The sequence below is a fragment of the Coregonus lavaretus genome (genome assembly GCF_964263955.1).
Source record: "Coregonus lavaretus genome assembly, chromosome: 18".
Taxonomy (NCBI): Eukaryota; Metazoa; Chordata; class Actinopteri; order Salmoniformes; family Salmonidae; genus Coregonus; species Coregonus lavaretus.
In genome coordinates this window covers 50,063,408-50,351,765 of record NC_140005.1, presented here as the reverse complement: position 1 = coordinate 50,351,765, position 288,358 = coordinate 50,063,408, and the positions used below count along the sequence as shown (strand labels likewise).

Sequence of the window (288,358 nt, the reverse complement as noted above, 5' to 3'; positions counted from 1 at the left end):
ACATTAGGAACAACTTCCTACTATTGAGTTGCAACCCCTTTTGCCCTCAGAACAGCCTCAATTCGTCAGGGCATGGACTCTACAAGTTGTCGAAAGCGTTCCACTGGGATGCTGGCCCATGTTGACTCTAATGCTTGCCACAGTTGTGTCGAGATGGCTGGATTTCCTTTGGATGGTAGACTATTCTTTATACACACGGGAAACTGTTCAGCCTGAAAAACCCAGCAGCGTTGCAGTTCTTGACACAAACAGTTGCGCCTGGCACCTACTACCATACTCCGTTCAAAGGCACTTCAATATTTTGTCTTGCCCATTCACCCTCTGAATGGCACACATACACAATCCATGTCTCAATTGTCTCAAGGCTTAAAAATCCTTCTTTAACCTGTCTCATCCCCTTCATCTACACTGATTAAAGTGGATTTACCAAGTGACATCAATAAGAGATCATAGCTTTCACCTGGATTCACCTGGTCAGTCTATATGTCATGGAAAGAGCAGGTGTCCTTAATGTTTTGTACACTCAGTGTATTTTAGTATTTTCTTCATTAGTCCACTGTTGGTTGATATGGTCCCCGGAAATTGTGCCTGTCAGCAGTAAAGTTTTCAATACATAACACTTTCAGTACAAAGCAAAAAGTGTGATCATGATGCCAAACGCATCATATGATATAATATACTTTTTTGAAAGATTATGTTCTGAAAAATATATTTCGCAATATATGATAAAAATATGAAATATGTTATGTGATATATTTTCCAAAAAAAAAAGCTTGGAATGACTTATATGCTTTCTAAATATAGCATAATAAAATTATAAAACAACTAACTATAAAATGTCACCTTCCTTATAACTGTAAAATACATATTTGTACTGTATGTTTAGTGCTAGAGAAAGTTTGCATATTTTCTGAAGGTCTCTCTTGATCACAACGTCTGCCCCCATCGCTGTGAACGTCTCACAGAGCTCTAGCTTGGCTCCCTGAACTCGGTAGGAACTCGCTTTTCATCTCATATTAATCTTGTCCGTCTATGACAAACAGAAGGTGTTTTTTGTTTAAAATCTATGAATTATAATTATTTTATATTAATGACTATAACTTGATCTTTGAATGTGCTATCGTGATGAAACCACACTCTACTGTTGCGCTATTATGTAACGATTGCAGGCATGTGCTTTGTCCCTGGCTGTAATGTAGGGTTCAGCCAGTAGTTGATGGACAGTCGGAAGATTGAATGAAATGGTAGGAGGGACATCCCCAACTTCAAGTGGTTTCAGTTTTCACATTCTATGTCACACAGGCTCAGACAAATTACAGTACTACTGTGTCCGTGTGAACCAGGGCTATCGCTCAATGCAAGCCATTTCAATCTACAGTACCCACAGATCGATTTATAAGCGAAAAAATGTCGGTCGGAGCCGGTACCAGACCCACGCAGGTCCCCAAAAAAGGGGACTTACATCTAAGGGGTTTTATAAGAAGAGTTAGCGCTCTATTCAATCCATATCGCGGAAGTTCAGCGACACGGATTGAAATTTTAAGGCAATGTTCCCGCGTTAGCGTAGACTGCATTCACCGTAAACGCTGCATATGTCATCTCAATCGGAAATTACCTGTACATTTCGCTGTCTGTAACGCTTCAAAGATTCAGATTGAATAGAGCCTTATGTTTCTTATTGAAACCTTATGAACTTTAAACTTAGTAAATCGGCACATTGTGTCTTCCAATCTATATGGATATGAATACTAACCCTAAAACGTATGCTCTTTTATAAATATCTTTATTTTCTTGACAATACCAGACATATACAGTTATACACATTGGCAAAATACAATGATTTGGCAAAAACCTTATAATGATCGATTCAACATCTCTTCCAGTAAACTGGCAGAACATTTGCAATGTTCAATTAGGATTCAGCAAAACATGAAGAATGCACTTCATGCAGAGATAATGTCCATGGACACCAACTTTGCGCCAACTCGAATAAAAAAACACATCCTAAGCCACTCTCCTAATATACTTACTCACAGACTTGAAAAGGGAAAAGAGAATTGACACGTTTGTGCAAAGAACAAAGAGAGTTCAGACAAGAGAACAAACCTGTTGCAACAGATCACATAACAAGAAACCTCTGTTTCATACATGAAGTGAAACTGTACAATGTGAAACCATACCTGGAAGTTTCATAGTCATATTCTAGGATAGTCTGGGACAGTTCATGAACTCACAATAGCTCCATTTGAGACAGTCACCAGAACAATGAGTCACACATTTATGCAAAAAACAAGATGGTTGAAATTAGGTCATGTCAACAGAATTAGCGTCAAATCCAAAAACTGTCTGCATTCTCTTTTGTATAATTGCCTCACTTGAAGAAAAATGTCCTTCCCACAACAGTATTACTGTTGTCTTCAACGCTGGCTCTCCGGTTCAAGTGTCTCTTTTCTATCCCCCTCATTCATAAGATGCTTTGAAGCACAAATCATTATTCAAAGCTGACAACACTTGAAAGTTAAAAAGAGACTGAAACATTACAAATATATACACACTATTCGAAAGTGTTTAGAATGCCATTTGATGGTCTTGATTGAATGCATTTTATACCATAATTTGAGAATATGATTAGTTGATACTGCTGTGACATAGCCAGAAGATCAAAGCAAGGCAATGCCAGTGGCTGAGCTGAAGAAGGCTATGTGCTGCTGTTTTTTAGACTAGCAAGGTAGTTATTAGTACCTACCTCAGCAAATTAATCTACTAGCTAGTTGTTGTTGTCAAAGCAGAGTTGGCCTACTCACCGGGCACTACTCACTCTGTGCATTAATAGCTAGTGAGAATTAGTGTTAGCAATTTGTTTTCCAAATGTAGCTAGTACATTAGTAGCTAGCTAACTTAGTGTGAGTATAAATACTGTCCAACCAAGGTTAGCCTAGATGTTACTGTCAGCTGCCCACAATATTAGCTACGGTAGCTAGACTGATTGACTTAGCTATGGTCTGTTCAGCTCACCCTTGACTGGTGGGAGGCTATCATGCACCGCTGGCGCTGGTCTGCTTCAGTATTTGGAACTAGGCTATGTCACAGCAGTATCAACCAATCACAGCCTGGAACAGTGGGAGATAAAAATCTATTAAATCAAGACTGTTGAACTGCTTTCTAAAATCTTTCTACATTATTTAATTAATGGTAGAGTTGTGGGGTGTTTTTTAAATGAAAGTTACAGAATTCCGCTCGTCTACATACAGGCATGATCTGTGTCAGTGGACTAGTTTGTTTTGAGGATGGGACACGTCATTACGAACGTCGGCCGTGTGCAGTAGATCTTCTGCGTGTCAATGAAAGATGGCGTTTCAACATGAAGAATCATTTGGAAAGAAAATGATGGCCGATATTCTGTGGTCAGAGGCTATAGGACGGCTGCCCGCTGCACACGGACAACGTTCTTTATGTTGTGTCTTTGTCCCTTACACCACCTTATTAAAATAAACTTTCAATTTCAGGTTATACACAGAGACTATTAATGTTTTTTTTCCATTGTCTATAAAACAAATATTTGTAAATATTTGTATTGTGTGGTCCTCTGTAGCTCAGCTGGTAGAGCACGGCGCTTGTAACGCCAAGGTAGTGGGTTCGATCCCCGGGACCACCCATACACAAAAATGTATGCACGCATGACTGTAAGTCGCTTTGGATAAAAGCGTCTGCTAAATGGCATATTATTATTATATTATTATTATTCATCCTATTTACACTAATGGTCCCACTCACAGTAAATACAACAACATGAAAACAACCTGAAAGTTGAGTATTTTCACCAGGTACCAGCTAATCTTGCATAAAATATATTTTGAAGGTTTTGCTTTAAGATTCAATGGCAACCCTTTAGGTTACTTTCTTTGAAGGTTGCATATATAACCGAATTGAAATGGTTTAACAAAGGGCTCGATTCAATCCATATAGCGGAAGATCTCCGTTATAGCACGATTAAAATGTAAAGGACATTTTCCCGCGTTCGCGTAGACTGCATTCACGGCACAATCGGAAATTCCCTTTACATTTAAATCGCTCTATACCGCGGATCTTCCGCAATACGGATTGAATCGAGCTTGAAACCAACACCTGCATTGAGACCTTTTCGGTGACGCAGCTAGCTAAAGGTGTTTCAAGAGGGCGAGCACATGTGTTTGCGAGGCAGAGGTCCAAGGTTATGGTCTCGGTGTGAACTTGAGCAGGTGGAAGTAGCACAGTTAAGCAAGCACAGTGATGTTCGTTACTGATACATAAAGCATTCACAACAACATAATAATACAAATTCATAACACATCCATGAAGGTGTACGTAACATTTATAAAGACCTTCATAGTGCATTCATTCATAAAGCATCTACAATAGGAACTCAGAGATACGAAAATGTCAGGAATGGAGGTAGTTTGGAACACTGAAATGTCCTTAACTATTAAATTCCCCTTATCAAACCTTTATTATTATTACCTAAATTAACATTGATTGCATTTTTTACATGTGTTTTCAAACCATATAGCCAGATACTGTAAATATCTGATGTATTTTTAGAACATGTAAGCAACAGTTATGTTTGATAAAAATAAAAATAAAATATTTTTTTTAATGTAGCCTACAGAAGTTATATTGCCCATTCGGTTGACCAGTCAGTCTGTAACTCTGAGGTTCATATATTTGAGGGTCTACTGTATGTCATTAGTGACAGTGTTGGATAATAAGTCTACATACAATCAATGTTCTGGCCAAACAGAAACATTTTCTTCCTTTATGTTTTGATCTATCACTATAATTTACATTACGAAATGAATACATGGCAAGTAAACCTGTGTTTAACATTGGGAAAGCAAGAGCTTAATTGCTCTTAATAATTGCCAGTGACCATGTTCTTGTGTGGCTTTTGGTAAAAACATCAGTGGTAGGACATTATTGCAGACCATTTCAAGCATATGCTTTGTGCTGACTATAGATTTTGGAAATTAAATTCAAAGTAAACTAAAAGTATCAATGATAACACAACATGCATGATTAGTTTGTAGTGATATACAACAAAATGTTGGAGAGGATTTGGAAATAGTAAAAAATAAATAGTATTTCAGTGAACCAATAAAGTAACATAAGGGAATAAATGTTTTTTTGTTCTGCCAAAAATGTATTTGTTCATAGGACTCTTATTTTCACATTTAAACTATTCAATAATGTCACTAATGACAAATAATTGTCCTGTATGCTTATTGAATGCACTCTGAAGGTCTTTATGGTGTTACTGATTTCATGGATGTGTTATGAATAGTTTATATATGCTGATAAGAATGCTTCATGTATTCAACGTTCAAAGAAAGTGTTACTACACTGTATTTGAACTGTAGCTACAACATACCAGCGTCATAACATTGTCATAAACATGACATACTGACAGGTATTATTAACATAACAGTTTGTCACTTGCTCACTAAGGCTAAAATGGTTAGCTGTAGTGTAGGTAACCTGGCATTGTGTCATAAATATGAGAAGTGTAAAAAATAACATAAAAGGACAGTCCTGGTGTGTATTTTGGTGAACTATGACATCATTATGTAAGGTATCTATAGCTACAGTAAAGTGATAATTACTCTGCTTTATATCATAGCACCTAGCCATACCCTAATTCCAACTGGCATGTTCACTCCTCATCTCTCCACTGCAATATCCAACATTGAATGTTCCAGTGGGTGTTACACATTGCAGGTGGATAAGGTCAGAGAGATTTTACCAGAAATGTGAAGTGCTTAGACTTGATGAACGTGCTAAATGTAATAGCCCAATATCATAGATTATATAAAAAATGTAATGAAGGGTTAGTGGCTGGTACGATAAAGTTATAATGACGATATTATACTAATGAAATAATGAACATTTTACTTCAACTTAAGGTACAGTGTTACCCTTTAGGAAAGACTTTCACGACACTTCTCATGGTTATGACACAGTTATGTAGTCTTGACAGGTGTCAACAGCTAGAAATTGCAAGTCACATTAACTGTTGTCATAACACTTGTTATAACTATTTCAGAATTGTGTTATGTTATGTTAATGGCAATATTATGACTCTTATTATGTACAGTTCGAATAAAGTGCTACCGATTCATCCATCATGCCAATAGCTCCTGAGAGCTGTTTAGATGCATTGTTCAGTGGAGAAAATGTGGACAAAATTAGCATTTTATACAACATGGAATGAAAAGTGAGCTTGGCTGATAAGCAGTACAAATGTTAACATGAATGTAAATCAAATCCCTACAAATACAGAATGTACATTCTACATCAAGACATTATGTAGTGTTTAAGTTAACAGAAAATATGGTCAAAATAACTAATCTAACCAAGTAGATTGAATTTTCAATGGAGAAAATCAGTAATTATCCAAAACTAAGTACAGTGCCTTGCAAAAGTATTCATCCCCCTTGGCGTTTTTCCTATTTTGTTGCATTACAACCTGTAATTTAAATGGATTTCTACTTAGATTTCATGGAATGGACATCAGAATTGGTGAAGTGAAAAAAAAAAAAAAACTTGTTTCAAATAATAATAAAAAAATTAATAACGGAAAGGTGGTGCGTGCATATGTATTCACCCCCTTCGCTATGAAGCTCCTAAATAAGATCTGGTGCAACCAATTACCTTCAGAAGTCACATAATTAGTTAAATAAAGTCTACCTGTGTGCAATCTAAGTGTCACATGATCTGTCACATGATCTCAGTGTATGTGGTCCTCTGTAGCTCAGCTGGTAGAGCACGGCGCTTGTAACGCCAGGTTAGTGGGTTCAATCCCCTGGACCACCCATACGTACAAATGTATGCACGCATGACTGTAAGTCGCTTTGGATAAAAGCGTCTGCTAAATGGCATATTATTATTATTATTATATATATACCCCTGTTCTGAAAGGCCCCAGAGTCTGCAACACCACTAAGCAAGGAGCACCACCAAGCAAGAGGCACCATGAAGACCAAGGAGCTCTCCAAACAGGTGAGGGACAAAGTTGTGGAGAAGTACAGATCAGGGTTGGGTTATAAAAAAATATCTGAAACTTTGAACATCCCACGGAGCACCATTAAATCCATTAGAATATGGCACCACAACAAACCTGCCAAGAGAGGGCCGCCCACCAAAACTCATGGACCAGGCAAGGAGGGTATTAATCAGAGAGGCAACAAAGAGACCAAAGATAACCCTGAAGGAGCTGCAAAGCTCTACAGCGGAGATTGGAGTATCTGTCCATAGGACCACTTTAAGCCGTACACTCCACAGAGATGGGCTTTACGGAAGAGTGGCCAGAAAAAAGCCATTGCTTAAAGAAAAAAATAAGCAAACACGTTTGGTGTTCGCCAAAAGGCATGTGGGAGACACCCCAAACATATGGAAGAAGGTACTCTGGTCAGATGAGACTAAAATTGAGCTTTTTGGCCATCAAGGAAAACGCTATGTCTGGCGCAAACCCAACACCTCTCATCACCCTGAGAACACCATCCCCACAGTGAAGCATGGTGGTGGTAGCATCATGCTGTGGGGATGCTTTTCATCGGCAGGGACTGGGAAACTGGTCAGAAATGAAGGAATGATGGATGCCGCTAAATACAGGGAAATTCTTGAGGGAAACCTGTTTCACTCATCCAGAGATTTGAGACTGGGACGGAGGTTCACGTTCCAGCAGGACAATGACCCTAAGCATACTGCTAAAGCAACACTCGAGTGGTTTAAGGGGAAACATTTAAATGTCTTGGAATGGCCTAGTCAAAGCCCAGACCTCAATCCAATTGAGAATCTGTGGTATGACTTAAAGATTGCTGTACACCAGCGGAACCAATCCAAATTGAAGGAGCTGTAGCAGTTTTGCCTTGAAGAATGGGCATAAATCCCAGTGGCTAGATGTGCCAAGCTTATAGAGACATACCCCAAGAGACATGCAGCTGTAATTTCTGCAAATGGTGGCTCTACAAAGTATTGACTTTGGGGGGGGGGTGAATAGTTATGCATGCTCAAGTTGTCCTTTTTTTGGTCTTATTTCTTGTTTGTTTCACACACAAAAAATATTTTGCATCTTCAAAGTGGTAGGCATGTTGTGTAAATCAAATGATACAAACCCCCAAAAATCCATTTTAATTCCAGGTTGTAAGGCAACAAAATAGGAAAAATGCCAAGGGGGGTGTATACTTTCGCAAGCCACTGTATTATCTTTCAAAATGAAACCACAGATGTGTGGGCAGATACTAGCTTCAATAGTTATCATATTTATCATGCACTGAACCCATATGGTGACATTTGCTTAAAGGTAAAAAAATATACAAGTGAATATTTAAAACGATATAGCTAGATGGGACTAGACAAGCCCACACAGATAAGCATATGGAAATGATTCATTATTCATGTTAAAATGTGTGCCCTGAACATTGTACCACTACAGGATGTAAATATTTGAGCGCAAAAACCTTCAAAATGAAAGTGGATAATGTTCACATTGTAAGTGAAATATTCATGGGGCATTTTATAGAACTGCAATGTATTTAATGTGATAATGCCCACTAAGAAACCACTATTAGCATAATAAGTTCACTATTCTCCCCTGACACAATTTGTCAAAATTATTTTTTGTTATCGTTCTTTCTATCCTTCTTTCTTTCTTTCTACACTGTATTACTGTACATACATGATCAAAGATGAGTGTCCGTTTGTTTTGCAGAGCAAATGCAACCTTGCAAAAATAATTTAGGCTGATTTCTCAAAAAACACACGTACAATATACAGTAGATAACAAAACTGAACTGCTTTCACATTTGAAGTTCAGTAAACACTGCATAGATGACTGTTTCACGAATAAAGATGGTATTTTATCATACAATGTCTCAATTCAATAAATAGTACATTTTAATTGAAATAACTATTTCTTAAACTTCAATGATTTCTTGTATCTTTTTTAAATTATTATTTTATTTAACTTGTATTTAATCATGGGAGCCTATTGAGACCAGTGTCTCATTTTCAATGGTGCCCTGAGGACAACAAATTCAACATGAACATTTCACTAAAAAATAAATAAAAACTACCAGTTACAACTACAAAACTACAATTTCAACACCACAATATTGTGTATACTGCCATATGAAAGATGTGGCATGTCAGCTTGATTCCCACCTTATGGCAAAACAGTTACAGTACATCATAAAAAACAAATAGCAGCAAATGTGGTCACGTTCAGAGATGAAATATAAAAATGTGATTTTATAAAACAAATATTAAATGCATTGCAAATGACTACAACATATAGTGAGGGAATAAAGTATTTGATCCCCTGCTGATTTTATACGTTTGCCCACTGACAAAGAAATGATAAGTCTACGATTTTAATGGTAGGTTTATTTAAATAGTGAGAGACAGAATAACAACAACAAAATCCAGAAAAATGCATGTCAAAAATGTTATGAATTGATTTGCATTTTAATGAGGGAAATAAGTATTTGACCCCTCTGCAAAACATGACTTAGTACTTGGGGGCAAAACCATTGTTGGCAATCACAGAGGTCAGACGTTTTTTGTAGTTGGCCACAAGGTTTGCACACATCTCAGGAGGGATTTTGCCCCACTCCTCTTTGCAGATCTTCTCCAAGTCATTAAGGTTTCAAGGCTGACGTTTGGCAACTCAAACCTTCAACTCCCTCCACAGATTTTCTATGGGATTAAGGTCTGGAGACTGGCTAGGCCACTCCAGGACCTTAATGTGCTTCTTCTTGAGCCACTCCTTTGTTGCCTTGGCTGTGTGTTTTGGGTCATTGTCATGCTGGAATACCCATCCACAACCCATTTTCAATGCCCTGTCTGAGGGAAGGAGGTTCTCACTCAAGATTTGATGGTACATGGCCCCGTCCATTGTCCCTTTGATGCGGTGAAGTTGTCCTGTCCCCTTAGCAGAAAAACACCCCCAAATCATAATGTTTCCACCTCCATGTTTGACGGTGGGGATGGTGTTCTTGGGGTCATAGGCAGCATTCCTCCTCCTCCAAACACGGCGAGTTGAGTTGATGCCAAAAAGCTCCATTTTGGTCTCATCTGACCATAACACTTTCACCCAGTTCTCCTCTGAATCATTTAGATGTTCATTGGCAAACTTCAGACGGGCATGTATATGTGCTTTCTTGAGCAGGGGGACCTTGCGGGCGCTGCAGGATTTCAGTCCTTCACGGCGTAGTGTGTTACCAATTGTTTTCTTGGTGACTATGGTCCCAGCTGCCTTGAGATCATTGACAAGATCCTCCCGTGTAGTTCTGGGCTGATTCCTCACCGTTCTCATGATCATTGCAACTCCACGAGGTGAGATCTTGCATGGAGCCCCATGCCGAGGGAGATTGACAGTTATTTTGAGTTTCTTCCATTTGCGAATAATCGCACCAACTGTTGTCACCTTCTCACCAAGCTGCTTGGCGATGGTCTTGTAGCCCATTCCAGCCTTGTGTAGGTCTACAATCTTGTCCCTGACATCCTTGGAGAGCTCTTTGGTCTTGGCCATGGTGGAGTGGAGAGTTTGGAATCTGATTGTTTGATTGCTTCTGTGGACAGGTGTCTTTTATACAGGTAACAAACTGAGATTAGGAGCACTCCCTTTAAGAGTGTGCTCCTAATCTCAGCTTGTTGCCTGTATAAAAGACACCTGGGAGCCAGAAATCTTTCTGATTGAGAGGGGGTCAAATACTTATTTCCCTCAATAAAATGCAAATCAATTTATAACATTTTTGACATGCGTTTTTCTGGATTTTGTTGTTGTTATTCTGTCTCTCACTGTTCAAATAAACATACCATTAAAATTATAGACTGATCATTTCATTGTCAGTGGGCAAACGTACAAAATCAGCAGGGGATCAAATACTTTTTTCCTCACTGTAAATACAAATACATGATTGAATGAAAATGCAATAGGCAAAGTAAGGCTGAGCAAATCTGGCTGGTAACAAAATAAAAAAAGGGAATGGCTAATTTGGGCCCTTGTAACCACTGAGAAAAACATGTTGAAGCATTGTCCATGACAGAAAATATTTTTCAAGCAATGCCTCCAACAGCAAAACAACAATTTCATGGGCCTTCAAGGCATTCCACCCCAATACCATTTATCGAGGTTATTGAATGCCTTGTACTCCTTGTGCCTTCTGAGATAATCACAAGCGAGGCATGTGTGTTCAGCCCAGAAGTATGCCTTTTTCACCTTAAAGTGCCGTCGCCAATCAAAGTACCTGAGGTACATTTCCTCATTTTTGTCCAAGAGCAGGAGATAGTCAGCCAGCTCTTTGGGAGAGGTGAAGTCATCCACATGGATAAAAGCATCCCCCTGGACAAAGTTCTCATAGTTCTGTCTTGGCGGGCCTAAAACCACAGGCACCGTCCCGACAGAGAGTGGGTTATACAGTTTCTCTGTGATGTAGTCTTTGTGAATTGAGTTCTCAAAAGCCAAGTAGAATTTACAACTGGCGATGGTAGGAAAGTAGTCTTGATCCGCAATGTACTCCCCAAAGGCTTGTCCGTAAGCGCGAACCTCAATGTGTTTGTAGAGCTCGTTGTAGTACTTCACTCGCACATGATCCGGGTTCCAGTTGCTGACAATCCAGCAGATCAACTTGCTTTTGCTCGGTGGCACGAAATCCTCATCCCCTTTGGCCGTCACGATCGACCCGTAAGGCACTTCGATATCAGCATCCTGGCGATAGTTCAGAGTTAAATTGAACAGGTGTTCGATACCGGGCAGCTGAGAGGAGTGAGACGGTGACTCTAGATTCATCCATATCCACTTTTGGAAGGAGGGACGCTGAAGGGGGGGCAAGTTGGAGAGATCAGTACAGATATCCCTGTGATGTATGACGACCCCATCTGACTTATTATATAGGTTCCGATCTGCTGTGATGAAACAGCCTTCAATGTTGAACAGAGAGCTGCAGACACCCAGGTCATAGGTCTGTCCAAAGGGCCAGAGCCAGACGAGTACAGTGGTCAGGTTTTTGTCACTCTTGGTGGAGAAGAGGTTTTTAACTCGGAGAGTGGATGCTGTTGACTCTACAGGACCTGATAGCCAGCTAGTGGACGGTTTAAAGTACATCAAAAACAGAGTCACAAAACAGCCCAGTAGAAAGGTGCCAAGTAGAAGGGGTCGTAGAATTCTGTGGAAAGGTGCAGATGGCATACTCTGTCCTATAAAGATACATAAAAAAAAAAACACAAAAAAACATTAAACTCAATAAATCAGTGAATTCCTTATTTAATCAGAGTTACTCTTTCCAATGAATAAAAGAGGAAGACAGTGCGATATCGGCTCCAATTTTGCCAAGAGGCATAATTGTTTGTAAACGGGATGTCTGTCCTTGCCTCGAACAGTATGAGAGGGCCAACAACGTTAGATAATGGCTTTTACATTCTCTTGTCACGTCCAATGAATTGTTTGGCAAACATTTTTGACGTGGCTCGTGCAGTGTGAGAAGTGTGATGAGGCGATTTGTGAACGGGCACACTAGATTAGCTCGCATCAGTTTGCCGAGTAGGCAGAGTTTGCAACTAGGGACCGATAGAATGGCTCCAAACGTGAATCTTCGCTGGGCAAGGTAAATCAAGTGCGCCTTTCGACAACCTGCAATAACCAATGGACAAACTATGGTGCAAAAGGTACAGGGCACATGAAAGTCTACTTGCTGTGAACCAAGTATGGTGATGATTTATAATACCTTCTCAGATGATTGTGAGGAGCAGCTGTCTTGCATGTCTCAAGTCCAAACTTCTCTGTGGAGAGACCACGTCCACAAATACTACTAACTGTCCTCTTTCTTAACTTGCACTTTCTTAACTTGCACCATGCCGTGCAGTTTGGTTTGAATAAAGACAGCAAGACGTTTAAGCTTTTTAAAGTATAGTGCTTCCCACTGGGCAAAAATGGGTTGCATTAACGTTGTTTCCACGTCATTTCATCAAGAATATTTCAATCTGATGACGTTGAATCAACGTGGAAAACTGATTGGATTTACAAAAAGTAATCAACGTAAGGGAATTTCGTCTTTTTTTTCACCTAACTTTTAACCTAAATCCAATGACATGGTGAAATGTTTGGTTGATTTCACATTGAATTCACATTAGTTGACATCTCAACCAAATGTAAATCAAAACTAGACATTGAACTGACGTCTGTACCCAGTGGGTTGGGCTAGTTTGCGATTGGTAAAAAGACATCTCTCCCTGGCATAAATTGCAGTCTTATCATTCTAATTTGTACTGAGAAGTACATATAATTATTCAGTCTAAAAGCTAATGTAACATTGAATCTGCATTATATCATTTTACTATGAGTTCAAAAGTATCAAATAAAAAAAGAACTATTCCACACCTGGTAGATTTGACTTTGTGCTGAAATCCAGGCAAGGAAAAAAGTCATGGAATTCTGAAGTGGCAGGTTCTACATTGGCTCAGCAATGAGATTGCTCTTCTCTGTGAAGTAGTGTTTGAATGAGGTGTCACTGCACACAGTTGGAATAAGGTCCTTAGTCATCTAGTGAATTTGGTCTGATGTTGAGTTCCCAGGTCATCTCATTGATGTCTCCTTAAGAAAAAGAGAACAAGTGAGGTTACAATAGTTTGTTAAAAGGGGGAATCTGCAGTTTTGGGGATGGAGCTGGAGAAATGTAACCACTGTCAAATTCATAGACAGAGCTATGGATGCGAGGACTGACCATGAGATCATAATTATAGTTTTAATCATGTTGAGGCTATACAGTGTTTGTTTACAATTACATTGTTTACAAACATTGGGGTAAAACAAGCTGATATTTTGGGTTCTGATGAGGTATGACAGTTGAACTAAGCTCACTAGGCATGTATAAGTTATATATTCTTCAAGAATCAATGGGTATATATCATTAATTTATAAGTACAGCAATGGATTTGGCAACTAGGTATCCTAGCTTTAAAGGGACAATCTGTGACTGCTACAAATACAAGCTTGTTTTTGTAGCAATAGCAGATTGCCCCTTTAAAGCTAGAATATTTAGTTGCTACATCCATTTTTGGACATATAAATTAATTATATATACTCATTGATTCTTGAAGAATATATAACTTATACACGCCTCATGAGAATAGTTAAACTGTCATACCCCATCAGAACCTAAAATATAAGCTTGTTTACACCAATGTTTGTAAACAATGTAACTGTAAAAAAAAACACTGTATCGCCTCAAAACATGGTTAAAACTAAAACAATTATATCATGGATGGTCACGAATTTGAGAGTGGTTACATTTCTCCAGGCCCAGCCCTCAGCTTTTTATCAAAACAGAGGCGGGGTATCTGCTTTGTTGTTGTTTCAATTAAGGATTCTAGCTTTAAAAGACAATATCAACAAATCAGGGTAGACTTGCACCACTGGAATAACTTGGTGATATTACTTTACATGTTTGACTGGCCTGATACTGAACTTGATTAATCTCAGTGTTAACCCATTGAGTTAAAGCCTAGGCCCAAGGTATAAGTTCTGGGAGCTAACACAATTCTTCAGGTCTTAGGCAAGAATACTCATCACACATGCATACTGATAGTTCAATTAAGCACCTACTCCTCCACTACACATTAATCAAATCACTGTCAGAAAAATACAGTATTCATATATCCATGTGACATGTCAAACACATCAATAACATGCATATGAGAATGCTGCCATCTTAAGGCTGAGCGTGAACACATAATGCTCCAAGCTCTTGTAAGCTGAACACACACCTGTGACCTGCATGTTGCATAAGCAAAGCAATAAGCAAATCAAATAATGCCTGTGTAGAATTAGACTACTCTTTTCATGTATTCCATATTTTCTTGAAACAGTTATAAATAAATTATTCTGGTTAAACCAGTAATTTTCAAATTTCCAGAGTCTTTAACAATTTTCTACCGAATTGCCTTATGGCAGCACTTTATTTTTCTATACAGACAGGCATTTGTGACTGAGCAGTGGTTAAGAGAGCTATGTTCATCAGCCATTAATGGACTAGGGCAGACAAATGCACCTCCTTTTAAAAGCTTACAGTATCAATGCATTTCCATGTACACCAAATCCTCTTACATGTCAGGAATACACTTTCTGTAAGTATTAGAGTGATAAGCTATGTGCTTAAAGGCTGCAAATGTATTAAATTGTTTTTAAGGGGAAGCTATAGTATGCAAAATAGGACTGAATATCAATGATAATGATAAAGATTGAATGGAAGTGGACAAATAGACTGTGAGGGTGAGACATTTAGAATAATAGTTATTCATTCACAGGTGGCAAAGTTAGGTCTCCATGGTGATCAAAACTAAAGTCAAATAAATAAATGATATAGAGAAATGGATAAGGCTCATTGCGCTTATTTTCATTTGGTAAATGTATAAGTTTATGCAGAAATACAATATTTTTTTCAAAATAGTATGACAACAGTGAAATATTTTTTACAATTAAAAAGATGTCTAACCTTACACTGTGCTCATTTAGATTAAAAAATAAATTGTAGCGTGACCAGGATTGTCAAATGCATTGTGATGTATTTGGGACACTGATAGAGCACTGCATGTGTAGTAATCGAACTATGCTACGGGGGGATGCAATGGTCTTGTGTAGGCTATTGGCTTTATCCGAGGGCGGAATAAAACAGGTCCATTTGCAGGCTGGCTATTAGAATAATTTTCCTAACCATTTCTCGTTTGGTTTGGCTACACTGGCGAAAGGTTGATACCAGCAGTATCCAAAGTGAGAATGAATTTTCAGCAGGTGCAACTGAAGGTCATTTAAAAACCTGATGTAGCCTAAACACACTTACAATGAGTGTCATTCCTCATTATGCAGCATTGTAGTTGGTGTGTTTAAAAGAAAACCTATTGGTAAAATGTAGCCTTATATTATTGTAGCCCTATTCTCTCTGGTTAACAAACGCCCTTTTACGCACCAACACAGCTTCATATCATGTTGGCCATATATAAGCATCTGAGAACACTGACAGGCGTGTAAACATAGGCTACTCATTATCGTCATTCATAAGGGGCAAATCATCAAGAAAAATGCCTATAACGTCAATGACCTTAATACAAATGTGTAATTTTCTTAATGCATCCTTTTAAGCAAAAATGTTGACTTGAATGATGAGATATACGCATTTCGTTTAGAATCTTTTTGATGTTTTATTTATAATTAGCTAGCACAGCTTGGCTTGCGAAACCAGGTACCACTGCTTTGACATGGTGCAGAGAAAAATCAATTGTACTCACCATCTCGACAAGCATGTATTAAAATATGCATATCTTCCCATTGCTTTGCCGGGTCGTTCCTTCATACATACCGTCCTACATGCCGAAAACGTTAAGGATGCAAATAAATATTAGCGCTGATGGCAATATTTGCAGGAATTGGCCAGGATTCATAGGAGCCGAAACCCATATCGTTTCTGCGATCTTGCAATGGAGGGAGGCTATATACAATTCCACTCCAATGCGACCTAAATGCCAAGGTTACCAGAATTCGAAAATGACTGTTATTCTAAATTCACTAAATTTGAACAAATGCATCGTTTCGTTAAATATAAGGACGCCATGTAAGGCATGTGATACGATGTGGAATAATTCCTCACTGGCTGCCCATGCGCTACCTTCCTTGCCCCTATTTACCGACAATGCAGATATAGGCTGAAAGTGTATTCGTGAAACCGAATGTAGGTAGCCTAGCAGAGATTCTATCAGTTGGGCATGCGTTCCAAAAATTATTGATTAAATGTAATGTGATTCATACGTTCCCAATCTTTGCATTAGGAATGCATGTGCAATATTGACCCTGCTCATACACAATTATTTGTTCGCAGGTACGTGGTTTTCCAAGTAAATCTTCAAAATTACAATTAGCCTACAACATAGGCATAGCCTATTTATAAACCCATATTCATAAAATTGACAAGATTCATGCTTTATTAAAGTTTATTTGGTAGCCTATTTGAATAATCCCCAATCTAAATTGTTTTGGCGATACAGTAGCCTACAGTGCGAATCACCAGAGATGATGTTGAGGCACCAGAGATGATGTTGAAACGTATCCCAGGTTGATCATTTTAATATGACAATGTTTTCCCCTTTTGTTAAATGTCCTATATTTAAAGAAAGAAGGAAGGAGAACCCAGAAATAACACATCACATAAGAGTAGCATAGATGTTCTCAATGTTTATTTTAATTAAGGATGTATATATTCATAGATATACATAGACTCGTGCATTATGGTTTACAATTAACATAAACTTAAGCTGCTTAGTCATTGGTATGTACAGTGCCTTCATAAAGTATTCACACCCCTTGATTTTTTCCACATTTTGTTGTGTTACAGCCTGAATTTAAAATGGATTATATAGATATGTTGTCACTGGCCTACACAATACCCATAGTGTAATTATGTTTTTTGAATTTGAATTTTAAATTTATTTAAAAAGAAAAGCTGAAATGTCAAGTGAATAAGTATTCAACCCCTTTGTTATGGCAAGCCTAAATAAGTTCAGGAGTAAAAATGTGATTAACAAGTCACATAATAAGTTGCATGGACTCACTCTGTGTGCAATAATAGTGTTTAACATACTTGTACCCCACACATATCATTATCTTAAGGTCCCTCAGTCGAGCAGTGAATTTCAAACACAGATTCAACCACAAACACCAGTGAGGTTTTCCAATGCCTCACAAAGAAGGACGCCTATTGGTAGATGGGTACGAATAAAAAAGCAGACAGTATATACAGTAGTGCAATGAAGTAGGAACTGTCACATTGTGGTGGGTCGCACAGAATTCAGACCCTCCATTGAAAGTGCTTTTTAGTCCAGGAAGGGGTTTAATCTGGGTAGCCCCTACCTGTAACTGCCCAAATATCATTTAAGTAAACAGTTACCACACAATTCTATACACAATACAAGGCTTCCCTTTCATATTGTTACCACACAGGATCAAAAGTGAATATAGGTTTCTGTCACATGCACTATTGTTGTCAAATTCTATAATCTATATTGTGTATGTCAATTTCTGATCAGATTTAATGTTAGGCACTTTTTTGGATCATTCTGGCCATCTCTTCCTTTCATTGCTAAATATTGCTGCCCATTTGCGAGTTATCTCTAAATAGACAACAGGCTTGTGTGGTAAGTAGTCTAGGTACATAGTCTGGCTTGTTTTTGGAATTGCCATCTCAATCTGGGTTCCCTCATGCCATTCATTAAATGACGTTATAGATATAATATCAGCACTTGCTTCTAGGGCTGCACTCAGGGCCATTTCATAGTACTTCCCGTTAATGCGGTTGCGTGTATTCTGGAAATTCCAAGGCCTAATACTGGTGTCAATATAACCTGGCCCCACACTCGGAATGAACAACAGGTTGTTGTCGTCACAGAATGTTTTAATGGACTCCCAATTGCGGTGAGTGGAGCCATAGGAAAACCCATTAGTGGCAAAGTAAGTGTAGACTCCGTCGAAACCTGCCGTGACGATATCCCTCTTGTGTTTATCTTCAACAAGGAGGGCTATGAAGATGCCATCATAGGGAGTATCTCTAATGCTACTGCTTTCGGTGTGTTTCAGGAGTTTTGCCCACTGTTCTGAGTTGAGTAGATAGGAATCGTAGACGTAGAATAGAGGAAGAAATTTGCCAGTGTTTGTTCTATGCCTGTAGAATGCAGGGTGCTCACCATATCTTTAGATAGAATGACAAGATTACAAATTAAGTACCATTTTACAAATAGAGTCTACTTACAAAGATGGGCTGTTCAATCACATACAAATCCATAAAGCTGAGGTAGTATTTTAAACATTGCCAATATAAGGTATTACTGAACAAATGAATGAGTTAAGCTGGGGTAAAACCTATGTTGAATAGTAATAGAAGTGGAACTCCATTGATACTGACAAGGCTAAAAGCCAATCAGAAATATAAAATAAGGAATGGTGTAATACTTACTTCTCTATGATGTACTTGACATTGTTAAACATACTTGTTTCATCTCTTCCTTTGTATGGTTCAATGTGAAAAGCAACCTGTGTAGTAAACAAAAATCAACAGTAATATGGAAAAAATAAGCATTGGATTTGAGAACTGAAAATTGTTGGTCAAAGAATAAAAGTATTCACACCCTTGATAAAGATAAGCAAAAATGACTGTATAAAATAAATAATTCAAATACTGAGCTATATTGTATGCTAAATTTTTTTTTGAAATTATTTTGAATTCATACTAAAACAATTGCTCAGAGAAAATAGATTTAGTTTAACAAGTAATCATTTATTTTCTCAAAAATGTAGGTCTAAATGATTGACACCCCTGTTTTCAATACCTCACCTAGCAAGGATAACGGCACTGAGCCTTTTTCTAAAATGTTTTAGGAGTTAAAAAACACATGGGGGGGGGATCTTAGACAATTCCTCCCCACAGAATCCTTCCAGATCCATGATATCATTTGTCTGTGCTTATGGAGTGCCCTCTTCAATTCAAACCATAGGTTTTCAAAGGGGTTCATGTCCGGAGACTGAGATGGCCATTGCAAAATGTTGATTTTGTGGCCAATTAACAATTTCTTTGTGGATTTTGATGTGTGCGTGGGATATTGTCTTGCTGGAAGATCCACTTGTGGCCAAGTATCAGCCCCCTGGCAGAGGCAACCAGGTTTTTGGCTAAAATATCCTGGTACTGGGTAAAGTTCATGATTCCTCTAACAAGGGCCCCAGGACCAGTGGAAGCAAAATAACCCCATTTATATGTATTTTTTATTTTGACAGGGAAGACATATTGAGACCTAGGTCTCTTTTCCAGATGCGCCCTGTATAATACAATATTAAATACACATGAAAACACAAAATATATATATTAAAATAAAAAAACACAGTCATCCTAAGCACAAATAAAACATCACAAATCACTCAGAAAAACAGTTACATTCCTCCACAGATAAATCCCCAATCAATACTTTAAATTGCCCGAACAGCACCAGAACATCAAATGTATTTAGAATTTTGTTCCAGCAATACGGTGCATTAAAACTAAAAGTACATTTAACTAGCTCTGTGGAGACACTAGGAACCTCAAGAGTTAACCAATCCTGTGAACAGGTTAGTCAACTCAGGTGATCCAACACCAAGCAAAATAGCCCCATAACGTCAAAGATCCACCACCATATTTTAAAGTAGGTATGGGGGTTATTTTCTGCTCATGCATTCTCATTGACACCAAAGAGCTGTATTTTCATGTCATCCAACAAATTTAAATACCTGGAGTTTGCTAAACTGCATTGGTATTTGCCACTTGGATTGGAACCGGTGCTTTGGTCAGATGACATGAAAATAGAGCTCTTCGGGCACGCACACCAGTGGTGGGTTTGGCATCGAAATGAGAATGCATGAGCAGAAAATAAGCCCATAGCTACTGTAAAATATGGTGGTGGATCTTTGATGTTATGGGGCTATTTTGCTTCCACTGGTCCGGTGGCACTTGTTAAGGTCAACGGCATCATGATCTTCAACCAGTACCAGGATATTTTAGCCCAAAACCTGATTGCCTCTGCCATGTGGCTGAAACTGTCCACAGGTGGATCCTCCAGCATGACAATAACCCCAAGCACACATAAAACAATTCACAAAGAAATTGTTAATTGGCCACAAAATCAGAATTTTGCAATAGCCATCACAGTCTCTGAACTTGAACCCCTGTGGTTTGAATTGAAGAGGACAGGATCTGGAAGGATTCTGTATGGAGGAATGGTCTAAGAGCCCTCTCAATGTGTTCTCCAACTCATAAAACATTTTCTAAATAGGCTCAGTGCCATTATCCTCGCAAGGTGAGGTATTGAAAACAGGGGTGTCAATAATTTTTACCCCTATCTTGTTGAGATTTTTTTATTTTATTTCCTCTAATCTCTTTCTCTAAGCAATTGTATTAGTACAAAATAGAATATCCCCATTTCTTTCAGCATACAATATACAGTCGGGAGAACAAGTATTTGATACACTGCAGATTTTGCAGGTTTTCCTACTTACAAAGCATGTAGAGGTCTGTAATTTTTATCATAGGTACACTTCAACTGTGAGAGACGGAATCTAAAACAAAAATCCAGAAAATCACATTGTATGATTTGTAAGTAATTAATTTGCATTTTATTGCATGACATAAGTATTTGATACATCAGAAAAGCAGAACTTAATATTTGGTACAGAAACCTTTGTTTGCAATTACAGAGATCATACGTTTCCTGTAGGTCTTGACCAGGTTTGCACACACTGCAGCAGGGATTTTGGCCCACTCCACCATACAGACCTTCTCCAGATCCTTCAGGTTTCGGGGCAGTCGCTGGGCAATACGGACTTTCAGCTCCCTCCAAAGATTTTCTATTGGGTTCAGGTCTGGAGACTGGCTAGGCCCCTCCAGGACCTTGAAATGCTTCTTAAGGAGCCACTCCTTAGTTGCCCTGGCTGTGTGTTTCGGGTCGTTGTCATGCTGGAAGACCCAGCCACGACCCATCTTCAATGCTCTTACTGAGGGAAGGAGGTTGTTGGCCAAGATCTCGCGATACATGGCCCCATCCATCCTCCCCTCAATACGGTGCAGTCGTCCTGTCCCCTTTGCAGAAAAGCATCCCCAAAGAATGATGTTTCCACCTCCATGCTTCACAGTTGGGATGGTGTTCTTGGGGTTGTACTCATCCTTCTTCTTCCTCCAAACACGGCGAGTGGAGTTTAGACCAAAAAGCTCTATTTTTGTCTCATCAGACCACATGACCTTCTCCCATTCCTCCTCTGGATCATCCAGATGGTCATTGGCAAACTTCAGACGGGCCTGGACATGCTCTGGCTTGAGCAGGGGGACCTTGCGTGCGCTGCAGGATTTTAATCCATGATGGCGTAGTGTGTTACTAATGGTTTTCTTTGAGACTGTGGTCCCAGCTCTCTTCAGGTCATTGACCAGGTCCTGCCGTGTAGTTCTGGGCTGATCCTTCACCTTCCTCATGATCATTGATGCCCCACAAGGTGAGATCTTGCATGGAGCCCCAGACCGAGGGTGATTGACCGTCATCTTGAACTTCTTCCATTTTCTAATAATTGCGCCAACAGTTGTTGCCTTCTCACCAAGCTGCTTGCCTATTGTCCTGTAGCCCATCCCTGCCTTGTGCAGGTCTACAATTTTATCCCTGATGTCCTTACACAGCTCTCTGGTCTTGGCCATTGTGGAGAGGTTGGAGTCTGTTTGATTGAGTGTGTGGACAGGTGTCTTTTATACAGGTAACGAGTTCAAACAGGTGCAGTTAATACAGGTAATGAGTGGAGAACAGGAGGGCTTCTTAAAGAAAAACTAACAGGTCTGTGAGAGCCGGAATTCTTACTGGTTGGTAGGTGATCAAATACTTATGTCATGCAATAAAATGCAAATTAATTACTTAAACATCATACAATGTGATTTTCTGGATTTTTGTTTTAGATTCTGTCTCTCACAGTTGAAGTGTACCTATGATAAAAAATTACAGACCTCTACATGCTTTGTAAGTAGGAAAACCTGCAAAATCGGCAGTGTATCAAATACTTGTTGTCCCCACTGTAGCTCAGTATTTGAAGTATTTATTTTGTACAGTCATTTCTGCGCATCTTTTAAAGGGTGCCAAGAATTTCGAACCCCACTGTATATGAGCCATGCTTGCTCTTTTGCATGATCATCATACACACCTTTACATGATATGTATGCGCCAACTCCAGTATCAAAGGCACAATGTCATCTGTTGGCTCACCGTTTTCATCCTTCATGCCAGGTGGATACCAGGAAACAGCAAGAACACCTAGAAATGCAGACTGAGTTATTCAACTGATGATGAATGACATGGCAAACATGGGTCTTACCTTAGCAGAAAAATACAAAATTAATTGTATTACCAACATCAGAGCCGTACCAATAGCTGCTGCTCGCAGTTGCTTCATGTGAGCTTCAATAACAGAGGGGTCCCTGGAACTATAAGCTCCCAAAGCAGGATAGAAGTTGGCCCCAATGTCATCTGGTGGGCTGTGTCTCCCTCTTGGGTATCCTGCTGCCACCTTTGAATCCCAGTGTGGCAGAAGAGGGTGGTCCCAGTGAATGTACTTTCCATCAAACTGTGTGTTGCCATACCACGTGTAGTAAAAGGCATGAATGTTGTAGTTTGGAGCAGGGAATTGCCTGAGGGCAGCCTCTATGTTCTTGACCCTCTCGGAGTGTGTGTCATTCGTTTTGGTCAGTGCTGCTTCAGTGACGACACTGTCAATGTTACTAAGCATTTGAATGTCATTTTTTCCAGGTCCCTTGAAATTAGGCAACAATTCAAGATCAAAGCGTCTTCCAAATGGAGAATATTCTGGTGTAAAGGACTTTAAAACAACTGTTACTATGAATACGAGCAACACCAAACCAATAAATGTGGAGCAAGATTTTCGTCTAAACCTTGCCATTCTTCAGTTAATGCTTGTTGTGATCCACTGTCCATTCTTGTGAGAACTGTTAACGTTAGAGGTTTTTGGGCTTATTGTTGTCAATGAAAATTGGCTGCTGGATGTTGGTTCATTCTACGAATTGAAATACAGAAGAAAAAAAACAGGTTGACTACTTATCCATTCATGATAGGGCAGGAATAGCCTACCGATAACTGAAATGCAAGTGACAGAATAGGGACAGTGCTCCCCCAAAAAGAGTGAGGATCATTTCTAAAATTAAGAAGTTTATATTCGACCAGCAGAAAATGAATGGCGACGGACAGCGGTACACTAACCCAATGTTAACTTTTATGCCTTTCCCTAACTCTCACTGAAACTATACCTAACTATAACTTTCATTAATTTAGACCCCTATGCCTACACTTAAACAATTTTTCTGCCGGTTAAATATCCACTTCCTAGTGTCAAAATTAGTAGGCCTATCATGCATTAATGCTACAATCTGCGATTAAATAAAAACAACAAAACAGGTCCCCGCCACTTGTTTTGGTATACAGCTGAGGAATATTGCTAGGGAAATTCAACCCCACCAAAATGCACCGACAGTGCTCTAGATTCAAGGACTGACTGTCCATGAGATCCAAAAGTTAACTACATTTTGACGATATTTACATTTGAGGCATTTAGCAGTCACTCTTATCCAGAGCGATTTACAGGAGCAATTAGGTTTAAGTGCCTTGCTCAAGGGCACATTGACATATTTTTCAGACTTTCTTATCCAGAGCGATTTACAGGAGAAAATTGGATTAAGTGCCTTGCTCAAGGGCCATTCTTGCTCATCGACAGATTTTTCAGACACTAGCAGATGCTCTTATCCAGAGCGATTTACAGGAGCAATTAGGATTAAGTACCTTGCTCAAGGGCACATCGAGATATTTTTCATCTAGTCGGTTTGGGGAATCGAACCAGCGACCTTTCAGTTACTGGCCAAACGCTCTTAACCGCTAGGCTACCTGCCGCCCCGTTTGTTTACATTCTTGTTGCTTGTAAACAAGCAAGAAATAAAATCGTATATTTTGGGTTATGTAGAAGACAGAAAGTTGTACTAAGATCGTGAGACATACTTATATCCTTCAAGAAGCAATGGGTAGCCTAAATATCAAGAACTAAATAAACATTGCAGCTTCCCAATTCCAGACACTATACGTGCAATATATTCTTACAGTTTGATAGTTTCTTATTGTTTTCAATTGTATGTCTAGTGATATGCCGGGAAAACAATATTGCAATGTGAAAGTATTTTGTTATGATTATCGCCTAATAGTTACATTGTTACAACAACCAACATTTCAGTGCGCTATGCGGAAGTCCTATTTTGAAATGAGACTACGGAATGTTATTACAAGAGGCAGATTACTCAGTATAAACACATTTGCCATAAAGTCGAAATTAATCTATATTCTTGCAAAATACGACAATTCAACAATCAAGGTTAACATTACCTTGCTGCATTTGCTTGCTGTTGTCCTCTCCGGACATTGCTGCTGTGAACTTTAGACTGGACAGGACAGCAGAAATCCGAATTAGCTACATAGCCTATTATCTATTTTGTCCGAAGCATACTGAAATGTTGGTTTCACTGAATTAGACAGTAGGTCACAGGCTACATACCTACCTACCTACCATATGCCGATACGCAGGACAATCTACTTGTGAAAGATTGTTTTCAAATTGACGCTATTCATTGCTCCTGTTCAAGATCGTTCATAGCATACCTTTAACATTGTGTGTGTTTGTGACATGTAATGAACGGGTTTAACTCACGTGCTGCGTAGGTAGGCAGCGTATAGATCTACAAGTAATCTTACTTAATGCCAAAGCACTCTATGATCCATCTATGTTATTGAAGATTTGTGAATCTGCGCTGCGCCCAAGCTAAGAAAAAGTGAACAAGAAGATGAAAAACAGCAGTCAGGGGTGCAGTCCCAAAGCATGTCGCCCTCAGTCTTTCAGGAAGACGTATTACATTAAACCAGCCAGCAAAATATTGGTTATAAATAATGATTTTCTTGTGCATAGTTTATTTATGTAAATTGTTTGTTTGCGTCCACGAGCAAACGTTGTTCTCTGTGATGCCACTGATCAACCCTCTACATTACTCAAAAAGGAACTGATCAACCCTCTACATTACGCAAAAAGGACACCATCTTTGTTGCGTCATAAAGGAAAGACAACATTTTCAAACCTCTCATATGTAGACTACCCACCTTTGCCAGCTAAAGCCAGTGGTGAGTAAAATCATTGATACATTCTAATGTATTTCACCCATTTATTTGGACTAGGGACAGATGCAATTAATTATTGAAATACTGAATTATCAAGAGTCAGATGCATTACTCCACCTAGCCCCAACTGTGAATCCGATTCCATGCTGAATACAGTTTTCAATGTGGTGCAATTATCACAAGTAGCCTACATTGTCAATTTTCATAACTCAGCATCCAAGTCTAAACAGATCATAGAAAATGGCTTTTTTTTCAGAACTCTTAATATATGTTAAATTGACCTAGTAGGCCTACAACAAACAAATTCACCAACTCGTTCACTGAACCAAGAACCAAATCACTCTTTAAATTAGAACACATTTTCATTCTATAAATCTGCTTTTAATAATGCAATACTCACATAATTTTTTATGATTTTCTTGCCTTTTGCTAATATACATTTATGACTGAATCCAACTGCTCAAAACGGATAACTTCTTAACCAAAATAGTGCCTCCCAGTGAGTAAAATGATGTTGAAAATACTTATTTTCGGTTCTGAATGAAAGTTGGACAGATGTATTTTCCAGACTTTGAAAATATGTATTTTGCTGACATTGAAGTCACGCTTTCAGTTCTATTCGCCTTATTCAGGAACGTCACAGTGATTTAGTTGCAATTGTGTTTCTATTTCCTGCAACATTCGCGCGACGCTAGCGCATGCAAAAGTGGTACTTTTAGTTGAGCGCTTGATAGTTTCACACTGACAGAACCGCACAAAATCCTAAAATCGATCAACATGACAAGCATGATATGTTCTGTACGAGGCTGTCACAATAATTGGATGAAGAGGAGGAAGATGTTACAACAGCAGTGTTTTGAACACCAACCTCTACGTCGATCTGAATGTACCTGTGGAGCCCCATACGACCTGCATCCACCTCCTAAAGACGCAGAGTCTTTGCGGCTCTGGCTCAAAGCGTTGAACCTAAAGAAACCACCAAAACGTCCCTTTGTGTGCTCATACCACTTCTTTGACAAGAAGCCTACAGTGGAGCATCATTAACCAGAAAAATGGTTTGGCTACGATGCTCCACTCCTGAAGAAGCGTTGGGTGTTGGTCAGGCAGTCATCAGTGACAGGTAAGCCAAACGCTTGAGCAGTTTGCCTGCTCTCATTTTGTGTCTCCCTCTTGCTCTTGTATCTAAGCACAGTCTCATAATAGCACAATTTATTTCCTCTACAACTCAATAAAAAATTCCCATTTTATATATACTTAATTATTATGATTATTAAATATTATTAGTATGGTGTTTAATTGTACGGTTTTGTTAGTAATTGTCCATTGACTTGTTTAACAAGCCATACTGATTTCTTAACAGATGACACAACAGGCTCAAGTGTTCACCAATTTGAAAATGGGGATTGGCCAACACAGATAGAAGGAATGGATATGCCTTCAGAGAAGGATGTCCAAACCCAATGGGAAGACCCATCTCTAAGTGATCACAACTACAGCTCAGGTGATCATGTAAAGCCCACTACCTGTGAGGCAGGGACACAGTGCCCAGCAGCACCTCTCTACAAAACCCTGCTGATGAACGACGTACTCTGTCGACTGCATACAGGCTTGTCTCTTGCTGCCTTTTCTACCCTGGCGGAACATCTTCTACCCCTCTACAAAGACAGCTTTCAGTTAGACCTGACAGACCATCTCCTGATGACACTGATGAAGCTCAACTTGCTGCAGCAATACCTAGCAGAAAGGTTTAATGTTTCCCAGAGTATTGTCAGTCGAGTGATTAGTTATTGGATTGACATGATGGAAGAGAATCTGAGGGAGTACATTCCATGGCTGCCAAGGGAGACCATCTGTGCTTCAATGCCACAATGTTTTAAGGACCACTACCCAGGAACAACCTGAATTATTGACTGCTCAGAAACTGCTTTACAGAAGTGCAATAATCTGGATTCAAGGGGGGAGTCATTCAGCCATTACTACGCACAGAACACTATCAAGTACCTGGTGGACATTGCACCTTGTGGTCTAGTGATGTTCATCTCCTCAGCATATGGAGGTAGATGTAGCAACAAATATATAACATCGGATTCTGGGTTCCTGAAGTACCTCTGTCCAGGTGATGAGGTCATGGCTGATCGGGGCTTCACAATTCGTGATCTGCTACACGAGAGGAATTCCTGGGATACAGATGCTCCTGGAGAAACTTAACAGGGTTGGTGGATTCCCTGACAGGGACCTTCTTGGCTGAGCTTGCAGTAACTCAAAGCTTCCTTGAGTCACGCCACAAGTGTGAGGCACTCTGCTCCTTTGTGATCTGTTCCAAAGCAGTCGACTTGGTTGGGTCAAGTTTCATAAATTAATTGTAGAAGGACAGGCACTTCTGGCAGTTGTAATTGACATGCGCTCCATGTGGGAAAGAGTAGATAATCTATATTAAGTTATTATATGGAGTTAGAAAACATTGAAGAGACACACATCAATTCAAATACATTAAAATGATACAGCCACAAATAAAATTCCTTTCAGTCCAATTTTACCTGGGATGCTACTGGCTGTGATATTATTGTCGAGCATTAACACACTTATAGAGCAGACGTCCCACAGGCAGATTCAGGTGTCTCAGGCTCCTATTCAATTCCTCCTGTGAGTGGAATGCAGGACTTGGAGGCACTGGTGGACATTCTGGACGCTTTTCTGCATATTGGTCACCGTCCTTATGTTGTGTGAAGTCAATGCTGTTTAACCGCTTTGGCTCAAGGTTCCTCCGAGTCCCTGCATTCCATTGTCGCTGCTCATCTGTGCAGGCTATGCCAATTAGCCCACTGGATACTGCATTCTGCACCTGTGATAGAATGTTTGTTACAAAAAAAGACATTCAGAGAAAATCCCATTATTAACAATTGTGTGACTGAGGACTATGTGATCAACTTAATCAAAACACATGCAAGTTTCATCATAAACTTACCTTGCTATTGTTCCCAATGAGATGAGACCACTTATACATACCATACTTTAGGCATTACCCCCAACCACAAGGATATTTTATAAAACTTATTCACCCAGAAAAACAATAACACTAAAGAAATGCATGTGATGCTGACATGTTTAAATACATTTTATACCCTACTCACCTGGACTCCATAAACCTACCTTGCTTCACCAACATGAGATTTGACAGGATACTTACAGATACCCCACATTAATACAGCAGTTCTGTTGATTCACAAATACATGTTAACCAATAAATCATGACATTTTCAATTCGGCTTTCATCCAACAAAACGTTTGGTCTAACTGCTATGTTTAAGCCTGACTATTTTATCATTCTGTGTCTAGATAAGTCAGTATTGCGCACTTTCATCTATAAAAGGAATGAAGAAAATAGGCTATACACATCAATTACAAGACCAAGTAATGCAGAGATTGATCATAGATATCATCTGAGAACTCTATCATAATGTTAGCCTGTGGATTATAGTAACTGTCACCACAACACTTGTAGGTTGCTTGTATGATGTAATCGCTTATGTTAAGAAATGTTAAACATAGAAATGCAAGTGACTTTGCTTATTAGCCTACCTTTCACAAAATGGAGGCTGCATGGCTGCATGACTTTCCAAGGCCAGCGATGCAAGCGCATTCAGCCGTTTCTACTGATCCGTTGTTGGATACAAGTACCCAAGCAGAGTGGTAAGAGCTGCTTGATTGGCTGGGCTGAACATCGGCCTTCAAAAATACCAATCCTTTTCCCTCCTCCTGGTGAAGAATAACTCAGCCCACCTTACCACTGTGGAGGTACTGATAGGCCTCTGTACTCTTGTAATTTTTCATAGTGGAACCATCCCTTCCCAAGGAGAGCACAAAGTAATTATAAATGTCCCCATACGTAATTTCAGGCCATTTTATCATGTCATCCATCCAATTATTAATCATGGATGGATACCATCCGACCTCCGAAGAGCCATTTGTGTGTGTGTTCCCAAATGTGAGCCATGTTTTGTTTTTGTTTATTTGTTAATGATGTGCATTTTTGTATTATTAGCTAGCCACCACTGAGGTAATTCGCTAGCGTTGACGGAAGTTCTGAAACAGAAACACAAATGCGTTCGAATGGAACTGGGTCAAGTGTGCGGGGCTACATAAGGTTGAATACTGAACAAAAATATAAACGCAACAATTTCAATGATTTTAATGCGTTACAGTTCATATAAGGAGATCAGTCTAAATAAATAAATAAATCTATGGATTTCACATGACTGGGAATACATTATGCATCTGTTGGTCACAAATACCTTTAAAAAAAAAGTACGGGCATGGATCAGAAAACCAGTCATTATCTGGTGTGACCACCATTTGCCTCATGCAGCGCAACACATCTCCTTCGCATAGAGCTGATCAGGCTGTTGATTGTGGCCTGTGGAATGTTGTCCCACTCCTCTTCAATGGCTGGTTGAAGTTGCTGGATATTGGCGGGAACTGGAACACGCTACCGTACACGTCGGTCCAGAGCATCCCAAAAATGCTCATTGGGTGACATGTCTGGTGAGTATGCAGGCATGGAATAAAGTGCCTTCAGAAAGTATTCATGGAAGAACTGGAACATTTTCTGCTTCCAGGAATTATGTACAGGTCCTTGCGACATGGGGCTGTGCATTATCATGCTGAAACGTGATTGCGGTGGATGAATGGCACGACATTGGACCTCAGGATCTCGTCATGGTATCTCTGTGCATTCAAATTACCATTGATAAAATGCAATTGTGTTCATTGTCTGTAGCTTATGCCTGCCCATACCATAACCCCACCACCAGCATGGGCGCTGTGTTCACAACGTTGACATCAGCAAACAGCTCGCCATACATGTTGTCTCACTTGTGAGGCCGGTTGGACGTACTTCCGAATTCTCTAAAATGACGTTGGAGGCGGCTTATGGTAGAGAAATTAACATTCAATTCTCTGGCAACAGCTTTGGTGGACAGTCAGCATGCCAATTACACGCTCCCTCAAAACTTGAGACATCTGTGGCATTGTGTTGTGTGACAAAACTAAACGTTTTAGAGTGGCCTTTTATTGTCCACAGCACAAGGTGCACCTGTGTAATGATCATGCTGTTTAATCAACTTCTTGATATGCCACACCTGTCAGGTGGATAAATTATATTGGCAAAAGAGAAATGCTCACCAACAGGGATGAAAATAGATTTGTGCACAACATTTGAGAGAAATAAGCATTTTGTGCTTATGGAAAAATTCTGGGATCTTTTGTTTCAGCTCATATATATATATATACACACACTACCAGTCAAAAGTTTGGACACACCTACTCAGTTAAGGATTTTTCTTTATTTTTACTATTTTTTACATTGTACAATAATAGTGAAGACCTCACAACTTTGAAATAACACATGGAATCAGGTAGTAACCAAAAAAGTGTTGAACAAATGTAAATATATTTTATATTTGAGATTCTTCAAAGTAGCCACCCTTTGCCTTGATGACAGCTTTGCAAACTCTTGGCATTCTCTCAACCAGCTTCACCTGGAATGCTTTTCCAACAGTCTTGAAGGAGTTCCCACATATGCTGAGCACTCTGCCATCTGACTCAAACCATCTCAATTTGGTTGAGGTCGGGGGATTGTGGAGGCCAGGTCATCTGATGCCGCACTCCATCACTCTCCTTCTTGGTAAAATAGCCCTTACACAGCCTGGAGGTGTGTTGGGTCATTGTCCTGTTGAAAACCAAATGATAGTCCTACTAAACCAAAACCAGATGGGATAGCGTACATGTGGGAACTTCTTAAAGACTGTTGGAAAAGCAGTTGGGTGGGGGGGCAATGCAAATAGTCTGGGTAGCCATGATTAGCTGTTCAGGAGACTTATGGCTTGGGGGTAGAAGCTGTTAAGAAGCCTTTTCGACCTAGACTTGGCGCTCAGGTACTGTTTGCCGTGCGGTAGCAGAGAGAACAGTCTATGACTAGGGTGGCTGGAGTCTTTGACCATTTTTAGGGCCTTCCTCTGACACCGTCTGGTATAGAGGTCCTGGATAGCAGGAAGCTTGGCCCCAGTGATGTACTGGGCCGTACGCACTGCCCTCTGTAGTGCCTTGCGGTCGGAGGCCGAGCAGTTGCCATACCAGGCGGTGATGCAACCAGTCAGGATGCTCTCGATGGTGCAGCTGTAGAACTTTTTGAGGATCTGAGGACACTTTCAGTGAGGAAATCTTTTCAGTCTCCTGGGGGGCAATACGCTTTGTCGTGCCCTCTTCACGACTGTCTTGGTGTGTTTGGACCATGATAGTTTGTTGATGATGTGGACACCAAGGAACTTGAAGCTCTCAACTGGTTCCACTACAGCTCCGTCGATGAGAATGGGGGCGTGCTCAGTCCTCTTTATTTTCCTGTAGTCCACAATCATCTCCTTTGTCTTGATCACGTTGAGGGAGAGGTTGTTATCCTGGCACCACACGGCCAGATCTCTGACCTCCTCCCAATAGGCTGTCTCATTGTTGTCGGTGATCAGGCCTACCACTGTTGTGTCGTCGGCAAATTTAATGATGGTGTTAGAGTTGTGCCTGGCCATGCAGTCATGGGTGAACAGGGAGTACAGGAGGGGACTGAGCATGCACCCCTGAGGGGCCCCCGTGTTGAGATGTGTTGTTACCTACCCTTACCACCTAGGGGCGGCCCATCAGGAAGTCCAGGATCCAGTTGCAGAGGGAGGTGTTTAATCCCAGGGTCCTTAGCTTACTGATGGGCTTTGAGGGCACTATGGTGTTGAACGCTGAGCTGTAGTCAATGAATAGCACTCTCACGTAGGTATTCCTCTTGTCCAGGTGTGAAAGGGCAGTGTGGAGTGCAATAGAGATTGCATCATCTGTGGATATATTGGGGCGTTATGCAAATTGGAGTGGGTCTAGGGTTTCTGGGATAATGCTGTTGATGTGAGCCATGACCAGCCTTTCAAAGCACTTCATGGCTACAGACGTCAGTGCTACGGGTCGGTAGTCATTTAGGCAGGTTATCTTAGTGTTCTTGGGCACAGGGACTATGGTGGTCTGCTTGAAACATGTTGGTATTACAGACTCAGTCAGGAACATGTTGAAAATGTCAGTGAAGACACTCGCCAGTTGGTCAGCGCATGCTCGGAGTACACGCCCTGGTAATCTGTCTGGCCCTGCAGCCTTGTGAATGTTGACCTACTTAAAAGTCTTACTCACATCGGCTACGGAGAGCGTGATCACATAGTCATCCAGAACAGCTGATGCTCTCATGCATGCTTCAGTGTTGCTTGCCTCGAAGCTAGCATAGAAGTGATTTAGCTCGTCTGGTAAGCTTGTGTCACTGGGCAGCTCGCGGCTGTGCTTCCCTTTGTAGTCTGGAATAGTTTGCAAGCCCTGCCACATCCGACGAGCGTCAGAGCCGGTGTAGTACGATTCAATCTTAGTCCTGTTGACTCTTTGCCTGTTTGATGGTTCGTCGGAGGGCATAGCTGGATTTTTTATAAGCGTCCGGGTTTGAGTCCCACTCCCTGAAAGCTGCAGGTCTACCCTTTAGCTCAGTGCGGATGTTGCCTGTAATCCATTGCTTCTGGTTGTGGTATGTACGTACAGTCACTGTGGGGATTCAGGGCCGACAGACAAGGTCCTTACTTTTCCACTTTCCTCTTCCATTTTTGTGGTAATGCTGCAATTATTTGGTTGTAATTTTGGGTAGAGCAGACATTTCCATATGTTTTTGTTTTGCTGCATGTGCGACATAAGTCCTACCTATGATATCATTTACGAAGAATATACCTTTTTTAAACATTATTTTAAAAAATAATGTTTAAAAAAAAATCAATTAGTATATTTGAGTTTAACCACAATATCTGTTGCATTATTTGTTCTATCGTTTCTGGAGGATTAAATTGAAATTGCAATCAACTTTCTAAGGCTTGTTTTAGAAATAGTGATATTTGGGGGATTATTTCCTTTTCAAATAACTGAAAGTGAGAGGTTGTAATCTGAATAAAGGGGAAAAGGCCATTGTTGAACATAGGGTGAGACAATCTTACTAATTTGCTTGAGAACCATTTCAGATTTAAGTATATCTTTTAGCTTTTAGTGATAGGTCTAATGCTTTAATATTTTATCATTTTTGTCCTCTAAATTCATATTCATTATATAAATAGGCCCGTTTAATTTTGTCTGGCTTGCCGTTCCAAATAAAATTGAATCTTTTTTTCTCAAGAGCATAAGCAAATAGGTAAACTGGGATAATACTAAAGAGTTAATCGGGGTGATTTTCTTCCACAAATTGACAGGTATTTACCTTTCCATGGTAGCAAGATCTTATCTATTTTTGCTAACTTTCTATAAAAATGTATTGGAGTGAGATCATTTATATATTCACTGTTGACCATGCCCTGCTGTTGTATAGACTAAAAAAGGTTGGTTTAAGTGGTCATGCATAGGATTGGTTCCAAAACTACCTTTCCGACAGAACACACTGTGTAGCACAGGAGGGTATGAAATCTGAGTTTCGAAGGCTTACAAAAGGAGTTCCCAAGGGCTCAATTTTAGGTCCAATCCTTTTTACACTGTATATAAAGTATATAGGGAAGACTGTTGACTGAAAATCTCCATCTGTATGCTGATGACACAATTATTTATTATAGCGCATCTAAAATTGAGAAGGCTTTTCAGGACTTACAGTTGGCTTTTAATGTTATTCAAAGGCAGCTTTTTGAATTTAAACTTGTGCTTAATGCATGGAAAACAAAATGAATGAATGGTTTTCTCTTCCCTGAAAGTAAACAGATGGAGTCACTTGCAGATTTTAAATATAAAATATAAAAGGCCAGCAAATTGATAGGGTCAGCTCCTATAAGTATCTTGGGATTTGGTTAGGTGAAAAGCTTGAATTTTAAACAGCACATTCATAACTTGACCAAAAAACTGAAGTTGAAATTGGGTTTCTATTTTAGGAACAAATCTTGCTTTTCAACGTTAGTCAGAAAGGATCTTGTTCAAAGCACTTTTTATCAGTGCTGGATTAGGGTGATACTGTCTATATGCGGGCCTCAGCAAGTACCTTAAAAACTCTGGACACAGTGTATCATAGTGCTTTAAGATTTATTACAAATGCTAGATCACTCACTGTAATTTGTATGCTATGGTGCAATGGACCGCTCTCTCCACCAGGAGGCAAAAGCACTGGTACACTTTTGTGTACAAAGCATTGCTAGGACAATTCCCTTTGTATCACTGTTCCTTACTGACCTGATCAGTCACTCAATAAAGTCTTCGTTCACAGTCCTTGTCTGTTCCTAAGGCTAGAACTGAGATGGGGAAACAACATTTTTCCCATAATGCCCCTTCATCCTGGAACATGCTTCAAAATATATTAAAGTTAGGGGAGTTAGTGTCCTTGCCTGTTTTTAAGACTCTGATTGACAACACTGGTTGTGATAGCTGCAGTTGTTTCTAATCTTCTATTGTATCTGTAACTTTTGTCTTTTTGTGTGTATTCTGTATTTTTCTGTATTATTTTATGTACACGCTGCTATTTCCCTGTTTTGCCTTCTTGCCAGGTCGCCCTCGCAAAATAGGTTTTTAACCTCAATGGGTCTTACCTGGTTAAATAAAACTAATTAAAAGGAGAGGAGAAACCACTAATTCTCTAATATAGCCACTGATTACCAAAACAACAACAATCACAATTGCCCCTTAATCCTAGTTGATGTGTCAACAATCAGCTGCAGGTTATGAGAAGTCAGCAGTTCACACACCAAGTCTACTGGGAAGAATGGCAGCATTTAAAGTAGATGGCCCTAGCTAGCAAAAGACAGTACTAGACAACAACAGATTAAGACAAAAATTATACTGGAGATAGCAGGAGTCCTCTACTATAGATTGAAGCAGGTAAATCTGCTTTTAGTATTTTTTTATTTTTTTTCACCTTACTTGTGGAATAATCTCAAACTCTCTAAAAATGAATGAATTGGTGCCTCTTGGGCAATTCAGACTGCTGATTGAGAACCTTTTTACGTTAATTAGTATATATTAGCGGGCAATATAGTTGTATTGATGTTTATTTTGGGGGGAATTACAGCTCTCATCTGTAAAAGAGACCTTGGCCTCAGCATGACTCCCTGTTAAATAAAAATAAATGACATAAACAGTGTACGACTTACAACTTAGGTTGTTAGCCCTATAACTAAAACTAAGTTCTTTATAAGCTTGACTAAAACTACCACCCAGTGACCTACACTGTATCCATGTTAAGATACTAAAAAGTGATTGTATCTAATATTTATTTTTTATTCCATGTGCTGTGTTAACAGGGCCAATGGAGGTCAGGGCACGGAGAAAGTCACTGCCTGCCACCCTGAAGAGCGGAATGGCCAAAAGACGTTGCTCTTCACCTGAGATCGAAAATGGTCCCCAAGTGTCTGAAAGTTTTGAAAACCTTGTGTTTGGTAGAGTGGAGAATGGGCAGGTGGGTCAGAAAATAAAGTACGGGTGTATGGGATAAAAAAGAGACAACCCACTGAACACAAATGTCAGTTCAATCAGTTTTCCATGTTGATTCACCGTCATCACATTGATTAATTTTTTGTTAAAATTATGTGGAAACAACATTGATTCAACCGGTTTTTGCCCAGTTGTCTGGCAATCACAGATATTTTTGGCACTTCTCAGAATACTGATCTTATGTTTAAATAATGAATGTATAATAATGTAGCCTATTCCTCTCCACAGTGCTACCCTGAGTGGCTGAAGACCTGTAACCTGCTGCGCTGGCTGTTGGACAGTGGTCTGGGCCGATGGCTGAGGAGCAGCACCCTTGTCAGCTGGCTCCAGACCAGTGACCTGGGGCTGTGGTTAGGCTCACACTGCCCAGCCCTCACCAACCTCCTGCTCCTCAAGGTGACACTGTGGCTCATCCTGGTGTGGATTCTCGCTGACCTCCATCTGGGGTTGCCATGTTTCCTCCTTGCCCTCACCTACTGGCTGTACGAGGGGCCGCTACGGAGAGCTGTTAATAGGGCCAGGAGCCAACTCCAGGGCAGGGCACAGGCTGTCCCTGAGAATGCCACTGGCACAGTGCGATGGAGGAGGGAGGCACCACGTTCGGCTGGACAGGGGAACACAGGCAGAGGACTTCCAATCATTGGGCTTCAGAACAGTGTGTGCCAATAGCCTGGCAGAAATTAAAAGTGCCACTGCTTGAACATGTGTACCAAGGAATATGCTTCTCAATATCCACACTCAGCTGTGAATTTCTAAATTTTTACTGACTGGGATTTGTTTTGCAAGAGAGCAAGCAGCTACAACAACTAAAACTAGAAAATGTAAATTTTTTAAAGAAAATGTCTGTGCTTGCTTTAGCTTTTAGTTACATTTCACATTTGAGTCATTTAGCAGACGCTCTTATCCAGAGCGACTTACACCTTACCAGATCTATAGTTATATGTGTAGTTAGTATAATTGGTCAGATCTACAATATAGTTGGTCTGGATCTAGAGTCATGATTAAGTCTAGTTAGTCTAGATCTATAGTCTAGTAGACTCTATTTAGAGGTCAACTTGCATTCAAATAGTCATTTGAGGCAGTTCCTAATGCCTTTGGTGACCTGGATTTTTTTTTGACAGGGTGGCAAATTTGTTGAATGAGATGCTCTATCAGTCCTTACCGACCTCCTTTTGCCAAGGATGCACAGGAGTGTCCTTTGTGGAAATGTTTTTGATGATAGTCTGCAAAGACCCCTCCCCGTTTTTCAACTGGTCGTTCAGTACTGCACCGTTTCCATTCAATTGAATGTTCCTGAACGTAAAAACATACTGAACACAGCCCTGGACTCTGAGTAGCTATGAGACATCTTGGGCTGTGGTAACTGATGATATCTGGCGAGCGAAGGACCATGAAAAATACTAAAGACTGATCCAGTAGGACCATGTGGAACGGGCAATATTAAAGATCTATAGGTGCCAGTGGCTAAGGTTCAACCACCACAGGTCGCCAGATATCATCAGTTACCACAGCCCAAGATGTCTCATAGTTACTCAGAGTCCAGGGCTGCGTTCAGTATGTTTTTACATTCAGGAATGTTCAATTGAACGGAAATGGTGCAGTACTGAACGACCAGTTGAAAAACGGGGAGGGTGTGGGTTGGGGAACGCTGTCAGCATGGCCACTGCTCTTCAAAATACATCACTCATTGCTTCAAACCACACCTCACTACACCCACCAAATGGGTGCAAACGTACCTCAAAATCTGTTCAAGAACCTACAAGAACGTTTTGGAGAAATGTGTCGTTCAGTTAAAACCATTCTGCAAAGTAGCAAATGTTCAAGCAAACTGAACGTGCCTCAGGTATTGGTCACCACCCACATTTATTTGTATTTGTATTGAACCTTTATTTAACTAGGCAAGTCAGTTAAGAACAAATTCTTATTTACAATGACGGCCTACATCATCCCACACACCCAGAAATAAAGGTTTAGATTGGTTCTTAAAGAGGTACAACCATTTGTCACTTGGGTGGTACCCTGTAAGGTCATCCTTTGTACCTTTTAGTTATAGGTACATAATTGTTCCACAGTTCATACCTCCGATAATACCTTTCTTACAGTACATGTAGTCCACTGGTACAAAAACGTGCTTTTAGAAAAGGTAAAATTTGCCTTTATAGGGAACCACCACAGTAACAAAGCCATGTTCCTGTTAAGTGAAAAAAAGTAGCTCTACCATAGGCCACTTAAACTGGTACAACACTTCCACACATGGGTGGCCAAAAATAACTAACTGAAAGCCACACCCCCACCTACATGCCTCAAATATTTTTTCCCAGTGTGCCTTGCCTTTTCGAGTGAATTGTAAAGTTACCACCCATGATTGTATTTGTTAGTGACAGAGACATGGTTGTTGAAGTTGTTCATTTTCAGAACCTGTGGCCTTCACCAAGTGAGTTCCTAGGCGTATGTTATCATTAAACTCTTTATGACAATGCATTACATATCTCATAAGGCCTTATTTTGAGGCCTAGTTTCACCCTAATACAGTGGCCTGAAACTCATGGTTTACAAGCCACATCAGGCCTGCATGTCACATTATGCTGGCTTTCAAAGTGATGTGTAATTCCTATTAGAATCCAGCTGGAGTTAGACATTTTTATTCACCCCCAACCTGCATTCATAATGACTGCTAGGATTAGAAACATTGTGATGAGACTACGTAAACCATTTAACTGGAACAAACCTTTCAGTAACGGGTTTAAAAAATCTAACTGATTGGATTAGTTTAGAAAAATGTATGTTATTTTTCTTTGTGTACCATAAGATTAATAAATAAATAAATATCTGTGCAAAAGCACAGATATAAAAAAAAAAAAACGTTTTTATCAACCTACAGTAGAGCATGCTGGGAAACATGATAATGATTGTTAAAATTGGCCTTTTTAGGGTACCACCCTAGTGACAAAGCCATTAGTTCCTTTTAGGTGGCAAAAATTAATCATTGTACCTTATGGTAGGTATTGAGATCAGTATGTGTACCTCTGAAGGTACAGTGTGTATTTTAATATTTGTGTTTCCCCAGAGAACAATACTGTACCCTTATTTCTTTTTTCTACCCCTTTTCTCCCCAATTTCGTGATATCCAGTTGGTAGTTAGTCTTGTCCCATTGCTGCAACTCCTGTACGGACTCGGAGAGGCGAAGGTCGAGAGACATGCGTCCTTCGAAATGCGACCCTGCCAAGCCACACTGCTCACTTAACCCAGAAGCCACCCGCACCAATGTGTCAGAGGAAACACTGTAAAAGTGGCGACCGAAGACACGCGCCCGGTCCACTACAAGGAGTTGCTAGAGTGCAATGGGACAAGGACATCCCAGCCAACCAAACCCTCCCCTAACCCGGACGACGCTAGGCCAATTTCCGCGCCGCCTCATGGGTCTCTTGGTCGAGGCCAGCTGCGACACAGCCTGGGATCGAACCCGGGTCTATAGTGACGCCTCTAGCACTGTGATGCAGTGCCTTAGACCTCTGCGCCACTCGGGAGGCACTGTACCCTTATTTCTAAGAGTGCAGTCTCCTTTCCCTGAATGAAGACGAGCACACAAGCCTCAAGACATGGCATGCCACTTCCCCTCCACTGGTCACGGTGACCAGTAGGCAGAAAATATGTTGGATGCTATCATGGTAAAGCAGTAAAGCTTTCCTCTCTGACATGATGTTTCTTGAGGCCACGAATGAGCTCAAACAGATGGAGCTTAAGTTGGAGCAACTCATGGTTACACTAGCCAAACCACGCCCACAGCCAGCTGAACCTCCAGTGCCACAGGTTTGTACCTGCACACCACAGAAGGCCAGTGAGAAGGCGCAGGAAAGGGACAGATCAGTATCTACGACAAGGAGAAGATCACCACCATTGGTCACCAAAAGTGATGCCCATCCTGACCAAGTGGAGGCTGACCAGTCCTCACCTCCCCTTCTTCATGTACCTTCTCCTTCACTGCCAGCTGCTGTGGCTCACCATAAAGGGGTTGCTGCAGATTTACACCCTGTAGCCCCACACCAATCTCGCCAGCCTGAAGCTGACACTATCAGCTTCAACATCAGAGTCGCCATCAGCCCGGTCTCGGATCCGACCCCTGTTCATAGTGCTGCTACAACCTTCTCCAGGGCCAGAGAAGCTACCAGAGCTAACCCTGGTGGAGTATCCCACCACTGTGCTCCAACCTACTTCAACCGTGGTGTCCCAACTGGTTTCCACCTGCGCTCCACAGCCTTCTTCAAGGCCAGAGGAGCTACCAGAATGCACCCTGAGGGAGCAACCCACTACTGTTCTCCAGCCGACACCCACTGTGGAGTCCATCATAGTAACCACAGAGCCTTCTCCAGGGCCAGAGGAGCTCCCTGAGCTCACCCTTGGGAAGCAACCAACCACTGTGCCCCAGCCGACTTCCGAGATGGAGTTCCTCACAGCGGTCCCTCAGCCTTTTCCAGGGATGGAGGAGCTACCAGAGCTCACCCTGAGAGAGCACACTACTCAAGCTGACGTATCAGAATGTCAGTCGGCCCCTGCCTGTTGGGATTGACCTCTTCCTTCCTTCCAAATCCAGCCTGCTGCCATCCAGTGGTGTCTGCCTGCCCCCACATGGACTCAGTCTGCTCAGGCTGGCCTGGCCCCATCAGCCCCTGTCTGGTGGAACCTGCCTGTCACCATCTAAGGGTCTCTGTTTGCCACTCCTGCTAGTACCCTGCTAGCTTTATTCTAAAATGGATTAAATTAATTGTTTCCCTTATCAATCTACACACAATACCCCATAATGACAAAGTGAAAACAGGTTTTTAGACATTTTTATTTGTATTAAATTTGCTACAATTTCTAAAAACCTCTTTTCACTTTGTCATTGTATTTAATCAATTTTAGAATAACACTGTAACATAACAAAATGTGGAAAGAGTGAAGGGGTCTGAATAATTAGCGAATGCATTCAGACCAATACTTTCCGAATGCACTGTATATACTGTGTGCAGAAGGGACAATCACTAGCTAAAAAGAAGACTGTGAGCATTTTAATTAATCGGGAATGCAGGGATTGATGGAGGGATATGACTAACCTATGCTATATAGGCCTATATGTTTAGTTTTTTCTCTCTCTCACTCTCTCCTACATCCTTTGGGTGTTTAATTTTTTAATTTTTTATTGTTGAATATTTTCTGTCTGATAGCTAATTAACTTTGAGTTAAAATAAAGGGATGCATTGGCTATTACACATGACTTGTTTTTGTTTATTTGGTGAAGATTGTTGATTATGGACAGTGTTTTTAGTTTTAGTTTTTCAAGTCGGAAGGGTCTAAATGATCCTCCCATGTTCGCTGTAGACAGCATAGGCTGTAGGCCTACTGACCTGGCGTTTGTGGGTGCGCTCGGTTCCGTGCCCACTCGGGCGTCCGTATGGGCCTGGACTTTCCTGTCCTTGAAAAATCCCTTTGGCTTCGCCCGGCCAACGGCTTGAAATGGGTGGGGTTGAGTGCACCCACTGACAACAATAGTTTAGTCTTTTTTAGTTTTGGAAGTGCTGTAGTTGGTGGAAATTCCCATCCATTATTATGTAGAAAGTATGTTGAATAATAATCTACATTTATCAATCTGACTCCATTATTATGTGAATAAATGCAACAGGACCTGTGCGTCTCTGGAGGATCTAGCAAGATAGCGAACCATTGCATCACTGACTCAGTATCACTATAATGAACATGTCTGACTTGCACCGTTATGCAATTATTAAGAGGCTAGATCCAAATAGCTAATCCTGGTGACCAATGATCTAGCATGAATTTATTGATGTAAACAGCTCAGGGATGTCAAGTTGGTACCCAAGCATGTGCTATGTGTATAGTGTAATTAAACAACTATCCGGCAATAGACCTACTAAATTATAGGCATATAGTCAATCAAATAATTACTCTGTAAAACGAGGAATGCATTTACACAATTCAACTAATATAATTTATTAGTCACTAAATAATTGACACTCAAACAATTATAGTGTACATGAAATACATGATACATTACAAAGTAACACAGAGTAAATTACTATCACCAATAGGTTGACTTAACGTAGTTACACGTGTCTTCAGTTCAGAATAATCTCTAAGAGAAAAACTATGTGTGGTAGCAAGCTCTCAAAGTATGAGCGGATTCACTGCCCTTTTAACCAAATTCAAGCAGAAATTCACACCCAACATTAATTAACATTTCTTAGCACTTTGCTAGTGAAAACAAAAGGCAGAAACAGCAGATTCTAATCTAATCAGCTCAATTTGAATGTTATGACCAGACAACAGGAATGTGCCTTATAACCAGTCAACCCAACATACAATTTCAATCCAGTCACGTAAAAAATACACTGAACAAAAATATACAGTTGAAGTCGGAAGTTTACATACACCTTAAAATAAGTTTTTCACAATTCCTGACATTTCATCCTAGTAGAAATTCCCTGTCTTATGTCAGTTAGGATCACCACTTTATTTTAAGAAAGTGAAATGTCAGAATAATAGTAGAGTGATTTATTTCAGCTTTTATTTATTTCATCACATTCCCAGCGGGTCAGAAGTTTACATACACTCAATTAGTATTTGGTAGCCTTGCCTTTAAATTGTTTAACTTGGGACAAACGTTTCGGGTAGCCTTCCACAAGCTTCCCACAATAAGTTGGGTGAATTTTGGCCCATTCCTCCTGACAGAGCTGGTGTAACTGAGTCAGGTTTGTAGGCCTCCTTGCTCACACACGCTTTTTCAGTTCTGCCCACAAATTTGCTATAGGATTGAGGTCAGGGCTTTGTGATGGCCACTCCAATACCTTGACCTTGTTGTCCTTAAGCCATTTTTCCAGAACTTTGGAAGTATGCTTGGGGTCATTGTCCATTTGGAAGACTCATTTGCGACCAAGCTTTAACTTCCTGACTGATGTCTTGAGATGTTGCTTCAATATATCCACATCATTTTCCTTCCTCATGATGCCATCTATTTTGTGAAGTGCACCAGTCTGGGATTTAGATACCTTTGTACCTGTTTCCTCCAGCATCTTCACAAGGTCCTTTGCTGTTGTTCTGGGATTAATTTGCACTTTTCGCACCAAAGTACATTTATCTCTAGAAGACAGAACGCGTCTCCTTCCTGAGCGGTATGACGGCTGTGTGGTCCCATGGTGTTTATACTTGCGTACTATTGTTTGTACAGATGAACGTGGTACCTTCAGGCATTTGGAAATTGCTCCCAAGGATGAACCAGGCTTGTGGAGGGCTACAATTTTTTTTCTGAGGTCTTGGCTGATTTCTTTTCATTTTCCTATGATGTCAAGCAAAGAGGCACTGAGTTTGAAGGTAGGCCTTAAAATATATCCACAGGTACATCTCCAATTGACTCACTATCAGAAGCTTCTAAAGCCATGACATTATTTTCTGGAATTTTCAAAGCTGTTTAAAGGCACAGTCAACTTATTGTATGTAAACTTCTGACCCACCGGAATTGTAATACAGTGAATTATAAGTGAAATAATCTGTTTGTAAAGAATTGTTGGAATAATTACTTGTAGATGTCCTAACCGACTTGCCAAAACTATAGTTTGTTAACAAGAAATGTGTGGAGTGGTTGAAAAATGAATTTTAATGACTTAGTGTATGTAAACTTCCGACTTCAACTGTAAATGCAACAATTTCAAAGATTTTACTGAGTACAGTTCATATAAAAAAATCAGTCAATTGAAATAAATTCATTAGGCCCTAATCTATGGATTTCACATGACTGGGAATACAGATATGCATCTGTTGGTCACGGATACCTTTAAAAAAGGTAGGGGCGTTGATCAAAATTACAGTAAGTATCTGGTTTGACCACCATTTGCCTCAAGCAGCGCGACACATTTTCTTCACATAGAGTTGATCAGGCTGTTGATTGTGGCCTTCAATGGCTGTGCGAAGTTGCTGGATATTTTGCGGGAACTGGAACACACTGTCATACACATCGATCAAGAGCATCCCAAACATGCTCAATGGGTGACATGTCTGGTAAGTATGCAGGCAATGCAAGAACTGGGACATTTTCAGCTTCCTGGAATTGTGTACAGATCCTTGCGACATGGGGCCGTGCATTATCATGCTGAAACATGAGGTGGTGGCGGCAGATGAATGGCACGACAATGGGCCTCATGATCTCGTCACGGTATCGCTGTGCATTCAAATTGCCATTGAAAAAAGGTCCCAGTTCTTGCATTGCCTGCATACTTGCATTGCCTGCAAGGTCCAAAAGACTTCTCTAGGTCCAAAAGACTTCCCTAGGTCCAAAAGACTTCTCAACAGCTTCTACCCCCAAGCCATAAGACTCCTGAACAGCTAATCATGGCTACCCGGACTATTTGCACTGCCCCCCCACCCCATCCTTTTTACGCTGCTGCTACTCTGTTAAGTATTTATGCATAGTCACTTTAACTCTACCCACATGTACATATTACCTCAACTAGCCGGTGCCCCCGCACATTGACTATGCAACGGTACCCCCCTGTATATATAGCCTCCCTACTGTCACTTTATTCTATTGTATATATAGCCTCCCTACTGTCACTTTATTTTTTACTTCTGCTCTTTTTTTTCTCAACACTTTTTTGTTGTTGTTTTATTCTTACTTTTTTGTTTAAAATAAATGCACTGTTGGTTAAGGGCTGTAAGTAAGCATTTCACTGTAATGTCTGCACCTGTTGTATTCGGCGCATGTGACCAATAAAATTTGATTTGATTTGATTTGATTTGATTTGAAAATGCAATTGTGTTAGTTGTCCATAGCTTATGCCTGCCCATACCATAACCCCACCGCCACCATGTGGCACTCTGTTCACAACATTGACATCAGAAAACTGCTCGCCCACCCGACGCCATACATGTTGTCTGCCATCTGCCCGCTACAGTTGAAACTACAGAAATTATTCAGTTGTGCAAACCCACAGTTTCATCAGCTGTCCGGTTGGCTGGTCTCAGACGATCCCGCAGGTGAAGAAGCCGGATGTGGAGGTCTTGGGCTGGCGTGGTTACACGTGGTCTGCGGTTGTGAGGCCGGTTGGAGGTACTGCCAAATTCTATAAAACAAATCTTATAGTAGAGAAATGAACATTCAAATATCTGGCAACAGCGCTGGTGGACATTCCTGCAGTCAGCTTGCCAATTGCACAAAAGCGCATTTCAGAGTGGCCTTTTATTTTTCCCCTGCACAAGATGCACCTATGTAATGATCATGCTGTTTAATCAAATTATTGATATGCCACACCTGTCAAATGGATGGATTATCTTGGCAAAGGAGAAATGCTCACTAACAGGAATGTAAACAAATTTGTGCACAAAATTGTAGAGAAATACGCTTTTTCATTTCAGCTCATAAAACATGGGACCAACACTTTATATGTTGCTTTTATATTTTTGTTCAGTGTACATCAACCAGAAAACATACAATGCAATAAGACATATCAAAATGTGCAGCTCTTTATAAGGTCTTGAAACAAAACAAACACGACAATTGAACATACATTTTGTCAATTCAAGTTTTCATCAGTGGTCACACCTCTCCTGGTGTCAGTGACCCCAGGACTTCCGTGAGAACATCTCTTCATCGAAAATGTACAAAGATAAGGTGTGTTTGATCCCTGTGATAGCCCACAGATGTCCTGTCATCCAAACAATGTCATAAATCGTGATTGAGTCATCACGCTGTGCTCCCATGCCAGCTAGTCGCAAGTATCACCTTCTTCTTCCACTATAATGCTATAGAAACTTTATAATCTATCAATGCACCAAATTAGACGTGGTTTTTTTCTTTTCTTTTCTTCTGGTTTATTGGAAATTTCTAAAAGAGATTTATTGAGAAATGGAGGTTGGAGAGGGGGATGCAATAGCGGCCTCACAGTGGAAGCTCAGCGAGCCAAGCTAGGAAGGACACAGGGAGGGTTGTATAAACCTACTGCTCCTTGGGATTAGGGATGGAATGTGTGAGGAAGGGGTTTTTGATTTTTGTTTGGTGTGTTTTTGTAAAGGGGGAAATTTGTATTTATTTATTTAAGTTTTATTTAACCAGGGAGACACATTGAGACCTAGGTCTCATTCAAAAGCGTGCCCTGGAAACAACAGTCACATGTTACACACACAATTATATACAAAATACACAAAATATACACAATATACATACAATATACACATTAGTCATTATAATCAAATAAAACAAACACATTCATCACTATAGAAATCCTTAACCAATTTCCTAAATTGACACAGGGACACCAAATCACTCCAGTTGGCACTAACAGGGATGTAAACAAATTTGTGCACAACATTTGTGAGAAATTAGCTTTTTGTCCGAATGGAAAATGTATAGGATCTTTTAATTCAGCTCATGGAACATGGGACCAACACTTTGTTGCGTTTATATTTTTGTTCAGTATACATCAACCAGAAAAGATACAATGCAATGTATGTGCCAACTGGAGACTATTCCACACGAGGTGCCTGATATGAAAAAGAAGATCTCCCGAAATCTGTGGTTACCAAAGGAGTCATCATCGTTAACCAACCCTGTGACCTGAAATTCTAGATTTCAACAAAGATGTTAAGTATGTTGGAAGCTTGTGGAGTAGGGCTTTGTAAACAAAAAGAGAGCAATGAAGTGATCAATGTGCACTTCAGTAGAGGGTATCACCATTGTCGAGAACAGGTAGAAAAGTTGATTATACAATTTGCTTCCTGCTAGTTAGAGAAAAACCAGCTTTTCTATCTATATAAGAAACCCACTTTACAGTTAAGCTTCTTAACAAGCTCATTTGTATGTTTCTTAAACAAAAGATCATTGTCCATCCAAATACCAAGGTATTTGTATGCAGGGACAATTACAGAACCATTCAGGGAGTGAAGATGTAACCCAACTGGGATACTTTTATGAGACTTTGAAAACAGCATGTATTTAGTTTTGCCTGTATTAAGTACAAGCTTTAAATTCGTAAGGGCTTCGAACAGCTGCAAAATCAGACTGTAACCTTGACACAGCTAAATCAACAGTCGGCGCAATTGCATACATAACAAATGAAGATCACCATTTTTTACAGATTGACCAATAGCATTTATGTAAATTCAAAAAATAACAGGTCCTAATATTGATCCCTGTGGAACACCTTTATGTACCTCAAGAAAGTCAGACTTAACTCCATCCAACACAATGGCCTGAGTGAAAATATTATTAATTACATGGCAATATGGTTTGTTGTAATTTGGGGGTTTTACATCCTATTTCTTACTGGGTTACATCACAGTGAATATATGGAGTGATCCACTAATTTGATCTTCTTAGTGATGTCTAATAATGTTCTTAAGATTATCTCTTTGAATATTAATGGCTAACATAATCCTTGGAAAATGAGGAAATGCTTATGGGATTAAATTCAACCTCTGTGGACCATGACCCCAACATTGAAGATCCATTGTTTTTCCATAGTATAAATGACATTATTGGTAATGACAGAAGGAAATGTAATCCTTGGGGGCGATTTTAATCAAGTACATGATGGATGTTTAGAGAGGGGTTATTTCCTAAGGACCAACTGGCTATTCACATATTGATAAAATACTTGGGCTTGGTGGATATATGGCGTCTGCTGAACCCACATGAAAAGGAGTTAAAAAAATTCTCACCACCATGGAGATTTCCTTAGAACAAGCTGGGTTTATGGACACCCACATTTCAGAGGTGTAGGTTAGAAAGGCTATTACCCAGCTAAGTGATGGAAAATTGCCAGGTTAAATGGCCTACCAGTAGTGTTACAAGCAGGACCGGCGTTATGGGCGAGCCCTAGGGGGCCTGGCCCGGCCTAACGTATCTCCTTGCCGATTCAAGGAGAGGGGCGCTGATATAAAGACGCATCAATCTCAGATAAAGCATCCGAGCGAGCAAAACAGCGCCACTCTGTCTCCATATGTGTAGACCATGTATCTGATGCTGTCTGGACAAAAGGAGTATGGCATGTCATACTTTTCCTGGCCAGACAGCATCTGATACATGGGTTACATATTTCTTTATTTTATTTTGAATTTAACATTTATTTAACTAGGCAAGTCAGTTAAGAACAAATTATTACTTACAATGACAGCCTACCAAAAGGCAAAAGGCCTCCTGTGGGGAGGGGGGCCTGGGATTAAAAATACAAATATAGGACAAAACACACATCACGACAAGAGAGATACCACACCACAACACTACATAAAGAGAGACCTAAGACGCAGGGGCGGTGTGTTCAATAGGGCGATATGGGCGACGCACTGCCAAACGGGAAAAGGAAGGGATTTTTTTTCTAATCAATTATATCACGGCAACAGTAGTTATCAGTGTTGTAATCTAGACGTCTGATCTGCCACAGTGCCACACTGCCACTAAATGTCCAATCAGGCTAAAGTCGTGCTTCAAATGGCCCCCCCCCCCTTTTGGGGCGATTTCAGTCAGGTTGAAAATCGCCCAGAAGTCTGTCATAGACTCCCATGTAAAATCTATTTTTTTCAAATTTCAGAGCTTTCAATACAATCTCTATGGGCTTCTGAGGGCTTGCACTTACGCGCTTTCGTCATACGTAACGTAACCATGAACGTAACTAAGAAAAGAGCGGGTAGCCTCATCAATCAATTCACGTACTACTATCAAGATGGCTATAGCGTTCAGTGCAACTCGATTGTCTCTTTGAAATAAGTTACTTTTTGTCGGCGAACAAATCAAGATAAATTGGCAACGAAACAATTAGGACCTCCCAGACCAAATTTAATAATTCAACAGGTTTCTACTAAAGGCGGAAAGTCCTACACCCGAGGATTTTTCTGTTTGAGATTGTCTGCTTTGGGGAGTGAACATTGCCACTCAACTGGATGAGGGATACAGGCTAGCTGTCCGCCGCCACAACGATGAGGTTAGTGTTGATAATCACAAGTTTACTGGAGAACTGAGACCAAGTAGAGACTTTGGACAGGGTGGATATGGTATAATAAAGGCAGTTTATTCAGAGGTAAAGATATCTGGAATCGCGTGCACGGACCCGTTCGTCAAACTCTTAGGGAGCTATACATTAAGCCCCATTACTTACCATATCAGATAAGAGAAATTGCTGCAGCTACATATATTTTACATCCTGGCCCTACATAGTTCACTATTTGCATCACTTACCAAAATATTACATGTGGTCATATATGCTTGGAAAGTGGAGATGCCATAGAACGTCAAAAAAGTAAACATTGCTGGAGACACATTGCCGTTTTGGAGAAGACATCGCGTTTGCTAGCGAAGAGATTTGTTGTGGCAAATGAACTTGGGCTGGGAATTGCCAGGAACCTCACGATAAGATATATGCATTGCGAGTCTCATGATTCTATACGTATTGCGATTCGATACTGTGATTTTATTGCGCACCATATGTCTGTTGCAGAGGGATCAGAAAGCCATGAGAACGAGTTTTGACCAGTCATGGAAATAAAAGTGCTGAAAACAAATTGGCTCCCAATGTGAAAAGATTGAGAACAAGCTATGAAGGAACAATAATGGTGTTTTGGTGCAGGTACAGCCAACTAGCGCTAAAATATTGCGATATTGTCAATACAGTATATCGTAAAGTATCACTATGTAACTCGATTTCTTTCACCCCAATCCCTAAAATTAACGGTAAATAACTGAATTGTTTGCCCCACATTTAGCTAAGATGATTAGCTAGCCAGCTAAAATGTTTTATTTAGTTAGCAGTCGCATCTACAATAGTTTACTGTCAATAACATGTCTCCAAAAATGACGTGGTGTCTCCAATTGTGTTGACATTTTACAATTGCGATGCGCATCCATGAGTATCCACTTTCTGTAGCTCAGCTGGTAGAGCACGGCGCTTGTAACGCCAAGGTAGTGGGTTCGATCCCCGGGACCACCCATACACAAAAATGTATGCACGCATGACTGTAAGTCGCTTTGGATAAAAGCGTCTGCTAAATGGCTTATTATTATTATTATTATTATCTGAAGAGAGCCCCGAAACATTGTGTGCAGACATTTTATGCAATAAATGAAGTAGGTTGAATCTAGTAGTTCTGATCTTCTGATTGGTCCTGATGAGTTGGGCGAGGTCCCCGCCAGGCTAGTGTCACTGTTGCATTGGCTCTGAGTCGGGTTCTCTGTCTTCAAATGTTCAGCCTAAGAGAGGGGATTTTTGTGTGTGTGTGTGTGTGTGTGTGTGTTTAACAGTGATGATGTGTGTGTGTGTGTGTGTGTGTGTGTGTGTTTAACAGTGATGATGTGTGTGTGTGTGTTTGTGTGTGTGTGTGTGTGTGTCCTCAGAGCAAGAACTCGTGAGTTGGAAGAACTGAGAGGCCTATGGCGTGGGTGTTGTCCTTGGCCACCTGCTGACAAGGCTGACAAGATAGGACCCTTTTGTCCATTGTTATTGGATAGGAACAGAACTTATAACCAGCTCCTGACCTAAATAGATCTTAGCACAACATTTTACTCAACATATCATATTCCATATTCACTATAACAAATATATTTACTACGACATTAGCAAGAACCGCCACATCCTCAGCCGGCTAATCCAGTGTGTGAAGTTTTGCGGAGTGTTTGAGTTAGCTTTGCGAGGCAAAGATGAAACTGAGGGCTCCACCAACCCTGGTAAGCCAACACTTTTGAGATCAGTCAATAAATGCTTCTGGTATTGACTTATATGCTGCCCCTGTCTTCATGTTGTTGCTGGACATATCTTTTTTAAAATGTGTGTAGGTCACCTAAATCATCAGAAAAATTGCCCCCCCTGAGAATTTTTTCAGGAGCCGCCACTGCTAAGACGACAACATAGCATGGCAGCAACACATGACAACACAGCATGGTAGCAACACCACATGACAACAACATGGTAGCAACACAACATGACAGCAGCACAACATGGTAGCAGCACAAAACATGGTACAAACATAATTGGGCACAGACAACAGCACAAAGGCAAGAAGGTAGAGACAACAATACATCAAGCGAAGCAGCCACAACTGTCATTAAGAGTGTCCTTGACTGAGTCTTTAAACGAAGAGATGGAGATAAAACTGTTCAATTTGAGTGTTTGTAATAATAATAATAATAATATGCAGACCTAAGCTTTTTGCCTGCACTCCCGCCTTTGGGACAATGACTTGCATTGTTAGGGTGGAGACGTGAGCATCTCGTCATTATATACAGGTCTCTGGTTTCAGCCACTTGCGAATTAGAAAGGAAAGTTGGCGGGTTCACAGTGCACTGTTCTGTTTTGTCTAAATAAAATCATTCAAAATACTTTACCAGAGGGCATGACTTGGCCACAGAGGAATATTATCTTCTTGAAACAAAATAGCTGTGTGAAAAAAAAAATACTGAGAAGATATGCAGTAGAAATTGTAGGAAAAATTGTAAGCTTCCACAAACTTGAAACTCACGAGCTGCCTATGGTCTTTATTGTAACACCCATGAACAAAATTCTTGCACGTAAAAAAATTGTCGCCGGCCCTTATTTACAAGTCTTACGTAGATACAGTGCCTTGCAAAAGTATTCATCCACCTTGGAGTTTTTCGTATTTTGTTGCATTACAACCTGTAATTTAAATTGATTTTTATTTGGATTTCATGTAATGGACATACACAAAATAGTCCAAATTGGTGAAGTGAAATGAAAAAAATCACTTGTTTCAAAGAATTCTAAAAAATAAATACTTTCGCAAGCCACTGTACCTGGCCACTGTGTTCAAATGCTAACTTTTTAGCATTTGTGGCACAAATACAACACAAGTCAATGTTACCGATGTTAGAATTTTTCTCAGTTCATGTCCAAATAATCTACAAGTCACTATACTACATTGAGCAAGATCAGGGATGGAAAACTTGGATGGGGGTAAGGGCCACAAAAAAATGAAAGTCATCAAAACGTACCCAACCCCCCCCCCCCTCCCCCACCCCACCCCCACCCTCCAGCGAGCAAAAAGTGCTTACTACAAGTTTAGATAGCTGACCGCCAGACTAATTTACCAATCTAAACAAATGTAGCTGACATGGGCTAATTGAGTGACTGCTGATGCACAACCAAATTTCTAAATTTGTATTCTATTATTCTAACTCTCAACAGTAAGGAGATAGCATGGTGCTGGAAGAGATGGCTGCCGTTTTACGCGCTCCTAACCAATTGTACTATTATGTGGGGGTTTTTCTCATTATTTGTAACTTATTTTGTACATAATGTTTCTGCCACCATCTCTAATGACCGAAAAGAGCTTCTGAATATCAGGACAGCGATTACTCACCTCGTACTGGACAAAGATGTTTTCTTTAACAAGTCTGGCTTGAAGGATTTAATGCAGACACCCGACAAGGCCCAAATCCCTGTCATTCGCAGGAGAAAGAGACGGAGATATCGGGGACGTAGGTTGGGGTGCCTTGTAAGGATCCGGCGGCGAGTGGGTAATCTGCCTCTACCATCAGTCCTATTAACCAACGTGCAATCATTGGATAACAAAATAGACGAGCTACGATCACGAATATCCTACCAATGGGACATTAAAAACTGTAATATCTTATGTTCCACCGAGTCGTGGCTGAACGACGACATGGAAAACATACAGATGGTGGGATATACGCTACATCGGCAGGATAGAATGGCTGACCCCGGTAAGACAAGGGGTGGCGGTCTGTGTATATTTGTAATCAACAGCTGGTGCATGAAATCTAATATTAAGGAAGTCTCAAGGTTTTGCTCGCCTGAGGTAGGGTATCTCATGATAAGATGTAGACCACACTATTTACCTAGAGAGTTTTCTTCTATATTTTTCGTAGCTGTCTATTTACCACCACAAACCAATGCTGGCACTAAAACTGCACTCTGAGCTGTATAAGGCCATAAGCAAACAGAAAAACGCTCATTAAGAGGCGGCACTCCTAGTGGCCAGGGACTTTAATGCAGAGAAACTTAAATCCGTTGTACCTAATTTCTACCAGCATGATAGATGTGCAAGTAGAGGAAAAAAAACTCTAGACCACCTTTACTCCACACACAGACACGCGTACAAAGCTCTCCCTCGCCCTCCATTTGGCAAATCTGACCATAATTCTATCCTCCTGATTCCTGCTAACAAGCAAAAACTGAAGCAGGAAGCACCAGTGACTCGGTCAATAAAGAAGTGGTCAGATGACGCAGATGCTAAGCTACAGGACTGTTTTGCTAGCACAGACTGGAATATGTTCCGGGATTCTTCCGATGGCATTGAGAAGTACACCACATCAGTCACTGGCTTAATCAATAAGTGCATCGATGACGTCGTCCCCACAGTGACCGTACGTACATACCTCAACCAGAAGCAAGGGATTACAGGCAACATCCACACTGAGCTAAAGGGTAGAGCTGCCGCTTTCAAGGAGAGGGACTCTAACCCGGACGCTTATAAGAAATCCCGCTATGCCCTCCGACGAACCATCAAACAGGCAAAGAGTCAATACAGGACTAAGATTGAATCGTACTACACTGGCTCCGATGCTCGTCGGATGTGGCAGGACCTGCAAACTATTACAGACTACAAAGGGAAGCACAGCCGCGAGCTGCCCAGAGACACAAACCTACCAGACGAGCTAAATTACTTCTATGCCCGCTTCGAGGCAAGCGTGGTTTGTTGTCGAAATACTGACACGGCACATTGTTAGGCTTCTGACATGACAACATGGTCTCAAATCACTCTTTTTCTTTTTGTTCAATTTCATTTTTACATTTACATCATTTAGCAGACGCTCTTATCCAGAGCGACTTACAAATTGGATTATGAATGTTACTTATTGACTGTATTTGTTGGTGATTTTTTGTCAAATTTTAAATAATTTAATAATGTGTAATACTCATTTCTGGTTGCTTTGCTCAACAGCTTTAATTAAAACATCCAGTTACTCATCTTTCTGTGTCGTGTTTTTTTGGGGTTAATGTTCAATGTAATTAATTTGAGACTACACTCAAGCTGTGTTATTTAGATCAAATCAAATCAAATTTTATTTGTTACATGTGCCGAATACAACAGGTGTAGACCTTACAGTGAAATGCTTACTTACAAGCCCTTAACCAACAATGCAGTTTTAAGAAAGAATACACTCTCTGTCTCAAGCTGTTGTTTGATGCTGCCGAGTGGCGCAGTGGTCTAAGGCACTGCATCGCAGTGCTAGCTGTGCCACTAGAGATCCTGGTTCGAATCCAGGCTCTGTCATAGCCGGCCGCGACCGGGAGACCCATGGGGCGGCGCACAATTGGCCCAGCGTCGTCCAGGGTAGGGGAGGGAATGGCCGGCAGGGATGTTGGTAGAGCATGGCGTTTGCAACGCCAGGGTTGTGGGTTCGATTCCCACGGGGGGCCAGTATGAAAAAAATAAAAAAAATAAAAGATAATGTAAGTCGCTCTGGATAAGAGCGTCTGCTAAATGACTAAAAATGTAAATGTAAAAAATGTTGACCCTATTTCCATACAGTATTACCTTTGTCTATAGTCATAGTTAGGCATCGTGGGCTGTTGTGAGTAGTTACTGTAGGTTGGCATTGTCTTCGGTGTAGCACGAAGCTAGCTAGCTAGCCGTTTTTCGAACAGAGTCAACACAGTAGCCATTGTGTGCTGTACTGTGGCAGCTAAATACAATATATTTGTGCTAAGCTAGCCAACGTTTAATTATTGCTGCGTTATGAAAGGAACTAGACACGGACACGAATTATCTGCTTAGTGTGTTAACACACTATTGGTGGTTTGTTGTGACCAAGTGTTGGTGCTAAACTGTGTGTTATTGGATGCTAGCATGCTAGTTAGCTATGGTGTCATAGTTAGCTAGCTGAATAAAGTGGGTTGAGTCTACTCCTTTAAACATTGAACCGCTGTGGTTCACAACAATTCTGATTTCTAAAGGTGGAAGTTGGGAGAGTTTTTGTTCGGGTGGTTCAGTGAAACAATTATAGTTTCTGAGGTGGAAGTTTTGGTGAGGGAGGCCCTGCTCTCTCTTCTTCCAGATGTTTAGTTCATTTCATTCCGATCTCCTCTGCATTATTGTAGCCATTTGCTACAGCCTGTCAACTATGCCTCTGCCTATCCCTGTTCTCTCCTCTCTGCACAGGCTACACAAACGCCTCACACCGCGTGGCTGCTGCCTCTCTAACCTGGTGGTCCCTGCACGCACCCCACACCTGGAGTTCCAGGTCTCAGGCAGCCTCTGGAACTGCCGTTCTGCTGCCAACAAAGCTGACTTCATCCCAGCCTATGCTAACCTCCAGTCCCTCGACTTCCTGGCGCTGACGGAAACATGGATTACCACTGAAAACACTGCTACTCCTACTGCTCTCTCCTCGTCTGACCATGTGTTCTCGCATACCCCGAGAGCATCTGGTCAGAGGGGTGGTGGCACAGGAATCCTCATCTCTCCCAAGTGGACATTCTCAATTTTTCCCCTAACCCACCTGTCTATCTCCTCATTTGAATTCCATGCTGTCACAGTCACTAGCCCATTTAAGCTTAATATCCTTGTCATCTATCGCCCTCCAGGTTCCCTTGGAGAGTTCATCAATGAGCTTGACGCCTTGATAAGTTCCTTTCCTGAGGATGGCTCACCCCTCACAGTTTTGGGGGATTTCAACCTCCCTATGTCCACATTTGACTAATTTCTCTCTGCCTCCTTCTTTCCACTCCTCTCCTCTTTTGACCTCACCCTCTCACCGTCCCCCCCTACTCACAAGGCAGGCAATACGCTTGACCTTATCTTTACTAGATGCTGCTCTTCTACTAATCTCACTGCAACTCCCCTCCATGTCTCCGACCACTACTTTGTTTCCTTTTCTCTCTTGCTCTCCTCCAACACTACTCACTCTGCCCCTACACGGATGGTAATGCGCCGCCGCAACCTTCGCTCTCTCTCTCCCACTACTCTCTCCTCTTCCATCCTATCATCTCTTCCCTCTGCTCAATCCTTCTCCCTCCAATCTCCTGATTCTGCCTCCTCAACCCTCCTCTCCTCCCTTTCTGCATCCTTTGACTCTCTGTGTCCCCTATCCTCCCGGCCGGCTCGGTCCTCCCCTCCAGCTCCGTGGCTTGATGACTCATTGCGAGCTCACAGAACAGAGCTCCGGGAAGCGGAGCGGAAATGGAAGAAAACTAAACTCCCTGCCGACCTGGCATCTTTTCACTCCCTCCTCTCTACATTTTCTTCATCTGTTTCTGCTGCTAAGGCCACTTTCTACCACTCTAAATTCCAAGCATCTGCCTCTAACCCTAGGAAGCTCTTTGCCACATTTTCCTCCCTCCTGAATCCTCCCCCCCTCCCCCCCCCCCTCCTCTCTCTCTGTGGATGACTTCGTCAACCACTTTGAAAAGAAGGTTGACGACATCCGATCCTCGTTTGTTAAGTCTAATGACACTGCTGGTCCTACTCACACTGCCCTACCCTATGCTTTGACTTCTTTCTCCCCTCTCTCTCCAGATAAAATCCTGCGACTTGTGACTGCAGGCCGCCCAACAACCTGCCCGCTTGACCCCATCCCCTCCTCTCTTCTCCAGACCATCTCCGGTGACCTTCTCCCCTACCTCACCTCGCTGATCAACTCATCCTTGACCGCTGGCCATGTCCCTTCCGTCTTCAAGAGAGCGAGAGTTGCTCCCCTTCTCAAAAAACCAACACTCGATCCCACTGATGTCAACAACTACAGACCAGTATCCCTTCTTTCTTTTCTTTCCAAAACTATTGAGCGTGCCGTCTTTAGCCAACTCTCTTGCTATCTCTCTCAGAATGACCTTCTTGATCCAAACCAGTCAGGTTTCAGGACTGGTCATTCAACTGAGACTGCTCTTCTCTGTGTCACGGAGGCTCTCCGCACTGCTAAAGCTAACTCTCTCTCCTCTGCTCTTGTCCTTCTAGACCTGTCTGCTGCCTTTGATACTGTGAACCATCAGATCCTCCTCTCCACCCTCTCCGAGCTGGGCATCTCCGGCGCGGCTCACTCCTGGATTGCGTCCTACCTGACCGGTCGCTCCTACCAAGTGGCGTGGCGAGAAGCTGTCTCCGCACCACGTGCTCTCACCACTGGTGTCCCCCAGGGCTCAGTTCTAGGCCCTCTCCTTTTCTCCCTATACACCAAGTCACTTGGCTCTGTCATATCCTCACATGGCCTCTCCTATCATTGCTACGCTGACGATACACAACTAATCTTCTCCTTTCCCCCTTCTGATAACCAGGTGGCGAATCGCATCTCTGCATGTCTGGCAGACATATCAGTATGGATGACGGATCACCACCTCAAGCTGAACCCTGGCAAGATGGAGCTGCTCTTCCTCCCGGGGAAGGACTGCCCGTTCCATGATCTCGCCATCACGGTTGACAACTCCGTTGTGTCCTCCTCCCAGAGTGCGAAGAGCCTTGGCGTGACCCTGGACAACACCCTGTCGTTCTCCGCTAACATCAAGGCGGTGACCCGCTCCTGCAGGTTCATGCTCTACAACATTCGGAGAGTACGACCCTGCCTTACACAGGAAGCGGCACAGGTCCTAATCCAGGCACTTGTCATCTCCCGTCTGGATTACTGCAACTCGCTGTTGGCTGGCCTCCCTGCCTGTGCCATTAAACCCCTACAACTCATCCAGAACGCCGCAGCCCGTCTGGTGTTCAACCTTCCCAAGTTCTCTCACGTCACCCCCCTCCTCCGCACACTCCACTGGCTTCCAGTTGAAGCTCGCATCCGTTACAAGACCATGGTGCTTGCCTATGGAGCAGTGAGGGGAACGGCACCTCTGTACCTTCGGGCTCTGATCAGTCCCTACACCCAAACGAGGGCATTGCGTTCATCCACCTCTGGCCTGCTGGCTCCCCTTCCTCTGCGGAAGCATAGTTCCCGCTCAGCCCAGTCAAAACTGTTCGCTGCTCTGGCACCCCAATGGTGGAACAAGCTCCCTCACGACGCCAGGACAGCGGAGTCACTCACCACCTTCCGGAGACATTTGAAACCCCACCTCTTTAAGGAATACCTGGGATAGGATAAAGTAATCCTTCTACCCCCCCCCCCCCCCAAAAAATTGTAAAGTGGTTATCCCACTGGCTATAGGGTGAATGCACCAATTTGTGAGTCGCTCTGGATAAGAGCGTCTGCTAAATGACGTAAATGTGCCCTTGAGCAAGGCACTTAACCCTAATTGCTCCTGTAAGTCGCTCTGGATAAGAGCGTCTGCTAAATGACTAAAATGTAATGTAAATGTCTATCAACCGCTCCTTGACATTTAAACTACTTAACAGTTGATATAAACACATTTACTGATATATTACCTCTCTTCCACAGGAGGCTGTTGAGGGAGAACGGCTCATAATTATGGACGGAACGGAGCAAATGGAATGGCATCAAACACCTGGAATCCACGTGTTTGATGCATTTGTTACCGTTCCACCAATTCCACTCCAGTCATTAGAACGAGCCCGTTCTCCCCAATTAAAGTGTCACCAGCGTCCTGTGCTCTCTTCCTCCTCACCTCCTGGCTCTTTGTTCAGCTAAATATTTTACATACTGATAAAGACTGCAACCTACTCTTGTGTATTTCAGTCTATGTTGAACTTTACTCCCTGAGTCCTAATCTACCTATAACATTACTTATATTGTATATGTTTGTTATCACCGCAACAACACCAGAGTATCATTTTCTTTCTGTCAACTTTCCCCTATTTAAGCTATTTTACCCTAATATCCAGTTGTAATGTCAACAAAATATTAGATTGTGTTTGACCAGAGTGCATGATTGAGGCCATGCCAAGGCAAGGCCAACAACAACTTGCTTCCTCATAATTCCATGACATCATATTCCTGCATGCAGCTCACATTTGATGATGAGGATCCTTACACAGTTGTGATTGGTTGAGCTAGTATAGAGTGATGTAGTGCTGAGGTCTTTAAAGTTAGCATTCTTTAGAGAGTTAAAGAACTGCACAGTGCTGGAGAACTGATGCAAACAACTTACTTTCTATAAACTAATCATATAAACGAATCATAACCTAATTTTCCACTTCCAGCAACTCAAGATTGTGGGGGCTGTTTGGTTAGACTTCAGTGTGGCTTTTGACATTATCGATCAGTCTGCTGCTGGAAAAATGTATGTGTTATGGCTTTACTCCACCTGCTATACTGTGGATACAGAGTTACCTGTCTAACAGAACACAGAGGGTGTTCTTTAATGGAAGCCTCTCCAACATAATCCAGGTAGAATCAGGAATTCCCCAGGGCAGTTGTCTAGGCCCATTACTTTATTAAATATTTACTAATGACATGCCACTGGGTTTGAGTAAAGCCAGAGTGTCAATGTATGCGGATGACTCAACACTATACATGTCAGCTACTACAGTGACTGAAATGACTGCAAAGAGTTGCAGTTAGTTTCAGAGTTGGTGGCAAGGAATAAGTTAGTCCTAAATATTTATGAAACTAAAAGCATTGTATTTGGGACAAATCAAACACTAAACCCTAAACCTCATCTAAATCTTGTAATAAATAATGTGGAAATTGAGCAAGTTGAGGTGAATAAACTGCTTGGAGTAACCATGGATTGTAAACTGTCATGGTCAAAAAATATTGATACAACAGTAGCTAAGATGTGGAGAAGTATGTCCATAATAAAGCGCTGCTCTACCTTCTTAACAGCACTATCAACAAGCAGGTCCTACAGGCCCTAGTTTTGTCAGAACTGGACTATTGTTCAGTTGTGTGGTTAGGTGCCACAAAAAAGGACTTAGGAAAAATGCAATTGGCTCAGAACAGGGCAGCACGGCTGGCCCTTGGATGTCCACAGAGAGTTAACATTATTAATAATAGGCATGTCGATCTCTCCTGGCTCAAAGTGGAGGAGAGATTGAATTCATCATTACTTGTGTTTATGAGAGGTGTTGACATGTTGGGTGCACCGAGCTGTCTGTTTGAGCTACTGGCGCACAGCTCGTTCATCCATATATACCCCACAAGACATGCCACCAGAGGTCTCTTCACAGTCCACAAGTCCAGAACAGATTGTGGGAGGCGCACAGTACTACATAGAGCCATGACTACATGGAACTCTATTCCACATCAAGTAACTGATGCAAGTATTAAAATTAGATTTAAAAAACAGATTAAAAAACACCTTATGGAACAGCGGGGACTGTGAAGCAACACAAACATAGGCGCAGACACATACAGTGAGGGAAAAAGTATTTGATCCCCTGCTGATTTTTTACGTTTGCCCACTGACAAAGACATGATCAGTCTATAATTTTAATATTAGGTTTATTTGAACAGTGAGAGACAGAATAACAACAAAAACATCCAGAAAAACGCATGTCAAAAATGTTATAAATTGATTTGCATTTTAATGAGGGAACTAAGTATTTGACCCCTCTACAAAACATGACTTAGTACTTGGTGGCAAAAGCCTTGTTGGCAATCACAGAGGTCAGACGTTTCTTGTAGTTGGCCACCAGGTTTGCACACATCTCAGGAGGGATTTTGTCCCACTCTTCTTTGCAAATCTTCTCCAAGTCATTAAGGTTTCGAGGCTGACGTTTGGCAACTCGAAGCTTCATCTCCCTCCACAGATTTTCTATGGGATTAAGGTCTGGAGACTGGCTAGGCCACTCCAGGACCTTAATGTGCTTCTTCTTGAGCCACTCCTTTGTTGCCTTGACTGTGTGTTTTGGGTCATTGTCCAATGCCATGGCTGAGGGAAGGAGGTTCTCACCCAAGATTTGACGGTACATGGCGAAGTCTATCGTCCCTTTGATGCGGTGAAGTTGTCCTGTCCCCTTAGCAGAAAAACACTCCCAAAGCATAATGTTTCCACCTCCATGTTTGACAGTGGGGATGGTGTTCTTGGGGTCATAGGCAGCATTCCTCCTTCTCCAAACACAGCGAGTTGAGTTGATGCCAAAGAGCTCGATTTTGGTCTCATCTGACCACAACACTTTCACCCAGTTCTCCTCTGAATCATTCAGATGTTCATTGGCAAACTTCAGACGGCCCTGTATATGTGCTTTGTTGAGCAGGGGGACCTTGCGGGCGCTGCAGGATTTCAGTCCTTCAACGGCGTAGTGTGTTACCAATTGTTTTCTTGGTGACTATGGTCCCAGCTGCCTTGAGATCATTGACAAGATCCTCACGTGTAGTTCTGGGCTGATTCCTCACCATTTTCATGATCATTGCAACTCCATGAGGTGAGATCTTGCATGGAGCCCCAGGCCGAGGGAGATTGACAGTTATTTTGTGTTTCTTCCATTTGCGAATAATCGCACCAACTGTTGTCACCTTCTTACCAAGCTGCTTGGCGATGGTCTTGTAGCCCATTCCAGCCTTGTGTAGGTCTACAATCTTGTCCCTGACATCCTTGGAGAGCTCTTTGGTCTTGGCCATGGTGGAGAGTTTGGAATCAGATTGATTGATTGCTTCTGTGGACAGGTGTCTTTTATACAGGTAACAAGCTGAGATTAGGAGCACTCCCTTTAAGAGTGTGCTCCTAATCTCAGCTCGTTACCTGTATAGAAGACACCTAGGAGCCAGAAATCTTTCTGATTGAGAGGGGGTCAAATACTTATTTCCCTCATTAAAATGCAAATCAATTTATAACATTTTTGACACACGTTTTTCTGGATATTTTTGTTGTTATTCTGTCTCTCACTGTTCAAATAAACCTACCATTAAAATTATAGACTGATCATTTCTTTGTCAGTGGGCAAATGTACAAAATCAGCAGGGAATCAAATACTTTTTTCCCCTCACTGTACATACACACACACATGATAACATACGCACTATACAGACACGTACACATGGATTGTTGTACTGTGGAGTAGGGGCCTGAGGGAACACAGTGTGTTGTGAAATCTGTGAATGTATTGTAATGTTTCTAAAATTGTATGAACTGTCTTAATTTTGCTGGACCCCAGGAAGAGTAGCTGCTGCCTTGGCAGCAGCTAATGGTGATCCAGAATAAATACAAATAAAAAAAAAAGTGAGAAAAATGGTGAGGGAGGAGTTATTGGGGAATCCCCTGAAGCAGAGTTGTAATTGGGCAAGTTGGTGTAAGGGGATTTGATCCTTTACGTTTTTCAGAAGCTGGTTGTGAAACTGACACACAGACAAAAATACGATTCTCCAACAAAACAGACACAAGCTAAATATGAATATAAAATTGGCTGGAAATTAAGGCATTAAACATATTCTGGCGCCGACGAAGATGGCGGCCTCGCGACTAGCTCTTAGGTAACTTTGCAATATTTTGTTTTTTTACGTGTTGTTTTTTACATTATTAGTTCAGAAAGTGTTTTGCATCATTACATACAGCCGGGAAAAACTATTGGATATCAGAGCGGCGGAAAACTCAACAGCATTACGACCAGGAATATGACTTTCCCAAAGCAGATCCTTTGTTTGCTCTCCCCAGGGCAACTGAACTGATACCAGCGGCTGACCCAAAACATCGCCGGCGGAGGAGAGGCACTCGGAGTGGCCTGCTGGTCCGACTTAGGAGGCGCGCACACCACCCACCGCTTCCAAGTATTCTACTCGCTAATGTTCAATCTTTAGTTAACAAAGTTGACAAACTGTGGTCCTCTGTAGCTCAGCTGGTAGAGCACGGCGCTTGTAACGCCAAGGTAGTGGGTTCGATCCCCGGGACCACCCATACACAAAAAAAATGTATGCACGCATGACTGTAAGTCGCTTTGGATAAAAGCGTCTGCTAAATGGCATATTATTATTATTATTATTATTAACTACTGGCAAGGATTTATTTCCAGAGAGACATCAAGGACTGTAACATACTCTGTTTCACTGAAACATGGCTCTCTTGGGATATTCTGTCGAAATCGGTTCAGCCAGATGGGTTCTCAGTTCATCGCGCAGACAGGAATAAATATCTCTCCGGGAAGCAGAAGGGCGTAGGTGTGTGTTTCATGATTAACGACTCATGGTGTAATTGTAGTAACATAGAGGAACTCGAGTCCTTCTGTTCACCCAACCTAGAATTTCTCACAATCAAATGCTGACCCTATTATCTCCCAAGAGAATTATCTTTGGTTATAGTCACGGCCGTGTATATCCCCCCTCAAGCCGATACCACGACGGCCCTCAAAAACTTCACTGGACCTTATGCAAACTGGAAACCACATATCCTGAGACTGCATTTATTGTTGCCGGCGATTTTAACAAAGCAAATTTGAGGACTAGGCTGCTGAAGTACTATCAACATATCAACTGTTGTACTCGCGCTGCTAAAATCCTCGATCATTGCTATTCAAACTTCCGAGATGGTTATAAGGCCCTCCCCCGCCCTCCTTTCGGCAAATCTGACCACGACTCCATTTTGCATCTCCCTTCCTATAGGCAGAAACTCAAACAGGAAGTACCCGTGCTAAGGACTATTCAGCACTGGTCTGACCAATCGGAATACACGCTTCAAGATTGTTTTGATCATGCGGACTGGGTTATGTTCTGGGTAGCTTCCGAAAATAACATATACACATATACACTGAAACGGTGACAGAGTTTATCAGGAAGTATATAGGTGATGTTGTGCCCACTGTGACTATTAAAACCTACCCTGACCAGAAACCATGGATAGACGGCAGCATTCGCGCAAATCTGAAAGTGCGAACCACCGCATTCAACCATGGCAAGGTGACTGGGAATATGGCAGAATACAAACAGTGTAGCTACTTACTCCGCAAGGCAATTAAACTGGCAAAACATCAGTATAGAGACAAAATGGAGTCGCAATTCAACGGCTCAGACACAAGACATATGTGAAAGGGTCTACAGACAATCATGGACTTCAAAAAGAAAACCAGCCACGTCGCCGACACCGACGTCTCGCTTCCAGACAAGCTAAACACCTTCTTCGCCCGCTTTGAGGCGAAGAAGTGCCACTGACGAGGCCCACTACCAAGGACTGTGGCCTCTCCTTCTCCATGGCCGACGTGATTAAGACATTTAAGCATGTTAACCCCTGCAAGGCTGCCGGCCCAGACGGCATCCCTAGCCGTGTCCTCAGAGCATGCGCAGACCATCTCTCCCTTTCCCAGTCTGCTGTTCCCACATGCTTCAAGATGGCCACCATTGTTCCTGTACACAAGAAAGCAAAGGTAACTGAACTAAATAACTATCGCCCTGTAGCACTCACCTCTGTCGTCATGAAGTGCTTTGAGAGTCAACCTTACCTGTCACCCTAGACCCACTTCAATTTGCTTACCGCCCCAATAGATCCACAGACGATGCAATTGCCATCACACTGCACACTGCCCTATCCCATCTGGACAAGAGGAATACCTATGTAAGAATGCCGTTCATTGACTATAGCTCAGCATTCAATACCATAGTACCCTCCAAGCTCATCATTAAGCTCGAGGCCTGGGTCTGAACCCCGCCCTGTGCAACTGGGTCCTGGACTTCCTGACGGGCCGCCCCCAGGTGGTGAAGGTAGGAAACAACATCTCCACTTCGCTGATCCTCAACACTGGGGCACCACAAGGGTGTGTGCTCAGCCCCCTCCTGTACTCCCTGTTCACCCATGACTATGTGGCCAAGCATGCCTCCAACTCAATCATCAAGTTTGCAGACGACACAACAGTAGTAGGCTTGATTACCAACAATGACGAGACTACAGGGAGGAGGTGAGGGCTCTGGGAGTGTGGTGCCAAGAAAATAACCTCTCACTCAACATCAACAAAACAAAGGAGATGATCGTGGACTTCAGGAAACAGCAGAGGGTGCACCCCCCAATCCACATCGACGGGACCGCAGTGGAGAAGGTGGAAAGCTTCAAGTTCCTTGGCGTACACATCACCGACAAACTGAAATGGTCCACCCACGCAGACAGTGTGGTGAAGAAGGCACAACAGAGCCTCTTCATTCTCAGGAGGCTGAAGAAATTTGGCTTATCACCTAAAACCCTCACAAACCTTTACACATGCACAATTGAGAGCATCCTGTCGGGCTGTATCACTGCCTGATATGGCAACAGCACCGCCCACAACCGCAGGGCTCTCCAGAGGGTGGTGCGGTCTGCTGAATGCATTACCGGGGTCAAACTACCCGCCCTCCAAGACACATACAGCACCCGATGTCACAGGAAGGCCAAAAAGATCATCAAGGATATCAACCATCCGAGCCACTGCCTGTTCACCCCGCTATCATCCAGAAGGCGAGATATATGTTGTGAAATTGTTAGATATTACTGCGCTGTCGGAGCTTGAAGCACAAGCATTTCGCTACACCCGCTATAACATCTGCTAAACACGTGTATGTGACAAATACAATTTGATTTGATTTGTTGAATAACCTATTCTTTGCATGACATTTTGTGATTTATAAATGAAACATGCTTATTTGTGACCAACACAACTTTATTCATGGGTGTAGATACATTATACTGTATGAACCAACTTTTCTCATATTTTAAGAAATTATCATACGCAGAACATTTCATGAATTAAATCCCTGTCCCGCTTGCTTATGTGGTTTCTGCTTTTCCAAGTTAGTTTAGCTTAGCTAGCTGACCAGGAAACTTGGCAGTACATGAAACACATGTAGTACCTTGGCACTTTTTGTTTATGGTTACAGCCACACACTCTGCCACAGCTACAGTTATATACACACACACACACACAGGTCACACACACACAGTAGTAGGTGCAGCGGGAGCACAGCATACCAGGGCATCTTGCCACTCCACATTAAAGAATCTCAGGCCCCCTCTGATACACAGTTGTGGTTGTTTAACCTGGTATATGGTTAAGAGTGTTGTGGCAGTAACCGAAAGGGCGCTGGTTCTAATCCCTGAGCCGACTAGGTGAAAAATCTGTCGATGTGCCCTTGAGCAAGGCACTTAATCCTAATTGCTCCTGTAAGTCGCTCTGGATAAGAGCGTCTGCTAAATGACAATAAATGTAAATGTTTGTCCTTCTTTAGTAGTTCTCATGCATTTAGTTCAGACTGTAGGTATACTGGAGGTCACATGTTTCAGGCTGGTGTCAGAGTGGCAGCATTGTGATCCAGAACCTTATATTTAACTACAGTCTTGTATGATCGACTTGCTATGCAAAAATGCAAATAATCACAGTGGTTTCCTGTTTCCTTTTTTCAACGAGGTGTAAAGGTAGAGAACAGGATGATCAGGTTGACGGGGAGAGAGTTTGGTGTGACTGCTGATAACCTCAGGAGGAGGAGGGGAGGGGGTAGGGTTTTTCCAAATAGGAATAAAACAGTGACAACAAACATACAGACAGACCAATAGACAACCACAACACAGAACAATAAAAAAAAAAAGTATAAAGCAGCCAGAAGTACAGGTTTATATTGTGCCTAATCAAATCATAACTCAAATTAGGAAAAAGGTCATGATCTGACTCCTCTCCTGATTTTGGAGGTTAAAAAGGAGGTGGCTGAGGACCAGGTGGATATTGTAATGGCCTTGACTATGTGGATTCAAGCGGTGGACCTCTCCAGAGTTAAGATATCAAAACAGTAGTGCATTCAAAGTTTAGGAGGGGCCTTGAGTGATGTCATACTCAGTGGCGATTTTAGCATGTAAATCTTGGTGGGGCAAACTTGGGATGCATGCCAGCAAAGCCACTACACAACAAAACACAACACTAAACAATACATGAATTGCACTATAACGGTGACAAACGGTGCCCACAGACTGTTCGGGTCTAAAGCTGTCCCAACAGCAGAGTCCCAACAGCAGTCCTAACACCTTACCACTGCCACCCCTGGCTATCAGCGGAGCCTTGTCTGGCAGCGAAACAGTTCATTCAGCCTCATTTACTGCCTTTAAAAAAAACATAGCTGATATGGCTGACTTGCTTAAACAAAATGTGGTTTCTACTGACAATTGAGCTGTACAAACTATGGCATAAGGGGACGACAAGCGGATAAGAGACAATCCATAATTTTGATTAAGACATTAATGAGCGAGCTAGGACGAACTTAGTCAATATAACTATTTATTCAGCACTTTTGAAATGTACAGCGACAGAATTCAGAACATGGGCCGTTCTTACAGTATTCTCCCTGTACACCAAGTCAGAACCGTAGGATAAATAAAGGGGGCATATAAGCAGACAATGAAAGCTCTAACAATATTAGATGATTACATTTCTCTAAAAAAGGTTATAGGCTACATGTGCACCACCAAGTCAGAATAGTAGGCGAAATTAAGAGGGGAAAATATAATACATTATTAGGGTGAGGCACATGGGCTACTAACAGCTTACTACACAACATACACTTCGTATTACTTTCTTAGCCACAGTATACATATCTCCCTGGCATATTACATCATTTATGCAGCAGCATACAATACATTTTTGGACTCACCTTGTTGTGCACGGTCCTTCGTGGGCAAATTTAGTCATTAAACTTTGTCATCAAAGTCTGGCATTTTGACTTTATGGTGCTTTCAAGACAACTGAGAACTTGGAAAAAAAACAAGGTCGAATCAGTGATCTTCAGGTTGTAGCTCTAGAAAGAGGCCAAGTTCCTGACTTACAATTCCGAGTTGGATGACCGTTCAAAACGTATTTTCCCATTCGTAGCTAATTTTTTCCCCGAGTTCCCAATTGTCTTGAACTCACTGAAATCAGATTTCCCAGTTAACAGTTATTTTGAGCGCGGCAGAAATCATGCTGGATTGAATGTTTATAATTTTAAGCTTGGAAAAGAGACCCTTGGGACCACACACCCACTCCACTGAATAGCAGGCTAGTGATTGCTTTGCAATGCTTGCAGTTGACGTAGCCACTGATTCCTTCCAATCCACTCATTGTTGAATTTGCGATTTCCAACTTATGTAATGTTTATGTCCAATGACCGATGAGCACCGATACGTTTTATCTATAATGTCTCTTCATTATTTATCTTCATATGACAAGGATTAAAAAGGATTTGCCAGTAGATTGTCAACTTGATTTCTGATGATGACTGCCAGCTAAGATTTTGAAAGTATGATGTTGACATGATCAGTCCAATCAAAGCTACTGTAGATATAACGTGATTTGACTTCATTTTATCTGTAGCCAATGACTTTGATCCTTCTTGGATGGGCACTTCTAATGTAAGTCTATGGCAGCACCCAAGGGGCTTGAATTTTCTAGCTCTACCCAATCACGGAGCAACTGGCTGCCCCACCACCACAGAAAGCACTGAGCTAGGATGAAACACCTGCATTTTGGAGCTGCCTTACTCAAGAAAGCAAAAAAGAGACCATGTTTGTATTGAAGCTTAATTTTTTTTACATTGTTTGCAAACTGATATGTGACACGTATTCATGCCAAAATAACATGCAAAACAGGCATAATGTTTTACAATTATTTTTTGCTAAAAATGTGGGGCTCAAAACAGGTGGGGCTCTGCCCAACCTGCCCTGAATGATGGGTCGCCACTGGTCATACTTACAGGTTACTTAAGCAATAACGCCAGAGGAGGTGTGGTATATTGCTAATATACCACAGCTAAGGGCTGTTCTTAGGCACGACGCAATTGCACGGCGCAACGGTCTGATATACCACAGCTTTTAGCCAATCAGCATTCAGGGCTCAAACCACCCAGTTTATACATGATATTTAATCTAAAGGGTAGTGCAGTAATAGACACGGGTTGCATGGATGTTGGTTATACTTCTCCTGCACCGATTGTTTAACTAGCTGTGTTAATAGCTGGAGGTGGAGTTATAACAGTAACGAGAGGAAAACTGTTTATTTTGTGATTTGACGTGTTTGTGGTATCAGAGCTCACGGGGTGTGGGTGGGGTGACTGAGTCAGTGAGTTACTAAAACACTTCACTGCACATGGGAGCAATAAGGCATGGAAATAGAACCAGTTGAACTTGGAGAACTGCTTCTCCAGATGAGCTGCAGTTGCAGATGGGGCTGTGTCTCTCGACACATTGTGTCCTTCATTCCTTCACGGCTCTAGTTCTACACAATACATTCAACAGAATCCCCCCTCCAGAACCATCTATCAAATTGAAATCAAAACACGATGAATAGACTGATTTTCACAAGATTTATTTGCTTGACATACTTCCGGATGTAATAGTAAAAACCTATTATCCCAAAGGAGATCATATACCATCCATACATGTTTTTACAAGCTGGAAGAACTGGTTTAGTTGCAAAGCTGCTTATTCATCCCCTGGAGGTTTACTTAATCATTTTACTACAACTTGTCTGACACTCCTAACCCTGCTTATCTTTATTACTTATTGTTTATCTATAGCAGGGCAGGGCACTTTTGTTCCAGTTCAACTTATTTTATAAGAAATGGGGAATTATTTAAGAAAACTGCAAGGATGCCAAAATATTTGCCTGGAACTGTGCACTGAGTATACAAAACATTAAGAACACCTGCTCTTTCCATGACCAGGTGAATCCAGGTGAAATCTATGATCCCTTATTGATGGCACTTGTTAAATCCACTTCAATCAGTGTAGATGAAGGGGAGGAAACAGGAAGTCCCCATATTTGGGGACTCTATTTGATTATTTGTTATTCAATTCAGTCTGTTATGAGAACGGTAGCCCCTATCTGCAAAAACAGGATGTCTGCGGAAAGCTGAGTATATTGGCTATTGATCGGTGCCTTCAAATCTTTGGTGTAATTTACTACCATATATGGGCATACGAATATATAAGCGTAGGCCGAGCCGATGACCTCTTTCAAGATGGCTGCTACCTACGTTCCGGTTAGCGTTGTGAAGCATAAACGAAGTAAACACGGAATACGTTGATACACACCGAAAGCCAGGACTCCACAGATCATGAGGATATCTTATTTGTCTGCCTGTGACCTACCGTTATTGATCACAAGCCCCGAGAGTCAAAATGTTGATTTTACACAACGTTTTCACCAAACAGCGAACATCTTACAAGGTAAGCTTCGATTTGGTCTGTGTTTGAGCTATAGCTACTTGAGGGGTATGTAATCTGATGATGTATGACTTAATGGCAACATTATGTCCACCGATATCTTTGTGCATCAAAAATATGATGTTTCCTGCTTACACGCTGTAGGCATCCCTAGCTGTAGCTTTCCAGGGATATGAAGTTGACCTGGGTGGGACAAAGCAAGGCCTAGAACATTTTATGCGTAATGAGAACTATTGCTTCCTGGCTCAGAGACTTGGAAACGTCCCGTGACCACACCTGACACCACTTACTAAAACATCTGCCCATTTCTAGTTGTTAGGTCTATCAATCCCTTTTTTTCTGATATTGTTCACATATTGTGGAAGCCATCTGATGTGTTTCCAGCTCTAGTCATCAATAATTCACTTATAGCTTGTCAATGAAAGATTACTAACCAAAAAACTGCTATTTTGTGTGTGCTTGATCTTGTGTATTCTGAACTATGTAACTCCTATCTTCTGATCATTTCCTCAATCTCCCAGATGTCTTCTTTCCAAATATACCAAGTTTTTGCATGTCAGAATCATGTAATTACACATGAATAGCAGTTACTTTTGGGTATGTCTATTTAGGCGGAAATCTACATTTTGCCATTATATTTAAGAGGTTAAAGAAGGATTTTAAAGCATTGAGACAATTGAGACATGAATTGTGTATGTGTGCCATTCAGAGGGTGAATGGGCAAGACAAAATATTTAAGTGCCTTTGAATGGTAGTAGGTGCCAGGCGCACCGGTTTCTGTCAAGAACTGCAACACAGTTTCACGCTCAAAAGTTTCCTGTGTGTATCAAGAATAGTCCACCACCCAATAGACATCCAGCCAACTTGACATAACTGTGGAAAGCATTGGAGTCAACATGGGCCAGCGTCCCTGTGGAACGCTTTCGACAACTTGTAGAGTCCTTGCCCCAACGAATTGAGGCTGTTCTGAAGGGTTGACTTAAACCAGAGGGGAGGACACAGACCGATTCTGTCAAACAGACAAGAATGTGACTTGTTGCGAGCACAGCATAATCCATTTGTCTTCGCTGCAAGACATGGAGCGCTTAAAAAGGTACAGGTTTATTTTTGGCAAGGGCACGCGAAGAGTCCATGCCCCCGACGAATTAAGGCTGTTCTGAGGTCAAGAGGGGGAGAGCATCAAATTATTTAGATTGGAGATTAAATATGTCGAATGCAGTTCTAGAACCCAGTACTCATCATCTCCACCACACTTTCCATCTTCCTCCTGTTTTTCTTCTTCCTGCAGGAGAGGAGGAGCCAGGTCACACCCCAGCCAATCAGGAGGCCCACCACCGCCAGCACTGCAGCCACCCATACCGGCACATTATCTGAGCAGATTGCATTGAGAGGAGTGGCTGTGCTGGGTGCTGATGTGGTAGGCACACTGGGGAAACTGTTCACTCTAGTGAAGATGTAAGGATGATCCTGAAAGATAGTAGCAGATAGCACATATTACATACTGGTATATGCATTTGGTTTTGTGGGACAGTGACTGCAGTAAAAGACTTGACATACTGCTACATGACAAATCATTGATGGATAAAAGGGCTCAATAAAGTCTACATTTTCTCAAGCTATGTGGCTTCAGCTAACCTGAAGTTCAAAGTCAGAATACATCAGAATAATCCAGACAAATTGATGTGTAAAAAATGCAGCAACTCATTGCTTTTCAATGAGAGGATTCGATTAAAATGGCCCGGGTGAAAAGTGATTGCATTCGTTTTGGAACCGGGCTGCTTCCCGGGTTTGAGCCGGATGCCCCCTTCTGGTCGACAGCTAAAGTCGGCTCAAAACAAAAGTGACCTAGGTAAAGCACGTGTAGTAATGACAGGATTGTATGTTTTCACATGCAAAAGTGATGGCTTTTTATAAAAACACTTTATATGCCTTCCCAATGAAAACTACTTGGAAAATTCAAACATATATTTTATGAAAAAGAGGTGTATGTTTCTGAGCAATGCATTATGCTGCCTAGTTGAAAATATGACCGAGCGGCACAGATTATTGTTAGATCTGAGCAGGGCGTGCTTCCCTCACCGGCTTCACCCAGTCACGTGACGGGCCATAGCCCAGTGCAACCCGGGTCAGCTTAATTGAATTTACCCTCAGTGAGAGAAGTACGTTGGGGGAGGGCCTAGTTTTGTGTTGCACTGCCCAACAGAATAGACGTATCCGTCAACCAATTTAAAACGTAGAACAGCATTTCTATCTTATAATTCTTCCCCACCACATACTGACATACTTTTCATGTGCTTTGGCTTGAAGGCACCCTTACAGTAGCAGGCATGTTAAATTATTTTTTATATATAGCCAGTACAGGATAGTATTAGGATATATACTGAACAAAAATATAAACGCAACATGCAATAATTTCAACGATTTTACTGAGTTACGGTTCATATAAGGAAATCAGTCAATTGAATAAATTCATTGGGCCCTAATCTATGTATTCGACATGACTGGGCAGGGGTCCAGCCAAGGGTGGGCCTGGGAGGGTATAGGCCCACCCACTTGGCCCACTTGCGAGCCAGGCCCAGCCAATCAGAATGAGTTTTTCCCCCACAAAAGAGCTTTATTACAGACAGAAATCCTCCTCAGTTTCATCAGTTGTCCAGGTGGCTGGTTTCAGACGATCCCACAGGTGAAGAAGCCGGATGTGGAGGTCCTGGGCTGGCGTAGTTACATGCGGTCTGTGGTTGTGAGGCCGGATGGACATACTGCCAAATTCTCTAAAATGATGTTGGAAACGGCTTATGCTAGAGAAATTGTGGATATTCCTGCAGTCAGCATGCCAATTGCACGCTTCCTCAAAACATGAGACATCTGTGGCATTGTGTTGTGTAACAAAACATGCACATTTTAAAGTGGCCTTTTATTTTCCCCTGTGAAATGATCATGCTGTTTAATCAGCTTCTTGATATGCCACTTCCTGTCAGGTGGATGGATTATCTTGGCAAAGGAGAAATGCTCACTAACAGGGATGTAAACAAATTTGTGCTCAAATTGTTTGAGAAATAATATTTTTTGCCGTATGGAACATTTCTGGGATCTTTTATTTCAGCTCATGAAACGTGGGACCAATACTTTACATGTTGCGTTTATATTTTATATAAAAATAACTGAGTGTTACAATGTGTGACTGTTGTACAGTGGTAACATCCTACCTCTATGGGGCACTGAATCTTGCTGCGGTCATATGTGAAGTTATTGTGGGTCTGCTTTTGGCCCACTGGCTCCAACTGCAAATGAAACAACAATGAAACATGACTAAGGCTTCCACCTACCATTGTACTGTTGTCACAAAAATGTACCAACCCAATAAAGTACCAAAGGTGCCCTTTCTACCCAAGCACATGCAGTGATTACTCAATCATCAGTTCCCTAACCAGACTCACCATGTTATTCCATAGTGCAATGGCCATTTCAGCATGTCCCTGCTCACTAAAGTGAAAACAGTCCACGGAGAAGTAAGTAATGTCCGGCTTACCTTCCTGAGAGAGAGAACATATATCGAACTCAAGCCATTACTTGAGTAATCTTTACAGTTTTGCACAGTCAAATACACTACATTACCAAAAGTATGTGGACACCTGCTCGTCAAACATCTCATTCCAAAATCATGGGCATTAATATGGAGTTGGTCCCCCATTTGCTGCTATAACAGCCTCCACTCTTCTGGGAATCTTGTTTTCTTCACTCATCTTTCCACTAGATGTTGGAACATTGCTGCGGGGACTTGCTTCCATTCAGCCACAAGAGCATTAGTGAGGTCGGGCACTGATGTTGGGCGATTAGGCCTGGCTTGCAGTCGGTGTTCCAATTTATCCCAAAGATGTTCGATGGGTTTGAGGTCTGTGCAGGCCAGTCAAGTTCTTCCACACCGATCTCGACAAACCATTTCTGTATGGACCTCGCTTTGTGCACGAGGGCATTGTCATGCTGAAACACGAAAGGGCCTTCCCCAAACTGTTGCCACAAAGTTAGAAGCACAGAATCGTCTAGAATGTAATTGTACGCTGTAGCGTTAATATTTCCCTTCACTAGAACTAAGGGGCCTAGCCCGAGCCATGAAAAACAGCACCAGACCATTATTCCTCCTCCACCAAACTTTACAGTTGGCACTATGCATTGGGCAATAGCGTTTTCCTGGCATCTGCCAAACCCAGATTCGTCCATCGGAATGCCAGATGGTGAAACGTGATTTGTCATTCCAGAGAACGCGTTTCCACTGCTCCAGAGTCCAATTGCGGTGAACTTTACACCACTCCAGCCGACTCTTGGCATTGCGCATGGTGATCTCAGGCTTGTGTGCGGCTACTCGGCCATGGAAACCCATTTCATGAAGCTCCCAACGAACAGTTCTTGTGCTGACGTTGCTTCCAGAGGCAGTTTGGAACTCGGTAGTGAGTGTTGCAACTGAGGACAAACAATTTGTACGTGCTATGCGCTTCAGCACTCGGCAATCCCATTCTGTGTGCTTGTGTGGCCTACCACGTCACGACTGAGTCGTTGTTGCTCCTAGACATTTACACTTCACAATAACAGCACTTACAGTTGACCGGGGCAGCTCTAGAAGGGCAGAAATATGACGAACTGACTTGTTGGAAAGGTGGCATCCTATGACGGTGCCACGTTGAAAGTGACTGAGCTCTTCAGTACGGGCCATTCTACTGCCAATGTTTGTCTATGGAGATTGCATGGCTGTGTGCTTGATTTTAAACACCTGTCAGAAACGGGTGTGGCTGAAATAGCCGAATCCTCTAATTTGAAGGGGTGTCCACATACTTTTGTATATATAGTGTAGCATATCAATATGTAAGTACCTACACACGTTGATTATGAGCAATGCAGCCGAAAGATGCTGATGACCTACAGCCGTTTGAATGTCTGTGAAACTTTCAGTACTGGCCACAATTACTGTAGATAAACCCTGAACATACACTTACTGAGTTCAAAGGGACGATGGAGTTTCGGAAGTAGGGTTGGAGGACCACAGTAAAGTCCTCACGGTTGTCATAGCGACCCCCATAGACCAGACTCTCTGTCTCATCCTGAGGGGCGTAAAAACAGTTTCAACAAACAATAAACTGGATACAATTATACAAGCTCATTGCCTTTTAATCTTACATGAATGTATTTGTATAACAAAATGAAGTAATGCCTTAGTTGTAAAGACAAGTGCCTGGATTAAATTCAAGGCGGGCAATAGCGCAGAGCACTATAACAGCCTGTTAAAGGTAATTTACGCTTGAGCGTTTACCCTGCGTTTACCATGAATGTGATCGCCGCGAACGCCTTTGAAAAAGCCGCATTGTCAGCTGTAGTGACCTCTGCTGTAGTGCGTCTTCGATAGATTCCTGACCAAGGTGTGTCCAAATATATGATAACAATTATATAATATACACCCTGACCTGTGTAGGACCAAAATATGTGTGTAAGCAATTCATGTCTCCATTCTTCAAGTTCACTGACCTGGAATTCCCGATTGATCCGTTTGATCTCAGACAGCTCCAGTGAGTCCTCTCCCGGTATTATGAAGCAAGGACAGACGTTCCTGAGACACAACAAGGAGGACTTTGGACTACTGCTGTCTTAAGGAATGTTTCATTGTGAGCTCTGGAATCTGTACTGTGTGTTCATCTTGAACTAATTGATAAGTTGACTGATTGAACAGTTAATAATTTAGGACCCCTTTCAGACTTAAGACACAGTGCATTAGGAAAGTATTCTAAATAAATAAAAATGCCCATCAATCTACACACAATACACCAAAATGACAAAGCGAAAACAGGTTTAGACATTTTTACAAATGTATTAAAAATAAAAAACGGAAATACATTATTTACATAAGTATTCAGACCCTTTGCTATGAGACTCGATATTGAGCTCAGGTGCATCTTGTTTCCATTGATGATCCTACAATTTGATTGGAATCAACCTGTGGTAAATTCAATTGATTGGACATGATTTGGAAAGGCACACACAGTTGACAGTGCATGTCAGAGCAAAAACCAAGCCATGAGGTCGAAGGAATTGTCCTTGAGATCCGAGACAGGATTAGGTCGAGGCACAGATCTGGGGAAGGGTACCAAAAAATATCTGCAGCATTGAAGGTCCCCAAGAACACAGCGGCCTCAATCAATCATTCTTGAATGGAAGAAGTTTGGAACCACCAAGACTCTTCCTAGAGCTGGCCGCCCGGCCAAACTGAGCAATCGAGGGAGAAGGGTCTTGGTCAGGGAGGTGACCAAGAACCCGATGATCTCTCTGACAGAGCTCCAGAGTTCCTCTGTGGAGATGGGAGAACCTTCTAGAAGGACTATCATCTCTGCAGCACTCCACCAGTCAGGCCTTTATGGTAGAGTGACCAGACGGAAGCCACTCCTCAGTAAAAGGCACATGACAGCCCCATTGGAGTTTGCCAAAAGGCACCTAAAGGACTCTCAGACCATGGAAAACAAGATTCTCTGGTCTGATGAAACCAAGATTGAACTCATTGGCCTGAATGCCAAGCGTCACATCTGGAGGAAACCAGGCACCGCTAATCACCTGGCCAATACCATCCCTACGGTGAAGCATGGTGGTGGCAGCATCATGCTGTGGGGATGTTTTTCAGCGGCAGGGACTGGGAGACTAGTCAGGATCGAGTTTAAGGTGCCACCAACCTCATGTATTCAAAAAAGTACTGAGTAAAGTGTCTGAATAGTTATGTAAATGTGATATTTCATATACAGTACCAGTCAAAAGTTTGGATACACCTACTGATTGTGATGCGTGATTTGAAGGAGTCAGGCGCAGGAGGGTATATCACTGTATACAGAGTTTATTCCGTAATACAGCGTTAACCAATCCAGTGCGCAAAACAGGCACACTGGAACAAACAGGCACTGAGCTCAACCGAGCAACTATCTCCTCACAATAAACAATCACCCACAAGGACAAAGGGGCAGAGGGAACACTTATACACGGACTAATGAGGGGATATGAACCAGGTGTGTGTAATAGACAAGACAAAACAAATAGAATGATGAGATATGGAGCAGAAGTGGCTAAAAGGCCGGTGACGACGAACGCCGAAGCCTGCCCGAACAGGGAGAGGAGGCAGATTCGGAGGAAGTCGTAACACTTATTTCATAGTTTTTATGTCTCCACTAATATTCTACAATGTAGAAAATAGTACAAATAAAGAAAAACCCTTGAATGAGTAGGTGTCCAAACTTTTGACAGGTATTGTATGTATATATAAAAAATAAAATGCTTTTTGCTTTGTCATTATGGCGTATTGTGTGTTGATTGATGAGGACATTTAAACAAAATACATTTAGATTAAGGCTGTAACGTAACAAAATGTGGAGAAAGTGAAGGGGTCTGAAAAATGTATGCACGCATGACTGTAAGTCGCTTTGGATAAAAGCGTCTGCTAAATGGCATATTATTATTATTATTATTATAATTTCTGAATGCACTGTAAGTAGACTTAAGTCAATATGTTCAGAATGGCGCCGGAGGAGATGGCTGACGTTTTACGGCCCCCTGACCAATTGTGCTTTTATGGTTGTTTTTTCGCGATATTTGTAATTTATTCTGTACATAACGTTTCTACCACCGTCTCTTATGACCAAAAAGAGCTTCTGGATATCAGGACAGCTATTACTCACCTCGTAATGGACGAAGATTTTTTCTTCAACAAGTAGGACGCGAAGGATAGTCTACAGACACTCCGACAAGCCCCAAATCTCCATCATTAGCATGAGAAAGAGACAGAGATATCGTGGACGTAGTTCGGGGTGCCTTGTAAGGATCCGACGGCGAGCGAGTAATCTCCCTCCCATGGATAACATACAGCTGGTGGGATATACGCTACATCAGCAGGATAGAACGTCTGACTCTGGTAAGACAAGGGTTGGCGGTCTGTGTATATTTGTAAACAACAGCTGGTGCACAAAATCTAATATTAAGGAAGTCTCAAGGTATTGCTCGCCTGAGGTAGAGTATCTCATGATAAGCTGTAGACCACACTATTTACCAAGAGAGTTTTCATCTATATTTTTCGTAGCTGTCTATTTTCCACAACAAACTGATGCTGGCACGAAAAAACTCTAGACTACCTTTACTCCACACACAGAGACGCGTACCATTTGGCAAATCTGACCATAACTATATCCTCCTGATTCCTGCTTACAAGCAAAAACTAAAGCAGGAAGCACCAGTGACTCTGTTAATAAGGAAGTGGTCAGATGATGCAGATGCTAAGCTACAGGACTGTTTTGCTAGCACAGACTGAAATATGTTCCGGGATTCTTCCGATGGCATTGAGGAGTACACCACATCCGTCACTGGCTTCATCAATAAGTGCATTGATGATGTTGTTCCCACAGTGACCGTACGTACATACCCCAATCAGAATCCATGGATTACAGGCAACATCCACACTGAGCTAAAGCTGCCGCTTTCAAGGAGCGGGACTATAACCCGGATGCTTATAAGAAATGCAACTATGCCCGCTGACGAACCATCAAACAGGCAAAGAGTCAATACAGGACTAAGATTGAATCGTACTACACCGGCTCCGACGCTCGTCGGATGTGGCAGGGCTTGCAAACTATTACAGCCACGAGCTGCCCAGTAACACGAGCCTACCAGACAAGCTAAATCACTTCTATGCTTGCTTCGAGGCAAGCAACACTGAAGCATGCATGAGAGCATCAGCTGTTCCGGATGACTATGTGATCACGCTCTCTGTAGCCGATGTGAGTAAGACTTTTAAGAAGGTCAACATTCACAAGGCCGTAGGGCCAGACAGATTTCCAGGACGCGTACTCAAAGCATGCGCTGACCAACTGGCAAGTGTCTTCTCTGACATTTTCAACATGTCCCTGGCTGAGTCTGTAATACCAACATGTTACAAGCAGACCACCATAGTCCCTGTGCCCAAGAACACTAAGGTAACCTGCCTAAATGACTACCGACCCGTAGCACTCACGTCTGTAGCCATGAAGTGCTTTGAAAGGCTGGTCATGGCTCACATCAACACCATTATCCCAGAAACCCTAGACCCACTCCAATTTGCATACCACCCCAACAGATCCACAGATCACGCAATCTCTATTGCACTCCACACTGCCCTTTCCCAACTGGACAAGAGGAACACCTACGTGAGAATACTATTCATTGATTACAGCTCAGCGTTCAACACCATAGTGCCCTCAAAGCTCATCACTGAGCTAAGGACCCTGGGAATAAACACCTCCCTCTGCAACTGGATCCAGTACTTCCTGACGGGCCGCCCCCACGTGGTAAGGGTAGGTAACAACACATCTGCCACGCTGATCCTCAACACGGGGGCCCATCAGGGGTGCGTCCTCAGTCCCCTCCTGTACTCCCTGTGCATGGCCAGGCACGACCATCATTAAGTTTGCTGACGACACAAGTGGTAGGCCTTTTCACTGACAACAATGAGACAGCCTATAGGGAGGAGGTCAGAGACCTGGACGTGTGGTGCCAGAATAACAACCTCTCCCTCAACGTGATCAAGACAAAGGAGATGATTGTGGACTACAGGAAAAAAAGAGGACTGAGCACGCCCCCATTCTCATTGATGGGGCTGTAGTGGAACAGGTTGAGAGCTTCAAGTTCCTTGGTGTCCACATCACCAACAAACTATCATGGTCCAAACACACCAAGACAGTCGTGAAGAGGGCACGACAAAGCCTATTCCCTCTCAGGAGACTGAAAAGATTGGGTATGGGTCCTCAGATCCTCAAAAAGTTATACAGCTGCACCATCGAGAGAAATCCTGATAGGTTGCATCACATGGTAACTGCTCGGCCTCCAACCTCAAGGCACTACAGAGGGTAGTGCGTACAGCCCAGTACATCACTGGGGCCAAGCTTCCTGCCATCCAGGACCTCTATACCATGCGGTGTCAGACGAAGATCCAAAAAATTGTCAAAGACTCCAGCCACCCTAGTCATAGACTGTTCTCTCTGGTACCGCACGGCAAGCGGTACCGGAGCGCCAAGTCTAGGTCCAAAAGGCTTAACAGCTTCTACCCCCAAGCCATAAGACTACTGAACAGCTAATCATTGCTACCCGGACTATTTGCATTGTACAGAAAATGATGTCATGGCTTTAGAAGCTTCTGATAGGCTAATTGACATAATTTGAGACAATTGGAGATGTACCTATGGATGTATTTCAAGGCCTACCTTCAAACTCAGTGCCTCTTTGCTTGACATCATGGGAAAATCAAAAGAAATCAGCCAAGACCTCAAAAAAATGTGTAGATCTCCACAAGTCTGGTTCATCCTTGGGAGCAATTTCCAAATGCCAGAAGGTACCACGTTCATCTGAACAAACAATAGTATGCAAGTATAAACACCATGGGACCACGCAGCCGTCATACCGCTCAGGAAGGAGACGCGTTCTGTCTCCTAGAGATGAACGTACTTTGGTGCGAAAAGTGCAAATCAATCCTTGTGAAGATGCTGGAGGAAACAGGTACAAAAGTATCTATGTCCACAGTAAAACAAGTCCTATATCGACATAACCTGAAAGGCTGTTTAGCAAAGAAGAAGCCACTGCTCCAAAACCGCCATAAAAAAGCCAGACTACGGTTTGCAACTGCACATGGGGACAAAGATCGTACTTTTTGGAGAAATGTCCTCTGGTCTGATGAAACAAAAATAGAACTGTTTGGCCATAATGACCATCGTTATGTTTAGAGGAAAATAGGGGGTAGCTTGCAAGCCGAAGAACACCATCCCAACCGTGAAGCACAGGGGTGGCAGCATCATGCTGTGTGGGTGCTTTGCTGCAGGAGGGCCTGGTGCACTTCACAAAATAGATGGCATCTTGAGGAAGGAAAATTATGTGGATATATTGAAGCAACATCTCAAGACATCAGTCAGGAAGTTAAAGCTTGGTAGCAAATGGGTCTTCCAAATGGACAATGACCCCAAGCATACTTCCAAAGTTGTGGCAAAATGGCTAAAGGACAAAGTCAAGGTGCTGAAGTGGCCATCACAAAGCCCTGACCTCAATCCTATAGAACATTTGTGGGCAGAACTGAAAAAGCGTGTGCGAGCAATGAGGCCTACAAACCTCAGTTACACCAGCTCTGTCAGGAGGAATGGGCCAAAATTCACCCAACTTATTGTGGGAAGCTTGTGGAAGGCTACCCAAAACGTTTGACCCATGTTAAACAATTTAAAGGCAATGCTACCAAATACTAATTGAGTGTATGTAAACTTCTGACCCACTGGGAATGTGATGAAGGAAAGAAAAGCTGAAATATATCATTCTCTCTACTATTATTCTGACATTTCACATTCTTAAAATAAAGTGGTGATCCTAACTGACCTAAAACAGGGAATTTTCACTGGGATTAAATGTCAGGAATTGTGAAAAACTGAGTTGAAATGTATTTGGCTAAGGTGTATGTAAACTTCCGACTTCAACTGTATACACCTGTTCTGAAATGCCCCAGAGTCTGCAACACCACTAAGCAAGCGGCACCATGAAGACCAAGGACCTTTCCAAACAGGTCAGGGACAAAGTTGTGGAGAAGTACAGATCAGGGTTGGGTTATTAAAAAATATCAGAAACTTTGAACATCCCACGGAGCACCATTAAATCCATTATTAAAAAATGGAAAGAATATGGCACCACAACAAACCTGCCAAGAGAGGGCCGCCCACCAAATCTCACGGACCAGGCAAGGAAGGCATTAATCAGAGAGGCAACAAAGAGACCAAAGATAACCCTGAACGACACGCAAAGCTCCACAGCGGAGATTAGAGTATCTGTCCATAGGACCACTTTAAGCTGCACACTCCACAGAGCTGGGCTTTACGGAAGAGTGGCCAGAAAAAAGCCATTGCTTAAAGAAAAGAATAAGCAAACACATTTGGTGTCCGCCAAAAGGCATGTGGGAGACTCCCCAAACATATGGAAGAAGGTACTCTGGTCAGATGAGACTATAATTGAGCTTTTTGGCCATCAAGGAAAACGCTATGTCTGGTGCAAACCCAACACCTCTCATCACCCCGAGAACACCAACCCCACAGTAAAGCATGGTGGTTGCAGTTCATGCTGTAGGGATGTTTTTTTTTTTCATTGGCAGGGACTGGGAAACTGGTCAGAATTGAAGGAATGATGGATGGTGCTAAATACAGGGACATTCTTGAGGGAAACCTGTTTCAGTCTTCCAGAGATTGAGGCTGGGATGGAGGTTCACCTTCCAGCAGGACAATGACCCTAAGCATACTGCTAAAGCAACACTTGAGTGGTCTAAGGGGAAACATTTAAATGTCTTGGAATGGCCTAGTCAAAGCCCAGACCTCAATCCAATTGAAAATCTGTGGTATGACTTAACGATAGGTGTAAACCAGCTGAACCCATCCAACTTGAAGGAGCTGGAGCAATTTTGCCTTGAAGAATGGGCAAGAATCCCAGTGGCTAGATGTGCCAAGCTTATAGAGACATACCCCAAGATACTTGCAGCTGTAATTGCTGCAAAAGATGGCTCTACAAAGTATTGACTTTGGGGGTGGTGAATAGTTATGCACGCTCATGTTTTCAATTTTTTTGTCTTATTTCTTGTTTGTTTCACTATAAAAAATATTTTGCATCTTCAAAGTGGTAGGCATGTTGTGTAAATCAAATGATACAAACCGCCAAAAAATCCATTTTAATTCCAGGTTGTAAGGCAACAAAATAGGAAAAAAAGGGGGGAGGGGGAATACTTTCGCAAGCCACTGTATAGCCTCCCTAATGTTATTTTATTTTAGAGCTGCACTTTAATTATTTGTTATCTTTTGATTTTTTACTTATCTATTTTTTACTTAACACTTATTTTTCTTAAAACTGCATTGTTGGTTAAGGGCTTGTAAGTACTGTAAGCATTTCACTGTAAGGTATTCGGCGCATGTGGCAAAGAAAATATGATTTAAATTTTTTTTTAAACATGGACTTAAGTCAATAAAGTCAACATTTGTTTTACCTAAGTCAATGTTAAGTCAACAGTATGTCAAGTCTGAATAGGCCCCTTAGTGAATAATAGAATCAAATCAAATTTTATTTCTCACATGTGCTGAATACAACAGGTTTAGACCTTACAGTGAAATGCTTACTCACAAGCCCTTAACCAACAATGCAGTTTTAAGAAAAATATGTGTTAAGAAAGTATTTACTAAAATAAACTGAAATAAAAAATAATTAAAGAGCAACAATAAAATAACAGTAGCGAGGCTATATACAGGGGTTACCTGTACATGTTAGTCGAGGTAATTGAGGTAATATGTACATGTAGGTAGAGGTAAACTGACTATGCATAGATAATAAACAGAGAGTAGCAGCAGCGTAAAAGATGGAGTGGTATGGGTGGGGGGAAATGCAAATAGTCCGTATAGCCATTTTAAAAGCTGTTCAAGAGTCTTATGGCTTGGGGGTAGAAGCTGTTAAGAAGCCTTTTGGATCTAGACTTGGCGCTCCGGTACCGCTTGCCGTACGGTAGCAGAGAGAACATTCTATGACTAGGGTGGCTGGAGTCTTTGGCAATTTTTAGGGCCTTCCTTGAACACCACCTGGTAGAGGTCCTGGATGGCAGGAAGATTGGCTCCAGTGATGTACTGGGTCGTACGCTCTACCCTCTGTAGTGCCTTGCAGTCGGAGGCCGAGCAGTTGCCATACCAGGTGGTGATGCAACCAGTCAGGATGCTCTCGATGGTGCAGCTGTATAACTTTTTGAGGATCTGACCCATGCCAAATCTTTTCAGTCTCCTGAGGGTGAATAGGCTGTCTCATTGTTGTCGGTGATCAGGCCTACCACTGTTGTGTCGTCGGCAAACTTAATGATGGTTTTGGAGTCGTGCCTGGCCATGCGGTCATGGGTGAACAGGGAATACCTGAGGGGACTGAGCACACACCCCTGAGGGGGCCCAGTGTTGAGGATCAGTGTGGTGGATGTGTTATTACCTACCCTTACCACCTGGGGGTGGCACGTCAGGAAGTCCTGGATCCAGTTGCAGAGGGAGGTGTTTAATCCCAGGGTCCTTAGCTTAGTGATGAGCTTTAAGGGCACCATGGTGTTGAACGCTGAGCTGTAGTAAATGAATAGCATTCTCAAATATTTACATTTACATTACATTTACGTAATTTAGCAGACGCTCTTATCCAGAGCGACTTACAAATTGGTGCATTCACCTTATGATAGCCAGTGGATTAGGACCTGTGCCACTTCCTGTGTAAGGAAGTAGGTGTTCCTTTTTCCCAGGTGGGAAATTGGAGTGGGTCTAGGGTTTCTGGGATAATGGTGTTGATGTGAGCCATGACCAGCCTTTCAAAGCACTTCATGGCTACAGACGTGAGTGCTACGGCTCGGTAGTCATTTAGGCAGGTTACCTTAGTGTTCTTGGGCACAGGGACTATGGTGGTCTGCTTGAAACATGTTGGTATTACAGACTCAGCCAGGGACATGTTGAAAATGTCAATGAAGACACTTGCTAGTTGGTCAGCGCATTCTCAGAGTACACATCCTGGTAATCTGGCCTTGTGAATGTTGACCTGTTTAAAGGTCTTACTCACATCGGCTACGGAGAGCATGATCACACAGTTGTCCGGAACAGCTGATGCGCTCATGCATGCTTCAGTGTTGCTTGCCTCGAAGCGAGCATAGAAGTCATTTAGCTTGTCCAGTAGGCTCGTGTCACTGGGCAGCTCGCGGCTGTGCTTTCCTTTGTAGTCCGTAATAGTTTGCAAGCCCTGCCACATCCGACGAGCGTCGGAGCCAGTGTTGTACGATTCAATCATAGTCCTGTATTGACGCATTGCCTGTTTGATGGTTCGTCGGAGGTTAGAGTCCCGCTACTTGAAAGCGGTAGCTCTACCCTTTAGCTCAGTGCGGATGTTGCCTGTAATCCCTTGCTTCTGGTTGGGGTATGTACGTACGGTCACTGTGGGGACGACGTCATCGATGCACTTATTGATGAAGCCAGTGTCTGATGTAGTGTACACCGCAATGCCATCGGAAGAATCCCGGAACATATTCCAGTCTGTGCTAGCAAAACAGTTCTGTAGCTTAGCATCTGCGTCATCTAACCACTTCTGTATTGAGCGAGTCACTGGTACTTCCTGCTTTAGTTTTTGCTTGTAAGCAGGAATCAGGAGGATATAATTATGGTCAGATTTGCCAAATGGAGGGCGAGGGAGAGCTTTGTACGCATCTCTGTGTGTGGAGTAAAGGTGGTCTAGAGTTTTTCTTCCCCTCTGGTTGCACATTTAACATGCTGGTAGAAATTAGGTACAACAAATTTAAGTTTCCCTGCATTAAAGTCCCTGGCCACTAGGAGCATCGCCTCTGGATGAGCATTTTCTTGTTTGCTTATGGCCTTATACAGCTTGTTGAGTGCGATCTTAGTGCCAGCATCGGTTTGTGGTGGTAAATAGACAGCTACGAAAAATATAGATGAAAACTCTCTTGATAAATAGTGTGGTCTACAGCTTATCATCAGATACTCTACCTCAGGCGAGCAAAACCTCGAGACTTCCTTAAAATTTGATTTTGTGCATCAGCTGTTATCTACAAATATACACAGACTGCCAACCATTGTCTTACCGGAGGTAGCCTTTCTATCTTGCCGATACACCGAAAACCCAGCCAGCTGTATGTTTTCAATATCGTCATTCAGCAAAGACTCTGTGAAACATAAGATATTACTGTTTTTAATGTCCCGTTGTTAGGATAGTCTTGATCGTAGCTCGTCCATTTTATTATCCAATGATTGTATGTTGGCTAATAGGACTGATGGTAGAGGCAGATTATCCACTCGCCGTCGGATCCTTACAAGGCACCCCAACCTAATTCCTCGATATCTCTGTCTCTTCTTCATGCGAATGACAGGGATTTGGGCCATGTCGGGTGTCTGAAGTAAATCCTTCGTGTCCGACTCGTTAAAGAAAAAATCTTTGTCCAGTACGAGGTGAGTAATCGCTGTTCTGATATCTAGAAGCTCTTTTCGGTCAGAAGAGACGGTGGCAGAAACATTATGTACAAAATACTTTACAAATTACGCGAAAAAACACACAATAGCACAATTGGTTAGGAGCCCGTAAAACGGCAGCCATCCCCTCTGACGCCATTTGGGTGCAATCGTTAGTTAATTTGTGATATACAGTAGTATAATCCACAACAAATATGCAAATATAACAATAGGCTAATCGACTGAATAACAGAGTAAACTTCAATGTTATTGACAATAGATTGACAGGTTAACTGATGAACATGCATACTTTTGTAAAAGGCTGCAGCCTATACTGTTCCTCTTGATCCTGCGGAGGCCATCAATCTGTAAGATCTCCAGAACATTAACCAACACCCTGGGCACCTGGGATCACAGACAGAAAAACAACAGCAATGATGTTAAGAGACAACATGGCTAGAAAAATTGCTTTTATTTTTAAACGGTCAAACAGATATGCGTGAAAATACACCCTTAAAAAATGTGAAATTCTGACTGTTTCACATTCATAATTTGATTATATATACACTACAAGTCAAAAGTTTGGGCACACCTACTCATTCAAGGGTTTTTCATTATTTTTACTATTTCTTACATTGTAGAATAATAGTGAAGACATCAACACTATGAAATAACACATATGGAATCATGTAGTAACCAAAAAAAGTGTTAAACAAATCAAAATATATTTTATGTTTGAGATTCTTCAAATAGCCACCCTTTGCCTTGATGACAGCTTTGCCCACTCTTGGCATTCTCTCAACCAACTTCATGAGGTAGTCACCAGGAATGATTTCCATTAACAGGTGTGCTTTCTTAAAAGTTAATTTATGGATTTTCTTAATGCGTTTGAGCCAATCAGTTGTGTTGTGACAAGGTAGGGGGGGTATACAGAATATAGCCCTATTTGGTAAAAGACCAAGTCCATATAATGGCAAGAACAGCTCAAATAAGCAAAGAGAAACGACAGTCCATCATTACTTTAAGACATGAAGGTCAGTCAATTCGGGAACATTTCAAGAACTTTGAAAGTTTCTTCAAGTGTAGTCGTAGAAACCATCAAGCGCTATGCCTTAAACTGGCTCTCATGAGGACCGCAACAGGAAAGGAAGACCCAGAGTTACCTCTGCTACAGAGGATAAGTTAATTAGAGTTACCAGCCTCAGAAATTGCAGCCCAAATAAATGCTTCACAGAGTTCAAGTCACAGACACATCTCAACATCAACTGTTCAGAGGGGACTGTGTGAATCAGGCCTTCATGGTCGAATTGCTGCAAAGAAACCACTACTAAAGGACACCAATAAGAAGAAGAGAACAGCTTGGGACAAGAAACACGAGCAATGGACATTAGACCAGTGGAAGTCTGTCCTTTGGTCTGGAGAAACATTTGAGATTTTTGGTTCCAACCGCCGAGTCTTTGTGAGACGCGGTGTCGGTGAACGGATGATCTCCGCATGTGTAGTTCCCACCGTAAAACATGGAGGAGGAGGTGTTATGGTGCTTTGCTGGTGACACTTAACCAGCATGGCCACCAGAGCATTTTTGCAGCAATACACCATCCCATCTGGTTTGGACTTAGTGGGACTATCATTTGTTTTTCAACAGGACAAGGACCTAACACACCTCCAGGCTGTGTAAGGGCTATTTGACCACGAAGGAGAGTGATGGAGTGCTGCATCAGATGACATGGCCACCACAATCCCCCGACCTCAACCCAATTGAGACGGTTTGGGATGAGGTGGACGGCAGAGTGAAGGAAAAGAAGCCAACAAGTTCTCAGAATATGTGGGAACTCCTTCAAACCTGTAGGAAAAGCATTCCAGGTGAAGCTGGTTGAGAGAATGCCAAGAGTGTGTAAAGCTGTCATCAAGGCAAAGGGTGGCTATTTGAAGAATCTCAAATATAAACTATATTTTGATTTGTTTAACACTTTATTGGTTACTACATGATTTCATATGTGTTATTTCATAGTTTTGATGTCTTCACTATTATTCTACAATGTAGAAAAAAGTAAAAATAAAGAAAAATATATAAAGTAATCCTTCTACCTCCTCTCCCCCACACAAAAAAAAGAAAAAAAAAAAAAGTGGTTGTCCCACTGGCTAGCATAAGTTGAATGCACCAATTTGTAAGTTGCTCTGGATAAGAGCGTCTGCTAAATGATGTAAATGTAAAAACCCTGGAATGAGTAGGTGTATCCAAACCTTTGACTGGTACTGTGTGTGTGTGTGTGTGTGTGTGTGTGTGTGTGTGTGTGTGTGTGTGTGTGTGTGTGTGTGTGTGTGTGTGTGTGTGTGTGTGTGTGTGTGTGTGTGTGTGTGTGTGTGTGTGCCTTGCAAAAGTATTCATTCCCCTTGGCGTTTTTCCTATTTTGTTGCATTACAACCTGTAATTTAAACTGATTTTTTCTATTTGGATTTCATGTAATGGACATACAGTGAGGGAAAAAATTATTTGATCCCCTGCTGATTTTGTACGTTTGCCCACTGACAAAGACATGATCAGTCTATAATTGTAATGTTAGTTTTATTTGAACAGTGAGAGACAGAATAACAACAAAAAAATCCAGAAAAACGCATGTCAAAAATGTTATAAATGTATTTGCATTTTAATGAGGGAAATAAGTATTTGACCCCTCTGCAAAACATGACTTAGTACTTGGTGGCAAAACCCTTGTTGGCAATCACAGAGGTCAGACGTTTCTTGTAGTTGCCAACCAGGTTTGCACACATCTCAGGAGGGATTTTGTCCCACTCCTCTTTGCAGATCTTCTCCAAGTCATTAAGGTTTCGAAGCGGATGTTTGGCAACTCGAACCTTCAGCTCCCTCCCCAGATTTTCTATGGGATTAATGTCTGGAGACTGGCTAGGCCACTCCAGGACCTTCATGTGCTTCTTCTTGAGCCACTCCTTTGTTGCCTTGGCCGTGTGTTTTGGGTCATTGTCATGCTGGAATACCCATCCACGACCCATTTTCAATGCCCTGGCTGAGGGAAGGAGGTTCTCACCCAAGATTTGACAGTACATGGCCCAGTCCATCGTCCCTTTGATGCGGTGAAGTTGTCCTGTCCCCTTACCAGAAAAACAACCCCAAAGCATAATGTTTCCACCTCCATGTTTGACGGTGGGGATGGTGTTCTTAGGGTCATAGGCAGCATTCCTCCTCCTCCAAACACGACGAGTTGAGTTGATGCCAAAGAGCTCGATTTTGGTCTCATCTGACCACAACACTTTCACCCAGTTCTCCTCTGAATCATTCAGATGTTCATTGACAAACTTCAGACGGGCCTGTATACGTGCTTTCTTGAGCAGGGGGACCTTGCAGGCGCTGCAGGATTTCAGTCCTTCACGGCGTAGTGTGTAACCAATTGTTTTCTTGGTGACTATGGTCCCAGCTGCCTTGAGATCATTGACAAGATCCTCCCGTGTAGTTCTGGACTGATTCATAACCGTTCTCATGATCATTGCAACTCCATGAGGTGAGATCTTGCATGGAGCCCCAGGCCGAGGGAGATTGACAGTTATTTTGTGTTTCTTCCATTTGCGAATAATCGCACCAACTGTTGTCACCTTCTCACCAAGCTGCTTGGCGATGGTCTTGTAGCCCATTCCAGCCTTGTGTAGGTATAATATCTTGTCCCTAACATCCTTGGAGAGCTCTTTGGTCTTGGCCATGATGGAGAGTTTGGAATCTGATTGATTGATTGCTTCTGTGGACAGGTGTCTTTTATACAGGTAACAAACCTTTAAGAGTGTGCTCCTAATCTCAGCTCGTTACCTGTATAGAAGACACCTAGGAGCCAGAAATCTTTCTGATTGAGAGGGGGTCAAATACTTATTTCCCTCATTAAAATGCAAATCAATTTATAACATTTTTGACATGCGTTTTTCTGGATTTTTTTTGGTTGTTATTCTGTCTCTCACTGTTCAAATAAACCTACCATTAAAATTATAGACTGATCATTTCTTTGTCAGTGGGCAAACGTACAAAATCAGCAGGGGATCAAATACTTTTTTCCCTCACTGTACATAACATATCTTGGCGGTTAGATTTAGAGTCAGTTCTATCAGTAAATGTAAAATATTAAAAGACTAGTACTACAGATGGATGTTTGTCAAACCAGTTGTTCTCAACTGGTTTTGCCTCAGGACCAAAATGTTTACTATTTTTAAACTATTTTTAATGCTGTATTCATAATGACTGTAGCAATTATATGACAAGGGAACAAATTCCCACCTCTTTCATTGTAAATAACTCCAAATAGCAATTGATGACGAATGTTGGCATGCTCACTGGTTTGAGAACTCAAAATCAACTAAATCCGCTAAATGATGCTGCTAATAGCTCTTTATTGAAATACTGTATATAGAGAATACCTAAAATGAATTACAATATGAATAAAAAATTATATTTATGGATGTTAAAAAGCAGCTTTTCTCTGTGACCCTTCTCGGCCTGTTAGGAAACATCAGAGTGGTTTTGGTGTATACCGGTCAAAAACAGCTGATTTGCCAGCTCAGCCAATGCTTAGCACATACACTTGGATATCCAGACTGCCCGCCAGGAAGGCTGCAGCAAACCAAGTCAAATAGAAATACTATGGATGGATTCAGGATTTGGAAACGCACAATGTATTTGTATTTATTATAGATCCCCATTAGCTGCTGCCGTGGCTAATGGAGACCGGCAAAATTAAGGCAGTTATACCATTTTAAAAACATTACAATTTCACAACACACTATAATAATATAATATGCCATTTAGCAGACGCTTTTATCCAAAGCGACTTACAGTCATGTGCGCATACATTGTGTGTGACCTCAGGCCCCTTCTCCACTACCACCTATCTACAACACATGTACATCCATCTGTAGTACTACTCACTCAAGGCAATTCAACTGGCAAATAATCAGTATAGAGACAAAGTGGAGTCGCAATTCAACGGCTCAGACACAAGATGTATATGGCAGGGTCTACAGACAATCACGGACTACAAAAGGAAAACCAGCCACGTCGCCAACACCGACGTCTTGCTTCCAGACAAGCTAAATACCTTCTTCGCCCGCTTTGAGGACAACACAGTGCCACTGACGAGGCCCACTACCAAGGACTGTGGCCTCTCCTTCTCCATGGCCGACGTGATTAAGACATTTAAGCATGTTAACCCCCGCAAGGCTGCCGGCCCAGACGGCATCCCTAACCGCGTCCTCAGAGCATGTGTAGACCAGCTGGCTGGTGTGTTCATGGACATATTCAATCTCTCCCTTTCCCACAGACGATGCAATCGCCATCACACTGCACACTGCCCTATCCCATCTGGACAAGAGGAATACCTATGTAAGAATGCTGTTCATTGACTATAGCTCAGCATTCAACACCATAGTGCCCTCCAAGCTCATCATTAAGCTCGAGGCCCTGGGTCTGAACCCCGCCCTGTGCAACTGGGTCCTGGATTTCCTGATGGGCCGCTCAACACTGGGGCCCCACAAGGGTGCGTGCTCAGCCCCCTCCTGTACTCCCTGTTCACCCATGACTGCGTGGCCAAGCACTCCTCCAACTCAATCATCAAGTTTTCAGACGACACAACAGTCGTAGGCTTGATTACCAACAATGACGGGACAGCCTACAGGGAGGAGATGAGGGCTCTGGGAGTGTGGTGCCTGGAAAATAATCTCTCACTCAACATTAACAAAACAAAGGAGATGATCGTGGACTTCAGGAAACAGCAGAGGGTGCACCCCCCTATCCACATCGACGGGACCGCAGTGGAGAAGGTGGAAAGCTTCAAATTCCTTGGCGTACATGTCACCGACAAACTGAAATGGTCCACCCACGCAGACAGTGTGGTGAAGAAGGCGCAACAGACCCTCTTCAACCTCAGGAGGCTGAAGAAATTCGGCTTAGCAACTAAAACCCTCACAAACTTTTACAGATGCACAATTGAGAGCATCCTGTCGGGCTGTAGCACCGCCTGGTACGGCAACTGCACCGCCCACAACCGCAGGGCTCTCCAGAGGGTGGTGCCGTCTGCCGAACGCATTACCGGGGGCAAACTACCCGCCCTCCAAGACACATACAGCACCCGATGTCACAGGAAGGCCAAAAAGATCATCAAGGACATCAACCACCCGAGCCACTGCCTGTTCATCCCGCTATCATCCAGAAGGCGAGGTCAGTACAGGTGCATCAAAGCTGGGACCGAGAGAATGAAAAACAGCTTCTATCTCAAGGCCATCAGACTGTTAAATAGCCATCACTAGCACATTAGAGGCTGCTGCTGCCTATATATATACTGCATTCTATTCTACAATATTCTACTGTATCTTAGTCCATGCCGCTCTGTCATTGCTTGTCCATATATGTATATATTCTTAAATCCCATTCCTTACTAGTTTTGTGTGTATTGGGTATATGTTGTGAAATTGTTAGATATTACATGTTCGATATTACTGCACTGTCGGAGCTAGAAGCGCAAGCATTTCGCTACACCCGCAATAACATCTGCTAAACATGTGTATGTGACAAATACAATTTGATTGTATGTTTGCCTATGTTTGTGTTGCTTCACAGTAACCGCTGTTCCATAAGGTGTATTTTTAACTGTTAAAAAAAAAAATCTGATTCTACTGCTTGCATCAGTTTCCTGATGTGGAATAGAGTTCCATGTAGTCATTGCTCTATGTAGTACTGTGCGCCTCCCATAGTCTGTTCTGAACTTGGGGACTGTGAAGAGGGTGTCTGGGCTGTGTGCCAGTCGTTCAAACAGACTGCTCTGTGCTTTCAACATGTCAACACCTCTCATAAACACAAGCAGTGATGATGTCAATCTCTCCCCCACTTTCAGCCAGCAGAGATTGACATGTATATTATTAATGTTTCCTCTCTGTGTACATCCAAGGGCCAGCCGTGCTGCCCTGTTCTGAGCCAATTGCAATTGTCCCTCTTTGTGTCACCTGACCACACGACTGAACAGTAGTCCAGGTGCGACAAAACTATGGCCTGTAGGACCTGCCTTGTTGATAGTGCTGTTAAGAAGGTAGCGCTTTATTATGGACAGATTTCTCCCAATCTCAATGGAACTACTAGGGCACTTTACTATAACAGTAATACATGCACTGATTATTTCACAAGCATGAGTCATTTCTGTCCATGGCTTTGTCACTATTCATGATGTGGTTGTTAGCTAGCTAGTAGGGATTGCTAGCAGCTAAGCTAGTTAGCTGCTTCTACCTATATTAGGCTTGACACATGACATTTTTAACAACGCTTTTTTCTGATAAGAACTAGTTAATTCCATCCACCATGGAGCCAAGTTTCATAATATTACCATATGTCCCAGCTGCTTGCCATAGTTTTGAAGTAATCACAAAAAAACAGGCCTTATTTTAGGACATTTTTCACCCTGCCAGCTCATATGAGTTCTATTGAGCACAGGCACCAACTCATATTCCAAATGTTCTATTCCCAGTCCATTGTTCTGCATCATAATGCCAGCTTCGCTATTGTTAGCAATGAGATTTACCCACATAAACCTTGAAGGCTTATCTCAGGTAACTTAATATTAACACAGCTACTTAGTGCCACCTGGGTACACATTGTGGTAACCCACAGTGGCAGAGATGGCTGGCTCCTACCCTTCAAAAATGAAACATTTTCTGGTCATGGTTTACCATATTTTTCCAGGAGAAGGTGTAAAACCTAAACTGAACCCGTGTCCCTGTCCTCTTTTTCAAGATGTTGCCCATTTAAACTGGCAGAATACAATTTTTAATAAAGAAAAAACATTTTGTTTGATGATTTTTGTTGTTTCTAAATGGCTGCTGGGTAATTTGATATGCATCGAAATCTGTTCATTTGTAGGCATCAAATTGACCATATGCTATGCAGGTTCACTGAGTTGCAAACCAAATGGGTGGGTCTAGCTCATTGATTTGTAATTCTGACGCAGTTGCTACGTCAGATTATGAACCCAGTGAGTATCGTGAATGAAGTATGTAGTACCCACAGATGGCCACGGGGAGGAGCAAGAGAGCAAAAGAGGTATAAACACATACTGTTTTTTGCCGAAAAAAATAGAAACCGAAACCTTCCGCTAACCTAACCCTAGGTATATCCCTTAAAAAAGTTAGGTATAACCTATTTTAGCCTTAACCCTAACCGTATCTGTAACCCTGAACAGACAGTAACCCTAGCCATAACCCCAATTCTAGGGTAAAGTAGCCTACAACACAATTATATTATGTTAGTAAATACCATTAACGTACTAAATTGCATGTTCTTGTTTTTGTTTTAATCAAAACCTAGGTAAGTATTTGCTGTTTTAAATTATTAGTTATTTTGAGGTAAATCAGCAAAAAAAGAAATGTCCTCTCACTGTCAACTGCGTTTATTTTCAGCAAACTTAACATGAGTAAATATTTTTATGAACATTATAAGATTCAACAACTGAGACATAAACTGAACAAGTTCCACAGACATGTGACTAACAGAAATTGAATAATGTGTCCCTGAACAAAGGGGGGGTCAAAATCAAAAGTAACAGTCAGTATCTGGTGTGGCCACCAGCTGCATTAAGTACTGCAGTGCATCTCCTCCTCATGGACTGCAACAGATTTGCCAGTTCTTGCTGTGAGATGTTACCCCACTCTTCCACCAATGCACCTGCAAGTTCCCGGACATTTCTGGGGGAAATGGCCCTAGCCCTCACCCTCCGATCCAACAGGTCCCAGACGTGCTCAATGGGATTGAGATCAGGGCTCTTCGCTGGCCATGGCAGAACACTGACATTCCTGTCTTGCAGGAAATCACGCAAAGAACGAGCAGTATGGCTGGTGGCATTGTCATGCTGGAGGGTCATGTCAGGATGAGCCTGCAGGAAGGGTACCACATGAGGGAGGAGGAATGTCTTCCCTGTAACGCACAGCGTTGAGATTGCCTGCAATGACAAGCTCAGTCCGATGATGCTGTGACACACCACCCCAGACCATGACGGACCCTCCACCTCCAAATCGATCCCGCTCCAGAGTACAGGCCTCGGTGTAATGCTCATTCCTTTGACGATAAACGCGAATCCGACCATCACCCCTGGTAAGACAAAACTGCGACTCGTCAGTGAAGAGCACTTTTTGCCAGTCCTGTCTGGTCCAGCGATGGTGGGTTTGTGCCCATAGGCAACGTTGTTACTGGTGATGTCTGGTGAGGACCTGCCTTACAACAGGCCTACAAGCCCTCTCTCAGCCTATTACGGACGGTCTGAGCACTGATGGAGGGATTGTGCATTCCTGGTGTAACTCGGGCAGTTGTTGTTGCCATCCTGTACCTGTCCTGCAGGTGTGATGTTCGGATGTACCGATCCTGTGCAGGTGTTGTTACACGTGGTCTGCCACTGCGAGGACACTCAGCTGTCCATCCTGTCTCCCTGTAGCGCTGTCTTAGGCATCTCACAGTACGGACATTGCAATTTATTGCCCTGGCCACATCTGCAGTCCTCATGCCTCCTTGCAGCATGCCTAAGGCACGTTCACGCAGATGAGCAGGGACCCTGGGCATCTTTTTTTGGGTGTTTTTCCGAGTCAATAGAAAGGCCTCTTTAGTGTCCTAAGTTTCATAACTGTGACCTTAATTACCTACCGTCTGTAAGCTGCTAGTGTCTTAACGACCGTTCCACAGGTGCATGTTCATTAAATGTTTATGGTTCATTGAACAAGCATGGGAAACAGTGTTTAAACCCTTTAAAGATCTGTGAAGTTATTTGGATGTTTACAAATTATCTTTGAAAGACAGGGTCCTGAAAAAGGGATGTTACTTTTTTGCTGAGTTTATTTATTATTGCAAGGCAGAACACTTGATAAACAAGCCACATTTTTTTTTTTCAAATGTGGTTTGAAATGGGTGTGACCTAGTAACCTCTATGTGAAAGTCCAGCAATTAGCGTGGGGCAGGTTTGAGACTGATCTCTGGAATTAATAGACCCCTTTCTGTGTTTGCAAACATTGTCGCACGGCAGAACAAGGGGGAGTTCTTGTAAAACGGTAGCAAAAAAAGGCTCTATTTACATGTTGCTTATGAGTGCATTTCACACTACTTTTGGATTATAATTGGATTTTAAGGCTTGTATGAATTTCCTGCTTAATATAATGTTTGTGTCATCATCACAAATCAACTGCATTATACCTTAAAAACACTTCAGCCAGTAAAATGGCTCTTTGGCTAGCATTTGCTACAGCCTGTATCAATGAGAGTTAGCATTCCAGCTAACAACTGCTACATCCAAAATAGTTATTTTGCTAAGATCACAACCAAATATAATCTTAGCGACTGTTCAAGCAAGAATCAAAACATCATTGTAAGTGTATGAGAACCCAAAAACGTTATTTTGTTTAGAATGTAATAAAAACTTAAATCTAGGCTAAATTGAATGGGTGCAGATGGCGACGGCTTTCTTACTGCCGCCAAGAGTCGCGCACATCAGTTCGTGACATCAGTGTCTCGTGTACTGGAAAAGGGTCTATAAGAAAAATATGCTTTATTTCTTAGCTGCCTCTACAAGGTCTTTACGGTCTGCTGTGAATGTATCACTTATAATTGCACGGCGGTAATCTTTGTGCCAGAACGCTCAGCTATCAGGTGGAGAGGTAAGGAGTGATATATGCCAATTAGGAATGAGGGGGATGATTAGGTGGCCATGATGGAATGTGGCCAGGTTGGGAATTTAGCCATGACACCGGGGTGAACATCCCTACTCTTACAATAAGTGCCATGGGATTTTGAATGATCACAGAGAGTCAGGACACCCATTTTAACGTTCCATCCGAAAGACGCCACCCTACGCAGGGCAATGTCCCCAAACGTAATCAAGGTTTGAAATGATTATGTTTTAGTCAAAATTATATATGTTTAGGCTTCTTGAAGTCAATTTGCAATCTAATCTAATTTGTTTTATTATGTTCCAGCCCCCCGACCATCCGCTCAAGAAGAAATTGGCTCGCGTCTGAATCTAGTTGATGATCCCTGTTGTATAGGCTTTGTCCTTTTTGCTAACACGAGTTGTGGATCGCTTGGCTTGCTAGCTAGCTTGTGTGCACTTCTTTTTCTTTGGTATTATGGCGGTCCGCAAACAAATGTTATAGGTGCATGCCGCCACATACTGTATTGACTGTGTATCAGCCTACTATTCTGTAATAGGAATTCATTACACTTTGTGAAAAAATTCCCCTACCAACTAACCCTACACCCATTAAAACCTCATCACTAGTATTCCACTACTTTGGCCCTATGTGATCCTATACCAAGCCAGTAGCCTGGGAGGAAGGGACACTATCATTCAAAACACCTTGTAACTCTTCTGCAGTAAAATCTCGTACACCCAAGTACTTCTCTGCATCTGCCACCACATCTATCCTTTGTGATTTACAGTACATTCCATTCCTGCGTTACACTTACTGAAGCAAGTTATTCCAATCATTCTCTATTGACTTCGGCCTTCTCACAGGCATTATTTTAGGATCCCTCACCCTGGAACCATCTTCCTCTACTACTCTCTCCACTGCCTGAGCATACGACACCTTCTGCACTGCTCTGATCCTGGCAACCTCAACCTGCATTTCTCTCACCGGACACCTCTGATCTCCAGCACCATGGGTATCCCTACAGTTTACACACACAACTTTTTCCTCCTGCACACTTTTATTTAACCTTCATTTTGAAAGGGAAGTTATACTGAGACTAGGGTCTCTTTTACATATGAGCCCTGCATAAATACAACAAACACATACAATATAGAAAATTACAAATTATATTCAGAAAAACAGACACATTTATCAACATAGAGGTCTCCGGTCATTACTCTGAACTGACCAAGGGGGACCAGAACATCTAATTTCAGAGAGCTCTGTAAGTTGTTCTACATAAAGGGCACAAAAAAACTAAAAGCAGTGTTACCCAAGCCTGAGACCGGGTTTGGTCATTTGTAAGTCTAAATTGAATTAATGATAATAGATACATAGGACTTTTCTGCATGAGTGCTTTGTAGATAAACACAAGAAAGCACAATGTAAAAAACAGCATCTAGTGGTTTATGTGTAGATGCTGCTGCATGCATATAGATAATATCCCTCACCTGGTTCACCAACTACTTCTCAGATAGAGTTCAATGTGTCAAATCGGAGGGCCTGTTGTCTGGACCTCTGGCCATCTCTATGGGGGTGCCACAGGGTTCAATTCTCGGGCCGACTCTATTCTCTGTGTATATCAATGATGTTCGTCTTGCTGCTGGTGAAGCTCGGATCCACCTCTATGCGGACGACACCATTTTGTATACATCTGGCCCTTCATTGGACACTGTGTTAACAAACCTCCAAACGAGCTTCAACGCAATACAACACTCCTTCCGTAGCCTCCAACTGCTCTTAAACACTAGTAAAACTAAATGCATGCTCTTCAACCGAACGCTGCTTGCACCCGCCCACCCGACTAGAATCACTACTCTCGGCGGGTCTGACCTAGAGTATGTGGACAACTACCTATCTGGGTAGACTGTAAACTCTCCTTCCAGACTCACATTAAGCATCTCCAATCAAAAGTTAGATCTAGAATCGGCTTCCTATTTCGCAACAAAGCCTCCTTCACTCATGCTGCCAAACATGCCCTCGTAAAACTGACTATACTACCGATCCTTGACTTTGGCGATGTCATTTACAAAATAGCCTCCAACACACTACTCAGCAAATTGGATGTAGTCTATCACAGTGCCATCCGTTTTGTCACCAAAGCCCCATATACTACCCACCATTGTGACCTGTACGCTCTTGTTGGCAGGCCCTCACTACATATTCGTTGCCAAACCCACTGGCTCCAGGTCATCTATAAATCACTGCTTGGCAAATCCCTGTCTTACCTTAGCTCACTGGTCACCATAGCAACACCCACCCGTAGTCTGCGCTCCAGCAGGTATATCTCACTGGTCATCCCCAAAGCCAACACCTCCTTTGGCCGCCGTAACTTCCGGTTCTCTGCTGCCAATGACTGGAACGAACTGCAAAAATCTCTGAAGCTGGAGACTCTTATCTCCCTCACTAACTTTGAGCGTCAGTTGTCAGAGCAGCTTACCGATCACTGCACCTGTACACAGCCATTCTGAAATTAGCCCACCCAACTACCTCATCCCCATATTGTTATTTATTTTGCTAATTTGCGCCCCAGTATCTCTATTTGCACATCATCTTTTGCACATCTATCATTCCAGTGTTAATACGAAATTGTAACTATTTTGCACTATGGCCTATTTATTGCCTTACCTCCATAACTTACTACATTAGCACACACTGTTTATAAAATATGTTTGTATTTTTGACTTTATGTTTTGTTTATTTATATAGATTGTAAACAGTAGTGGGCCGAGTATTGAACCTTGGGGTACTCATTTATGTAACTCAAGGAACTCAGATTTGACCCCATCTACCTTGATGGCCTGAGTTTTGTCGTTTAGATAATTATGAAACCATCACAAGCATCAGTACCCAAGCCTATCGAGGAAAGCTTATTCAACAGAATAACATGGTCTACAGTATAAAAAGCCTTTGGCAAGTCTACAAACATGGCAGCACAATTCTTTCTATCATCTCAAGGCATTTGCAATACCATTTTCATGGTAGCCATAGTGGTACTATATTTAGGTCTGAATCTGGATTGATTAACATTAAGAATACAATTTACAGATAGAAAATAACGTAGCTGTTTGTTGACCAATGACTAGTATTGGAAATGGGTCTGGAAATGGGTCGATAATTATCAAGATCAATACTATCCCCGCCCTTATGGAGTGGTAGCACAAAAGCTGCTTTCTACACTTTTGGAATATTTCCTGATACTGAAGTTAAATAAAAAATGTGTGATATTGAGCCAGCAATGAGGGGCGATTTGCCCAGTTTAACCGAGGCACTGCACCTATTTCTCAATTGCCTAAATAGCTGCCAATCAGCTAACGAGCCATTTTGTCTAGCCTTGGCCAAGGCTTGATTTCTTATCAAGAGGAGGTCTGAGAGTACAGGAGAGTACCATGGGTTAGTTAGTTTTTTTGACTTTGTGTCGCTGGAAAGGTGTATGTTTATCAGCCAGAGAAGTAAAATTGTTGAAAAAAATTCAAGTGCCAAAATAGGGTCTGGTATGCAGCTAGTAGAAAAAAGCTCTGAATAATATGTATCATGAAGGAACGCCTGGGGCGAGAATTTTCCAAAAATATATCTTCACAATTATACGAGGGTCAGAGTTATTAAATTTGGTATCTCTAATGCAAGCAATAGGGCAGTGGTCGCTGATATTATTTGCAAAAACATCACTACTAAGCTATATGGAATTATTTTAAGAAGGTCATACCAAGGATCATTTTGCTATTGATTTTGAATTTTAAGACCCGTTGAAGTATCAGAAAATAGTGCTGAAAAAAAGTGATGAAAAAATATTTTTGGCCTTACTGCTATTTGCCCATGCACACGCATTGAATAACAGATTCACTACATGGAACAACAGATAGTCCCCAAAAAAATCTAAAGGAAGTTTGATCTGAGGTGTCTGTCCTATATCTGAGAGATATACGAAAGATCAGTATGTATTAGTTATTAATTTTTTACATTTATTTAACCCCTTATGTTTGGCACTATATAAGCATTTGGAAAGTATTCAGACCCCTTGACTTTTTACACATTTTGTTACGATACAGCCGTACATTTTTTCCCTCATCAATCACACAATACCCCATAATGACAAAGCGAAAACAGTTTTTTAGACATTTTTGCAAATGTGTTAAAAATAAGATACCTTATTTACATAAGTATTCTGACCCTTTGCTATGAGACTCAAAATTGAGCTCAGGTGCATCCTGTTTCCATTGATCATCCTTGAGATGTTTCTACAACTTGATTGGAGTCCACCTAGGGCTGTTGTGGTGACCGTATTACCGCCACACCGACGGTCACAAGTCACGAAGGCAGTCCAATTCCACATGACCATTTAGTCACGGTAAGTAGGCTTCTCCAAGCTCTGATACTGCTGCTGGTCATTAGTAGCCTACCAAACTTGCTAACTGCCTGGTACTCAGTACTCTATTGTCCCTCTAATCACTCTGACATCAATGCAAGTGTATTCGAAAATCAAATCAAACACTTTATGAGAGCCCATGAGCTCATGTTGCGCAACATTTCTATAGGCTATGCAATTTTGGGAGGCCGCTAATAATAAGAGGAGGGTCCCATCAGCTTTCTATAGGCTAGCCCTACTATATTTATTTCTCAACTTTCCTAATATTAAGCACATTGCTTATATTTACAACAGGAGTATAGCCTACCTGGCTGGCATGAAAATAAACCATGGGGAAAAGCGTCATCCATTCGCCATTTAAGTGCATAGATTACATGTTTCGATACAGGTGCGTGATAATGGACCATTCTAAATCAAAACAATTGTCACATATATATTATATAAAGTATTTTTTAATAATGGTGTTTTCCGCTAATGGAACATTCGCGCTTATAGCCTACTACCATGTGCGCATTGCTGCGCTTATAATGTGAAGAAATAGCCTAATAGTTTATCAACATTTTAAGCTAAACGTTCTGATCTGTTGCGTCAGCCACATTGCATACAAAATGTTTTTTGATGCTAGTGGTTGTATTAATTTGGGATCTATCGCATCCCACAACTGTCCCAGACTACGTTTGGAATATTTATTTATCGCACAGAATAGGTTGACTTTTGTACTATGGGGGATAGTAGATTGACATAGGCTAATGCTTTTGCTGTTCGTTAGGCCTACTCATCTTGTTGGCTGACGAAAAGTACATGTGGACTGTTCTTCCAATATCTTCAATATGCACATCGGAATTGGATAAGGCGCACGCAGTTGCGTCCCCGATGTGTCTGTCTACACTTGTAGCCTATGAGAAAGACCCGATCACATGACTGAGAGCCATGTGAGTGAGAGTTGCTTCGGATTGCGCAGCACACTCAGGGAGAAAAGGCACAATGCAGCACTCAGGGCCGCAAAAGGCATGGATTTTTTTAGGGTGCATTACGGCCACAAAGGGGATGCTGCTGTGAAATTGGAGGCATTATCAAGTGCTTGTCAAATTGTGAATGAGAGACTATTGGAGTGTGTACAGCCTGCGCAAAAAAAACTAAGCAGAGCTCAAACCTTTCAAGCAACTTTTTTCAAATCATCATTAGAGTCTCATCATGCAGCCTTACAATGTATTAAAAATAAAAACATATAGCCCAACGTTTATCGAATAACTAAAGTTACATTATTAACTCTAAATTAAGCATATAGGAGTACCCATTTATTTGTTAACCGCTCAACACATAATAGCCGCATGTGCGCACTCCTTCAAATTGTTTGGAGAAAATATTTATATTTTATTCAGGTTTGTTCAATTGTATTCTTCATACTACAAAATAATATAAAATAATGCCATGGAATTCTAAGCAAATCTTGTCTGCTAAATTAACTAGTGTAGCCCACAGCCATTTGGCATTGCCACATCAGGACCTAACATAAGGACTATTATTTTCTTCTGAAAAAGACTACATTTCCTTCATATCATGCTTCTTTAGACCTTTCTACAGTAAATAATGGATTTATTGTGAAGATATAGGCTATATTACATGGATTTTTAGACTTTTTAAAATGGCTTGTAGGCTATGTGTGGAAGCCAGGAGATGCTAAATGTGTTTATGTTAATTAAACGGTAAATTAACGTGAGACCGACAGTTATTTGCTTGACAATCACCGGCTGACTACATTTCGTGACCGCCACAGCCCTAAGTCCACCTGTGGTAAATTCAATTGATTGGACATGATTTGGAAAGGTACACACCTGTCTATATAAGGTCCCACAGTTGACAGTGCATGTCAGAGCAAAAACCAAGCCATGAGGTCAATGGAATTGTCCGTAAACCTGCGAGAAAGGATTGTGTCGAGGCACAGATCTGGGGAAGGGTACCAACACATTTCTGTAGCATTGAAGGTCCCCATGAACACAGTGGCCTCTATCATTCTTCAATGGAAGACGTTTGGGACCACCAAGACTCTTCCTAGAGCTGGCCGCCCGGCCAAACTGAGCAATTGGGGGTGAAGAGCCTTGGTCAGGGAGGTGACCAAGAACCCGATGGTCACTCTGATAGAGTGCCAGAGTTCCTCTGTGGAGATGGGAGAACCTTCCAGAAGGACCACCATCTCTGCAGCACTCCACCAATCAGGCCTTTATGGTAGTGTGGCCAGATGGAAGCCACTCCTCAGTAAAAGGCACATGACAGCCCGCTTGGAGTTTGCCAAAAGGCACCTAAAGGACTCTCAGAACATGAGAAGCAAGATTCTCTGGTCTGATGAAACCAAGATTGAACTCTTTGGCCTGAATGCCAAGTGTAATGTCTAGAGGAAACCAGGCACCGCTCATCACCTTGCCAATACCATCCCTACAGTGAAGCATGATAATGTCAGCATCATGCTGTGGGGAAAGATGAACAGAGCAAAGTACAGAGAGATCCTTGATCAAAACCTGCTCCAGAGCACTCCAGAGTGCAATTAATTAATGTTCAATTTCCTTCTGCAGCACTCCATATTTACTTTTAATAAAGCATGTTCCACTTTCTTCCTTTTTTTCCTGCCCGCCTTCTTACTGAACTCAATCGGTTCCCCTGACTCCATCTCCAAGTCCAACAACCATTAGGGCATACCCGCTATCTTGTGACTCATCCCGCTTCCCCAGCTTGTGCAGACTCATGTGCCCATGTCTAACCTAGTCTTTCTCACCACCAGAGAAATTGGGAAAAAAATGAATAAGTTGCTGGATCAATCACGTACGGCCTGTCTCGGCCAAGAAGAATGATGTCATTCTCCAAGCAAATTTGAAGCACTTTTTGAAACAGTTTGTTTCAAAAACATGTTTGAGATGGGGTTTTACTGAGTGGCTTTTCTCTAATTTATGCTTTGGCCACAACTACAAGTAAAGGACAAGTCAACCAAATGATTTGGGTATGAGCTGAAAATTTAGATTTTCACTGGACCCCCTAGAGTCGATTCCCGAGCGTCAATCTAATAATCTAATAACATGTCATGATTGTCCTGTGAGGATCCAAATAGGTCAGATCAGGTTTGCAATGAATAACTTCAACCAGTCCCCCTCTCACCCACAGAGAGGGGGAGGAGGGAACTGTGGGGGTTTGACACCTCACGCCCTGTTGTAAGTCAAAGGAGAGGAGATCCAGGGTCTCCCTCTCCAAATTCACAAAGGAATGGTCTTTGTCTCTAGAGGCCTTTCCCCGCTGAAACATTAACAAATTCAAAAGCGAATACTGGAACAATATTCCTAACAGAGAACGTGGGGAATGTCAGAGGCGATCTATAGAAAACGAATGTTGTTTGGTTGGTTATTTTGTGATGTCATTAAAAATGTTATAAAGGAAATACTGTAACTTATTAAGTATACCCACTACATGTACAAAGGTTCCATCCGATGCGTTGTGCATGAAATCTGAAAAATTATGAAAGTATTTTTGTTAAGATAGGGATGTGATTTAAGGAGCCATAAGAGATAATGGTTTTACACAAAACTTTGCACAGTAAGTAGCCACGCCCCGAGTGAGGTCAGAGAGCGTGTCGGCCTGACGGAACCACCCCTTTCAACCAGAGTGCATAAAAGGATTGGTAAAGAAATTCAAATTTAGACCAGAAAAGCGTGAAGCGGGAGCTACACGTTTAAAGTGGTTGGAACTCTGAATTGCAACACGAGGTGGAGAAGGAAAACTCACCTCCCGGACAATCATTGGTACGGCTGATTAGCTGTCCTAAGTAAAGTATCTTCGAAAGCGAATTTAAGTAGGACCATCCTCTGTTACTCTGATCGTGTTACACTACTCTCATCACCGGATACCGGACAACTACAGAGGAGAACAACAGTAGAAGGCCCAACTCCCTTTCCAGGGCGGTCCTGTCCACCGAGAGATACACGGTGAACCAGACATTTCAAGTAAATACATTCAGGATTTCTTACTCAAAGAGGGCAGCGGTTCGTGTGCAAAGTATATAGGTCCTGTAGGTGAGTGTAGTTTCTGAATGTATCGAAGTATTATCTCTGTCCTTCTCTCTCTCTCCCTCTCCATCTCTTCTTGTTAACAAGCAGCCATGTTGTTGTCATTCCGCTAGGGACCTGTTTTCTCCAGTCAATAACTGGTGCAGAGTGTGTATGTTTATCCTGTGTTCCCATTTAATTAGCTAGTAAATAAATAATTAAACTAATTTGTGTAGTACTGAATCAAAAGTAAGGTTTGGGTTTTTGGAGATGTAAGGAGGTTACGACGTTCAGAGTGATGATATGGTACGAGGCTATGATTAATAAGTTGACTGTTTATAGATGTGATAGGTAAAGACCTTTTAGAGTTTAATTTGGGAGATGGTAACTCTTTGAAGAACCACTCTCGTGGTGCCCCAGATCCTAATGAGTTAATTGTTACATGATTAATTTAAATTGGGTAACAATTAAACATAGTTAGTTCATTAATGATAACAGTCTTGAGATTAATGTTAAAGTCACATCACGACAAACATAATAAAATAATCTCCCACAAAATCCGTCTGTTTAAGCTAGAGATATGGGCTGTGTCTCAATCCACAGCATCCGCATATGTCGTCCTTCCACATCTGCGGTGGAAGGTGGCAGAGCTACAGCGCTGTTTGTCAGACCAGGAGACATCCTGAAAATCTGTATTCTCACAAAAACGGCGGTTTGGGCCACAGGACTCATTTGAAGTCAGTACAGCTGTAGTGTCCAAACAGTTTGGGCTACAAACTAACAAAGCAATCTAGGGTGAAGATCCAGAGAGGGTGGTGAAAAATACCCTGGTTAACCTCTACTGGATGGGTGTCCCGAAACCGGGACAGTTGTTGTTCAATATGGATAATGTGACTACAATGTCATTGTAAACAAAAGCAAATTTTCATGGACATATATTTATTGTTAATCTAACTGCAGTGTCCAATTTACAGTAGGTATTACAGCGAAAAAATACCATGCTATTGTTTGAAGATAGTGCACAACAACAAAACACTTATCAAGGCAACTGGTTTGATACATTCATCTCTGAAAGTAAATAATGTACTTACATTCAGTAATCTTGCTCTGATTTGTCATCCTGAGGGTAACAGAGATAAAAAGTAGTGTTGTTTTGTTTGATAAAATCCATTTTTATATCCTAACATGGTCCATGTTTTATACAGCGTTTCGCCTGAATTCCGACTAGTTGAACTTGCAACAAAACATTTCAACGTAATATAAACGCTACACCTTGTTTCACCCAGTCAGGTTGGGTTTTTCTGCAATCCTCAGATACTCTAGAAGGCGACAGAACTTGTTTCATAATTCTGCATAACCCATTGGCTAATCAAAAGGTATATTAGCCCACCAAGGATTGACATAATTACGCACCAATGAGACAGGCGGTGTTCACTTGATTGACTGTATCTTGGTCCAATGACCACCTACCATTTTGAAACATAGCTAGCTAGATAGCCAATGAGATTGGCTTTACAGGAGTATGTGATGGTCCTTTGTGTGAGTAAAATGTCACGCCCTGGCTCTGGGGACTCTAGTATGTTGAGCCAGGGTGTGAGTTTTCATTTGTTTTTCGTTCTAGTTTTGTAGTTCTATGTTGGCCAGTGTGGTTCTCAATCAGAGGCAACGTGTATCAGCTGTTGCTTGTTGTCTCTAATTGGGAACCATACTTAAGCAGCCAGTTTTCCCACAGTGTTTGTGGGATCTTGTTCCTGTGTAGGTTTGTGTTTTGCACCTTTGGACGTCACGTATCGATTTGTTGTTTTGTTCGTGTAATCATTATTTATAAATATGTTCACCTTCCACGCTGCGCCTTGGTCCTCTGTATCCGACGAACGTGACAGAAGATCCCACCAACACTGGACCAAGCAGCGTGTCCTGGAGCCAGCACCAGAGGTATCGCTAAAGGACATCAACCTCGACTGGGCCTGGCCCACGGGGAGGAGAGGCCCCCAGAAATGTTTTAGGGGGGGGAGCTCACGCCGTGGATGACGGGGCAGCAGGAGGCCGCGATAGAGCGGTCCAGCGGGTTTGCAGAGGAGGCCGCCAGGTTAAGGGGGCCACTGGTCACAGAGGAGAGGGAAAGTGTAGAGGCACGGCGAGAGGTACTGGGGTGTGTTACCAGTCCAGTCCGGCCCGTTCCTGATCCCTGCGTAGGGCCAGTGGTGTGTGTCCCCAGTACGGTCCGGCCTGTTCCTGTTCCTCGCATCGAGCCTGTGGTGCGCGTCGTCAGCCCGGCCCGGCCTGTTCCTGCTCCACGCACCAAGCCTATGGTGCACATCGTCAGCCCGGCCCGGCCTGTTCCTGCTCCACGCACCAAGCCTATGGTGCGCATCGTCAGCCCGGTTCGGCCTGTTCCTGCTCCACGCACCAAGCCTATGGTGCGCATCGTCAGCCCGGTTCGGCCTGTTCCTGCTCCCCACACCAAGCCAGTGGTGTGCGTCGTCAGTCCGGCACAGCCCGTGCCTGTTCCACCGGTGCCTGGTTCGGCACCGGTCAGCTGCTCCACGTCGGAGCTAGAGCAATCCGCTCCACCGGTGTTCAGTCCAGCTCCGGCCAGCAGGGTCAGACCGGACCAGGGGTACTTTGGGGGGTTGGAGAGGGAGTGGGAATCATGCCCGGAGCCGGATCCGCCGCCAAGGCGGAGTGCCCACCCGGTCCCTCCCCTGTGGTGTTTGGTTGGCGCGGCCGGAGTCCGCGCCTTTGGGGGGGGGGGGGGGGGGGGTACTGTCACGCCCTGGCTCTGGGGACTCTAGTATGTTGAGCCAGGGTGTGAGTTTTCATTTGTTTTTCGTTCTAGTTTTGTAGTTCTATGTTGGCCAGTGTGGTTCTCAATCAGAGGCAACGTGTATCAGCTGTTGCTTGTTGTCTCTGATTGGGAACCATACTTAAGCAGCCAGTTTTCCCACAGTGTTTGTGGGATCTTGTTCCTGTGTAGGTTTGTGTTTTGCACCTTTGGACGTCACGTATCGATTTGTTGTTTTGTTCGTGTAATCATTATTTATAAATATGTTCACCTTCCACGCTGCGCCTTGGTCCTCTGTATCCGACGAACGTGACATAAAAGCCATTTTGCCATTGTGCAACCTACATCGGGCAGATAAAATCGAGAGAACAAAGAGGGACACATATTACGCACGCACGCTCGATTACTTTTACTAAGTTTTTTGCTATTTTAGGAAGTAGAACATGGCTAATAAAGCAGGAAAATCTTAAATCGAAGACAAAGTATACAGATTTGGATGAGATTATTGCAGAAATCGATCGGGAATGTGACATAGAAGTTGATGAGGACTCAGTGATTACACTGTAGACGCACACTGATTTCTTTTGGATGGGAAAGACGTAACTTTAGACTGGTAAGTAAAACACTTTATTTCTTCTCATGCTAATGCCATTGTTTAAATGGTTGCATATTATTCATCTGAGATATTTTTCTTTGATTGCTATATGTATACATTGAGGGAAAAAAGTATTTGATCCCCTGCTGAATTTGTAAGTTTGCCCACTGACAAATAAATGATCAATCTATAATTTTAATGGTAGGTTTATTTGAACAGTGAGAGACAGAATAACAACAAAAAAATCCAGAAAAACGCATGTCAAAAATGTTATAAATTGATTTGCATTTTAATGAGGGAAATAAGTATTTGACCCCCTCTCAATCAGAAAGATTTCTGGCTCCCAGGTGTCTTTTATACAGGTAACGAGCTGAGATTAGGAGCACACTCTTCAAAGGAGTGCTCCAAATCTCAGCTTGTTACCTGTATAAAAGACAACTGTCCACAAAAACAATGAATCAATCAGATTCCAAACTCTCCACCATGGCCAAGACCAAAGAGCTCTCCAAGAATGTCAGGGACAACATTGTAGACCTACACAAGGCTGGAATGGGCTACAAGACCATCGCCAAGCAGCTTGGTGAGAAGGTGACAACAGTTGGTGCGATTATACGCAAATGGAAGAAACATAAAAGACCTGTCGATCTCCCTCGGCCTGGGGCTCCATGCAAGATCTCACCTCGTGGAGTTGCAATGATCATGAGAACGGTGAGGAATCAGCCCAGAACTACACGGGAGGATCTTGTCAATGATCTCAAGGAAGCTGGGACCATAGTCACCAAGAAAATAATTGGTAACACACTACGCCGTGAAGGACTGAAATCCTGAAGCGCCCGCAAGGTCCCCCTGCTCAAGAAAGCATATATACATACCCGTCAGAAGTTTGCCAATGAACATCTGAATGATTCAGAGGAGAACTGGGTGAAAGTGTTGTGGTCAGATCAGACCAAAATGGAGCTCTTTGGCATCAACTCAACTCGCCGTGTTTGGAGGAGGAGGAATGCTGCCTATGACACCAAGAACACCATCCCCACCGTCAAACATGGAAGTGGAAACATTATGCTTTGGGGGTGTTTTTCTGCTAAGGGGACAGGACAACTTCACCTCATCAAAGGGACGATGGACGGGGCCATGTACCGTCAAATCTTGGATGAGAACCTCCTTCCCTCAGCCAGGGCATTGAAAATGGGTCGTGAATGGGTATCCAGCATGACAATGACCCAAAACACACAGCCAAGGCAACAAAGGAGTGGCTCAAGAAGAAGCACATTAAGGTCCTGGAGTGGCCTAGCCAGTCTCCAGACCTTAATCCCATAGAACATCTGTGGAGGGAGCTGAAGGTTCGAGTTGCCAAACGTCAGCCTCGAAACCTTAATGACTTGGAGAAGATCTGCAGAGGAGTGGAACAAAATCCCTCCTGAGATGTGTGCAAACCTGGTGGCCAACTACAAGAAACGTCTGACCTCTGTGATTGCCAACAAGGGTTTTGCCACCAAGTACTAAGTCATGTTTTGCAAAAGGGTCAAATACTTATTTCCCTCATTAAAATGCAAATCAATTTATAACATTTTTGACATGCGTTTTTCTGGATTTTTTTGTTGTTATTCTGTCTCTCACTGTTCAAATAAACCTGCCATTAAAATGATAGACTGATCATGTCTTTGTCAGTGGTCACTATAATGAAATATGTTTACTAATGGTAAATAGGGCACTCGAAAACCACAGGCACAGCATGTGATAGTCAACATAAAATACACATTGGCTAGGGCTCACCCCCCTGCTAAAATAATTGATGCAGGGCTCACCCCCTACTAAAAAAAAGGTTCAATAAAATAAGTAATAGTACATTTGAGTTCTTACTGCATTTAAAAAATATTCTATAGTGCTAGAGACTCAGTCAACATAAAATACACAATGGCTATGCTAATACATCTTAGCTCTGTATAAATACATTGTAGGTCTGTGCCCTATTTACTATTGGTAAACACATTTCATCATAGTGATTGTGTTGCCCAAACTCTATATAATATATGTATATAAAAACTGTATATGTTGTTTATTTGATGTATTGATGCAGGACTCATCCGTAAAAGTATTGATGCAAGGCTCACCAACTGCTAAAATACAGGTTCAATAAAATAAGTAATAGTAAACTTGAGTTCTTACTGATTTAAAAAAATATATTCTATAGTGCTAGAGACTCTGACTCAAATGACCTCTGGGAGCCAACACTAAAGAGACCACATTCAAGTCCTCCATTAGAAACTGGTTCATTCAGTCGGACCCCTACTGCTGTCTCTGGCTCCACACCCACCCCGCCCGGCCATCTAGATGTGTGAAGGTTAGTGTCTTATGTAGGGAAGCTAATGATCCATCATGTATGATATTCCTGGGAGTGTGTAAACTTGTATTTTTTATTACCATAGCATTTTTGTATGTTCTCTATAGTTACAGTGGGGAAAAAAAGTATTTAGTCAGCCACCAATTGTGCAAGTTCTCCCACTTAAAAAGATGAGAGAGGCCTGTAATTTTCATCATAGGTACACGTCAACTATGACAGACAAAATGAGAAAAAAAATCCAGAAAATCACATTGTAGGATTTTTAATGAATTTATTTGCAAATTATGGTGGAAAATAAGTATTTGGTCAATAACAAAAGTTTCTCAATACTTTGTTATATACCCTTTGTTGGCATTGACACAGGTCAAACGTTTTCTGTAAGTCTTCACAAGGTTATCACACACTGTTGCTGGTATTTTGGCCCATTCCTCCATGAAGATCTCCTCTAGAGCAGTGATGTTTTAGGGCTGTCACTGGGCAACACGGACTTTCAACTCCCTCCAAAGATTTTCTATGGGGTTGAGATCTGGAGACTGGCTAGGCCACTCCAGGACCTTGAAATGCTTCTTACGAAGCCACTCCTTAGTTGCCCGGGCGGTGTGTTCGGGATCATTGTCATGCTGAAAGACCCAGCCACGTTTCATCTTCAATGCCCTTGCTGATGGAAGGAGGTTTTCACTCAAAATCTCACGATACATGGCCCCATTCAGTCTTTCCTTTACACGGATCAGTCGTCCTGGTCCCTTTGCAGAAAAACAGCCCCAAAGCATGATGTTTCCACCCCCATGCTTCACAGTAGGTATGGTGTTCTTTGGATGCAACTCAGCATTCTTTGTCCTCCAAACATGACGAGTTGAGTTTTTACCAAAAAGTTCTATTTTGGTTTCATCTGACCATATGACATTCTCCCAATCCTCTTCTGGATCATCCAAATGCACTCTAGCAAACTTCAGATGGGCCTGGACATGTACTGGCTTAAGCAGGGGGACACGTCTGGCACTGCAGGATTTGAGTCCCTGGCGGCGTAGTGTGTTACTGATGGTAGGCTTTGTTACTTTGGTCCCAGCTCTCTGCAGGTTATTCACTAGGTCCCCCCGTGTGGTTCTGGGATTTTTGCTCACCGTTCTTGTGATCATTTTGACCCCACGGGGTGAGATCTTGCATGGAGCCCCAGATCGAGGGAGATTATCAGTGGTCTTGTATGTCTTCCATTTCCTAATAATTGCTCCCAGAGTTGATTTCTTCAAACCAAGCTGCTTACCTATTGCAGATTCAGTCTTCCCAGCCTGGTGCAGGTCTACCATTTTGTTTCTGGTGTCCTTTGACAGCTCTTTGGTCTTGGCCATAGTGGATTTTGGAGTGTGACTGTTTGTGGTTGTGGCCAGGTGTCTTTTATACTGATAACAAGTTCAAACAGGTGCCATTAATACAGGTAACGAGTGGAGGACAGAGGAGCCTCTTAAAGAAGAAGTTACAGATCTGTGAGAGCCAGAAATCTTGCTTGTTTGTAGGTGACCAAATACTTATTTTCCACCATAATTTGCAAATAAATTCATAAAAAATCCTACAACGTGATTTTCTGGAGAGAAAAAATCTCAATTTGTCTGGCATAGTTGACGTGTACCTATGATGAAAATTACAGGCCTCTCTCATCTTTTTAAGTGGGAGAACTTGCACAATTGGTGGCTGACTAAATACTTTTTTCCCCCACTGTATGTACTTGAAAATGTATCAATTTACCAATTCGGCCACTTGGGCAAACTCATGAGGGACACCTGGGTGACTTCATACTAAATGTTATGTAGCTCGCTCATTCTTGAAGGTATCAGTCTGAAACTTTGCACACACTGTTGACCTCTTGTGGACAACATCTAAATTATCGTAATCTATGGCTTTTATTTTTCATGTCAAAGATGCAACTAAAATAAAAATAGAAAACCGTTTTTTTTGTTTGTTTTATCTTTTACCAGATCTATTATGTTATGTTATCCTACAATAATTTTAAATTTCCACAAACTTCAAAGTGTTTCCTTTCAAATAGTATCAATAATTTGCATATCCTTGCTTCAGGTCCTGAGCTACAGGCAGTTAGGTTTGGATATGTCATTTAGGCAGAAATTAAGAAGAAGGATGTGATCCTAAAGAGGTTAAAGCGCTACAAATCCCAGGCGATACCGTCGACAAAATCCAACTTGAACGTGTACACCTTTTCAGACAGAGAGGAAAGCGATATGAGTATCTAATCGTTGTCAAATTTGCATTCTTTAAAGATAAAATAATTGTTAAAAGCCAGGGCAAAAGACTCGCTGGCACAAAACAGGCATGAACGATTAGTTCCTGAAGGAAATTGTAGAACGGAGCAAAGTTCTGTACCCACTCTTCATAGTGAATAGACTCAAAGGGAAACGTGTAGCACTCGTAGTCGATAAATTGTACATTGATAACCAACTGTTCCGAGACACCAAGACTACTCCATGGCTATTCTAAAAAATATAAAGTTCCCATAGAGGACTCGAATAATGGAACACCCAACACTATCCATGGTGGGGATTGTAATAAAAACAGGAAACCAATAAAATGCAACAGTATTCAATTAGTATTCAACTTTCTATTTATATTATTTATAAATAGATAAGACAGCATTAAAATAAACAACAATTATTGAAATAATACATCTTCAAATATAAGGAGCTGGAACACAAAAGTACTCAAAAGCCCGAAATTAGGTAGGAATAAACATGGTAGAGATAAAAACACAGCAAACAGAGGACATAGAAGGCACAGTATGTGGGTATGGGCGGGTGTATATGTGGGGGGAGCGAAATGCCTTTTATGCTCGATTCGATGCAAGCAACGCTGAAGCATGCATGAGAGCATCAGCTGTTCCAGACGACTGTGTGAAAACGCTCTCGGTAGCCAATGTGAACAAGACCTTTAAACAGGTCAACATTCACAAAGCCGCGGAGCCAGATGGATTACTCAAAGCATGCACGGATCAACTGGCAAGTGTCTTCACTGACATTTTCAACCTCTCCCTGACCGAGTCTGTAATACCTACATGTTTCAAGCAGACCCTGTGCCCAAGGAAGCGAAGGTAACCTCCCTAAATGATTACCGCCCCGTAGCACTCACGTCAGTACCCATGAAGTGCTTTGAAAGGCTGGTCATGGTTCACATCAACAGCATCATCCCGGATACCCTAGACCCACTCCAATTCCCATATCGCCCCAACAGATCCACTGATGACGCAATCTCAATCGCACTCCACACTGCCCTTTCCCACCAGGACAAAAGGAACACCTATGTGAGAATTATGTTCATTGACTACAGCTCAGCGTTCAACACCATAGTGCCCACAAAGCTCATCACCAAGCTAAGGACCCCCCCTCATTTGTTTTTACACTGCTGATACCCGCTGTATATTATCTATGCATAGTCACTTTACCCCTACCTACATGTACAAATTACCTCGACTACCCTGTACCCCCGCACATTGACTCGGTACTAGTACCCCCTGTATATAACCTTGTTATTGTTATTTTATTGTGTTACTTTTTATAATTTTTTACTTTAGTTTCTTTGGTAAATATTTTCTTAACTCTTTCTTGAACTGCATTGTTGATTAAGGGCTTGTAAGGAAGCATTTCACGGTAAGGTCTACACCTGTTGTATTCGGCGCATGTGACAAATAAAGTTTGATTTGATTTGATCCCCAGGCCACTACTCTACTATCACATATCTACAATACAAAATCCATATGTACGTGTGTGTAGAGTGCGTGTCTTATCATCTCCCGACCCTCCCTGTCTAAGCCTCCAGTATCTATGCCTCAATAGTCTATGTGCCGGGGGGCAAGGTTAAGTCTGTTATATCTGGTGTTATTCTCCTGTCTTATCTGGTGTCCTGTGTGAATTTAAGTATGCTCCCTCTAATTCTCTCTCTCCCTCCCCTCCCGGAGGACCTGAGCCCTAGGACCATGCCTCAGGACTACCTGGCCTGATGACACCTTGCTGTCCCCAGTCCACCTGGTCGTGCTGCTGCTCCAGTTTCCACTCTTCTGCCTGCGGCTATGAAACCCTGACCTGTTCACCGGACGTGCTACCTTGTCCCAGACCTGCTGTTTTCAACTCTCTCTCTACCGTACCTGCTATTTCAACCTCTAAATGCCCGGCTATGAAAAGCCAAGTGACATTTACTCCTGATGTACTGACCTGTTGCAACCTCTACAACCACTGTGATGATTATTTGACCCTGCTAGTCATCTATGAATGTTTGAACATCTTGGAAAAAAATGTACAGTGCCTTGCAAAAGTATTCATCCCCCTTGGTGTTTTTCCTATTTTGTTGGATTACAACCTGTAATTTAAATGGATTTTTATTTGGATTTCATGTAATGGACATACACAAAATAGTCCAAATTGGTGAAGTGAAATGAAAAAAATAACTTGTTTCAACAAATTCTATAAAATAAATAGCGGAAAAGTGGTGAGTGCATATGTATTCACCCCCTTTGCTATGAAGCCCCTAAATAAGATGTGGTGCAACCAATTACCTTCAGAAGTTACATAATTAGTTAAATAAAGTCCACCTTTGTGCAATCTAAGTGTCACATGATCTGTCACATGATCTCAGAATATATACACACCTGTTCTGAAAGGCCCCAGAGTCTGCAACACCACTAAGCAAGGGGCACCACCAAGCAAGCGGCACCATGAAGTCCAAGGAGCTCTCCAAACAGGTCAGGGACAAAGTTGTGGAGAAGTACAGATCAGGGTTGGGTTATAAAAAAATATCAGAAACTTTGAACATCCCACGGAGCACTATTAAATCCATTATAAAAAAATGGAAAGAATATGGCTCCACAACAAACCTGCCAAGAGAGGGCTGCCCACCAAAATTCACGGACCAGGCAAGGAGGGCATTAATCAGAGAGGCTCTGCAGATTGGAGTATCTGTCCATAGGACCACTTTAAGCCATAAACTCCACAGAGCTGGGCTTTACGGATGAATGGCCAGAAAAAAGCCATTGCTTAAAGGAAAAAATAAGCAAACACGTTTGGTGTTCGCCAAAAGGCATGTGGGAGACTCCCCAAACATATGGAAGAAGGTCCTCTGGTCAGATGAGACTAAAATTGAGCTTTTTGGTCACACCTCCCGAGTGGCGCAGTGGTCTAAGGCACTGCATTGCAGTGCTAGCTGTGCCACTAGAGATCCTGGTTCGAATCCAGGCTCTGTTGTAGCCGGCCGAGAGACCCATGGGGCGGTGCACAATTGGCCCAGCATTGTCCAGGGTAGGGGAGAGAATGGCCGGCAGGGATGTAGCTCAGTTGGTAGAGCATGGCGTTTGCAATGCCAGGATTGTGGGTTTGTTTCCCACGGGGGTCAGTATGAAAAAAATAAAAGAATGTATGCACTCACTAACTGTAAGTTGCTCTGGATAAGAGCGTCTGCTAAATTACTAAAATGTAAATCAAGGAAATCGCTATGTCTGGCGCAAACCCATCACCCCGAGAACACCATGAATGTTTTTCATCGGCAGGGACTTGGAAACTGGTCAGAATTGAAGGAATTATGGATGGTGCTAAATACAGGGAAATTCTTGAGGGAAACCTGTTTCAGTCTTCCAGAGATTTGAGACTGGGACGGAGGTTCACCATCCAGCAGGACAATGACCCTAAGCATACTGCTAAAGCAACACTCGAGTGGTTTAAGGGGAAACATTGAAATGTCTTGGAATGGCCTAGTCAAAGCCCAGACCTCAATCCAATTGAGAATCTGTGGTATGACTTAAAGATTGCTGTACACCAGCGGAACCCATCCAATTTGAAGGAGCTGGAGCAGTTTTGCCGTGAAGAATGGGCAAAAATCCCAGTGGCTAGATGTGCCAAGCTTATAGAGACATACCCCAAGAGACTTGCAGCTGTAATTGCTGCAAAAGGTGGCTCTACAAAGGATTGACTTGCTTGTTTGTTTCACAATAAAAAATATTTTGCATCTTCAAAGTGGTAGGCATGTTGTAAATCAAATGATACAAACCCCCCAAAAATCCACTTTAATTCCAGGTTGTAAGGCAACAAAATAGGAAAAATGCCAAGGGGGGTGTATACTTTCGCAAGACACTGTACAGTTATAATCTCCACCCGGCACAGCCAGAAGGGGCCTGGCCACCCCTCAGAGCCTGGTTCCTCTCTAGGTTTCTTCCTAGGTTTCTGCCTTTCTAGGGAGTTTTTCCTAGCCACCGTGCTTCTACATCTGCATTGCTTGCTGTTTGGGGTTTTAGGCTGGGTTTCTGTATAGCACTTTGTGACATCTGCTGATGTAAAAAGGGCTTTATAAATACATTTGATTGATTGATGTGTGTATGTGCCTGTGTTTGTCTCTTCATAGTCCCCGCTGTTTGTTTTTAAAATCTGATTCTACTGCTTGCATCAGTTACCTGATGTGGAATAGAGTTCCATGTAGCCATGGCTCTATGTAGTACTGTGCGTCTCCTATAGTCTGTTCTGGATTTAGGGATTGTGAAGAGACCTTTGGTGGCATGTCTTGCGGATTATGCATGGGTGTCCGAGCATGTCAACACTTCTTACAAACAAGTAGTGATGAAGTCAATCTGTCCTCCACTTTGAGCCATGAGAGATTTACATGCATATTATTAATGTTAGCTCTCCATGTACATTTAAGGGCTAGACGTGCTGCCCTGTTCTGAGCCAATTGTAATTTTTCGAGGTCCCTCTTTGTGGCACCTGACCACATGACTGAACAGTAGTCCAGGTGCGACAAAACTAGAGCCTGTAGGACCTGCCTTGTTGATAGTGTTGTTTAAAAGGCAGGATAGCGCTTTATCATGGACAGACTTCTCCCCATCTTAGCTACTGTTATATTAACATGTTTTGACCATGACAGTTTACAATCCAGGGTTACTACAAGCAGTTTAGTCACCTCAAGTAACTAAATTTCCATATTATTTATTATAAGATTTAGTTGAGGTTTAGTGAATGAGGGGTGAATGGGGTGCACTACAACCAAACAGAAGCAAATGGAACAAAACTGGGAGGGACCTACCTGAATTTGTCCAATAGAAACTCTCGGTTTCATTGAAAAATGTTTTATGTTTGAAGTAAACGGTTTCTGTTGCAAAACATTTTGCTACGGTGCAATTTTTTTTGCAACAGTGTCTGACTAATGAATACACCCCTGGTGTAGTGATAACTATCTGGAGATAAATGTCAAGAAAACACAAGACTTGGTGATCAATTTCCAACGAGATATGGCAGGCATCCCCTCCACAAAAAAATGGGACTCAGAAATCCAGAGAGTGAATACATACAAATATCTCAGGTTTAAAATTGACAACAAGCAGATCTTAGAAATTGACAAAAAACTGAGCCTTTTGAAAACCCAGCACTGCCTCTATTTCATGAGAAAGTTGAACTATTTGAATTACCCTGATGACCCTGTTCTACAGCAGTGTAGTCCAGAGCATCCTTTCATTCTGCCTCACGTGTGTTCGGCAACATGTGTGTCCAGGACCATAAGAAGCTGGAGAGAGAGGTCAGACAAGCCAGCTAAATTATTGGCAGTGCCCAAATGTCTGTGACTGAACTACAGAAAGCTGATGACGAACAAAGCAAAACAGCTAATGGATGATGCAAGCCACCCATTCCTGGAGCACCAAATCCACACCTAAAAACCTTCATCCCAGCGGCTGGAACTGTCAGAGCTATCCATCCCCTGTACATAGCTCCTCCCCTCCCCCCATGGTATATGGACTTGCTTCTTATTTATTCTGTTTGTAATTACGTGTGAACCATATTCCAAACTGAATATAGCAAAGGTCTTCTAATCTAATAATAGGCCTAGGCTACAAGTAATCTTCTCAAAGTCATGCAATTGTGCTACTTTTTATTTAATTGAGTCAGCAAAAAGTTTGCCTACATTTAAATGAGTATGAAGAATTAGTAAGTAGGCCCTACTGGAAATGTTCATACAGTCCGTTTGCCATTCAAACGTGTTCATTTAACATGTCAAAGATACATTTCAGAGTGCATGTTAAATTACATTTTGATTACATGGGTTGCCACACCTTTTTATTTATTTTTTACAGCTGAGTACTTAAAAGAAAAACTCAAGTTTTCAAAATATACAACCTTCAAAATACAGAAATACAGCCGGAATGATGCATTTTGCTTCATATGATGCAAAATGCAGCATCATCTGATGCAAAATGCATCATACCACCTGTATTTTTGTATTTTGAAAGTTATTGCTTGTCAGTGATTGCTGACATGCAAAACATTGTGGGATATAAACAATGGACTAATGAAATATTGTTTTTGGGTGGAATTTTCCTTTAAGCCTAAAACTAAACCATGCAAATTTCCCACATAAAATTAGGTTCCATGCCCAATGATAAAGACGTCCTATTACCTCTTTGTAGAGCAGGTCCAAGCTCGCCATCATATGCCGGCTATAGTTCTTGGGGGATAATGAGGCCTGTATTGAGAGATGGGAATGGAAGTGTTACTGAACATACATAGCAAACAAAGGGAGCGGGAAGCGAACCAGGGTCCCCGGCATGAAAGGCAAAACACATCGCGGCAATAGGATTAACCCACTTGGTGGGAATTGTAGCGTGGCTCATATAGCGAGGATTGCTACAATACATACATACATACATACATACAGTGAGGGAAAAAAGTATTTGATCCCCTGCTGATTTTGTACGTTTGCCCACTGACAAAGACATGATCAGTCTATAATTTTAATGGTAGGTTTATTTGAACAGTGAGAGACAGAATAACAACAAAAAAATCCAGAAAAACGCATGTCAAAAATGGAATGGGCTACAAGACCATCGCCAAGCAGGACCTTAATGTGCTTCTTCTTGAGCTACTCCTTTGTTGCCTTGGCCGTGTGTTTTGGGTCATTGTCATGCTGGAATACCCATCCACAACCCATTTTCAATGCCCTGGCTGAGGGAAGGAGGTTCCCACCCAAGATTTGACGTTACATGGCCCCGTCCATCGTCCCTTTGATGCGGTGAAGTTGTCCTGTCCCCTTAGCAGAAAAACACCCCCAAAGGATAATGTTTCCACCTCCATGTTTGACAGTGGGGATGGTGTTCTTGAGGTCATAGGCAGCATTCCTCCTCCTCCAAACACGGTGAGTTGAGTTGATGCCAAAGAGCTCCATTTTGGTCTGATCTGACCACAACACTTTCACCCAGTTCTCCTCTGAATCATTCAGATGTTCATTGGCAAACTTCAGACGGGCATGTATATGTGCTTTCTTGAGCAGGGGGACCTTGCGGGCGCTTCAGGATTTCAGTCCTTCACAGCGTAGTGTGTTACCAATTGTTTTCTTGGTGACTATGGTCCAGCTGCCTTGGGATCATTGACAAGATCCTCCCGTGTAGTTCTGGGCTGATTCCTCACCATTCTCATGATCATTGCAACTCCACAAGGTGAGATCTTGCATGGAGCCCCAGGCCGAGGGAGATTGACAGTTATTTTGTGTTTCTTCCATTTGCGAATAATCGCACCAACTGTTGTTACCTTCTCATCAAGCTGCTTGGCGATGGTCTTGTAGCCCATTCCAGCCTTGTGTAGGTGTACAATCTTGTCCCTGACATCCTTGAAGAGCTCTTTGGTCTTGGCCATGGTGGAGAGTTTGGAATCTGATTGATTGATTGCTTCTGTGGACAGGTGTCTTTTATACAGGTAACAAACTGAGATTAGGAGCACTCCCTTTAAGAGTGTGCTCCTAATCTCAGCTCGTTACCTGTATAAAAGACACCTGGGAGCCAGAAATCTTTCTGATTGAGAGGGGGTCAAATACTTATTTCCCTCATTAAAATGCAAATTCAATTTATAACATGTTTGACATGCATCTTTCTGGAATTTTTTGTTATTATTATGTCTCTCACTGTCCAAATAAACCTACCATTAAAATTATAGACTGATCATTTCTTTGTCAGTGGGCAAAAGTACAAAATCAGCAGAGGATCAAATACTTTTTTCCCTCACTGTATGTAGTACATACTAGCCATATCAAGCTCTCTGTGAATTGATATTTGACTAGTGTAACCAACAGGGTGCGAACCCAGGTATCCTGTGCACCAGAAGAGCAAATTGGTCTGCTAAACCCAAGCCTAGGCATTGATTCAGGAAGCCAATGAAACTCTTCAGGTCTCAGGCAAGGTTGGGACTACTAATCATGCATGTGTGGTCAATGCACTACGTCAGTTACAATTCACCATCCTTCTCCTGCTACTCAGAGACCCATCTGAGCCCTGTTGAAAGTGTGCCTGCTGTGTGGTCAAGGAGCTGCTAGTGTAACGGAGATGGTTCGGAGACCATGTGATGAGTAACTTTGCGTGACTCCAGAAAAATTGCCAAGGTGCATAAAGATGGCGGCCTCCATGCACTTACCACAAATGCCTTGTTTGTTAAGTTCGCCGTACCGTTATACTCCTTTTTAGTAATCGACATTAGCAGAGCATGTATGATCCCAATTTAATCTCCAAGACAGACACTTTCCATTTCAATTTACACATTGCATTTAACATTTTCGGTTTAACATTTGCCATGTTATGTTTACCATTTTCATTTAGTTTATGATTTCCAATTTTTTTCATTTTAACATTGCAATTTCATTGTGGCATGAATCATGCACACCGATATTAAAATATAAATGCATTTCAATGTAACATTCATGCAGACTTAAATGGGAAAAGCCTTTCAAAACGTGCTATTGATTTATCATTATCCAATCAGCTGATTAAATTGCTGCTAGTAAAGTTATAATGGTTATGATATTATTCTTATTATTTAGACTCGCCCTATTATTGCAGTACTGACACAGGTCATTGCCCCCAATGAAGAGGGTCACCAATTTCCAGTCCTTCTCGAAATCCACCGCCTGTGTATGTGAGTGGGATAGAGAGGGAGAGGGAAATAAGAGAGGGAGACAATGTTGTCCAATTATTGATGCAGCAAACACACAACAGAGATGATTGTTCGTCCAAAAATGCACAATATGTCAGCTTTTGGGTGTATGCAAGCCATCCGAAAAGCCCCTCTGCTGCCACTGTAAGAGGTACTGCAAGTTTTACTCACTTGAATTGAATTAATAATAAATACAAAATAGGGAGTGGAAAAGCTATCCTTAAAAAGGCTATGGTGCTACACATTGGTGGTGGATGGGCAAGTCAACAATCCCATACATCGTAAAGCCCTTTATGGTGCTGCTACATAAATGCAAGCCATTATTATAATTAGGGCTGTCTGAGTTAATCAGTTAACTCGAGTTAACTTTTTGAAATGTTAGTTTTTTTTATCGCATTGTCCGAATGCGTTGAAAATAAGCTGAAAACATCCGAAATAGATAATCTATACAGCTAAAATCAATGCCATGTAAAAACAAGTTGACATTGAGGTTAAATAAAGTGTGCTTTCTCAATTAACACATTTTGCTAACATTTAATTTAGACAAAATCAAGACAGCAATATTATTGTAATGTTCTTTGTATGAAAAATCTTAAATTACAGCTCACTTAATTGCAGCAAATTCTGCAAGTTAACTCGATTAAATGTTTTAATCGTTTGACAGCCCTAATTATAATATAATGTTATCTCTTCTCACTGTATAGATATTATCTAGAGATATTATCTCTTCTCACCGTATTGTTCTTCATGGCATCGATGAGGCGTCTGACCTGCTCTGGGATTCCCCTGTGTGAGTTAAAGGGAGGAGTTAGAAACATAAGGGCATTTTCAAAACCAGGATCTGTCAAATACGCAGAAACTCAATGGTTTTTAACGGGAGTTGTGGTCGGGAGAGGGCTTAGGCTTGAGTGACGGCGCTGTCCATCCACCAACTGAAAAACGTTGAATAGCATTTATCCCCAATAATTTCTCACCAGTCCACCACAACGCTGTCGGACAAACCAAAACCAGGTGCCACCAAACCAAAGGGCATGAAACGCATGTCCAACGCGGCTGTGCGGTGGGGAGAAATTATTAGGTATAAACGCTGTTTGACATATTCAGTTGGTTGACGGGATACGTTGTTGTAACTTGTTGACAATAGTTTTTATAGGTAGACACATTTTAACTATCTACACTTTGTGGATAATGACTGAAATACAGGTAAATTAAATTATTGGTCGAGAAAAACATGAGGCACCGCGTATAAGTCCTACATAATGGTGTTAAAAGCTCATATCAGCTGTTACGTTGCGCTGATGGTAGCTTTCTCTAGGCCTAACGACAGTTGACATTATAACAGGCTACTTACGCTACTTTGGCTCCTGACACAGCCACATTGAAGCCATTCTGCTTCTTGCTCTGACCCTTGGAGACACCTTCGATGTTTGGGTTGAATTTCCTCAGAATATCTGACACAAGGGAACCAGATAGACACTAGTACACAACGGGAACTTGTACGTGAGCGCAGTGTTTCTTAAAATAAGTGACGGTTCATTCTCCGCTCCGGGGCTGTATCCACATAGCGTCTCAGAATAGAAAATTGCTCGTAAGTGCTGAGAATAGAGACATTTAACTCCTACTCTTACGGTAAACGAAAAAGCTATATGCATGACGCCTCTTAAGTCATGAGAGTCCTACCTAGTCGACAGATATTTAGGAGACCTCATGAGCTGTCCAAACAAGTTAAGATGTACCAGTAGCCTATGTGTCTTGATAATATAAAAAGTCAGCGAGTCAGAGGTTCCCATGGCATAGACACTCAATTGCTTTGGAATTGTTGTAGGAATGTTGTGACATTTCTGTATGATCAACCCATAAATGACCTAGACTTACATTCAACAATATCTCTTGCGCTTTTGACAATGATTTCACAAGACCTATTTCACATGATATGCCTAAATACTTATAACCACTAGGCTATTAAATAATTAAAATTTTTATTTTGATTATTTGATTGTTATTTCAAGTTATCCCTTTGGAGCCCAATATCCGTTTTTTTTTATATGTCTAAATTGGGCATATCTATAAGTTAGGCAATTGAAGACATCTATGTTAACTTTGATTGTGTTCAGTAAGAATGATAGACCTCAAACATTTTATGCATTATTGGCAAGTGACTTGGGAACCGATTCGAACTTAGGAAATGTACGCCTTTCCTATGTGTTTTAATTTAAGCACTTCTTAGTAATTGATATTAACTTACCTTTGCATACACAGAATACATTTAATTCAACCCCCGAAAACACAACCACTGGCTGGTCGACAGAATTGATCAAGGAGCTTTTCAATCAATTTGTTTTTAAGTTCATATATCTAAGCTATATGGAATTGTTTTAAGTAGGTCATACCAAGGATCATTTTGCTATTTGATTTTGAATTTTAAACCCCCTTGAAGTATCCCCCAAAAAACATTTTTTAAATGAAAAATGTTATTTGGTCTTATTGCTATTAGCCCATACCAACACATTGAATAACATATTCAGTACATGGAACAACACATAGTCCCCCCCCAAAAAAGAATCAAAAGGAAGTTTGTTCTGAAGTGTCTGTCCTATATCTGAGAGATATAAGAAAGATCAGGATTTTTTTGGCGGACATGTACCCCTTATTTTTGGCACTAAACAGTCTCCAAATACTTCCATAAATTTGTTCAACTGGTACCGGGGGACCTTCAGACAAGTCTTGTGAGGCCTGTGGGCGTCCCTGTGAGAGTCTCACCTTTCCACAGAGGGTTCATATTAGTGTGTAGCCCAAACCGTTTGGACGCTACAGACAGAAGTTGGCAGATCGCAGTTCCGACTTCAGACGAGTCCCAAGACGCTTGTGGGGGTCGTAGAGAAAAAACAGAGAACATGTTCGTGAGAGTCTCATCTTTCCATAGAGGGGTCATAATATTTTGTAGGTCCAACCGTTCGGACGCTACAGACGATTTTGTGAGAAGACCGATTTTCGGGATGTCTCATGGTTTGACAAACACAGGTCTAGCTCTGTCACCTTTCCCCGCAGATGCGGAAGTGCAACATCGGCGGATGCGGTGGATTGATAGATATCTCTAGCTTAAACTGAAAGATTTATATGGGGATTTTTTTGTATTATGCTAATTCGATTTCCATGGGGGCACAGACATCGACTATAGGGTTGTTAAAGAGCAGCTGCTTTTAAAAAGCAACGAATCCCTTTGAAAACGGTCTGTGTGAGTCAGAAACAGTTATTCTAGTGTCAAGACTTACTACTAAGTCCAAATAGGATAATTTTGGTCATAAAGTCAGTCTCGTCTAAAACGGAGTTTGGAACATCCGTGCTTCACAACGTGTAAATTAAAATTTTATTTAGATTTGATGATGTCGATTTGCCCACTAACATGGGGTGAACAGCTGCGGTGATTGCTCTCTGTCCAAAAGCATAGACATTAAGACAGACCTGTCGAGCAGCTCAGACTTTGTTTACATAATACAAAATGTCCCAATTTGTTTTACTTGAGAAATACTGCACCAAACACCTTTAGCTAGATGTAAAATTGTGCAACTAAAACATCCCTGGTAAAAACACCAACATTTAGAGGTCTTAGTATGGGGTGTTTAATTGCGGGTGCCCCGGTTTGCATGGTTCTGGAAGTGGATGTGCCCCGGTAGGAAGATTAGGGAGAGTAGGTGTGGAGTCCTGGAGGTCCAGGGAGTAAGCTGGATTCTCAGGCCCAGGGACAGGGAAGGCAGGTAGCCAGGCAGGACTGTGGAGCTCCTGAGAGGGCGAGACAGCAGTGAGGGCCAGACAGGGGTGCCTTGAGTAGGGAGAGGTCACCAGGTCAGTGGGGGCCTGTCTGGAGCTCCAGAGAGGGCCAGTCCCCAAGTCCAGAACAGACTCCCGGAAACGCATAGTACTACACAGAGCCATGACTACATGGAACTCTATTATCATGCAAGCAGTAAAATTAGATTTCAACAATGGATAAAATTACACCTTATGGAACAAAGCGGACTGTGAAGAGACCCACAGGCAAACACACACGCTAGCACACACATGCTAGCAAAGACACACACGTACATTTAAATATTGTTGTATGATGGTATTGTAAATGTTGTGCTGTGGATATGTAGTGGTGTGGTCATGTTATGTGATGTACTGTTTTATTTTGTTTGTTTATTTTGTGATGTGGACCCCAGGAAGAGTAGCTGCAGCCTTGGCAGCAGCTAATGGGGATCCATAATAAATACAAATATGGGTGAGGGAGGAGTGAGGCCCAGACAGGGGTGTGGTCACCAGATCAGTGGGGTCCTGTTTGGACCTCCAGAGATGGCCAAGAAGGGTGAGGCAGCAGTGAGGCCCAGACAGGTGTGCCTCGAATAACGGAGAGTCAGTGGGGGCCTATTTAGAAGTCAGGTAGGCCCATGTGAGTAGTTGTGTGACACTGTCCTTCAGGGGGGCAGAGCAGGAAGCCTCTGTACCCATTTTTTTAGCGCCCAGTGGTGTGTGGAGTTAGCCTGATGACTCACACTAAATTCTTCCACTGAGACTGCCATCATTGAAGTCGTTTGTGCTGACAAGGGGCACGAGGGGTGTTGTACAAAACAAAGTAATCAGCGATTGTATCGTCTCTAACCAATCTGAGTATGAAAGCCTATGACACATTATTTAACCGCCGTTTTACCCAAGTGTGCTCTGGCCCAATCCATCCGTTTCTGGACCAATCAGAGAGCCCCGAATGTGTTTGCATTCGATGAAGGGTTGGGGAGTTACTCAGATCGATTCATTGTGGAGAAAAAACTAACGTCCGTTGGAGTGGCGTAGTGTTTGGCAAGTGCAAGGAGACTGGGAAAAGGGTATGCCTAGTCAGTTGCACAACTGAATGCATTCAAACGAAATGTGTGTCATGACTCTCTCCTTGGTGAGGATCAGAGGTGCCAGATTAGCTTGGCAAATGGATGACAGATAGCCAGACCCCCCCCCCCCCCCCCCCCCCTCCCACAGGAGAGGAGAAGGGGAGTTGGGCCGGTTTTATGACTTAAACGTTTGCAGAAAAGGACTCCTTTTGGTCTCTAGTATGGGAAGACTGAGATTTTCTTTGTTCCAGAGACTCTTTGCTGCCTAAAAACTCTTACGTCAATAAAAGTGAACATTGGAACATTATTCCTGAGCTCCAACTGTTTGGAATGGTCAGTGGGGATCTAAAGAATAATCATGTCATATTGTTTATTATTTTGTGATGTTATTAAAAACTGCATGAACCAAATACTGTAACTTAGGAAGGATACCCCATTTACCTGTCAAGTTTCCATCCAATACGTTGTCTATGTGATATGAAAATTGATGAAAATATTTTTGTTAAAATAGGAATGTGATATTAGGAGTCATAAGAGATATCTTCTAATCATATCCTTTGCACAGTACTGTAACTAGCCACGCCCCAAGTGCCATTGGAGATCGTGTCAGCAAGTAGGAACGCCCCTTTTACCAAAAAGGCATAAAGGCTTGAAAGACAAATTAACATTAGACCAGGAAGCCGGAGCTGTGGCTACATGGCTTAAAGTGGTTAGACCAGAAAGACCAGAAAACGTGAGAGTGGCAACTGCACGCTTAGAATTGTTAGAACTTTTAATGAGAAAGACCAGCCGACGTGAAGCGCGAGCTCACGTTATAAATGGTTAAACCTCTACAGACATGCCGACGTGCAGCGGGAGCTGAGCGCTACAAATGGTTGACACTCTACAGACCAGAAAACGTGAGACGGTAGTCCATACGTTTGAAATGGTGAAACTCTGAAACTCTCAACCTCTACACGAGGTGAAGAAGCAGATAAACACACTAGACCTTATCATATCAGTCTGCAGCTGGCATGTAAAGTAGTCTAGAACTTTCACTAAAGACATGAGATGGGAAGGACAATCCCATCTCAAACAACCGTTGGTACATCTGAAGCATCTATTCTAGCAAATACTCCATTCGAAGACAAGCCGAGTCACTCAAAACCTTTTTGAGAAAGTGGTTCAGCAGAGAGAAGATGATCAAGGACAGCTACGTGTAAATATATATTGCATTTCTAATCCGAATGAGCGGTGGTTAGGGTGCTATGTATTAACATTTCTATGAGCGTAGCTTCCAAATGTCACGATAGTTGAATCTCTTTGTCTCTCCCTTTCTGATTACTCTTTTTATAACCAAACAGTCATGCTATTAGTCCAGTCCACTAGGGACCTGTTTTCATTGTATTACATTAGTAATCAATAACCTATACCGTGTGTGTGTGTTTATGTATTCTGTGTTATTATTAAGTTAGTTAGTAAATAAATAATTAAGCCAATTTGTGTATTGCTGATTCATCAATAAGGTTAGGGTTCTTGCAGGTTCAAGGAGTATGCAACATTCAGAATGAGACTGATAATGAGGTAATAATTAGTTTTGTGAATGTTATCCAGAGATTTTTGTCCATTAAAATAACATCAAATTGATCAGAAATACAGTGTAGACATTGTTAATGTTGTAAATGGCTATTGTAGCTGGAAATGACTGATATTTTATGGAATATCTACATAGGCGTACAGAGGCCCATTATCAGCAACCATCAGTCCTGTGTTCCAATGGCACGTTGTGTTTGCTAATCCAAGTTTATCATTTTAAAAGGCTAATTGATAATTAGAAAACCCTTTTGCAATTATGTTAGCACAGCTGAAAACTGATGTGCTGATTAAAGAAGCAATAAAACTGGCCTTCTTGAGACTAGTTGAGTATCTGGAGCATCACTCCCCCCCAAAATAAAATAATAATAATAATAAAACTAAAGATTTTTTTTTTTTTTTTTGACATTTATGCACTCACTAACTGTATGTCGCTCTGGATAAGAGCGTCTGCTAAATAACAAAAATTTTAAAAATGTAAAATCAGCAATTGTGGGTTCGATTACAGGCTCAAAATGGCCAGAAACAAATAACTTTCTTCTGAAACTCGTCAAAGAAAAAGCCATATCTCAGACTGGCCAATAAAAATAAAAGATTAAGATGGGCAGCCTGAGATATTGCTTTTTCTTTGCAACTCTGCCTAGAAGGTCAGCATCCAGGAGTCGCCTCTTCACTGTTGACGTTGAGACTGGTGTTTTGCAGGTACTATTTAATGAAAATGCCAGTTGAGGACCTGTGAGGCGCCTGTTTCTCAAACTAGACACGCTAATGTATTTGTCCTCTTGCTCAATTGTCCACCGGGGCCTTCCACTCCTCTTTCTATTCTGGTTAGAGCCAGTTTGCGCTGTTCTGTGAAGGGAGTAGTACACAGCGTTGTACGAGATCTTCAGTTTCTTGGCAATTTCTCGCATAGAATTGCCTTCATTTCTCAGAACAAGAATAGACTGACGAGTTTCAGAAGAAAGTAATTTGTTTCTGGCCATTTTGAGCCTGTAATCGAACCCACAATTGCTGATGCTCCAGATACTCAACTAGTCTCAAGAAGGCCAGTTTTCAGCTGTGCTAACATAATTGCAAAATAGTTTTCTAATTAGTTAGCCTTTTAAAATGAAAAACGTGGATTAGCAAGCACAACGTGCCATTGGAACACAGAACTGATGGTTGCTGATAATGGGCCTCTGTACGCCTAAGTAGACGTCCATAAAAAATCAGCCGTTTCCAGCTACAATAGCCATTTACAACATTATCAATGTCTACACTGTATTTCTGATCAATTTGATGTTATTTTAATTGACCAAAAAAAATAAACACAGACAATTCTAAGTGATCTCAAACTTTTGAACGGTAGTATGTATATATATATATATATATATACAGTGAGGGAAATAAGTATTTGATCCCCTGCTGATTTTGTACGTTTGCCCACTGACAAAGACATGATCAGTCTATAATTTTAATGGTAGGTTTATTTGAACACGAGAGACAGAAAAAAAATCCAGAAAAACGCATGTCAAAAATGTTATAAATTGATTTGCATTTTAATGAGGGAAATAAGTATTTGACCCCTCTGCAAAACATTACTTAGTACTTGGTGGCAAAACCCTTGTTGGCAATCACAGAGGTCAGACGTTTCTTGTAGTTGGCCACCAGGTTTGCACACATCTCAGGAGGGATTTTGTTCCACTCCTCTTTGCAGATCTTCTCCAAGTCATTAAGGTTTTGAGGCTGACGTTTGGCAACTCGAACCTTCAGCTCCCTCCACAGATTTTCCATGGGATTAAGGTCTGTAGACTGGCTAGGCTACTCCAGGACCTTAATGTGCTTCTTCTTCAGCCACTCCTTTGTTGCCTTGGCCGTGTGTTTTGGGTCATTGTCATACTGGAATACCCATCCACGACCCATTTTCAATGCCCTGGCTGAGGGAAGGAGGTTCTCACCCAAGATTTGACGGTACATTGCCCCGTCCATCGTCCCTTTGATGCGGTGAAGTTGTCCTGTCCCCTTAGCAGAAAAACACCCCCAAAGCATAATGTTTCCACCTCCATATTTGATGGTGGGGATGGTGTTCTTGGGGTCATAGGCAGCATTCCTCCTCCTCCAAACACGGCGAGTTGATGCCAAAGAGCTCCATTTTGGTCTCATCTGACCACAACACTTTCACCCAGTTCTCCACTAAATCATTCAGATGTTCATTGGCAAACTTCAGACGGCCCTGAATATGTGCTTTCTTGAGCAGGGGGACCTTGTGGGCGCAGCAGGATTTCAGTCCTTCACGGCGTAGTGTGTTACCAATTGTTTTCTTGGTGACTATGGTCCCAGCTGCCTTGAGATCATTGACAAGATCCTCCCGTGTAGTTCTGGGCTGATTCCTCACCGTTCTCATGATCATTGCAACTCCACGAGGTGAAATCTTGCATGGAGCCTCAGGCCGAGGGAGATTGACAGTTATTTTGTGTTTCTTCCATTTGCGAATAATCGCACCAACTGTTGTCACCTTCTCACCAAGCTGCTTGGCGATGGTCTTGTAGCCCATTCCAGCCTTGTGTAGGTCTACAATCTTGTCCCTGACATCCTTGGAGAACTCTTTGGTCTTGGCCATGGTGGAGAGTTTGGAATCTGATTGATTGATTGCTTCTGTGGACAGGTGTCTTTTATACAGGTAACAAGCTGAGATTAGGAGCACTCCCTTTAAGAGTGTGCTCCTAATCTCAGCTCGTTACCTGTATAAAAGACACCTGGGAGCCACAAATCTTTCTGATTGAGAGGGGGTTTAAATACTTATTTCCCTCATTAAAATGCAAATCAATTTATAACATTTTTTTTAGTTTTTCTGGATATTTTTGTTGTTATTCTGTCTCTCACTGTTCAAATAAACCTACCATTAAAATTATAGACTGATAATTTATTTGTCATTGGGCAAACGTACAAAATCAGCAGGGGATCAAATACTTGTTTCTGTCACGGATTCTGCCGAGGCTGCTCATCCTCCTTGCTCGGGCAGGCTTCGGCGTTCGTCGTCCCCGGAGTACTAGCTACTGCCATTCGTTGTTATCGGTGTTTGTTTAGTTTTGTCTGTATTGTTTACACCTGTTCGTCATTATGTTAATTGTTTCCCTTATAATTACCCCTGTCTCTCATCTGTACTTTGTGTGTGATTGTTTTCCCCTTCACGGTTGTCTATTTTGTGAGCGGGTTATTTCCTCCCTGCGTGGAGTTATTTTCTGTGTCCTTTTGGATCCTTTTCGTATTAAAAGTACGTATCCGAGAGTTCTGTGTCCTGCGCCTGACTTCGTTTACCGCATCTCACAGACAGTCGTGACAGTTTCCCTCACTGTATAACCACTCTTTAATTATCTTATATTCCCCTTTCTTTTAATTAATATACCCTACATTATAATTGTATTTCACATTTATCAGTGCATTATTTCAGTGCAATAGGCCTTTCGCATTATTCAAAATATTCAAATGTGTCCCCTAAAAAGTATGCATGCCAGTATATTAGGCAAGAATTTAAAAAGTTGGCAAAGTAATCGTGGCAGGCAAATTATATCAAATGTTTCACCGTTGCAACATTTGATGTACAGTCATATTCATCGTGGTTGTCTGAAGTGTGCTATGGAGTTCACAGCTGACGATGATGCCTCATTACAATTGGTTATACCCAATCATTTGCAACAATGTCAATGAGTGTCACCACAATCTTCCTTTTTGGTACCTCAAACTGTCATGATAACCAACTGAGAAACATTTATGAATTGATTTTACTACTGGCTCAGAGTTTGTCTAAGCACTGTCTTAATATCATCCTAAAATCCTACTCTGAGCTGGGATTTTTTTTGGTCTTATAACCAATGCTATGTATTGGCCAATGAGAGGCTCTGACGCCACCGTTCACCATATTGGTGCTTCTCAGAAGGAGCAGTCGTCCATAGGAATTCATGGAATTCTACAATATTTCAAAATGTTTCAAGGACATAATATACACTAATTAAGTCTTTATTTAATGTAGTGAGGACCGTAACATTAGTACTCTCTAAATATTCTACTTTAAGAAAATGGTTTTATATTTTTAATGAGGCGTTAAAGGTGTCTGTAATATAATATACTAAGGCAAGACATTAGTAAATGCATTTCTATATCTTCCAAAACCTTTTAAACAATGGTGGTGGAGTACAAAGATGGTGGCGCAGTGGCTTCAAAACAGCGCCCCATCGGTGGCTTGTCTAGTGTTTATATACATTATTGCTTATAACAGGTTTTAATAGGATTCCTAGGACCTTTTCTGAGACACTTTGTGGATATGTTTTTCGCAGCGACAGTGGTAAAAAGAGATGACTCAGAGAAAAGAGGGAACTCACTAGGTAATGTTGTGACAGTCTCCAGGGTTTCGTCTCCCCCGATGCTAACACAAAAGAACAAGTAATTATGTGAAAGGTGTATTCAGCACCTTTTGTGATTTACAAGTTAAATGAGTGAGTGTATTAATATCTCACCTCCATGATACCCCTCTGTTCTCAGTGCTCAGTTGCAGGATATTTTTTGCCTTTGCTCCAAACCCAGCCTGACAAAGAGAAAACTGTCAGGCAACACAGACTTTTTTATTGTCAATAAGAAAATAATATGTTTCTAAACACTTTTACATTGATGTGGCTTCTACCATGATTACGGATAATCCTGAATGAATCGTGAATAATGATGAGTGAGAAAGTTAGATGCACAAATATCAAACCCCCCCAAAAATGCTTGACCATTTCTTGAAGGTATGATGAGTCACAAGCTTGATGTGGTCATTGTGTGCTATGAATATGGGACCAAATATACTTCACTTTTTACTACTTTAATACACATAAGTGAATTTGTCCCAATACTTTTGGTGCCCTAAAATGTGAGGACTATGTACGAAACGGTTCACCCAGTATGAGTCTACACTTTTACCTCATAGTCATTGTTTGATGTCAAATCCAAACTTTTGGAGTATAGTGCCAAAAGAAGAACAAATGCTTCACTGTCCGAATAATTATGGAGGGCACTGCATAGTAAATGAAGTGCCCTTTAATATATATACTTATTTCCCTCATTAAAATGCAAATCAATTTATAACATTTTTGACATGCGTTTTTCTGGATAATTTTGTTGTTATTCTGTCTCTCACTGTTCAAATAAACCTACCATTAAAATTATAGACTGATCATGTCTTTGTCAGTGGGCAAACGTACAAAATCAGCAGGGGATCAAATACTTTTTTCCCTCACTGTATGTAGAATAATTTGCCTTCCAAAGAATCCTTGAAGAACACTGACTTACAAAAAAGGGATCTTTGGAAGGATTCTAGGTAGAACCCTTTGCCTTACAAAAAACCCTCCATGAACCCTGTTTTACAAAAAGGTTATTCGGATTAAAAGGGTTGTTTTCTCCACACAACTTTTTATTTTTTTAAATTATTATTTGATAATACAATTTTAGCCCATTTTCTCCCAATTTTAGTGGTATCCAATTTGTAGTTACGACCTTGACTCATTGCGGTAACTCCCCAACGGGCTCAGGAGAGACAAAGATCGGGACATGCGTCCTCCGAAACCGCACTGCTTCTTAACGCACTGCTCGCTTAACCAGGAAGTCAGCCAAACCAATGTGTCGGAGGAAACACTGTTTGAATGTCTACCTCAGTCAGTTTACAGGCGCCCTGCCCGCCACAAGGAGTCGCTAGAGCGCGATTAGCCAAAGAATGCCCTGCCGGCCATACCCTCCCCTAACCCAGGCGGTGCTCGTACAATTGTGCACCGCCCTTTGGAACTCCCGGTCACGGCCGGCTGTGCCACAACCTTAGCCTGCTGCGCCACTTGGGAGGAGTGTATACATGCAGCATTCGAAATATTGCATAGCGTGTGATAATAGCAGTCCATTTGACTCTCGCCACACCTCCCCCGTTTGCATTATTTAGCTTCTAATAATGTCAGACTGTAAAATCTTCATTTTTAGGAAAAGTGATATGGGAGCTACCTGGTTGTTATGTCAACAGAGTAAGATATTTTTCTTCAGCATCAATGGTCCAAATGTCTGGCGGGGCGCGGTGTTAACAAATAAATCACAGGTGGCCATAATTAATAGTTCAGACACATAGACCCCCCCTAAACACACACAAACACACACTCACAGTTATAGAGTCTCCCAGTGCAGCCACCACTTTGATGTCTCCTGGTCGCAACCTGTGAACTGAGGGGAAGACAACATGATTAAAAGGAAGGCAGTGGTTTAGTGTCATGTTCGCCTTGCCCGCCAGGACACCTTTTCGCCATATAACGTTCTGTGACGTGCTACACAAACTCTTACACAAAATGCTCTGTCACATTGTAATGTCTTAAAGTTGGAATCAGTCTACTGGTTGCCTACATAATTACAGTGCCTTGCAAAAGTATTCACCCCCGTTGGCGTTTTCCACATTTTGATACGTTGCAGCCTTATTCTAACATGGATTAAATTGTCATCTTTCCCTCGATCCTGACAAGTCTCCCAGTCCCTGCTGCTGAAAAACAACCCCACTGCATGATGCTGCCATCACCATGCTTCACCGTAGGGATGGTGCCAGGTTTCCTCCAGACGTGACGCTTGGCATTCAGGCCAAAGAGTTCAATCTTGGTTTCATCAGACTAGAGAATCTTGTTTCTCATGGTCTGAGATTCCTTTAGGTGCCTTTTGGTAAACTCCAAGTGGGCTGTCATGTGCCTTTTACTGAGGAGTGGCTTCTGTCTGGCCACTCTTCCATAAAGGCCTGATTGGTGGAGTGCTGCAGAGATTGTTGTCCTTCTGGAAGGTTCTCCCATCTCCACAGAGGAACTCTGGAGCTCTGTCTGAGTGACCATCGGGTTCTCGGTCACCTCCCTGACGAAAGCCCTTCTCCCCCAATTGCTCAGTTTGCCCAGGCGGCCAGCTCTATGAAGAGTCTTGGTGTTTCCAAACTTCTTCCATTTAAGAATGATAGAAGCCACTGTGTTCTTGGGGACCTTCAATGCTGCAGAAATGTTTTAGTACCCTTCCCCAGATCTGTGCCTCGACAAAATCCTGTCTCAGAGCTTTACAGACAATTCCTTCGACCTCATGGCTTGGTTTTTGCTCTGACATGCACTGTCAAATCAAATCAAATCAAATCAAATTTTATTGGTCACATGCGCCGAATACAACAGGTGCAGACATTGCAGTGAAATGCTTACTTACAGCCCTTAACCAACAGTGCATTTATTTTAAACAAAAAAAGTAAGAATAAAACAACAACAACAAAAAAGTGTTGAGAAAAAAAGAGCAGAAGTAAAATAAAGTGACAGTAGGGAGGCTATATATACAGTAAAATAAAGTGACAGTAGGGAGGCTATATATACAGGGGGGTACCGTTGCAGAGTCAATGTGCGGGGGCACCGGCTAGTTGAGGTAGTTGAGGTAATATGTACATGTGGGTAGAGTTAAAGTGACTATGCATAAATACTTAACAGAGTAGCAGCAGCGTAAAAAGGATGGGGTGGGGGGGCAGTGCAAATAGTCCGGGTAGCCATGATTAGCTGTTCAGGAGTCTTATGGCTTGGGGTTAGAAGCTGTTGAGAAGTCCTTTGGACCTAGACTTGGCACTCCGGCACCGCCCGCCGTGCGGTAGCAGAGAGAACAGTCCATGACTAGGGTGGCTGGAGTCCTCGACAACTCTGAGGGCCCTCCTCTGACACCGCCTGGTATAGAGGTCCTGGATGGCAGGGAGCTTTGCCCCAGTGATGTACTGGGCCGTACGCACTACCCTCTGTAGTGCCTTGCGGTCAGAGGCCAAGCAGTTGCCATACCAGGCGGTGATGCAACCAGTCAGGATGCTCTCGATGCCCCAGTGATGTACTGGGCCGTACGCACTACCCTCTGTAGTGCCTTGCGGTCAGAGGCCAAGCAGTTGCCATACCAGGCGGTGATGCAACCAGTCAGGATGCTCTCGATGGTGCAGCTGTAGAATTTTTTGAGGATCTGAGGACCCATGCCAAATCTTTTTAGTCTCCTGAGGGGGAATAGGCTTTGTCGTGCCCTCTTCACGACTGTCTTGGTGTGTTTGGACCATGATAGTTTGTTGGTGATGTGGACACCAAGGAACTTGAAGCTCTCAACCTGTTCCACTACAGCCCCGTCGATGAGAATGGGGGCGTGCTCAGTCCTCTTTTTTTTCCTGTAGTCCACAATCATCTCCTTTGTCTTGGTCACGTTGAGGGAGAGGTTGTTGTCCTGGCACCACACGGCCAGATCTCTGACCTCCTCCCTATAGGCTGTCTCATCGTTGTCGGTGATCAGGCCTACCACTGTTGTGTCGTCGGCAAACTTAATGATGGTGTTGGAGTCGTGCCTGGCCATGCAGTCATGGGTGAACAGAGAGTACAGGAGGGGACTGAGCACGCACCCCTGAGGGGCCCCCGTGTTGAGGATCAGTGTGGCAGATGTGTTGTTACCTACCCTTACCACCTGGGGGCGGCCCGTCAGGAAGTCCAGGATCCAGTTGCAGAGGGAGGTGTTTAGTCCCAGGATCCTTAGCTTAGTGATGAGCTTAGAGGGCACTATGGTGTTGAATGCTGAGCTGTAGTCAATGAATAGCATTCTCACGTAGGTGTTCCTCTTGTCCAGGTGGGAAAGGGCAGTGTGGAGTGCGATAGAGATTGCATCATCTGTGGATCTGTTGGGGCGGTATGCAAATTGGAGTGGGTCTAGGGTTTCTGGGATTATGCTGTTGATGTGAGCCATGACCAGTCTTTCAAAGCACTTCATGGCTACAGACGTCAGTGCTACGGGTCGGTAGTCATTTAGGCAGGTTATCTTAGAGTTCTTGGGCACGGGGACTATGGTGGTCTGCTTGAAACATGTTGGTATTACAGACTCAGTCAGGGACATGTTGAAAATGTCAGTGAAGACACTTGCCAGTTGGTCAGCACATGCTCGGAGTACACGTCCTGGTAATCCGTCTGGCCCTGCGGCCTTGTGAATGTTGACCTGCTTAAAAGTCTTACTCACATCGGCTACGGAGAGCGTGATCACATAGTCGTCCGGAACAGCTGGTGCTCTCATGCATGCTTCAGTGTTGCTTGCCTCGAAGCGAGCATAGAAGTGGTTTAGCTCGTCTGGTAGGCTTGTGTCACTGGGCAGCTCGCGGCTGTGCTTCCCTTTGTAGTCTGTAATAGTTTTCAAGCCCTGCCACATCCGACGAGCGTCAGAGCCAGTGTAGTATGATTCAATCTTAGACCTGTATTGACTCTTTGCCTGTTTGATGGTTCGTCGGAGGTCATAGCGGGATTTCTTATAAGCGTCCGGGTTAGAGTCCCGTTCCTTGAAAGCGGCAGCTCTACCCTTTAGCTCAGTGCGGATGTTTCCTGTAATCCATGGCTTCTGGTTGGGGTATGTACGTACGGTCACTGTGGGGACGACATCATCGATGCAACTGTGGGACCTTATATAGACAGGTGTGTGCCTTTCCAAATCGAGTGGCGCAGTGGTCTAAGGCACTGCATCGCAGAGCTAGCTGTGCCACTAGAGATCCTGGTTCGAATCCAGGCTCTGTCATAGCTGGCCGCGACCGGGAGACCCATGGGGCGGCGCACAATTGGCCCAGCGTCGTCCAGTGTAGGGGAGGGAATGGCCGGCAGGGATGTAGCTCAGTTGGCAGAGCATGGCGTTTGCAACGCCAGGGTTGTGGGTTCGATTCCCAAGGGGGGCCAGTATGAAAAAAAATATATATATAATGTATGCACTAACTGTAAGTCGCTCTGGATAAGAGCATCTGCTAAATTACTAAAATGTAATGTCCAATCCATACAATTTACCACAGGTGGAAACAAGGATCTTTACTGGTGGTGCCGAAGCCAGGATACAAAACAACAGACTTAACATGATAAAATAATGGTGGAGCGAATACATCTCCAAAAAACAGGATGACAGCCAAAATACAAATGAGTAACTGACTGAAATAATAAAGAAACAGGGAGAACACTTCGAGTACCTGTACATACTTCTCCGATCAGACACGGATTAGTACTGCTGAGCGTAGAGAAAATAGCTGAGAAACCTGAGCAAGGGAACACAGGGAAGTGAGGGCATAAATACACAGGTGAACAGGTAGACACAGGTGACACCAACAGGATGATGATTAGTCCAGACTGTGAGTAAGGAGGTGCCTAAGGTTGTTGGAGGTTGACACCTAGTGGGTCGCTCCGGAACTGCGAGCCGCCTCCCGGCCGCGTAGCTCCCGGGTGAATTGGTAGGAGTCAGAGCACGTCGGAGTTTGGCTCTCCCATTCCGCGGTATCCCAGGAAAGGGCCCGACCCATCAACAGAGTGATGATGTAGGCCACCCTGCCCTGCTCCGTCGGGAAGGAGGAGGGTTGTAGGATGAATAACAGGGAACACTGGGTGAGGAATTCCCTGCAGCCTTCTGGATATCCGTCATACCTCTCCGGAGGTGGTAGGTGGGGTTCCCGCGATGTCGCAGGCGAGACTGGAGACGCCGCTGCCGCGTTTTCCGCTCCGCCGGCTACCGGGGCTGGTCGGTTGTCCACCCGCCTCTAAGCGGCGATCGTCAGCTGGCAGAGATTCTCGGTGATCTGCTGCAGGCTGCGGTTGTGTTGGTTCAGCATAGCTCCCTGCGTTGCCAATGCGCTCCGATTCTGTGCTGCCTCCGTTGGGTCCATATTGGCTCAGTTTTCTCTAAGGGTTGGTGTGATGTGTGACCCAGGTGCAGTGCAGGATAGAAGGTAGGCAGTAGGCAGAGATGGTGAAACAAGGATCTTTACTGGTTGTCCAAAAGCCAGGATACAAAACAACGGACAACACAATAAAAGAAAGGTGGAGCAAATAAGTCTCCAAAAACAGGCTGACAGCCAAAATACCAAATAGTAACTATGACTGAAATAATAAAGAAACAGGAAGAACACCTCTCGAGTACCTGTACATACTTCTCCGATCAGACACTGATTAGTACAGCTGAGCATTGAGTAACTAGCAGAGAAAACTGAGCAAGGGAACACAGGGAAGTGAGGGCATAAATACACAGGTCAACAGGTAGACACAGGTGACACCAATAGGATAATGATTAGTCCAGACTGTGAGTAAGGAGGTGACTAAGGTTGTCGGAGGATGACACCTAGTGGGTCGCTCCGGAACTGCGACCCCCTCCTGTAACAGGGTCTGAATACTTTCCGAATGCACTGTATGCACAAACTCTTCCGAACTGTTTTGGCTGGAAGCATGTGGACGCCTTAAGCAACTCCATAAAAATAATAACCAAGACACACTTCAGAACCTTCACACAATCAAACTCCACACTACACAACCTACAGTACACACAGTTACACTCATACCAACATTATATATTTCAACATCAGTATGTCACATTTTAACTTAACTAAGGTAATCTTCTATGATTAATGTTTGTTTTATTACCAGTGCAAATTTTACGAAAGGGTGAGTAACTCCCTAGAGGGGATGGAACCCCTCTGTAAACATGAGATGGTTTCGGTCTGTTCTCCCCTCTTCATCTCACCTGAAGTAGGCACAGTGTCGGAGGGGACCGTGTTTGCACAGGAGAAGTCACTGCCCCAGTTCTAAAAAGTGAGAAAAGGACACATTTTAGAGGTGTCCACTTCCTGTGACCTTGGTCATCAACCAATTGCACCAATCTCAAACCATTGCAATTAAATAATAAAAAAGTATATTGTCAGACAATACATGTATTTTCATGGTCTAAGAGATTGAAACGCTGGAATGTTGCATGTAAAGAAAATCATGCATCGGGGATTCTTGAAAGTTGTGACAATCCTTGTCAGGCAGGGAAACAAAAAATAATAATTTAAATGTTTTTATTTTCTTGCATTATTTGAGCAAAAAATTTACATTTATCTTGTTTGAATGACTTAATTGTTATTTTGTCTAATTAGGCCTAATTTGTTATGCAGCTTATCAGACCGCATAATGGTTGCTGCAGCCATTAATTTACTGATTCCATCCATTGATATGATTATTCATTGACTGTTCTTTGATAGCCTAAAGCAGGGCTGCTTTTAAATCCCAAAGCATGTAAGTGGGGCGAGTGTGGAGCGAGGAGCAGAGCGTAATTCAAGCATTTATAAAAATGGTGTCGGCCTTCTCTCCCGCTCCAATTTCACTCTGGTCCTGCTCAACCACAAGCTCTGGGCATGCTCTGCCTAGCATTTTTCATTTCCTTTATCACTATTCTTTTAATTAGGCCTTTTCAGTTGTAATTATTTAGTCTACTCCACCCACAGTAGGCCATCTAGTTTATATTCTACTTTCTAACATTAGGATATTTAGTTTCTATTTTGATGGACTTCAAATGTATTAACCTATGTTTTTCTTGGACTAGAAACAACATAATATAACTAAATGTAATTTATTTAGAGGACAAATGAAGAAAAAAATGATTCCCTCGTTATGTCGAGATAACAAAAGTTGTTTTGTCGAGATCACGAGAAACTCTATGATTGACAGTGTGGCTGAGGCGGCAGAGCCCACTATGGATCAGCACATATGGTTTTATTGATTGCTACACTAAGGGATGGTACATTTCATGCTAACATCATGCTTTCATTTGTGTTTGGAACTCATTATCAGTTTATAAGTTAGAATGTTAGCAAGCTAAATGTCCCTTACCTTGAGCTAAGAGCTCTTGGAGCATCTAAGCCCTCGTGGGGCATTTAAGCCCTGAACGATGCCTGACAGGCAACCTGTCTCCCAGGCTGTGTGCCACCTCCAAGATCACAGCCAATTGCATGCAAGAAACAACGCAGCTAACTTGGCTAGTCTTGTGAGCGAGCTAGTTAGCTAGATAGTCTTGTTAGCTAGCTAGCTTGTTATCTATGCTGGTTGTTAGCTTGCATAACTGATATGTGTATAATTGTAAGGGACAATTATACACATGTTTTATGGATAACATTTACATTTACAGAGTTGGTGAGCTCCATTCCTGACAGGCTCATCAGATTCAATTTCAGTCTCCGAGCTTGATCAGATTCAATAGCAGCCTCAGAGGCTGATAAGTCAGGATTCTGCCACATAGGCTGTTTTAAAGTAAAGCTCCTTGCAGGCTAATTAGCAATCAGTGCATTATGGGTGTGTTCTATTCCTGGCAGGATGATCAGATTCAATAGCAACCTCAGAGGCTGATAAATCAGGATGCTGACTTGTAGGCTGTCTGCAAGGAGCCTTATATTTACATTTGAGTCATTTAGCAGACGCTCTTATCCAGAGCGACTTACAGTTAGTGAGTGCATACATTATTTTATTTTTCATACTGGCCCCCCGTGGAAATTGAACCCACAACCCTGGCATTGCAAACGCCATGCTCTACCAACTGAGCTACATCCCTGCCGGCCATTCCCTCCCCTACCCTGGACGACGCAGGGCCAATTATGCGCCGCCCCATGGGTCTCCCGGTTGCGGCCGGCTACGATAGAGCCTGGATTCGAACCAGGATCTCTAGTGGCACAGCTAGCACTGCGATGGCCTACAAGGCAGCATCCTGATTTATCAGCCTCTGAGGCTGCTATTGAATCTGATCAGCCTGCAAGGAATAGAGCTCACCCACTGTAAATGTGGGTCCCTTATAATTATGATAACAACCAGCTAACAACCAGCATGTACAGTATAACAAGCTACCTTCTTAGCTAGCTAGCTAACAAGACTACCTAGGTAAATAGCTAGCTCACAAGACTAGCCAAGTTAGCTGTGTTGTTCATTGCATGCAATTGGCTGTCGTCTTGGGAGACAGAGCTGCCTGTCAGGCATCGTGCTTAAATGCCCTGCATTGTGATCAACGCAGTCACATGGCTCTTTCATGAATATCTTGCATCTGAACAAATGAATGGATGATGTGTGGTACTTTTGATTAGCTCATGATCTGGACAAAACAACTTTTGCTATGTAAGAACCATGAGATAAATCAGTTGTGATCTCAACATAATGGGGGAACTATTTTTTTATTCATGTGTCCTCTCTGGACTTCTGTACAACTATCAGAAACAAATCGTCAAATAATAAAGGCCAGTATCAGCTTCTTTTCATAAATAAAAAGGAATAAATAATCTCAAACTGCAGCAGTCAAATGATTTGGTACAGAAGCACTGAGCGTGGGAAATGCGCACTACAAATTAAATATTATTATTATTATAATAAAGACAGAAAAATGCACATGTAAAAGCTTAATTACATAAAGGAATATTGGTGGGAATATAGCCATAATATAAACAACAGAAAGGAGAATGGAATATACAGTTGAAGTCGGAAGTTTACATACACTTATGTTGGAATCATTAAAACTCGTTTTTCAACCACTCCACAAATTTCTTGTTAACAAACTATAGTTTTGGCAAGTCGGTTAGGACATATACTTTGTGCATGACACAAGTAATTTTTCTAACAATTGTTTACAGACAGATTATTTCACTTATAATTCACTGTATCACAATTCCAGTGGGTCAGAAGTTTACATACACTAAGTTGACTGTGCCTTTAAACAGCTTGGAAAAGTCCAGAAAACGATGTCATGGCTTTAGAAGCTTCTGATAGGCTAATTGACATCATTTGAGTCAATTGGAGGTGTACCTTTGGATGTATTTCAAGAACTACCTTCAAACTCAGAGCCTCTTTGCTTGACATCATGGGAAAATCAAAAGAAATCAGCGAAGACCTCAGAAAACAAATTGTAGACCTCCACAAGTCTGGTTCATCCTTGGGAGCAATTTCCAAACGGCTGAAGGTACCACGTTCATCTGCACAAACAATAGTACGCAAGTATAAACACCATGCGACCACGCAGGCGTCATACCTCTCAGTAACGAGACGCTTTCTGTCTCCTAGAGATGAACGTACTTTGGTGCAAAAAGTGCAAATCAATCCCAGAACAACAGCAGAGGACCTTGTGAAGATGCTGGAGGAAACAGGTACAAAAGTATCTATATCCACAGTAAAACGAGTCCTATATCGACAAAACCTGAAAGACCGCTCAGCAAGGAAGAAGCCACTGCTCCAAAACCGCCATACAAAAGCCAGACTACGGTTTGCAACTGCACATGGGGACAAAGATCATACTTTTTGGAGAAATGTCCTCTGGTCTGATGAAACAAAAATAGAACTGTTTGGCCATAATGACCATTGTTATGTTTGGAGGATAAAGGGGGAGCTTGCAAGCTGAAGAACACCATCCCAACCTTGAAGCACGGGGGTGGCAGCATCACGCTGTGGGGGTGCTTTGCTGCAGGAGGGACTGGTGCACTTCACAAATAGATGGCATCATGAGGAAGGAAAATTATGTGGATATATTGAAGCAACATCTCAAGACATCAGTCAGGAAGTTAAAGCTTGGTCGCAAATGGGTCTTCCAAATTGACAATGACCCCAAGCATACTTCCAAAGTTGTGGCAAAATGGCTTAAGGACAACAAAGTCAAGCTATTGGAGTGGCCATCACAAAGCCCTGACTTCAATCCTATAGAAAATGTGTGGGCAGAACTGAAAAAGCGTGTGCGAGCATGGAGACCTATAAACCTGACTCAGTTACACCAGCTCTGTCAGGAGGAATGGGTCAGAATTCACCCAACTTATTGTGGGAAGCTTGTGGAAGACTACCCGACACATTTGACCCAAGTTAAACAATTTAAAGGCAATGCTACCAAATACTAATTGAGTGTATGTAAACTTCTGACCAACTGGGAAAGTGATTAAATAAATAAAAGCTGAAATAAATCATTCTCTCTACTATTATTCTGACATTTCATATTCTTAAAATAAAGTGGTGATCCTAACTGACCTAAGACAGGGAATTTTTACTAGGATTAAATATCAGGAAATGTGAAAAACTGAGTTTAAATGTATTTGGCTAAGGTGTATGTAAACTTCCGACTTCAACTGTATTTGAAAAGCTTAAAATTAAAAAAATACATTGAGATGAAGCCGCCCCATGTGTGGATGCTATTTCTCAAATGCTGATATTTCTTAGTGTCTATTGTGCTATTTGTAAAAACTATTTTGATTGGAGAAAGATAACAAGTAGCTGGCCTGTAAGGTGCAATAAACTTTAGTGAACTATTTACAGAAAATGTAAACAAAAGAATACATATACTGTATAGCTCAGGAGCAAAATGGCCTGAATATCAGGACGCACAACTGCAACGCATTTCAACTAATAATTCATATGCACATTGCATCTGAAACTGTTCTTTAGAGATTGCAACCCCTCTGTCCCCACGAAAAGTGTGTTTAGGGCTCCATCTACATCAGTGGTCACCAACCTTTTCTGAGTCAAGATCACTTTCGCAGTCAAAAAGCAAGCCGAGATCTATCACTCAGCTACCACTCAGCCACAGATCTCCCGGTCCGCCAGATAGGCGGAGTTGGTCTTTTCAGAGAAATTAAAAGGTTAAAAATGGGAACACTTTGCCTACTCGGTGCGCAGGTCATCTGAATCAAGTGCACCTACCGCCAACTGCGCAACACGAAAATAATAATTCAAAAGGAGCGCAAGCCTTTATCATGGCTTTTCTACATGTTTTTTCATCGACTAGGAATGCCTTGAAGATCGACCAGTTGATAGTGATCGACCGGTTGGTGAGCACTGATCTACGTTCGGTCCACCTGGGCCTATTGACCCAGCTGTGGAAATGTACTACAGACTGGTGCGTAAAGACATATCGAAGCTAGAGGCCTCTATCCCCTATGTCAGGAATAACTTTACCTGCTCTGAGAAACAAACTATTAAATCTCCAGAATATAGTCATCCACCCAGCGGACAAGAGAGCAGTGGCATGTATTTTTGGGCTTCCCCCAAAAATGTAGCCAAAAAATGAACATAAAATAATGTATCTTTCATCTCTCTGTGTTTCATAAATTTCCTTTAATTTGCAAGAGGCTGAATGTATCTCACATGAGAAAGCATCCAAGTAAGCGAAACAGCGTCCCTCTGTCTCTCTACGTGTAGGCCTTCTATCTGATACTGTCTGGTCCAAACTAGTATGACATTGTTGCCACCCGTAGCATTGAATGCAAGGGAAGCCAGCGAGCATTTGGCCTCCCTTGACAAAAAAAGTATAAAATAGCCAATCAGCGTTGAGCTAAACTGAGCGAGCTCAACTTGAATGTGTACAGTAGCAAGCTGTAGAAGGCTAATGTTAACTAGCTAACATTGCCCATGAATGGAAGTTAGGCTAGCGAGCAAGCATTTTAGCCAGGTAGCCTATGACAACAAAAAATAAAAGCGTGTAATGTATGTCAGAGTGATAGACCGTTTCGTCAACATGAAACGATGGTATTGGCATTTCTCTAAAAGTAGGGTGAGTCAACATGTTTTTCTACTTGCACGAATGCGCACGCACACGCACACTTGTGCAAACGAAATCAGAACCATGGACAGCCACATCATATTTAGCTTATGTTGATTGGACTAAATTGTTTTTGGTATCTTTTAGTTGTCACTGTATTAGAATAAGCAGAGGTGATTTGATGATGTTGAAATGTTGAAGTTGAAATGGTGCTGGAATAGTGGAGGCAGCTCCTGTTTTCTTTGTGACTTGCGGTTACTCTGTTGTTCTAAATCAATAGTTGTTTAGTGGTCCGAAAATGTTGGAAACATTAACTTACTCAACCATGCTGTAGGTCATGTAACTGTCCGTTACATGCAATATGCATCGTGGACTTTACCGGACAGAGGTTGCAATCCGGTTTTGTGATAAAACAAAGGTGTGGTTGAATTTTTTCTGCCGCTTTTCTTATTGTCTCTGCCTTTAGACCTATATATCACGGTCGCAAGGCATATGAATTAACAGCAAACAACACAATTATCACAACACATACGGTGTAGGTTGTAATTTGGGGGGGGGGGGGGGCTTGGCTTCCCCAGTGATTTTACCCACGAACCGCTACTGCAAGGGAGGTGCTGTTACTGTACAAGACTGCACTGTCTATAAGACCAAAGTAGCCTACTGAGGCAACTGAACGCTCAGACGTTCTATAAGAGACACAGCTTTGGCTGTAATCGAACAGACGGTCACCGAGGGCATGCGCAATGTTGATTTCATCAAATGAGAACACATATTTTTGGTGTTTAAAAACAGACCCAGGCAGGTAATCTACAGTCCCTAAAATACTGTTTATCATCTAAATCCCCGAAGGGACAGGACAAATCTTCTTTGCAATATCAGACCAGGTTTGGCAGAAGGCATGAAGATTTTTGCTTGGCTTCAAATGCCCTGAGGTCGAGTCATGCGTCCTCTGAAACATGACCTGCCAAGCCGCGCTTCTTAACACCCGCCCGCTTAACCCGGAAGCCAGCTGCACCAATGTGTCAGAGAAAACAACGTTCAACTGACGACCAAAGTCAACCTGCAGGCGCCCGGCCCGCCACAAGGAGTCGCTAGAGAGCGATGAGCCAAGTAAGCCCCCCGGCCAAACCCTCCCCTAACCCGGACGACGCTTGGCCAATTGTGCGCCGCCCTATGGGACTCCCGGTCACGGCCGGATGTGACACAGCCTGGGTTGGATCCCAGGCTGTAGTGACACCGCAACACTGCGATGCAGTAGCTTAGACCGCTGTGCCACTAGGGAGGCCCGAAAGGAAATCTTAATGCTACAGCATACAATGACATTCTAGACGATTCTTTGCTTCCAACTTTGTGGCCACAGTTTGGGGAAGGCCCTTTCCTGTTTCAGTATGACAATGCCTTGCACAAAGCGAGGTCCATACAGAAATGTTCCCACATCTAGTGGAAAGCCTTCCCAGAAGACTGGAGGCTGTTATAGCAGCAAAGGGGGAACCAACTCCATTTTAATGCCATAATTTTGGAATGAGATGTTTGACGAGCAGGTGTCCACATACTTTTGGTCATCTAGTGTACGTTTTAAAAAAACTCTGCATTGTTGGTTAAGGGCTTGTAAGTAAGCATTTCACGGTAAGGTCTACACCTGTTGTATTCGGTGCAAATACAATTTAATTTAATTTGAATAGGCTATGAACCTACAGCAGCCAAGATAATAATGCTTTGCTTGTTTTTGCAGTTCTCCAAATAGCACTTTAAAGTTCAATTGTATATAAATGCAGTAAATGAGCTTCAACTTTAAAAAAATTTCCTGGGGTGGGTACACTTCCCACTAATACTGTAAGATCGTATTAGCTATTCATATTGGCAATAGAATACGCTTTGAAATTACGCCTATCTGACCCAGATTGCGATTTATAAATTGTCTATTTTGGTTGGGATGCAGGGCTTTGTGTGTTCCAAACAAATCAACTACAAGTGTGCTTGCTTCAGTTCCTCAATGGCAAAGCTAGGAGAAAAAAACCCTGAATAGTTGAAGGCTCTTTCCTTGAGTCATAAAAGCGCATTGAAATTACTTATGAACTGTACACACTTTGAAGAGGTGTGTGGCCATTTGGAGAGACCAGTTAGACCTCTCACTTTTTTATCTTTTTGTTGTTGTATTGATGCAATTTTTGTCCTCAGGGCACCATTGTAAATGAGACACTAGTCTCAATTGGGTTCCCCTGAATAAATAAAAATGTATACAAATAAGTAAATAAACGTAAACCTTTGTCATTGTTTTGTCTTACGTTGCAGCTTCCCCAAATTTCCAAGAATATTCATATTGTGTTACAGATTTCGTTATCAACAAGTGTTGTGAAAACTACAGTAAATGTTAAAATGCACATAAAATCAAGTGCTTGTGTCCTCACCTTTGGTCTAATAATTTCCCCATAATCTCCAAACAGTTCCCTTTCAATTGCTAACATGGTTATGCATATGCTTCTCATATTTCTTCTGTAAGAAACATTTAAATGTAGCCCTATCCATATAGGCCAATTCCCTTGAGTGTAAAGTAAGAAATGCCAGAGATATTACAATTGTAACCTTCAAAAGCCATCGTTGGCGCTTCTAGTATTAAAGGTAGACTCAGTGTTATAATGCTGGCATGAGCAACACGGCAGATATTGAGATGAGCAAGACTTTGCTCACAGTCACACAGTCACACATAGTACCTGCGCATGTGCACGGGTGTGCATCACTCCACTCCCCTACATACAGTATGTATCAGTAAAGATTTCCAGACCCCTTGACTTTTTCCACATTTTGTTATGTTACAGCCTTATTCTAAAATGGATTAAATAAATACAAATCCTCATAAATCTACACACAATAACCCATAATGACAAAGCGAAAACAGATTTTTTGATTTCTTTGCAGATTTATTAAAAATTTAAACAGAAATACCTTATTTACATAAGTATTCAGACCCTTTACTATGAGACTCGAAATTGAGCTAAGGTGCATCCTGTTTCCATTGATCGTTCTTCAGATGTTTCTACAACTTGATTGTAGAACCTGTGGTAAATTCAATTGATTGGACATGGGGTCAAATAAATTGTCCATAGGGGGAAGGGTAACAACAAATGTCTGCAGCATTGAAGGTCCCCAAGAACACAGTGGCCTCCATCATTCTTAAATGGAAGAAGTTTGGAACCACCAAGACTCTTCCTAGAGCTGGCCGCCCGGCCAAACTGAGCAATCGGGGGAGATGGGCCTAGGTCAGGGAGGTAACCAAGAACCCGATGGTCACTCTGACAGAGCTCCAGAGTTCCTCTGTGGAGATGGGAGAACCTTCCAGAAGGACAACCATCTATGCAGCACTCCACCAATTAGGCCTTTATGGTAGAGTGGCCAGACTGAAGCCACTCCTCAGTAAAAGGCACATGACAGCCCGCTTGGAGTTTGCCAAAAGGCACATAAAGGACTCTCAGACCAGGAGAAACAAGATTCTCTGGTCTGATGAAACCAAGATTGAACTCTTTATTGCCAATCGTCACGTCTGGAGAAAACCTGGCACCATCCCTACGGTGAAGCATTGTGGTGGTAGCATCATGCTCTGGGGGTGTTTTTCAGCGGCAGGGACCTGGAGAATAGTCAGGATCGAGGGAAAGCTGAATGGAGCAAAGTACATAAAGATCCTTGATGAAAGCCTCCTCCATAGCGCTCAGGACCTCAGACTGGGTCGAAGGTTCACCATCCAACAGGACAACGACCCTAAGCACACAGCCTAGACAATGCAGGAGTGGCTTCGGACAAGTCTCTGAATGTCTTTGAGTGGCCCAGCCAGGGCCCGGACTTGAACCCGATCTAACATCTCTGGAGAGACCTGATAATAGCTGTGCAGTGAATCTCCCCTGACAGAACTTGAGAGGATCTGCAGAGAAGAATGATTGAAACTCCCTAAAAAGGTGTGCCAAGCTTGTAGCATCATACCCAAGAAGACTCGAGGCTGTAATCGCTGCCAAAGGTGTTTCAACAAAGTAAAGGGTCTGAATACTTATGTAAATCTGATATTTCTGTATTTTATTTTTAATAGATTTGCAAAAATGTAAAAAAACAAAAACAAATTAAAGCTGATCCTAATTCTGATCTTAAGGACAGAAATTCACTGGAACATATCTCTTTCCCTTTTCTCTTCCACCTCTAGATAAGATCTACCCTGACGGTGACCTGAAGGGTTCGTCGTCAGACAGCAGTTTTTTGGGATATTGTGTGTAGATTGATGAGGGGGAAAAACAATTTAATCAATTTTAGAATAAAGCTGTAACATAACAAAATGTGGAAAAAATTAAGGGGTCTGAATACTTTCCGAATACGCTGTACTGTATCATCAATTATGCTATTTAGGCCTATATAGCATTTGGGAAGTCATCAACAGCTATTGTTTAAATTCAGCCCAGGATTAAACTAAAAATAGGCAATACATATAGGCCTAGGGATTCAAACTTTGGTTGATTTAAAATGGAATCTACAAAACAAGTTAATTATAAATATGTTGGATTCACGTCTCCATCTCAAGCAAAAAGAAAAGTTAAAGAATATGATCAAATCAAACTGTATTTAATGCACATTTAAAGTTTGATATGATTTAGTCCTATTCTTTAACTTAGATTTTTGGTTGAAATGGAGACGTGAATCCACCATATCCATTACTAATTTGTAGACAAACTGGAATTAAAGCCAGACTAAGTCAGTGCCACAGATGGAACTATCCAAGCAGAAGATACTGTACATCTCCTTCAAAAGGTGATATTTGGTTGCGTTGACAACCAAACACAATTCAATATCTTGCAATACGGTAAATAGCCTATTCACTTTTGACAAGATAACAAATGATATGTTGGATTCACGTCTCCATCTCAACCAAAAATAAAAGTTAAAGAATAGGATTAAGCCAGTGGCTCAGATGGAACTATCCAAGCAGTAGATACATCTCTGTTGATATTTGGTTCTGTTGTCAACCAAACACAATTCAATATTACTTTTGTAAGACAGTAAATAGCCTAATGTTAAGGCTCTCTTACAAACTAATGTAATATGATTTATTCAACCTTACAATGAGTAACACATCCATGGCCACATTTTGAGGTTACTATAACAATAAATGTCTTACGTAATCATAGAAAGCATGCATGTTCAGGGTTGCAGGTCTGTGGAAATCTTCACAATTGCTATAATAATCTGCACAGAATCTCAAACGGTATTGATCACTTGCACCATGCACTTTAATGTAATCTCAACTAACTGCATTCCAGGTAATTTGGTAGTGGTATTAGATCAAGCATAGTGACAACACATTAAGTTGTTGAATAAATAAACAAAATATCTGACATTGTATTCCAATTTGAACTTTGGTGTGCTTTTAAATGGTTGAAAGCACAGTGATAACACATTGGGAATCCAACAAATGTTTTGGCTGTCTTTCTGAGTGGGTGAAAATAGGTTGGAATCTCATCTACCAAATATTACCCAATTCTCCAGGTTTAAATGACGTGAGACACAACAATATTATCAATCAGTAGCCAACCAAAGAACAATGACAGGAAACCATACTGTAAAGTGTACACGTACCGTGATTGGCGGAGGAGATGGAGGAGGGCCCGGATAAGTATAGTTGCTGTTCTGAGCAGTCCTAAGGAAGGGTGAGGTCTAGTAAAGACATACATACACACACACACACAGAGATGGGGGAGGGGTCAAGTAAATGCAGTTGTTACGTTTCAAACAACCACGAACCAAACCCTATCTGTAATGATGCCTTGCATAAAATGCAGCCATTGTTTACACTTCTCTTGCACTGGGAAAGTGAAAGTTTCCACCATTAGGGCTGTCAAAGTTAACACATTAATTACAGTTACATTTTTAAATGTTCACGCCATATGTAATATTTTTTTGCATTTAATCAATTTTCTCAACCAAACGTCTGTGGGTCAATTGCAACCAACAGGCAGAAAAAGCAGCTGCAGGTTAGCGCTGGATTTCTTAAAATGCTACTAACAGGAGATTACATGCATCTGTGTCTTAAAACAAACTTGCTAGCAACCAAAACCCCACAAGAATAAACCAACAGATCAGTTCATCTCCCGTTGTTACCGTGTCAAACAAGTTAGATACCAAGGGTCGTATCCACAAAGTGTTTCAGAGTAGAAAATTGGTCGTAATGCTGAGAATATACAGTGCCTTGCAAAAGTATTCATCCCTCTTGGCGTTTTTCCTATTTTCTTGCATGACAACCTGTAATTTAAATGGATTTTTATTTGGATTTCATGTAATGCACATTGGTGAAGTGAAATGAAAAAAATAACTTGTTTCAAAAAATTATATAAAATAAATAGCGGAAAAGTGGTGAGTGCATATGTATTCACCCCCTTTGATATGAAGCCCCTAAATAAGATCTGGTGCAACCAATTACCTTCAGAAGTCACATAATTAGTTAAATAAAGTCCACCTGTGTGCAATCTAAGTGTCACATGATCTGTCACATGATCTCAGTATATATACACCTGTTCTGAAAGGCCCCAGAGTCTGCAACACCACTAAGCAAGGGGCACCACCAAGCATGCGGCACCAAGAAGACCAAGGAGCTCTCCAAACAGGTCAGGGACAAAGTTGTGGAGAAGTACAGATCAGGGTTGGGTTATAAAAAAATATCAGAAACTTTTAACATTCCACGGAGCACCATTAAATCCATTATTAAAAAATTGAAAGAATATGGCACCACAACAAACCTGCCAAGAGAGGGCCACCCAACAAAACTCACGGACCAGGCAAGGAGGGCATTAATCAGAGAGGCAACAAAGAGACCAAAGATAAAGCTGAAGGAGCTGCAAAGCTCCACAGCGGAGATTGGAGTATCTGTCCATAGGACCACTTTAAGCCGTACACTCCACAGAGCTGGGCTTTACGGAAGAGTGGCCAGAAAAAAGCCATTGCTTAAAGAAAAAAATAAGCAAACATGTTTGGTGTTTGCCAAAAGGCATGTGGAACACTCCCCAAACATATGGAAGAACTCTGGTCAGATGAGACTAAAATTTAGCTTTTTGGCCATCAAGGAAAACGCTATGTCTGGCACAAACCCAACACCTCTCATCACCCCGAGAACACCATCCCCACAGTGAAGCATGGTGGCAGCATCATGCTGTGGGGAAGTTTTTCATCGGCAGGGACTGGGAAACTGGTCAGAATTGAAGGAATGATGGATGGCGCTAAATACAGGGAAATTCTTGAGGGAAACCTGTTTCAGTCTTCCAGTGATTTGAGACTGGGACGGAGGTTCACCTTCCAGCAGGACAATGCTGCTAAAGCAACACTTGAGTGGTTTAAGGGGAAACATTTAAATGTCTTGGAATGGCCTAGTCAAAGCCCAGACTTCAATCCAATTGAGAATCTGTGGTATGACTTAAAGATTGCTGTACACCAGAGGAACTCATCCAACTTGAAGGAGCTGGAGCAGTTTTGCCTTGAACAATGGGCAAAAATCCCAGTGGCTAGATGTGCCAAGCTTATAGAGACATACCCCAAGAGACTTGCAGCTGTAATTGCTGCAAAAAGTGGCTCTACAAACTATTGACTTTGGGGGGGGGTGAATAGTTATGCACGCTCAAGTTTTCTGTTTTTTTGTCTTATTTCTTGTTTGTTCCACAATTTTTTTTTATTTTGCATCTTCAAAGTGGTAGGCATGTTGTGTAAATCAAATGATACAAACTCCCCAAAAATAAATGTTGCACAAAAAAGGGTTTCACAGGCAAGGATATTGCTGCTAGTAAGATTGCACCTAAATCAACCATTTATCGGATCATCAAGAACTTCAAGGAGAGATGTTCAATTGTTGCGAAGAAGGTGTCAGGGCGCCCAAGAAAGCTCAGCAAGCGTCAGGACCGTCTCCTAAAGTTGATTCAGCTGTGGGATCGGGGCACCACCAGTGCAGAGCTTGCTCAGGAATGGCAGCAGGCAAGTGTGAGTGCAGCTGCACGCACAGTGAGGCAAAGACTTTTGGAGGATGGCCTGGTGTCAGGGCAGCAAAGATGCCACTTCTCTCCAGGAAAAACATCAGTGACAGATTGATATTCTGCAAAAGGATATTTACAGACCTCTACGTGCTTTGTAAGTAGGAAAACCTGCAAAATCAGCAGTGTATCAAATACTTGTTCTCCCCACTGTATATATCCAGAAAATCACATTGTATGATTTTTAAGTAATTAATTTGCATTTTATTGCATGACATAAGTATTTGATACATCAGAAAAGCAGAACTTAATATTTGGTACAGAAACCTTTGTTTGCAATTACAGAAATCATACGTTTCCTGTAGATCTTGACCAGGTTTGCACACACTGCAGCAGGGATTTTGGCCCACTCCTCCATACAGACTTTCTCCAGATCCTTCAGGTTTCGGGGCTGTCGCTGGGCAATACGGACTTTCAGCTCCCTCCAAAATTTTTCTTTTGGATTCAGGTCTGGAGACTGGCTAGGCCACTCCAGGACCTTGAGATGCTTCTTACGGAGCCACTCCTTAGTTGCCCTGGCTGTGTGTTTCGGGTCGTTGTCATGCTGGAAGACCCAGCCACGACCCATCTTCAATGTTCTTACTGAGGGAAGGAGGTTGTTGGCCAAGATCTCATGATACATGGCCCCATCAATCCTCCCCTCAATACGGTGCAGTCGTCCTGTCCCCTTTGCAGAAAAGCATCCCCAAAGAATCATGTTTCCCAATTTTTAAAAATAAATACAAATAAAAAATAAATACAAATACTTGTTCTCCCCACTGTATTTGCGAGAAAAAAACAAACATATGGGCGATTGGAAGTGATGCAGACAATTACATTCATGGAAGTTACAATCTATCTGAAATATTAAAGCTGATCTACCCCCCCAAAAATAACAAATAAAATCTGGCTGCACAACCGACTGGCAAACTTATTGCAAATTGAGAAATAATGTGACTAAACTGAATGAAAAGAAGAAGAAACTACGCCATGAAACAAAGATAAATTATATAAAGATTGATATTAAAACGCTTTGGAGCACCTTAAATGAAATTTGGGGGAAAAAGGCTAAGTCAGCGCCATCATTCATTGAATCAGATGGCTCATTCAACACAAAACCAACTGATATTGCCAACTACTTTAATGATTTTTTCATTGGCAAGATTAGCAAACTTAGGCATGACATGCCAGCAACAATTGCTTACACTACACATCCAAGTATATCTGACCAAATTATGAAAGACAAGCATTGTAATTTTGAATTCCATAAAGTGAGTGTGGAAGAGGTGCATCAACAATGACAAGACACCGGGGTCTGACAACTTGGATGGAAAATTACTGAGGATAATAGCGGACGATATTGCCACTCCTATTTGCCATATTTTCAATTTAAGCCTACTGAATGTGTGTGCCCCCAGGCTTGGAGGGAAGCAAAAGTCATTCCGCTACATAAAAATAGTAAAGCCCCCTTTACTGGCTCAAATAGCCGACCAATTAGCCTGTTACCAACCCTTAGTAAACTATTGAAAAAATTGTGTTTGACCAGATACAATGCTATTTTACAGTAAACAAATTGACAACAAACTTTCAGCATGCTTATAGAGAAGGACATTCAACAAGCACAGCACTTATACAAATGACTGATGATTGGCTGAGAGAAATTGATGATACAAATATTGTGGGGGCTGTTTTGTTAGACTTCAGTGCGGCTTTTGACATTATCAATCATAGTCTGCTGCTGGAAAAACTTACACTACTGTTAAAAAGTTTGGGGTCACTTAGAAATGTCCTTGTTTTTGAAAGAAAAGCAATTTATTTGTCCATTAAAATAACATAAAATTGATCAGAAATACAGTGTAGACATTGTTAATGTTCTAAATGGCTATTGTAGCTGGATTTTCTTTTAAAGAATATCTACATAGGCGTACAGAGGCCCATTATCAGCAACCATCAGTCCTGTGTTCCAATGGCACGTTGTGTTTGCTAATCCAAGTTCATCATTTTAAAAGGCTAATTGATCATTAGAAAAACATTTTGCAATTATGTTAGCACAGCTGAAAACTGTTGTGCTGATTAAAGAAGCAATAAAACTGGCCTTCTTGAGACTAGTTGAGTATCTGGAGCATCAGCAATTATGGGTTTGATTACAGGCTCAAAATGAAAATGGCCAGAAACAAATAACTTTCTTCTGAAACTCGTCAGTCTATTCTTGTTCTGAGAAATGAAGGCTATTCCATGCGAGAAATTGCCAAGAAACTGAAGATCTCGTACAACGCTGTGTACTACTCCCTTCACAGAACAGCTCAAACTGGCTATAACCAGAATAGAAAGAGGAGTGGGAGGCCCCAGTGCACAACTGAGCAAGAGGACAAATACATTACAGCGTCTAGTTTGAGAAACAGACGCCTCACAGGTCCTCAACTGACAGCTTAATTAAATAGTACCCGTAAAACACCAGTCTCAACTGTCACGATCGTCTGAAGAAGCGGACCAATACGCAGCGCGTGGAGTGAACATGATGACTTTATTTAATAAAGCAACCACAAAAAACAACAAATGACGATAGTGAAGTCCTCTGTAACACTGACAGAAACATGGAACAAAAACCCACCAAACCCAGGTGAAACCACACAGTTTAAATATGGCTCCCAATCAGAGATAACGAGCCGACAGCTGACACTCGTTACCTCCGATTGGGAGTCATATGACTAATCAACAACAAAACCAAACATAGAAATGAACAACTAGATCCAACATAGAAATACACCCTAAATGAAAATAACAACCCTGGCTCAACAATCAGAGTCCCTGGAGCCAGAGTGTCACAGTACCCCCCCCTAAAGGTGCGAACTCCGGGCGCACCAGCATACAGTCTAGGGGAGGGTCTGGGTGGGCGTCTGTCCATGGTGGCGGCTCTGGCCCAGGTCGTGGTCCCCACCCCACCTTAGTCACTATCCGCTTCCGTAGCCCCCTCCACATGACCACCCCCCAACTAAACCCCACTGAATTAAGGGGCGGCACCGGCCTAAGGGGCAGCACCGGACTAAGGGGCAGCACCGGACTAAGGGACAGTACCTGACTAAGGGGCAGCACCGGCCTGAGGGGCAGCACCGGACTGAATGGCGGATCCTGGCTGGCTGGCTCTGGCGGATCCTGGCTGGACGGCTCTGGCGGATCCTGGCTGGACGGCTCTGGCGGATCCTGGCTGGCGGAAGGCTCTGGCTGATCCTGTCTGGCGGAAGGCTCTGGCTGATCCTGTCTGGCGGAAGGCTCTGGCTGATCCTGTCTGGCGGAAGGCTCTGGCTGATCCTGTCTGGCGGAAGGCTCTGGCTGATCCTGTCTGGCGGAAGGCTCTGGCTGCTCCTGTCTGGCGGAAGGCTCTGGCTGATCCTGTCTGGCGGAAGGCTCTGGCTGCTCCTGTCTGGCGGAGAGCTCTAGCGGCTCCGGTCTGGCGGACGGCTCTGAAGGCTCATGGCAGACGGGCGGCTTAGCAGGCTCAGTACAGACGGGCAGTTCCTGCGGCGCTTGGCAGACGGACAGTTCAGACGGCGTTGGGCAGACGGGCAGTTCAGACGGCGTTGGGCAGACGGACAGTTCAGGCCCCGTTGGGCAGACGGCAGACTCTGGCCGTCTGAGGCGCATCGTAGGCCTGGTGCGTGGTGCCGGAACAGGAGGTACCGGGCTGAGGACACGCATCTCAGGGCTAGTGCGGGGAGAAGCAACAGGGCATGCTGGACCCTGGGGACGCACCGTAGGCCTGATGCGTGGTGCCGGAACTGGAGGTACCGGGCTGAGGACACGCATCTCAGGGCTAGTGCGGGAAGCAGCAACAGGGCATGCTTGGCCCTGGGGACGCACCGTAGGCCTGATGCGTGGTGCCGGAACTGGAGGTACCGGGCTGAGGACACGCATCTCAGGGCTAGTGCGGGGAGAAGCAACAGGGCATGCTGGACCCTGGGAACGCACATAAGGGCTAGTGCGGAGAGCCGGAACAGGGCATGCTGGACCCTGGGGACTCACATTAAGCCTAGTGCGGAGAGCAGCAACAGGACGCACAGGACTCGGGAGACACACAGGAGGCTTGGGGCGTGGTGTAGGCACTGGTGGGAAAGGGCTGGCGACGCGCACCGTATCCCTGGTGCGAGTGGCCGGAACAGGCCGGGCCGGGCTGGCGAAGCGCACCGTATCCCTGGTGCGAGTGGCCGGAACAGGCCGGGCTGGGCTGGCGAAGCGCACCGCATCCCTGGTGCGAGTGGCCGGAACAGGCCGGGCTGGGCTGGCGAAGCGCACCGTATCCCTGGTGCGAGTGGCCGGAACAGGCCGGGCTGGGCTGGCGAAGCGCACCGTATCCCTGGTGCGAGTGGCCGGAACAGGCCGGGCCGGGCTGGCGAAGCGCACCGTATCCCTGGTGCGAGTGGCCGGAACAGGCCGGGCCGGGCTGGCGAAGCGCACCGTATCCTTGGTGCGAGGGGTCGTAACAGGCCGGACCGTACTGGAGGCACACACCACTGGCTCTACCCCGGGAACTGGAACGGGCCGGACCGGACTGGATACACACCTCAGTCTCTCACGCCGTGCCTCTACATCTCCTTTCCCTACTTTGGCCAGTGACCCCCGTAACCTGGTTGCCTCTTGAATTCGCCCCTTCTCTGCCTCCGTTAGCCCCGTCGTCCAAGCCATGTGCCCCCCCCCAAAAACGTTTTGGGGTTGCCTCTCGTCCTTCCAACGATGATGGCCCTGCTGACGCCGTTGCTCCTCTCGCCGTCGTCTCTCCACCGTTTCGCTCCATGGACGGCGATCCATCCCATCCAGGATCTCCTCCCAAGTCCAGGACCCCTTTCCGTCCAAAATCTCCTCCCATGTCCAGGAAGCCTTTGGAGCTGGGTCCTGTTGCCGCTTGACACGCTGCTTGGTCCTTTGATGGTGGGTTTTTCTGTCACGATCGTCTGAAGAAGCGGACCAATACGCAGCGCGTGGAGTGAACATGATGACTTTATTTAATAAAGCAACCACAAAAAACAACAAATGACGATAGTGAAGTCCTCTGTAACACTGACAGAAACATGGAACAAAAACCCACCAAACCCAGGTGAAACCACACAGTTTAAATATGGCTCCCAATCAGAGATAACGAGCCGACAGCTGACACTCGTTACCTCCGATTGGGAGTCATATGACTAATCAACAACAAAACCAAACATAGAAATGAACAACTAGATCCAACATAGAAATACACCCTAAATGAAAATAACAACCCTGGCTCAACAATCAGAGTCCCTGGAGCCAGAGTGTCACATCAACGTCAACAGTGAAGAGGCGACTCCGAGATGCTGACCTTTTAGGCAGAGTTGTAAAGAAAAAGCCATATCTCAGACTGGCCAATAAAAAGAAAAGATTAAGATGGGCAAAATAACACATACACTAGACAGAGGAAGATTGGAAAAAATTATTATGGATAGGCGAATCGAAGTTTGAGGTGTTCGGATCACAAAGAAGAACATTTGTGATACGCAGAACAAATGAAAAGATGCTGTAGGAGTGCTTGATGCCATCTGTCAAGCATGGTGGAGGCAATGTGATGGTCTGGGGGTGCTATGGTGGTGGTAAAGTGGGAGATTTGTACAGGGTAAAAGGGATGTTGAAGAAGGAAGGCTATCACTCCATTTTGCAACACCATGCCATACCCTGTGGACGGCGCTTGATTGGAGCCAATTTCCTTCTACAACAGGACAATGACCCAAAGCACAGCTCCAAACTATGCAAGAACAATTTAGGGAAGAAGCAGTCAGCTGGTATTCTGTCTATAATGGAGTGGCCAGCACAGTCACCGGATCTCAACCCTATTGAGCTGTTGTGGGAGCAGCTTGACCGTATGGTACGTAAGAAGTCCCCATCAAGCCAATCCAACTTGTGGGAGGTGCTTCAGGAAGCATGGGGTGAAATCTCTTCAGATTACCTCAACAAATTGATAACTAGAATGCCAAAGGTCTGCAAGGCTGTAATTGCTGCAAATTGAGACACAATTATTATTTCTATTAAAAATCTAATCTAAAGTCTAATCTTGTCAATGACTACATTTCCTATGCGTTTTGCTATATTTCCTATTCAAACTAATTTTATGTATGTGTTTATGGAAAACAAGGACATTTCTAAGTGACCCCAAACGGTAGTGTATGTGTTATGGCTTTACTCCACCTGCTATATTGTGGATACAGATTTACCTGTCTAACAGAACACAGAGGGTGTTCTTTAATGGAAGCCTCTCCAACATAATCCAGGTAGAATCAGAAATTCCCCAGGACAGCTGTCTAGGCCCATTACTTTTTTCAATCTTTACTAATGACATGCCACTGGCTTTGAGTAAAGCCAGTGTCTATGTATGCGGATGACTCAACAGTATACATGTCAGCTACTAAAGCGACTGAAAACACTTAACAAAGAGTTGCAGTTAGTTTCAGAGTGGGTGGCAAGGAATGAGTTAGTCCTAAATATTTATAAAACTAAAAGCATTGTATTTGGGACAAATCATTCACTAAACCCAAAACCTCAACTAAATCTTGTAATAAATAATGTGGAAATTGAGCAAGTTGAGGTGACTAAACTGCTTGGAATAACCCTGGATTGTAAACTGTCATGGTCAAAACATATTGATACAACAGTAGCTAAGATGTGGAGAAGTATGTCCATAATAAAGCGCTGCTCTACCTCAGTGGCGGCTCCTGAAAAAATTCTCAGGAGGGGCAATTTTTCTGATGATTTAGGTGACCTACACACATTTTAAAAAAGATATGTCCAGCAACAACATGAAGACAGGGGCAGCATATTAAGTCAATACCAGAAGCATTTATTGACTGATCTGGGGAGATGGATTCCAGTTTCTGTGACAGATTATAAATAATCTCTGATGCCTTTGTTATATTAGCTTTTGGTTGAATGTACTGTCGTAGTAAATATATAATGTTATAGCTTGGTCTGACTAAAATCTTGTGCATGACCCATTTTGTGTTGGGCGTTTGTTTTCAATCAATGCTGTTCCTATCCTATAACAATGGACAAAAGAGTCCTATCTTGTCAGCCTTGTCAGCAGGTGGCCAAGGACAACACCCACGCCATAGGTCTCTCAGTTCTTCCAACTCACGAGTTCTTGCTCTGAGGACACACACACACACACACACACACACACACACACACACACACACATCATCACTGATAACACACACACACACACACATCATCACTGTTAAACACACACACACACACACACACAAAAATCCCCTCTCTTTAGGCTGAACATTTGAAGACAGAGAACCCGACTCAGAGCCAATGCAACAGTGGAGGGGACCTCGCCCAACTCATCAGGACCAATCAGAAGATCAGAACTACTAGATTCAACCTACATCATTTATTGTATAAAATGTCTGCACACAATGTTTTCGGGGCTCTCTTCAGATAGCTCCCTAAGAGTTTGACGAACGAGTCCGTGCACGCGATTCCAGATATCTTTACCTCTGAATAAACTGCCTTTATTATACCATATCCACCCTGTCCAAAGTCTCTACTTGGTCTCAGTTCTCCAGTAAACTTGTGATTATCAACAGTACACAACGGTAACAAACAATTGGGGGAACTCACGGGGCAGATAGTAAGGTCGCAGTGACACAGAAAGCAGTTCAATGTCGGGGGTACAGAGTCGCTCTCTTACCAGGATCGATTTTCCCTGTGACTGTCAGATCGCGGTCCGCTCTGACCAGGGTGAAGCCGGCCGGCTCCACTTCTCTGTCCGGGACTCTGTCATCCAGCCAAGTCTCCCAGCTGTATTGGATTCCGCTGCCAGCAGCGTTTTCATTATTTAGTCCGTTCGTAGCGGGTATGTACACGATCAACAAGATCAGTCCAAAACCCACCACTGGAAATCCATGGTTGGCAGAATGTTTGTAAACTAAGTGTACAAATTAAAAACATAAAATAACGCCACTAAGTGTACAAATTAAAAACATAAGATAACGCCACACTGCAGGTCGCAACAGAGACGCTGCTAGCCGCTATTTTCTTAGTTACGTTCATGGTTACGTCACGTATGACGAAAGCGCGTAAGTGCAAGCCCACACACACCCATAGAGATTGTATTGAAAGCTTTGAAATTTGAAAAAAATAGATTTTACATGGGAGTCTATGACAGACTTCTGGGCGATTTTCAACATGACTGAAATCGCCCCAAAAACGGGCGGGGCCATTTGAAGCACGACTTTAGCCTGATTTGACATTTAGTGGCAGTCAGATCAGATTAGAACACTGATAACTACTGTTGCCGTGATATAATTGATTAGAAAAAAAATCCCTTCCTTTTCCCGTTTGGCAGTGCGTCGCCCATATCGCCCTATTGAACACACCGCCCCTGCTCTACCTTCTTAACAGCACTATCAACAAGGCAGGTCCTACAGGCCATAGCTTTGCCACACCTGGACTAATGTTCAGTCGTGTGGTCAGGTGCCACAAAAAAGGACTTAGGAAAATTGCAATTGGCTCAGAACAGGGCAGCACGGCTGGCCCTTGGATGTACACAGAGAGCTAACATTATTAATATACATGTTGATCTCTCCTGGCTCAAAGTGGAGCAGAGATTGACTTAATCACTGCTTGTGTTTATGAGAGGTGTTGACATGTTGGGTGCACCGAGCTGTCTGTTTGAGCTACTAGCGCACAGCTCGTCACCCATGCATACCACACAACACATGCCACCAGAGGTCTCTTCACAGTCCCCAAGTCCAGAAAAGACTATGGGAGGTGCACAGTACTACATAGAGCCATGACTACATGGAATTCTATTCCACATCAAGTAACTGATGCAAGTAGTAAAGTTAGACTTAAAAAAAACAGATTAAAAAAACACCTTATGGAACAGCGGGGACTGTGAAGCAAGACAAACATAGGCGCAGACACATGCATACACACTCACGATAACATACGCACAATACACACACATACACATGGATTTTTGTCCTGTAGATATGTGGTAGTGGTGGAGTAGGGGCCTGAGGGCACACAGTGTGTTGTGAAATCTGTGAATGTATTGTAATGTTTTTAGAGTTGTATGAACTGCCTTAATTTTGCTGGACCCCAGGAAGAGTAGCTGCTGCCTTGGCAGCAGCTAATGGGAATCCATAATAAATACAAATGCAAATACTGTTTTAATTTCCCCCAGGCACAGCCAGAAGGGGACTGGCCACCCCTCAGAGCCTGGTTCCTCTCTAGGTTTCTTCCTAGGTTTCTGCCTTTCTAGGGAGTTTTTCCTAGCCACCGTGCTTCTACATGTACATTGCTTGTTGTTTGGGGTTTAAGGCTGAGTTTCTGTATAGCACTTTGTGACATCTGCTGATGTAAAAAGGGCTTTAAATATGAATTTGATTGATTGATTGAATGACTGCAACCCAATGCATCCTGTAGTTGTTGATCAGTCTCTCACATCGCTGTGGAGGAATTCTGGCCCACTGTTGCATGTGGAACTGCTTTAACTCTGCGACATTTGTGGGTTTTCAAGCATGAACTGCCACAACATCTCAATTGGGATTAGGTCTGGACTTTGACTAGGCCATTCCACAACTTCAAATTTGTTTATTTTTAGCCATTTTCATGTAGACTTGATTGTGTGTTTTGGATCATTGTCTTGCTGCATGACCCAGCTGTGCTTCAGCTTCAGCTCACAGACGGATGGCCTGACATTTTCCTATAGAATTCTCTGATACAGAGCAGAATTCATGGTTCCTTCTATTAAGGCAAGTCGTCCTATTCCTAAGGCAGCAAAGCATTCCCAAACCATCACACCACCACCACCATGCTTGACCGTTGGTATGAGGTTCTTACTGTGTAATGCAGTGTTTGGTTTTCGCCAGGCATAATGGGCTCCTATGTCGTCCAAAAAGTTGACTCAAGTTTTCCAAAAAGCACCTGGAAGCACCTGGATGATCATCAAGACTCTTGGATCAGTGATTCCACCTGTTGAGCATCCCAGTGAAATTCTGTGAGGGAGTACCGGTGGCGCATTCCGTGTGAAGGCGTGAGGGAAATTCCTGTCTGACCAAAGACGACATTGACCCGCTCAGACCACAGTTTTACTGTGAGCTGCCCGGGGGAAGATACCTGATCCGCGAACATCTGAAGGACCTGTTTACTGAATTTCAGTAAGTCCATTTAAATGAAATTGTATATAAAAAAAAATATTATAATAAAACCAATAAAGCTAAACATAGAAATGAAGAAAGGTACCATAGTCCTAGAAGAAGGCTAGAGCTAGTCTTAGAAGAAAGCTAGAGTGAGGACAGGAAAACCCCCTCTGACAATTGTCTGTAGGCATTTCTAAGAAGTGTCTACGTGGTCTGCGAACCACTGGTAATAGCACAAGGTGTTATTGAGCACAAGGTGTTATTTTATAAGTATAGGAAGTAGCTCAAGAGAACAGTTGAAGATACATATGTATGCATAGGAGAATCGTTGAAGATGCATAAGGAGTAATAAGGGAGATTACTGAGTGTGTTTGGGAATAGTACTAAGTGAATGTGGATGTGAGTATTGTGTGATTGACTAATTGACTGAACAGGGGTTTAGTCCCGGTGTGAGAGTTGTATAAGTGTGGGATGATGTGTTAAGCTGGATTAAAAAAAAAAAATAAGTTCAACAAAGGGTTTAAGTATGGGAAAGGGAACTAGTAAGAGTAGGATGGAGGATCTGTGCTGGGAACCAAATGGCTGTGTAGTGTAATGGCAAAAAAAATTGGAAGGGTGGGTACTGGACCAAACAGAAGACTGGACAAGATGGACAGATGGAGATTTCCCTGCTGATGGGACACTGAGCACATAAAAACTGGAGTATGTAAAAATACCAACTTGAAAGAAAATACAAGAAAGTTAAAGTGAAGTGGGACAATTTCAGAAAGTGGGAGAGAGAAGCAGAAAATGCAAAAGATAAAACTGTAAGAGGATTAAGATGGTAAAGCAAGTGGAACCGGAGAAGAAAGACAAAAAAGAAAGAAGAAGCCTGGCTGGCTGGCCTTTCTCCGAGGGGAACCCTTTCATTGGGCCCCCCTTGTATCCGCTACTGCCAAATCCTCCACCAGCAGACGGAGATGGTGGCCTCCCACCCCCTCATAACCCACTTGGGGGTGGGCCTGTTTGAGGAGCCAAGACTAGACAAGAACCAGAGCAAACGAGCAGAGAGAAAAAGAGGAGAGAACGTGAAGAAGAAGAGCTAGAGGAACGTAGAAAGGAAAGAGTGGAACAGAAGAGAAAATAAGAAATGAGAGGATGGAGCAAAATGCGAAGCCGAAGCCAAACACAGAGTAAAAGTAGAAAGAATGATGAGCGTGATCAGGAAGAATGTAGCAGTCAAGAAGAAGAAGAGGAAAAGAGAAGCAGCAACTAGGAGAGCAACGAAGGAAAAAGCAGAAAAGACAAGAAGAAGGATAAAAAAATCAATTTAAAAAAAAGAAGCCTGAGGGAATGTTTCCAATAATATGCTACCCCAACCCCAATGGAGGTGAGATGTTGGAAATGGAGAGACCGTTTGATGTTGATGAAATAAAAGCGATAGTGGGCGATGTCACTGACCCAGCAAAATATGCTGTGAGGTTTGAGGAAGAGGTAAAAGCAATCATCTCCATGTACAACCCCACCACCAGCGAAATTGAAGAAATACTCATCCGCTGCTTGAAATTTAAATGGAAGGATTATAAACACGTGGGACCGCGATGTACTAGCGGCTAATCGTGGTGACCAGCTGGATGCAGTTTTACCTCTATAAAGGCTACTTTCCCCAAACACACAGACTGGCAGAAAATTCATTCCACGAAACAGGGAACTGATGAAAAATTGAGTGACTACATGGAAAGTGTGGAGACAGTCTTCCTCCAACACTCAGGCCTGGTGCCTGAACAAGACTCATACAGCAACATATTGTGCCATGCTGTGGTGACAGGCCTGAGACAAGATCTGAAGACAGCTGTAACTACAACTTGTATTGCATGGGAAACGAAACCACTGTCTGAAGTAAAGCCATATCTCACCCATGCGGAAAGACAGTTGAAGGATAATGAAACTAAGGACGGAAAGACACTGAAGAAGGCAAAGCTTATGTACTACTCTGGAGGAGGAAGAGGACATTGAGGAAATGGCGGCAACCGTGGAATCCAAAGAGGCAGAGGAAGAGGTAGAGGCCGAGGGGCCCCTGCTGGAGCTGATGGAGGGAGAGACTGGAGCTGCTACAACTGTGGGAAGTTAAGGCATTTCTCAAGACACTGTCCTGGAGCAGGAGAAGGAAGTGGCCGTCCCCACCTGTTGGCGTGCAGGTGGACAACCCATTTGGAAGAGGAGGTAGACGAAGGGGCTACCAAACATAGGATGAGGTGGAAACAGAAGAATAAACTTATGAAGAAAACAATGATGAAGAACCAGAAGAAACCTGTCAAATGCTCAAATTGACCTCCTTGTCATCCCAAAACCCCCTTATTTACATTTTAGTTAATAAAATTAAATTTTTGGTGGACACTGGGGCTGCAGTCTCAGTGTTGAAAATGTCATTACATTCACAGATTTCACAACACACTGTGTGCCCTCAGGCCCCTACTCCACCACTACCACATATCTACAGTACAAAATCCATGTGTATCTGTGTGTATATTGCGTATGTTATTGTGTGTGTGTGTATGCACCTATGTTTGTGTTTCTTCACAGTCCCCGCTGTTCCGTAAGGTGTTTTTTATCTGTTTTTTTTAAAAATCTTATTTTACTACTTGCTTCAGTTACTTGATGTGGAATAGAGTTCCATGTAGTCATGGCTCTATGTAGTACTGTGCGCCTCCCATAGTCTGTTCTGGACTTGGGGACTGTGAAGAGACCTCTGGTGGCATGTCTTGTGGAGTATGCATGAGTGACGTAGCTGTGCGCCAGTAGTTCAAACAGACAGCTCCGTGCATTCAACATGTCAATACCTCTCATAAATACAAGTAGTGATGAAGTCAATCTCTCCTCCACTTTGAGCCAGGAGAGATGGACATGCATATTATTAATATTAGCTGTACAAGGGCCAGCCGTGCTGCCCTGTTCTGAGCCAATTGCAATTATCCTAACTCCTTTATTGTGGCACCTGACCACACGACATAACTATGCTTGGCACCTGAATGATCAACATGTTAAGGGGGAGCTGAGAGAGCAATCCCTCTTTCCCCCGTTGCATGTTAACTGGGCAGTGTCTGATCACCTACAGTACATTGTACTGCTGCTGTTCCCTCATGCAATTACTACCCTGAATACCAACAGAGATGGTCAAAACAAACAGAGAAAGTTGAGATAACCATGAATGAGATATACAGAGGAGAAGACTTCATAGCAGCTGGAGTGTTGCTGACGGATACTAAGATGAGTCTGTATGAAGTCCCTGGCTCTGTTCCCCATTGTAGCTTATCAAAAGCTCCTGGAACACAATGAAAAGATGTGGGTGTTTGGATGAAGAAAGTGATGGAAGCAACTGATTGGGTGCCCTGGGAAGGAGAGGGGAAGTGGTCAGCTTCAACAGCAACTTTCTATTCCCAATACTGGGCTACTGCAATGACAGTACCAAGAAAATAACAAATTCCCGTAGAAATCATGCCTGTGGTATTACAAGATAATTCACACATTGATTGGCTAAAATATATACCTGAAGAACTGTGGGCTAAATCAAAGACCGACATTGGACGCATGAAAGGAGCTGCGCCAGTTGTGGTCATTCCAAAAAGCACCCACAGACCTTACAAAGCTCAGTACCCTCTAAGCAAAGAAGCCGAAAAGGGTATCATTCCCATTCATTGTGCGTTAGTTGAAAGAGGCACTCTGGTTCCCTACCCGAATTCGCCCTGTAACACACTAATTTTACCTGTTAGGAAACCATCTGGTGATTATCATTTTGTGCAAGACCTTAGAAAAGTAATAGTATCCCAGGTGCCTCCAGGTAGTTGTTGTTTTTCAGTAATTTATTTAGCTAATGCTTTCTTTAGCATCCCTGTGGCTGAAGAGTCACAGGAGTGGTTCTCATTTAAATTTCTTGATAAAAAAAAATTATATGGACGGTGATGCCTCAAGGCTACATTGAAACAGTAAGATTCAATTATGCCGGAGCTCCATTAAATATTTGGGTCATGCCCTCTCCAAAGATAGATTAGAGGCAATGAACCTCTACGGAATCGGTGTCCCATCTAGGGGACGTTTGAGCTAACGTGCGCTAATGTGATTAGCATGACTGTTGTAAGTAACAGCAAACTTTCCGGGACATAGACATGTCTTATATGGGCAGAAAGCGTAAATTCTTGTTAATCTAACTGCACTTTCCAATTTACAGTAGCTATTACAGTGTAAAAAATATCATGCTATTGTTTGATGAGAGTGCACAACAACAAAAAATGTATCACTACAACTGGTTTGATACATTCACCTCTGAAGGTAAATAATGTACTTACATTCAGTAATCTTGCTCTGATTTATCATCCTGAGGGTCCCAGAGATAAAATGTAGCATAGTTATGTTTGATAAAATCAATTTTTATATTCAAATGTAGGAACTGGGTTCTACAGTTTGAACCCTTGCTGTCTCTGGCTCCACACCCACCCAGCCCGGTCATCTAGATGTGTGAAAGTTAGGGTATAAGCTAATGATCCATCATGTATGACATTCCTGGGAGTGTAAAAAACTTACATTTTGTATTACTATATCATTTTTATATGTTCTCTATAGTTATGTAATTGAAAATGTATCAATTGACCAATTCGACACATTTGGGCAGACTTGAGACAAAATACTCCAGTATTGCAATGCTTCACTGAATCAATCTGAAACTTTGCAAAAAAACTGCTGCCATCTAGTGGCCAAAATGTAAATTGCCTTTCTCTTGCGTTTCAAAGACGGTAAAGAAAAAAATATATATATAGAAAACGCATGTTTCTTTGTTTGTATTATGGAACATTGTGGAAGAATAGAGGGTTTTTGAACTTGTCTGGAAAACAAATTGCACACAGTAATCTTGTTTGTCTCTGTTACAGGCTGTCCAACTGCCCTCCTCTATTTCTGTAATCAAGTGTCAGGCACATACTTCCTCTGAAGATAACCTTTCTCTGGGGAACGCTAAGGCTGACTGCGCAGCTAAATTGGCTGCATCATCTTCTGTTTCCCCCCTCCTACAGATGGCAGCAGTTCCTGATTCCACTAACCCTTTCTCTGTTAATGGCATCGTTGCTCTTCAGGCAACGGCTGATGCATCAGAGAAATGCAAGTGGGCTGGATGCTGTCATAAGGACGCCTCGTGTGTATGGCTGGATGAGTGGAGCAGAACAGCCATGCCCAGTTGTACTTTCCAATTCCTTGCCAAATTGTCACATGGTCAAGACAATGTGTCAAAAGGAGGGATGGTGGATCTTGTAAATAAGGGATGGTCGATCTTGTAAATAAATATTGGTGTACAATAGGTTTTACTGGGTTGCAGAACATTTCTGCAAGAAATGTTTGATTTGCATGACTAACCATGTTGTTCGCGGCATTTCAGTATCCCCTGCGTCCCATCCAATGCCTGAAGGACCCTTTGAGCACTTAATGATGGACTTCATTGAGTTGACCCCTTGTGAGGGGAACAAGTATTGTTTGGTGATTATTGACATGTTTTCTAAATGTATTGAAGCTTTCCCTTGCAGGAAAGCCACAGCGGCTGCTGTGGCGAAAGCACTCGTGAGAGAGATCATACCCAGGTGTGGTCTGCCATAAAAAATCTCTTCCGACAATGGTCGACATTTTGTGAATGAGATTGTTCAGTCCCTGTCAGAGGCTTTGCAGATTGATTTGAGAACCCATTGTGCCTATCGTCCTCAATCTGGGGGTGCGGTAGAATGGGCGAACCAAACTGAAAACAAAATTGATTAAACTAATTGGTGAAACAAGCCTGACATGGCTAAATGTGCCTCCATTGGCACTGATGAGTATGAGAGGCAGATCCCATACAGTCACTGGTCTCTCTCCACACGAGGTGCTGACTGGCCGTCCCTAGTGGATGACTAATACACCTTTTCCCCCGGACAGGTTGTCCCTGCAAGGAATGGAGGAAGACATGGTTGAGTACTGTGTCACCCTTAACAGTGTTCTTAAGACTCTCTTTCCCCGGTTGAAGGCGTCTTTGCTGAACCTGGCAGGTGGAGCTGAGCACTGTTTAAACCCAGGGGATTTCATGGTGGTCAAAGACTTCAGGAGAAAGAGTTGGAAGGACCCCCGTTGGAGAGGGCCGTACCAAGTTCTTCTGACCACCCCCACTGCGGTGAAGGTTGCTGAAAGAATACCTGGATCCACGTGTCGCACTGCAGACGAGCTCCTGAGTGGCGCAGTGGTCTAAGGCACTGCATCGCAGTGCTAACTGTGCCACTAGAGATCCTGGTTCGAATTCCTCTTGTAAGAAACCTGACAGAGGGTGAGATGAGTCCTGAGCCAAAGGGACGAACGCAGGCCCGGAGTAGTGGCCCAGAAGTAGATGGTCATCCGAGAAGGAGAGCCCTGCTGGGCCCTCATAACCATGAGGTCAATCTGTTCCTCTTTAGAGCAGAAATGATTGCTAACCTTACACCTGGGCAAAAAGAGTGTTGGGTATGTGGGTTTGGGCAGGTCAAGGGGGCACTTGTTTAATGCTCCTCAAGAGGATGGTGAGACTGATGAGCTGCCGACGCTGGATGAGCTTCCCTTTCCCCATGTAGATAAGGACGATGAGTGATAATTGAAGGTTGTTTTTGTTTGACAAGTTTAGAAGGTGATGTCATCTAAATCAAGAATCTGTTTCCATTACGTGGAACACTGTCCATAATTGAAGTAGATCCAAGTAAATGTTTTAGTACCGAATATTGAGCTGATAAGTCAGCACCAACTTTTTGAAGGCCCTAGCGGATTTGTTAAACAAAAGGTTTTATATTTTGACTTGTTGATATCCCAGGGACAGTTAGTACAGAACATATGTCAATGCAACCCGATTGTGGTAAGAGCTATGGAAACAATAAACATTGAGAGATGTATTTACCTCTGAGTCTACAGATCCCTTGTGTATGTGTGTGTATTTTTTTTATAGATTCACTCCCGTTGATAGAAGTATAACCTTGCCTGTAGATTTTACCTTTATTATGATGATAGTATTTCCATAAATTAAATTGTGTAATGAAGCATGTGTGTAACTGTATGAAGCGAAGGTCTTAAGTTAAACCATTCTACTGCAATGGTTTTACAAGTGTAAGGGCTATGAAATAAGGATCAGTTACTAGTTGGATTATACAACCCAGAATGAAGGGTTTGAAAGTGTCTGTGGTTTTATGGGTTCATTTCGCTTACTTTTAATAGAAGTATTTTTATAGAACCTCCTTTGATAGTTTAAGCCATAATCTAATGATTACCTTAAAATGTAACAATCGTTATCACAGAAGTGATAAAAGGAGGGAGTATAATGGAAAATGTTATGTTTGAAGAGATGACCTTGAATTGTACACAGTATGCATCTTCTCTCAGGTAACTGTGACCTCCTCCTCAAACCAATTGGCAGAAGTCCCAGAATATGTTCTGGAAGTTAAGATAGGAGACGTTGCTCAGTTTCTTAGGAAACGGAGCCCGCGCGATAACAGCCAGTCACCTGCAGGAACCAACTCTATGAACATTGCCTATGTAGCTTTTTTGTGTAGCAGTATATAAGAGGACTGAAGGGACCGCCTGGCGGAGCTTGTGGCAGACTTGTACATTGTACGTGTGTTTGTTTTAACCTCTCCAGTTAAGTGATAATAAAGAGTGATTCATTTAATATTGACTTCAGGTGTCCCTGGTGTTGAATTTCCACCATAAGAGCAAAATAAATAATGCTGCAAGAAAATAATTAGGAAAGGCAAGAACAAATGAATTGTAAATGAATGCAAAAAAAAAAAAATCAGTGAAACCTTTTCAATGATGGAGCGATTGCGATGAAACGCTTCCCTCTTTACCTGCATTTTTTTTTATATCTTTGGTTTACGTTACCCTGCCCTTTGCTTTCACTGCCTTTTTGGGGGGTTGCAATGTTTTGGCGCATTCATTCCATGTAGGTTGGGTTAAGCGGGAGCCTAAGATAATGCATTGTTCAACTGGTTTTGGAGTGACAGGTCCGCCTCACCCAGTGTTTTGATTTAGAATTTTAGGACCCCTGTAGGCATAAAAAAAATATAGACATTTAAAAAAATCAAATATGGAATTTGGCCTTTACTGTTATATCCCATAACACATTCATAAATGACATAGTAAAAAAATGTATCATAAGGAATAAGGTTTTGAAGAGTCTGTCCTATGTCTGAGAGATGACCGATGTTTGGTCCCTTTATTAGTGGCACTTTTGACCCCTTATGCAAGTTGTGCCATTTTTACAGCCCGGTACAAGGCTACCTTCAGACAACTCTCCTGAAGCTTGTGTGCGTCATAGAGCAAAACAACCGACACCTTCTTGAGAGTCTCCCGTTTTGACATTGGTGACTTATACATTTAGCTCAAACGGTCCGGTCTGGACAGTCAGTTTTGTGAGAAGACCTCTTCAAAAATTAGAACGTCCGCGTCAGAGTTCAGACAACTGCCGTAAAGCTTGTGGATGTCGTAGAGCAAAACAAATGACACTGTCGTGTTAGTGAGAGTCTTATCTTTCAATGGTGGTGTAGCTCAAACAGTTATTAGTTTGTAGCTCAAACAGATTGGGTTTTACAGGCGATTTCATGACTATTTTCTTGGCCGGAAAAACAGGGCTTTTACAAGCATCATGTTATGGTAAGTCTCTAGCATAAGCACACGGGGAGCTATTCAATACTCAAAATGACTTCACTTGGTGACGCAAGGATGTGTCAATTGACTCTAGGGGTTTTTAAAAGAAGAAGAAAAAATGTGGACACCGGCAGTGAAATGTCACACTTTTTCAGTGTATTATCTGTATGCTATGTTACCTTAGAAGGGCACTGCAAAGAGAGGCCAGGAGAGAAGTCTTGGGTGCAGGTCTTGTTCCCCACTGGTTCCAACTGAGAGAAAGGTCAAATCAAGTCACTTTGTGCAACTTTACAGCAAAAGATTTATGAAGTACTTGCACCTGTGAAGTTTTTCTCAGAAGGGGAATAAAACAAAACCCACAGCTAAAATATGTAACTGTTAAGTTCCACTATTCATCGTAAGGCTACTTCAGCTAATATTATTAAAAACTGTAGAATGATTGTAATTGTATGAAAGGAGCCCCCACCATGTTGTTCCATAGAGCACGGGCCATGAGGGAGTGGGCTTTCTGACTGAGGTGGAAACAGTCTGGAGAGAAGTAGGAACGATCAGGACGGCCATCCTAAAAGAGGCAATATGAAGAATACATCACAAAATTATTCCCTGCATGCATGATAGTCCAGTCGTTAACAGTATGAATCCATGCATACAATACAGGAGGATATTCATATACATTTCAAGAGGGGCTCCTCTCAGAGCTAGAGCTCCTCTCAATGCAAATAGTAAAGAAATAACACTTTGCACTGCATAATTATTCCATTAAGTTAAGGGAATTCATGATGTAATAACCTTGAAATAGGTATGAATGCACAGGTAGTTACATAGCACTAATAAGGGCATAGTAACTGAATATGTGATACCAATTCTAAAGTGTGACCATATTTTTACTTTCAGAAATGTTTTCCAGAAATGACCTCATTGGACAGAAAGGGGCACACCTCCCCTCATATATGCCATACAACAAACATTTAAGAAAACATTTGATGTAAGCAACTAAACTTCCATATATAATATACTTCCATATACTGTATATGAATGTTGCCTCTCACCGTGTCGTACATTATTTCCAAGGTAATGTACAGATCGTCGGCATTTATCCCTTACTTAGCTTAACAAGGGTATCAGTTTCGTATGTAATTTGTTAGATAACACTTGGGAGTTTCTGATTATATTAATGTTTGCAAATAAACGCCACTTCGTTTAGTTGGTCTTATTAAGAACAATTCGTTATACTATGAGGTTGTTCCCACTTTTCCAAATTTGCAAATTAATGACTTAGAACTTTTGGATAAATGCATTTAATTACATTATAATAACGAAGTTTATTGCTATGGGAGTGATAAACCCATGTTTTGTGATAGACCCACCTTTTACCTTTACTGTCCAGTTATCCCAAAAGTTAAAGAAACCCATTTTAAAACACCCATAAGAGCGAAAATTCACTTTTTTTTCAGCTGAAAAACTATTCCCATAACTTACCCATAATGTTGCACAACGATTTGTCAATAAGTCATAATTTTAGTCAAAGCATGATATGATTGGGCTTGAACTTCGATATTTTCTGTGTGAATTGCGTGTTTCTCCTCTATGAGATGACGTGCTGATTTTTCCGTCTACGTTTCTTTTCAGGGCTGGGTTTTATTTGAATGTTACCACCCACCAGCATGGCAATGTTTATTAATCAGAAACACCTGCAAAGTCGCGAACTGAGCTGAGCCAAATAGCTTTTTGCAATACCTGGCTAATCTTTTGAATATGGTGTAGGCCATAAAAAAAACAGCAACAACAGATAACATTAACTACCTAGATCACGTTAGCATGCTAGCTAGCTACACTGACGGCTGTCAATACCCTACTAGAATAGAATAGAATAAAACGTTATTGTCCATCCAGGATGGACATTTTTCTTTGGCATCACCTTCCATTAAAAGGATCACATACACATACATTCTCACATCATACACATTTAAACCAGTCATGTTGCATACACTACTTGTTATTTATCCACTCCATGTGGAAATCACCACAAAGTGTCCACCCCCAATTAGTGGAAATGTATTAGCAGCCTGCATCATTCTTCAGAGGTGGAACCTAAACTAACATTTCTGCTCTAGGACAGCGATTACATTGAAAAAGGGGCGGCATTGCCATCTGGTGGGGGCCTTTCAAATATTTTCTTCCAGCTACCCTGTTAATGAATTTGTACATAATAGGTTACATTTTGACAAAACACCTTGTGTCTTTTCGCTACTCTGATTCGGAATCTCTTGATCATAATTTTTTTTCATGCAGCCATACTATATAACTATGGTTTGAAATTCATGAATGGTCATGTAACACCCCCCGTTTACTGCAGAATAGAAATATGACCTGAATATTGATCTGTGACTAACACACAATCCTCTGACTTTGTGTAATATCCTAAACCAGGTTAACAAGTCCCCACCATATAATTAGCATACATGTTGTAGTTCACTATGTTGGAAAATGCACTCTTAATGGTTAGAATTAACAACACACTCTTATACCAGCGGGCCTTCATAGAAGGACTCAAAGTTTAATGACAGACAAAAATGAACAGGATATGGCCACTGGCAATAAAAGGGATTCACTCAACCAGTAATCAACATGGTATAATACAGTAAATGGCATGAACATCTGTTTAAATGAACATCCTTGTCAATGTTGGAAAACACATTTAACCAGGTATACTATGGTTGAGAAATATCACCTTAGCTACTGATACTAATAAGAAATAGTACATTATACAATCATAATGAGAAATACACAATATAAAAGAACCCAAACAAAAGTACCTGTACCAACATCGTGGGTATACCCCTTTAATGTTGCAGGCCTGACTGACGCTTGGGTGCAGTGAGGTAGGTTGTACTAGCCTACCACTTCAGGCTGAACGCAACCCAACAAAAATAAGATAAACACTGACCTTGTGCCACAAAGCACACTGTTCCTCATTCACGATGTGACCACAGAGCTTTCAAACCCAGAGGCGCAACATCACAATACTTCCGGGAATGGGTCGCGAAGCAGACTCGACAGACCATACCAGGGTTTGGAAAGTCAATGGGAGAAGTGAAAAATGTGTCCTTAGTTGTTAATTTTTGCGAAATCTAAAGGCAAAACCTAGATTCGAGCCAATGTCTTAAGTAGTTGAAATTGTCATTACTACAACCTACTGAAAGTCATAAACTGACACGTTTTCATTTTTGTCAAAAACAATTTTATATCGAAGGAGTGCCTTTGATTTGATGGCCTAGACATGCAGTTCGGTGCGACATGACCGTTAGAACCAATGATGTGTTTCTGCGCATGAGCTGTGGTAACTATCATCGCTATGAAATTGCCTACAAGTGTGATCGGGATTTCTATTGGAGAAGCAGTTTCTGCCTGTCTTCATACTGTACTACACTGCTCAAAAAAATAAAGGGAACACTAAAATAACACATCCTTGTCACGCCCTGGCTCTGGGGACTCTTAAATGTTGAGCCAGGGTGTGTAGTTTCTATGTTAAGTTTTTCTATGTTTAGGTTCTAGATCGTTTAGATCTATGTTGGCCAGGGTGGTTCCCAATCAGAGGCAGCTGTAGCTCGTTGTCTCTGATTGGGGACCATACTTAGGCAGCCTTTTGGCACCAGTCTGTGTGGGAACTTGTTCCGTGTGAGGTATGTTATTTTGTCTACCTTGGACTTACACGTATCGTTTGTTTGTTGTTTTGTCGTGTGTTCAGTACTAAATAAATATGTACGCTTATCACGCTGTGCCTTGGTTCCACGAATCCTTAAACGAGCGTGACAGAAGATCCCACCAAAATAGGACCAAGCAGCGTGTCCAGGAGCAGACAGCCTGGACCTGGGAGGAGATCCTGGACGGGAAGGGATCCTGGACTTGGGAGGAGATTCAGGCCGGAATGGATCGCCATCCTTGGGAGGAGACTGTGGAGGCGCGCTATAGAGAAGAGCAGCGGCAACGCAGAGGGTGCCGGCCGAGGAGGAAGCCCGAGAGACAGCCCCAATATTTTTTTTTGGGGGGGGCTAAAAGGGTGGTTGGCGGAGCCCAGTGTTAGAGCAGAGCCAACTCCCCGTACTCATGCTAAGAAGCGTGTGACTGGGCAGGCTCCGTGTTATGCGGAGCCACGTACTGTGCCGCGAGTGTTCCGGCACATTCCTGTACGTCTGAGCCTGATTCCTGCACGTTTGAGCAGACACATGCACATTTGTGGCCTGCTGGAGGTCATTTTGCAGGGCTCTGGCAGTGCTCCTCCTGCTCCTCCTTGCACAAAGGCGGAGGTAGCAGTCCTGCTGCTGTGTTGTTGCCCTCCTACGACCTCCTCCACGTCTCCTGATGTACTGGCCTGTCTCCTGGTAGCGCCTCCATGCTTTGGACACTACACTGAAAGACACAGCAAACCTTCTTGCCACAGCTCGCATTGATGTGCCATCCTGGATGAGCTGCACTACCTGAGCCACTTGTGTGGGTTGTAGACTCCGTCTTATGCTACCACTAGAGTGAAAGCACCGCCAGCATTCAAAAGTGACCAAAACATCAGCCAGGAAGCATAGGAACTGAGAAGTGGTCTGTGGTCACCACATGCAAAACCAGTCCTTTATTGGGGGTGTCTTGCTAATTGCCTATAATTTCCACCTGTTGTCTATTCCATTTGCACAACAGCATGTGACATTTATTGTCAATCAGTGTTGCTTCCTAAGTGGACAGTTTGATTTCACAGAAGTGTGATTGACTTGGAGTTACATTGTGTTGTTTAAGTGTTCCCTTAATTTTTTTGAGCAGTGTATTTTTTGTTACGTTTCTTCTGATCAGAGGAACCCACCGGCTTGCGGGCCGTGGGCGCTATCTGATCTCCAAGGGAAAAAGCGACCAAAGATTATCAGAGGGATTTTCAGGCTGAGAAGTGAGGCGATCTAATGATTTATTTTCTTACTTCAAAATAAAACAGAAGATTCTTGATGTGGATTTTTACATTGATGTGAATTTTTACATTGGTGCATCTCTGTTGCTAGGCAAGAGCTTAATTGGTTCCTCTCACTGGGTTGATGTGTGTGTGAAATAGGAATGTTTGTGAAGTAGGAATGTCTTCAGTTTTCTTATCTTATCAGTGACTAAAACCAGACTGGTGCCCTTTGGCTTTTCTTAGGCATATCCCTGGAACGAGCCAGGGTTGAACAGAGTTCAGGCTAAACCCTTTGTCTCTCCTTGGGCGTCTTCTTGATTAATTACAGCATGGGGTGGGGCAGAGTGGTTAGGCTTGGGTATGTTTGAGAGATTGATTCTGGACCTGCCATGTCCACAATCAATCTCCAGGTCAAGCCAGGGTTGAACAGAGTTCAAACTGAACATGATTATTTTTACATGACAGGGCTGTTATATTTGCATGACAAGGCTTGGTTGGTCACATCACCATTGTTTCCAAACTGAATACATAGAAGGAGGAGAAGTCAGATTTCCCATTATCATAAACTAAGGAAGTGGGCGGAGCGGTCGAGGTGGAAACTGGAAACAGTGGTGGGGGAACCAAAGAGGGAGAGGTTAAACTAAAACGTATGTAAAATGACAATATAAACTGAGAGCTGGGAGGTGGAAAATGAGATGCTCTGCAGACCACCTTGATTTGTCTAATTGTAATAAAGTCTATCTTAATTCTACAAAAACTCTGGAAATACTTTGGTTCTTTGATCAGTATAAGGACGAATTTTCCACAAAATTCTCGATTAGATGTAGCCTAACGTTAGCTGGACTAGCTAGGTAAGTTAGCTAGCTAGCTAATGTTACTGTCCTGTATTGAACTCTGAAAGCCATCAGCTAAATCATCTAGCTATCTTTTTTGGTAAACACACTGTCAGTCAATTCCGCCTATGCCAAAGTAGTCACAGCTAGACTGGTAGCCGAGTAAACATGTTTGTTCGTTCTATCTTTGACTGACATTAGCTAACGTAAGCTAGCTAATATTAGCAAATAACAGTATCTCAATCTGGTAGCCATCTATTCCACCCTTGTTTGGAAAACACTCCATTACAAAAAATAGAATTGTAGATATAGCTAACTCATGCTCTGTTTGTGTGTTGGTAGCAATGATGAATATGTATACATCATCTATGGTTGCTTAGTTGGTTCTCAGCCAGTCTCAGCTGGCTAGCAATCTTGTTGCCAACTTAGTGACGCTAGTTAGATAACAGCAAATGGACAATATTGAAATGTCCATGTTAGGTGTGCTAAGCTAGCCAGTCTATTAGTGATCAATACAATTAGTGGGGTGGTTAAATTGTGTATGTTGTAGATGGTACCAACATGCGCTTCCAACCTCTAGTTCTGCACAAGGTAAAAGTAAGTTGGCAAAGATATTTACAAGATGACGGCGAAGAGAGCTCAATTTACATTAAACATGGCATAAACATGAATTGGGTTCAACGCAAATAGTCCGGGTGGCCATTTGATTAACTGTTCAGCAGTCTTATGGCTTGGGGCAAGAAGCTGTTAAGGAGCCTTTTGGACCTAGCCTTGGCGCTCCAGTACTGCTTGCCGTGCAGTAACAGAGAGAACAGTCTATGACTTGGTTGACTGAAGTCTTTGACAATTTTTTGGGCCTTCCTCTGACACCGCCTAGTATATACAGTGCCTTGAAAAAGTATTCATCCCTCTTGGCATTTTTCCTATTTTGTTACATTACAACCTGTAATTTAAAGGGATTTTTATTTGGATTTAATGTAATGGACATACACAAAATAGTCCAAATTGGTGAAGTGAAATAAAAAAAATAACTCTGCAACACCACTAAGCAAGGGGCACCACCAAGCAAGTGGCACCATGAAGACCAAGGATCTCTCCAAACAGGTCAGGGACAACGTTGTGGAGAAGTACAGATCAGGGTTGGGTTATAAAAAATATCAGAAACTTTGAACTTCCCAAGGAGCACCATTAAATCCATTATTAAAAAATGGAAAGAATATGGCACCACAACAAACCTGCCAAGAGAGGGCCGCCCACCAAAACTCACAGACCAGGCAAAGAGGGCATTAATCAGAGAGGCAACAAAGAGACCAAAGATAACCCTGAAGGAGCTGCAAAGCGCCACAGCAGAGATTGGAATATATGTCCATAGGACCACTTTAAGCCATACACCTCACAGAGCTGGGCTTTACGGAAGAGTGGCCAGAAAAAAGCCATTGCTTAAAGAAAAAAATAAGCAAACACGTTTGGTGTTCGCCAAAAGGCATGTGGGAGACTCCCAGACATATGGAAGAAGGTACTCTGGTCAGATGAGACTAAAATGTAGCTTTTTGGCCATCAAGGAAAATGGTATGTCTGGTGCAAACCCAACACCTCTGATCACCCCGAGAACACCATCCCCACAGTGAAGCATGGTGGTTGCAGCATCATGCTGTGGGGATGTTTTTCATCGGCAAGGACTGGGAAACTGGTCAGAATTGAAGGAGTGTTGGATGGCGCCAAATACAGGGAAATTCTTGTTTCAGTCTTCCAGAGATTTGAGACTGGGACGGAGGTTCACCTTCCAGCAGGACAATGACCCTAAGCATACTGCTAAAGCAACACTTGAGTGGTTTAAATGTCTTGGAATGGCCTAGTCAAAGCCCAGACCTCAATCCAATTGAGAATCTGTGGTATGTCTTAAAGATTGCTGTACACCAGCGGAACCCATCCAACTTGAAGGAGCTGGAGCAGTTTTGCCTTGAAGAATGGGCAAATATCCCAGTGGCTAGATGTGCCAAGCTTATAGAGACATACCCCAAGAGACTTGCAGCTGTAATTGCTGCAAAAAGTGGCTCTACAAAGTATTGACTTTGGGGGGGTGAATAGTTATGCATGCTCAAGTTTTCTTTTTTTTGGGTCTTATTTCTTGTTTGTTTCACATAAAAAAATATCTTGCATCTTCAAAGTGGTAGGCATGTTGGGTAAATCAAATTATACAAACCCTAAAAAAAAATCAATTTTAATTCCAGGTTGTAAGGCAACAAAATAGGAAAAATGCCAAGGGGGGTGAATACTTTCGCAAGCCACTGTAGGTCCTGGATGGCAGGAAGCTGGTCCCCAGTGATGTACTGGGCCATACGCACTACCCTCTGTAGCGCCTTACGGTCGGATACCGAGCAGTTGCCATACCGGGCGGTGATGCAATCGGTCAGGATACTCTCGATGGGTGCAGTATAACTTTTTGAGGATCTGGGGACCCATCCAAAACTCCTGAGGGGGAAAAGGCATTGTTGTGCCCTCTTCACGACTTTCTTGATGTGTTTGGAACATGATCGTTTGTTGGTGATGTGGACACCAATGAACTCGAAACTCTCGACTCGCTCCACTACAGCCCCGTCGATGTGAATGGGGGCGTGTTTGGCCCTCCTTTTCCTATAGTCCACGATCATCTCCTTTGTCTTGTTCACGTTGAGGGAGAGGTTGTTGTCCTGGCACCACACTGCCAGGTCTCTGACCTCCTCCTCATAGGCTGTCTCATCGTTGTCACAATTATGTGTGAAATAGATCTCACTGTCCTAGAAATGCGTCGGACCTGATGAAAACAAGGCCAGATTCCCCAAGGGTGAGATTCCCCTTTAAAGTGGCAGTAGGGGTTGGAAGAAGATGTTAAATGTACACGGAGAGCTAACATCAATGATGTGCATGTCAATCTTGCCAGGCTCAAAGTAGAGGAGCAATTGACTGCATCACTACTTGTCTTTATGAGAGTTATTGACATGTTGAAAGCACTGAGCTGTCAAACAACTAGCACACAGCTCAGACACCCATGCATACTCCACAAGACATGCCACCAGGTCTCTTCACAGTCCAAAACGGACTCTGGAAAATGCAAAGAGCCATGACTACATGGAAAGTGGCAGTGGCAGTGATAAAGCCTCTCTTGAAAAAGCCAAACCTTGACCCGGAAAATATAAAAAACTATCGGCCTATATCGAATCTTCCATTCCTCTCAAAAATTTTAGAAAAAGCTGTTGCGCAGCAACTCACTGCCTTTCTGAAGACAAACAATGTATACGAAATGCTTCAGTCTGGTTTTAGACCCCATCATAGCACTGAGACTGCACTTGTGAAGGTGGTAAATGACCTTTTAATGGCGTCAGACCGAGGCTCTGCATCTGTCCTCGTGCTACTAGACCTTAGTGCTGCCTTTGACACCATCGATCACCACATTCTTTTGGAGAGACTGGAAACCCAAATTGGTCTACACGGACAAGTTCTGGCCTGGTTTAGATCCTACCTGTCGGAAAGATATCAGTTTGTCTCTGTGAATGGTCTGTCCTCCGACAAATCAACTGTACATTTCGGTGTTCCTCAAGGTTCCGTTTTAGGACCACTATTGTTTTCACTATATATTTTACCTCTTGGGGATGTTATTCGAAAACATAATGTTAACTTTCACTGCTATGCGGATGACACACAGCTGTACATTTCAATGAAGCATGGTGAAGCCCCAAAATTGCCCTCGCTAGAAGCCTGTGTTTCAGACATAAGGAAGTGGATGGCTGAAAACTTTTTACTTTTAAACTCGGACAAAACAGAGATGCTTGTTCTAGGTCCCAAGAAACAAAGAGATCTTCTGTTAAATCTGACAATTCATCTTGATGGTTGTAAAGTCGTCTCAAATAAAACTGTGAAGGACCTAGGCGTTACTCTTGACCCTGATCTCTCTTTTGACGAACATATCAAGACTGTTTCAAGGACAGCTTTTTTCCATCTACGTAACATTGCAAAAATCAGAAATTTTCTGTCCAAAAATGATGCAGAAAAATTAATCCATGCATTTGTTACTTCTAGGTTAGACTACTGCAATGCTCTATTTTCCGGCTACCCGGATAAAGCACTAAATAAACTTCAGTTAGTGCTAAATACGGCTGCTAGAATCCTGACTAGAACCAAGAAATTTGATCATATTACTCCAGTGCTAGCTTCCCTACACTGGCTTCCTGTTAAGGCAAGGGCTGATTTCAAGGTTTTACTGTTAACCTATAAAGCGTTACATGGGCTTGCTCCTACCTATCTTTCCGAGTTGGTCCTGCCGTACATACCAATACGTACGCTACGGTCACAAGACGCAGGCCTCCTAATTGTCCCTAGAATTTCTAAGCAAACAGCGGGAGGCAGGGCTTTCTCCTATAGATCTCCATTTTTATGGAACAGTCTGCCTACCCATGTGAGAGACGCAGACTCGGTCTCAACCTTTAAGTCTTTACTGAAGACTTATCTCTTCAGTAGGTCATATGATTGAGTGTAGTCTGGCCCAGGAGTGTGAAGGTGAACGGAAAGGCTGGAGCAACGAACAGCCCTTGCTGTCTCTGCCAGGCCGGTTCCCCTCTCCACTGGGGTTCTCTGCCTCTAACCCTGTTGCAGGGGCTGAGTCACTGGCTTGCTGGTGCTCTTTCATGCCGTCCCTGGGAGGGGTGCGTCACTTGAGTGGGTTGAGTTACTGACGTGATCTTCCTGTCTGGGTTGGCGCCCCCCCCTTGGTTTGTGCTGTGGTGGAGACCTCTGTGGGCTATACTCGGCCTTGTCTCAGGATTGTAAGTTGGTGGTTGGGGATATCCCTCTAGTGGTGCGGGGGCTGTGCTTTGGCGGAGTGGGTGGGGTTATATCCTTCCTGTTTGGCCCTGTCCGGGGGTTTCTTCGGATGGGGCCACAGTGTCTCCGGACCGCTCCTGTCTCAGCCTCCAGTATTTATGCTGCAGTAGTTTATGTGTCGGGGGGCTGGGGTTAGTTGGTTATACCTGGAGTACTTCTCCTGTCTTATCCAGTGTCCTGTGTGAATTTAAGTATGCTCTCTCTAATTCTCTCGTTCTCTCTTTCTCTCTGAGAACCTGAGCCCTAGGACCATACGTCAGGACTACCGGGCATGATGACACCTTGCTGTCCCCAGTCCGCCTGGCCTTGCTGCTATTCCAGTTTCAACTGTTCTGCCTGCGGCTACGAAACCCCTACCTGTCCCAGACCTGCTGTTTTCAACTCTAAATGATCGGCTATGAAAAGCCAACTGAGAGACCTGAGCCCTAGGACCATACGTCGGGACTACCGGCCGTGGTGACTCCTTGCTGTCCCCAGTCCGCCTGGCCTTGCTGCTATTCCAGTTTAAACTGTTCTGCCTGCGGTTATGGAACCCCTACCTGTCCCAGACCTGCTGTTTTAAACTCTAATGATCGGCTATGAAAAGCCAACTGAGATTTATTCCTGATTATTATTTGACCATGCTTGTCACTTATGAACATTTTTGAACATCTTGGCATGGTTCTGTTATAATCTCCACCCGGCACAGCCAGAAGAGGACTGGCCACCCCTCATAGCCTGGTTCCTCTCTAGGTTTCTTCCTAGGTTTTGCCTTTCTAGGGAGTTTTTCCTAGCCACCGTGCTTCTACACCTGCATTACTAGCTGTTTGGGGTTTTAGGCTGGGTTTCTGTACAGCACTTCGAGATATTAGCTGATGTAAGAAGGGCTATATAAAATAAAATTGATTGATTGATTGATTGACTACATGGAACTCATGGAACTCGTGCAAGCAGTAAAATCAGATTTTAAAAGCATATGGAACAATGCAGATTGTGAGGAGACAAACACACAGAGGCACACACGCATGAATACGCACACACACACACACACACACACCAGCACACGCACTATACACACACGTATGTATGGTGGTATTATAAATGTTGTATTTTACATTTTGTTTTTGCCTTAATTTGTTTGGAACCAAGAAAGAGTAGATGCTGCGCAGCAGCTAATGGGGATCCTTAATAAATACACATACAAAGGTATTATAACTAGCTGTGCTTATACTGTATAATTGAGCTTGCCTGGTAAGGAGTGAATCCTTACCACCGCTACACCTGGCTATCAGCGGAGCCTTGTCTGGCAGCGAAACAGTTCATTCAACCTCATTTACTGCCTTTTAAAAAAACATAGCTGGTATGGCTGACTTGCCTAATCAAATGTGGTTTCTACTGTCAATTGAGATGTACTAACTATGGCATAAGGGAACGATGAGCGGCAATCCGTAATTTAATGACCGAGCTAGGATGGACGTAGTCAATATAACTATTTGTTCATCACTTTTAAAATGTACAGCGACCGAATTCAGAACATGGGCCATTCTTACAGTATTCTCCCTGTACACCAAGTTTATGCAGCAGCATACAATACATTTTTAGACTCACTTTGTTGTGCTGTGCACACTTGAACAAGAAGGTGGCACAGCGGTCCATCTTGTGGGCTCTAGAAAGAGGCCCGAAATCCCGACATGGAATTCCGAGTAGGATGACCATCCAATATTATTTTCCATATTTTCCCAGTCGGAGCAGAAGTCTGAGATTTCCCAGTTCCGAGTTTCCAGTTGTTTTGAAACCGGCAGAAGTCATGCTGGATTGACAGCATGGCCAATATATTACTCCCTTTTTCGTGATATCCAATTGGTAGTTACGATCTTGTCTCATCACTGCAAGTACCCTATGGACTCAGCAAAGGTTGAAAGAAGAGCCAAACTGCTTCTTGACACACTGCTCGCTTAATCCGGAAGCCAGCCGCACCAATGTGTCGGAGGAAACACTGTCGAACTGAAGACCGAAGTCAGCTTGCAGGCGCCCGGCCCGCCACAAGGAGTCGCTAGAACACGATGAGACAAGGACATCCTGGCCGGCCAAACCCTCCCCTAACCCGGACGACGCTGGGCCTATTGTGCACCGCCTCATGGGTTTCCCGGTCACAGACGGCTGTGACACAGCCTGGGATTGAAACCGGGGCTGCAGTGGCGCCTTAGAACTCATTGTTGAATTTGCGATTTCCAACTTGTTGTGTAATGTTTATGTCCAATGGCCGATGAGCACCGATACTTTTTATCTATAATTTCTCTTCATATGACAAGGATTGAAAAGGATTTGCCAGTAGATTGCTGATTTGATGCATGATGATGACTGCTTGTCTAGCTAGCTAATATTTTGAAAGTGTGATGTTGACATGATCATTCCAATCAAAGCTATGTGTCATGCCCTGGCTCTGGGGACTCTTAAATGTTGAGCCAGGGTGTGTAGTTTCTATGTTAAGTTTTTCTATGTTTAGGTTCTAGATCGTTTAGATCTATGTTGGCCAGGGTGGTTCCCAATCAGAGGCAGCTGTAGCTCGTTGTCTCTGATTGGGGACAATACTTAGGCAGCCTGTTTGGCACCAGTCTGTGTGGGATCTTGTTCCGTGTGAGGTATGTTATTTTGTCTACCTTGGACTTCACGTTTCGTTTGTTGTTTTGTCGTTTGTTCAGTACTTAAATAAACATGTACGCTTATCACGCTACGCCTTGGTCCGTCTCGTCCGTAAACGATCGTGACAGAAGATCCCACCAATCCTGGATCAAGCAGTGTGATGAGGAGAGAGGATGGACCTGGGAGGAGATGAGCGAGAGTCTGGCAAGAGGGATGGAGTCCATGATCACGGGGAAGAGACAAGCCCCGAAAAAATTTAGGGGGGGGCTCACGCCGTGGACGACGAGGCAGCAAGAGGCCGCGATAGAGCGGTTCAGCCGTTTAGCAGAGGAGGCCGCCAGATTAAGGGGGTCATTGGTGCAGAGGGAGCAGAAGGAAGGTGTAGAGGCACGGCGAGAGGAGCTGGTTAGGCAGCAGAAGGAGCGGGGGTTAATGAAGGAACCCAGTCCCGCTCCTCGCACCAATCAAGTGGTGCGTGTCGCCAGTCCGGTCCGGCCCGTTCCTGATTCCCGCACTAAGCCAGTGGTGGGTGTTCCCAGCCCAGTCCGGCCCGTTCCTGCTCCCCGCACCAAGCCAGTGGTGCGCGTCGTCAGCCCAGTCCGGCCCGTTCCTGCTCCCCGCACCAGGCCAGTGGTGCGTGTTCCCAGTCCGGCCCGGCCCCAGCTGCTCCACTCCAGAGCCAGAGCAATCCACTCCACCGGGGTCCAGTCCAGCTCCGGTCAGCAGCTCCACTCCGGAGCCAGAGCAGTCCGATCCACCGTCGTCGGGTCAAGTTCCGGTCAGCGGTTCCAGTCCAGACCCAGACGTCAGCCCCTCTCCAGGTTCGGGGTCTCCCACACCAGGGTCCAGACAGGGCTTGGTACTTCGTGGGAGGAAGGAGAGGGGAAGCAGCGCGCCGAGGTCCAGACCAGACCAGGGGCGCAACAGGGAGGTGGAGAGAGAGTGGTGGTCAAGCCCGGAGCCGGATCCGCCTCCGAGACGGAATGCCCACCCGGCCCCTACCCTGTTATGTTTATGTGGTGCGGTCGGAGTCCGCACCTTTGGGGGGGGGGGGGGTACTGTCACGCCCTGGCTCTGGGGACTCTTAAATGTTGAGCCAGGGTGTGTAGTTTCTATGTTAAGTTTTTCTATGTTTAGGTTCTAGATCGTTTAGATCTATGTTGGCCAGGGTGGTTCCCAATCAGAGGCAGCTGTAGCTCGTTGTCTCTGATTGGGGACCATACTTAGGCAGCCTGTTTGGCACCAGTCTGTGTGGGATCTTGTTCCGTGTGAGGTATGTTATTTTGTCTACCTTGGACTTCACGTTTCGTTTGTTGTTTTGTCGTGTGTTCAGTACTTAAATAAACATGTACGCTTATCACGCTGCGCCTTGGTCCGTCTCGTCCGTAAACGATCGTGACACTATGGTAGATATAACGTGATTTGACGTCATTTTATCTGTGGCCAATGACCTTGAGCCTTCATGGATGGGCACTTCTAATGTATGTTTATGGCAGCACCCAAGGGGCTTGTATTTTCTAGCTCTACCCATAGATTTTGCGGTGACGTAGTGTTCCCATGAGTGACAGAACACTGAGCTAATCCCAGAGCAACTAGAGAACATTACCAACCCCTACGCTCCGTATTTTCCACTGGCTGCCCCACCACCACAGAAGCACTGAGCTAGGCTGAAACACCTGCATTTTGGAGCTGCCTTACTCAAGAAAGCAAAAAGGAGACCATGTTTGTATGCAGCTTTATTAACTCAAATTATTTATATATATATATATATATATATTTATGACATTGTTTGCAAACTGATATGTGACACATATTAGTGCCAAAATAACATGCCCTAGGACCATGACTCCTTGCTGTCCCCAGTCCACCTGGTTGTACTGCTGCTGCTCCAGTTTCCACTCTTCTGCCTGCGGCTATGGAACCCTGACCTGTTCACCGGACGTGCTACCTTGTCCCAGACCTGCTGTTTTCAACTCCCTCTCTCTAAAGCACCTGCTATTTCAACCTCTAAATGCCCGGCTCTGAAAAGCCAAGTGACATTTACTCCTGATGTACTGACCTGTTGCAACCTCTACAACCACTGTGATTATGATTTGACCCTGCTGGTCATCTATGAACGTTTGAACATCTTGGAGAAAAATCTGGCCTTAAATAATCTCCACCCGGCACAGCCATCAGATGGCCACCCCATCAGAGCCTGGTTCCTCTCTAGGTTTCTTCCTAGGTTTCTGCCTTTCTAGAGTTTTTTTTCCTAGCCACTGTGCTTGCTGTTTGGGGTTTTAGGCTGGGTTTCTGTATAGCACTTTGTGACATCTGCTGATGTAAAAGGGCTTTATAAATAACATTTGATTGATTGATTGAATTTGATATATATATATATATTTAGCTAAACAGGTGGGGCTCAAAACATAACGTGTTGCCACTGGTTATGAAGGTTATGAATGAAACTGCAACATTTACGAAGGGGACATGAATGGTTTCATAAAGGTGTTATGAATGCGTTATGTATACCCCTTCCAATAAAGTGTAACCAGTTTAAGTATCTCAAGTAAGGAAAATGTAATGTTAAGTACAGGAAACAGAACAGGAGATTATTGAGGGAAATACAAAGTTGAGATAATCAAAAGGAAACTAGAGTGGTTCTTACCGACAGCAGAGGAAGTACCAGTTCTCTGAAGAAAGGCTGCAGTACCACTGTGAAGTTGGGGTGGGTATCATATCGGCCTGAGTCCACTAGCTCCCTCATCCCACGCTGAAACAGATAGACAGATAAGAGACAGACAGACAGACAGATGCAGAAAACTTGATTCATAAAAAGAAATGAATCACCACAGACATTATTTCCATACTACCAGCTAATGCATCTACCCATATCTACCCAGAACCATACAAATACAGCCAAAGTGAGAGGTATGTGTAGTACCTGATAGGCTCTGTTGAGGTCTGTGAGCTTTTGGAGTTCAATCGAGCCCTCCGTAGGTTTCATCACACAACGACACAATATGCTAGAATAAACAGACCCATTGAGAAATATGAAAACAAAAGGAAATGGGAGATTTGATTGATTCCTTTACATATTGACTTTTTGACATGATAAATACCTTAGATATACAATACCTCATTACAAAGGTGGTTAGTTTTCTCACATAACTTTTACTTACTATGTATTTATGGTAATGAAGGCCCCACTCACTTTACAAACCAGCTAGGGCAGCCCAGACTCTTGTCCTGGTGCAGGCTCCGTAGGGGAATAATGTACATCAGCTCTACTAGATTCACCAGGACACGGGGGACCTAAACACGTACAGAACACATTGTACACCATTCGTAGGCATGCACTGTTTAATGGTCAAGTACAGGTACAGTAATTATAAATGTAACAGCTGGATAATGGTGTAAGACACAATGCTGAAATAAAACAATCTACCAAATATTGACTGATTTATAGCACATAAACATTGTATAATTACGTCCAGATAATTAATGGAATTCAGCCTCTTCACAATTTACTATAGCTTTCACCATAGCCCTTTTCTCAGGTGAGTTCTGTGGCTCTGGCCTCGCAATTAGCTTCGAGACACGGCAGAGGCCGGATCATTCCAGCTATTGTGATAGGGAGTTCGATGGTGAGGCATATATCTGTACCTGGGGCAAAGACTTTGTGTTTTCCTGGGGCAAAAGTTCTGGATATCATCAGGTTGGTTCCAGAGGCTGTGCATCAGTCACCGGGGGCTGATACTGTCATGGTTCATGTGGGGTCGAATGACATTATGAAGGGTAGCTCAGAACAGCTGAAGATGGATTTTAAAGAACTGATTGGGTCACTACTTGATACCAACAAACGCCCCATAATATCTGGCCCTCTGCTCTCCCTAAATCGTGGCATTGACCCAGGCCCAGCTCATTTAATCCTACCATTGTGTCGCTGAGTTGTCATAATGCTTCAGCAAATGTACATTATTCCAGGGGATTTGGAAGACACAATGTAAGTAACTTACTGCCCTGAATGCCTCTGCTGATCCTACAGCTATTGTATGCAGTAATCATATGCCTATGAACCAGAGTTATACTGTTAGCACTGTGGTGATGTGCCCTCGCAGGAAGTCCACTGTGTGCAGCTCACACTAACATAAATAACCTGGGGATGTCTACCTCTGTTAAGCTTCCCAGTAAAGCAAGAAAAACAATCAAGCATCCCTGAAACGTGCTAAGAATAGCCCATGTTAACATATGTAGCTTAAGAAACAAGGTTCATGAAATCAATAATTTGCTAGTAACAGATGACATTTATATTCTGACAATCTCTGAAACTCACTTAGATAATACCTTTGATGATACAGTGGTAGCAATACATGGTTATAATATCTACAGAAATATAGAAATGCAAAAGGTGGATGTGTGGCTGTTTATATTCAGAACCACATTCCTGTAAAGCTTAGAGAGATTCTCATTTTAAATACTGTTTAAGTAATATGGCTACAGGTTCATCTGCCTCACCTAAAGCCCATTCTTGTGGGAAGCTGCTATAGACCACGAAGTGCTAACAGTCAGTATCTGGATAACATGTGTGAAATGCTTGATAATGTATGTGATATGAGAGGTATGTTTTCTGGGTGATTTAAATATTTACTGGCTTTCATCAGGCTGCCCACTCAAGAGAAAGCTTCAAACTGTAACTAGTGCCTGCAACTTGGAAAAAAAATGTGTTTGACCAGATACAATGCTATTTTACAGTAAACAAATTGACAACAGACTTTCAGCATGCTTACAGGGAAGGACATTCAACAAGCACAGCACTTACACAAATGACTGATGATTGGCTGAGAGAAATTGATAAAAAGATTGTGGGGGCTGTTTTGTTAGACTTTAGTGCGGCTTTTGACATTATCGATCATAGTCTGTTGCTGGAAAAACGGATGTGTTATGGCTTTACACCCCCTGCTATATTGTGGATAAAGAGTTACCTGTCTAACAGAACACAGAGGGTGTTCTTTAATGGAAGCCTCTCCAACAAAATCCAGGTAGAATCAGGAATTCCCCAGGGCAGCTGTCTAGGCCCCTTACTTTTTTCAATCTTTATTAACAACATGCCACTGGCTTTGAGTAAAGCCAGTGTGTCTATATATGCGGATGACTCAACACTATACACGTCAGCTACCACAGCGAGTGAAATGACTGCAACACTTAATAAAAAGCTGCAGTTCGTTTCATAATGGGTGGCAAGGAATAAATTAGTCCTAAATATTTCAAAAACTAAAAGCATTGTATTTGGGACAAATTATTCATTAAACCAACTAAATATTGCAATGAATAATGTGTAGATTGAGCAAGTTGAGGTGACTAAACTTCTTGGAGTAACCCTGGATTGTAAACGGTCATGGTCAAAACATATTGATACAACAGTAGCTAGGATGGGGAAAAGTCTGTCCATAATAAAGCGTTGCTCTGCATTCTTAACAGCACTATCAACAAGGCAGGTCCTACAGGCCCTAGTTTTGTCGCACCTGGACTACTGTTCAGTCGTGTGGTCAGGTGCCACAACGAGGGACTTAGGAAAATTGAAATTGGCTCAGAACAGGGCAGCACGGCTGGCCCTTGGATGTGCACAGAGAGCTAACATTAATATTATGCATATCAATCTCTCCTGGCTCAAAGTGGAGGAGAGATTGACTTCATCACTACTTGTATTTGTGAGAGGTATTGACCTGTTGAATGCACCGAGCTTGGATACCCATGCATACCCCACAAGACATGCCACCAGAGGTCTCTTCACAGTCCCCAAGTCCAGAACAGACTATGGGAGGTGCACAGTACTACATAGAGCCATGACTACATGGAACTGTATTCCACATCAAGTAACTCAAATTAGATTTTTAAAAAACAGATACAAATACACCTTAAGGAACAGCGGGGACTGTGAAGCAACACAAACATAGTGAATGTATTGTAATGTTTTTACAAATGTATAACTGCCTTAATTTTGCTGGACCCAAGGAAGAGTAATGGGGATCCATAATAAATACAAATACAAATACAATACTATTCACCATTAGACAGACACTGTTTAAGAAAAGGATACCTATCTGTTTCTTAGTCTAAACACCCTGCTCTAGAATTTACCAAAGCAACATGTGCTGTACATTGTGTACAAACCAGGTATTTATACAAAAATAAAATTATTTATTGTTGGAAACGGCCTCCATTATGGGTGAGCTACTTTGTAAAAATGTCAAATGAATTAAATAGTGCATTTTTTAACTACACAAAAATATGAACACCCACTAGTGCAAAGTTCACTTTCTCCTCTTTCTTGACATATAAATATTATCTTAAATCCCTGTCCAAGCATTAGCATTGTGTCACGGTTTCGGCCGAGGCTGCCTCTCCTCCTTGTTCGGGCAGGCTTCGGCGCTCGTCGTCTCCGGAATTCTAGCTGCCACCGATAGATGTTTCATGTTCGTTTGCTTTTGTCTGTTTGTGTCACACCTGTTTCTGTTTTACGTAATTAGTGTCCTATAAGTTTCTCGTTGTGTTTGTCATGTGTTGTGTATGATTGTTTTTCGTCAGTGTTGTGTTTTGCTCGGTTGAGCATATTTTCTCCACTGCGCTGGAGCACAGTTGCACTTGTTCGTGCACCATTTCGTTTGTCGCACCTGTTTGTGCGCATTTGCCTTTTCGCCTTGTGCGTAGTTTAGCTGTTGGGCTTAGTTGTCCTGTTGCCTGTGTTGGGCCAGAAATACAGCATTTGGAACCTACCGTCGGCGTCCTGCATTTGATTTCCTACACTACACCTACACACGCCCTGACAGAATCATACACCAGTCATGGAATCACCAGGAGCCGAAGCAGTCCAGACGAGACTGGAAGCCCAGGTTCGGGACCAGCAAGAGCAACTCCTGCAGATGGGGAACGCCCTGCAGGAGGTGATTACCACACTCCGAGGCTGGGGTTCGCCTCCACCACCGCCCGCCCTGCCAGCACCATCGGCCAGCCCGCCCATTCCAGCGCTGGAACCTCGAGGAGTCCGACTATCTCTCCCGAGGGCTTACGACGGGACAGCGGCTGGGTGTCAGGGATTCCTGCTCCAGGTAGAGCTATACCTGGCCACCGTGCACCCGGCACCTTCAGGGCATGAGAGCGTGTCCGCCCTGATCTCCTGCCTGGCCGGAAAAGCGTTGGAGTGGGCCAACGCGGAGTGGAGGAAGATCGACGCCACGACCATCACGTACACCGAGTTCTCCCGCCGCTTCAGGGCGGTGTTTGACCATCCCCCGGAGGGGAAAGCGGCGGGGGAGCGTCTGGTCTTCCTCCGACAGGGGAGGAGAAGTGCCCAGGAATTCGCGCTCGAATTCCGTACTCTGGCGGCAGATGCAGGGTGGAATGATCGGGCCCTCATCGATCTATACCGATGCAGCCTACGTGAGGACGTCCGTCGGGAGCTGGCGTGCAGGGACACCAGCCTCACTTTCGACCAGCTGGTGGATATGTCCATCAGGCTGGATACCCTGCTGGCTACCCGCGGACGTCTTGCGGAGGGTCCGTCCATTCCACCCTCCAGCGCCTCCGAGCCTTGTCCCATGGAGCTCGGGGGCGCTGGCGCTAGAGAGAGGAGGAGTCGGCAGGCTAGGGGGTCCATCCACTGCACCAACTGTGGTCGGGGAGGACACACCGCGGCTAGGTGCTGGGGATGGCCTCCTAGGGGAGATGACGACAGGCTCCGCACTGGGGATTCCTTCCAGGTGAGTAGGCGCCCCACTCACCCAGAGCTCTCTGTTGCCCATTTTTGTATGCCTGTATGTTTTCCACAGGTAGCACCTCATGCCCAGCATAAGGCGCTGGTAGATTCAGGCGCAGCTGGGAATTTTATTGATAAAAAGTTTTGTTTAGCGTTAGGGATTCCCCTCATTCCTGTTGATGTTCCTTTTCCCGTTCACGCCCTAGATAGTCGTCCGTTGGGTACGGGCTTGATCAGGGAGGTCACGGCGCCACTTAGGATGTGTGCGCAGGGGGATCATCAGGAGATGATTCAGCTGTTCCTGATTGACTCTCCTGCGTATCCGGTGGTGCTGGGCATGCCCTGGTTGAGTACCCATAACCCAGTGATTTCGTGGCAGGAGAGGGCTCTGATGGAGTGGTCTGCTCAGTGTGTGGGTAGATGTTTGGGCGTTTCCGTAGGGGCTACCTCGGTGGAGAGTCCAAACCAGGTGCCCGCATTGCACATTCCACCTGAGTATGGGGATTTGGCTATTGCGTTTAGTAAGGCGAGGGCGACGCGGTTGCCACCCCATAGGCAGGGGGATTGTGCGATAAACCTCCAGGCAGGAGCTGCGCTCCCACGGAGCCATGTGTATCCTCTGTCTCAGGAGGAGAAGAAAGCTATGGAGATTTACATAGACGAATCACTGAGACAAGGATACATACGGCCGTCCACTTCCCCCGCGTCCTCGAGTTTCTTTTTCGTGAAGAAAAAGGATGGTGGTTTGCGCCCATGCATCGATTACCGTGGTCTCAATCAGATTACGGTGAAGTATAGTTATCCACTCCCGCTGATTGCGACCATGACTGAGTCGTTGCATGGGGCGCGTTTCTTCACGAAACTAGATCTCAGGAGCGCGTACAACTTGGTGCGCATCAGGGAGAACGATGAATGGAAAACAGCCTTTAGTACCACCTCGGGCCATTACGAGTATCTGGTCATGCCATACGGGTTGATGAACGCTCCATCAGTTTTCCAATCATGAGATCTTCAGGGACATGCAGGGGCAGGGGGTGGTGGTGTACATTGATGACATTCTCGTGTACTCACCTACCCGTGTCGAGCATGTAGCCCTGGTGCGCAAGGTGTTGCGGAGGCTGGTGGAGCACGACCTGTATGTGAAGGCAGAGAAGTGTCTGTTTTTCCAGGAGTCGGTCTCCTTTTTGGGTTATCAGTTGTCTGCGTAAGGGGTGAGGATGGAGGTAGATCGAGTGTCGGCCGTGCGTAATTGGCAAACACCAACCACTGTGAAGGAGGTGCAGCAGTTTTTGGGGTTTGCAAATTACTACAGGAGGTTTATCCGGGGTTTTGGACAGGTGGCAGCTCCCATCACGTCTCTGTTGAAGGGGGGTCCGGTGCGTCTGCAGTGGTCGGCCGAGGCGGACAGGGCGTTTGGGAGGCTGAAGGACCTGTTTACCTCGGCCCCGGTGCTGGCGCACCCGGATCCCTCTTTGCCGTTCCAAGTAGAGGTGGACGCGTCGGAGGCCGGTTTAGGAGCCGTGCTTTCACAACGATCTGGCGCGCCACCTAAACTCCGCCCCTGTGCTTTTTACTCTAAGAAGCTCAGTCCGGCGGAGCGGAACTATGACGTAGGGGACAGGGAGCTGTTAGCCGTGGTACAGGCTCTAAAGGTGTGGAGGCACTGGCTTGAGGGGGCTCAACACCCTTTCCTCATTTTGACGGACCACCGTAACCTGGAGTACATCCGGGCGGCGAGGAGGCTGAACCCTCGCCAGGCAAGATGGAGTATGTTCTTGACCAGGTTTACGTTTAAGATCACGTACATCCCTGGGTCACAGAATGGCAAGGCAGATGCGCTGTCTCGGCGGTATGACGCGGAGGAGAGGTCCGTGGAGCCCACTCCCATACTGCCTGCGTCGTGTCTGGTGGCGCCGGTAGTGTGGGAGGTCGATGCTGAACTCGAGCGGGCGTTACGCACCGACCCTAGTCCATCACAGTGCCCGGAGGGTCGGAAGTACGTTCCGCTCGAGGTTCGGGATCGATTGATCTATTGGGCTCACACGTCACCCTCCTCTGGACATCCGGGTATCGGCCGGACAGTGCACTGTCTTAGTGCCAAGTACTGGTGGCCCACGTTGGCTAGGGATGTGAGGGTTTATGTTTCCTCCTGCTCGGTGTGCGCCCAGTGTAAGGCGCCTAGACATTTACCTAGGGGTAAGTTGCTACCCCTGCCCGTTCCACAACGGCCATGGTCCCACCTCTCAGTGGACTTTATAACAGACCTTCCCCTCTCCCAAGGGAATACCACCATCCTGGTCGTTGTGGACCGGTTCTCTAAGGCCTGTCGTTTGCTCCCCATGCCGGGTCTTCCTACGGCCCTGCAAACTGCCGAGGCACTGTTTACCCATGTGTTCCGGCACTACGGGGTGCCCGAGGACATTGTGGCTGATCGGGGTCCCCAATTCACCTCCAGGGTCTGGAGAGCGTTTATGGAGCGGTTGGGGGTCTCGGTGAGCCTCACCTCGGGCTACCACCCGGAGAGCAATGGGCAGGTGGAACGCGTAAACCAGGATGTGGGTAGGTTTCTCAGAACATACTGCCAGGACCGGCCAGAGGAGTGGTCAAGGTACATTCCCTGGGCCGAGATGGCCCAGAATTCCCTACGCCATTCCTCCACGAACCTAACCCCATTTCAATATGTGTTAGGTTACCAGCCGGTTCTGGCACCCTGGCAGCAGAGCCAGATCGAGGCTCCTGCGGTGGATGAGTGGGCGCGGCGCTCGGAGGAGACTTGGAACGCTGCACACGTCCACCTGCAGCGGGCCCTCCGACGTCAGAAGGCGAGCGCTGATCTCCACCGCAGTGAGGCACCGGTGTACGCACCTGGTGATCGAGTCTGGCTCTCTACCAGAAACCTGCCCCTCCGCCTGCCCTGTCGGAAACTGGGTCGGCGGTTTGTAGGGCCATTTAAAGTCCTGAGGAGGTTGAACGAGGTTTGTTATAGATTACAGCTTCCTGTGGAGTATAAGTGTATTAACCCCTCGTTCCATGTGTCCCTTCTCAGGCCGGTGGTAGCGGGCCCACTCCAAGAAGATGAGATCTTGGAGACTCCTCCGCCCCCGTTGGACATCGAGGGGGCACCGGCGTACTCCGTGAGATCCATCTTGGATTCGAGACGTCGGATGGGGGGTCTCCAGTATCTAGTGGAGTGGGAGGGGTACGGTCCGGAGGAGCGGTGCTGGGTGCCGAGGAGAGACGTGTTGGACCCGTCGCTCCTGACGGAGTTCCATCGGAGGCATCCGACGCGCCCTGCGCCGCGTCCCCCTGGCCGTCCCCGAGGCCGGAGTCGGCGCGCGTCTGGAGCCGCGCGTCAAGGGGGGGGTACTGTCACGGTTTCGGCCGAGGCTGCCTCTCCTCCTTGTTCGGGCAGGCTTCGGCGCTCGTCGTCTCCGGAATTCTAGCTGCCACCGATAGATGTTTCATGTTCGTTTGCTTTTGTCTGTTTGTGTCACACCTGTTTCTGTTTTACGTAATTAGTGTCCTATAAGTTTCTCGTTGTGTTTGTCATGTGTTGTGTATGATTGTTTTTCGTCAGTGTTGTGTTTTGCTCGGTTGAGCATATTTTCTCCACTGCGCTGGAGCACAGTTGCACTTGTTCGTGCACCATTTCGTTTGTCGCACCTGTTTGTGCGCATTTGCCTTTTCGCCTTGTGCGTAGTTTAGCTGTTGGGCTTAGTTGTCCTGTTGCCTGTGTTGGGCCAGAAATACAGCATTTGGAACCTACCGTCGGCGTCCTGCATTTGATTTCCTACACTACACCTACACACGCCCTGACACATTGAAATAGATGCAGATCAAAACCAGATGGTGAAGTTGTTGAGATGTTCATTTTAGAAGTTTGCGAGGTTGTAACATCAAAAGGAAAATGTATATTTTTGTGAAGATCAGGGAGTTTTGCAATGAAGAGGTCATGGACATTACATGCCCGGCACCAAAGGCACTGACTACATAGACCCAGAATAAACTATAACTAAACAACAACAACAAATAATTTCAGTTGACTAAAATGAGATGAAATTATCTCTGTGACTATAATCTGACTACTAAATGGACTGGACAAGAGCTTTTGATGAGACTGAGAGCTTTTCAGTGATGAACACAATTTAATATTAGCAGCACAGATGTGCAGCGCAGTTCTGTTCAGCAGTGGGAAAGACGCGCCACACCCAGCACACGCAGCCTAGCCTACATCAGCTAGTGAGCTGCGGAGCAAGCGATGAGTGTGGGCAGACAGGCTCCGGCACTGCCTCCGATTTAACACATCGCACAGGCGACTCTCTTGCTTCCCCTTAGCTAACCAGTCACCACCAGCCTTCTAGTTAGATACCCTTTGCCTGGATAAGAAACACAAGTTGCTTTAAGAAATTAAACAAAATATCAGCATTAAGTTTAATAGTAAAACAACAGTCTAGCTATGTTTTTCTCCCCCTTGAGTATAGAAAAGTTTTAGCATTTGTAGTCTCGCTCAACTCTCGCATTTTCCCCACTACGTTTCTTAGCCAGGTTTGGTAGCCAACGTACTAGCCAAGTCTCCCTCTTTTCTTCAGAGAAAACGGCTTGATTCTATCCATTACCGTTCAAAAGATATGACCCATAGTTCCGGCGCTACGTTTTTTTCTATCTATCCGTGCATTGGCGGGCCACATTTTACATTCATAAAGCATATTGCAGGCCATTCTAAAACTAGGCTACTTGTGGACTGGACCATTAACCATTTGTTTAGGCTACACCTTGTTCAGTCATGTTCCCTCATTAGCTAGCTAAAGCGAGTTCAGCAGGACGCAACGTGTTGGAACGGACAGATAGAAATATGCTATGTAGAACATAACATGCCTCTCTGACATGTTGAATAAGGAATAACGTCGGCTCTATTCATGGTATTTCTATCTGCCACATTTGAGAACGTTTTGTAACGGAATGTGGCCCTGGTAACATTACCAGTAGCCTATATGCAAACATTTGGTGGCACAGAAAGAAAGGAAAATGGATAGCAAACAATTGATTGACTAAATCTCTAATGCCACTATACTATAGCTGACTGGGTAAATAACTTTATTTTGAGTTAATGTGGACCCCCTGACTCAGACTTCAGCACTTGGACCAGGACTCAAGCACGGGGGCTCGGACTTCAGCCACAGGGGACTTGGGACTCGATTCAGACTCAAGGTTTAGTGACTCGACTACATCAATGTGCGAAACAGTCATTAGCTCCTGTTCAAAGTCATTAGCCCCCGTTCTACTTTTGGACATCAATGTGGCTGTGAAACGTTGATAACAATGGCAATGACACGACGAAGTGACGGAGGTGCCAATACTACTCCGCGGTCTCTCTCTCTCTCTCTCTCTCTCTCTCTCTCTCTCTCTCTCTCTCTCTCTCTCTCTCTCTCTCTCTCTCTCTCTCTCTCTCTCTCTCTCTCTCTCTCTCTCTCTCTCTCTCTCTCTCTCTCTCTCTCTCTCTCTCTCTCTCTCTCGTGTGTCTGTTTGTATGAAATATCTATGTAGGCTGAATTAGGAATTTACATGGCCAGATAATTGTTATATGTTTGTCATATTTCTGCTGTTGGGATGTTATTCAGAAGAAGATGTTGGTAAGATAAGGCTTTGAGAAAGTATTCACACCCCTTGAATATTGAATAAATGTGTTATGACAGTTATAAATGAAACTACAATGCTCATAAGTGTTATGACTGGTTTCATGAAGGTGTTATGTATTCCCCTTTAATATAAAGTGTTACCATTACCCTGTAACAAGCTAATAGGCTAAGAACATAGTATTCACACCCCTTTACTTTTTCCATATTTTGTTGTGTTACAGCCTGAATTTAAAATTGATTAAATTGAGAGTGTGTGTCACACACAATAGCCCATAATGTCGAAGTGAAATTATGTTTTTAGAAATTTTTACAAATTCATAAAAAATTAAAAGCTGAAATGTCTTCAGTCGTTAAGTATTGTATTCAACCCCTTTGTTATGGCAAGCCTAAATAAGTTCAGGAGTAAAAACGTGCTTAACAAGTCACATAACAAGTTGTATGGACTCGCACTGTGTGCAATAATAGTGTTTAACATAATTGTTTTATGACTACCCAAATGTCTGTACCACACACATACAATTATCTCTAAGGTCTCTCAGTCAAGTAGTACAATTCATGCATAGATTCAACCACAAAGACCAGGGAGGTTTTCCAAATGTTAAAAAAATCTAAAATCGACCACTTATATCTGAAATTTGTACCTAAGTGATAACAATATTTCGTTGGATAATTTAGTAATTTTATGGTAACACATCACACTTGACTCATCAAAAAGTGTCAAAAAGTGTTCCAACGAGTGACACATCATTGTTTAAGCTCTAAACGTTGAAACACCCATAATATTACAGAAATTGGACCACAGAATGAATGCGAGCAGAAAAAGCATTGAAATCTTAGTGTACCTCTTTGTGTAGGATATCCAGAGCTTGACGGATGCGAGCCACCACATTATTTGCTGAGAAATAAACCTGTGGATAAGGTATAGAAATAGTCTTAAGAAATTTCACAACAGCAGTTTGTACAATTGAGAACCTCTGGGAATGACTATGCAACTAGAAACTGAACAGCACAACCTATTGCAGTAATATGTTCTCTTCTGACTGTTTTGAGAAATCATATGAAACGGTTCCAAATTATATAAGACAACTTAATGCTTAATATACTGCATTTCACACTGTTGATTATATTCTAAATTCTTGCAAATTTTTGGTCACTATAGTGCCTGGTGGGATTAAACGTTGTAGACTAATAATGTCAACAGTACAGATGCTTACAGTGTCACCACAGTGGTCACATAGGTCATTACCCCCAATGAACATGGTGATCAATTTCCAGTCATTCAGGAAATCAATGCTCTGTGAAGGCAGAAATGAGATACACCAAAGCTTAGCTGTTAAATTCACAACAAGGAAATGGTTGTATAATCTGTGGGTCTCTCTCTCTCTCTCTCTCTCTCTCTCTCTCTCTCTCTCTCTCTCTCTCTCTCTCTCTCTCTCTCTGTGCATTTGACTTACAGAGTCGTTCTTCATTTTGTCCACTAAAATGTGGACCTGAGTGGTCATGTCACTGAAACAGACAAAACATTTGTTTATAATAGGCAGGAGACTATGGGAGAATCTCACTTGATTTTGCTCAACTCCTGTGTCCTTTCTCCTCCATCCACGTGGATGAAAATGCGCTTGTATGAAATGACTCTTCATCTCCACTCCCGTGTCATCAGGCAAATGACGTTTACAGGGTTGGAATCCCAAAATAAATATGTAAGGTGATAAAAACTAATTTAGCTAGTTGTGGAAGACATTTTATAGATAAAATGATAAGTAGCATATTATTTTTAAATGTCTTCATGCTTTTTTCCTTTGCGTGAACAACAGCTGAGTCAAAGGGGGTGTGGCAGGTATTAAAACACTTCCGCGCTTGCCACCATGAGGATACTCTTGTGCTTCCTCTGCCAAAGTAGGTAATCGAGGAGGGGACTAATCGTTCACCTACTAACCACTTATCGGTTTCTGGGTCACGGAGGAGAGAAGACAGAGGAGTCGAAAAGAGGACAGACTTTCCCAAATGAGAATCTCCCTATGCACACTTGCATGGTCCAAAAGTGAGGGTGGTCTCTGCAATATCATCTACAATGAATGCTCTTCACGAAGGTGCAAGAAGTGAATTTGCAAATGTGGTCTGGCTGAAGTATGGATTTTGTAATACCTTGGTCTGTCAAAATAATATGGCGAAGTTTGTGTGTGAGATATTTGCAGCCAAATATATTGGCACCCTTGCACATTTCTTGAATAATTCCCTATATAATTTCAAATGGTCTCCATTGGATTTTTTACATTGCAGAATCAATTTTCTTTGGGGAAATGTACGTTTACAATTTTTACGTAGAAAATAAAAACAAATGGCATTGACAAAATGATTGGCACCCTGGAGCTAATACTTGGTTGCACAGTCTTTGGCCAAGATAACTGCCGACAAATGCTTCTTGTAGCCATCAATGAGCTTGCGGTACCATTCTACTGGCAATTTGGCCCACTCTTCAGCTGCAAACTGCTGTTTGAGGACCAACTGCTGTTTATGAAGGACCAAATGAAGTATTCACAGAAAAGAACACCCTCCTTAAAATCAAACATGGGGAGTTTCAATAATGCTGTGGGGTTCCTGTGCAATACATCATGAAATCAGCAGATTATCAAGGTATTTTGGAGTGCAATGTTCCACCCGGTATCCAAAAAGTGTGTTTTGTGGGTCTTCCAGCAGGACAAGACTCCAAACAAACATCAAAAAGCACCCAGGAATGGTTCAAGAAGAGATGCTGGACTGTTCTGTAATGGCCAGCGCTGAGTCCAGATCTGAATCCAATTGAAAACATATGGCGAGAAAACCTATAGTGAAAAGGGCAAAAGGCTTATTATCTTCTGCCGATTTAGTGAAAAAATTAAAATGCCGGTGGTATAATAGGGCCTAGGACGATGCAACCTTGCATTATGGTTAAGGGCCATGGGCCACACCCTCCCATGACAATTGGCCACATGGTGGCGCGATAACAAGCGATTGAAAATGCACATTTTGAAAGCGCATGCCCCTCACCCCGTTTGACTTAGTCATAAAATTCAGTACATAGGTCCCTAACCTGAGCCAGATATTCACATTTTAACAACACTTGATATACATGATATACATTGTCAAGATTCGACATTTGCAAGCACATTCAGATCGACCACACGGTGGTGTTACAACGAGCACATATTTATATTTATTGATCTGTTTGACTCAGGGCTTGAACCCCGCTATGGCTGCTTACAGTTATATTCATTATTGTTGTTGTAGTTGCTGTTGATGTTGTAGTTGCTGTTTATTATTATTGCTTTATTAATGTTAGTTCGACCATTGTTGTTATATGTATTCTTTGACAATGTAAGTGATTTAACTTGCCATGTCAATAAAGTCTATTGCATTGAATTAATGTGAGAATGAGAGCTATGAGAGAGAGAAGGTGAGAGAGACTAACGCGCTGGTGGCTCCTGGTACAGCCTGGTTGAGGAAAGCCTGAGGAGAGTTTTCATTCCCCTGTCCCACTGAGAATCCAGTCACCGAGGGGTTAAACACTTTCAGAATATCTGCATAACATAAAACAACACAACCATGGATGTCAGTCTGGCCGAACAATAATATGGCCTACAATGTTTTTTATGAGACGGTGACCTATAGTATCTAAGTGGCCAATCTGGGTTTTTCGCAGAGTGCGAGGTAGCTAATTGCCAACGATAAACTGATTAACTTGATAATCTCATCTGATTTGATAAACTCATTCTAATGTTGTGTTATCATGGTAATAACACAATTATATATACTTTTTTTATCACTTTGGTGCAATTTTCACAAGAATGTGGTACAACTCTTAGCACAAAAATAAAACAGATCATCAAAATGGCTTGTTTCAAAACTCTTAGCACATTTTCAATTGACTGAGTAAAACAAACAAATGTACAGTCACTTGTTCACTAAATTTGCATAGATATTCAACCTAAGCATCTGCTTTTCAAAATGCAATTTCACTTTACTTTTGGTATTTGTTAACAATACATTTAACTATTACTTAATCAACTGCTCAAAACTAATAACCACTAAACCAAAATTGTATAGTATATAGTTTACCTATATAGTTTTATAATTGCTGAACACAAACATTTTATATTTTTACATAATAAATGTATCAATTGACATCCATTTACGCGGAAGGTCAAACCAAATCATACACTCCCAGTAAAGCTAAAATTGTAACTCAAAATGGCTTGTTTCAAAACTCTTAGCACATTTTCAATTGACTGAGTAAAACAAACAAATTCACAGTCACTTGTTCACTGCACCAAGTTACTAAATTTGCATAGATATTCAATCAAAGTATCTGCTTTTCAAAATGCAATTTCAATTTACTTCGATATTTGTTGACAATACATTTAACTATTACTTAATCAACTGCTCAAAACTAATAACCACTAAACCAAAATTGTATAGTGTATAGTTTACCTATATCTTTTGATAATTGCTGAACACTGTAAAATTCTATATTTTTACATAATAAATGTATCAATTGACATCCATTTACCCAGAAGATAAAACCAAATCATACATTCCCCTCCATACAGTGGGGCAAAAAAGTATTTAGTCAGCCACCAATTGTGCAAGTTCTCCCACTTAAAAAGATGAGAGACGCCTGTAATTTTCATCATAGGTACACGTCAACTGTGACAGACAAATTGAGGGAAAAAAATTCAGAAAATCACATTGTAGGATTTTTTATGAATTTATTTGCAAATTATGGTGGAAAATAAGTATTTGGTCAATAACAAAAGTTTCTCAATACTTTGTTATATACCCTTTGTTGGCAATGACACAGGTCAAACGTTTTCTGTAAGTCTTCACAAGGTTTTCACACACTGTTGCTGGTATTTTGGCCCATTCCTCCATGCAGATCTCCTCTAGAGCAGTGATGTTTTGGGGCTGTTGCTGGGCAACACGGACTTTCAACTCCCTCCAAAGATTTTCTATGGGGTTGAGATCTGGAGACTGGCTAGGCCACTCCAGGACCTTGAAATGCTTCTTACGAAGCCACTCCATCGTTTGTGTTTGGGATCATTGTCATGCTGAAAGACCCGGCCACGTTTCATCTTCAATGCCCTTGCTTATGGAAGGAGGTTTTCACTCCAAATCTCACGATACATGGCCCCATTCATTCTTTCCTTTACACGGATCAGTCGTCCTGGTCCCTTTGCAGAAAAACAGCCCCAAAGCATGATGTTTCCACCCCCATGCTTCACAGTAGGTATGGTGTTCTTTGGATGCAACTCAGCATTCTTTGTCCTCCAAACATGACGAGTTGAGTTTTTACCAAAAAGTTCTATTTTGGTTTCATCTGACCATATGACATTCTCCCAATCCTCTTCTGGATCATCCAAATGCACTCTAGCAAACTTCAGACGGGCCTGGACATGTACTGGCTTAAGCAGGGGGATACGTCTCGCACTGCAGGATTTGAGTCCCTGGCGGCGTAGTGTGTTACTGATGGTAGGCTTTGTTACTTTGGTCCCAGCTCTCTGCAGGTCATTCACTAGGTCCCCCCGTGTGGTTCTGGGATTTTTGCTCACCGTTCTTGTGATCATTTTGACCCCACGGGGTGAGATCTTGTGTGGAGCCATAGATCGAGGGAGATTATCAGTGGTCTTGTATGTCTTCCATTTCCTAATAATTGCTCCCACAGTTGATTTCTTCAAACCAAGCTGCTTACCTATTGCAGATTCAGTCTTCCCAGCTTGGTGCAGGTCTACAATTTTGTTTCTGGTGTCCTTTGACAGCTCTTTGGTCTTGGCCATAGTGGAGTTTGGAGTGTGACTGTTTGAGGTTGTGGACAGGTGTCTTTTATACTGATAACAAGTTCAAACAGGTGCTATGAATACAGGTAACGAGTGGAGGACAGAGGAGCCTCTTAAAGAAGAAGTTACAGGTCTGTGAGAGCCAGAAATATTGCTTGTTGGTAGATGACCAAATACTTATTTTCCACCATAATTTGCAAATAAATTCATAAAAAATCCTACAATGTGATTTTCTGGATTTTTTTCTCTCAATTTGTCTGTCATAGTTGACGTGTACCTATGATGAAAATTACAGGCCTCTCTCATATTTTTAAGTGGGAGAACTTGCACAATTGGTGGCTGACTAAATACTTTTTTTCCCCACTGTATCTATTTGCACAGTAAAGCTCAAATTGTAAATTTGTCCCTATATTCCAGCATTTGGATTTGAGATCAAAAGATGTGAGTAAGACCTTTAAACAGGTCAACATTCACAAGGCCGCAGGACCAGACAGATTACCAGGACGTGTACTCAGAGCATGCGCGGACAAACTGGCAAGTGTCTTCACTGACATTTTCAACCTGTCCCTGACGGAGTCTGTAATTCCTACATGTTTCAAGCAGACCACAATAGTCCCTGTGCCCAAGAACACCAAGGTAATCTGCCTAAATGACTACCGACCCGTAGCACTCACATCTGTAGCCATGAAGTGCTTTGAAAGGCTGGTCATGGCTCACATCAACACCATCATCCCAGAAACCCTAGACACACTCCAATTCGCATACCACCCCAACAGATCCATAGATTACGCAATCTCTATTGCACTTCACACTGCCCGTTCCCACCTGGACAAAAGGAACACCTATGTGAGAATGCTGTTCATTGACCACAGCTCAGCATTCAACACCATAGTGCCCTCCAAGCTCATCACTAAGCTAAGAACCCTGGGACTAAACACCTCCCTCTTCAACTGGATCCTGGACTTCCTGACGAGCCGCCCCCAGGTGGTAAGGGTAGGCAGCAACACATATGCCACGCTGATCCTCAACACGGGGCCCCTCAGGGGTGCACGCTTCCCTCCTGTACTCTCTGTTCACCCACGACTGTGTGGCCAAGCACGACTCCAACACCATCATTAAGTTTGCCGACGACACAACGGTGGTCGGCCTGATCACCGACAACGATAAGACAGCCTATAGGGAGGAGGTCAGAGACCTGGCAATGTGGTGCTAGGACAACCACCTCTCCCTCAACTGATCAAGAAAAAGGAACTGATCATGGACTACAGGAAAAGGAGGGCTGAGCATGCCCCCATTCACATTGATGGGGCTGTAGTGGAACGGGTTGAGAGCTTCAAGTTTGTTGGTGTCCACATCACCAACAAACTATCATGGTCAAACACACCAAGACAGACGTAAAGAGGGCACGACGCCTATTCCCCCTCAGGAGACTGAAAAGATTTGGCATGGGTCCTCAGATCCTCATAAAGTTATACAGCTGCACCATCGAGAGCATCCTGACCGGTTGCATCACCGCCTGGAATGGCAACTGCTCTGCATCCAACCGCAAGGCGCTACAAAGGGTTATTTGGATTTCATGTAATGGACATACAAAAAATTTTCCAAATTGGTGAAGTGAAATGAAAAAAATAATTTGTTTCAAAACATTCTAAGAAAAATAAGTAACCGAAAAGTGGTGCATGCATATGTATTCACCCCCTTTGCTATGAAGCCCCTAAATAAGATCTGGTGCAACCAATTACCTTCAGAAGTCACATAATTAGTTAAATAAAGTCCACCTGTGTGCAATCTAAGTGTCACATGATCTGTCACATGATCTCAGTATATATACACCTGTTCTGAAATGCCCCAGAGTCTGCAACACCACTAAGCAAGGGGCACCACGAAGCAAGCGGCACCACGAAGACCTAGGAGCTCTCCAAACAGGTCAGGGACAAACTTGTGGAGAAGTACAGATCAAGGTTGGGTTATAACAAAATATCCGAAACTTTGAACATCCCACGGAGCACCATTAAATCCATTATTAAAAAATGGAAAGAATATGGCACCACAACAAACCTGCCAAGAGAGGGCCGCCCACCAAAACTCACGGACCAGTCAAGGAGGGCATTAATCAGAGAGGAAACAAAGAGACCAAAGATAACCCTGAAGGAGCTGCAAAGCTCCACAGCTGAGATTGGAGTATCTGTTCATAGGACCACTTTAAGCCATACACTCCACAGAGCTGGGCATTACAGAAGAGTGGCCAGAAAAAAGCCATTGCTTAAAGAAAAAAATAAGCAAACACGTTTGGTGTACGCCAAAAGGCATGTGGGAGACTCCCCAAACATATGGAAGAAGGGACTCTGGTCAGATGAGACTAAAATTGAGCTTTTTGGCCATCAAGGAAAACGTTATGTCTGGCGCAAACCCAACACCTCCCATCACCCCGAGAACACCATCACCACAGTGAAGCATGGTGGTGGCAGCATCATAATATAATATAATATGCCATTTTACAGTCATGTGTGCATACATTTTTACTAATGGGTGGTCCCGGGGATCAAACCCACTACCCTGTCATCACAAGCGCCATGCTCTACCAATTGAGCTACAGGGGACCATCATGCTGTGGGGATGTTTTTCATCAGCGGGACTGGGAAACTGGTCAGAATTGAAGCAATGATGGATGGCACTAAATACAGGGGAAATCTTGAGGGAAACCTGTTTCAGTCTTCCATAGATTTGAGACTGGGACGGAGGTTCACCTTCCAGCAGGACAATGACCCTAAGCATACTGCTAAAGCAACACTAGAGTGGTTTAAGGGGAAACATTTAAATGTATTGGAATGGCCTAGTCAAAGCCCAGACCTCAATCCAATTGAGAATCTGTGGTATGACTTAAAGATTGCTGTATACCAGCGGAACCCATCCAACTTGAAGGAGCTGGAGCAGATTTTGCATTGAAGAATGGGAAAAAATCCCACTGGCTAGATGTGCCAAGCTTATAGAGACATACCCCAAGAGACTTGCAGCTGTATTCCTGCAAAAGGTGGATCTACAAAGTATTGACTTTGGGGGGGTGAATAGTTATGCACGCTCAAGTTTTCAGTTTTTTTGTCTTATTTCTTGTTTGTTTCACAATAAAAAATATGTTGCATCTTCAAAGTGGTAGGCATGTTGTGTAAATCAACTGATACAAACCCCCAAAAAATCCATTTAAATTCCAGGTTGTAAGGCAACAAAATAGGAAAAATGCCAAGGGGGTGAATACTTTCGCAAGACACTGTACATGTACATATTACCTCAATTACCTCAACTAACCTGTACCCCCACACATTGACTCAGTACCGGTACCCCCTGTATATAGCCTCGTTTTTTGTTATTTAGTTAATATTTTCTTAACTCTTATTTTTCTTTAAACTGCATTGTTGGTTAAGGACTTGTAAGTAAGCATTTGATTTGATTTGATTTGATTCGATCATATGAGATGTATTTTCACACATATATTTTTAACCATTTAAACATGAAAGTACCCCCATTTGAAGATATGGACAAATTCACTTATAGTGTTAATTTCAAATGGTAACTTAGTCAAAAGATTATTATTTGGTCCCATATTTCTTGCACACAAGGATTACATTTACATTTACGTCATTTAGCAGACGCTCTTATCCAGAGCGACTTACAGTTAGTGAGTGCATACATTTTCATACTGGCTCCCCGTGGGAAACGAACCCACAACCCTGGCATTGCAAGCGCCATGCTCTACCAACTGAGCTACAGGGGACTACATCAAGCTTGTGTCTTTAAAAACTTGTTGGATGCATTTACAGCTTGTTGTGTTTCAGATTATGTTTTGCCCAATAGGTGAATAATGCATTTTGTCATTTTGCAGTCACTTTTATTGTAAGTAAAAATAGAAGATGTTTCTGAACACGTGCACATTAATGTGGATAATCAAGAATTAATTGTGAATGATAAAAAGTGAGAAAGTTACAGAGGGACAAAGGTCCCCCACACCAACATACTAATCTCCCATGTTAACGGTAATGGTGAGGGTTAGCATTTTTTGTTGTAGCCTCTGTACCTTTCTCACTCATCATTATTCATGATTCATTCGTTATTTTTCTTAATCATAGCATTATCAGGATTAATTTAGAAGTGTTCAGAAACATCTAATCTACTCATTTAGAAAGAAAATTACTCCAGTCATTATTCACTATTAACTTCCTATTGTGCAAAACATAATCTGAAACACAACCAAAACAAGCTGCAAATGCATCCAGCGAGTGTGTAGAGTCACAACCTTGATGTAGTCATTACGTGCTAGAAATATGGGAACAAATACAAAACCTTTGACTACTTTAAATGTGCATTTTGTCCAAATACTCATGAGATCTTCAAATGGGGGGACTAGATATATAAAGTGCTTTAATTTCTAAACGGTAAAGCTGAATGTATGAAAATACCCTCAAATAAAAGGTGACGTTCTGTACTGTCGCCTCATATGAAACAATTGATCTCAAATTAAAAGTGCTGGAGTATAGAGACAAATGTTTTGCTTAACTGTCCAAATACATACGGAGGGGAGTGTATATGGATGTTGCTGTAAATATTACGTCATCATCCTCCATCAGCCAGTTTGCTTCCATAGGACAAAGTGGAAAGAGTCACTCTATGCTACCATTTGAAATTATAGTGCAGTGTACATTGCGCTGCTGAAATACCTAGGTTGTACACATTATAGTCCACTCATTATCTGAATTTCATTGATACAGTGTAAGCTGATGTCATTATCTGATGTATTGCTGACTGAACAAAATGATTTCATTGTATTTCACAAAAAACTTTTGCATGAATGACTCAGGGGTGAAAGATGAGTTCAACTCAAATTAATGCACAATGAAAGGTTATCAGTTTAGAGTTTTGTACTTAGAGTTTTGAAAATATACCACTTACATCTTAAAATAATTTGCCAAAGTTATTGAAAAGAAAGAATGCATCGACCGTAATCTACAGTATATCGTCAATAATGTAGATTATACAGGTTGAGACTGTTATACAGACTTGCCTTGAGGTTATTACCATGATAACTTACTTGTATAGATATTCATAGATCTAATAGGCAACATTTATTTTGCATTTAAATCTATTTCAGTCATAATTGCTAGGTCTGTAAACATTTCCATTCATCAACATAATGTAACTGTAAGATTTGAGACAGTGGACATACTTGGCAGAGTGGTGACATTGGTAAGGTTCACATCACCACCGATGCTGGAAGACAGACACAACACGTTAGTCTTAATTTTGGGGTCACAGAGTACTATATGGTAACCTTTATATCACCCACCATACAGTATGTTGCATGCAGTTAATGTCTAATATTTCAAGCATTGATGAAATAATTGCACATGCTATTTGTATTTATTATGGATCCCCATTCACTCTGGAGTCCAGCAAAATTAAGGCAGTTATACATTTTTTTAAACATTACAACACATTCACAACATTTTAAGTGTGTGCCCTCAGGCCCCTACTCTACTACCACATATCTACAACACAAAATCCATGTGTACGTGTGTGTATAGTGCGTATGTTATCGTGTGTTTGTATGCATGTGTCTGTGCCTATGTTTGTGTTGCTTCACAGTCCCCGCTGTTCCATAGGGTGTATTTTTATCTGTTTTTTAAATCTAATTTACTGCTTGTATGAGTTACTTGATGTGGAATAGAGTTCCATGTAGTCATGGCTCTATGTAGTACTGTGCACCTCCCATAGTCTGTTCTGGACTTGGGGACTGTGAAGAGACCTCTGGTGGCATGTCTTGCGGGGTATGCATGGGTGTCCGAGCTGTGTGACAGTAGTTCAAATAGACAGCTTGTGCATTTAACATGTCAGTACTTCTCACAAATACAAGTAGTGATGAAGTCAATCTCTCCTCCACTTTGAGCCAGGAGAGATTGACATGCATATTATTAATGTTAGCTCTCTGTGTACATCCAAGGGCCAGCCGTGCTGCCCTGTTCTGAGCCAACTGCAATTTTCATAAGGATTCAACTCCTTTGTTATGGCAAGCCTAAATAAATTCAGGAGTAACGATGTGTTTTTCAAGAAATCTTTACAAAAACAATTCAAGATGTTTTCACTTTGACATTATTGGGTATTGTGTGTAGATGGGTGAGAAAAAAAGGGGTATGAATATTTTCTGAAGGCACTGTATCTGACATCGATATTAGTCAGAAACATTATTCCAGTGCCAAAACATTTGCTCCAATCGTACTGCAGAACACACAGACAGTAAGACAGACCTGCCAAGCAGCACAGCAGATCAGACTTTGTTTACATAAGACGACATGTCGCACATTTTTTTACTAAGAAATACTGCACCAAACACCTTAACTAGATGTAAAATTGCGCGAAGAAAACATCAAAATTAAGTTGTCTTAGTTTTATTATATTTTGAGGAAGTGATACTGGCTTTGTTCCAGTGGGGTCTCATAGGGACAAACATCAGTAACTGTCACATCGAACCACACCCCCAAGACTGAAATCCTGTTTTTCTTAACCCCCCTAGAGTCGATTATCAGCATAATAAAAATTTAATCCCCATAAAAATCTGTCAGGTTAAGCTAGAGATATCAGTTTTTTTTGCATTGGATGCGTCTCAATCACTGACAAAGCTAGAGCGGTGTTTGTCAGACCATGAGACATCAGTCTTCTCAGAAAATCGTCTGTAGCGTCCGAACAGTTTGGCCTACACACGAACATGTACATGCCAGTTGTTCAGGCCTCGTCTGTAGGTCCCCTGGTACCAGTTGAAGAAATGAATGTGAGTATATATGGAGACTGTTTAATGCCAAAAATATGGGGTTAAAAATATTCCCTAATCTTTCTTATATTTCTCAGATATAGGAGGGACACTTCAGAACAAACCTCCTTTAGATATTTTTTGGGGACTATCTGTTGTTCCATGTAGTGAATCTGTTATTCAATGCATTTGTATGGACTAATAGCAGTAAGAACCAAAATTATTTTTCATCAAATAATTTTTTGGATATATTGTTTTGATATATCAAGGGGTCTTAAAATTCAAAATCAAATAGCTAAATTATCCTTGGTAGGACCTTCTTAACCCCACCCCCCTTCTTATTCCTAAACCCCTCCCCTCCACCTGGCATAGACAGGGCTTAGACTCATGCAGAATTGGTGCTTTCAGTCGCTCTTTAAATGTGTGTTGAGTGGAGAATGAGTGCACACTAGGAGGAAGGAAATATTATTGAGACACACCCAAAATGTATAGAAACCAGTGCCTTACCTCCATGACAGTCCTCTGTACTCGTTCATTACCAGCAAAATGTTATCTGTATTTGCACCCACTCCATTGGCTGCCTGCCAGGAAGTGAGATCAGAGGAAGAGATGATGGAAGATAGGGAGACGTAAGTAGAGTTTGTTGTTGTAGAAAAGCCAATTATCACAAATGCACCTGCAATTTTACATCAACAGCATTGTAACCGCGGCAGATATAAGCTTCAGGCGGGCCGCGGAAGTGACATGTCCATCATTTTCTTGCCACTGCACAGATCGAAGCTTGTAATTCATTTAGCAATGTAAGGGATCAAGGCGATTGGATGCACATTTGTAACAAAACGCTTACTTTGATGCTAGTGGGGGGACAATAAATGTAAACATAATTTGGGTCAGGTGTAGGGGCAGATTTAGGTAATCTTCTCTTCAGGAGATTGTATTATCTGTTTAAAATATTTGGTCTTTCACACAATAGCTGATGTAAGGTAGTAGAAACAACCAAAGTCATAATCTCATTCCAAGCTATCTTCAAAAGTAGACAACCCTTATTCACACTGAAATAGAAGGGTTGGTTGTTTATCAACAAAACTGATGCGTGCGCAACTATGGGGCAAAACAGACTGGGTTGGCTTAGATTGTTGACAACATGTGAACTATATTTTGTCTCAATATTTATTGAAAACATAAATACATTTGCACAATGAGCACTTGTTGTCTCTCAAATAAATCGTTATGGTTGTTAGCTAGCTAGCTAGCGAATTTTTGCCATATTAGCATAGGCATGACATCAGTCAAAACATGTCAAAACAAGACATGGTATCAATAACAAAACACAATGAGTTGAAACGAGGCACCTACGATTCCTCACATGGCAGCTTCTTGTCATTGTTGCTAGCTGTCTGACCATTCAGAATCATAACAACACACGCCTTCCGGCGCTTAATTTTTGTGACAGTCAGCCAAACTGTCTATAGCACGCAGACATAATGCTCATTTAGTATCGCTGTTCCCTTAAACTTTGGAGTGGTTGTCATGGTAATGGCAGCTCACCAGCACAAGAACAATCTGATCTGTGTCCAGACTGAGGTTGCATATGAAGTATAGGAATTGAATCAGAATTGAGAACCACATACGAATGAGATATAAATTGTAACTCAAAATATCTGATTCCATGTCTTTTTTTGCTGTTTTTTTTAAATGTTGTATATGTATCAGATATGCCAATATATCAGAATTGTGGTGGCTGTGTAAACAATGCCAAAACAGACTGAAGTAGAGCATTACACATAATTGAAGGCTGCATATACACAGCCGTCCTAAAAATCAAATTCCGATGTCCGCACTCAGTTTTACATGTGACCCATATCCTATTCACATATTCACACTGATGTAGCCTCTGATACAGCACACGTGCAATGCTCATTTACTGTCACTTTATGGTTTGGGGGTATTTTTCTGCTAAGGGGACAGGACAACTTCACCGCATCAAAGGGACAATGGACGGTGCCATGTACTGTCAAATCTTGGGTGAGAACCTCCTTCCCTCAGACAGGGCATTGAAAATAGGTCGTGGATGGGTATTCCAGCATGACAATGACCCAAAACACACGGCCAAGGCAACAAAGGAGTGGCTCAAGAAGAAGCACATTAAGGTCCTGGAGTGGCCTAGCCAGTCTCCAGACCTTAATCCCATAGAAAATCTGTGGAGGGAGCTGAAGGTTTGAGTTGCCAAACGTCAGCCTTGAAACCTTAATGACCCCGAGAAGATCTGCAAAGAGGAGTGGGACAAAATCCCTCCTGAGATGCGTGCAAACCTGGTGGCAAACTACAAGAAAAGTTTGACCTCTGTGATTGCCAATAAGGGTTTTGCCACCAAGTACTAAGTCATGTTTTGCAGAGGGGTCAAATACTTATTTCCCTCATTAAAATGCAAATCAATTTATAACATTTTTGACATGCGTTTTTCTGGATTGTTGTTATTCTGTCTCTCACTGTTCAAATAAACCTACCATTAAAGTTATAGACTGATCATTTCTTTGTCAGTGGGCAAACGTACATAATCAGCAGGGGATCAAATACTTTTTTCCCTCAATGAATAGTCCCAACACGAATCTCGGGTTGCTACCCAAACCGGATGGTCGTTCGTTCTATTGGTTCTGTTGCCAAAAACGCAACCCAGACATTTAGTATTTTTGTTCTGTATCTATAGACGCGACTAGGGCTGTGGCGGTCACAACATTTTGTCAACTGGTGATTGTCAAGCAAATAACTGTCGGTCTCACTGTAATTTACAGTTAATTAACATAAACACATTTAGCATCTCTTGACTTCCACACATAACTGATGCAGACCTTTGGAACATCTACATTTTAAAAAGTATAATAAATCCATGTAATATAGCCTACACCTTCACAATAAATCCATTATTTATTTTAGACAGGTCTAAAGAAGCATGATATGAAGAAAATGTAGTCTATTTCAGAAGAAAAGAATAGCATACTCTGAGTTGTCCTTATGTTAGGTCTTGATGTGGCTATGCCAAATGGCTGTGGGCTACACTAGTTCATTTAGCAGACAAGATTTGCTTAGAATTCCATGGCATTATTTTATATTAATTTATAGTATGAAGAATACAATTGAACAAAGTTGAATAAAATATAAATATTTTCTCCAAATGCACTTAAATAGCGAATGGAGATTCTTCCTGTGGTTCATTTTCATGTGCTTAATATTCGGAAAGTTGAGAAAATAAATATAGTAGGCCTAGTCTATAGAAAGCTGATGGGATCCTCCTCTTTTTTTAGTAGAGACCATCACTCTGTTTTCTCACGCAATTGCATAGCCTGTAGAAATGTTGCGCAACATGAGCTCATGGGCTCTCATGAAGTGTTTGATTAGATTTTCGATCACATTAGCATTTATGTCAGAGTGATTAGAGGGACAATAGAGTGCTGAGTACCAGGCAGTTAGCAAGTTTGGTAGGCTACTAATGACCATCAGCAGCATCAGAGCTTGGAGAAGCCTAATTACCGTGACTAAATGGTCACGTAGAATTTGACTGCCTTCGTTACTCGGAAATACTGTCACCGCAACAGCCCTAGACACGACCCAGTCGTTCTTTCTAAATGTTCCATTGCCATACTGGCTGGCAACATTTTTATCTCTTGCTTGCTAGCTAGCCAACTATGGCTAACTTACAGTCACGTCAAACAGTGCAGCCAGAATAACAGCAAAGTAGCTGCATTTATGTTGTTTAAGCTGTTTTCTAGTGACATTTATTTGGATACATCCATAACAATGAGCTAATGATGCACGATTTCGCCTGGCGTAGAAAATGTGCTCTCTCATCAGGACATTGTTGTTCAGAGGAGCTAGCCAACAACACAACTAACACAATCACTTCAAACTGAAGCTGGAAAGACAGCAAACTAGCTGCACTTCATTTCGTTTGACCTGTTTTCTATTGATAGTTCTTAGAATATATCCATAAAAATGATGCTGATTTATGATTTCAACTGGCTGAGAAAAGCTGCCTGCCTGTCTGTCTCATCCCGACTCCCGACACGTTCATTACTATGGGACAGCTGGAGATCGAATTTGAATTTTGAAATAATGTTGCAAAAGTCGGAGAGACAGACAGCAAGGTTTATACAAATCTCCGCTGTTGAAAACTAAATGTTAGTCTAAAAGAAATGTGAGATAATGTCTAGCTGCTTTTTATAGTGGATATCAAGTTTATAAATTGACTGGCTGGGCTGATTAGACAGTTGATTGCGCAGTCAGATGGAACAGAGTAAATAGGCATTTTAACGTCAAAGATTTAGCCGGTGGTAACTTGTGGAATAGTGGAATGCGGTTTTAACCAATCAGCATTCAGGATTAGACCCAGCTGTTGTATAATGTGTAATAATTTTTTTTTTTTTTTTGCTGCGTACGGGATCAGATATGCCAATACAATGGAATTGGGCTGCCTGTGTAAATGCAGCATAAAGTGAAACTCACCGTCAGAGAGTCCCCTACTGCTGCCACCACTTTGATATCCCCAGGTCGGAGTTCATGAACTATAATTGAAAAAGAATGAAGCAGAGCTTGTCCACAGATCTTGAAAAACAATAATAAGAATAAGAATTCATTCAACATAGCACTTTTCATAACAGACAATCTCAAAGCGCTTCAAAAGCAAACAAACAAGCAATACAAAATAAAAAATAAGAGTAGCATCACATTGGTTTTAATAGGGCATGTGAGAGCAATAAATTATGAATTACATTTTGTATTTGTATGTATTATGGATCCCCATTAGTGGCTGCAAAGGCAGCAGCTACTCTTCCTGGGGTCCAGTAAAATTAAGGCAGTTCATACAATTTTATTAACATTACAATACATTCACAGACTTCACAACACACCGTGTACCCTCAGGCCCCTACTCCACCACTGCCACATATCTACAGTTCAAAAATCCATGTGTACGTGTTTGTATAGTGCGTATGTTATCGTGTGTGTGTATGCACGTGTCTGTGCCTATGTTTGTGTTGCTTCACAGTCCCCGTTGTTCCATAAGGTGTTTTTGTATCTGTTTTTTAAATCTAATTTTACTACTTGCATCAGTTTTGTGGGGTATGCATGGGTGACCGAGCTGTGCGCCAGTAGCTCAAACAGACAGCTCGGTGCACCCAACATGTCAACACCTCTCATTAAAACTGTCGCACCTACAAACTTATTTCACCAGTAGCCTACTAAAACATTTTTTGGGGGGTATTTCTAGCAGTATTCTTCAAATCAAAATCAAAAATATTACACGCTGTTCCTTTACTATTATAAACCAACAACGTATAGTTTACACTACTGTTCTTGGAACCACAGTATGACTGTTTTAGAATAAAATGTTTGATATATTTCCTTAAACATCTTGTGTTTTTCATTATTGTGTGCTTAAATGTAATAATCAAGGTCATTTTTTGACATTTTATCATCATCTACTCTTTACTTTTCCTCTCATCACTTGTGATTAGGGTTGCAAAGAGAGAGTATCTTTCTGGAAACGTTTGAAGTATACCAGTAAACTGCAGAACCAGAGTTTTATATGACATTTTGTGTCCTTTTTGGGTACTTCAGACTTTCACAGGTGTCTGTAGTTATCTCTGGACATCTGTGTGGCCTTAACATATAAAAATATATCGTAGTGATCCTCGCTATATGAGCCACGTTGCAACGATGCCTAGGGTGTTTGCCCTTCATGCCAGAGACCCTGGTTCGCTTCCCATTCCCTCTGTTCGCTACATTGGTGTCAGAAGGGAGCTGGTAGGCTGTGAGGCCATTGGAACGCACAGCCCGGACATGTGAGGGTGCCACGGTAGGTCGAAGCACATGGTCTTGCCTTCCTGTTCGGAGAGGGCAGTGTAGCAATCCTCTCTATATGAACCATGTTACAATTCCCACCAAGTGGGTTAGCCCTATTGGCGTAGGGTGTTTGTCTTTCACTCCTGAGACATGGTTTCACTTCCCGCTGTCTCCGTTTGCTACAATATTAAATAAGATGATTTTAGAATGACAAAATCATGATGATAATTTTAGAAAAATAGAATGACAAAGCTGTAAAACATTATCCTAAATATAAACCTTCAACTTAGTTAATACCATTTGTGTTTAATATGAGGGTTTCAGCAAGCAATGTCCTTTTTTTCTTCTTTTTTTAAAACAATTTTACATATTTTATTTATGTAGTTGCTGTAAATGTTTTGGTGTCAAACTGGTGGCAGTTGTGTAAAAAGTCAATGGTTGGAAGAGTTGCAGTGAATTTAAAATAATGCCATTGTTGATTAGATGCTATTTTCTCTTGAACCATATAGTCTATCCACTAGAATCTCCTGGACAATATAGACCCAGATATAAAAATAAATAAAAAAACAAATAAAACAATTCTTTTTTTACCCCATTTCCCCCCCAATTTTGTGAAATTCAATTGGCAGTTACGACCTTGTAATTGATATCCAATTGGACGTGTCCTCCGAAGTCTCGTAGATTGTTGCATTGCGCTCTTTTTGTCTATAAGCCCTATTGCATAAACTTCCGCCATAACTTACCTCATTGCTAACCTACCGGACCCGGGCTCTGGGATGGTTAACTCTGGAGATCTGCTTTTTTTGTACCTTACCTTGATTTACTTGAACATTTTATGAATTGGTGCCTATAGGGCATTTCAGGCAGTTGTTAGGGGACCTTTTTACTGAAGAATGTGTCTGTTTTTTATTATTGTGTTTGGCTTTGCATGTATTGTTGTGTATAATAACGTGTATTTTAATGTGTATATGAATGTGTAGTTGAATGTGTTTATTGTATTTTGATGTGTATTGTGGTGCTATACAGGGCTCATCTGGAAAAGAGACCTTCGTCTCAGCATTGACTCCCTGTCAAAATAATGGTTAAATAAATACAAAATAAATGACCTGCCAAGCCGCTTCTTAACACACTGCTCGCTTAACCCGGAAGTCAGCCATACCAATGTGTCGTAGGAAACAGGAAAATGCACAGCTAGGGTTCTACCTGTGCAGAACACATGCCCCTTTTCTTTTCCAGTCATGGCCGGCTGCGGCACAGCCTGGGATCAAACCCCAAGCTGTAGTGACGCATCAGCACTGCGGTGTAGTGTCTTAGACCACTGAACCACTAGGGAGGCCCTTTTACTACATTTTAAAGTTATTAAAGTATAAATTACCAAAGTTACCATAGATTTCCGTAGATTTTCTGTTAATTAACAAATGTACAGAAGATTCCGGTAACTTTGGTAATGTGGCATGGGTGTGATAGAGGTGTAATTGCTTAAGAACTCTCCCCTGGAAGGTCTATCAACCTGATTCAACTATTTTAACCCAATGAAATAGTCAAAAATATATATACCTGTGTAAACTTGCAGACACTTCCCACCTGCATGCTTGATTTTTTACACTCACTTATTAACTCCAAGTAGAACTAATGCCAATGCCCCTTACCTGAAGTGGGGGTAGATGTGGATGGATTTCGATCCATACAGGGTAGCTCGCTACCCATTACCTACACACACACACACACACACACACACACACACACACACACACACACACACACACACACACACAAACACACACACAGAGAAAGAAGTGAGAAAGTTAGACGCACAAATATCATACCCCCCAAGAAATGCTAAACTCATCTGTTATTGTAATGGTGAGAGGTTAGCATGTATTGGGAGTATGATATTTGTGCATCTAACTTTCTCACTCATCATTATTTACGATTCATTCAGAACTATCCATAATCATGGTAGCATCCACATTAATGTAGAAGTGTTTAGAAACATATTCTATTCTTATTTACAATAAAAGTGACAGAGTACAGAGTACAGAGCCAAAACAACAAAAAATTAGTCACTATCCCAATACTTTTGGAGCTCACTGATGTCGCGCAGCTAACATCTGAGTGATCCGAATAACACAAGCCAACTTCTTTGGCGAAAGACTGGCACAATTCTTCCTTCCCCACGTCTTCTTTGATAGCTAAGTTAAGTGGCGATTTCAAGTGGTGAGGTTTTTTATTGTATATTAAATAGCCAAGTCGTGTGGTTTACACGCAAATATTTGTTTGCTTGTATTATATGCATACATTTGTTTGCTAGCTAGCTAATTTTCTTCTAGCCATAGCCGATGGGCACCGTATAGAGCTCTGCTCTAGCCCACTATGGTGCTCTGACGTGGGTCCATGATTTGACAGGTTTTAAATTGAATTTGGACTTACTTATCAATAGTTAGCTATGTAATATGCTTGATATAGCACTTGTTAGCCAGCCCTTGCCCTGGCTTGGATTGTGGATTTAAAGCTACAATCCACATTCAGGTACAGGGCTAAGCTAGCCCTAGCTTCAGTAGCACATACTGATTTAAAGCTCGCAATCAGCCCAGACAAATGGCTATTTGGAGAGGCTATATCAAGCAAATTGCATAGCTAAGTATTGATAAGCAATAAAAAATAGTCCAAATCAAAAACAGTACCACTTGAACTTGTCACTTAACTTACCTGTCAAAGAACATGTGGGGAAGGAAGAATTTGTGCACGACAGTCTGTTCATTCTTTGGCCCAAAAAAGTTGGTCTGGGCGATTCAGTTCACTCAGCTCTTAGCTGCGTGAGATACGTCATCGATTTGTACACCAGGAATGTCCATATAGGCTCTCCCATCCCAAATATGTCCACCCACATCCCACCATTACACATGTAATTCTATTAATTTGATTTCATAATGAAGGAATCCATGTAGAGATACTCACCGGGTCAAAGAGAAGAATAACCTCGCTGCTGTTAACTGAAGCATGTACATCTTTCTGACTCTTGGTGTGGGAGTTACGCTGTGTCTGCAGGAAAGGCTGTCCCTGGGATTGTACAGTAGATGGGAAGAGAATCATAGATCACTGACTGTCAACAACTTTTAACATTTGAATGCCCTGTTCCAGACTTGACATCTGATTACTGTGGAATGATGTATTTTTTACTGTCTGCTGTACTGTGCCAATAGGTCAGAGAGTCTCCAGGGTGGTGCTGATATGAACAAACTCATCATCAAAGTTTGTCACTAACCATGTTTCCATCCACAGTTTTAATGCGAGTAAAGTCATGCCATGTCAAAAAAAATCATGACAGGTCTGATGAAGTGTCAGTATGTCAACATCTTTTTGTGTTGGTAGAATTAATTATGTGACAATTGTGGTGGAAAGTCCTTTATACACAAATATTGATATAATAAACCATCATGTTGAAGTAAACTTGGAGTCACGCGATGAAATTGTACGTTTTACTACCACTCCGACGTGGAAAAGCATTAAGATTTTATAGGCAGATTAAATAAGTTATGATGAACTTCATGGTGGTGTGATGGATGGTGATGAGCTTGATGTACATTTCCAATACATATCAAGGGTTTTAGTTTAATAATGGTGACATGATGATGCTTCCAATTATCAAATAAAATTATATTCCTCTTACCCATATCTCATCATATAATCTACCCTATTCACTTTATCAGCGAACTGTTGTCTAGAGATCATATGCCAATCCAGATTGGTGTCACGCTCTGGCTCCGGGACTGTGTAGTTTGAGCCAGGGTGTATTCATTTGGTTGTGTTGGGTATAGGGTGTGTTCATTTGGTTGTGTTTTGGTTTTGGTTGTAGTGTCTTGTCTGTTCATGTGACTCCCAATCGGAGGTAACGAGTGTCAGCTGTCGGCTCGTTATCTCTGATTGGGAGCCATATTTAAACTGCCTGTGTTCACCTTGTGTTTGTGGGTTTTTGTTCCTTGTCAGTCTTTGTTACTGTGGACTTTACGATTCGTCTATTTGTTTTGGTACTTTAATTATATAAAGTCTATCATGTTCGCTCAACGCGCTGCGCTTTGGTCTCCCTCATTTGACGATCGTGACAGAAAAACCCACAATTCTAGGACCAAGCGGCGTGTCAAGCGGCAACAGGATCCACCTACACAGGATTCATGGACATGGGAGGAGATAATGGATGGAAGGGGTCCTTGGGCACAACCGGGAGAATATCGCCGCCCTCGTGAAGAGCTGGAGGCAGCTAAAGCCGAGAGGAGGCAATATGAGGAGGCAGCACAGAGGCAAGGCTGGAAGCCCGTGAGCACTAGCCAAAAATGTCTTGGGGGGGGCCTTAAAGGGAGTGTGGCGAAGTCAGGTAGGAGACCTGCGACTACTCCCTGTACTTACCGTGGAGAGCGAGAGTACGGGCAGACACCGTGTTACGCAGTAGAGCGCATGGTGTCTCCTGTACGCGTGCATAGCCCGGTTCGGTACATTCCAGCTCCACGTATCGGCCGGGCTAGATTGAGCGTTGAGCCGGATGTCATGAAGCCGGTCCAACGCATCAGGCCACCAGTGCGTCTCCTCGGGCCGGCTTACATGGCACCAGCCTTACGCATGGTGTCCCCGGTTCGCCTACATAGCCCGGTGCGGGTTATTCCTCCTTCCCGTACTGGTCGGGCGACGGGGAGCATACAACCAGGTAAGGTTGGGCAGGCTCAGTGCTCAAGGGAGCCAGTAAGCCTGCACGGTCCGGTATTTCCGGCGCCACCTCCCCGCTCCAGCCCAGTACCACCAGTGCCTACACCACGCACCAAGCCTCCTGTGTGTCCCCAGAGTCCTGTGCGTCCTGTTGCTGCTCCCCGCACTAGCCCTGAGATGCGTGTCCTCAGCCCGGGACCACCAGTTCCGGCACCACGCACCAGGCCTATAGTGCGTCTCGGCCGGCCAGAGTCTGCCGTCTGCCCAACGGCGCCTGAACTGCCCGTCTGCCCAACGGCGCCTGAACTGCCCGTCTGCCCAACGGCGCTTGAACTGCCCGTCTGCCCAACGGCGCCTGAACTGCCTGTCTGCCCAACGCCGTCTGAACTGTCCGTCTGCCAAGCGCTGCATGAACTGCCTGTCTGTACTGAGCCTGCAAAGCCGCCCGTCTGCCATGAGCCTTCAGAGCCGTCCGCCAGACCGGAGCCGCTAAAGCCTTCCGCCAGACAGGAGCCGCTAGAGCCTTCCGCCAGACAGGATCAGCCAGAGCCTTCCGCCAGACAGGATCAGCCAGAGCCTTCCGCCAGACAGGATCAGCCAGAGCCTTCCGCCAGACAGGATCAGCCAGAGCCTTCCGCCAGACAGGATCAGCCAGAGCCTTCCGCCAGACAGGATCAGCCAGAGCCTTCCGCCAGACAGGATCAGCCAGAGCCTTCCGCCAGCCATGAGCAGCCAGATCCGTCAGCCTGCCATGAGCAGCCAGATTCGTCAGCCAGCCATGAGCAGCCAGATCCGTCAGCCTGCCATGAGCAGCCAGATCCGTCAGCCTGCCATGAGCAGCCAGATCCGTCAGCCAGCCATGAGCAGCCAGATCCGTCAGCCAGCCATGAGCAGCCAGATCCGTCAGCCAGCCATGAGCAGCCAGATCCGTCAGCCAGCCATGAGCAGCCAGATCCGTCAGCCAGCCATGAGCAGCCAGATCCGTCAGCCAGCCATGAGCAGCCAGATCCGTCAGCCAGCCATGAGCCGTCCAGCCAGGATCCGCCAGAGCCGTCCAGCCGGGGTCCGCCAGCCAGCCAGGATCCGCCAGAGCCAGCCAGCCAGGATCCGCCATTCAGTCCGGTGCTGCCCCTTAGTCTGGTGCTGCCCCTTAGTCTGGTGCTGCCCCTTATCCTGGTGCTGCCCCTTAGTCCGGTGCTGCCCCTTAGTCCGGTGCTGCCTCTTAGTCCGGTGCTGCCCCTTAATCCGGTGGGGTTAAGTTGGAGGGTGGTCAGTTGGAGGAGGCTACGGAGGCGGGTAGTGACTATGGTGGGGTGGGGACCACGACCAGAGCCAGAACCACCGCCGAAGAGGTATGCCCACCCAGCCCTCCCTTGGTTAGCCCTAGTTGAGGCGCGGTCGCAGTCCGCGCCTTTAGGGGGGGGTACTGTCACACTCTGGCTCCGGGACTTGTATTTGAGCCAGGGTGTATTCGTTTTGTGGGGGTTTGTTTTGGTTAGGTTGGGAATAGGGTGTGTTCATTTGGGTGTGTGTGGTTTTGGTTAGTTCTTGTGTAGTCATGTGACTCCCAATCGGAGGTAACGAGTGTCAGCTGTCGGCTCGTTATCTCTGATTGGGAGCCATATTTATCTGTATGTTTTCCTTTGGGTGTTGTGGGTTTTTGTTCCGTTTCGGTCGGTGTACCGTGGACTTCATGAGTCGTCTTTTGGTTTGTAGTTCGAAACTTTAATTAATAAAGTCATGTTTCTTGCACACGCTGCGCCTTGGTCTCCTTCGCTCTTAGACGACCGTGACAATTGGGCAAGTTTGCCATTTATCACAATAGTTTTTGTGACAAAACCATTGATAGAGTTGAAAATGCGATGGAAGCCCAAAAATGATTTTTATGTGCACTACGTCATCATGCACAGCATTTTATCTGCAACAAGTCAGTTTGAAGGAAACATACGTTTGGTGGGATGCATATTCATTTAATGCGGATCTTTGAATATTTGCATGAAAATCTGTCGCCAATTGGATGGAAACCTAGCTAATAATGCTTTTCAATTACACACAATTGATTCTAACAAAATTTAAGGGGGGATCTTTAGATTTTCTTCAATCTTATCTAACAGAATGCCATAGCCATGGAGTGGTTGCAACAAAGCAAGGCTTACCTCAGCATGGCAACGGATATTGACAATATCATTGTCCTTCACCACAGGCTGATCCCTGATTGGCTTGAGCTGAAAGACAAAGATTGATGATTAGGGTTAGGATGAGGGTAAGGTCATCAAGCAAACTTCCTGTAAACTGGCTGATTCATGTGCACCATATACCAAACCATATATATTAAAAGGTAATCTTTGGATCTCTTATCTAATCTTTCAGGCTTTGTGATGCTACCATAAAGTCCCATCTTCCCCCGGTTTATTTGGGTCACTCTTCTCTGCTGACTCCCTTTATGACAGAGACTCTGGGGCCATACTGGTCACAACACAGGCATCTGTACATTTACAGACGGACTATGTTAACTTTTAGATTCCACTTTGGCTTTTGTTACTGCTGTTAAATATTGACATGCTTTGCAAGGCTATCATGACTGGAACTTCAGTATTTCAGAGAACCATTTTCTTTTTTTATCAGAGCCCACAGCTCCCTAATGTAAATTCAGTCCTTACTTAAATAACCTGGATTAATTTTACCTTAATCATTATTTTATCAGTATTATCAATGTATGTTACACTACATACAGTCATTAGATTATTTAAAAAATGTATGGAGGTTAGCAGTCTCATTTCAAAATGTATCCATCAAAGACAGTGTCATGCTTAGTGGGAACTCACCAGGTTTGTCCATAACTGAAGAACAATATTGTTTAAGTCTTGTGATGCACTTTCTTCCTGTAAAAAAATTAATACTTTGTGTTGCCATTTTTCATAGGGATATACTTTCTCAAAAGTCCAACTGTTTTGTTCAGATAACTATTTTGGCTTCTAGAATTTGACTCACTGAAACAGAGATGTGTTCAGTGACCACAGGACTGGACTGCAAAAAGACTGTGAAGTCATCACTTTCACTGTACCAGTGCTGGTCCACTAGCAGGTGATGAAGAGATTCCTGAAAATGCCACATATTTTTTGGGGCACAAATACAGACAAAATCTTGCACAAACACACACTTGAAAGAAGTTCACTTTACCTGTAGAGCTTTAGTGAGAATGGCTCTTTCAAGTCTGTGTTTGCTCTTTCTATAGTCTTCTGCGCATTGACACAACCTGCAAATAAGGACACCATTGTAACTAGCGAGCAATGTAGGCTATATTTACAGTAGTCTCGTCCACCATGGTTTCACAACGGGACTTGACTGGGAGTCTAGTGGTGAAAGCAGACACCAGTTTTAATTGGCTGATCGCTGTCCATCGCCATCTAACATAACCCTCTACATTGTGGACTTCAGAGCACAATCAGCAAGTGATATAAACAAGGAAGCGAGTTTGGAAAATCTGAAAGTACGAAAAAAATAGTTTGCTCTATATGCCCGAATCAATTGGGCATCCCAAAAATAATGATGGTCAATGTGATAGAACATTCATTCTGATTGGCACCATTTTTCAAAGTCCCATCTTATACAGCTTTAGCAGGCTCACCTCTCTTCCGCCTCAATTTCAACCACACCCCTTTTAAGTCCCACTTTGCGTCAGTGTTCCCAGGCTCTATGCACCAGCAATTCGAGCCTGGGGACGAGGTTATTTTTACAGCAACTCAAAAATGTTTACTGTAAGGGGTTGTAAACTTAATTCCACCACCTTTAGCAATCTTGAAGAAACATAATTTGGGAATAATTGTTCAAATAAAATACACTTTTTTAGTTGCTTTATGTTTAGTGTCCCTAATTCACTTGCATTTTGTCATGAAGGAAGTTGTTGGCATGGTTTTAGACAAGGAATCATAAACACTCACTTCTTCCGCTGAGGAAATTCAACATCAGGGTGGCTGCTCCAGACCACAACATTAACCAGAGTGTGATATAACTGAAAAAACAAACAAACACAGGAAACAAACATTGTAATCTAAATGTCAACTGAGATACGGGGAGGAGCTTGGTTTTTCTGTCTGCTAGTAGAGATTGAAGCATCGCAGGTCCTACTTCATAAGCTAACTACTATTCCATAATGAAAACGTACAAACAAGCCACGACCATACCTTCATCTGCAGAATCTGCAGGGCTTGCTCCACATCCTGCACAACTGCAGTAATTTCTGCCTTAGCCTAAGAAATACATTAGCATCAATAGCTTCTACACCAATAACATAACACACCTCAAACTAGTTCTGACTGGGAAATGTAATCTGGGAATGTCAGTCTTACCTGTTGTGAACAAGCACACAGTGTGTCTGCAGAGATGAACATCAGGACTAACCTCCAGTCACTATCTACATCAGCCTGTGGGACACAGTTAGCTGTTGCGAAGTTCTCTTTGAAAGCCTCATTTGTATTACAGCTGGTATCATTTGAAATAATTCTATTTGAGCCCTCATGTATCAAACAATGATGGAATTGAACATTGATTTACATGGACGTGCACAAAAGTACAAGTCTGATTTATCAATGTTTCACATTCGACTGATATTTCTAATAGTTTGTTAAATAGTATTTTGACTCAACCCATACGCTGCTGCTACTGTTTATTATTTATCCTGTTATCTAGTCAGTTTATCCATACCTATATGTACATATAGTGCATTCGGAAAGTATTCAGACCCCTTGACTTTTTCCACATTTTGTTACATTACAGCTTTATTCTAAAATGGGTTAAATGTTTTTTTCCCTCATCAATGTACAAACAATACCCCATAATGACAAAGCAAAAACAGTAAAAAAAAAATGGTGCAAATTTATTGAAAGTAAAAAACGGAAATATCACATATACATTATACAAGTATTCAGACCCTGTACTCAGTACTTTGTTGAAGCACCTTTGGCAGCGATTAAAGCCTTGAGTCTTCTTGGGTATGACACTACAAGCTTGGTACATCTGTATTTGGGGAGTTTCTCCCATTCTTCCCTGCAGATCCTCTCAAGCTCTGTCAGGTTGGATGGGGAGCGTTGCTGCACAGCTATTTTCAGGGCTCGCAAGAAACGTTAGATCGGGTTCAAGTCCAGGCTCTGGCTGAGCCACTCAAGGACATTCAAAGACTTGTCCCAAAGCCACTCCTGCGTTGTCTTGGCTGTGTGCTTAGGGTCATTGTCCTGTTGGAAAGTGAACCTTCACCCCAGTCTGAGGTCCTGAGTGCTCTGGAGCAGGTTTTGATCAAGGATCTCTCTATACTTTGCTCTGTTCATCTTTCCCTCGATCCTGACTAGTGTCCCAGTCACTGCCGCTGTAAAACATCCCCACAGCATGATGCTGCCCCCACCATGCTTCACGGTAGGGATGGTGCCAGGTTTCCTCCAGATGTGACGCTTGGCATTCTGGTCAAAGAGTTAAATCTTGGTTTCATCAGACCAGAGAATCTTGTTTCTCATGGTCTGAGAGTCCTTTAGGTGCCTTTTGGCAAACTCCAAGCGGGCTGTCATGTGCCTTTTACTGAGGAGTGGCTTCCGTCTAGCCACTCTACTATAAAGGCCTGATTGATGGAGTGCTGCAGAGATGGTTGTCCTTCTGGAAGGTTCTCCCTTCTCCACAGAGGAACTCTGGAGGTCTGTCAGAGTGACCATCAGCTTCTTGGTCACCTCCCTGACCAAGGCCCTTCTCCTCCGATTGCTCAGTATGGCCGGGTGGCCAGCTATAGTTGTACAAACATCTGAAGGATGATCAATGGAAATAGGATGCACCTGAGCTCAATTTCGAGTCTCATAGGAAAGGGTCTGAATACTTATGTAAAGGTATTTCTGTTTTTTGTTTTTAATACATTTGCACACAAAAATAATTGCCTGGTTTTGCTTTGTCCTTATGGGGTATTCTGTGTAGATCGATGAGAAAAAAAAAAAAAAAAGGCTGTAACGTAACAAAATGTGGAAAAAGTCAAGGGCTCTGAAAACGTTCCAAATGTACTGTGTGTGTGTGTCTGTGCCTGTGTGCGTTTCTTCAGTCTCCGCTGTTCCATAAGGTGTATTTTTATCTGTTTTTATATCCGATTCTACAGCTTGCATCAGTTACCTGATTTGGAATTGCATATGTCCTAACAAATGAATGCATTATTAGTTGTAGTACTATTATTTGAACATACATGTGTTTGATACATTAGGGCCAGTGAGCTGGCCAGTGCCTGAAGTACCTGATGATGAGAGAGGGAGACAGATAGATCTTCAGCCTGCTGTAACAGACTCCTGCTACACAGAGACAACAGCGACTTATAGACATAGACAGAATAAAATAATTTAGATAAAGAATGCTAAAGAATGCTGTGCCTCCTTTACTCGTAGTATGTAATAAATGACCAAAGAGTTCACTTGGTTTATAATATAATAATAACAATAATAATAATATGCCATTTAGCAGACGCTTTTATCCAAAGCGACTTACAGTCATGTGTATACATTTTTACGTATGGGTGGTCCCGGGGATCGAACCCGCTACCCCGGCGTTACAAGCGCCATGCTCTACCAATTGAGCTACAGAGGACCACAAAGGTTTCAAAGCTCCAAATCTGATTCAGAGTGGTGCATTCCAAAGATATACTAAGACAAATGAAAAACAGTCTCTGTTACCTCTGCTGTAGTGATGGTGCTGAGGCCTGGTCCTGGGATATGGTGATCACCTTAGGATTGAACATGGATAGCAGCTCTGTATTTTTAAGAGATAGAACGGTGGATTAATGTCTGCATCCTAATCGTAATGGCAATTTACAAGAATAACTTCCCACTTCTAAGCAATTTTGTCTAAATCAATGCAACAGAGAGATAGTTAGCTACTAGTTACACCACAAATACACACACTTCTGTTTTGAGTAGAACGTAAGGCTCAATGGCCTGAGTTTATAAACCCCTTTCTTATCTCAATAGATACAAGTTCACGTCTTGAGATTGATTCAACTTCAACTTTATAATTCGCTTGTGAAACAGCATGTTGGTTTTGAACAGACAGTCTGAATCAAGGAAATTATACTGTGTTATGAAATGTAATGTCATGTAATATTTTAAATTGTATATACAGTAACTGCCTTGTTGCTGGACCCCAGGAAGAGTAGCTGCTGCCTTGGCAGCAGCTAATGGGGATCCTTAATAAATACAAATACAAATCTATATTGATTGCTATTTTTATCTGACGTGATACTGGCTTAATAAAAATACGGCAAACAGTAGTTAAGATGAAAAATGCAAATCTTTGCATAGATAGTAGTAGCCTATGATCATCCATGTCAATGTGGCATAGTACAAAATAAATGGAATATTGTGTCCTGTCCTATTGTGCTATATACATAGATTTACATTTTATTGCCAACTTACAAGAATAATATCTGCATTACTCAGGAACAAGGTAAAATATAAAATCAATAAAACAATGATGCTTAAAAAATTAGTAGGATAGTTTGACCTAGTATTTAACATCAAACTACCGTAAGCATTCAGACACACAGGCTTCGCTCATGCACTTTCTTAGATTAGGATGTCAAATTAATTCCAAGGGAGGTCGAGTGTCTGCTGGTTTTTGTTATTTCTTTTTAATCTGTTTCCAAATAAGACCTAGACAACCAGGTGATCAATCAAGTACATGAGAGCAGGTAAAACCTGCAGACACTCGGCCCTAAATTGGATTTCCTCGATTCCTCGCGTCCTCTTCTCTGTCCTCCCCTCGCCTTCTTTTGTAAAAGGTCAAAGGTAATCGAGGAGAGGAAGCGAGGAGAGGAAACTTGGAAACAAAATATATGAGACAATATATGTATGAGATGAGACTTTCCTTGTCTAGCACATCATCAGGCAAATTATGTTTACAGAGGTGGAAACCCAAAATATATGTGTAAAAAGAAATGTAGCTAGTTGTGATAGATATTTTATAGATAAAAAGATAAGTAGTGTATCGTTTTTTAAAAATGTGTGCATGCTTTTCTCATCCGAGAAAACAACAGCTGTTTCAAAGGGGGGGTATGGCGGATTTCAAAACTTTTCCGCAGTAGGATACACCTGAGCATCCTCCACCGGAGCAAACTCCTCCATTCACCTGTTAACAAATTGACACCCTCCTACAAATGGCAAATACTTTTTGGTTTCCATGTCACAGAGGAGTTGTCGAGGAGAGAACAGACTTTTGCCCAATTGAGATTCTCACACAGAGGAGAGGAGAACGGAGGAGTCGAGGAGGAAAAGACCATGGAATGAGTTTGACACCTGTGGTCTAGATGGAAACTAGTGACGTGTTGTATTGCCACCATAGAGATAGATAAAGTAGTCAAGATGGATGTAACTCGTTTTAGAATGGACATTGCCGTTGAGGGCTTCCAACATTTGAAAGTAGTCAACTGGGAAGGGATTTCTATGGGTTGGGGGCGCAATGATTAGAGAATTTGTCTTCAAATTGGGTTGCCTATGGTTTGTAAACTCCCGAGTGGCGCAGTGGTCTAAGGCACTGCATCGCAGTGCTAGCTGTGCCACTAGAGATCCTGGTTAGAGTCCAGGCTCTGTCGCAGCCGGCCGCGACCGGGAGACCCATGGGTGGTGCACAATTGGTCCAGCGTCGTCCAAGGTAGGGGAGGGTTTGGCCGGCAGGGATGTGGGTTCGTTTCCCACGGGGGGCCAGTATGAAAAATATAAAATAAACATGTATGTATTCACTAACTGTAAGTCGCTCTGGATAAGAGCGTCTGCTAAATGACCAAAATGTAAATGTAATGTAAATGTAAATGTAAATGCTTTAAGCTATATTACCACCATCTAGAGGCTACAATAAATACTATCACACACAAGATTTGGTTCAGGACTCCATTACTGCAGGTGGTGGTAAATCCCCAATATTAGCCTTACACTTTTTTTCAAACACAAAAGAAGAAGAAAATTGACTTCTTTAAAATGGAGATGACCATGTTGTCACAGACGCCATAATGACTATAGGCACACCGCACACACATTCCCATGGCATGTCTTTGCTTTTTCAATTGCAGGAAATAAGAATCACTGATGCAAATTAATACATGTTCTAGTAAGTTCCATTTATTTAATATATTTTCTACTAATTTCAATAGATTTTCGAATATTGTTGAATTCCGTTTTAATATCTGGATTCCGTGATTCTGTCCACATCCTCCGCATCACAGATTTCTATAGGGCCCTATAAGTGGTCTCTGTGAAATCAACAAATCGTAGCACCATGCTACATTGCGCCTCCCAAGAGATAGGAAATAACATGGATACACAATTTTAAACACTTCATTACCAATATCTGGATCCCTGATCGCCATATGAGCCTAACATCAATCAATCAAATGTATTTTACCCTTATATCAGCAGCTGGGGGTGCACTCTGATGTCATCGGCCTCCCCCGTCCCCCAGGAGCAATAGAGAAACAATATAGGACCAAAAAGGAAAGCCCAGTAGCACCAGCTACTGAAATGAACCTTTTGTTAAAGGTCCAATGCAGCCGTTTTTATATCACTATCAAATCATTTCTGTGTAACAATTAATAGGTGTCCATTAAAAATGTAAAAATGAAACAAAAATAGCTATTTAGCAAAATAACTATTTCGAAATCAAGAATTTTGCTAGGACTGTTTGGGAGTGGTCTTTGATATTGATATAAAAATGGTTGCAGTTGAAAACTGAAAACTAGCAGTTATTGGCAGAGAGGTTTGGAACTCTCTTTCTTATTGGTCTATTAACTAATTTACCGCCTGGTGATGTCCCCAGGCAAGATGATACTTCACCCATGCAAAACCTGCTGATTAGAAGGTCCTGCGAGATTGTATTTTCAACCATTATTAGGAAATAACACTGATTTAAAAAAATCACACTTTTACAGTGTTGGTTTCATCAGCTGTTATACAATATGATATACAGTGCCTTGCAAAAGTATTCATCCCCCTTGGCGTTTTTCCTATTTTGTTGCATTACAACCTGTAATTTAAATTGATTTTTATTTGGATTTCATGTAATGGACATACACAAAATAGTCTAAATTGGTGAAGTGAAATTAAAAATGTATTCACCCCCTTTGCTATGAAGCCCCTAAATAAGATCTGGTGCAACCAATTACCTTCAGAAGTCACATAATTAGTTAAATAAAGTCCACCTGTGTGAAATCTAAGTGTCACATGATCTCAATATATATACACATGTTTTGAAAGGCCCCAAAGTCTGAAACACCACTAAGCAAGGGGCACCACCATGCAAGCGGCACCATGAAGACCAAGGAGCTCTCCAAACAGGTCAGGGACAAAGTTGTGGAGAAGTACAGATCAGGGTTGGGTTATAAAAAAATATCAGAAACTTTGAACATCCCAAAGAGCACCATTAAATCCATTATTTTAAAAAATAAAAATAATATGGCACCACAACAAACCTGCCAAGAGAGGGCTTCCCACCAAAACTCATGGACCAGGCAAGGAGGGCATTAATCAGAGAGGCAACAAAGAGACCAAAGATAACCCTGAAGGAGCTGCAAAGCTCCACAGCGGAGATTGGAGTATCTGTCCATAGGACCACTTTAAGCCGTACACTCCACAGAGCTGGGCTTTACGGAAGAGTGGCCAGAAAAAAGCCATTGCTTAAAGAAAAAAATAAGCAAACACGTTTGGTGTTCGCCAAAAGGCATGTGGGACACTCCCCAAACATATGTAAGAAAGTACTCTGGTCAGATGAGACTAAAATTGAGCTTTTTGGCCATCAAGGAAAACACTATGTCTGGCCTAAACCCAACACCTCTCATCACCCCGAGAACACCATCCCCACAGTGAAGCATGGTGGTGGCAGCATCATGCTGTTGGGATGTTTTTCATCACCAGGGACTGGGAAACTGGTCAGAATTGAAGGAATGATGGATGGCGCTAAATACAGGGAAAATCTTGAGGGAAACCTGTTTCAGTTTTCCAGAGATTTGAGACTGGGACGGATGTTCACCTTCCAGCAGGACAATGACCCTAAGCATACTGCTAAAGCAACACTCGAGTGGGCGGCAGGTAGCTTAGTGGTTAAGAGCGTTGTGCCAGTAACCGAAAGGTCGCTGGTTCCCCGAGCTGACTAGGTGTAAAATCTGTCGTTGTGCCCTTGAGCAAGGCACTTAACCCTAATTGCTCCTGTAAGTCGGATAAGAGCGTCTGTTAAATGACACACACAAAAAAAAGACATACCCCAAGAGACTTGCAGCTGGGGGGGGGGGGGGGGTTATGCACGCTCAAGTTTTCGTTATTTTTGTCTTATTTCTTGTTTGTTTCACATAAAATTATGTTGCATCTTCAAAGTGGTGGGCATGTTGTGTAAATCAAATGATACAAACCCCCAAAAATCAATTTTAATTCCAGGTTGTAAGACAACAAAATAGGAAAAATGCCAAGGGGGGTGAAAACTTTCGCAAGCCACTGTAAAACACAGGGAAAACTGAATTTTGACTGCACTGAGCCTTTCAGTAAATCATGTGGTAAATGAGGTGCTAGGGAAGCTGGAGTGGGTCTTTGGGTAGAGTCAGCAATGCAGGAACGTAAACCTCAGAATTGGTCCGACTACTCCTATGTTTTGGTCCCTCAGCTATCATGTTGCAGCAGAGTGAAGCACACCCATGTACATGAGCAGATACTCTGTGTAAGTGCATTGTCTTGCATTGTGCTCATGGTGACTGAAGAGTTTGATGTGTAGAGTATGTGTAGAGTATTAGATTTATGATAATTTATTTAAAAAGCTGTTCGCTTGGATTCTATTGTATTTCAAAGCACCTGTGAAGTTAGGCTATAAAAAGCAACTGAAGGCTAGGGAGCAGACCAAATTCATATGTTTTCATTTTGTCGAGGAATCCTGTCTCTCAATACTTAATAGGAGAGGCAGGTAGAGTGTTGGTTAGAGTGTTGGGCCAATAACTGAAAGGTCACTGGTTTGAATACCTGAGCCGACAGGGTGAAAAATCTGTTGATATGCCCTTGAGCAAGGCACTTAAACCTACTTTTCTCCAGGGGTAATGTACTACTATGGCTGGCCCTGTAAAACACATTTCACTGCACCTATCTGGTGTATGTTACAATAAAACACTTTATAAAAATGTTTTATAACCCTACAGGATAATGTCCTCTTGACATTTGGGTAAAACCTGACCTTTGAACTTGTGAGACATAACACGTGAGGCATAAGCTGTCCTTCTTTACAACATGCCTCCTCTATACTGTAAGATTATATCAAACCAGGGTTCCAGAAACTGCTAATTTACTTCAGAGATAAGTTTGTACAATCTTGGTAAAAAACGGTGCGAAATCCCTCAAACACTGGCAGGGGGCATTGTTTGTTAATCAGGTTGAAGTAAATGAGTAACAATAAAGTTCACAGTCAAGTTGAAGTTTTGTAAGGAAAACAAAACCATTAGGTTTTCTTTTGGTTTCATTACAGCTTACATTTCCATTAACAATGCAGTGTTCAGTATTTCAAATGGAGCACTTGGAACTACAGCCACTCGATCAGAAGTTGGTATTGCTCACAGAAATGTACAGACAAATTGACCAGGATCAAAAAAGCAATGCCCCCTCACAGTATGTTAATCTATTATCTGTAATAATAATAATACACATTTGGGGGGTGCTGATATGTTTCCTGTTGGGAAATGTGTTTCTTGCATATTACAAAGCCCCCTGAGACACCCACAGGGTGTGGGGTCACGGCCAGCGTCACCATTGTCCAGCACCCCTGGAGCAATTGGGGTGAAGTGCCTTGCTCAAGGGCACAGCGACAGATATTTTATCTTGTCGGCTCATATATTCAAATCAGCGACCTTTCAGTTACTGGTCCAGCACTCTAACCTCAAGGTAATCTCTCGTGGACAGATTCACGTGTAAACGGCAAGAATCTGTCAAGACTGGGGCGGCAGGTAGCTTAGTGGTTAAGAGCGTTGTGCCAGTAACCGAAAGATCGCTGGTTCTAAGCCCCGAGCCAACTAGGTGAAAAATCTGTCCATGTGCCCATGAGCAAGGCACTTAACCCTAATTGCTCATGTAAGTCGCTCTGGATAAGAGCGTCTGCTAAATGACTTAAAAAAATAAAAATACTAGAATTATGTGATTACGAGCAGCAGTAGTTCCTGGTTTTGGGTTTTCTTCATTGATTATTTGGATGAATCAGGATTAGGCGAAGGCAATGCTTAAACTGGGGCAGTGATTTCAAGCCCTGTGCTCAGTAGTTATTGTTCTATATTTAGATATTCATTAAATGCCATGTTTCACAATAGCACACCCCAAACAATAATGTGTAGTGCATACACTATACAAACTGTAATATTGGGATGCAAACTCAAAATGTAATGAACTTCAACTCTATATGTGACATGGTACAGGTGTCTTCTTTTTTCTAAGCCCATAACCATGTGTGTAATGTGTATACTTTTGTTTCAAAGTAGATTTGTTTAAGACTACCAAGAAACACTCTGTGTGACCCTGATTTAGCCCACTGCAGTAAAAGGTTAACATGAACAATTCAGGCTTACCAGCTAGTCTGCTCAGGATTATGGATGCTTCACTCCTAAGAATAGAGATACAATGGGAAAGAGAAATGATAAATTCATCACCTGATCCGGGGGAATTATGTGTGGAGGGCAGATAAACATGTTTGTATTTTTAGATTACTCTAATTCCAAATCCTTGAGGTGTGCTTTGAAATTATGCCTCTGCCTACCTGTGTGAGAGTGGTAGTCCTATAGTAGAAACCACGGCGATATCAGATGGTCTCAGAGCATGAACTGATGGGAGAAGCAACAAGAACACACTGCATTCTGGCCATTTGCTGTTTTAAGATTGTCGGTTCAACATAGTCTGCACAACAGTGTTATATTTCTCTGTTAACAATGTCAAGTATTGCTTGGGTTGAGCAGTATTTAAATACATGAGGTTATTCAGTTTGAGGTTCAGCACTTAAAAATAAAAGTACTGCAAACATTTTGGCTCAGTATTTGAAAAAAAGATGGAAAACTTGCTATAGAAGGAGAAATAACAGAGTTCGACTACAGCTAGCTAACGTTAAAGCCCCTATTCTGATCCTACAGCTATTGCATGCAGTAATCATGTGCCTATGAACCAGAGTTATACTGTTACCACTGAGGCCGTGTGCCCTAGTAGAAAGTCCACTGTGTGCAGCTCACCCTGCACTAACATAAATAACATGAGCATGTCTACTTCTGCTAAGCTTCCTAGTAAAGAAATGAAAACAATCAAGCATCCCAGAAAAGTGCTAAAAAATAGTCCACGTTAAACATATGTAGCTTAAGAAACAAGATTAATGAAATCAATAATTTGCTAGTAACAGATGACATTCATATTCTGACAATCTCTGAAACTCACTTAGAGAATAGCTTTGATGATACAGTGGTAGTAATACATGGTTATAACATCTACAGAAAAGACAGTAATGCCAAAGGTGGAGGTGTTGCCGTTTATATTTAGAACGACATTCCTGTAAAGCTTAGAGAGGATCTCATGTTAAATACTGTTGAAGTAATATGGCTACAGGTTCATCTGCCTCACCTAAAGCCCATTCTGGTGGGAAGCTGCTATACACCACCAAGTGCTAACAGTCAGTATCTGGATAACATGTGTGAAATGCTTGATAATGTATGTGATATGTTTTCATGCTAGCCTTCGCTGGAAACCAAACTGGGACTCTATTGGAACGTTACCTAATGTTGTAAGAACATTCACTGTTTGCTGGAAAGTTATATTCTTGAAGAGTCGATGAGTTCAAATCAGAAATGGAAATTACCATTGAACAGCATGAAATATTTCAGATTGGGCACAATCATGTCACACTTAAAGGGTCATACGAGATTCTGGCATTTAAGTTATACTTAGTACAGTATCAAGGAAGTTAGCGGTAGTTTCGTGAGCCAATGCTAACTAGCGTTAGCACAATGACTGGAAGTCTACAGGTATGGTAGGATTGCTGTTAATTGTTATCACATTAACATTGTTACAAACATTGGAGTAACACAAGCTTATAGTTTGGGTTCTGATGGGGTTCAAGTAAGCTCATTAGGTATAAGATATATTCTTAAAGAATCAATGGGTATATATTATACATTTTTAAAGTCCAAAAATGGATGTAATAACTAAGGATTCTAGCTTTAAACCTCCAAACTTCAAGGTTTAACTTTGTTTCACCATGTCTGGGACGGGTGGAACAATATACACTGAACAAAAATATAAACACAACATGTAAATTGTTGGTCCCATGTTTCATGAGCTGAAATAAAAAATCCCAGAAATGTTCCATACGCACAAAAAGCTTATTTCGCTCAAATGTTGTGCACAAATATGTTTACATCCCTGGTAGTGAGCATTTCTCCTTTGCCAAGAGGAGCTGAGCAGTATTTATGTGTGTAATAAAGCCCTTTTGTGGGGAAAAATAATAATTATGTTTGGCTGGGCCTGGCTCCCCAGTTGGTGGGCCTGGCTGCCAAGTGGGTGGGCCCTCCAAGGCCCACCCATGTCTGCACCTCTGCCCAGTCATGTGAAATCCATAGATTAGGGCCTAATGAAGTTGTTGTGGCATGTTGCATGTTGTGTTTATATTTTTGTGCAGGTTAAATTGAGACATGGATTGTGTATGTGTGCCATTCAGAGGATGAATGGGCAAACGAAAGATTTAAGTGCCTTTGAACGGAGTATGGTATAGGCGCACCAGTTTGTGTTAAGAACTGCAACACTGCTGGGTTTTTCACGGTGAACAGTTTCCTGTGAGTTTCAAGAATGGTAAAGGACATCCAGCCGACTTGACACAACTGTGGGAAGCATTGGAGTCAACATGGTCCAGCATCCTTGTGGAACGCTTTCGACGCCTTGTTGAGTCCATGCCCCGACAAATTGAGGCTGTTCTGAGGGCCAAAAAAATGCAATACTCAATATTAGGAAGATGTTCTTAATGTTTTGTACAGACAGTACTTCCTACTTTGTAAAAGAAAATCAGAGGCTCATGGTCTTGCCAAATAGCAATAATTTACCCTGAACTGTAATACTGCCAGATGGTGTCCTCCAATAAGACAGTAAACTCTGTATCTTTTGGATACGGTAAGTGTGGGTTTGATTCCCCCTCGCGACCCGAGATGGCCATAAGACACATTTATATATCTTGTTGCAAATACAAGATACTTTAAAGAGCAATGTATCAAACTAAAATACAAAATACCTTTGCAAGAAGACGCCATAGCTACAACATTATTAGTAATGTTAACATAAACCTTTTACTTGTTATAATTGTGATATCTGGTTGTTTATCTACCTTAGTTGAATGCACTGACTGTAAATCGCTCTTGATAAGAGTGTCTGCTAAAATTAACAAAATGTAAATGTAAAAAATTAACACCTGCAAAGCACACTGGGTATTACTCTAATGAACTCCACCCCCAAACAACTTGCATATTAATAGAATTTGGCCTTGTTTGGGGTAATAAAATATTACTTTATTTACAATTTGGTCATTTAGCAGACGCTCTTATCATCAGACCATAGTGCCATCAGAATCTGATATCAATGCAGCAAATGTGCTGTGATTGGGGGCCCCAAAATTGTGAACCGCTATAAAAATAAAAAAAATGGATAGAAAAGTATTTTGTATTAAAATACAAATTACAGCTCTCGAAAGTATCTTGTTAAAACATTGGATTGTAGTTCAGGCCAGGTTAACAACGATTACAAAATACTATATATATCAATATGTATTTCTGCTTATGACAAACTTTTTTTGGGAAAAAAAGATCTGCTGGTCCTCGAGTCAAATAACCCATATGTGTAGATTTATTATAATAATGCATATAAAATGTTGTACATACAGTGCATTCGGAAAGTATTCAGACCCCTTGACTTTTTCCTCATTTTGTTACGTTACAGCCTTATTCTAAAATTGATTAAATTAAGTAGGCTAATGCAACACCCTTTCCCCTGCCATAATAACCACTCCCATTGGTGACACAAACAAGATAAGATAATGTGCAGGTTGGCCGAAAAAACATATGCCGTTTTTGGACGTTGATTAGAGATTGTCAAGGATACTCAGAAATTCCAAAATAATGTGTGGAGTTTTGCACTGATACGATGTTTATATTTTTGATCTATAGACTACAAAAGAGCTTAATAAACTCTAAGCCTTTGTAAAAGTTTTCAATCATAGTCTGTTTATTCGATTGTGGGATTTGAATAATGTGAGAGCAGACTGCAACCTGAGAATGACAACATAGGTTCCAAAATCAGAAGGGCAGTAGCCTACATGGAGTGTACAATTTTCAATTATAAACTGGTGGTTCGAGCCCTGAATGCTGATTGGCTGACAGCCGTCATACCACGGGTATGACAAAACATTTATTTTTTACTTTACTTTACTGACTTTATTGTCCCGATGGGGAAATGTTGTTGCAGTGTCATGTACACGTTTAAGGTGGCGTTTAAATACAAAACAAATTGACAATTGTCACGCCCTGGCTCTGGGGACTCTTAAATGTTGAGCCAGGGTGTGGATTTTCTATGTTTAGTTTTCTTTGTTTTTGGTTCTAGATCGTTTAGATCTATGTTGGCCAGGGTGGTTCCCAATCAGAGACAGCTGTAGCTCGTTGTCTCTGATTGGGGACCATACTTAGGCAGCCTTGTGGCATGTTAGGTTGTGGGATCTTGTTCCGTAAGGTTTTGTGTATAACCTAGGACTTCACGTATCGTTTCGTTTGTTGTTTTGGTTCATGTGTGTACTAAATAAAGAATGTACGCTTATCACGCTGCGCCTTGGTCCGTCTCTTCATCAGTCAACGATTGTGACAGAAGATCCCACCACCAGAGGACCAAGCAGCGTACCCAGGAGGAGAAGAGGGCGATGGCTCAGGTGGGCGAATGGTGGTCATGGGAGGACATATTCGCGGGCAGAGGGCCATGGGCAAAAGTACATGCCCAGGCAGGAGAGGAGAAACGGCGCCAACCGTGCCGACGACGGACACGCGAGAGGCAACCCCAATAATTTTTTTGGGGGGGGCACACAGCGTGGACGACGGGGATGCTGGAGGCAGCTACAGGGCGAATCGGCGTACTAGGAGAGGAGGCCACCAGGTTACGGGGGCTATTGATCACGAAGGAGAGTGTAGAGGCACGGCGAGAGGAACTAGTTAGGCAGCAGAGCAAGTGGTGTGTGTCACCAGTCCGGTCCGGCCCGTTCCTGATTCCCGCACAAGGCCAGTGGTGTGAGTTCCCAGTCCGGCCCGACCTGTTCCTGTCCCCCGCACCAAGCCTGTGGTGCGCGTCGCCAGCCCGGTCCGGCCTGTTCCTGCTCACCGCACCAAGCCAGTGGTGCGCGTCGCCAGCCCGGTCCGGCCCATTCCTACTCCCCGCACCAAGCCTGTGGTGCGCGTCACCAGCCAAGTCTGGCCTGTTCCTGCTCCCCGCACCAAGCCAGTGGTGTGCGTCGCCAGCCCGGTCCGGCCTGTTCCTGCTCCCCGCACCAAGCCAGTGGTGCGCGTCGTCAGCCCGGTCCGGCCCGTTCCTGCTCCCCGCACCAAGCCAGTGGTGCGCGTCGTCAGCCCGGTCCGGCCCGTTCCTGCTCCCCGCACCAAGTCAGTGGTGCGCGTCGTCAGCCCGGTCCGGCCCGTTCCTGCTCCCCGCACCAAGCCAGTGGTGCACGTCGTCAGTCCGGCACGGCCCGTGCCTGTTCCACCGGTGCCTGGTCCGGCACCGGTCAGCTGCTCCACTCCGGAGCCAGAGCAATCCGCTCCACCGGTGTTCAGTCCAGCTCCGGCCAGCGGGGCCAGACCAGACCAGGGGCGCAACGGGGGGGTAGAGAGAGAGTGGTGGTCACGCCCGGAGCCGGATCCGCCTCCGAGGCGGAATGCCCACCCGGCCCCTACCCTGTTGTGTTGGTGTGGCGCGGTCGCAGTCTGCGCCTTTGGGGGGGGGGGGGGGTACTGTCACGCTCTGGGGACTCTTAAATGTTGAGCCAGGGTGTGGATTTTCTATGTTTAGTTTTCTTTGTTTTTGGTTCTAGATCATTTAGATCTATGTTGGCCAGGGTGGTTCCCAATCAGAGACAGCTGTAGCTCGTTGTCTCTGATTGGGGACCATACTTAGGCAGCCTTGTGGCATGTTAGGTTGTGGGATCTTGTTCCGTAAGGTTTTGTGTATAACCTAGGACTTCACGTATCGTTTCGTTTGTTGTTTTGGTTCGTGTGTGTACTAAATAAAGAATGTACGCTTATCACGCTGCGCCTTGGTCCGTCTCTTCATCAGTCAACGATCGTGACAACAATACAACTTTCATAACAGTTACATAGCAATAAAAAAAGACTAGCTTGCTGGCCTTACTGGGTCGATAGGAACATTTCCCGAGCTATTTAGGAGGGATATCACACCTGGCACAAATTATTGTCTTGTTCTGTTTTTCCTGCCGAGGGGTGCCCTATACCTGCACCCAGAGGGGAGTAGTTCAAAGTACGGGTACAGGGGGTGGCTTGGGTCTAAAATGGTTTTGTGCTGGTTGAGGAGGGCCCTAACCTTAAAGATCTAATCCAGGCCTGTCTGTTTGACTCCTTGCTTGCTGTGGTGATAATCCTTCTCAGCATATTTCTCTGGCTGACAGTGGAATTGCCAAATCAACAAACAATACAAAAAGTAAAAATACTCTCAATGAAAGATTTGTAAAACAGTCAGTATAGTACAGTCAACAAAAAGATCCCAGCTTTTTGAGAAAGTACAGTCTCTGTTGACTCTTTTTGTAGATCAGTTTATTGTCCAAGTGGACACACAGATATTTGTATTCCTCTACAATCTCTATGTTCTGACCTCTGATATATGTTGCAGAGGTAGGTGTTGTACGCTTCCTGAAGTCTATGCACATCTCTTTGGTCTTGTTGGTATTGAGGACCAAATGTGATTCGTCACACCACTCTACAAAGTCATTTAGGACCGGGCCATGGTGTTCCTCGTCATCATGCAACAGGCTGATCAAGGCAGTGTCATCAGCGAACTTAAGGAGGTGTCTGTCAGGATGGGAACTAGTACAACTATTAGTGTACAGGAAGTACAGGAGTGGGGACAAAACACATCCCTGAGGAGAGCCTGTGTTGGTGGTGCGTATGTCCGACACATGGGGACCTACTTTGACCCGCTGTGACCTCTGGCTCAGGAAGTCCAACAGCCACAAAACCAGCCCCCCCATCTAAGGAGAAGTCCCTTATGAGTCACTGTGCCAGAATGTAAGGCTGGATTGTGATGAAGGCAGAAGAAAAGTCAACAAGCAAAACCCTGATATGGGATTTGGCGCCCTCTAGATGTCTATAGACCATGTTGAGGAGAGTAAGAATGGCATCATCAACTCCTCTGCTGGGCTGATAGGCAAACTGAAACGGGTCGAGGGTTCTGGGTTGGCGCTGAGAATATGACTTTTCAAAATTTTCTCAAATAAATTCATTACTAAGGATGTCAAGGCGACAGGGTGGTAGTCTTTCAGCACAGAGGGATTAGATGCTTTAGGAATGGGTATAATTATTGAGTTTTACCACAATACTGGCACGTGTTGCTGGTCGAATGAGGATTGGAAAATGTCTGTAAAAACACCCGCCAATTGTTCAGCACAGTGCTTTAACACACGTCCACATATTTTGTCTGGGCCTGGGCTTTTGTGTGCATTCCACACACACATAGGCCCAGGCTGCTGCTCAAATTATGTTGGTAAGCAGTTTATAATAGCAATAAGGCACCTTAGGGGGTTTGTGGTATACAGTGCATTTGGAAAGTATTTAGACCCCTTCAATTTTTCCACATTTTGTTACGTTACAGCCTTATTCTAAAATTGATTAAATAAAATATTTCCCTCATCAATCCACATACAATATACCCCATCATGAGAAAGCGAAAATAAAAATAAAAATAAAAACTGAAATACCTTATTTACATAATTATTCAGACCCTTTGCTATGATACATGAAATTGAGCTCAGGTGCATCCTGTTTCCATTGATCATCCTTGAGATGTTTCTACAACTTGATTGGAGTCCACCTGTGGAAAATTCAATTGATTGGACATGATTTGGAAAGGCACACACCTGTCTATATAAGGTCCCACCGTTGACAGTGCATGTCAGAGTAAAGACCAAGCCATGAGGTCGAAGGAATTGTCCGTAGAGCTCTGAGACAGGATTGTGTCGAGGCACAGATCTGGGGAAGGCTACCAAAAAATGTCTGCAGCATTGAAGGTCCCCAAGAACAGTGGCCTCCAACATTCTTAAATGGAAAAAGTTCCTAGAGCTGGCCGCCCGGCCAAACTGAATGCCAAGCATCAGGGCTGGAGGAAACCTGGCACCATCCCTACGGTGAAGCATGGTGGTGGCAGCATTATGCTGGGTGATGTTTTTTAGCGGCAGGGACTGGGAGACTAGTCAGTATCGAAGGAAAGATGTACAGAGCAAAATATGGAGAGATCATTGATGAAAACCTGCTCCAGAGTGCTCAGGACCTCAGACTGGGGTGAAGGTTCACCTTTCAACAGGACAACGACCCTAAGCACACAGCCAATACAACGCAGGGGTGGCTTCGGGACAAGTATCTGAAAGTCCTTGAGTGGCCCTGCCAGAGCCCGGACTTGAACCCGATTGAACATCTGTGGAGAGCCCTGAAAATAGCTGTGCAGCAACACCCCCCTTCCAACCAGACAGAGCTTGGGAAGATCTGCAGAGAACAATGGGAGAAACTCCCCAAACACAGGTGTGCCAAGCTTGTAGCGTCATACCCAAGAAGACTCAAGGCTGTAATCATGCTTCAAAAAAGTACTGAGTAAAGGGTCTGAATAATTATGTAAATATTATATTTCTGTTGTTTTTTTATATATAAATTTGCCACAAAAAAAATCTTTGTCATTATGGGGTATTGTGTATGGATTGATGAGGGAAATTTTAGAATAAGGCTGTGATGTAACAAAATGTGGGAAAAGTGAAGGGGTCTTAATACTTTCCGAATGCACTGTATGGCCAATATACCATGACTAAGAGCTGTATCCAGGCACTCCACGTTGCGTTGTTAATAATAACAGCCATTAGCCATGGTACAGTATATTGGCCATATATCACACCCCCTTGGGCCTTATTGCTTAATTATAACATTATTTAATCTGCAGTTATTCTTCTGCTATTTATCCTGTTACCAGTAATATTTACATGTAAATATTATATTTGAATATAATTAGTATGTCTTTGATCTTATTTAACTTAATGATATCTATTAGTTTCCAAAATGTATGTACTGTAGGTAAAAATTAATATGGTCACTGTGATATAATCTTTATTTTGATTGGCGATTTTCAACATTTTTTTTCCTGCGGATTGTAAGGGAAATCAATATTATTGCAAAGCATGTAAACATTTTAATGAAACTATTATATTAATCTGAGTATTCACAATAATCATTGTATTGTGTGCATGTAAAAGTAGTCAGTGATGTAGCCATCTTTATCCATTCATTGTTTCTTCCATGCATTATACCTGCAAAATCAATGTTTGTTTAACCGGAATTCTTGTTTAAAAAAATAGATTTTCAGGCACAGCAGCAGTGACTTCATTTATAAACATTGGTTGTCAAGACCAAATAATGGAGTATGTATGGGGCCTCAGAGAAATAACCATTGTCTAATTGCAGTGTCACGAGAGGAATACTTACCAGAGGAAGAAGGGGACAGAGAGAGGCCAGGCTGGGAACAAAGTGATGGCATGTAACTTTCTGTCTGTAAGAGAGAGACACAAAGGACTCAACTGTTATTTCACACAGGAGACGTACACAACCACACACTTTATAAAGGCCCAATAAAACACACACACACACACACACACACACACACACACACACACACACACACACACACACACACACACACACACACACACACTCAATACCTTGTCTGACTTCCATGTTGGCAAGTCACTGGACAATTGACTGATGTGGACAGAACCTGAAGATGAGATTACTGTAAACATTTAGTTGGACAGAGAGGTTCACTCACACCAATACCAATCAACTATTAAAATGTATTCAGTGGAACTGAGGGATTAGGATCAATGTGTTTGACAATGACATAGCTATTTTTAAAAAATACTACTACCTAGATCAAAATTAACTATTTTAACAAATCTTGCATCATGTCACCAATGTCGTTAACTCTCCTAAAGACTGCTAAAACATCAAAGGCATTAGCTACACTATTACTTTGGAAAATACAAAGTCAAGTGAGTGTTACAACGAAAAGCATAATCCATTTTTCCTTTTACATTTGATTGGGGTCAACATGTTTCATCAGATTGTATTGGTCCGAAGGCATACATAAAAACCACATCCTGGCACAATTGAGGCTGTCTATACATTAACATTCCAAACCATTTAGTGTATTGGAATGTTGATTTAATTTTGTATATATACCTGTTAGCTCAACACAGGATCCAAGAATGGCTACAGCCAGTGCAACCAGAAACATGTGTCCAGATCTACCCATGATGCTGTGAGTTTTCACCACACTGAAGTGTTGTCTGCTAGCTGTCTTTCCTGACCTCCTGCTCCCACCAACAGCCTGAGTGACATAATTCCTCTACACATCTAGTCTGTTTTATTATCTCTAAGCCCCACCCTCTCACTGTCTCGTTATCAGTCTGACTAAACCAAGTTGCAACTCCCTCACGGCTGACCGGGAGTTCCAAAAGGCAGTGCACAATTGGCTTAGCAGCATCCCAGGTAGTGTTGGCAGCATAGACTGTAAAAAAGATGGACATAGCCATCGATGACATCAACCCATTTTTTCCTATGTGAATGCTCAGTGGCGCATTTGAAGATCAGGAAGTGTCATTTTAGCTACATGGAGGAGTTTTTAGAAACATTGCATGCGTCGTTTGAGCTACTCTATGAAAGTGACGATGCAGGCTAGCTCAGTGCTGCCCCCCTCATTGAGTAGATCAAGTTGAAGGCCAACCGGGGTACTGCAGGCTGCATTAGCAACTAAATTATCCTTATAACTGTGGTTTTAAAGTAATCGGTTCAAGGACATACAGTTCATCTGGTGAGATAAAGAATTGGTACATGACTGTGTCATCCTAAATTATTTTAATGGCATTGTACTGTATACACATGTGTGGTTGTATTGTGTTTAAAATGGTCAAATAAAAGAAAAAAAATCAAATGAACAACAAAAAACAAAATATTGGATTCCACGAAATTAGAGGAAAATGTGGTAAAATTTGATTTTTTTTATATAAACAATTTATAATAAAACCATCTTATCTTGATTAGATAAGTATTGACGCCCCTGAGTCAATACATGTTAGAAACACCTTTGGCAGCGATTACAGCTGTGAGTCTTTTTGAGTAAGTGTCTAAGGGGGGAATTCCGACCTGAGTTAAGCGCCCATAAATGGAATACCTTCATAAAGTATTCATACCCCCTTATTCCACATTTTGCTGTGTTACAGCAAATAAAAAATGGATTAAATTATTAATTTTTCTCACCAGTCTTTACACGATACCCCATAATGACAAAGTGAAAACATGTTTTTAGAAATGTTTGCACATTTATTGAAATGTAAATACAGAAATCTAATTTACATAAGTTGTCACACCCCTGAGTCAATACTTTGTAGAAGCATCTTTGGCAGCGATTACAGCTTTGAGTCTTCCTGGATAAGTCTCAAAGAGATTTCCACATCTGGATTGTGAAACATTTGCCCATTATTATTTTCAAAATTCTTCAAGCTCTGTCAATTTGGTTGTTTATCATTGCTTGACAACCATTTTCAGGTATTTTTACCTGTGCTTAGCTCCATTCCATTTCTTTTTATCCTGAAAAACTCCCCAGTCCTTAACAATTACAAGCATACCCATAACATGATGCAGCCACCACTATGCTTGAAAATATGAAGAGTGGTACTCTATTGTATTGGATTTGCCAAAAAAATAACACTTTGTAGTCAGGAAAAAAAGTTAATTGCTTTGCTAAATGTTTTGCAGTATTACTTTAATGCCTTATTGCAAACAGGATGCATGTTATGGCTATTGTAGCTGGAAACGGCTGATTTTTTATGGAATGTCTACATAGGCGTACAGAGGCCCATTATCAGCAACCATCAGTCCTGTGTTCCAATGGCACGTTGTGTTTGCTAATCCAAGTTTATCATTTTAAAAGGCTTGGATTATCAAACACAACGTGTCATTGGAACACAGGACTGATGGTTGCTGATAATGGGTCTCTGTACGCCTATGTAGATATTCCATAAAAAATCTGCCGTTTCCAGCTACAATAGCCATTTACAACATTAACAACGTCTACACTGAATTGATGCTATTTTAATGGACAAAAAAATTGCTTTTCTTTCGAAAACAAGGACATTTCTAAGTGATGCCAAACTTTTGAACGGTAGTGTATATACAGTGGGGAAAAAAAGTATTTAGTCAGCCACCAATTGTGCAAGTTCTCCCACTTAAAAAGATGAGAGAGGCCTGTAATTTTCATCATAGGTACACGTCAACTATGACAGACAAATTGAGATTTTTTTTTCGAGAAAATCACATTGTAGGATTTTTAATGAATTTATTTGCAAATTATGGTGGAAAATAAGTATTTGGTCACCTACAAACAAGCAAGATTTCTGGCTCTCACAGACCTGTAACTTCTTCTTTAAGAGGCTCCTCTGTCCTACACTCGTTACCTGTATTAATGGCACCTGTTTGAACTTGTTATCAGTATAAAAGACACCTGTCCACAACCTCAAACAGTCACACTCCAAACTTCAGTATGGCCAAGACCAAAGAGCTGTCAAAGGACACCAGAAACAAAATTGTAGACCTGCACAGGCTGGGAAGACTGAATCTGCAATAGGTAAGCAGCTTGGTTTGAAGAAATCAACTGTGGGAGCAATTATTAGGAAATGGAAGACATACAAGACCACTGATAATCTCCCTCGATCTGGGGCTCCACGCAAGATCTCACCCCGTGGGGTCAAAATGATCACAAGAACGGTGAGCAAAAATCCCAGAACCACACGGGGGGACCTAGTGAATGACCTGCAGAGAGCTGGGACCAAAGAAACAAAGCCTACCATCAGTAACACACTATGCCGCCAGGGACTCAAATCCTGCAGTGCCAGACGTGTCCCCCAGCTTAAGCCAGTACATGTCCAGGCCCGTCTGAAGTTTGCTAGAGTGCATTTGGATGATCCAGAAGAGGATTGGGAGAATGTCATATGTCATATGGTCAGATGAAACCAAAATAGAACTTGTCGTGTTTGGAGGACAAAGAATGCTGAGTTGCATCCAAAGAACACCATACCTACTGTGAAGCATGGGGGTGGAAACATCATGCTTTGGGGCTGTTTTTCTGCAAAGGGACCAGAACGACTGATCCGTGTAAAGGAAAGAATGAATGGGGCCATGTATCGTGTGATTTTGAGTGAAAACTTCCTTCCATCAGCAAGGGCATTGAAGATGAAACGTGGCTGGGTCTTTCAGCATGACAATGATCCCAAACACACCGCCCGGGCAACGAAGGAGTGGTTTCGTAAGAAGCATTTCAAGGTCCTGGAGTGGCCTAGCCAGTCTCCAGATCTCAACCCCATAGAAGATCTTTGGAGGGAGTTGAAAGTCCGTGTTGCCCAGCGACAGCCCCAAAACATCACTGCTCTAGAGGAGATCTGCATGGAGGAATGGGCCAAAATACCAGCAACAGTGTGTGAAAACCTTGTGAAGACTTACAGAAAACGTTTGACCTGTGTCATTGCCAACAAAGGGTATATAACAAAGTATTGAGAAACTTTTGTTATTGACCAAATACTTATTTTCCACCATAATTTGCAAATAAATTCATTAAAAATCCTACAATGTGATTTTCTGGAATTTCTTTTCTCATTTTGTCTGTCATAGTTGACGTGTACCTATGATGAAAATTACAGGCATCTCTCATCTTTTTAAGTGGGAGAACTTGCACAATTGGTGGCTGACTAAATACTTTTTTTCCCCACTGTACATACATACACAGTACCAGTCAAAAGTTTGGACACACCTACACATTCAAGGGTTTTCTTTATTTGTACTATTTTCTACATTGTAGAATAACAGTGAAGACATCAAAACTTTGAAATAACACATTTGGAATCATGTAGTAACCAAAAAAGTGTTAAACAAATCTAAATATATATTATATTTGAGATTCTTCAAATAGCCACCCTTTGCCTTGATGACAGCGTTGCACATTCTTGGCATTCTCTCAACCAGCTTCATGAGGTAGTCACCACTACTAAAGGACACCAATAAGAAGAAGAGACTTGCTTGGGTAAAGAAACACGAGCAACGGACATTAGACCGATGTAAATATGTCCTTTGGTCTGATGAGTCAAAATTAGAGATTTTTGGTTCCAACCGCCGTGTCTTTGTGAGACGCAGAGTAGGTGAACGGATGATCTCCGCATGTGTAGTTCCCACCGTGAAGCATGGAGGAGGTGGTGTTATGGTGTGGGGGTGCTGGGTCCAAGCAAGTCTCCCGAGTGGCGCAGTGGTCTAAGGCACTGCATCGCAGTGCTAGCTGTGCCACTAGAGATCCTGGTTCGAATCCAGGCTCTGTCGTAGCTGGCCGTGACCGGGAGACCCATGGGGCGGCGCGCAATTGGCCCAGCGTCGAGTAGGGGAGGGAATGGCCGGCAGGGATGTAGCTCAGTTGATAGAGCATGGCGTTTGCAACGCCAGGGTTGTGGGTTCGATTCCCACAGGGGGTATGAAAAGAAGAATAATGTATGCACTCACTAACTGTAAGTCGCTCTGGATAAGAGCGTCTGCTAAATGACTAATATGTAAATGTACTTTGCTGGTGACACTCTTAACCAGCATGGCTACCACAGCATTCTGAAATGATACACCATCCCATCTGGTTTGCGATTTCTGGGACTATCATTTGTTTTTCAACAGGACAATGACCCAACACACCTCCGGGCTGTGTAAGGGCTATTTACATTTACATTTTAGTCATTTAGCAGACGCTCTTATCCAGAGCGACTTACAGTTAGTGAATGCACACATGTTTTTTTGACCAAGAAGGAGAATGATGGAGTGCTGCATCAGATGACTTGGCCACCATAATCACCCGACCTCAACCCAATTGAAATGATTTGGGATGAGTTGGAACGCAGAGTGAAGGAAAAGCAGCCAACAAGTGGGAACTCCTTCAAGACTGTTGGAAAAGCATTCCAGGTGAAGCTGGTTGAGAGAATGCCAAGAGTGTGCAAAGCTGTCATCAAGACAAAGGGTGGCTACTTTGAAGCATCTAAAGTTTCAAATATATTTTGATTTGTTTAACAGTTTTTTTGGTTACTACATGATTCCATATGTGTTATTTAATAGTTTTGATATCTTCACTATTATTCTACAATGTAGAAAATAGTAAAAATAAAGAAAGACCTTTGAATGAGTAGGCGTGTCCAAACTTTTGACTGGTACTGTATGTACATAATAGTATCATCCGCATAGTGCGCGTTCGGAAAGTATTCAGACCCCTTAACTTTTTCCACATTTTGTTACGTTACAGCCTTCTTCTAAAATTGATTAAATAGTTTTTTTTCTCATCAATCTACACACAATGCCCCATAATGACAATGCAAAAACAGGTTTTTAGACATTTTTGCTAAATTTATTTTTAAAAGAATATACTGGAATATTACATTTACATAAGTATTTAGACCCTTTACTCAGTACTTTGTTGAAGCAACTTTTGGGAGCGATTACAGCCTCGAGTCTTCTTGGGTATGACGCTACAAGCTTTGTACACCTGTATTTGGGGAGTTTCTCCCATTCTTCTCTGCAGATCCTCTCAAGCTCTGTCAAGCTCTGTCACTGCACAGCTATTTTCAGGTCTCTCCAGAGATGTTAGATCAAGTTCAAGTCCACGCTCTGGCTGGGCCACTCAAGGACATTCAGAGACTTGTCCCGAAGCCACTCCTGCGTTGTCTTGGTTGTTTGCTTAGGGTCGTTGTCCTGTTGAAAGGTGAACCTTCACCCCATTCTGAGGACCTGAGTGCTCTGGAGCAGGCTTTGCATTAAGGACCTCAATGTACTTTGTTCCATTCATCTTTCCCTCTATCCTGACTTGTCTCCCAGTCCCTGCCGCTGAAAAACATCACCCAGCATAATGCTGCCACCACCATGCTTCACCATAGGGATGGTGCCAGGTTTCCTCCAGACTTGACGATTAGCATTCAGGCCAAAGAGTTCAATCTTGGTTTCATCAGACCAGAGAATCTTGTTTCTCATGATCTGAGAGTCATTTAGGTGCCTTTTGGCAAACTCCAAGCGGGCTGTCATGTGCCTTTTACTGAGGAGTGGCATCCGTCACCCTACCATAAAGGCCTGATTGGTGGAATGCTGCAGAGGTGGTTGTCCTTCTGGAAGGTTTGCCCATATCCACAGAGGAACTCTGGAGCTCTGTCAGAGTGACCATCGAGTTCTTGGTCATCTCCCTGACCAAGGCCCTTCTCCCCCGATTGCTCAGTTTGGCCGGGCGGCCAGCTCTAGGAAGAGTCTTGGGGGTTCCAAACTTCTTCAAATTTAAGAATGATGGAGGCCACTGTGTTCCTGGGGACCTTCAATACTGCAAGCATTTTTTGGTACCCTTTCCCAGATCTGTGCCTCTACACAATCCTGTCTCGGAGCTCTACAGACAATTCCTTCGACCCCATGGCTTGGTTTCTGCTTTTACATGCATTGTCAACAGTGGGACCTTATGTAGACAGGTGTGTGCCTTTCCAAATCATGTCCAATCAATTGAATTACCTACAATATGACCACTCTATGGAAAGATGAGACTCATGAACACTGTGCTGCTCTCCCAAGGGACTCGTCTGACGTAGGTACCGTCGATGTGCCAACTCTGTTTGTAGCGTCCGAACCTAATGTGACCCCACTGTGATTCTCATGAATACGATGGTGTTTCTACGACCCCCACAAGTGTCATGGGATTCATCTGAAGGTAACCGGTACCGGTTGAACAAATGTATGGATGTATGGAGGTAGTTTTGTGCCTACCCAAAAAGATCTTGCACGATGGCCTGAGTTCTGTCACTAAGATAATCATGAAACCATGAACAGGCGTCAGCTCAGACTCATCGAGGTTAACTTATTCAATAAAATAGCATGATGAACAGTATCAAAAGCTTTTGACAGGACCACAAACAAAGCAGCACATTTCATTTTAGTGTCTAAAGCATTTACAAGATCCTTAATTAACAACTAAAGAGGCTGCTCTAATACTGCTAAGCCCAGGCCTAAACCCTGATTGGTTTACATTCTTTAAAACAAAGAGCACGTCTCTGAGGAACACATATTAATCCTGCTGTAGAATGAATTGCGGTAGCCTGTGTGGTCCAGTGGTTACAGCCGTAGCCTTCGGAACAGATGTATGCCAGAGTTGGCGGTGCGTGGGTAAAATCACTGTGGAAGCCAAGCCCCCCCCCCCACCCCCCCGATATTTTTGGACCACTAAACAACTATTGGTTTAGAACCACAGAGAGTTACCGTAAGTTGCAAAGAAAACAGGATCTGCCTCCACTATTCCAGCACCATTTCAACTTCAACATGTCAACATCATCAAATCACCTCTGCTTAGTCTAATACAGTGACAACTAAAAGATACCAAAAACAATTTAGTCCAATCAACGTAAGCTAAATATGATGTGGCTGTCCATGGTTCTGATTCCTGTGAGAAATGCCAATGCTATCCTCCTCTCTTTCATGTGGACGAAACGGTCTATCACTCTGTCATACAGTACATGCTTTTCTTTTTTGTTGTCCTGGACTCCCTGGCCAGGGGCACAACAATGTAAGAATTAATGGTTGGATCAGAATCGCCATTGTAATCATTGGCCTGTACGGAGAATTAAGTAAAACCAAATCCCTATCTCCATCCATGGCTAATTTGGGAAAGGGCCAATTTTAGCTAGCTACAGTGGGGAGAACAAGTTTTTGATACACTGCCGATTTTGCAGGTTTTCCTACTTACAAAGCATGTAGAGGTCTGTAACGGATGCTTTTCTGCAAAGGGGACAGGGCGACTGCACCGTATTGAGGGGAAGATGGATGGGGCCATGTATCGTGAGATCTTGGCCAACAACCTTCTTCCCTCAGTAAGAGCATTGAAGATGGGTCGTGGCTGGGTCTTCCAGCATGACAACGACCCGAAACACACAGCCAGGGCATCTAAGGAGTGGCTCCGTCTCAAGGTCCTGGAGTGACCTAGCCAGTCTCCAGACCTGAACCCAATAGAAAACCTTTGGAGGGAGCTGAAAGTCCGTATTGCCCAGCGACAGCCCCAAAACCTGAAGGATCTGGAGAAGGTCTGTATGGAGCAGTGGGCCAAAATCCCTGCTGCAGTGTGTGCAAACCTGGTCAAAACCTACAGGAAACGTATGATCTCTGTAATTGAAAACAAAGGTTTCTGTACCAAATATTAAGTTCTGATTTTCTGATGTATCAAATACTTATGTCATGCAATAAAATGCAAATTATTACTTAAAAATCATACAATGTGTTTTTCTGGATTTTTGTTTTAGATTTCGTCTCTCACAGTTGAAGTGTACCTATGATAAAAATTACAGACCTCTACATGCTTTGTAAGTAGGAAAACCTGCAAAATCGGCAGTGTATCAAATACTTGTTCTCCCCACTGTATCTAGCTAGCCAACAACACAACAACCAGATGCAACAATTCAAGTTTTTCTGTCGATGACGTATGCTCTCATTGGGATTTGAGAGGAGTGACGCCAAATCCAAGCTGGATTCCCGTATTTATAATAGTTATTTTATATAGTCTTTTTTTCTCATCTTTATCAAGGGATCCAATAATTTTGGACCCCATTGACAAGGAAATGTGTGTAGGCCTACGAGAGGTCTGAGGTAGTCATGGAATTTCTTCATAGGCTACTGTAGAACAAATTCCTGATAACTAACAAATTATGAATGCAAAAATGTTCCTCAATTTGATTTTACACACACCTTATGCACAAATATGGTAAGCACGGTTAGTAAACGCATGTCAAAAAAATGTTATAAATTGATGTGCATTTTAATGAGGGAAATAAGTATTTGACCCTTTTGCAAAACATGACTTAGTACTTGATGGCAAAACCCTTGTTGGCAATCACAGAGGTCAGACGTTTCTTGTAGTTGGCCACCAGATTTGCACACATCTCAGGAGGGATTTTGTTCCACTCCTCTTTGCAGATCTTCTCCAAGTCATTAAGATTTCGAGGCTGACGTTTGGCAACTCGAACCTTCAGCTTCCTCCACAGATTTTCTATGGGATTAAGGTCTGGAAACTGGCAAGGCCACTCCAGGACCTTAATGTGATTCTTCTTGAGCCACTCCTTTGTTGCCTTGGCTGTGTGTTTTGGGTCATTGTCATGCTGGAATACCCATACACGACCCATTTTCAATGCCCTGGCTGAGGGAAGGAGGTTCTAATTCAAGATTTGACTGTACATGGCCCCGTCCATCGTCCCTTTGATGCGGTGAAGTTGTCCTGTCCCCTTAGCAGAAAAACACCCCCAAAGCATAATGTTTCCACCTCCATGTTTGACAGTGGGGATGGTGTTCATAGGCAGCATTCCTCCTCCTCCAAACACGGCGAGTTGAGTTGATGCCAAAGAGCTCGATTTTGGTCTGATCTGACCACAACACTTTCACCCAGTTCTCCTCTGAATCATTCAGATGTTCATTGGCAAATTTCAGACGGGCATATACAGTGGGGGAAAAAAGTATTTAGTCAGCCACCAATTGTGCAAGTTCTCCCACTTAAAAAGATGAGAGAGGCCTGTAATTTTCATCATAGGTACACGTCAACTATGACAGACAAAATGAGAAAAAAAATCCAGAAAATCACATTGTAGGATTTTTTGTGAATTTATTTGCAAATTATGGTGGAAAATAAGTATTTGGTCACCTACAAACAAGCAAGATTTCTGGCTCTCACAGACCTGTAACTTCTTCTTTAAGAGGCTCCTCTTTCCTCCACTCGTTACCTATATTAATGACACCTGTTTGAACTTGTTATCAGTATAAAAGACACCTGTCCACAACCTCAAACAGTCACACTCCAAACTCCACTATGGCCAAGACCAAAGAGCAGTCAAAGGACACCAGAAACAAAATTGTAGACCTGCACCAGGCTGGGAAGACTGAATCTGCAATAGGTAAGCAGCTTGGTTTGAAGAAATCTGTGGGAGCAATTATTAGGAAATGGAAAACATACAAGACCACTGATAATCTCCCTCGATCTGGGGCTCCACGCAAGATCTCACCCTGTGGGGTCAAAATGATCACAAGAACGGTGAGTAAAAATCCCAGAACCACACGGGGGGACCTAGTGAATGACCTGCAGAGAGCTGGGAGCAAAATAACAAAGCCTACCATCAGTAACACACTACGCCGCAAGGGACTCAAATCCTGCAGTGCCAGACGTGTCCCCCTGCTTAAGCCAGTACATGTCCAGGTCCGTCTGAAGTTTGCTAGAGTGCATTTGGATGATCCAGAAGAGGATTGGGAGAATGTCATATGGTCAGATGAAACCAAAATATAACTTTTTGGTAAAAACTCAACTCATCGTGTTTGGAGGACAAAGAATGCTAAATTGCATCCAAAGAACACCATACCCTTCTGCAAAGGGACCAGGACGACTGATCCGTGTAAAGGAAAGAATGAATGGGGCCATGTATCGTGAGATTTTGAGTGAAAACCTCCTTCCATCAGCAAGGGCATTGAAGATGAAATGTGGCTGGGTCTTTCAGCATGACAATGATCCCAAACACACCGCCCGGGCAACGAAGGACTGTCTTCGTAAGAAGCATTTCAAGGTCCTGGAGTGGCCTAGCCAGTCTCCAGATCTCAACCCCATAGAAAATCTTTGGAGGGAGTTGAAAGTCCGTATTGCCCAGCGACAGCCCCAAAACATCACTGCTCTAGAGGAGATCTGTATGGAGGAATGGGCCAAAATACCAGCAACAGTGTGTGAAAACCTTGTGAAGACTTACAGAAAATGTTTGACCTGTGTCATTGGCAACAAAGGGTATATAACAAAGTATTGAGAAACTTTTGTTATTGACCAAATACTTATTTTCCACCATAATTTGCAAATAAATTCATTAAAAATCCTACAATGTGATTTTCTGGATTTTCATTTCTCATTTTGTCTGTAATAGTTGACGTGTACCTATGATGAAAATTACAGGCCTCTCTCATCTTTTTAAGTGGGAGAACTTGCACAATTGGTGGCTGACTAAATACTTTTTTCCCCACTGTATATGTGCTTTCTTGAGCAGGGGGACCTTGCGGGCGCTGCAGGATTTCAGTCCTTCACGGCGTAGTGTGTTACCAATTGTTTTCTTGGTGACTATGGTCCCAGCTTCCTTGAGATCATTGACAAGATCCTCCCGTGTTGTTCTGGGCTGATTCCTCACCGTTCTCATGATCATTGCAACTCCACGAGGTGAGATCTTGCATGGAGCCCCAGGCCGAGGGAGATCGACAGGTCTTTTATTGTTTCTTCCATTTGCGAATAATCGCACCAACTGTTGTCACCTTCTCACCAAACTGCTTGGCGATGGTCTTGTAGCCCATTCCAGCCTTGTGTAGGTCTACAATCTTGTCCCTGACATCCTTGGAGAGCTCTTTGGTCTTGGCCATGGTGGAGAGTTTGGAATCTGATTGATTCATTGCTTCTGTTGACAGTTGTCTTTTATACAGGTAACAAGTTGAGATTTGGAGCACTCCCTTTAAGAGTGTGCTCTTAATCTCAGCTCGTTACCTGTATAAAAGACACCTGGGAGCCAGAAATCTTTCTGATTGAGAGGGGGTCAAATACTTATTTCCCTCATTAAAATGCAAATCAATTTATAACATTTTTGACATGCGTTTTTCTGGATTTTTTTGTTGTTATTCTGTCTCTCACTGTTCAAATAAACCTACCATTAAAATTATAGATTGATAATTTATTTGTCAATGGGCAAACTTACAAATTCAGCAGGGGATCAAATACTTTTTTCCCTCACTTTATGCGCTGTGGTATAGACTGATTGGTGGTGGTGCTTGTGCTTCCTATCAATCAGCAGTTATGTAGCAAGTTAAGGTGACTACAATGCCTGACATGGACATTTACCACTCGCTTTAAATGTGTAAGAACACTTTTAAAGCCTCAAAGGATATGATGAGCTACCACATCTTGTCAAACTGTCAACAGAGTAGCTAGCAAGAAACAAGATATATTTCAAATAATAGTTTAAAAACCACTTTAGGGCAAATAAATCAGATTTGAATGTATAGACACAAGTCGCATGGCCAGGAATCTGATTTGTATCTGATTTCAACCACCTACGAAGGTGGTTTGAAATGTGGCTTGAAATATCTGATTCCAAGTGCTTTTTGGCTGTTCAGACTGCAGGAAAAATAACAGATTTGAAGCATGTTATAAAATGCTCCAAAACACTACAAACCAACTTATGTTACATCAGAATTTCATTCTGGATAATGTTACTAGACAGACAGTGTCGTGAACTCTGATGCGGATGTGGTGTGAATCAAATGCAGGACACAGGAGCTAAGTCAAACCAGACTTTGCTTGCAAAACAAAATAACAAAACGGGTCTAACCAACCTGGAGGCGAACAATACGCCACAGTGCGTAAAACACTCCAAAACCGACTGCGCACAAAACAATAGTGTGACGGTACAAAATGAGCGATTGGCAAACAGCACTGCACCAAACGACAGGTGAAAACAATTACACACAACACATGACAAACTAATGGAACGTATAAAGGGTACATAATCACACTAACAGGGAACAGGTGTACAACAACTAGACAAAACCAAACGAACATCGAAAACATACAACGGTGGCAGCTAGTACTCCGGGGACGACGACCGCCGAAGCCTGCCCGAGCAAGGAGGAGGAGCAGCCTCGGTCGAAACCGTGACAGACAGCTGCGTCTTGGTTCTCCACTCCTGCTCCCAATGAAATATCGACCTATCAGGAGTATCGAAAACTGTAAGACTGATAAATGTACAAAATGCTTATTAGAGTGTAAAAATATAGAAGTAGCAAGCCTGTATTTAATTCAAACATTTATCCTGAAATGGCAAAATAATATAATATGTGCTATTTGATATAACTTTATTAGACTACATTTTCATTTGTATAAAAAATATAGATTATGTATCTCAATCACAATTTACATTTTACCCCATTTTTCTCCCAATTTTGTTGTATCCAATTGGTTGTTACGACCTTGTCTCATTGCGTTAACTCCCCAACTGGCTCTGGAGAGGTGAAGATTAGGACATGCGTCACCCAAAACATGCTCCTCCAAGCTGCACTGCTTCTTAACACACTGCTCAATTAACCAGGAAGTCAGCCGATCCAATGTGCCAGAGGAAACACTGCTTAGCTGTTCACATCAGTTAGCTTGCAGGCGCCTGGCCCGCCACAAGGAGTCGCTTGAGCGCGATGAGTCAAGGAAAGCCCAGCTGGCCAAACCCTCCCCTAACCCTGACGGTACTGGTCCAATTATTCCCCGCCCTTTGGAATGCCCTTAGTCTGTTAAAGAATCAGAATGAATTTGTTCTGATGCAGTGGCATGTAATCATGGATGCCAAGGGAAGCCCCCCCAATTCGCAAGAGGCTGAATGTATCTCACCGGAGAAAACATCAGAATGTATGTGTAGGCCATCTTTCTGATGCTGTCTGGTCATAAAGAGTATGACATTGTTGCCGCCCATTGCATTGAATGCAGAGGAAGCCAGCGAACATTTGGCCTCCCTTGATAAAAGAAAGTATAAAATAATAGCCAATAAGCGTTGAGTTAAACTGAGTGAGCTTAACTGTGAATGGTCCTGGTGCATCAAAAAAAGTGTCAAGGGAAGCCAGTTTGGATTTGGCTTCACTCCTATCACATCGCATCAAGAGAAATACGTCATTAACAGAAACAACTTGAATTGCTGCATCACGTTGTGTTGTTGTCCTCCGGTGTCTAGCTAGCTAGCTAAAATGATCCCTTTCTTAAATTAGCCATGGATGCAGATAGGGATTTGGACTTGTAGTTTTTCTTAATTCTCCCTACTAGCCAATGATTATAACGGCGATTCGGATCCAACCATAAATTCATACATTTTGCCCCTGGACTGAGAGCATGGAAGTTCAATATGTAGCTAGATGTAGAAGGCTAAAGTTAACTAGCTAACATTTCCCATGAAAGGAAGTTAGGCTAGCGAGCAAGCATTTTGGCCAGGTAGCCTAGGACAACAAAAAATAAAAGCGTGTAATGTATGACAGAGTGATAGACCGTTTCGTCAATATTTATTTTCACCTTTAAGAGAGGAGGATGGCATTGGCGTTTCTCTGCAAGTAGGGTGAGTCAACATGTTTTTTCTACTTGCAAGAAAGCACACACACACACACATACACACAGACAAACCCAAATCAGAACCATGGACAGCCAAGTCATATTTAGTTTACGTTGATTGGACTAAATTGGTGATTTGATGATGTTGAAATGTTGAAGTTGAAATGGTGCTGGAATAGTGGAGGCAGCTCCTGTTTTCTTTGCGAGTTGCGGTAACTCTCCAATAGTTGTTTAGGAGTCCGAAAATGTTGGAAACATTAACTTGCTTGACCATGCTGTAGGTCATGTAGCTGTTACATGCAACATGCAAAATGCTTTGTGGACTTCACCGGACAGATGCTGCTCTCCGGTTGTGTGATGAAACAAAGGTATGGTTGTATTTATTCTGTCACTTTGTCTTTTTATTGTCTCGGCCTTAGGCCTACAGTATATACAGTACATACACTGTCGTAAGTCATATGAAGTAACAGGTGACAGAGCAAACAACGCAATTATCACAACACATAGGTTGTAATATGGGTTTTTTCTGGCTTGGCTTCCCCAGTTATTTTACACATGCACTGCTACTGTTCTGATGATAATACACATGAGAGGGTTAAATTGTCTTGAAAAAACTTTCCAGCAATCAGAACCAAAAAAAATAACCCCAACATCCGCTTTAGGGAGCGGTATATAGGTGGCCAATGGTGGTTACAATTGAGATCAGCTGTGTGTGTGATTTTAGCGCATATTGATGGTTTAACAAGAGATTACCTTGTGTTAGTATGCTGGCCAATGTTCATTACAATATAGTAGGCCCAAAGAGACCAAGCTTGGTGTGCAGCATCAGACCAAGATCAGTAGCACTTTATATTCCAGCTCAGTAGTAACCAGGTAATAACATGGTAATAACTATATATTTACTAGGTAATTAGCTAGTAATTACCATTAGTTACCAGTACAAATTACCCATGTAGCTTAGTGGTTAAGAGCGTTGTGCCAGTAACCGAAAGGTCGCTGGTTCTAATCCCCGAGCCGACTAGGTGAAAAATCTGTCGATGTGCCCTTGAGCAAGGCACTTAACCCTAATTGCTCCTGTAAGTCGCTCTGATAAGAGCGTCTGCTAAAATGACTGAAAACTTTTTTTTTGAAGTTTCCTCCAAATCCTTTCCTGACATCCCAACTAGCAGATGGTTGTTACCTGGAAACAGAGGTGGTAGTTTCTATGACACCTTTCAAACCAAGACGTTTTTTTTCCCGCCAACTTTAGCATCCTTGTGGTGGTTCTTTCTGCATTATCAAATGAAGAGAGACAAACTTATCACACAAGTCAGAGTTATACTTCAACTAAATCTTTATTCACTTATTAATAGGGGAGCAAGGTCACTACATGCACACAAAGTGAATGGAGTGAGAGCCCAAAAAATACAGAAACTCAAAGGGTTTATATAGAAACAAAACTGCTTAGTCATGGTTGGTTCCACCCCTCCCTGGCAGATCACAGCATCATAAGCTATCTTGTTTTCTTCTTGTGGCAAGGTGTATTGGGTGTGTGAGGTTATAGCACACAAACAAGTGATAATGGCAGTTCCGTTTACTCCTTTCTCTACCAAGCTAGCCTCTGTTCTCTTCTATCTCCCCACAGCTGTGCCCTTGGAAGACAGTACAAGAACAGGATGGGCTGAAGAACTGTGGTCACTTCTCAGAGGCTCTTTGTCTTATGCCGTGTGATCAGGTTACTCAGAAGCGAAGAGAAATTGAAACAATACAGGTCTATCTGTTCCTCAAGTTTATCTCTATCCCGTGTCCTTGACTACACGCCTAGACCAGCTGCGGGGAGTGAACGTGGAAGAGATTAACCATCCTTTCTCAGAATCACAGCATTTGCACTAAAGAAATGTCTCTACTTTTGTTAAGCATATTAATTGTTAAATATTAATATTCAACAATTCAGGAAAAAACGTGATTTTTCTCTCACATCCTGCCAACTTTTGAATGACTTTTCTTTATATATGAAAGGTATTGCTGCCAACAAAGCCTCTAGTTTTAATTCCGCCAACCGACCTACTCATGATTGCGGTAAAGTTCTGCCTACGGCTTAGTATGAAATGTAGCCATAATGCTGAGGCAGCATTGGCATACACTGCGCTCTTAAGCGGTTGCCTGTTACTGCTATCCTCCTGCCAGTTCTAAACTTTGCAAGGCATGTCACCCATCTCTTCGCATAGCCCACCACATGCACTGGATGGATCCATAAAGATCCATAAAGAATTACTGTGGGAATAAATATCACTGAATGATGAAAACATTGGAATAAAGTAGGCTAATACAATTGAAGGCATCAAATTGTTGCTTACTGAAACTCCAAAAGTCATCCAATTGTCATAATACATTTGAAGCAATAGTCTACCCTTGTGTGTTCAACTTTGTTCTTCACTGAATCTCTGCTTTGATATTGGTTAGGCTATAATCAGGCTGTAGAAATGTTAGCTAAGTTGAGCTGAGTGCTGCTCATGGTCATCTTGTCTAGTTGGCTCCTTTATTAGCACTGATCAGCAAATGTTGACAACATGTTATGTAGCTTAACAAGTGGATCATTTTGCTCTTCACTCAGTCGCTACATACAGACAGGAAATGTAACAGGAAAGGGTTGGCCTACATCAAGCCAGGAGAAGATGTAATGCTATTTAATTGGAGAAATATTGCTCCTATATTTTCAGTTGTTTACTCCCGACCAAAAGCCTTTGACTCGTCTTAATCAATCAATGCGATTTTGTTTTCACTGAATCTCTGTCTGTATATTTGGTTAATTGTCTGGCTGGGCAAATAAGTGGAGGTGGCAGGCTAAAGCTAATCTATTCCTTTGCTCATCTATCACTGATCAGAAACATTTAGCATGCAATAATGTAGCCTAAATGAAGAGTAGGCTTATTATTTTGCTTGATCGTTGTGAAATAGGAACACGAGACTTTTGAAAGTATAGATTGCTATTATTGTGGATCGGTATCATCATGAAGATACTCTCAATGTAAGACCCTACGCTCCGTAACAAAGTGGAGTGAGGGTAGGAAAGAGATGAAACGTGGATCAAAAAAGCATGGGCTTGCCTTGGGGTCTATTTCAAAATATCTGTTTTTTTTTATCTTACAGCGGTTCCATGATGCAAGTTGTGTGGGAAAAATATTATTTGTATTTCATTCTGTTATATTTCATTATATTCTTACTACAAAATATATGTGTGTTGTCTGTTTAATGAACAAAATAATGAACTACTGATTTCATTCATTTGGATGTAACATAATTAAACTCAAAATATGCCATTCTATTGTTATAAAAATAAATTGTATTAGTCTAACAAATGTTTCTTAGGACCTGTCTAAATAAATTAATAATGGATTTCTTTTTGGTGTTGTATATTCAATGGATTTATTAAAGGGATACTTGGGGATTTTGGCAATGAGGCCCCATTTTTATGTCTCTGCATGGGGTTTGAAGGAAGTTGCTAACTAGCACTAGCGCAATTGCTAACTAGTATTAGTGCAATGACTGGAAGTCATTTTACTAACGCTAGTTAACATTTGCTCTCAAAACTACTTTAATATGCCATTTCGCAGACGCTTTTATCCAAAGCGACTTGCAGTCATGTGTGCATATATTTTTTTTAATGTATGGGTGGTCCCGGGGATCGAACCCACTACCCTGGCGTTACAAGCGCCATGCGTTACAAGCGCCATTGAGCTACAGAAGACTTCCTTCATACTGGACACAGAGACATAAAACTGGTATGCACAAGTTAATCTGACTGGGAAAGTAGATAAAGGGCCTCATTGCCAAAAATCCCAAAGTATTCCTTTAAAATAGATGCACACATAGCACACCACTACTAACACTTGTCACCGGCATACTGGCATGCTCAAGGGAGGTATAAAAGGCGTATACAGGCAAGAATGTGGTAAAAATTGACCTGTTTGTAAGGGGGTCATATACTGTATACAGTATATGAAAAACACCACAAAAAAACAATACATACAGTGCCTTCGGAAAGTATTCAGACCCCTTGACTTTTTTGACATTTTGTTATGTTACAGCCTTATTCTAAAATGGATTAAATGAATACAAATCATCATCAATCTACACACAATACCCCATAGTAACAGGTTGGTAGAAATTCTAGTAAATTTATTCAAAATTAAAACAGAAATACCTTATTTACATAAGTATTCAGACCCTTTGCTATGAGACATGAAATTGAGCGCAGGTGCATCCTGTTTCCATTGATCATCCTTGAGATGTTTCAACAACTTGATTGGAGTCCACCTGTGGTAAATTCAATTGATTGGACATGATTTGGAAAGGCACACACCCATCTATATAAGGTCCCACCGTTGACAGTGCATGTCAGAGCAAAAACCAAGCCATGAGGTCGAAGGAATTGTTCATAGAGCTCCGAGACAGGATTGTGTCGAGGCACAGATCTGGGGAAGGGTACCATAAAAGTTCTGCAGTATTGAAGGTCCCCAAGAACACAATGGCCTCCATCATTCCTAAATGGAAGAAGTTTGGAACCACCAAGACTCTTCCTAGAGCTGGCCGCCCATCCAAACTGAGCAATCAGGGGAGAAGGGCCTTGGTCAAGGAGGTGACCAAGAACTCGATGGTCACTCTGACAGCGCTCTAGAGTCCCTTTGTGGAGATGGGAGAACCTTCCAGAAGGACAACCATCTCTGCAGCACTCCACCAATAGGGCCTTTATGGTAGAGTGGCCAGACAGAATCCACTCCTCAGTAAAAGGCACATGACAGCCCGCTTGGAGTTTGCCAAGAGGCAACTAAAGATTCTCTGGTCTGATGAAACCAAGATTGAACTCTTTGGCCTGAATGCCAAGCGTCATATCTGGAGGAAACCTGGCACCATGGTGGCAGCATCATGCCATAGGGATGTTTTTCAGCGGCAGGGACTGGGAGACTAGTCAGGTTTGAGGGAAAGATGAACGGAGAAAAGTACAGAGAGATCCTTGATTAAAAACCTGTTACAGAGCGCTCAGGACCTCACACTGGGGCGAAGGTTCACCTTCCAACAGGACAACGACCCTAGGCTCACAGCCAAGACAACGCAGGAGTGGCTTAGGGACAAGTATCTGAATGTTCTTGAGTGGCCCAGCCAGAGCCCGGACTTGAACCCGATCGAACATCTCTGGAGAGACCTGAAAATAGCTGTAATTGCTGCCAGAGTAGTTTGGTTCATCAGGCTGCCCCCCAGTCTTTGCTTGGTATTGAGGGATGATGATGTTTTGTCAACGTAAAGATAAGAATTCTAGAGTACGGTACCTCTGTATCTGATAGATAATTTCCTATGTGAGGTGCGGCAGTGGGGAGGGTGAAGGTTATTGCGCTATATAGATGGATTTTGTAACGTAACAAAATTTGGAAAAAGTCAAGGGGTCTGAATACTTTCCAAAGGCACTGTATATCTTCACCAAATCTATGCAAAATTGTATTGTTCCTAAAGATTAGAAAATTTACAAATGTATCCCCCTCAATAAATCTGGGGATCCAAGATCTTTTACAAATTATCTCCCAATATCTGTAAAACAATGTTTTTCTAAAATCCTAGAAAAAATTGTGCATAAGAGAATATTGAAACATTTAAATCAACACTTTATTGTATATGAGCACCAATATGGTTTTCTTAAAAACTACTGCACAGAAATGGCTCTTTTGCAACTGGTGGATACAATCTTTACAGCCCTGTGTCACGGATTCTGCCGAGACTGCTCCTCCTCCTAGTTCGGGCAGGCTTCGGCGTTAGCCGTCCCCGGAGTACTAGCTGCCACCGTTGAATGTTTCTTGGTGTGATTGCTTTGGTCTGTCTTTTACACCTGTGTCCGTTTGTGTTCTGATTACTTGTCCTATAAGTTCCCTGTTTTGCTTAGGTTAGATTGTGTGTTGTTTTTCGCCTGTCCGTTGTGCTGCGTGTTTTGTATCTGTTTTCTTGTTTATTTGTTTTACGCACAGTTTGCGTATTTGCTCGCCTCTGTTTTATTGTTTGAGGCCGTTTACTGTATTTTTGCCTAGTGGTTATTCTCAGTAAACTTTGTTGGACTAGCTTCGGTGTCCTGCGCCTGACTTCCACACACCTTACACCTCAGCCCTTGACAGAACAACACACCTTTTATGGAGTCAGCAGGAGCAGTGGCGGCACCCAAGTCGCTGGAGGATCGGATCAGCGATCAAGACACCATGATCCGGCAACTTGGGGCCGCCATGAACGAGGTGTCCAACACTGCGCCGGTTGGTGACTGGAGAGGTGCCCACGCCTTCTCACACCATCCCATCACCAACTGCCAGTCCTCCTCTCTCAGCACCGGAACCCAGTGGCATACGGCTCTCGCTCCCGAGGGCATATGATGGTTCTGCAGCCGGGTGTCAGGGGTTCCTCCTGCAGGTGGAACTCTACCTGGCTACCATACACCCAGCTCGGGGTACGAAAGCGTCTCCGCCCTCATCTCCTGTCTATCCGGCAAGGCGTTGGAGTGGGCCAACGCCGAATGGAGGGGAATAGACGCCGCTACCATCACCTACGCGGAGTTCTCCCGCCGCTTCAGGGCTGTCTTCGATCACCCACCTGAGGGGAAGGCGGCGGGGGAGCGTCTGTTCCACCTCCGACAGGGGAAGAGGAGTGCTCAGGAGTTCGCCCTGGAGTTCCGGACTCTAGCGGCGGATGCGGGGTGGAATGAGAGGGCCCTCATCGACCATTACCGGTGTAGCCTACGAGAGGACGTTCGTCGTGAGCTGGCCTGCAGGGACACCAACCTATCCTTCGACCAGTTGGTAGACATCTCCATCCGTCTCGACACCCTGCTGGCTACCCGCGGACGTCCCGAGTGGGGGTCGTCCATTCCACCCTCCAGCACCTCCGAGCCGATTCCCATGGAGCTCGGGGGTGCTGGCGCTAGAGAGAGGAGGAGAGAGAACCCGAGGGGGGCCATCCCCTGCACCAACTGTGGCCGTGGAGGACACACCGCGGCCAGGTGCTGGGGAGGGTCTCCTGGGAGAGGGGACAACAGGTCACGCACTGGGGAGTCATTTCAGGTGAGTAGGCGCCCCACTTACCCAGAGCTCTCTGTTGGTCACATGAGTATACCTGTGAGATTTCCACAGGTGGCACCTCATTCCCAGCATAAGGCGCTAGTAGATTCAGGCGCAGCTGGGAATTTTGTTGATCGTGCATTTTGTTATAGGTTAGGAATTCCCCTTCGGCCGGTAGAAGCCCCCTTTCCTGTTCACGCCCTAGACAGCCGGCCGTTGGGGTCGGGGCTGATCAAGGAAGTCACAGCACCACTTAAGATGACGACGCAGGGGGGTCATGAGGAGATCATTCAGTTTTATCTGATTGACTCTCCTGCGTATCCCGTGGTGCTGGGGCTTCCCTGGTTAAGCGCCCATGATCCTACCATTGCGTGGCAACAGAGGGCTCTTATGGAGTGGTCTGCCCAGTGTGTAGGGAGATGTCTAGGTGTTTCCTTAGGGGTGACCTCGGAAGAGAGTCCGAACCAAGTGCCCGCAATGCGCATTCCCCCTGAGTATGAGGATTTAGCACTTGTGTTCAGCAAGACGCGGGCAACACGGCTACCACCTCATAGACAGGGGGATTGTGCGATAGATCTCCAAACAGGAGCGGCACTTCCGCGGAGCCGTGTGTATCCACTGTCTCAAGAGGAGACAGCGGCTATGGAGACTTACATAGCCGAGTCCTTGGCACAGGGATACATACGGTCCTCCACTTCCCCGGTTTCCTCGAGTTTCTTCTTTGTGAAGAAGAAGGACAGGGGTTTGCGCCCGTGTATTGACTATCGTAGTCTCAATCAGATCACGGTTAAATACAGTTACCCTCTTCCACTGATTGCGACTATGACAGAATCATTACGCGGAGCGCAGTTCTTCACAAAGTTGGATCTCAGGAGCGCGTACAATCTGGTACGCATTAGGGAGGGGGATGAATGGAAGACCGCATTTAGCACCACCTCGGGTCATTACGAGTATCTCGTCATGCCATACGGGTTAATGAATGCTCCTTCAGTCTTCCAATCCTTTGTTGACGAGATTTTCCGGGACATGCATGGGCAGGGTGTGGTAGTATACATCGACGACATCCTAGTGTACTCTTCCACACGAGCCGAGCATGTAGCCCTGGTGCGCCGAGTGTTGAGAAGACTGTTGGAGCATGACTTGTATGTCAAGGCAGAGAAATGCCTGTTCTTCCAGGAGTCCGTCTCCTTTTTGGGTTATCGGTTGTCCGCGTCTGGTGTGGAGATAGAGGTAGACCGTGTGTCGGCCGTGCGTAATTGGCAAACTCCAACCACTGTCAAAGAGGTGCAGCAGTTCTTGGGTTTTGCTAATTACTACCGGAGGTTTATCCGGGGCTTTGGACAGGTTGCAGCTCCCATTACGTCCTTGCTAAAGGGGGGTCCGGTTCGTTTGCAGTGGTCAGCTGAGGCGGACAGGGCATTTGCCAAACTGAAGAACCTGTTCACCTCGGCCCCGGTGCTGGCGCATCCGGATCCCTCTTTACCATTCCAAGTAGAGGTAGACGCGTCCGAGGCCGGCATTGGGGCAGTCCTGTCGCAACGGTCCAGCACGCCACCTAAGCTCCGCCCCTGTGCGTTCTACTCCAAGAAGCTCAGCTCGGCGGAGCGTAATTATGACGTTGGGGACAGGGAGCTGTTAGCTGTAGTCCAGGCCCTAAAGGTGTGGAGGCATTGGCTTGAGGGGGCTCAACACCCTTTCCTCATTCTGACTGATCACCGTAACCTGGAGTACATCCGGGCAGCTAGGAGATTGAACCCTCGTCAGGCTAGGTGGAACATGTTTCTGACCCGGTTTGTTTTTAAGATCACATACATCCCAGGGTCCCAGAACGGTAAGGCAGACGCCCTGTCCCGGCGGTATGACACAGAGGAGAGGTCCATTGAGCCTACTTCCATACTGCCGGAGTCTTGTCTGGTGGCTCCGGTGGTGTGGGAGGTCGATGCGGAAATCGAGCGGGCACTGCGTACCGACCCTACTCCCCCCGAGTGTCCTGTGGGGCGGACGTACGTTCCGCTCGAGGTTCGTGATCGTCTGATTTATTGGGCTCATACATCACCCTCCTCTGGACATCCAGGTATTGGCCGGACAGTGCACTGCCTTAGCGTGAAATATTGGTGGCCAACGTTAGCTAGGGATGTGAGGGTTTATGTCTCCTCCTGCTCGGTGTGCGCCCAGTGTAAGGCGCCTAGACATTTGCCCAGGGGTAAGTTACATCCCCTGCCCGTTCCACAACGACCATGGTCCCACCTCTCGGTGGATTTTGTGACCGACCTACCCCCCTCCCAGGGGAATACCACCATTTTGGTCGTTGTGGATCGGTTTTCCAAGGCCTGTCGTCTCCTCCCAATGCCGGGTCTCCCTACTGCCCTACAGACCGCTGAGGCCCTATTTACCCACGTGTTCCGGCACTATGGCGTCCCCGAGGATATTGTGTCTGACCGAGGTCCCCAGTTCACCTCCAGAAATTGGGGGGCGTTCATGGAACGCTTGGGGGTCTCGGTAAGCCTTACCTCGGGGTACCATCCAGAGAGCAATGGGCAGGTTGAACGTGTCAACCAGGATGTGGGTAGGTTTCTGAGGTCCTATTGCCGGGACCGGCCGGAGGAGTGGTCTAGGTTTATCCCCTGGGCAGAGATGGCCCAGAACTCTCTCCGCCACTCCTCCACCAATTTAACACCTTTCCAGTGTGTTTTAGGTTATCAGCCGGTCCTGGCACCATGGCACGAGAGCCAGATCGAGGCCCCTGCGGTGGACGAGTGGATTCGGTGCTCGGAGGAGACGTGGGACGCTGCCCATGTCCATCTGCAGCGTGCCATCCGTCAACAAAAGGCGAGCGCCGATCGCCACCGCAGTGAGGGACCGGTGTACGCACCGGGAGATCGAGTCTGGCTCTCGACTCGAAACCTGCCCCTCCGCCTGCCCTGCCGGAAGCTGGGTCGGCGGTTTGTGGGGCCCTTTAAAGTCCTGAGAAGGTTGAACGAGGTGTGTTACAGGTTACAACTGCCTATTGAGTACAAGAATATTAACCCCTCGTTCCATGTGTCTCTTCTCAGGCCGGTGGTAGCTGGCCCACTCCAAGAAGATGAGATAGGAGAGACCCCTCCGCCCCCTTTGGACATCGAGGGGGCCCCGGCGTACAGGGTCCGGACCATCTTGGACTCGAGGCGCCGGATGAGTGGTCTCCAGTATCTCGTGGAGTGGGAGGGGTACGGTCCGGAGGAACGGTGCTGGGTGCCTAGGAGGGACATCCTAGATCCGTCCCTCCTGACTGAGTTCCACCGTGGGCATCCCACGCGCCCGGGTCCGCGTCCTCCTGGCCGTCCCCGAGGCCGGGGTCGGCGCACGGCTGGAGCCGCGCGTCAAGGGGGGGGTACTGTCACGGATTCTGCCGAGACTGCTCCTCCTCCTAGTTCGGGCAGGCTTCGGCATTCGCCGTCCCCGGAGTACTAGCTGCCACCGTTGAATGTTTCTTGGTGTGATTGCTTTGGTCTGTCTTTTACACCTGTGTCCGTTTGTGTTCTGATTACTTGTCCTATAAGTTCCCTGTTTTGCTTAGGTTAGATTGTGTGTTGTTTTTCGCCTGTCCGTTGTGCTGCGTGTTTTGTATCTGTTTTCTTGTTTATTTGTTTTACGCACAGTTTGCGTATTTGCTCGCCTCTGTTTTATTGTTTGAGGCCGTTTACTGTATTTTTGCCTAGTGGTTATTCTCAGTAAACTTTGTTGGACTAGCTTCGGTGTCCTGCGCCTGACTTCCACACACCTTACACCTCAGCCCTTGACACCCTGAACAACAATAAAAATGCTCTTGACATCTTTTTAGATTTATCCAAAGCGTGTGACATGGTTGATCATGAAATAGTACTTTTTAAGTCACATTATTACGGTTTTCATAACTATACATATAATTGGCTACAGTGGGGGGGGAAAGTATTTAGTCAGCCACCAATTCTGCAAGTTCTCCCAATTAAAAAGATGAGAGAGGCCTGTAATTTCCATCATAGGTACACGTCAACTATGACAGACAAAATGAGAAAAAAAGAATCCAGAAAATCACATTGTAGGATTTTTTATGAATTTATTTGCTAATTATGGTGGAAAATAAGTATTTGGTCAATAACAAAAGTTTCTCAATACTTTGTTATATACCCTTTGTTGGCAATGACACAGGTCAAACGTTTTCTGTAAGTCTTCACAAGGTTTTCACACACTGTTGCTGGTATTTTGGCCCATTCCTCCATGCAGATCTCCTCTAGAGCAGTGATGTTTTGGGGCTGTCGCTGGGCAACACAGACTTTCAACTCCCTCCAAATATTTTCTATGGGGTTGAGATCTGGAGACTGGCTAGGCCACTCCAGGACCTTGAAATGCTTCTTACGAAGCCACTCCTTCGTTGTCCGGGCGGTGTGTTTGGGATCATTGTCATGCTGAAAGACCCAGCCACGTTTCATCTTCAATGCCCTTGCTGATGGAAGGAGCTTTTCACTCAAAATCTCACGATACATGGCCCCATTCATTCTTTCCTTTACATGGATCAGTCGTCCTGGTCCCTTTGAAGAAAAACAGCCCCAAAGTATGATGTTTCCACCCCCATGCTTCACAGTAGGTATGGTGTTCTTTGGATGCAACTCAGCATTCTTTGTCCTCCAAACACGACGAGTTGAATTTTTACCAAAAAGTTATATTTTGGTTTCATCTGAACATATGACATTCTCCCAATCCTCTTCTGGATCATCCAAATGCACTCTAGCAAACTTCAGACGGGCCTGGACATGTACTGGCTTAAGCAGGGGGACACGTCTGGCACTGCAGGATTTGAGTCCCTGGCGGCGTAGTGTGTTACTGATGGTAGGCTTTGTTACTTTGGTCCCAGCTCTCTGCAGGTCATTCACTAGGTCCCCCCGTGTGGTTCTGGGATTTTTGCTCACCGTTCTTGTGATCATTTTCACCCCACGGGGTGAGATCTTGCGTGGAGCTCCAGATCAAGGGAGATTATCAGTGGTCTTGTATGTCTTCCATTTCCTAATAATTGCTCCCACAGTTGATTTCTTCAAACCAAGCTGCTTACCTATTGCAGATTCAGTCTTCCCAGCCTGGTGCAGGTCTACAATTTTGTTTCTGGTGTCCTTTGACAGCTCTTTGGTCTTGGCCATAGTGGAGTTTGGAGTGTGACTGTTTGAGGTTGTGGACAGGTGTCTTTTATACTGATAACAAGTTCAAACAGGTGCCATTAATACAGGTAACGAGTGGAGGACAGAGGAGCCTCTTAAAGAAGAAGTTACAGGTCTGTGAGAGCCAGAAATCTTGCTTGTTTGTAGGTGACCAAATACTTATTTTCCACCATAATTTGCAAATAAATTCATAAAAAATCATACAATGTGATTTTCTGGAGAAAAAAAATCTCAATTTGTCTGTCATAGTTGACGTGTACCTATGATGAAAATTAGTACCTATGATGGAAATTACAGGCTTCTCTCATCTTTTTAAGTGGGAGAACTTGCACAATTGGTGGCTGACTAAATACTTTTTTTCCCCACTGTATATAGTTATGTTTATGATAGAGAACAATTTGTTTATGCAAACGGATGTGCATCTACCATGGCCAAGATATCCTGTGGTGTGACACTGGGTTCGATAATTGGAACTTTGTTATTCCTAATCTATATCAATGACCTTGCTGCTGTGTCTTCTACCATACTTCCCATTCTCTTTGCTGACGATACCAATTTGATTTTATCATACAATCATTTTAAATGGTTCCACATTTTCTGAATTGTTCCAGATAAACAAATTATCTTTAAATGTTTAAAAAATCCAACTTTATTGTATTCACTAGTAAGAATAAGAAATATATATACCAAAAAAATAAAAAAGAGCCAGAATCTCAATTGGTGGGAATGAAATGGAACAAGTCACATCCACTACATTCCTCAGAGTTTTAATTGATGAAAAGTTGTCCTGGAAAGATCATATTCAATTTGTCTGCAGCAAAGTGATGAAATCTGTTGGTATCATCAGAAAGATTATTGGTTTGGTTCATCAGGCTTGCTAGCTAATACTACACTATAGCTTATTTGACCCATAACTCATTTACAGTAATATTGTCTAGGCCAGTACATATGCCTCCTACCTACACAAATTACTCATCATACAAAATACATTTACAAGATTAGCCACCTCCTGTAATTCCCTGGCTCCATCTCCACATTTATTTAAAAAATTCAACATCTTGTCTATTTACGATATTAATGTACACCAATTATGCACTTTCATCTACAAATAGACACATACCTCCCAGACAGTTTACCTAAACTCTTCAATGGATTCTTCCAGGTTAATTCTGAAATCCATCTACAGTGCCTTGCAAAAGTATTCATCCCCCTTGGTTTTATTCCTATTTTGTTGCATTACAACCTGTAATTTAAATAGATTTTTATTTCAATTTCATGTACTGGACATACACAAAATAGTCAAAATTGGTGAAGTGGAATGAAAAAAATAACGTTTCAAAAAATTCTAAAAAATAAATAACGGAAAAGTGGTGCGTGCATAATTAGTTAGATTGCACACAGGTGGACTTTATTTAAGTGTCACATGATCTGTCACATGATCTCAGTATATATACACCTGCTTTGAAAGGCCCTAGAGTCTGCAACACCACTAAGCAAGGGGCACCACGAAGCAAGCGGCGCCATGAAGACCAAGGAGCTCTCCAAACAGGTCAGGGACAAAGTTGTGGAGAAGTCAGGGTTGCGTTATAAAAAAATATCTGAAACTTTGAACATCCCACGGAGCACCATTGAATCCATTATAAAAAAATGGAAAGAATATGGCACCACAACAAACCTGCCAAGAGAGGGCCGCCCACCAAAACTCACGGACCAGGCAAGGAGGGCATTAATCAGAGAGGCAACAAAGAGACCAAAGATAACACTGAAGGAGCTGCAAAGCTCCACAGAGGAGATTGGAGTATCTGTCCAGAGGACCACTTTAAGCCGTACACTCCACAGTGCTGGGCTTTACAGAAGAGTGGCCAGAAAAAAGCCATTGCTTAAAAAATAAATAAGCAAACACATTTGGTGTTCGCCAAAAAGGCATGTGGGAAACATATGGAAGAAGGTGCTCTGGTCAGATGAGACTAAAATTGAGCTTTTTGGCCATCAAGGAAAACGCTATGTCTGGTGCAAACCCAACACCTCTCATCACCCCGAGAACACCATCCCCACAGTGAAGCATGGTGGTGGCAGCATCATGCTGTGGGGATGTTTTTCACCGGCAGGGACTGGGAAACTGGTCAGAATTGAAGGAATGATGAATGGCACTAAATAGAGGGAAATTCTTGAGGGAAACCTGGTTCAGTATTCCAGAGATTGAGACTGGGACGGAGGTTCACCTTCCAGCAGGATAATGACCCTAAGCATACTGCTAAAGCAACACTCGAGTGGTTTAAGGGGAAACATTTAAATGTCTTGGAATGGCCTAGTCAAAGCCCAGACTTCAATCCAATTGAGAATCTGTGGTATGACTTAAAGATTGCTGTACACCAGTGGAACCCATCCAACTTGAAGGAGCTGGAGCAGTTTTGCCTTGAAGAATGGGCAAAAATCCCAGTGGCTAGATGTGCCAAGCTTATAGAGACATACCCCAAGAGACTTGCAGCAGTAATTGCTGCAAAAGGTAGTATTTATTTATGCACGCTCAAGTTTTCTTTTTTTTGGTTGGTCTCATTTCTTGTTTGTTTCGCAATAAAAAATATTTTGCATCTTCAAAGTGGTAGGCATGTTGTGTAAATCAAATCATATAAACCCCCAAAAAATATATTTTAATTCCAGGGTTGTAAGGCAACAAAATAGGAAAAAAATACTTTCGCAAGCCACTGTATCTCATGACGCTCTACTTAATATAAAGTCAGACTCCTTTGGTCATTTATAACACATACATGAATGCCTTATCATATGACGCTGTACTTACTATAAAGCAGACGCCTTTGGTCATTCATAACACATACAAAAAGACTTAATGATGTAAACACAAATGTATTAATACTTAGGGAATTATCACTAACACCTAAAACAAATAAACATTAAAGACATGTTTAAACCATACATTCACTTTCATTTGTACATTTTCAACAAAAAAAGTTAGCAGGTCTGTTAGGAAACGCCTTTGTTACACCATCTGGATAAGGGCATTTCTGTGCTGGGCCAGAAACTCTAAATGAGAAGATGGGAAACTCAATTAAATTAGTATTATTATGTTCCTCTTTCATTCATGACGTGACTATGAGACATGCTGTATCTAAGGTGATTTGTATTTAGCTGAGCCTGCTAGCTAGCAACATTTTGGCTTGCTAGCAATTGCTGTGAAGTCACCGAAATTATTTGAAATAATGATTGAGGTAGCTACAGTATGTAATCCAGCTCAACACTTAACTACTACAAACTAATTTAAATTACAATAAATAAAGGTTCAATTACCTGTTTTCCGCTATCCAATGGAAGCACAAGTGGTGCATTTGATTTGCGAACTCATCACATGATCACCGTCTGGTCAGTAACTTTATTATTATTATTATTATTATTATTATTATTATTATTTTTAAATTGTTTTTATTGTTTTTTTTTAGAGATTGTTTTTGTTAAGATGGTGCCGACAGAGAGGGCTTTCTCACTTATTGTCCTTAGGAAACTTTGCAGTATTTTGTTTTTTTATGTATTATTTCTTACATTGTAGCCCAGAAAATCTGAAGTGTTATTACATACAGACTGGAAGAGCTATTGGATATCAGAGCGGCATCAACTTACCAGCACTACGACCAGCAATACAACTTTCCCAAAGCGGATCCTTTGTTCGCACCACGCAGGGCATTTGAACTGATTCCAGAGGCCGACCCAAAACAACGCTGCCAGAGGAGAGGGAGGCGGAGCGGTCTTCTAGTCAGACTTAGTAGGCGTGCACACCACCCATCGCTTCTGAGTATATTACTCGCTAATGTCCTGTCCCTAGATAACAAAGTTGACGAGATCAAGGCAAGGGCTGCTTTCCAGAGAGACATCAGAGATTGTAACATACACTGTTTCACGTAAACATGGCTCTTTCGGGATATACTGTCCCCGCCATACAGCCATCTGGGTTCTCAGTACATCGCGCCGACAGGAATAAACATCTCTCCGGGAAGAAGAAGGGTGGGGGGGGGGGTACGTTTCATGACTAACGACTCATGGTGTAATTGTAACAACATACAGGAACTCAAGTCATTTTGTTCACCTGACCTAGAATTCCTCACAATCAAATGCCAATCGTATTATCTCCCAAGATAATTCTCTTCGGTTATTGTTAGAGCCATGTATATCCCCCCTCAAGCCGATAACACAACGGCCCACAAGGAACTTCACTGGACTTTATGCAAACTGGAAACCATATATCCTGAGGCTGCATTTATTGTACCTGGGGATTTTAACAAAGCATATTTGAGAAAAAGGCTACCTAAATTCTATCAGCATATTGACGGTAGCACTCGTGCAGGAAAAACACTGGACCATTGTTACACTAACTTCCGCGATGCATACAAGGCCCTCCCCCGCCCTCCTTTAAGCAAATCTGAGCACGACTCCATTTTGCTCCTGCTTTCCTATAGGCAGAAACTCAAACTGGAAGGACCCATGCTTAGGACTATTCAACGATGGTCTGACCAATCGGAATCCACGCTTCAAGATTGTTTTGATCACGCGGACTGGGATATGTTCCGGGTAGCCTCTGATAATAATATAGACGTATACACTGATTCAGTGAGTGGGTTTATAAGGAAGTTTATAGGAGATGTCGTACCCACTGTGACTTTTAAAACCTACCCTAACCAGAAACTGTGGATAGATGGCAGCATTCGCGAAAAACTGAAAGCACGAACCACCGCATTTAATCATGGCAAGGTGACTGGGTATATGGCAGAATACAAACAGAGGGGTCATTCCCTCCACAAGGCAATCAAACAGGCAAAACGTCAATATCGAGACAAAGTGGAGTCGCAATTCAATGGCTCAGACACAAGACACGTGGCAGGGTTTACAGACAATCACGGAATACCTTACAAAAACATAGCAGACACCAACATCTAGCTGGTAGACAAGCTAAACACCTTCTTCACCCGCTTTCAGGATAACACCTCAAGCCGCATCCTAGCCGCGTGCGCAGACCAGCTGGCTGGTGTGTTTACAGACATATTCAATCTCTCCCTATCCAAGTCTGCTGTCACACATGCTTCAAGATGGCCACCATTGTTCCTGTACCCAATAATGCAAAGGTAACTGAACTAAATGACTAATCGCCCCGTAGCACTCACATCTGTCATCATGAAGTGCTTTGAGAGACTAGTCAAGGATCATATAAACTCCACCTTCCCTGTCACCCTAGATCCACTTCAATTTGCTTACCGCTCCAATAGATCCATCACACTGCACACTGCCCTATCCCATCTGGACAAGAGGGAGGAATACCTATGTAAGAATGCTGTTCATTGACTATAGCTCAGCATTCAACACCATATTACCCTCCAAGCTCATCATTAAGCTTAAGGCACTGGGTCTGAAGCCTGCCCTGTGCAATTGGGTCCTGAACTTCCTGACGGACCGCCCCCAGGTGGTGAAGGTAGGAAACAACATCTCCACTTCGCTGATCCTCAACACTGGGGCCCCACAAGGGTGCGTGCTTATTCCCCTCCTGTACTCCCTGTTCACCCATGACTGCGAACCCATGCACGCCTCCAACTCAATCATCAAGTTTGCAGACGACACAACAGTAGTAGGCTTGATTACCAACAACGATGAGACAGCCTACAGGGAGGAGGTGAGGGCCCTGGGAGTGTGGTGTCAGGAAAATAACCTCTCACTCAACGTCAACAAAACAAAGGAGATGATCGTGGACTTCAGGAAACAGCAGAGGGAGTACCCCCCTATCCACATCAACGGGACAGTAGTGGAGAAGGTAGAACGTTTTAAGTTCCTCGGTGTACATATCACTGACAAACTGAAATGGTCCACCCACCCAGACAGTGTGGTGAAGAAGGCGCAACAGCGTTTCTTCAACCTCAGGAGGCTGAAGAAATTTGGCCTGTCACCTAAAACCCTCACAAACTTTTACAGATGCACAATTGAGAGCATCCTGTCGGGCTGTATCACCGCCTGGTACGGCAACAGCACCGCCCACAACCGCTGGGCTCTCCAGAGGGTGGTGCGGTCTGCACAATGCACCACCGGGGGCAAACTACCTGCCCTCCAGGACACCTACAGCACCTGATGTCACAGGAATGACAAAAAGATAATCAAGGACAACTACCACCCGAGCCACTGCCTGTTCACCCCGCTATCATCCAGAAGGCGAGGACAGTACAGGTGCATCAAAGCTGGGACCGAGAGACTGAAAAACAGCTTCTATCTCAAGGCCATCAGACTGTTGAGGCTGCTGCCTACATACAGACTTGACAATCACTGGCCACCTTAATAAATGAAACACTAGCTACTTTAATAATGGCACTTTAATAATGTTTACATATCTTGCATTACCCATCTCATATGTATATAGTGTATTCTATACTATCTTAATAGTGTTTACATATCTTGCATTACCCATATCAGATGTATATACTGTATTCTATACTATCTATTGCATCTTAGCCTATGCCACTCTGATAATGACATTGCCGATCCATTTATTTATATATATATATATACCTGTATTAGGTATTTGTTGTGGAACTGTTAGATATTACTTGCTAGATACTGCTGCACTGTTGGAACTAGAAGCACAAGCATTTTGCTACACTCGCAATAACATCTGCTAACTATGTGTATGTGACCAATACATTTGATTTGATTTGATTTGAACATGGCTTCGAGACAAGGCAGAGGCCGGATCATTCCAGGGTGTGTGATAGGGAGCTCGATGGTGAGGCATATATCTGTACTTGGGGCAAAGACTTTGTTTTTTCCTGGGGCAAAAGTTCAGAATATCACCAGGTTGCATTCCGAGGCTGTGCGTCAGTCACCGGGGGCTGATACTGTCATGGTTCATTTGGGGTCGAATTACATTATGAATGGCAGCTCAGAACAGCTGAAGATGGATTTTAAAGAACTGATTGGATCTCTACTTGACACCAACAAACGCCCCATAATATCGGGCCCTCTGCCCTCCCTAAATCGTAGCATTGAATGGTTCAGCAGACTTTTAGCCATCCACAACTGCCTACGAGACTATTGCAGATCTGTGGGTGTAACATTTATTGACAATTTTGATACCTTCTGGAAACAAAGCTTGTATTATATGGAGGATGGGATCCAACCAAATCATTTGGGTCCCTGGATCCTTTCACGGCATTATAAGGCTGTGTTGAGACAATTACTTATCAATGACCCAAGTCTAGCTCATTTAATCCCTACCATTGTGTCGCTGAGTTGTCATAATGCTTCAGCAAATGTACATTATCCCAGGTGTGTTGGTAGACACAATGTAAATAACCTAATTTATGTCCCCATTACTGCCCTGAATGCCTCTGCTGATCCTACAGCTATTGTATGTAGCAATCATATGTCTATGAACCAGAGTTATACTGTTAGCATTGAGGTGGTGTGCCCTAGCAGGAAGTCCACTGTGTGCAGCTCACCCTGCACTAATAAAAATAACCCAAGCATGTCTACCTCTGCTAAGCTTCCCAGTAAAGCAAGAAAAAACATAAAGCATCCCAGAAAAGTATTAAAATTGCCCACGTTAACATATGTAGCTTAAGAAACAAGGTACATGAAAGTAATAATTTGCTAGTAACAGATGAAATTCATATTCTGATCATCTCTGAAACTCACTTTGATAATACATTTGATGATACAGTGGTAGCAATACATGGTTATAAGATCTACAGAAAAGACAGAAATGCCAAAGGTGGAGGTGTGGCTGTTTATATTCAGTACCACATTCCTGTAAAAATTAGAGAGGAGCTCATGTTAAATACTGTTGAAGTAATATGGCTACAGGTTCATCTGCCTCAACTAAAGCCCATTCTGGTGGGAAACTGCTATTGACCACCAAGTGTTAACAGTCAGTATCTGGATAACGTGTGAAATGCTTGATAATGTTTGTGATATCAGTAGAAAGGTACTGTATATTTTCTGGGTGATTTAAATATTGACTTCAAACTGTAACTAGTGCCTGCAACCTGGTTTAGGTTATCAATCAACCTACCAGGGTAGTTACAAACAGCACAGGCATGAAATCATCAACATGTATTGATCATATATTTATTAATGCTGCAGAAATTTGTTTGAAAGCAGTATCCAAATCCATCGGATGTAGTGATCACAATATAGTAGCCATATCTAGGAAAACCAAAGTTCCAAAGGCTGGGCCTACTATAGTGTATAAGAAGTCATACAAGAATGTTTGTAGTGATTCCTATGTTGTTGATGTAAAGAATATTTGTTGGTCTATGGTGTGTAATGAGGAGCAACCAGACACTGCACATTTATGAAATGGCTTATCCCAGTTACTAATAAGCATGCACCCATTAAGAAAATGACTGTAAAAACGGTAAAATCCAAGTGGATTGATAAGGAATTGAAATATTGTATGGTTGAGAGGGATGAGGCAAAAGAGATGACAAATAGGTCTGGCTGTACAACCGATTGGCAAACGTACTGCAAATTGAGAAATCATGTGACTAAACTGAATAAAAAGAAGAAGAAACTACACTATGAAACAAAGATAAATGACACAAAGAATGATAGTAAAAAGCTTTGGAGCACCTTAAATGAAATTTTGGGCAAAAAGGTCAACTCCGCTCCATCATTCATTCACTGAATCAGATGGCGCATTCATCACAAATCCCACTGATATTGCCAACTACTTTAATGATTTTTTAATTGGCAAGATTAGCAAACTTAGGCATGACATGCAAGCAACAAACTCTGACACTACACATCCAAGTATATCTGACCACATTATGAAAGACAAGCATTGTAATTTTGAATTCCGTAAAGTAAGTGTGGAAGAGGTGAAAAAAGTATTGTTGTCTATCAACAATGACAAGCCACCGGGGTCTGACAACTTGGATGGAAAATTACTAAGGTCGATATTGCCACTCCTATTTCCTATATCTTCAATTTAAGCCTACTGGAAAGTGTGTGCCCTCAGGCCTGGAGGGAAGCAAAAGTTATTCCCCTAACTAAGAATAGTAAATCCCCCTTTACTGGCTCAAATAGCCGACCAATCAGCCTGTTACCAACCCTTAGTAAACTTTTGGAAATAACCAGATACAATTATATTTTACAGTAAACGAATTGAAACATACTTTCAGCACGCTTATACTGTAGGGAAGGACATTCAACAAGCACAGCACTTACACAAATGACTAATGATTGGCTGGGAGAAATTAATGATAAAAAGATTGTGGGGGCTGTTTTGTTAGACTTCAGCTTTTGACAATATCGATCATGGTCTGTTTCTGCATGCTATAATGTGGATAAAGATGTACCTGTCTAACAGAACACAGAGGGTGTTCTTTAATGGAAGCCTCTCCAACGAAATCCAGGTAGAATCAGGAATTCCCCAGGCCAGCTGTCTACGACCCTGACTTTTTTCAATCTTTACTAATGACATGCCATTGGCGTTGAGTAAAGCCAGTGTGTCTATGTATGCGAATGACTCAACACTATATATGTCAGCTACCACAGTGACCGAAATGAGGTACACCCATGCATACTCCACAAGAGTATGCATCCAGAGGTCTCTTCTTAGTCCCCAAGTCCAGAACAGACTATGGGAGGCGCACAGTACTACATTCCACATCAAGTAACTCATGCAAGCAGTAAAATTAGATTTAAAAAACAGACAAAAATACACCTCATGGAACAGCGGGGACTGTGAAGCAATACAAACGTAGACACATGCATACAAACACACGATAACGTTACAGATATGTGGTAGTAGGGTAGGGGCCTGAGGGCACACACTTAATATGTTGTGAAATCTGTCATGAATGTATTGTAATGTTTTTAAAATGTATAACTGCCTTAATTTTGCTGGACCCCAGGAAGAGTAGCTGCAGCCTTTGCATCAACTAATGGGGATCCATAATAAATACAAATACAAACACTACTTCTGGGTAATGGAATTTTCAGAAATTTTCAAAAATAAAGGTCCCCACATAATAGTAATAGTAGAAAAGTGTCAATAACCATTCATGATATATTAAAAATGGTTGTCTAAACATTAACAATGATTCATATTTGTTCATATCTAAGTAAGATTTGCATTAAATTTGGGTTTTAAAACATGTTCCAAGGTCAAATAAAAGCCCCCAATGCGAATCACTGTAGATGAAAAACATATTGGCTTAAAGCAATAACTATTCTGGGTGCAGCAGTAAAAGTATTATAGGGAATACTCAGTAGGGTCTGTAGAATGTATACAGTTGAAGTCGGAAGTTTACATACACTTAGGTTGGAGTTATTAAAACTTGTTTTTCAACCACTACACACATTTTTTGTTAACAAACTATAGTTTTGGCAAGTCGGTTAGGACATCTACTTTGTGCATGACACAAGTAATTTTTCCAACAATTGTTTACAGACAGATTATTTCATTTATAATTCACTGTATCACAATTCCAGTGGGTCAGAAGTTTACATACACTATGCCTTTAAACAGCTTGGAAAATGACAGAAAATGATGTTATGGCTTTAGAAGCTTCGGAGAAGCTAATTGACATCATTTGATTCAATTGGAGGTGTACCTGTGGATGTATTTCAAGGCCTACCTTCAAGCTCATTGCCTCTTTGCTTGAAATCATGGGAAAATAAAAAGAAATCAGCCAAGACCTTAGAAAAGAATTGTAGACCTCCACAAGTCGCCTGAAGTTACCACGTTCATATGTACAAACAATAGTACGCAAGTATAAACACCATGGGAACACGCAGCCGTCATACCGCTCAGGAAGGAGACGCAGTCTGTCTCCTAGAGATGAACGTATTTTGGTGCGAAAAGTGCAAATAAATCCCAGAACAACAGTAAAGGACCTTTTGAAGATGCTGAAGGAAACAGGTACAAATATATCTATATCCACAGTAAAACAAGTCCTATATCGACATAACCTGAAAGGCCGCTCAGCAAGGAAGAAGCCACTGCTCCAAAACCACCATAACAAAGCCAGACTACGGTTTGCAACTGCACATGGGGACAAAGATCGTACTTTTAGGACAAATGTCCTCTGGTCTGATTAAACAAAAATAGAACTGGTTGGGCCATAATGACCATTGTTATGTTTGGAGGAAAAAGGGAATGCTTGCAAGCCGAAGAACACCATCCCAACCATGAAGCACGGGGTGGCAGTATCATGCTGTGGGGGTGCTTTGCTGCAGGAGGGACTGGTGCACTTCACAAGATGGCATCATGAGGAAGGAAAATGATGTGGATATATTGAAGCAACATCTCAAGACATCCGTCAGGAAGTTAAAGCTTGGTCGAAAATGGGTCTTCCAAATGGACAATGACCCCAAGCATACTTCCAAAGTTGTGGCAAAATGGCTTAAGGACAACAAAGTCAAGGTATGGGAGTGGCCATCACAAAGCCCTGACCTCAATCCTATAGAACATTTGTGGGCAGAACTGAAAAAGCGTGTGTGAGCTGCTTGCCTACTAATCTCACTGCAACCCCCCTCCAGGTCTCTGATCATTACTTTGTTTCCTTTTCTGTGTCCCCTTCCTCCAACCCTAACCACCCAGATAATCATGCACAATCTTCTCTCTCTCTCTCTCTCTCTCTCTCTCTCTCTCTCTCTCTCTCTCTCTCTCTCTCTCTCTCTCTCTCTCTCTCTCTCCCTCCCACTACTCTCTCCTCTTCTATCTTATCATCTCTCCCTACTGCTAAATCCTTCTTCCTCCTGTCTCCTGATTCTGCCTCTTTGACCCTACTGTCCTTCCTTTTCGCACTGTCCCCTTTCCTCCCGGCCGGCTCGGCCCTCCCCTCCTGCTACGTGGCTGAGTGACTCATTGTGAGCTTACAGAACAGGGCTGCGGGCAGTTGAGCGACAATGGAGGAAAACTAAACTTCCGGAGGACCTATCATCCTTTCACTCCCTCCTCTCTACCTTCTCTTCCTCTGTATCCGTTGCTAAAATCCCTCCTTATTCCTTCACCCCCTCTCCCTCCCTCCTTCCTCTCTGCGGACTAATTTGTCAACCACTTTGAAAAGAAGGTTGATGACATCCGCTACTAGTCTAATGAGTCCACTGGTCTCACTCACACAGAACTACCCTACGCCTTGACCTCTTTTTCTCCTCTCTCTCCAGATGAAATCCTGCGACAAGTGAGGTCTGGCCGCCCGACAACCTGCCCGCTTGACCCCATCCCCTCCTCCCTTCTCCAGACCATCTCTGAAGACTTTCTCCTATTCCTCACTTCCATTCATCAATTCATCCCTGACCACTGGCTGTGTCCCGTCTGACTTCAAAATGGCCCAAGTCACTCCCCTCCTCAGGAAACCTACACTCGACTCATCTGATGTCAAAAACTAAAGAGCTGTATCACTTCTTTCTTTCTTTCCAAAAACACTTGAGGGTGCTTTCTTTGATCAACTTTCTCGTTATCTCTCTCAGATTGATCTTCAAGACGGGTCACTCAACCGATACTGCTCTTCTCTGTATCACGGAGCCTCTCCGCACTGCAAAAGCTCTCTCCTCTCTCCTCTGTTCTCATCCTCCTAGATCTATCCACTGCCTTCGACACTGTGAATCATCAGATCCTCTTCTCCACCTTCTCAGCGCTGGGCGTCTCAGGCTCTGCACACTTGGATTAAATCCTACCTGGCAGGCCGCTCGTACTAGGTGACATGGAGAGGATCTGTGTCTGCACCATATACTCTCACTGCAGGTGTCCCCCATTGCTCAGTTCTAGGGCTCAGTTTTCAACCTTCCCAAGTTCTGTCATGTCACCCCGCTCCTCCGCACACTCCACTGGCTTTCAGTCGAAGCTCGCATCCACTGCAAAACCATGGTGCTTACCTACGGAACAGCAAGAGGAACTGCCCCTCCCTACATTCAGGCTATGCTCAAACCCTACACCCCAACCCGAGCACTCCTTTCTACTGCCACAGGTCTCTTGGCCCTCCCACACCTACGGGAGGGCAGCTACCGCTCAGCCCTGTCCAAGCTCTTCTCTGTCCTGGCACCCCAATGGTGGAAGCTTCCCCCTGAATGTAGGACAGCAGAGTCCCTACCCATCTTCTGAAAACATCTGAAACCCTACCTCTTCAGACAGTATATTAAATAATCCTCTTCCTCACCTTGAACCTCCCCGGAAAAAAAACCTGAACCAGCACTCCCCCCCCCCCCCCTCCCCCCTCCTCCCTTTCTAGCTCTGACTCTACTGATAGCTACTTTATTGAGGAAAAAATTACTTTCTATCCCTGTGATATGTGGTCGTCCCACCTAGCTATCTTAAGAGGAATGCACAACATGTAAGTCTGCTAAATTACTAAAATGTTTACTGTAAAATGTAAGTATGGGTTGTCCCGGGAATCGAACCCAATATCCTGGCGTTGCAATGCTCTACCAAGACGCATGACAGCATTACAAATGCTTTGTGCAGCCTCAATTTAATATGATTTATAAGGCCTTTATTAAGCAGGGTTTATGCCATCCTTTATAAAGCAGAGGTTTATGCCATACAGTATTTGACATAGTGGGTTATGTCACACAGTTATGCCACATTTATGAACCCTTAATAAAGTATGACATGTGGTTATAGATGATTTGTAACACATTTATGTAGTGTTTATGAAGGCTTTTTGAAGCCTTTATAAGCTGCACATCATTTAAAGCGGGACCGATAATTGTGTGTGGGGTACAGAGATGGGGTAGTCATCATAAAATATCAACTTATAATGTGATTTGTTAAAGCCCCCATGCAGTCTTTGTAATTACATTTAGAAATCATCACTTTATGTCTAATAATTCACTGTGTGTGTTTATTTATTTTTTATACAGTACCAGTCAAAGGTTTGCACACACCTACTCATTCAAGGGTTTTTCTCAATTTTTACTATTTTCTACATTGTAGAATAATAGTGAAGACATCAAAACTATGAAATAACACATATGGAATCATGTAGTAACCCAAACAGGGTTAAACATATCAAAATAGATTTTAGTTTTTAGATTCTTCAAAGTAGCCACCCTTTGCCTTGATGACAGCTTTGCAGCTCTTGGCATTCTCTCAACCAGCTTCAGGAGGAATGCTTTTCCAACAGTCTTGAAGGAGTTCCCACATATGCTGAGCACTTGTTGGCTATTTTTCCTTCATTCTGCGGTCCAACTCATCCCAAACAATCTCAATTGGGATGAGGTCGGGGGATTGTGGAGGTTCAAATAGCCCATACACAGCCTGGAGGTGTGTTTTGGGTTATTGTAACTATTTGAAAAACAAATAATAGTCCCACTAAGCGCAAACCAGATGGGATGCCGTATCGCTGCAGAATGCTGTGGTAGCCATGCTGGATAAGTGTGCCTTACATTCTAAATAAATCACTGAGAGTGTCAACAGCAAAGCACCCCCACACCATAACACCACCTCCTCCATGCTTCACGGTGGGAACTACACATGCGGAGATCATCCGTTCACCTACTCTGCGTCTCACAAAGACACAGCGGTTGGAACCAAAAATCTAAAATTTTGACTCATCAGACCAAAGGACATATTTACACTGGTCTAATGTCCGTTGCTCGTGTTTCTTTACTCAAGCAAGTCTCTTCTTATTATTGTTGTCCTTTAGTAGTGATTTCTTTGCAGCAATTCGACAATGAAAGCCTGATTCATGCAGTCTCCTCTGAACAGTTGATGTTGAGATGTGTCTGTTACTTGAACTCTGTGAAGCATTTATTTGGGCTGCAATTTCTGAGGCTGGTAACTCTAATGAACTTATCCTCTGCAGCAGAGGTAATTATGGGTCTTCCATTCCTGTGGCGGTCCTCATGAGAGCCAGTTTCATCATAGCGCTTGATGGTTTTTGCGATTACAAATTTTCCGAATTGACTGACCTTCATGTCTTAAAGTAATGATGGACTAACGTTTCACTTTGCTCAATTGAGCTGTTCTTGCCATAATATGGACATGGTCTCTTACCAAATAGGGCTATCTTCTGTATACCCTCCCCCCTACCTTGTCAAAACACAACTGATTGGCTCAAACGCATTAAGAAGGAAAGAAATTCCACAAATTAAGAAGGCACACCTGTTAATTGAAGTGCATTCCAGGTGACTACCTCATGAAGCTGGTTGAGAGAATGCCAAGAGTGTGCAAAGCTGTCATCAAGGCAAAGGGTGGCTATCTCAAATATAAAATATATTTTGATTTGTTTAACACTTTTTTGGTTACTACATGATTCCATATGTGTTATTTCATAGTTTTGATGTCTTAAATATTAGTCTACAATGTAAAAAATAGTAAAAATCAAGAAAAACCCTTGAATGAGTAGGTGTGTCCAAACATTTGACTGGTAGTATATATTGGCATATATTACTTTTCCATATGGGAAGCTTGATTAGAAAAGACAAACTAGCATACAGTAGTTTGCAAACAGTAAGATACACAAACGAATACTGTAATTACAGAATGCTTGTGGAAAGCAGCATTGTTTTCACCAACATCTTGTTGCATCTACAGTGGGGAGAACAAGTATTTGATACACTGCCGATTTTGCAGGTTTTCCTACTTACAAAGCATGTAGAGGTCTGTAATTTTTATCGTAGGTACACTTCAACTGTGAGAGATGTAATCTAAAACAAAAATCCAGAAAATCACATTGTATGATTTGTAAGTAATTAATTTGCATTTTATTGCATGACATAAGTATTTGATTAATCAGAAAAGCAGAACTTTTACAGAGATCATACGTTTCCTGTAGGTCTTGACCAGGTTTGCACACACTGCAGCAGGGATTTTGGCCCAATCCTCCATACAGACCTTCTCCGGTTCCTTCAGGTTTTGGACTTTCAGCTCCCTCCAAAGATTTTCTATTGGGTTCAGGTCTGGAGACTGGCTAGGCCACTCCAGGACCTTGAGACGGAGTCACTCCTTAGATGCCCTGGCTGTGTGTTTTGGGTCGTAGTCATGCTGGAAGACCCAGCCACGACCCATTTTCAATGCTCTTACTGAGGGAAGGAGGTTGTTGGCCAAGATCTCGCGAGCCTGGACATGCGCTGGCTTGAGCAGGGGGACCTTGCATGCGCTACAGGATTTTAATCCATGACGGCGTAGTGTGTTACTAATGGTTTTCTTTGAGACTGTGGTCCCAGCTCTCTTCAGGTCATTCACCAGGTCCTGCCGTGTAG

At 42.8% G+C, this 288,358-nt stretch overlaps 3 protein-coding genes across 7 annotated transcripts; all 3 read right to left on the bottom strand.

The window, feature by feature from the left end:
* Positions 1-11,134: 11,134 nt before the first annotated feature.
* On the bottom strand, positions 11,135-12,226 carry LOC311145572 (4-galactosyl-N-acetylglucosaminide 3-alpha-L-fucosyltransferase 9-like; the record flags this gene model as incomplete). Its single annotated transcript, XM_084181839.1, has 1 exon — positions 11,135-12,226. Exon 1 carries the CDS (start codon positions 12,221-12,223, stop codon positions 11,135-11,137), a length of 1,089 nt encoding a protein of 362 aa, XP_084037965.1. The 5' UTR covers positions 12,224-12,226.
* A 5,015-nt stretch (positions 12,227-17,241) lies between these two features.
* On the bottom strand, positions 17,242-25,320 carry manea (mannosidase, endo-alpha). 5 transcript variants are annotated; one of them, XM_084182441.1, is made up of 6 exons: positions 25,193-25,306; positions 25,012-25,067; positions 22,996-23,641; positions 22,775-22,884; positions 19,029-19,105; positions 17,242-18,764 (listed from the first exon to the last, which is right to left on the bottom strand). In XM_084182441.1, exons 3-6 carry the CDS (start codon positions 23,525-23,527, stop codon positions 18,131-18,133), a joined length of 1,353 nt encoding a protein of 450 aa, XP_084038567.1. In that variant the 5' UTR covers positions 23,528-23,641; positions 25,012-25,067; positions 25,193-25,306; the 3' UTR covers positions 17,242-18,130. The 5 variants fall into 5 exon arrangements, with proteins under 5 accessions (XP_084038567.1, XP_084038568.1, XP_084038564.1 ...); XM_084182442.1 differs by having other exon boundaries at positions 25,189-25,204; XM_084182438.1 differs by lacking the exon at positions 25,012-25,067 and having other exon boundaries at positions 25,193-25,320.
* Positions 25,321-71,499: 46,179 nt separating this feature from the next.
* Positions 71,500-218,954, bottom strand: LOC311145668 (phospholipase B1, membrane-associated-like; the record flags this gene model as incomplete). The annotated part of the gene is made up of 28 exons (XM_084181931.1): positions 71,500-71,745; positions 73,485-73,559; positions 73,716-73,811; positions 75,267-75,371; positions 75,793-75,874; positions 86,611-86,705; positions 119,550-119,615; positions 121,962-122,042; positions 122,803-122,854; positions 123,420-123,519; positions 132,858-132,901; positions 132,993-133,060; positions 134,654-134,712; positions 140,041-140,101; positions 151,438-151,515; positions 172,840-172,911; positions 173,127-173,222; positions 188,550-188,654; positions 188,826-188,907; positions 189,096-189,196; positions 200,116-200,181; positions 200,488-200,568; positions 200,728-200,779; positions 202,722-202,830; positions 210,299-210,342; positions 212,384-212,457; positions 216,377-216,435; positions 218,918-218,954. 28 exons carry the CDS (start codon positions 218,952-218,954, stop codon positions 71,500-71,502), a joined length of 2,286 nt encoding a protein of 761 aa, XP_084038057.1.
* Positions 218,955-288,358: the final 69,404 nt, after the last annotated feature.

Excerpts from the sequence above, each read along its gene's own strand:
- manea (XM_084182438.1), bottom strand. The coding sequence starts at position 23,527 with ATGGCAAGGTTTAGACGAAAATCTTGCTCCACATTTATTGGTTTGGTG. Across the intron at positions 19,106-22,774 it reads CGCATACATATCATGTAAAG|GTTGCTTTTCACATTGAACC; the intron begins GTGTGTATGATG and ends TTTACTACACAG. Across the intron at positions 18,765-19,028 it reads GTCAAGTACATCATAGAGAA|ATATGGTGAGCACCCTGCAT; the intron begins GTAAGTATTACA and ends TTCTATCTAAAG.